This window comes from Grus americana, chromosome 1 (assembly GCF_028858705.1).
Source record: "Grus americana isolate bGruAme1 chromosome 1, bGruAme1.mat, whole genome shotgun sequence".
Taxonomy (NCBI): domain Eukaryota; kingdom Metazoa; phylum Chordata; class Aves; order Gruiformes; family Gruidae; genus Grus; species Grus americana.
In genome coordinates, this window is record NC_072852.1 from 61180937 (window position 1) to 61469294 (window position 288358).

At 41.1% G+C, this 288358-nt stretch overlaps 5 protein-coding genes across 12 annotated transcripts; 1 reads left to right on the forward strand and 4 right to left on the reverse strand.

The window, feature by feature from the left end:
- Positions 1 to 7790: 7790 nt before the first annotated feature.
- On the reverse strand, positions 7791 to 45496 carry RIC8B (RIC8 guanine nucleotide exchange factor B). 3 transcript variants are annotated; one of them, XM_054834380.1, is made up of 10 exons: positions 45327 to 45496; positions 41859 to 41906; positions 29934 to 30542; positions 26799 to 26893; positions 21957 to 22110; positions 21522 to 21617; positions 18939 to 19083; positions 18639 to 18783; positions 16743 to 16862; positions 7791 to 8894 (listed from the first exon to the last, which is right to left on the reverse strand). In XM_054834380.1, the coding sequence occupies exons 1-10, from the start codon at positions 45411 to 45413 to the stop codon at positions 8783 to 8785; spliced, it is 1611 nt and encodes a 536-aa protein (XP_054690355.1). In that variant the 5' UTR covers positions 45414 to 45496; the 3' UTR covers positions 7791 to 8782. The 3 variants fall into 3 exon arrangements, with proteins under 3 accessions (XP_054690355.1, XP_054690373.1, XP_054690363.1); XM_054834388.1 differs by lacking the exon at positions 7791 to 8894 and adding an exon at positions 14914 to 16643 and having other exon boundaries at positions 45327 to 45483; XM_054834398.1 differs by lacking the exons at positions 41859 to 41906; positions 45327 to 45496 and adding an exon at positions 40180 to 40220.
- A 4421-nt stretch (positions 45497 to 49917) lies between these two features.
- Positions 49918 to 148688, reverse strand: RFX4 (regulatory factor X4). Its single transcript, XM_054839741.1, has 18 exons — positions 148387 to 148688; positions 128553 to 128639; positions 120178 to 120238; positions 114568 to 114691; positions 101717 to 101778; positions 96521 to 96734; positions 95601 to 95678; positions 93613 to 93776; positions 91179 to 91279; positions 89332 to 89390; positions 87630 to 87774; positions 84247 to 84341; positions 82148 to 82265; positions 75259 to 75378; positions 73826 to 73987; positions 66844 to 67006; positions 62147 to 62285; positions 49918 to 51298 (listed from the first exon to the last, which is right to left on the reverse strand). The coding sequence occupies exons 1-18, from the start codon at positions 148427 to 148429 to the stop codon at positions 51026 to 51028; spliced, it is 2208 nt and encodes a 735-aa protein (XP_054695716.1). The 5' UTR covers positions 148430 to 148688; the 3' UTR covers positions 49918 to 51025.
- Positions 148689 to 158760: 10072 nt separating this feature from the next.
- POLR3B (RNA polymerase III subunit B) lies at positions 158761 to 245594 on the reverse strand. 2 transcript variants are annotated; one of them, XM_054809207.1, is made up of 28 exons: positions 245335 to 245594; positions 243971 to 244003; positions 241489 to 241545; positions 241339 to 241403; positions 240781 to 240856; positions 237431 to 237531; positions 233982 to 234073; positions 232693 to 232810; positions 231564 to 231672; positions 222810 to 222932; positions 221186 to 221302; positions 220577 to 220711; positions 212561 to 212722; positions 209070 to 209270; positions 207831 to 207993; positions 205705 to 205858; positions 203624 to 203698; positions 202758 to 202856; positions 198488 to 198615; positions 191275 to 191484; positions 189297 to 189455; positions 187748 to 187865; positions 185949 to 186091; positions 174847 to 174950; positions 173792 to 173958; positions 171341 to 171454; positions 164355 to 164528; positions 158761 to 159309 (listed from the first exon to the last, which is right to left on the reverse strand). In XM_054809207.1, exons 1-28 carry the CDS (start codon positions 245404 to 245406, stop codon positions 159180 to 159182), a joined length of 3399 nt encoding a protein of 1132 aa, XP_054665182.1. In that variant the 5' UTR covers positions 245407 to 245594; the 3' UTR covers positions 158761 to 159179. The 2 variants fall into 2 exon arrangements, with proteins under 2 accessions (XP_054665182.1, XP_054665193.1); XM_054809218.1 differs by lacking the exon at positions 245335 to 245594 and adding an exon at positions 245041 to 245136 and having other exon boundaries at positions 158767 to 159309.
- A 2584-nt stretch (positions 245595 to 248178) lies between these two features.
- Positions 248179 to 264533, reverse strand: TCP11L2 (t-complex 11 like 2). Of its 5 annotated transcripts, none has more exons than XM_054843771.1 (11): positions 264405 to 264533; positions 261517 to 261652; positions 259361 to 259530; positions 257979 to 258111; positions 256939 to 257059; positions 255631 to 255851; positions 254542 to 254678; positions 253945 to 254132; positions 252396 to 252577; positions 251486 to 251658; positions 248179 to 250895 (listed from the first exon to the last, which is right to left on the reverse strand). In XM_054843771.1, exons 3-11 carry the CDS (start codon positions 259494 to 259496, stop codon positions 250651 to 250653), a joined length of 1536 nt encoding a protein of 511 aa, XP_054699746.1. In that variant the 5' UTR covers positions 259497 to 259530; positions 261517 to 261652; positions 264405 to 264533; the 3' UTR covers positions 248179 to 250650. The 5 variants fall into 5 exon arrangements, with proteins under 5 accessions (XP_054699746.1, XP_054699714.1, XP_054699724.1 ...); XM_054843739.1 differs by having other exon boundaries at positions 257979 to 258114; XM_054843749.1 differs by having other exon boundaries at positions 257979 to 258114; positions 264297 to 264456.
- Positions 264534 to 271774: 7241 nt separating this feature from the next.
- On the forward strand, positions 271775 to 280427 carry CKAP4 (cytoskeleton associated protein 4). The gene is given in 4 exon segments (XM_054807176.1): positions 271775 to 271942; positions 271944 to 272240; positions 272242 to 272688; positions 277373 to 280427. Coding segments are annotated over 4 exon segments (2244 nt in total). The 3' UTR covers positions 278705 to 280427.
- The last annotated feature ends 7931 nt before the right edge of the window (positions 280428 to 288358 follow it).

Consider the following 288358-nt stretch of genomic DNA (forward strand, 5'->3'; position numbering starts at 1 on the left):
TGGTGCAAGGGCTTTACCAAGTGAAATCTAGCAGGAATAGTAAAAAATCATGGCCTTTTTAAACTCTTCCAAACAATTACAGAAGGGAATGAGAACTTTCGATGCCATTTTAATGTCCTGCTGTTTTAGTAAAAAATTGACATGACTGTTTTATTTCATTTCAGGATTTTTTGCTGATTTCCTGATTTCACCTTGTCTTTGGTTACTTATTTTTCCTTCCTCTCATTCTTAGAGAATTTGCAGATGTTAAAAACAACACATGCATACACAAATTGGGAAACATTGAAAACAGATAGCCCTTTTTTCCATCCGACTACCTTTTCCAGATGTTTTTGAATGAGAGAAACCAACCAGGCAAAAAAGGCCTTGAATGAAAAACAAATTTAAAAAAATGGTGGGGGTGGGGAATGACAGAACTGGGAAAGTGAAAGAGACGAGCAGGCGGTTCCTAAAAGCAGGACATCTCACCGCAGACTGCAGCTTCTCACCCTCCGACTGCAGAAGCAGAGGTTATTTGCAGGCTGACTGGCTCTCCTGGCCTCACCTGCTGCCACCAAGCCTCTATTTCCCAGAAAGCCTCTTTCCAGGCCCAAAACAGGTAGCAGGAGTGTCTGGACCCCATTTCTCACTGGGCAGATACAGGAGCTATGGTGGCACTGACGCACCCTTACCCATACTCTTGGCGTGCCTGCAGGAAACACAAGACATACTTACAAAGGCATTTTGCCTTAGGCTGGGAAAAACTGTGCTCATCTTCCATAGTTGTCCAAGAAATGACAATGAACAAATGTCTCCCTGTCACTCATTATTTTATTATGGGTTTGCCTCCACGTAAACAAGCTGCTTCATGACCTAGGGCATGAAAACCGCCTGATTCTTGCAGGTTTACACCCAATATTGCCATTTCCTCACTGTAGTAATTCAAGCTCCCCATCCCTACGCCTCTTACAACCCTGTCGCTCCTCTTGCCGTACCTCAGCAAGGGCCCCGAGCCTTTCCACGGTGTGCCACCCAGGTTCTCCCGCAGCCCCTCAGTCCTCACAGGGACAGCTCGTGGGGTTTCCGCCTCCCAGCCAGCCATTTGAGGGGTCATTTCTATCTGAAGCATAGGGCTAGGTCCTAACATACATTGCTATGGATAAAAAAGCCACACAGGCCGCTAGTTAACAATAACAAAACCACCACAATCAAGATATCTGCTTACATCCTTGGGATATACTATCTCTGGAGAGGATGAGTCTTGCTGCCAACTCAGCTGCAGCGCTGCCAGGGTGGCGAGGACAAGCCAGCCATTACCTGCGGGGTGTCCCAATGGCAATGACCCTTCTCCCTTTGCCATCCCCGTCCTGCTGGGCCATGGCTCCCACCGGCCTTCCCTGCCCCAGGGCTTGGGTAGAGCAGTCGGTCTCTGCCGGCTTCGTTTCTTGCTTGTACAGATGGGCACAAAGGACTATGTCTGCCATGTTGTGTCTGTCACTGGGGCCTGGCTCACTGTGGAGAGTGGTGGAAAGCCTTGCAGGGCTGCCAGGACACAAAATGGCCTTTCTTCCGATGGCTGCTGTCCCCAGGAAGGGGAAAAGCATCTTTTTTTTTTCCACAGTGCCTCCCAAAGGCCAGAGAGGCTTGTGCCAGAGGAACCCCAGAGAAAAAAACCCTCAAAGCAGGGCGTGCCAGGAGCAAGGCCACCGGGCACTGCTGTGCTGGGCAGCAGCCTCATGGGCAGCCTGGCTTGGCCCAGCTCCCCGGGGAGCGACTTTCACCAGCGCCCCAGTGCCGGCCATTTTGTCCCAATCTTGTTTATTTGTTATGAATAATTACAGCTCCCCTTTCCCCTCCCCTCTGGCCTGGGCACAAAGCAGCCTGGCTCCCCAAAAGGCAGCGGCGTGTAAAAGTTTGTTGTCGCATCTCCATTAAACTGTATGCTCTCCGCCCGCCGGCGATAATGCACTTCAGATAATTCGTTGACGCAATATATTTTCCAGGATAGGCTTTTGTTTTCTTTCTTGGCCGCTCACCCTCTTTCTGTGGTCAGTTTTGCTCATTTCTCTTGTAAGCTGTCTAGAGGCAGAGAAAAGGCTTTCAGTTTTAAGCAGTTTCCTTTTCAGTCCCCCTTTATTGAATTCCAACCTCCATTTTTTTTTCCCTTTTTTTTTTTTTTAAGCATAGGGACATCATTTATCTTGGACTTTAAGTTGCAGGGGCCTTCAAGGGGCTTCTTTTTTTCTTTCCCAGCTGCATTTGTTGACACACAGTCAATCTGTTTTTTGCCTTCGTTCCCCCTCTTCCCCCCAGCAGGCCATAAAGTATCGACAGCTGTGCCCTTTATTAGCATAGCCATTTTAAGCACAACAAGGGGGGAGAGACTAAATATATTACAGCCATTACCTCTGTCAAAAAGTGACAATTTTAAAACATTTTAGCTTTTCACTGGGAAAGCCGGCAGCACAAAAGAAAGTGCTATAATTTTATTGTAAATGCTTTTTAAATATGGGTCACTTGGCCATAATCAATAGAAGGGATGGAAAAGTTCAAAGCTTGAGAACAGTTCAGGCAGATAGCAGAATTTTTTTTTTTTTTTAAAAAAAAGGCTTGTCTTTAAAATATGCTAATTGGGGCAAAAATACAACAGTGAGAAGCATGCAAAATAAGATCTTGTTCCTGGTGGTTTTGTTTTCTGTACAGCGCTGTTCATGCTTTTCCCATCTACTTATAAGTGTGTTTTACAACTTGGATGGGAATTATTCCTCCCCAACAGGGTGTTATGAACATTTGGGGACTGAGAAAACAGGAGGGAATCCAGGCAGTCATTACTCTCTTCTCAAAAAGGGGGGAAAAAAATAATAAACTACTGTTTTTCCAAATGCCTTTGGAAATGTGATGTGCTGCAGTACTGATTTACCAGACAAGATCACTTCTTGAGCATAAAATAATCCTGAAGCCTTAGAATCCTGGTAGCTTATGTTCGGGCTCGGATTCTTACATTTGCTGGTTTTTATATGGCAGAAACTTGTACTTTAAGCTTCCAGAATGAGGAATTGGCCTTTTTGATTAGGCGAAGACTAATGCCCACAGTCAGCATCTGTTACAAGCTGTAAAAGGTAAAAGAGGGCTTACAGATGCCCTGAAGCCTGTGGATCTTGGCTGTTTTTGTTTTAATGTGTAATGGGTTTATCAGGCAAAAAGGAAAGGGCAATCTCAGCAGGGTTTATTTTGAATGGCTTCACCTTCCTCTCCATTTGGAACATCTGGAGAGAACTTACAAGTCTTTTCTCTCTCTTGTCTGTACCTCCCTAATTACAATTTTTGCTCGAGGTTTCACTTTGCTTTTTACATTTCAGAACATAGGTAAAACTTGGCTTATTCCAAGGCAAGTTGTTAAACAGGGTCCCAAAAGCAAAGCTGCTTTAAGGGATCTACTTAAGCAAAAGTCCATGCAGTCCTACACACAATATACAGTACATATCAACTCTTGCAATGCAGCATTTGTCTCGTGGTGGTTCCTGGGGGCCCGTATCCCACTGCACTGAGCGCCCTCTGAATTTGCAGGAGAGAGCAAGCAAGCATCCTGCTCTGGGAAGAGCACGCTCCATGGCAAAGGGGAAATGGGAAGGAATTCTCGCCACCCATCTTTTGGCAACCAATTTAGCAGTTAAATGTAACCAGCTGGTCTCCCCAGGCTCCCTCTGTAGTTGAGGGAGGGAAACAAAGCTCCTGCAGAGGGTCATTCAGAGCACCCAAATTAGCCTTACTCTGAATTGTCCTCACTCTCATCCGTGACTGAAGAAGGAGTTTGAAGAGACTACGCGGGTAATTTAGCCAGCTAAGATGGGTGGTCTGAATAATTCCTTCCCCACCAACCTCTAAAAGCCTGCCTAGGTACCCTACAGAGATTGGCATGCCATTGGAGGGATCGATTCCCAAGCACGTCAGCAGTTAGGTGATCTGCCCTCATGCCTGCTCTAGAGAAAGCCAGGATGCTCGAGGAGCTTACTGGATCCTGTTGGACACTGCAGCTCCCACCCAGGACAGGGAGCTGACCTGAGCCACACGCTGTCAGATGATGATGTTAGACCAGTTGTGGCAATGGTCAAGTTTTGGGGATTTTTTTTTTTTTTTCTCCCCACCTATTAGACGGCACCTGCTGTGCTTAGGTCTGGCCAGAAGCCACCGAGATGGGATTAGCCGCAGGACAGCCTGACCCTTAGATGTGTCTGATGGTGGAACTGAAAGCAGCTCCCATGCTGCACAGACAGGAGACACGGCTGCTCCTACATCCTTCCTAACAAACAAGTTTGATCCCTTCTTGCGGGACCCCGCTCTTCCTCATTCTCGCTTGTACAGAGCAAGGAAGGGGGGCTTGCTCTCAAGAAGGAAAGCATGTCACAGAGGCATGGCTTACCTCCAAAATGAGAGACAAACATGCAGCAGCCAAAGCACTACTAATCCTTGCAGCCAGAGGCAATACCCTAACAAAGGCACAGCCTCCCACGGAGCCAAGAAACAGGTAAAAGCAGAGGATTAAATGGACTCACCTGCAGGTGGTGATGCTGGTGGTGAGAGGAGGAGCCCTGAAAAACACTCAGCTTTACTGCAAGTAGGTATTTACCACCATTTTCCATGCCACGCAGCCACCTGCATCTGCCCCATCTGCCTGGCTGCCCCACAGCCTGTGCCTGCCCGGGTTGCTGACAAGCAGGAGGAGATGGGCAGGGTGGGCTCCAGGGCTGCTGGGTCCCACCTTGGACAGGCAAGGCCTCTGCTGCCCTCACGTCACCCCCAGGCAGCTGGATGGCAGCAGAGGTCAGGAAGGAGCGACAACATACCTTTCCAGGCTCTTCTGCAGTCCCAGGCACAGCCAGCTGGAGGATTCACAGCACAGCTAAAAGAACATCACTTTCCCCCAGAATTCCTGGTCTAAATATGGCATCACCAGAGTGAGAGCACAGATTTTGGGGAGAACCAGCTTCAGGATAAGCAAAAGTTTTTGCATGAAGAAACCAGGAAATGTTCCCTATCTGTTTTCCTAAGAGCCAGAGCCATCCAAGTAACCAAGATGTTACTGCAACAAAGATTTTCATCCGCCGCATTAAATTGTGGGGGTTTTGGTTTTTTTTTTTCCCCTGAAAGTTAGTTACATCTTTGTACTACCACTAAATCATGATTCTTCCATGCTTGGCCAGTAAAGAATCTGACTTGGGCAGCTGTTTAAGTTGCTGCTCAAAGACCAGCAAAGTCTGGCTCTCAACTGTTTGAACAGTGGAACAGTCTTTTTACAGCCAGCCTTATTAAAGCACAGGATTTTATTAGCTGTTTTGTGGTAATAAGGTGAAGGACAATGTTGTGGAATGCTCCTTCAAGAGATTTGGGACCTTGTATACTTCAGGGTTTACTTTCCTCTTTCAGACTAGGATGCTTGGCAACCAGCTAATAGGACAGCTTCATTGTAATATTCTTTTCCTTAAAGTCACCTTTGACAACCCATTTTTCACCCAGGTAGAAGAAAATTATTGCTTGAAGAAATGTAAGAGAAATGTACTATTGCCCAGTTGTTCCCTTTTTAAGACATTGCAGGTACTTGGAAAAATCTATTTTGGCCACACACAATACACAGCAATGTTGTACATTCAAAACATAGAAGCTAATGTGGATTTCCTCTCTGGCAAATTTCTTTAAAGTTCTGGTAATTTTCTCACTTTTAATGGATTGTAAATGTCCCTTTTTCCTGAAAACCACTTTTGAGGCACATAAAGTTTCAATTAGCATTTGAGAATACCTGCCAGGAAGTTTTCATGAACATTTAAGCAAATACGTCTGAGCTATTTTGCAAAAGAACAAAGTATTCTGACAAATTTCAGCAATTTCCCATCATCTTTTGTTTCATAACTCTAATGGGAAACAAAGAAAAGCAAAGCTTCCAAATCATTGATGAGCTTTAATGCGAACTGTGTTACTTCAGACTGTGGGTGCCAAAATAAAGATCGAAACACAAGTTTTTGTATTTGAGACTGACTCTGAAATGCTTTTTCGGAATGAAAGGTACACATCTCTGAAACCCACTGGCTAACACCTTTACAGTCACCACCAGAAAAATCGATTGACATTTTACTTAGAAGAGTTCCTTTTTCCAATTACAGTATGTTGTGTGTCAACTATACTCAAATGTTTTGGAGGAAAAATGAAAGCATGTATTTATATAATCAAATATCATTATTTCATATAATACAGAATAGCTTATATCATATGGAATGCCATGCAATAGTCAAATACATATACAATGACTTCAGCAGAGGCAGCCAACCTTTTGTTGCTCTCCAAGCTTCAGATTACCAGGTACTAAACCATTGCAGGTTGCAGCCGATTCTCACAGTCGCGTCGAACAGGAACTTGGGACACCCATTCAAATGCAGATGCAGCACCTCTGTGCTCTGTTGGGAGGAGAGACCATTCTCCATACCGGTCAAGCTCGCTGACCAGTTTGCCAGTTTAAATAAGGTCCAGTTGCCCAAGCCTCCAATTTTCAGAGGTTCAGCTTTGAAAATAAACTCGGGAGCAAATCCCAATTTCACAGTAAGCAAAGAATTCCAGGGAGGTTTGTTGGGGTTTTTTCTTTTTTTAAACCACCAAATACTCACTTAACTTTTCTCCAGACTCCCAATCCAAGAGAAACCTTAACACACGCATGGTTGCTTTGAAGAGAAAACAAACACCATATAGCACACAAGGCAGACGACGCACTGTTGTGTTGGAGGAACTTTCTCCCAAGATTTTCCAGCCAGTGCAGAGAAGGATAGACCTATGTTATGTTTTGAAAATAAGCCAGAAATCTTGCAGCATTCCTTCCACAAATTGTCATCTTGGAACAAGAGACGATTCGGGATACTGCATGAGTAGGAGTTATTAATTTAACTACATCAACCTGCACTCCCACTACAAGCAACCCAGTTATGAAAATCCCTCTTGAGCAGATTCAGGCAGAACCTTTTATGTTTGGTCTTCATTTTTTTCTTTTGAATTGAAGCAGCATCTCATGTCTGTAAAACCTACCACGAGCATGTATTTTTCTAAGATAAACTAAACAGAAGAACTGTTATTGCGACCATTGTTGCCCCGTTGCAATTGGCAGGAACCAGGCCACAAAAGCCTCATGCTATACCATTTGTAACAAGGTCCCTGGAGCCATTATTGTTTTATGAATCTTTTTAGCCAGCTAATTGTAGGAGCATATTCTACAGCTTGTAAAGCAAGAAATTGAGATTTTGCTGTTTTTCATGCTCTGTACTCATCCCTTTACAGCAACCCTATTACTGAAATAACAGATTGTCCAGCCCCCAGAAACAGCTTCAGCTGGTACCAAGACAGGACCCAATTCTTTGCACCTGCAGTGCCCTTAATACTTACCTGTGCTGGGTTCAGAGAAGTCGGTACATGATGCTAAACCCAGAATTACACTTTTGACACCCAACTTAGATGCAGCTAAGCACATTTTTTGCTCCTGGACAACTCCTTCCTCCCCCTTTTGGAATCATACATAAATAGGTATGATTACAGTATTATCAATACATTGATGAATTTTGCTTTAGCTATTGCTGTGTGGAAACAGCAGCTGGCTTCCTTTTCCCCGCTGTCCAGAAAGGTCCCTGCTTACAGAAATGTATACCATGGCATGAGTACGCTTCTGAAAAAAAAAAAAAAAAAAAAGGAATTACAAACTAGGACATGGATTATTCACGTCATTCGTGCTGGGAGAAACACACAGAGAAAGAAACCAGGCAAAGAGGCAACAACAGCAGTGCAGCACGCCTAAAACTTTAATCTTTGTTTTTAAAGAGTACAAAGTTGAAAGTGACACTTTCTTCTCCTTCCCACCTTCCCGTTATCTATCCCATCACTTCCTAAGTTCTCCTTAAAAGGAACTAGTTCTTTGTTGATTAGTTTGACTTCCCTTCAAGTGAGGCGCACCCGCTAATCTCCAAAAGTAGGCCCCAATTCAGTAAAACACTTGCACATGCACTTCACTTCAGGCCGCTCCCATTTATGGCAACATTTAAGTGTACATACTTGAATGCTGTTTTGAATAGGGATGTTTTTACTCAACCAAAGATGGGAGAGGGGGTTATACTCGTGTGGTCTTAACAGGGGAGGGAGGACATACAACATACATCATCTTGTTCCCAATTTAAAGGTAATTTTAGCAGCTGTCAGTGACTGACACATTGGTAAAATCTTAAACAGCAGCTTAACCACAGAAGTGTGCAGCAGTAAGGAATCCAATGACATTTTAAAAAGGGCAGCTCTGAAATCACTGCTGAATCCCAGTTAAAGCAGCTTCAAGAGGTCAGTCAGACCTCTAAGTTTAAACACCCTCTGCTCCTAATGCCATTAAGCAAACACGCTTCGTTAATTACAATTATATAAAGGGAGAGACTGACAATACAAAAAATAAAATATCTAGAATGGGAAAATCTACAGAGTTCAGAAAACAGGATTCTGGAAAATTAAAGTGTTTGTATTTTATTTTACATTGTACGCTTTCACTTTTTATCCCTTTGAAATATATTTAGTTTTAAATTAATAAAGATCATAAACTAATAAATTGATATGTTCTTTAAACAGACATCATAAAAATTGAGACGTTACACCACAGGACCCATCATTTAAATATCCCAATAATAGAACAGTTAAAGTGATGCTGCCTAATGTGAGGATAAAATGCCTAGATAAAACATGTCGTGGCTCTAAGGAAAAGTGTGGATTAGAGAATAAGAGTGAAGCAGGTGATGCTTTAGTCTGAATCTGAACTGTCTTGCTTGTTGGTATGGTACTGGCTGACTGCTTCTTCCAAAGGAGCCATTGTACCATCCGGCCGCACTCCCATTGGTTTGATAAGCTCATCTCTGTAAGAGATGTAAAAAAGTATATTAGCATACGCACACATATCGATTCACATGTGTATAATACAGTCACATACAGTACATGCTTTAGTACATAATGAGCCTTTAAAAGGAAGTTATTTCTGTTAAAGCCCTCTGTTTTGAAGAGAGAGGAACAAAAAACCTTCCAAAATAGGTGGGAGGGGAAGAGCAGGGCAGATAAAGACTTCATTCATGTAGGCCAAACCTACTTAGCCAATTAAAGACACCATGAAAAGTCAGTGCCTAATAGGCTCAAGACAAGGAGCAGGTTCACCGCTTTAGATACACAAACCAGCTTTTCTTCTAAGACTTCTCTGACAGCCATTTCTTCCTAAAATTCCACCTGCCATTCTGGCCAATATACGCCTGGGCAATTAAAACAGTGATTTGATACATATTCATCTTGTCGAAGGAAGTAACTCAGAACAGACTCTGCCTACACCACTAGCAGGGGTGTGTAAGTACTTGTTGATTCATTTAAAAAAAGCTGACTGATTCTAATGCTATTGCTTTTGTTTGTGGCAGTTTAATTACAGGATTGACAGCCATTTTAATCTCTCCAAAGCTCCAACGGCCTCTCAGCAGCTAATCCAATTATATCTACTCCACAAGCTACAGCCTCATCTAAGAGATGATTAATTATTGATTAAGCCAATCAAAAAGTATTAGCAAAGATTTATTTAATCCTTACTTTTTATCACCTCATTTATATGTGGATTATGGCAAAAGCTGTAAGGGCAAAGATAACATTTTGATTTTCTGCCAAAAAAAAAAAAAAAAGGAGAATACCTTTAAATATTCAGGAGTCACCTTAAATAAAGGAGCAGAGGCTTGATGTCAATTCACCCCTTGCTTGAAAGGCAGCCCTGTAAAACTGTCGATTTAACACACATATACCACCCTCCCAAGCCACAGACAATAAAACTCTATCACTCAGTGGGGAAGCAAAGGCATTTCACCAGTTCTCTGCCTGGTCTGCACTACTACCTCAGCTGAAAAAAAGGGACAAAAAGTGCCTGTACGCAGCTGGCAATCTAATCTTAACACAACCATAGGAACAGCAAGAAAGGCAACATCTGAATTATATGGCATGTGTACGCTAGATATTGTACAGTCAAGCAGCGGTTAAATTAAGTCCCCAAGTCTTTTTTGCACAGGAAAAGCAGAGTCCAAGAGAAATGCAGCTATTTGCGCAGATGTGGCAATCAGGTGCTATGGTGATAACCTCTCAAATCCCCCTGCCTGCAGCATTTCAAAGCATGAGAAACTGAACCTGGAGAAACTGCGGTGGTTTGGCTAACCAGGTCTGGGTGGGAAGCTGAGGGCCAGGGAAGGAGGTTTGGAATGACCATACTTGAAGAGCACAGGCCGGACTCTGCCTGTGTGTGCACGCGCGCATAAGAGTAGGATCTATCTTTAAATAGACTGGAGATAGCTTGCCATACTTGAGGACTGATGGCAAGTCCTCTTCCTTCAGGCAATACGATCTATAGGATGCAGATTCTGCCCAAATGAGAGCACTCTGAAGTTTTCAAGTATCTGCTGGAGATGTGTGCAAGAAGACATCAAAAGAATACTCAAAATCAGATTTGAAAGGGCTCAAAAAATGATGACTGCGGATCCAGTGTCCAAACAGGACCAGAACCCTCCCTGCCTGCTGGAGGGATCCCCCAAAGGCAAAGCTGGAGTGCTTCTGAGTTGCCTCTAATAGCAAAGACATTTTTCACAGAAAAAAACCCCTATACTTTTTAGCTTTTAAATTTTAAGCACCATAATACAAAACAAGTGTCCTTTGAAATCTGTAATCAGTCTTGCAACATTTCTTCAGTGCCACTTACTCAAGTTCAAGCCTCAGTATGATCTAATACACTTATTTTTGGAAAAGAACAACCTGAAGAGTAAGTCCTTGCTCATATTTTTTAAGTCCTAAAAGTAAAAACATAGCCAGAAAGAAGAAAATCACTTTTGCTTGCCCTCTAAGCTGAAGGGATCCTAGATTTTTGTTTTAAAAAACCACAACAGATAATCTTAGGTTGCAACATTTAGCATCGCAGCCAGAAGTCACAGAATCACAGCATTTACTAGGCATTTACAATTTATTATTAGTAATAAATTATAATGGCTAGTAAAGGATAAAGAAACAGTTCAAGAAAAAGGAAAGAGAAACACAGGAAAACCAGGTCCCAAGGTCCCCTTCTGAGGGAAATCTCCCTCTCCTCACATAAGGATACTTACAAGATAACTGTAAATATTGTCAAGAAGTCCTATCTCATCATTTGTCAATTACAGAGAAATAGCTCTTTCTCTGCAACTTCCCTTTCATGCTTCACTCTTACATCCTGCTACACACACTCCAGAACTTGGCAGAAACTTTTTCGCTCCCGGTGAGTCATGTGCAGAGACACTGAATAGCAGACGCAATAGACAAGTCACATCCATAGGTACAAATCTTGGTCTGTGGTTTTTGTGAGGGTCTTTTGGGGATACATGCACCAAGCTTTGCGTGGCAATGCAATGTAGAAGCCTGAATCACTGAAGTGCATTTGTACCTTCTTTTGTGATGTCCAAAAGCCTGTTTCTCAGCTCGCTGTACTCATTTCAAAGTGCACCATTATGACCTGTGCTGTATTGCATTTGAAGTTCGTTCCCAATGCATTTCCTCCTCTCTAGGCTTCAACCATGAGCTAGGCTCATCTCGCATTTCACAGAATAACAAGGATGTTTATCAATTACCTTTCTGTTCCTGCACGAGCTTCCTGCTTTGCAAGTCCTTGAATAGGATGAATGACGGTTGTTACAAGTTTGCTGTTCTTTCTCTGTATTAGGAAGCTGAAATCCATACATCCTTCCTCAGACAAATGCTACCCAGTAAAACTGAACTGTACGAAGACAGAAATACTCTAGGCCACCCAAAGAAGAGGTAGAAGGAGAAGCAGGGATCAGCCTATTTTTTTCCTAACCATAATCTAAGTCCTAAAATGGTGTAAAACCTGTGATCCTTTCACCGGTGAAGACATGACTGCAAGCTCTGAACACTACCCAACATTAATCATGTTTTTCAAAGAGGAAAAATACAGAGGAAGACAGATGAAAAGATCTGGGCTGCCTTCAGAAGTCTGGAACAACTATCTGCTAAGTAACAGAATTTTGGGTAGGACTGCAAGAGGCATCACTAAGCTAACTTCAGTACCGCACAAGAGCCCACAGAGCTGATCCTTACCTGATACGAATGGACTCAGCTCTGCCAGCCTCAGCAGTGTGCCCATTTAGCACTGGCTGCTTAGAGACCTCAACTGAGCTTCCACAACTTGGGCTAGCGGAGGATGTGCTTATTGTTTAAGGTGAGACACAAGGTGGCAAGGGAAGCACCAGAAACTGGCACGTATAGCCTCAGAAGACAATTCACTACCCAGAAACTGGGTATTTACGGTCCATCTATAGGGCAGAAGAGAGATCTCTTCAGCCCAGTAGCTGGCAGCGGGAATACTTCTGTATCCATGAAGATATATACAAGTATATGATGCGCATATTTATACGTATTTGAACATCCTTATGTGACCTCCCATATACTCAAATACACCTTCTTGCAACATTTATTTTTCTAATGCAAACAAAACATTCTATTCAAGTGTACTTAGAAACACACCATAATTAAGCAGTTGGTAAAACGCATTCTCTTCTTCCCCTTCCAGATCTCCCAAGAGTCCCTTCAAATGTATCTATAGAAGTTCTAGCTTCCTGTTTGCCATTTAGCTTGATAACGATTCAAAAAATCATTCCCTTGTTTGGAAGGGTAACTCTTTCTTGTCTGCTCTATGTGCTATAGGGCAGTATTGACACATAGAATTAATGACGGTGTCTGTAATGAAACAGCCATCATGTAAACACCAGTCTGCTCCTTTGATAAAATGGCATGTTAGGGACCTATTCACCTCCTTATAATTGAGTGCTACATAATAGTTCCGATCCTTTCATGTAACATTATTTTGTTCTATGATTAGAAAGAGGAGGAAAAAAAAAAATCTATGTAACATTGCCTTCTTCATTCATCCTATGATTAATTTTGTGTTTTTAATGAGTATGGTTGCTTATTTAGACAGGTTCTCTTACATACTCGTTTTGTTGACTTCTGTTCAATGTACAACAAAACCAAGCTGTGATAATTGGGAGACCATTTCATCAGCAAAAGGATTCTTGCTATTAATACAAGGTTGGCTTGGAAAAAGCATCCTGACATTTTAAATTAGTCAATTAATATACAATTCTACCTATCATTTATAATAGAAAAAATGTTAGCATTTTTTCCAGACATTTTAATTAACACAGAGTATTTCCAATAATCTATGATATAAACAGACTGAATATCACGCGACACTGCTTTAAGGTGGTGAACTTGATATTTTGCAAAAATGAGAGGCTGAGTTAAATCTTTTTTCAGATTTGGGGAGTGTTTCAAAGCTCAAGCATCACATCAGAGGATGCTGATTTACAGTCACCAAACAATTCTCAATGAATCAACAAGATAGTATTGACCCTTACTGCAGACAAAGCCCATAGAGTTACTTCAAAGCCAAGTTCAGGCATCCAGCAAACTACTTAAGTAACATCTACATCTCCCAAGAGCTGCAGTAATCAAGATTTTTCATCTTCATTTACACTTATATTTTTTTATATATATATATTTAATGAATTAAAAAAGTAATCTCATCCAGACAAATTTGAGCAAAATATTAATTTCTATAAAAGCTTTTGTAGAACCCAAGTCTATGTTAAAATATTGTGGCAGGGGAATGGGTTCACAAACAATATTCAGCTTTCCTCCATACATTTTGATAAAACAAAACTAGGTGATTCATTTTAATTTATCCTTGTCAATGGTCAATTACCTCATGAACAGGTCTAAACACCAACAACCTAACAGAATAGAAAAAGTTTGGAAGTTAAGACCCGAAACGACCAAAAGCATAGATCAGTTTTACATCATCTCAAAGCAGTTTCTTCAGTGCCAATGCTGAAAATAAAGAGAAAACTGGAGAGCAAAAATCCACTGGCATCTTATGGAACAAGGGAGAAAATGCCACTTTATTATTTATAGTTTCAATAAACCTGTACAAACAGTACAGTGTAAACAGTCAGCAGCCATTAATGAAGGCTATAACTTTTAATTGAAGTAGTACTGTTTTGCAAATTTGTTTTCCAAGTTCAATCCATCATCAGGTAACTTTTCAAAAACAGTACAGAGCCCGTCAAAGCCAAATCTAGAACACCTCACTGACAGACTGGCCAGATTATCCTCATCAGTCAGGAAGGAAAGCAAGTGTGTCAGTCCTTTAACTTTTTTTTCCTCCCCACACCTTTCTCCAGTAGAAGCATGCTCACTCTTTAAAGCTTAGCTTCCATTACTGGGACGAGCGTACTAACCAAACCAGTTTTGCTGTGCATCACACAAGTTGACTCTAAGCTCTTGTTCAAGTTATACAGATAAAATTACATAAACTCGTTCGAGATTAGAAGGAGCTGTTGGTTCTGTGTCCAAGTTCCTCCCCTCTTATAAGCAAAGCACTGCACCAAACTGGAACTGCTCAGTTCATGGTGTACATCCCCTCCTATGGCGGCGACAACACAGACCAGCAGAAGTAGGAAACCTGCCATCAGCCGTCTGCCTCATAGCAAGATTGAAAACCCAGAATCAACTGAAGACTCCTATAAAAGCAACCTCCAGTTTAAATTTGTAGGTTGCAAACCAAGGGAAAAAAAAGAACATTCCGCTGGTAGCTTTAAGTCTCTGAAAATCTCAAGCTGGAGGCAGAAATGTTGAACTCCAAAAACATGGAGGGACTCCCACTACTATCAGCATGTTACTAACTCTTTCTTCTTGTATACAAGACTGGCAGCTTCTCATTTTATTTAACATCTGCAAACCCCACAATTGCACTCAATTACATTCATTAAAAACATCCCACAGCCTCCCAAACCCAAGTCTTACTTTCTTTTTCCTTCCTGCCAGCATTTCCCCCATCTCAATTTTCAGTAAAACAAAAAGGGTGCGAGGAACAGCCAAGTGATTTTATTCACGTTATCACGGCACCTAAAGGGGTCACATCAACAACACTGTCCCACAGTAATCACTGTAGAAAAACCCAAACAAAAACGTTACGACAAAGAGAGTCCCAGTCCTGAAGAGTTTGCAGTCCAAGTACTACAGAAGAAACTGCAGGTGGATGTAACTGACACAGAAAGTGCAAGGTAACTTACTTCCAAAGTTATTCTATTCTATTCAATCCCCAGTAATGCTACTGGCCAAGAGGATAAGTAGTGACACAGGGCACCAGCTGCTTCACGACTGTCAGTTTGTAGCCGGCAACACAGCAGGTGTCTCCGATCCTCCAAACTGAAAAGGCTCTTATGCTACAGTAACGCCATTTGGACTTTTTGTGTAACTGCTACAGCAACTGACTCTTCTTCAGTCCTGGTTTATCTCCGGTCTCAATCTTCCTTTTAAAAAAGTTTTAGACCATTTGGTCATTTTATTGTGGTACCCCTAAGGCTCAGCATCCTAATTCTCTAGCTGACATAGCAATCATTCCATTTTACACAGCAGTTCAATTAAGATTACGTATGCATTGCATTTTCTTCTCTTTATTAAAAAGACAGTAACATACTACACTTGCTTTCCATGCAAATAATGTGAAAAAGTATCCAATTACTTCACTGACAGTCTCAGATCAGTTGTTCCAAGATCCTTCCCTGCTTTCGCTCCTGCTTATAATTCAGTCTTTGTCAGCTAATAAAATCCAGATTCTCCTGTATCTTTTGCTGTATTCCTAATCATTAACAGAGATGTAAAAATACTTGGTTTGCTGAATTTCTCTCAATATTTGAGAGAAATCTCATTATTTGACTATCTACAGACTCTCATAACACACAGACACATTTGTAGCTGCTGAATTTTCCCATGCTTGAAGAATGGTCCACTTAATATATTTACCTAAATTCCTACAGCTCACTTCAATAGTAAATTAGTATTACATTACGTGTTCCTCAAGAATGTAAAACTTCTCTTATGCAGAATAACTACAACCAATCACTCCAATATGGCTACAAGCATGGGGGAAGAAAAATCAGCAAATTCTAGGCATACTGAGTCAAAGAGGAAAAAAAGCTGTAGCTAACAGCACAGGTCTGTTCCCTGTTTGTATGTAAAAAGTTATAAAATAAAAATGAACTTTCTGTATTAATAATGTACACCTTTATGTCACATTAAGTACCATTTTCTTTCATGGCATTACCTGTCATTTAAAACAAATTATAAAGGCTCATTTGTAAATCAGTCCACACTTATTTTAACAAATCCACAATAATTCTTAATTGTAAATTCCCTTTTCATTGCTCCATTATATAATTTACTGCCTCTGGTGACAACTATTTTCACACTGTATTTGTTCTTCGTATAAGCAGCAGACATAAGTAGTTACCATGAGATGCTGCTCACTGACTTGGTGAAAGTGATTACATTTGCCTTGGGCTTGGATTGTGTCCCATACTTTAAAAGGAGAAATTCTTTTCATTATTATCAGTCTATCCATTTAGGAGGCAGGTCCCCTCACCACCAGATCTTCCTGATTCTGTCCAATCCTCTCCAGAAGAGCCTTCCCTCTGAAGTCCTGTTACATATCACTCTTTTCTTTGAGGTGCTAAACATTTTTCCCTGCAGTTAAAGTGGTCCTAATCCTGCAAAGAAGTTGATTATAGAACTATTTTGAAGCACTAGACCTTAGTAAAAAGCCAGGATATGAGCTGCCTCCCTCCAAAGCAGGTAGAATACAGTACCTGGAAAGTTTATCAAACATGTTGACAAGCTTCATAGCTTCATATTCTTTTTGTTCTTCTGTCATTTCATCCATCGGATTGGGCATTGGTTCTTCTAAGTGACCAGTGATAAGGTTAATGCTGGAAGTGGAAAAACAATACAGTTTACATTTCTATAGATATATGTAAATTGTCTATGTTCTTGACAGAAGGAAAGAGGAACACGCCTACAGAAACCGCCAAGACTAAAATTGTCTGAACTGCACATGAAAGTTTTTATGATAAATAGCCAACCTTCATATTTATACTTTTTTGTAGCATTTTCTTGTGAATTGTGGTATTATATTCTTGTTGATTCGCTGTATTAATTTCTGGTTAGCTACCCAGAAATACACAGTCCACTAGTACTTGTTATGTCATAACCCATACACAAGCAGTTTGAAAGCAGGGGCATAATGATGGTAATAATCACAATTTCATTAGTAATAATGACATAGATGGGGAACAGAACAACAGATACATGTTTGAAACTAATTCTGTACAGGCTTAATTTTAAAAATATAGACAGGTTCTAGTTACATTTTCTTATTCATGAAACATCGTTGAATTAGTTCACTGTTCCCCTCCCATGATGATTTTTGCTCAAACCAAATTAAGATTACTTTGAGAATTTACAATGCCAGTTTTATTTTCACTCTTAAAACAAGTGAACAGCAATACAGAAATGGTAACAAAAGCAGGGAAGTAGTTTTAAAGAACACTTTCAGGGCAAATTATCTTTTCAAGCAGTTTAATCACAATTAATTAACAGCGATACAGAAAATCAGATGCATAAATCACTGACAGTTGTCTTGAATGTTTCATTTAAGTGTCAGCTTTTAACTAAACAGACATTATAGTTTTACTTATATGCATATAACTGGATGTTAGGCTTTTGAAAGAAGAGCAGAGACAAAAGAGCAAAAAAAAAATAATCCTCAAGTGTAGAAATAAAAAGAAACCTCCTGATTTAGAGTTTGTTTCTTAGCGTAGAAGCAATATAATTCCTGTAACTTCTCATACATTTAATCCTGTCTTTCATTTGTGTTCCTTAGTAAGAATCTTTCAATAAGCCACACACCTTCTGTCATATACCTAATCATGCCCATGTAATTCAAGGAAAACAGAGTAAAGCAGAAAAATAACATGCTTCAGATGCCCACTATCAACAATTTCAGAACCTACTTAAAATGGCATCAAGTCATAGACGTAACATGACAAACTGAAACCTGTAACACTAAATCAATTGCAATTAATAAAAATCAGACAGAGCTTCTATATGATCATTGAATCCTTCAAACGAATATATTGGATTCCTGATGCATTACTTCTACAGAAGTTATTTTGCTCCTTCTGTATTTACTTATGTGACCTACTTGATTCTTTATGAAAATTTTAGTACCAGGCAATCTGACCAATTGAAACCAGACCTACTGGTTTGTTCCTTTTCTACAAAGTCCTGCTTAAAACCTTAAACCACATCTGACATCTTTATTTTCTCTGTTACAGAGACATATCCCACAAACAATAGTTACTAGTTTGGCAACTTCATGTGTCGTCTTGGAAAATCTGGGGCAAAAGCCATCCTTGATAAGTTTGTTACTATAATTTTTTTCTAAAATTTGCTCAAAAATCTCTTTTCACACTCGAATTTTAAATAGTTATTCAGACTGAAGTTAAATCATTCTCATAGTGATTTTTTTTTTTCCCCCTGGAGCCATCTAACTATACATTAGACCATGAAGTCAACAGGAGACAGTAGTTAATATAAGGATGTATAATTCCAAAACTGGCCTCTCTGGAAAAGATGAAACAAAAAAATTATGTCAAAACATCTAAATTGCAACACAATATGCAGAATTGAAACCAATACTATACTTTGGCTTTGCAGATTTGTATTCTTCTGTATCGGTATCTTCATCATCTGAGTACCAATGATCTCCTCTTCCTCCTGCTAACAGGCCCCTTGCTGCCAGCAATCCTGCTGCATTACCATAGCCTGTGTATTTTAACAAGCTGTCGACTGCAAAGAGCAATACAAAAAATTATTCAGCTATAATCACCTACAAAACAAAAAAAAAGCATAGCATTACAAGAATCGAGAGTTACAGCAAGAGGCGAATATACCAATTACAGCAAGACCTTATATAAGGAGGGAGAAGAAAAAGTAATGCGTACCTCTCTCTTTACAAAGAACAAAAAGAAATTCTGCTGCAATTTGCTTTACTCCAAGATCAACATGTGTCATAAGGCGCACAAGCTTGTTTCTCACTGTTGTGCCAACTTCTGGACGATTTGATACATCTCTTAATGGAGGCAATACCTAGCAGCACGATAAAGAAAAAAACACCATAGAATGCACAGCAATAGCTATCCAGTCCTTGCAGAAACACACATAGTCAACAGAACAAGAAAGAAAAGTGCTCAGTCCCAAGTGTAGACTTAAAAAAAAAAACCAAAACCAAACTATTAGGAGTGTAAAAGCACAAATGCTTGTCCCAAAATAGTTGGCTAACAGGAGGCAGTAACCTCATATTCTTTGTTTCTTCTGTTTTGCTCAACTATCTGGCAAAAGCATTAAAAATACCAGCTTAAGGAAACCTACAATATTAACATGATGTGTAATTTATACAGAACAATGAATATACTTATAGTGAAAAAGCAGGAAAATAAGTCACAACACAAGTTCTACTACCATGAATTTCAAAAATTAGCTCTATGTATATGGAGGAAATGCGTACTTCTCCCAGAAAACACTTTTTTAAAAGCTGAAGCTAAGTTTCAAAAAGATTTTGGAGAAAATGCTATTTAACATTTCCTCAAACACACTATTTTTACATTAAATGTCATTAATATTGTTAACTTCAACCCTCAAGAAAGGCAGGAGGTGCCTGAAATATGGCTGGTTTGCAACCTAACTTCTACCTCCTTGTGCATATGCACTCAAGACCTACATTAATTTTTCCACATTCACAGGATATGATATGATATGATATGATCTGCAAACAAATCTGGGCCATAACATGAAATATTTAATGGTCTGAAAACTCCTGTAAGAATTATGGATCTTCAGTGTTTTACTAGGGAATGAAGCCCAAGATGTCACCAAGTGTTATAAGAAATTACAGGTCCTTTGTCTTCTAGGTGTCTAATGTAAAAGTTTCATGTTCTGTGCAAAATTGCTACTGAAATCGGACTCACTAGGAACCAATACTTAAACAAATGAAAAAACTTAAACAAATGAATGCTAAAGTATTGACTACTTAGAAAAGAACAGACCTTGTCTCTTTCAAACTAAGTACTCAAACAATTAGCAAAAGCATTTTACTTTGTCCCTGCTTACTTTCCCCAATGGGAATAGTACCATGATTGCCATTTCACAGAGTGCTGTAAGAATGAATTAACGTTTTTAGAATACTCAAATACTAATACAGTGATGAGTGCCATAGGACAGTCCATGAGGAAATTAATCATTCTGTCTTCAGATCAGAATTTGAATAGTGCACAATAAATAAAGCCTAAGGCCAACACTTAACAATGAGGGTAATTCAAAATATCAAACATCCGGTCATGCAGTTAGCAGCATCCATCCATTCTGTGCACTATATGAGGCAGTGGTCCTGTGGTAAGAGACAGCATGCAATTATATCTTGACATCTAGATGCCGAGATGTCGTAAAAACATGCAGACAACTTTATTTTCTAACTTCTGAACATTTGGCTCTGCAACGTTGTTTTTTTTTTTTAACTTAACAGATTAGAAGAGTATCCTAAGAAAGAACCACTGTGAACAAAAACAATAAACACCAAGAACAAGTTTCTTAAACTCCTCAAAAACTCTTTCCTGGTATAGATGAAAGAGGTAGAAAAAAAATATGCAAAATATGCTCTTTTCCATTATAAACTCCATTTATGAATTCAGGTACAGCTTTGATCTGGGAGCAGCACCTACAGTGCAACCTGAAAATCACTGCAGCTTACGAAAAAGAACATTTCTCAGCTGGTTTCAGCCGTCTCTCCTTTGCTCATCTTTTAACTTTTCTCCACTCGACTACAGAAAAAGCAGCAGAACAAAAACCACCACACCCCACCACCAAGCTGTAGACATCCTTTAGATCTTTAACCATGGCATGGAAATCTTTTTTCCTGTAAAAACAGCCTGTACTGTATTAAACAGCTCTTTTAAGAGACCAAGTGATGAAGTGTGCCTCTGTTCAGGGACAGAGTTTTGCTCCGACAGAACAGCTGATACGCACTGGTACACAAGTTTCAGTTCCAATGACTCCTGCCTGCTGAGGTCAAACTAAAGCTCAAGCAGAACCCGTGAAAACACCTGTAGCCTCACTGGCTACCACACAGCTTTGCAAAGTTTTAACAACTGCACTGAAATTTTTTTTTTTTTTTTATATGCTGGATGTAAAGGGACAGACCTCACCAAGTTCTTTGCCCCTATGTCACATGATCCGTGGTGACCCACATTAACACAGTGTTACAATACCCCTAATGTTATTATTTAACAGCTCTACAAAATGCATTGTGGAACTTAGGCCATAATATCTATTGGTTTACATGACTGAAAAATTATTTCCACAGCTGACAGTTGTCAGAGACCTAACAGGAGAAAATACTACAGAGAAATTTGTGGGTAATTTAATATGAAACCATTCATACTTTCAAAGTATCAGTGACTTGCACTGATGTACAAACTTCAAAAAGTTTGTCATTAGCTTCATATTCAAATTTTGATGAGTATTTTACTTACCTGAGCTTTGATAAACTTCCTGATATTCCTATGAGTTCGGCAGCATTCAGTTAATAAACTGAGAACTGGAGTCAGACCTTCTCTATAGCTGCTTCCCTAAAATAAAACCAAAATACAAATTAAAATTTGCTCTTAAAAATGTTTTCTTTTCAAATCCTACGAACCCTTCAAAGAAGTCCAATATGACAGCCAAAACATGAACTTTACATAGATATAAACAAAAAGCCAAATGTTCATCCTCTCACACCCACAAGCAAGTATGCTTCAGATATTCACAGGAATTGGTTCTCAATTTTTACATGCCTCACATCTAGAAGCAAGGACATCCATATTTGTGCTAGATACGGTCTGAAAGGTTTGTAAGAAGCTTTATATATCTGCGCTTTTCCTTTAATGAAAGAGGCCCTTTTTGTGAAGCATCTTTGCAGCCCATACCTTGTCTATTCTCTTCTCCATGAAATCCAGTAAAATTTGAATTGCTCCCATATTCATACCATTGTATTTTATATCTGACTCCTCTTGGGATGATGGACTAATAAGAACATCCAAGCAAGAAACGGGAACATTGCTTAAGAGGTTGATTGCATTGCTGAAACAGATTTTAAAAATTCATTATTCATTTGGAAGAAAGAATTAAAACCAGAGTAGAACTCACCATAAACTGTTTGTACAACTGCAACCAAAAAGAGGCCCTGCAACTCAAACAATGCTCTATTTTCTACTCTCTGGGTTTTAAAGAAGGTGGTATACATTATCGCCTGAGTGCTGGCTCTTGGAACAAATCAGGAAAAAGACAGACAAAAGCTCCAAAAGCGGTACCGCAGCAGTGCATTATTACTTCCATTCCTCACAGTATCCTACCCCATAGATAAGGCACAGCTTCCAGCGCTGTGTTACAGCAGCTGATCTTGCAGGACAGCAGGGGGAACTCTCACATTGATTTGCAGTGGTCAGAGGTTTTTTCCCTCCTTGAAACTTCAAGCATTTTACAACACATCAATATTACCACCATTGATGTGACAAAGTACACCATAGAAAACATCTCCTCCTCCTGTAACAGTGGGGCACGGTGGCAATTTCTCAGGTCCCCTGAAATATTTCCACTTCTACTTAGCTTGTAGTATATAGGAAATACGGAAGGCTTTTAACACATCAGGAAAAAAAAAAGAAAGAAAAAAGATTGAGGTTTATTTACCAAGCACTACCTTTCAGGAACTGGCAGTCTTTGCATTCTACAAAGCACAGAGAGGAGTGCTTCCCAAATATCCATTAAGTGATTTAAATTAGACCACAGGGTCCCTCCCTCCTCTTTAATGGAGTAAGATGGAACTTACTTTGCAAGGGTCTCTTGTATGGTACACATCCCTTGAGTTTGCTATCTATCCTGTTCTCATTATACAGACTTGCGTTTGTACTCTTCCTGAATATGGGGCTAAGTTACACAGATGCTGCAAAAATTAGAATTCTGTCATTATTTACTTGCTGATGCTCAACTGAACTTATAAATGGATATATTTAGAAATATTACAGAACTATTTAGGCCTACATATACAGACCTCAAAGCTATCAATGAAATGAAGAGCACCGATGTTTTAAGGATTGGCAAAGCATTCCAAGAATAGAGAAAACTTTTCAAACAAACAACTTCATTTAACACTTTTAGTAAAATTTACTTAGAAGCTGCCCTCAGTTTTTATGTTATTAATACAATTCTAACAAAGGTTTAGTACAACAGAAAGCAAATCATGGCAATCAAACGTAATAGGATTTCTAACCAATGTGCCGCGTTTGGTCTGATCAGACTGGGTGGCTGTTCCACATTGTGTCATCTCCCTTTTGCTCTTTTAGCAACTGAAATTCAGACAACTTCTACTTTTTGGAAAGCTTGTTCTCTTTTGTTTGTTTCCAATTCCTGTTTAAGATACATCTTTGATATCATGGAAGTTACTGCCCTCCAATAATTCAGGAACAGTCAGAAACAAAACAGACTGAAATTCAACAAATATTTGGTGGCTTCGGGCCTTTCATCCAAAGTTCTCTTTTTACCAGTTTCTTATTAAACAACCAAGTTCCCAAACACCTACAAAATTAATTTTCTGGATCACTGTGTCTGAGCTATTCTTTTCAATAAGTGAAGCCCGGCTTTCTGATCTTTGTCACTCCACTGACAGTTTTATTTGTGGTAGAGGAGTGTATGAAATTCTCCAGCTACCAGGAAGTCAGTGACTATGCACAGATCTGCACAATAGTGTTTGCATTCCTACTCCAGGGGGTAGAAATACTGCGTATATTACTCTCCCCTTTTCGGCTTCCTAGAGATCATTAATCACTGGGACATGACATCCACCCACTCATGCTCCCAGCCCCCTCCTGATATGCAAATTCAGAAGCAAAGGCCTATTTAGAGCTGCTGAATGCCTTGATTAAAACCTTGTTAGTCGGCAAAAATGGCACTCACACTAATATGTGGTGCTTTAAGCTGTTCATATTCAAATGTTAAGTAATGACAACCACAATAATGACAACAATACCAGGTACTAAATTAGTTAAGATTTTTTTTATAGGTAACTTCTGCTTATTTATTAGAAATAGAGTCACACCGACAATCAATACATCACAGCTCAGGGCATGTATCCAAGACCTGATGCTCACATAAAATAAACATCCAGAGCACACGCATTCATACCATGTGCTTTAACAGGCTGCCCAAACCCTTCATTTAAGCATCTTACGTTCTGCAGATTTACAAACTTGGAGAAGTGCAAGTGATCAGCAATTCTAAGAAATATACTTATGTCTCCCTGATGCTTCATAAAGTTTATTCTGCATTCAACACTGCTTACACTTTATTCCATTTTTAACATTATTTTCATAATTGCCTTACTGATAGGCTCCAGGTGGAAAGCAGAGGGAGAAGTTGCACTCTGCTCTCCAACTCACACCTCATCTCTAGCAATAAAGATTGCACAGTCAAAGTCCAGCATACTGAACAGCCCAAACGACAGCACAGCCTCATTTTTTTTAGCAGTGCTGTATTAGCTATAGTCTGCTAACACAAGTTTACTTATTCATTATTGAAGCCTTTATCAGGGCATGAGAGTTTTGCTTGACCAAATACATCAGGGGACTGAAGTGGGGCCCTCTGATCCAAGCCCCTGATCCCTCTGAGGATTTGCAGGGGCATTACTTCTGACTATACCTTTTCTATTCCAGGGCTACCTTGCGATGAGTAGTCTTGGTGGAAAAGTATATTATATTATTCAGCTTTTATTGCACCCTGTAGCATTCAAAAGACAAAACTCAAGTTCTGCAAACAGGCTGAAATATTTGAATCACAAAAGTCAAAACCCGGGCAGTGCTTTTCTAGCATGTTAAAAAAACATCAAGTATGACATAAATTAAGATCGAATACTACATGCAGCAATACTATACTTGTATTCTTCTATGAACTCGAGCTAAACAAACTGGCTACAGTTAGCTAACAGAAGGAGAAAGTTGTTTTCCCAGCATAACAGAAAGACTGATGCAGTGCTATACTGAGCCTGATGGAGAAGGGGAAACAACTGAAGTGACACAAGGCAGTGATAACCATCCTGATTTCTTTTCTGCTTCTCCCTTCAGAATTATGGAGAATCCTTGCCTGACTTGGTGTCTCCATAAGGTCCATGTGGGCAGCATCTCTATACAGAATATCCCTTCTGATTGAAAAAGAGCAAGGAAGAAATCACACTCATACTACATATTCTCCACAGCTGCCTACTTCTGTATGTAAAACCCTTTTTGGATCTCATCTGCAAGTGCTTGCAAAAGCTAAAACCAAAAGGACCTGAATAACATGCATCCTTTTGCAATAGCACAAGATAATTAAATTTTACAGGGTAATATATTTTACAGGGTGATTAGACTAGTCAGATTCCTGGACAAGGAAACAGAACATGTTTTCACGGGAAGAGCATCAGCTGTATAATAATTCACCAGAATATCAGGCAGTCTTGCTGACTATGTACAAGCTTAAATGCTAAAGGCCGATCTCTGTCTTCTTGTAGTTGTTGAATTTATCCAAATCTGTTCAATTTTCCTAGCAGTGGGGAACTTATTCCCACTGGTCCATCCCTTAAAGGAGGATGAGAAGGCAAAACACTCACCATAAGCAGCAGCAAAGAGAAAACATTGACTGCCTTTTAGGACACGCTCAGCGCTAACTTTAGTCATGGCAACTACTGCAGTAGTATCCTAAATTATTCTGAACTAGTCTGCACCAACTGAGAAGAGCTCTGATGTAGGATTTTAGTGTTCACCTACTAAGACTGTTGATCTCTAAGAGCTTTCCAAGATTTTAATCAAGTTCATTTAACACTTTCAAGACTGCTGGGTGTGAAAAGCTATATCCTTCTTCCTGGAGACTGCAGTTCAGAAGATCATCTTCAAAAGATCCTACACTTAGATATACGGACATCTCTGAAGAAGAAAATAGCAATAACTTCATTGCCAAGAGATAACAGGGCATAGTGTTTGAAGCTACCGTACTGTCGGGCCCTGTGAACAGCCGACCTACTTGGATAAAAATAAGGATGTCATGGAAAAAAACCCCAAACAACTAGTAACACTGAACAGAGAACCACCACCTCACTAAAAATACTCTGAATTTTGATTGAATTATTGGCTGCAAATACATAACAAACAGTTGGTGCAGGACTGAGGAAAAAACCCCAAGCAATGCACCTAAAACTGCAAGATGATTCATGCAACTTTGGCGGGGGGGAATTATTACCAGGGAACTGATATTTGTACTTTTAATAAAGCAGCCTAGAAGTATTGGAGATAAAATATCAACTTGTTACTTCCACCTCAATCCATGATTATTGCAAAAGTTACATTAAAAAAAAAAAATCTTAAAATGCAGTTTTTTCATCAGCTTCTGTGCAAAACAAGAGAAGTTGCATTCCACTTCAAACCACACTGCCCCTAGAACTTCGACATGCATTTCCATCCTCAGTTACACACACGCACAAAAGATTTCAAAAAGGTCAGCTTCATTATTATTGATCAAAATTAACAATCTTGCCAGCCACTTTCTCTCTCAAATAGTGGACGCTTAAACAATATTTCAGGCAAACAGCTTTCATCAAAAAGATTAATAATATTTTACTCAAAATTAATATTGTCTTCATTGTTTCTCAGACCTCCACTTTAGATTTTAGGCAAAGTATTTTTTTTTCTATTTTTAAAAAAAAACAACAACCTTTTCAAATAGATCGGTTCTGCAATTCTACCAACCTGTGCAACTCTTCAGTTTTGTCCTCAGTAGGGCCCGCAGTTAATAAGCAGTGTCGAAGGATGGCAGCCATGTAACGAAATTGATGAGATTCGTTCTATATAAATATAAATTATGAAGATATTTTTTCATTTTGAAGATTGCAAGTGGGGGTTTCAGGTCACTAGAATAATAAAAATTAAAGATGGAAAATACCTATTAGATCATAACATCCATCCCTATCAATAAAAGGACTGTACCTTAGAGTACACTGAACGCAACGTAACTGGCCTTTTAACTAGGCCTTGTGAAAGTCGCTGAGGACTTTTTTCCAGTTAAATAAGCCTTCACTACCAGAAAACCCCGTTACAACTATTTGCCCAATTCCAAACCACTGTTCCTAATATACCACTGCTGTCTGCCTTCCTGTATTTACACCCAGCCGCCTCTTCATCCATTTAGATTACATATGTTCTTCATTTCATGTGCCGCCTCCTCATTTAGACCTTTTGCTGCCCACAGTTTCATTCCCCACCCAGTCTGTTTCTTTTTCTAATTCACTTGCTTCTGTTCCCTTGATAGCTTTTCTCCATTTCATTAATAACTTCTCTACTCTCAGCAACCTTATTCGCCCTACTTTTGCTCTCTCTCTAAGCAATTCGCCCTTCCAATCTCCCACCAGACAGCAGCCACACAAAAGTACACCAATAACTGCAATCATTTAACTTTGTGTATCATTGTCCTCGTCCTTTTTCATTAGCTCTTCTTGGCATCCATGATATGTTCTGGTGTGTTTGACCTAGCACAAAGCGCCCCAGTGCATCTTTTGTAACATCAGCATCCAAATCTGCCAACTGCACCACCTGCAGCTCTTGTCTGGCTTTGCTACTTTGAAACCATCTCCAGTCATTAAATACTGGTGTTTCAAATGGTTCTTTCCCCCTTAGGATGGATCTCATTTAGTTTTCTACCCACGTGCCCAACCTCTCTGCTCTCCTTTTATTTTCCATCCTGTCTGCTGTTTGTAATCTCTTCAAATTCTGCATCTTCAACCCACTTAATTAACATGCTGTTTACTCTTCTTAGAGATCATTAATATTTCCACAGGGATACTTGCTAAGCAGAATATCACCCAACATCTCTGGCTAACAGTTTACAACTACTAAAGAGCTCTTTAATTTAAAGGTTCCTTGCTTTTAGGAACTTTTAGTAAAGAGTTGTTATATAAGCTTTATCTCAAAACACAAAAAAGCTTCTCCCACCCCAGAATATCTTAAACTGTCATCCAAATAAATAAATAAAAGGTTACTAACACCAGAATTTCCTCCAATCTGCAGGAAATTTTCCTGACAGCTGCATGCTTGAGCTTTTTAGGGAGGAAAAGTTTTGTGGGACAAAGCCTCCCTCATTCTACAGACAGCGACCACACAAAACCCCATCAGGTAAGGCCACAACTGTAGTGTGCCACCTCCTGCCCGCTGTTCGGGGGTAAACTGGGCTTTTTATCTCTCAAGATTCCCAGTATTTTGTAAAAGTTTATCAACTTCAAGATCTGGATTTCACGAACTTACTTCTTAAGAGGTGAACGTGTAATATAGCTTCATTTTCCAACTTAACACCTGACATTATTTCCTCCACACAGTAATAATCACAAAGATTATCTTTCTCAAACTCTGAAGTAGCGAGCATTCGTATAGCTGTGTTATATGCTTGACCTTGGGTCATTTTTCTCCACTCAAGTTCCTACCTCCAAAACAATCATTTGTCTATACATACAAAGAACTTTCTCTGACAAAGTTAAAGATATTTTTAATAAGTGTCTAACCCAGGAATATAAACAAGAGAAAAGCCCCTCACTTTCCTCATACTTCCTTGAAATTTGAAGTATTAGTGTCTCTGATTTTTCCACCCACCCACTTAATAATCTTAAATTTCAGGATTTCTTATTCAGCGTATCCTTGAGACATTAAAGCAAAGAATAAGCTTCAGACTTTTCTCAAGTTTTACATTCCTTAATGTTATGATTAATATCATATTTACTGTTTAGTCCAATGCACTAAAGAGGACAAGTATTTGTCAGTTTTAACTACTGTAAACTTCTTCTTAGCTTTATATGCTGCATATTTACAATGCCTAGTGAAAAGTTAACAGCCGTGTTTTAGAGACAATATGATGTGTGCTAAAAAGAAAGATTCCCTGTTTAATACTATTACTGCAGCACAGACTTAGCTTATTCAACAAATAAAGTTATCTCCTTATAATTTCTGTTTATAAATTTAGGGATGCAACACATAGGAAGCATATTTGTCTGAGAGAAAAAATAGATCTGATGTTGTAATGAAAAAACCAAGATAAATCTTATTCATAAGACATAACAATAAAAATGTGTTTGGTTCTCATACTTGACCTCAAAAGTTTACGTTCAAGTCCAAACCTGAGGTTGGGAGAAAAAGATATTAAAAACAGTACCACTCTTTCTTCAGAGTTATTTCTTAAAAATTAGAGTTAATGTGCTTATCATGACCAGAAAAACAGAAGAAAACTAGGGAGACTTCTCAGCTCTAATTATTACCCTATTGTCATAGTTCACAATCTCCAGAGATGTAGCTGATACACTTATATTAAAAAATTTTTCCAAGCCAGCTAATTATTAGTGAACAGTATTTGTTTTCTTTCAGAAATCTCAGACTCTTAAAAATTGCAAAGACAACTATTTCATATTTGGAAACTTAACAGTTCTAATTTGCATCATATAAAGCAAGCTACGATCCCATTACACAGAAAATGTATTGATTAGATTTTTTTGCCTAAGTAGTGACAAGAACAAAAAAGTTATTTTGGTATTCAAAACCATGAACATTAAAGACTCAACACCTCTTGAAAACCCAAGATCATCAATACATGACACAACCAGAATTCAGACTGACAAATTTTCTCACACTTATTTTGCATACAAATTATGAGGCAAAATTTCAAGACTACCTTAGCTGCGATTTTGAAAAATGCAATCATATTCCATCAAAATTATAGTGGCAAAAATTAAGTATTCACATCCTTGCTCTGGGGCTTGGACAACTGCCTCTTGTGTATCTACCTGCTGTTCTGGCTCCTGCAGGCTAAACAAAACAAATTTAAAAAACACTTGAGCTAAGCCTTACCTCGCTGTGGACATTCCAACTGTCAAGCGTTACATTAAAAAGAGCCTTTAGTGCCTCAATGGCACAATCCGTCTCTTGCAAAGATAAAGGAGGCCTGTCACGATCTTCCGCTGCTTTATATTCTTCTGTCCATCTTACACTCAGGGAACTTTCCAAAGCCTGAGTCAGAACTTGCACCCCTTGTAGTTCCTGCCGCAACTGCGATCTAATATCTGTGTGCAGAAGCGACAAGAGGAAGAGGAGACGCAAATCAAAGCATTTAATGTCATCAACAAACTGTTGGTCCTTGCATTTTTCCAGAAGATTGCAGAGCATAGCTGCAAGATTTAGCTCCAAACTGAGCTTCTGTGCAATAGCGCTATTAAAAATTATGTTACAGAGGCATTTTAAAGCTTCTACTATAACAGGAAATTCAGACACTCTCTCCAAAGGATCTTCCACAGTGTCCAGCTTTGCTAGCCTCATGAGGATCTGCATGTTCCTCTTCGTGGTTACAGGCACTAAAACCTTCTTGTCCCTGGAGAGAATCCGCAGGGCCTCCAGGCAGGCAACTTGACATGAAGTTTTTGTGTCTTCTTCAAGGATGTTTAGAATTCCCTCACATAGTTTCTATGCAAACACAAACAAACAAAAAAAGGAACAGTTTTAGCATTAAAATATTGGTGGCAATAAGAAATTACTTTTGCTAAGCTTCCATATAACTTTTGAGCCTTCAGCTGACTTGAGAAACTAGGTATTCCATATTAGCTTTTCAAAATATAAACTATTGCAAAAGACCTCCAAAGATCATCAAAAGCAGTTTTCCTCATGGATACAATCCAAACACATCAACATTGGCAAAAGCATTAAGCCAAAATGGCAGATGCTATCCACCATTGCCAGTTACCAAGTTTTCTCAGTATAAGGACTACAAACTTGACTAGTCAGAGTGACAAGGCTAGAGAGAAGTGACAGGTTTTAAACATACATCAGAGTAGAACAGTCATACCTACAGTACCCACAAAATTGTAAGTTGAAGTTGTTTCAGTCAGGAGGCGGGGAGAAAAGAAACCAAACCAAAATAACTGCTACTCAACATACAAGTATTAGTACTCCATGTTTGGTAACAGCTGTAATTTGTGCTGCCGCTTCAACCCAATCTACGGACTCCTCCCATCTTAAGTAAGACTCTCAGAAATGTTACCTGTGACACAGAAACATCATGCAGTTTTATTGCAAGACTTAGGCTGTAGCAGTTTTACCAAAGCAGCAAAACTGCTGCGCTGTTGACACAGATTGCTCTTGAAGTCAAAACGCTTCACTGATACTTTATACCAACGTGACTGCAAGGGTAAACATTAATCATACAAATGCAGCATGAGAAAATACAACACTCCAAGAATCTGCGGGTCAGAAAAGTGATATCTAAATTACAGGAGAATTATGTTTTGTAAGACAGAAATAGACAATCAGATGACCAATAAAAAGGGAAAAAAGAGAGGACAGAAGAGATTGCTTGATGGGGGAGGACTCCATAGGGGTTTTATACCTTAAGTTCAGGACAACACTACTACTCATGGGTACCAGAACCAGAAGTATAGTTACAAAGAAGTTCCCAGATAAGTGGCAATACACACTGCATTGTACCTCACAGGACAGAGTTCCTTCCACCTTCTCACCCTCCAAGCTTTGTGTCTTGACCACTGACATGAATAAATTACCAAAGAAGCCAGAATAGCAACTGACTTGAATGGCCCTAGTGCAGAAGTCCGCTTAGAACCTGAAATTCGTATTGTGGTCTCAGGCAGTGTATGTCAACAAGAGAGTAATAACAAAAAAGCATAGCAATACTAGTAAAGTGAAAAAATAGTTCTTGGGGAACAGTCTCTGGAATTGCACTTTTCACCACCACCACAACAAAAAGTCAGCCCATCACCCTGACCCAAAGTTCAAAACAAAAGTTTCACTTGGGACATCCAAGCAAGTTTTGTTACTGTGATCACTTACAGCTAAAGCCAAAATTAAAAAAAAAAAAAAAGGTTAAGTCTAAAGCAAATCTAGAACAGACACTCCAGAAGAATAAGCGAGAAAAAACCCACAAGTCTTCAACAATGTTAAAAGACAATCCGTAAACAAAGTCAGACAGTAGGAACTCACAATATGATTTCTAGTATGCTTGTCCTGGGGTGAAGCCCACCCAAAAGCACCACCCAGACGAGCAAGACCTTGACTACATCTCCACAGCCTTGACTAGATTAATCCAGTAAGAGTCTGAAAACAAGGAGTGAGCTCCACCTCTTGCTATCACACAAGCAACGTGAGAAAATTTTGTGTGAATACCATAGACACTGCAACAGCATAAAACCCACATGTGACCACCTATACAGGCATATAGGTACTTACCATAGGAATTTCGTAGACAAGTACCTGGAAAAAGATACTCGGGTACAGAGTTTTCAGAGATCTTCAACGTTAACCTAACACTGCTCCCACAGAACTGTACAACCCCCCGACTTGAGCATAGTATGCTAGACCTGCACTAAATGTTTCTGAAGGTGACATCTTGGAAGTGCTTTTTAAAAAATGCCTAGGAAACAAGAAATGACCAGTCTAGATCCACAGTCAAATTACTTGGTCACAGCTCAACTTCTTACAAGAATTTTGTTTCTGCTGTTGAGTTTCCCATACAATTAACTTTGCTTTGCAAGCTGAAGCAACGGTCGTGAAGTCTGTTTGGTTTTGAGGAGTAACACAGAACTGAACAGGCAGTTCAGAGAAGTCCAGGTCAGTTTATTCTGTTTCCCGTTTAAGCACATTTCTACTAGATTTAGCAGTTACAGTCTTCCTTGTTGACATCAGCTGCTACAAGGTGGTGTGTAATAGCTTACCCAAATCCAACAGCTGGTTCACCAAGTGGATTCTCCCTCTCTTCAGGAACTGTGTAGCAGTGCCATGTTAACAGTACAACAAGCCAAGTTACCAGCCTTACCCAAAACAGGATACTGAATGAATGCTTCCAAGACACACTGGGCCACACAGACTGCCTTAGTAAGTAAATACAACATAAAAACATATCTGATTTTTCCATGAACAGTGCTGAAATTTCCTTCTAGGTCTCTGAATACCAAGGATTACCTCATAAATCATCTGATCCAATCAATAACCATTGAAATTAAGGGGAGTTTCTGCTCATTTTTGTCAGCAGCAGAGCCTACGCACATTTTACATCTGGCGTTCTGGTCTGTAAACTCAGTCAGACAAAACGTGAACACTCATTTGACTAAAGAGAGACCAATCTTTCCTAATTCAGACTGATGATTTTTTTTTTTTTCCCTATAAGTTGAACCCACCTTCTGCTATGGAAGTGTCACTGCACGGAGATCCCAAAGGGCACCAAACTCCCACTGACTTGCCATGGGAGGTGGAAGCCGAACCCTCCCTCCAGACTTTTGAAGACTATCCTTGCAATTTAATGAAAGATTATAAAACCCATCACCTCATGGCTTCAAATCTTAGTGAAATGCAGCAACACAAGGTTCTTACCTCTGATTGCCTGCACTAAAGATAGATCCTAAATAGAACACAAGCATTTTTTTTTTTTTTTGAGAATTGGCAACCTGCTTCCAACTTAAAAAAAACATTGGTGTGCTTGTAAGGCCTTTCATTTCCTACATGTTCCTGAAGCCTTGGCCATATAAAAAATTTCACAATATAAGCAAGGCTATACTTTATTTTTTAAAAGCATTAATTATACAGTCTTCTGCATACTATATTAACAACTAAGCCACCATACACTTAAGAACAAGTAACTAAGCTTCCTGGGCATTACAGGAATATACAATGTTTTAAGATGCAAGACTTGCAGAAGTGAAAACCATGTAAGAACTTCTGCAAGAGTTCTCTGGAGTTAGACCCTGGTGAGCCATCAAGAATGATTTTAAAGGAATTGGTATTCAATTGAGATACTGCCTGCCACTTGCAATACTGCTGAAATCCGTGACAGTGAAACACTGCTGGCCAATCTCAAGTGCCAATAGGAGCTTGGGAAAAAAAATTGAGCATCTGATTATAGTTGAAGAGCTAGCCATGGAAAGTTCTGAAGCAAAGAAACAAAACTCATCCGATTACAAAATTGCCTTGGAGACAACTAAAACCAAATGCCATACAACACGCTTTCTGCTTTCTTCTTGACAGTGTGAGGGAAGGGATGCAGAGAGAGAAGAGAAAAGGAGAGGATGCAATGACAAAAGCATTTTCTTTAGGTGGTGCTTTTTCTACCTCCCTGTAGGCTGTTAGCGTGCCATAAGATAAAGGGTACAGATGTCTGGTGTGGGTTGGGTTTTTTTGTGTGTGTGGGTTTTGTTTGGTTTTGGGTTGGGTTTTTTTTTTGGGTGGGGGTGTTGGTTTTGTTTTGGGATTTTTTTGGGGGTGGGAGAGGTGGGGTGGTGGTGGAGAGCACTGTGCATGCTTATTAGCAGGTGCTTACATTTTCCAGGCTCAATCTCAGCTGGGGATAAATAGATGCTTGTGAAAAAGAGGATACTTCATGATCTTGCTCCTTGGTTCTAGGGTGCCTGCATTTCAGGTGCTTTTCCACCTTCTGTCTTTCAAGGAGGTGTTTAGGAAGCACATTTAATTTATATCTACTGTTTTCAATTCACAGACCACTAAATTTTGGCTACGTTATGTCAGCTGAATTTACTGTAGTTTCTCAACATCAGAGTAATAAATATCTTGGTGAGAAAAGGAGATAATTTCCTTTTGCTTCTTCCTCCGCAGCAAATCATTCTCTTTACTTACACAGGCCTTAGGATTAGAGCAGGAACAAGAGAATATAGTCTCCATTCTGCAAGTATTCAAATCCAAGTAAACAACACTGCTTTACTGAATACAACATTTCATTTAGATACAGATTATTCAGTGCTAGAGAATCTGCAATGCAAAGGTGAACAACAAAAGTTCCACTAAATATTACAGAAAGAGTGCATACTTTATCTCTCATTTTCTGTGCTGTTATTTTTGAATTATGCCATAGATGCTGTAAGGACTGGGAGAAGTATGCTTCTTAGCATTCAAGTTTAAACTAAAGCAAGAAAAAAACCCAAACAAAACCCAAAACCTAACAACCAACCACTGTTGCCAAACTGACTTGGAAATACATGTTGCTACCATTTTCCACTTTCCTCAGTAACAGAGCTTATTAGTAACAAAGTGCCAAGTAAGTCCATCAAGAATAGAAATTCCACAACAGCAGAGCACAGGCAGTGTGCTTGATTTTCTATCACCTTCACTCATTTCTCAAGATCAATGTTCTTAAAACTACTTTGTGTATTTCATTCATGGCATAAATACACCCATCTTGATGGAACAGCAAGTGATAGTAGCACATGGGGAGCAACGTAAGTATGTCAGACTTATGAAACTCCTACTACATACTACACTTGTTAGGCTTAACAAATAAAAAAATCAAGCTTTTTAAAGAACCGGCCACAAAATCAAATGAGTCCTCCTCATCCTTCTTTAATAACTGGGAAATAAAAATCAGACCCAACAGAGAGTGCATGTTTACTCTTTTAGCATGGGTGAAACAGAAGCCACAATGTCTTTGGCCTCACCAAGTATTATGTGCCACAGCACATCATTTTTTAGGAGAAAGGGAACATCATAAGTGGTACCAGGTCATGCTTTCCTTCTCCTGTACTGGCTTAAGTCCCTCTAGTTCACTTTGTCTTCTGACCCATGCTTCTCCATCATTTTCATATCTCAATTTTAATTAAATTCTCTCTAGAGGTTCAAGAGAAGTACGTTCTTAATTTAATTCAACCTAGTTCTGCAGATTTCATTAACCATTCTCACCACTGAACAGCAACTGTAGTGCCAGACACGAAGTTTAAGGAACTGTATTTCCTCAACAGGTCGTATAGGTCTGCTATTGCTTACCCCATCTGTATCGCTATCTGTTCCTCAAACTGACCTTCTACTTTGCTATAACCATGAAGATTTACAGCAGACTCTACCCAATTTCAGGTAAATGAAAGGAATGTTAGTAGTAATCACAATAAACCGGACCTTAATTTTTACAACTCCAAGTTTCTGTGGCTCTCCATGTTATACAGAACTTTCTCCTAAATAGCCCTTCTACATGTCATATAAGGCAAAATTAAACATTTTACATGTTTCTTATATTTTCACTAGACTATACAAAACAGCATTGTAGAAAACCAAAGAGATACTATGTTTCTGGCAAGTCAGAGATAAGATATTCCGGGAGCAGAGAGGCATAACTTGGAACTGCTGAATAAGAATGTTGGCTGATTGCTTCTGCTAACAGAAGCAGCATTAAAAGAATAAAATAAGTGCTTTGTTCTGCTATTAATTTTCAGAGTTAAGCATACAAGGTGGTAAGCCAAAGAATGTTTTAAATATTAGTTCAAGCTTTTGGCTTTTGTTTTCTCTGGAAGTCAAGGCAACGTTTATATAACATTTATAATCAAGTGTGCTGAATAATGGGACAATTAGATAACCTCCTCTGAAAAGGCCATGTCCAATTTTTGCCTAGTCTTTGTGGACAGATGTGGGCAGAATGAGGAAAGTGTACATCTGTATTCCTTGAGCATTCGGTCTGCTTAATTTCAAAAATTCATTGTTCCGCCTGTATCGACAGCAGGAGGATGGCCAGTTTGGCAGGAGCCCGCCAGCTCGGAGATGGCAGAGGTCTGCGTCGCAGGTTTGAACATGCGAGACCTTAGGCTAGACGGCACTCCAGAGGTAAGGTGAGGAGCATGCAGAGTCATCTGTGTTGTCAGAACCCGTGGAATAAACACCTGGTTCAGAGTCACAGAAAGGTGAAATTCTGCATAGCTGCACTCTCAGCACCCTTCCTTGCCCTCCCCACTGACGAGGGAGGGAGAACCCTTTATAACCTCTGCAACCCAGTGGTGAAAGAAGGGTTTTAAAAGGAAAGATGGGCTTCACTGGCTTGACATAAACCTTAAGAGATGTAAAAACTGAAAAGCGCTGGATGGGAGTGGGCAGGACCAGAGGGAATTAGAACATATGCTTGGTATTAATGAAGGATACTTAGTAACTTTTCTTCTCTTACAGACTGGTACTCCCTTAAGGGGTTTCAGTAAAGTCAGTATTAATTGTTGTTGTTATTGTTCTAAGATACCACACAGCGTGCCCACAGGAGTGCTTGAGATTAATATTTTTATAGGACACTCACTAACAGACTCTAAGAGCTTGCAACGAAGTTACTGGAAGGAGAAAAGTTCTGTGCCTTTGCAGCTGCAGAAACCTTCAGACCTCCCAGAAGTGTCACAGTGTCAACAGCACTATCTAATAACGAGCTTCTTCTGAGATTTAGAGCGTGACAGCGTCTTGCTCCATTGACATACTTTACTGCTTCCATCCTTCCAAAGTTCAAATATGGTACAGTCCACAGCCTTAAGGAATCTCCCCACATCGTGAATCTAATTAGGAGAGAAAGTCCCACAATACATTTGATATGATTTACCACCATCTATTTCAACACCTTTAAAACATTCAGCAATGCGGGGGAAAAGACCGTTTTGGTGGTTTTCTTTCCACTAAAGGAAGCCTTGAATTTTAGATCCATTATGTTCAAACTGAACCTGAACAATAAATAAAGAAAACCAGTCTCAAAATTTAAAGATTTATATTACAGGACTGACCCAACACAGTAAGCCAGAGACAGAGTAGAAACCAGATGGTATAAGTACTACAAGAGGTGAAGCAGACAAAACATAAGGAGCTGAAGAGGAAATATGTCAAATCAAGACGACCCTACCATTTCAGGCTTATGAGTAATATTCTTACATTTGGCTGCTGCTCCCTTTTTTTCCCCCATTTCTCCCCTGAACTCAGCATCTTCAGACAATTTAAAAAGTCAGTCTTGCTTGCTACCTCGGACAGACTTCTCTTCTCTGTTCTATCACTTAGGTAAACAGTGCTGTAGCTCCTTCCAGCTGTGCAATGTCATGGCTAACTAGGGAATCAGTCCTGACAGACATTTCCAGGCCACAAACAGAGCTGTGATTTTCTTGCCATTTTAAATTTGTAAACAGCACAAATGTGCTGCTACTTCAGAAGCAGGATTTGGGCCTGTCAAGGTATAAATAATGGAGAATAAAGCTATTAAATGATGAGAAAGTGGTTCTAAAAAAACCCTTCCTTTTTGCATTAAGATATGTGATGCTTGAGCTGAAGTGCCTGCTGTGCGACATCGAGAGGGAGACACTACGCCTGACACCTCTCTCCAAAGTGACTGCCCAGTCAAGCTACCTCATATTCATTTTCTGGAGTTGATTCCAGCATGGACCTAAAGAACCAACTGTCTGTGTTAACCATGCCATGCTGCTGTGAAGTGTTGCAGGTCTGAAGACTCAAACTTTTCCAGCAAAATACTGTCAAGAACTTCTTGGCTGGTTGAGATAAATATTTCAGATTTCTAAAAGCTGGTTAAGCTCCTCTGAAGCAACCACATTGTCTTAATTTCAGTTGCTATTCCAGAACACATCTACCTCTGGTTGGCAATTTCTATGCTGCTTACATGCTGAAAACAAGCTTTGTATTTTTTATTACTCTAGGATGAGATAAGAAGGAATGGCACCAACTTGATCTGCCTGGTATCTGAGTAGATCTTGCAGTACAACACAGGTTGCCAACTGATTTATATCTATAGCACCCATCATATAGGCCAATGCAGACGCATACATCCTTAAACAAAACAACCAGGACAAGCAACAGCTCACATTACAATCTTGTGGGCTTTATCATCCTGTGATGTATTAAAGTCCTGTGGCTATGTCCAGATGGACAAGCTTGATAGCATTACCTCTCTTCCCGCCTTTCAGAGGACATAGCCTGCTTTCCTCCTGGAGTTCAGTGTTACAAACTCACTGCTGATTTAGTTGGTTTACAGCCTAAAGCATCATGATTTGATAGCCATATTATGACAAAACAACTGTTGCTGTCCAGTTTACCCAGATTCTATAGTCAAGCCATAGTTTTGCCCTTACTGTCTTTTCTATTTTACAACATGTCACTGTTGTATATGGGTTGTTCTCTCCCTGACAGTATCCAACCTAGAAAAGCATAAAGCTCACTTACACCTACCTTACAATACAATTACACTATAGACGCAACCTTGCTGTAATTCTAAGGTCATGGCTGAAGCTGTATGGTGAGGCAGAGAAAAAACCTGCATTGCTGTTGTTGATCTTTTACTTCCACTCTTGCATGGACATCAACAACTGAGAACAAAGTCTGTGAGGCTTGCTGGAGTAAATAACTAAAAGAAAAGTTACTCTTATGCATGAACAAACCCAATATGCAGCAAGAGACTGGTAAGAAGTATGCATTGCATTCATCCGGTTATATTGCAAGTTTCCAATAGCACCAGAAACCAAAGACAAAATCCTGAAGTCCCTCTGCATTTGTCTCCATGCCTGAACTTCAGGTCTACTACATAACGTCATTATAGATTGTGACCCTTCGTCTGAACTCTCTTTCACTGCAATCATTCTAAGCTAATGGCAGCAGAACTGCACATACTGTCAACTCAAGTGTATTTGGTATTACTAAACCAAAAAAATGGAACTTGTTTCTGTATTAGCATGAGGCTACTACATCATGAAGTCTTTTAGCAACCCCCATTAATTTTGGTGACAATTTCAGTAGTTTGCTTTTAGCAGTAGCATGGTATCATTTTACCTTTCAATTTAAAGCACTTTTATTTTTACCTTAACTGAAGGATAAAAGGAGAATGCTGAATGTTTTACAGACACTAAGGATACCAAGTAATTATATAGATTAAAAGGACACACATAGTCCTGTCACCACCTTACTGAACATCAACTTTGAGTAAAGCCATAGATAAAGCCAAATATTTAATAATTGTACGTAAGACTTTCAGAGCTTTACAACTGCAGAATTTTTCAGTGGCATCTGTTCAGAGATGTATTTTTCTTCCCTACTTCCCAGAGAACCATGAGGGCAGATTCAGGAACAACCAAAAAAAAAACCCAAAAACAAAAACAAACACCAAACCCCAAAAACCCCCAACACAACAAAACCCACAGCTTTTGATTATCAAGTATGTGCACACAAAAGCTGCCTTTATAAAAGTGACTCTGATCACATATGATTAATGTCTTTTCCAGTAAGGAAGTAACACAATGAAAATGCAATTTAAAAGAGACATTTAAGGTTTTTTTAATAGAATAGAATTGTTAAGTCTGCTTACTGTCTTAAACACTCCTTGATGAGCTTCATTCAGCTTTAAGTTAACGTCACAGGAAGAACAACAATTTGCTCAGAAAATGTGTCGAGAACTTAACCAATTAAGTAGTAATTCTATCAAGGATTTTCAGAATACTTCTTAGCAAGACAGAAGCCACAACCAACTACAGCAACAGGCTTAAAACATAAAATAAAATATTATTCAACTGTATGTACATCTCTAAAACATTCAGCTTACAAAACTATCAAACATACTTAAGTGTTTGTCATAGTGGCTATTGCTCAACTACAGCTTTAAACACTGATTCAAACTTACATATCCTATAATAAATTAAAGGTATTTCCCATAAAAATTCTGTTATAACTCTGCATTTAACACATATCTAAATCCCAATGAAGAAAGCTACATATATCAGCAGGGTGGGGGGTAGTGGTAGTGGAAATCACATGAAGTCTGTAGCAGCTGTCATCACAGGACTGTGAAACAAACCTATTCTACAGGAAGATTGGGGAAGGCTTCTAGGCCACATTCATGGTTTTATTTTATTTTGATTTATGAGAGACAACAGCAATATTTACCATAAGTTTTATTTAACTTTCACTACTACTTTTGTGCTGAACTGCATAGCTTGACTTAACTTTTGTGTGCAAGTAAGAGATCTTCAAGTCATCTGTGCACTAAACAATTCTCACTTGAGACTACTGTACACATAACTGATGGTTTTGTAAATGCAAATGACAGAGGGACTTATCCCACCCATTTCTACCAGAAAAAGATTTAAGACCTGAAAATATTTAGATTTTGCACAAAATCATGGAATGAACTGATGTGTGTCAAATGAGACAAACTATCCTTGCAGGAATGTTGCAATTGTGATTTCAAGCTTTAAGTTTATTTCAGAAATAGAGAAAACATGCAGCCTCATTCACTAATGAAAATGTTCTGATAAATATGCAAATTAGTCCGAAAACTAGTTAGAGAAGAGAAACGAAGGGTCTTGTCATTACATATTATGCCATAAAAATAACAGAAGAAAAAAAAAATCAAGGGCAGCCCAAGCTTTATATGTGAGGCTGTAGATGGATCTCAAGGGACCTAGTAAGCCCTGACACACCTGTACAGCTCCATGCTACAACACACAAACATTTCCCATCTTTGGAACCTGACATGCACAGTACACCTTCTGCTGACTACCGCTACCTTTGGATTAACAGGCTGCTGGAGCTTTGTCTCCTTTACAGCTCCATAGCTTTCTTCTGTACTTATCCCTTCATCTTAATCTCTAATATTGTCTAAGTATCTAACATAGACAAGAAATTGCTACCTGCTGAGAGAAGAAAAAAAGATAAAAATGTATTGCAAAATGTTTATCTCAGATCCAGAAGAAAAGTTATCTTTATTCCCCCACTTCAAATCTGTACCCAACAGAATTCTTTATAGGCTTTTCTGTTATTACTTTTATTCAAGACAGGGCTTTTTGTTAGGCAGATTTGTTTTCCTTTTTCAGAAAAAAAGGGGAATGGGTAATTGTCATGTCTCTTGCACTAAATAAACAAAACTGAAAACAGAAATTTACAATCACTGACCACATCCTTTCACAACGGCAGCTAAGTTAAGAGACTGCTTTTCCTTTGCTAGACTTTGAACCAGAGCAGGTATGTAGCTACCTGGCCTTTACTTACCTTTCTTTTGTCTTCATCTGCTGGATCAAATCTGAAAATGGTCCGATTCTGGAAAAAAAAAAAAAAAAAAAAAAGAGGGAGAGAGAGAGAGGAGTTTGCATTTGTTACATGAACATCAGCTGTCAAGTATGTAATACCTGGGAAGCTGTTATACAACTTTAGGAGTCTGGTTAAAACCATCCTTGAATAATGAGGCCAAAACCATGTTAACTCATGTCCTTCCCTATTCTACCCAACAGCAGTGAGCCACTTCAGTAAGTGGCTCCAACTAATGATTTCACAATTACCTCGCTATTGGTACAGAGCAAGCCTTGACCTGTGGGCTGTGTTTCCGACATGAGTTAACAACCTCACACATTGCCCTTTACAAGGTGAAAAACATAGCTATAGTCTGGCGTTTTACAGATACGTTATTACTCAGTCTCTTCCCCGAGCAATTCTTGTTTACAAGCTTTTGACTGCACTTTAAAGCGCACCTAACTGGAACAACCATAGTATAATCTTGCCCAGAAAACAATACTACAAATCAAATAAGCCTTACTACTAAAACTACCAGTTTCCCTGTTGTGGCAATCTCCAAAACACATTACCATGGTATTTGTTTCTCTGGCACTGTCAAACACAAGATAGACATGGTCTAACAAGGAGTACTTATTTCCTGTTAAACACTTCAAATAGTAATTGAGTCTAGTTCTATGTTAGTATCCTGAAGTATGTTACTAGTGAAATACTACTCATATCACAAAGTTTATTCTGCCAAAGAAAACAGCAGTAATACCAGAGAGTTATTTTAATGATGTTTTAAAACTTCCAAGCTAAATTATTAAGTATGATGAACAGCTTCTAAAAAAAAAAAAAAACAACCAAACCCTCAGTTATTCCTAATACACAACTTGCTATATCATGCAAGTGATGAAGAAACAAAAGTGACCCCCCACAGCACATTAGTGAGCCTCTTACCTTTCATTGCACAAGCTCACAGATACACAGACAGGGCTTGGACATCTACCCTACCACCAAGGGTTACCAATATCAGTCAGATCCTTGAGGATGGTAGGAAAATAATTCCTCTCCTTTCCCTTCCAGGGCTCCCAATAACACTACTGAACCACAGGAGTTCAGCAAAATGCTAGCAAAAAGCAGATGAGCAATTAACCAAGAGAAGGCAATCTTTGCATTTGCACATGAACAGCTTTGGAAATTTACAAAGGGAATGTAGTGACAGTAAGTAGTTCAGGCACTGGAAGAACAGAGATTTGGAATAATCATTGCAAATGGGACAGCATAGAGGAGCAAGAACAGACCTATTAATTTCTCTCCTTATAGTTATTCTATAGCCACCTGCACCGTAGAACTACACTTAATCCATCCTTTCTTTTCAATTAAAGCGTATTTAATTTGCTATTTGGGAAAAAAATAAGGAAACCTAAAGCCCAGAAGAGGCATGGGTAAAGATCTGGAACCCAGAGTACCGTGCCTACTCTTTGCTGGCCCACAGGCAGTATTTCCTACATCTCTCTGTGCAACGTAGATATATTAAGGCAAACTTCTTAACAAGAAATACAGTAAGAGAAATGTCATATTGAGATGGTATTAAGAGATTCCCATTCCACTTCAAAAGTATTTAGCTACACACGTAAATCCAAGACTTCATTCAAAGACTTGAAATGCCAGAAGAGAAAACACACCAGCTCTCACTCTGTCCTTGAGAATTCAACTTAAGCCTAAATAATTCATCTCGGGAAGCTGCCAATGCGGCATAAAATCCAGTAGAGCAAAATTAAGAAGTGATGTTTGTGTGTGCTTTTTGACTGAAGACATTTAACGAAGGGTCATTTTCAAGGGTAAAGACAGGAGATAAAAGGTTCCCTCAATCAGAATCCTTCCTCTGTACCTTAGAGGTCAGTGAGTTAAAACAGTTTGATGTGTCTTATGAACTCTAGGCCTACCAATGCTTCAGAGAAAGTGCCCTGCAACTGCATCAATCTCTACAACTGAATTTCATGTGCACAAAAGGCAGCCTACACGGAGACCGTTGCTTCTTCTGGAAGCTCAAATTTGAGTGAAGATATCAGTTATTGCCATTGTTAGACTTAAAATATATTGCACGTAAGACAGCAAACTTCAAGCCATCCCTTGGAGGCTGAAGAATAACCGTATACCAATCCACATTCTTTTGGCTTTTCTGCTAATCACAGAGCTAGGAATCTCTGACTAAAAACCTGCATGTTTCTTCCTGTAACAGATTCCTAAATTTCATCTGAAAGTTCAACACAACTGCATTTAAATTACAGCCAAACTTTGAGTAGTACCAGCTTTAGGGACTTGTGTGCCATTCACAGAATTGTCTATGCAAAGGACAGACACTTGATGGGTCAAGATGTGAGCTTTAGAAACTGACTATACTGCTCTACTAAATTCTAGGTGTCAAAATGTCTCTACCAGAGGAGGGGGGTGGGGAGAAATCCACTTAACATCTAGCTTCATTCCAATTTCTACTTCCCAATATTACCAGAAATCCCTTCACTTCTTGACTTAGCCCACACATATCACACTGTAATAGCAATAGAAACTAGGTACTCTTTAATACAACAGGTTGGGCTTTTAATGCTGACAGGTAACCCTGCTTTTAGCTGTCAACCCTTTTCCCTTTGCTTGGCCAGAAACACAGAGCAATCAAGTGAGGGTTGGCAGTCCATTTTACACACACACACACCCCCACCACCACTGCAGAGCTACTCCTCTGCACGCTGACAGGGCACGGAAGCGGCGCGAAGGGCCCTCTTCCACACGCCAAAGGGCTGCCGGCTAAGGGCAGCACCTCGGGCAGGTGAGCAGGGGCACGATGTTGTTACCCAAGAGACTTCAGAGTTATTTTATCCAGCCTCTTCGCAGAGGCACAGGCAGGTTAAGAGACTTCTGAGGTAAACTTACGCTGTGGAATAGCTCTTTTTACAGCTTGATCACCGATAACCCGCTATGCTATACGTCGGGCAGGTGAAGCAGAGGCAAGGCAGAAGGCGCGGGGGGCCAAGCGTGGCTACCGGCTCGATCTACCCGCGATACCGCTGGCTTTGTGCTCCCCTGACCGCCTGCTTTCCTCTAGGCGCTGCCCTCGCTCACCACCCCGAAACCCCACGGTGCCCTGCGCAGCCTGCGGGCGGAGAGCACACGGGGAAGCGCGGGGGACGCGGGCAGGCTGCGCCACGCAGGCCGCCCCGGCACCGCTAGCTGAGGGAAAGGCAGCAGAAGCGGTGACCGCAGGGGACCCGCCGCAGAGCCGAGCCCGCGGGGCAGTGGCCGGAGCTCCGGCAGGCCGGGGGAGCGGGGGCGGAACCCTCGCGGCCCGGTGCCGGCGGGGCTGCCGAGGGCGGGGCGGCGACACCGCCGGGGGGAGCGGGGGCGGAGGGGCCGGCTCGCACCGCGGGGGGAGGGGGAGGACACCCGCCCTCCGCAACGGCCCGTTACCTCCTCGTTGTACCGTGCCAGGACCCGCTCCACGACCTCGGCGCCACCGCGCCCTTCCACGGCCTCCAGCACCGCGCCCAGCTCCATGCCCGCCGGACGCCGCCTTTGCCCCGCTCCTCCGGCAGCAGCCGCCACCCCGCCGCGCCCCGACCTCCTACCCCGCGCCCCCCTGACGTGACGTGACGCAACGCAACGATTCCCTTGGAAACCGCCCGGACTGGCAGGCAGCGCTCGCGCGCTATTGGTTGGTGGGGAGGGCCGCGTGCACCGCCAAGCCCTCCCATTGGCTGCCCTCCCGCCCAGTCCCGCCGGCAAGAGAATGTGGCGAGAGGACTACGCCTCCCAGCATGCCATGCGACGCGGGACTGCGGTGCGCGGCGAGATCCGCGGGCTTTGGTGCCGCGGGGCACGATGGGTGCTGTAGTCCGCTCGGGGCAGTCCCGACCGACGCCGGGCGACGAGGGCGGCGGAGCGGTACGAGGAGTGGGGATTCGAGCGTCAAGCGGGCGCCGCCGGCCGGGAGAGGTCCTCGGGTTGGTCAGTGGCACAAAGCACACCCCGACGCATACCCTCCTCGTTAGGCTTTGCCGTAACGCCTGGCAGCAAAACAAACGCCTTTTTTTCTCAAATCCAAGCCACCAGAGCGGTGACCACACGAAAATTCACCATTTCCATTTGGAGACAAACCTCTCTCTCTGAGGGACAGCATGGCCGCCTCCCCCAGACTGCCTGATATCCACTCACAGAGGGGTTGATATATTTTTTGGAGGGTGTTGATGCGGGTGTGAGCAGAGGAGAGACGCCAGTGCCATGCCGCTGCCATGTTTTGTCTGGGCAGTGGCGGGACGGGACGGTGGGCTGCACCCACGCGAGAGCCAGCGGTGACAGAGCAAAGCTGAGCTAAAGTGCTCTGCAAGACCAGAGGTTTAAACAACATTGAGAAGATAAGAAGGATTCCCATACTCAGGGTGCCCTACAATCAAAATTCATTGTCCAGATAGCAGAAAATTATATATCGAAGTTAACAAAAAAACACGTAATACTTCGGAGGGAGCTGTGGTCAGTCTCTCCTTGGGCTGTTTACTCCTTCAGCAGCAACTCAGGAGGCACTCTGTGGTCACGAAGAGAAACTTTTCATCTCACAAACGATCGGCTCCGTGCCGGAAAATACAACAAGGGCAGGGCAGTTTCATCTGCAGATGGATGGTGGCTCCAACGAGTGCTGAAGGTGCTAAGGTGTGCCAGCGTATGCCTGTGTGTGTTTAAGATGCAGACCCAAACTAGGATCTGGATTTTTTGGTTAGGGGTTTCTTGCCACAATGGGTTGAACTGAGATACAAAACCAGAACAACACAAAATGAGCCTGAAGTGCATAACCATTTCTTCTGAGTCAGGTCCATGTGTACACTAATGCAGCTTTTGAGAGAAATCCAGTAAAAATGATCCTTTGTTTGATTTACAGTTCTATCATAAAGCATAAGCCTGCTTAGATTTACTTCACAGCACAGCAAAACACTCATTTTACTCATACATTGCCAATTACTTTTATTTTTTAATTAAAAAACCCTAAAAAATAAAGACTAGAAAACTGTTACTGCCCTTTAAAGGCACATTGTTATTCATCATCAGTGCATTTTAGTTTCCACTTTAGGTAGCATATGAAGGATTAGGATTTCAATGAAAGAGGGGGACAGAATAAATTGCATCCTCTACCAAAGAACTGCCAGACCTTTTCAGATGGGTGCATACCATGAGCCCTTCCCATGTTAGTCAGCTTTATCTAAACCTTCCAAAGCAATGTCTGCCCCTGAATTTCATGGGTTTCAGGGTCAGTCACAACAGAATTGTGGGGCTGGGGAGGTCAGAGGCCATTTTTGTCAAAGGGTAGTGACCTTAGCAGCAAGAGGTAGCCTGACAAAAACAGGATTCATGCTAGTGAATGGAGTTCTCACTGCTCTTCCCCCGCTGAGTCTTTTTTCTACCTGGTAATGAAAAATCTTGAAGAATTGTAATGGGTTTTTATATGCATACATACATATATGTTTGTGTGTATGCATCTATTAAAATATTATATATGTTATGTTAGTTATGCTATAACATATAACATTACAATATTTTATATATTACATCTATCTTTTGTTATATGTTTTAGCCCATGATAAAGATCACACTTTTAATAAAATGTGTTTGTTGTGAGAAGACAGAGAAGAAGGAAAAGGAAAAGGAAAAGAAAAAGAAAAAAGGAAAAAGAAAAAGAAAGAAAAGAGAAATTGAATATTTTGGCATGTGATATAAAAGCTTCTTCAGAAAGATTTGTGCAGTCACATATTTACTTTATATACACATAAATACGTGGCTAGGCACAAAACAGCAGTTTCAGTTACCATGGTCAAGGGAAGGGCTTAATTAACAGTCTGCAGGCTCTGACTCAGGAGGTTTGGCAATTTGTACTGGGATGATTTAAGAGACTCCTGCCCCTAACTAGCCACTCTGCCCAGAGGTTATCATCCTCTCACGAGCTGCTGCACTTCACAGCCTGGTGTATACCCGTGACCTGAAAGCTGCAGCAGTTTATATTAATATGGTGGGTTCTGACCTGCAGTGGTCAAAGAGGGGGCCTGCTTTCCCTTGCAGCCCTTCTGATGCAGATGGTGGTGGTGACCTCTGTAGAGCTGTGTTCAGTAATCTATATATTGCTCCCCATGAATGTCCAGTTTAAATTTCAAAGCCCTCATCAGGAAGCAGTTCAAAGGTGTTTGGAAGTGCATGTTCAGACTCCTGTGGCATCAACACAAGTTTCAAAGTTAATTAAAAGAAAAAATGAAAGACTGTGGAGGTTCTTTTGCAAAAGACTTTCAAAGCCCTATCTGACTGGCGATGTTCTGTGGCTCTTTTTTATGAGCAGCTTTGTGGTGCTGCTGTTGGTCAAAATTCCCTCTCCCAGCACTTCGCGCATGGTGTTGCTGTTCTCCACTCAGAAAGTCATTATTTCTGGGGCTGACACCATATCCAATATCCATCCTCCTTCCTGAACAGTCTCTCTGGGCTCTTCATGTCAGGGTAACTGAGTTGTCCCCAAACATGTTGAATGATGCGGCACATTTGTAGACTAAAATATTCTTGCTTTCTCTTCTCTTTCGGTCAATGGGGATTAGACTTCATTTGGTTTAACAAGTTCTAAAAAATGTAGGACGTGCTTCTGGCTTCCCTTGAGTGGTGCTAGGGTTCACCTCCTTCCTGATCCTTCCAAAGACCCAGCTTTGAGTTACCAGTCCATTCTGCCCACAAGCGTCTCGCCTAAACATCTGGTCCTTGGAGGGACCATGGCAGGTCATGGTCAGCAGTCCATCAGGTAACTGGAGATTAATCAGTGTCCCAGCAATAGTGAATTCGTGAGCAGGGTCACAGCAGGCTCTTGGCAGATACGATGCAATGCAGAGATTTGGAATCCGTTGGAGAAGAGAAAGCGGATTTTTCTATTCTAGTGACACTGTCTTTCTCGTACTAATTTCTCACAGTCTTGATGAGGCAGATATTTCTATGCTTGTTAATAATTAATAGGCCAGAATCAATGTTTTAATTTAAACATCTTCAATAACAAAATGCAAAGTAGGACTTTGGTCTCAAACACATCAAAACTCCATCTGCTAAAGACTGGCCACTCAAAAAACTTCCTCACATTACTTACTTTCTTCATGTGTAGACAATTTTGCCTGAAGATAACTTGAATAAGAATGAAATAGATGAGTTAGCCTAAGCCGGATCTCCCCTGTCCTTAATAAAAGTGAAGAGCAAATGTATATTGGGTAATAACACCAGCTGACGGGGTAAAATTTTAGAAGGTCTGTGACACTAACCTAGGAATCAAGATTTTCATCAGATATGCAAAGGTGGACATAGGGTCCCGTTGTGTTTCTGAAAAACCTCACCAGGACCTTGGCTGAATATTTAAGTGCCTGAACACTTGCCAAACCTGGCCTGGAACATTCTCCCTCCCTCAGTTCTTGCAGATTTCCAGCTCATTCCTGTAGTTATTTCAGACCCCAAACTCTCACCGGTTTACCCACTAGTTAAATATACATGGTCTGAGAATTTTGCCACTTTATTTAGTTACCTAAAGAAAAATGACTTTTCTGTTTCTGGTTTTCCAGACCTGCCTCGGTGAGTACACTGGCTTGGGTGACCAACAGCAGCAGGACTTAAACCAAACAGTACAGAGTCATGCGTACAGTCATAGCCTTGAGCTTGGAGCCCTTTCAGCTGAAAGCACAGGTGTAGGACTACGCATTTGCTGTGAGTTATATATGTTCTCAAGTCCTTCATTGGATAAAAACATACGTGGTCACATTTAGGGTTTTTTGAAGGTTTGCAGCTTGTAGAAGTTTCTGCATCTATGTAAATTTAAATGGTATCTATTTAATTTCAAGAACTTTATTTGACTGTGAAAATCCCTCATATGCCTTGCACAACTGTACAAATAACGCTTTTGTCCATTTTAGGCATAAACGTGGTTAGCATCACACTGGGTGCTATCAAAGATTTTATTTACAAAACAATTACTAAAATGCCTGATGTCATATTTCCATTTATTTATTTCTTACCCATAGGGTAATAGGTCCACCATAATTGCTTGGTGCATTTTATAATACAGAAGAAAAAGCTATGTTAATAAAATCTAACAAAACCTCACAAATAGCTACAAATCTGACAGAAAATGTCTAAGAAAAATTCTCCCCAAAATACAATACATTTTTCCACACATACACAGTACAGAATAAGTTCAAAGGCACAGCTTTGAATTTTGCTTTTGTAGAAGTATATAGAATTATCACCACGTGAAGGAATTGAGAGAACAGTTTCATACCTGTCAATAGGTAATTAAATGAATAATCATGTTTGCAGTGTCATTTTCTTTACATAATTGCTTCATATCATCATATTTAACATATGTGGCTCTGAATCCAAAATCTTCCCAGTCCCCAAGTCCCTTCTTAACCTTGTCATTACTGACCAGAGAAGTTAGATTTTTCCAGATTGTGCAAACTTAACACAAATACATATATAATAAGAACAATAGTCAACTTAAGGCAGTGTATAATTCAATGCTACATGTCTTTTCTTTTCTTTTGTAAAGATCAAACTCACTGGATCAACAGAAAGGTGCATCAATATACAAAGTTAGGTGTAAAGTGAAACCTACCAACAACGCGTCTTTTAAGGAGCCAGACAGAGGAATTGATATCAAGTGATGACTTGGCAGAATGGTTTTTAAGGAATGCATTAAGAGCTTAAAAGAAGAACAGATGACAGAGTTTTGCTGAGGGTGAATTTCCTGTCTTTAATTCAAATTATAAATAGTTCCAGTACTTTTTTTGTAAGACTCATTAACATTTATCAATAAGAGAGGGAGGAAAAAATGGCTCACTCAAACTGACGTCACACAGGGTTGGCCCACATGCCAGAATTAAAAAAGGCACAGATCGGCCCAAAAAGTGGTTTAGAATAGCACAAAAATCTTTTTCGGCTACGGGAACATTCAGTTATACTGGTCTGCAATCTGCCCACATTATGAACTACGTTTACTTGCCCAGGATCTTTTCCATCTTCACCTCCCTTGAAGAACGTCCATGAAAAGTCTCACATAACATGAAGTTTTTAGAACTTTTTAAGTATATGGGCTCAGCTGATACCAGTCATTTTCATTTAGCCCAACCTGTGGTGGCTTCGCCATTGATGTAGGCAAAGCCGGGAAAGTGTTGCATGTGCTCATATTCAGAATTTCTGCGTGTAGTCAAGGGAGTGTACATGTCACTAGAATTTCCATATCTTGTGGAGTGCATGGATGGGCTCGTGTAGCAGGAGTTCGCGGCCGGGACCTCCGGCCAGCGAGGAGTTACTGGTGTGGGATGCAGCCTTGGAGTACTGCTCATCAAACAGGGCTCCATTCTTGATGTTGGGCTGTTAAAAGGGTACTACAATAAAAACAGAGAGAAACAAATTAAAGAATTATCTACTGCATACTTAATTTTAAAATAGGGGCTGGTGGTATCACAATTCTGTTTTTAACAAAATGAAAATCATATGAATTGGCAGCCTTCCAACAACTAGGTAACATACTGAAGGTGGAATACCCGATAACTAGTGCCTGCAGTCAAACCAAAGTGCCAGTCTTGCAAAAGTCTTGCAAAGCAGTCACTGCCTTTAAATACTGATTTAGTTTATCAAAGACCTAGGTACTGGCAGGTATACCTGGGAGCAAAAAAATAAATTTAATTCTTCCAATCTTTTTCTCACAGCTTTTATGTGGAAACTTGCTATGCAGTGAAAAACAGAGTATAAAATGTCCCAACTCCTGCTTACTCAACTGAGTTTTGAGGGAGGGGAGTAAAAGGATCTTTATTGCTGGAAAGGTGCCTTCCCTTTTAAATGTTCACAAGCCATCCTGCAAGTTTCTGTGGAAATATTGTATGGTCTGGTCTCAGAACGAGCAGCTAATTGGAGAACTTCTGAAAAGAGGTAGGCAGAAGATGAATCTCTCTATTCCCCAGCTGTTCACAGTGACAGTTGGAAACTAGAAATCAAAGAAGTTTGACAAATGCCTCCCACTAAGGGGAGGATGTGCTGAGGATAGGATAGGCAGGAAAACAGAGAATGGCTTTTGCCCTGTGTAGTCACAAGCTGCCCAGCAACAGAAAGTAAACTGTGCTTAGGAGCACTTGCTTAACATCTGTTTATCTTATTGCCTGTCTTACAGGAGCAGATCATCTGTGTGCTGTACGTAAGAAATGGCTCTCCCTGTTTTGTCCTCCTATTATCCAACCGCATCACAGAGATGGTTTGGATCCCTGTTCCCCTTGACCAGCCATGTATCTTCAGAGCTTCTATGTTTTACATGCAAATGCATCCATACACACAGGGCTGTACCTTTTCTACAAAAAGTGTCATAATTTTAAATTTCCTGATCTTGGATTGTTTGACACTGTGGTGTTTCCTTAACTAGAAAGCTGTCACCAAAGTAGGACTATCACTTCTTCTGATGCTTACAAAGCTTGCAAGCTGCATGCCAAACTATTTATGACTGAGGACTGTAAAACACCTTCCCCATATTTTGGAGGGTCATGGAGAGAAGAGCTGTGGTAGTTGTTCCTAGGAACAACATCAGCAGTGATTCCCAAAGGGTTTCATTACATTACTCCACTGCCGGATGGGGCTGGGGTTAATCAGTTGTGTAAGTGGGTCCCCAAGGCAATTACAGCAATGTCTCCATGAGGAGTTTCTGCTGACTCCCTCCAGACCACAGCCAGGAAGGCAGCCCTGCCTTGGCAAACGTATTCAAACAGTTCACAAGCCTCAGGCAGCTCAAAAGCCACACGCTGGCCACTCCTAATTAGAGAGGAGAAAGAGAAGACTATTTTTGACCAAAGTACTGTAGTTAGTGATTTAACATATTCTACCGTGTCCTGGGGAGACAGGCCAGTTAGCAGATGAGAGAAAGAAGAGATTAAAGCTGTACAATGCATTATTTAGTATATATTTCTCAACACTACAGAGACTGTGGATTTGCCTGTGCAATCAGCTGCTGAAACAGGCTCGTAAATGGCAGCACCATACTGGAGCATCAAGACTTCAAGTGGTACTGCTAATACAGCTATAAGAATAAGCTGTCTTGACAACAGTGGCAACAAGTCTATACAAGATCATCTACATTTCCATCTTCATTCCAGCAAGAGGCTTTTCAGTAGGAAAATTCAGCAGAGATTAGGCACTGACTGCAGAAAGCCTTATATTCCTTTGCAGAAGAATCAAATTTGCAGAATTGCTGGCCTTCCAGAAGCTTTTGCTGAAGATAAGAGCTGCCTGTGCCCAGCAACAATGAAACTCAAACTTTGAAGTTTTATATGAGGTGATTTGAATTTAGGATCATGGTTGTCTCCTTTAACTCATTAATTAACTCATTAATTAACTCCCTCAAAAGACAAACAACTTGCAAGTATTCTAAGTAAACAGAAGAGGTTCCAGAAAAAGTTGAAACAATTTTTATATTTTTAATATTTGGGAGACTAGCTAGTAGATTTAGGATGCAGCTTTCCTGGTCTGCACCAGTAATACACTGAAGTAATTTTCATGCTAGTGCCTGCTGACTGCCTTCACCTCAACATCTTGGTGAACAAAGCTTCTGCCATAATGAATACAGAGGAAAAGTTGTCATGTGATTCACTACAGCTTCAGAGTTGAAATCATCTCCCCTATCTTTAGTTGTCAAAAAGTCAGGCATCTAATAAAAGTGAGTCATCTGTGCTCTGTCTACAGCCAGCGGAAGAATTTATCAAACCTTGAGATAAATATTTAAGACAGAAGATGAGCAGTCCTCAGTAGATGGCTCTTTTCTTCCTCCTCCTACATGATGTAATCCATTAGTTAGATTGGATCAAGTTAAATAATAGTCCCTTTTCCACAGTTGTCAAATCCATAAGTTGTTTTTCTTGGCTGATCTCAAATGTGCCACTAATGACTGTGTACAAAATGCTTTGAGAGGGTAGGAGTCGGGACCAGGATGGATCATTGGGAAAAAACCACTCCACACAAATAATACATTTTTAACTTTCTGTTTTCTGTATGTCACCTATGGAGCTGCAAGATGAGGGCCAAGCTAGAAACATTCTTGTCTTCAGTAGTGTTTTACTTGATATCAATTATCATGGTCTTTGCCTTTATTACCCATTGATCTATACTTGAAGTCACTGTAGACTCTTGTATTAAAGAATATATTTACAGCAAGATTAATCTAGATTTTTTCCGTAATACACCAATGATTATCTCTTGTCTTCTTCCCAATGTGATATTTGATCTGCTCTGTGTTAACCATAACAGGGTCCTTTGCCATCCTGACTCAGTGCAATTTTCCTTTGAGGTTGTGACTTACAACAGGGGAATTACTTGCTTTCATACCCCTTACAAATGCCAAGAGAAAGCCCTGGGATCAGCCAGGATAATTTGCTACTTGATAAGTTGTAGATTGCAAAACTTTCATCTATAACCCAAGAGGAACAAAATGAACTCTGGGAATATTGTGGTGGGTCTCCTGGTTGTATGTGGCATTACGTGGGGAAGCCACATAATGTCTTTTAGGTAGTTTTGACCTAAACCTGTGCTGCTGGGGGAATGAAACCTTGGCTCCCAGAATGAGCTTCAGGATGCATTGAAAAGGAAAGATAATCCTCCTCCTATCTGCAGTCAAGAGGTCATGCTAAGGCTTACTAAGAAGGCAAGGGTAATGGCTGTGCATGAGGGGACGGGATACAGTGGGCTGCTTTTCCTTTTCATCAAGCGCACCCGATGCAGCTGTGTTTATGAATGTGTCATGAATGTAAAAAGAATAATTGCTTGCAAATAACATGGACCCTAAATATCTAGTATTTTACAATAAATTCTGTTATGACTGAATGCAAGATGGAAAGTTTTGTAATGGTAGGTCAGCTAATCGCAAATGAGTCAGTGACTTCTTTTTCCCTACAGTGAAGAGACTATTGAAAGACAATATTTTTAAAGTACTCGTTGGCCCCTGCCTGACTATTAACTCACCCAATGAAGCATCTATTCAGCCTTGTTGGAGTGTCCAAAGCATAGCCATCTGGGCGGATGCCTGCCCATGCTGCCTGAATCACCTTTCACACTCTACATCCGGTTTAATGAAGAGTGCTTAAGCATGCTGAACTCAAAACACTGGGGCCTAGTGATCTTTGCCAGATATAAAAGCGACGTTTGTTGGAGGGCTCTTGACAGGAAATTACCATTTTCTGGGTTAACTCACACTTGCTGCTACTGCTGCCGTTAGACCTAGACAAGAAGCCCTTTAAGTCTGGGAGACTTTGAGCAGATTATTGTTAAGGCCTTGCCCAAAAATGTAAAATTAATTCAATTTCTTTTAGTATTATTTTAGAAAATACAACGTTAAATATGTCCTCCCATTAAGTGAAGACTGAGTTCCTGCAGTGTGAGGATGGAGAATAATCTCTTTATTCTTATCCTCAACTCACTGACTGATTATGCATGGAGGTGAAAGGTGTCTCTGTCCAAACAGCAAAATATTTTCCTTATGAATGTATGTGGCTCTGACTTTACATTGCATCAGCTCACACTTTTGCAGAATGCTGTAAGTTAATGTACGTTAGCCACTACTTTAGGACTTGTAAATAACTCATATTAGAAGTTCTAGCAATTGTGAAGAACTGGCTATAAATTAACTTCATAAAAATATGCTTAAAATCTCAAAAAATAGCATAGTCAAAACTATTGATTGATTGCATCTTTATAACCTTTAATTTGATCCTTTTCTCCACAAATTTAAGGTTACCAAATATTAGTCTGTCAAATAGGCTGGGTGAAACTTTCAAGTCAATCTAAATTATTTTGGTACTTTTGGGAGTGGTATTTGGAGCCTTATGACAATGCCATTTGTAATGATTTAAAAAGAAGTTAAGACATTTGCTTCCTGTTGCATTCAATACATAATTACTTCAATTACATTCTAACAATCTCAAGTCTGTTATGAAGCCATACAGTTAGGAACAATGATTTTTGTTGCATGGGTGGGATTTGGATAGCAATTTTTTCTTTTCTGTCATTACTAGCAGTTTGATGACAGAGTGGTTATTGGGAAGGGTATATTATTCTTACTGCACTGATATTGTCATGAGCTTATACTGTGTATGTGCTGGAAGGACAAGAACTTTTCCCCCTTTTTTTTTTTTTTTTTTGTGAAGTAGATGGGCCAGGACAACATGAATGGACACTAAAGCATGGGCTTTTCTGGGAGAGGATTTCTTTGGCTCCTCCACTGTAACAAAAACCAGTTACTTCCAGTACTGCCCCCATGTAAATCCTGTAGAGGCATGTGAAGGGAAGTGAAGATGTGGTTGGGTAGAATTGTGGCATGCAGCATTGCACAGAGAAACCAAGTGGTGCTGCAACTCATAGGGCTTTTCTGGGAAGTTATGCGAGACCACTGCAGTCCTCAGAGCAGTTTAGGAGAGTCAGATGCTCCTTAAAGCTCCTTTAACTATGGCCCCAGTACTGTGCTCTGTGCCTCCGAGAGGTGCAAACCCAATCTACCACATGACAGCTGATTGTACTACTGCAGCATTTTCCAGACTGGTTTGTTCTGTCCAGACCATAGAAGTAAACTATGCTCTTCATAAACCAAATCTCTCAACAGCAAAACAGCAGTGCAAGCACTGGCTGATACAAATGTGCTCCTCCCAGTCCCAGAAGCTGATTAGTGCCTCTTGAGGGCAGAGCGCCAGTTCAGATAGGTGACCCTGGCTGTGCTCCTGAGTGCAACAGGAGATAGCTTGAAAGCAGAAAAAAAAGCTTGTCTTTAAGGTGGGAACTGCATCTCAAGGAACAAAAAGGGAAACACTGCTATGCCACGTCTATGACTCTCTGTTAAGTACCTCCACCTGAGATACACCATTTGGAGGTGGATGCTCCATTTTGGAAGTGCAAAGGAAGAAAAGGTAAAACAAGGCTGTGTGCAGCATGGGGTCTAGGAGTGCTTCCCAGATCTGGGAGCTTCTTGACTGAGTCCCTCCTACCTACTCTGAGATCAGGTTTGCACAGAAAGGCTGGAGGGCAGCTGCAGCTCCAGTAGGTTCCCTGATCAGCACAATTGAGAGAACAGGACGTTCGCATGCTCCCCAGGCTACGCCCACCCTGCAGTGCACTTGTAGTCTTTAGATAACTCCTGTTTATAGAGCATCCATCATAAGAGAAACTAAACAGATGGTAACTCTAAGTCTGGAAAAAGAGATGACAGGTGGTGGCATTGTGAAGGGGTTACCTTTGAAAGGGGTGTCTCTTTGCTAAACTCAACATAGGTTGATAAGAATGCTCAGAGGCTTTTAGACAGAGTTGTTGCCTATTTTCTACCCTGGCACGTGGTACATAAAACTGCAGAGAACTGATGAAACATAATGGCAGTATAGATGTGTTTAGGTACCCACACAGTCCCCTTCTATATGATGATGGAGTAGCATCATAGGATTCTATGCAGTTCTGCACTATGGCTTAGAGAATTAGGTAGTAACAAATCAATCTGTAGATAATTTTTCTTTATTTGTGTGCCAGGCTCCTGGCCAGTAAGCCAAGTCAAGAAATGAGCAATCAGGCCTGGAGTTACAAGGAAGAAACTGTTCTGAGAACTATTCACAGATGCTAATGAAAGAAAAAAAATTCGGATTAAGACCAAGGTTTGAACAGACTGTCCCTGTCAACAAAAAGACTTTTAGCCATCAGTGGGAATTAGTCAGCCTATGCTGCCAGAAGTAACCAGTTTTAGGCTTATGCTGGGCGATTAGCTGCAGATATTACTTCAGCAGAACATTTACTCCTCTATAAAGTTTTTTACAAGCTATCTCCTCCATTTTTTTTCCTTCTTGTCCATCTGAGAGCCACTGATCTTTATGAAACTATGAGCTACTTACAAAATTTGTGTTTAGCCCAAAGTCACAAGACACCACATTCCTCTGTGAGCCAAGGTAAGCTCCAAGACTGTCTCATAAGTGGGAGATAACAGTAACCTCAAAGGCTCTCACCAGTCTCTTACAGTACAGGGTGTGAATGAGCATGCAGCTGTGACACATGGTACTTCAGCGGTATCAACCTTAGCAACTATTGCTGTCTTATTTCCTCTAACACTAGGGGATTCAAATTATCCAGAAGCCTCCCACTGACATGGATTTGCCACTGGTCAGGTGAATTAGGCTTGGCTTGGGACCCCCACCTGCACTTTTCAAGAGTTATACATAGTACAAAATCTTTGGCTGTGTGACTTCTTTCCCAACACAGCCCCACTGTAAGGATTCCAATGACAAAACCACAGTAGATGTTCTAAAATTAATACAATGCAACCATCATTGTATGGTCAGGTTGGGATCAACATGCTACATGTCGGCAAATAGAATTTAAAAGGTGACTCATTCCCTTCCCCTTTCCCAGCTGTACAGTTCCCCACTTCCACCAAATAAAATTTATTCCCTCCATTCCCCTTCCTCCAGTTCCACGTTTTTTGTTGATGGTCTGTAAATAGTATCTGTGAAATGATCCACCTTAAAGTTCTACTAAACAAACAAAAAAATCAAAATCACAGTGCTCTGTTTTTCTTCAGGAACATGTCTCTGGGATAGAAAATAGCCTCAAAATAGCAGATCTGATAAAACATGGAGTATGTTGCTCTCTTCCACAGAAGGAGGTTGGACATGGTGTTCTTTGAGACCAAAATAGTAATTTATAGCTGCAACCTAAACCCCACCTCAATTACATGTCACCTGTTTCAGCTCAGACTCCTGTCTGGGACAAGGTCTCTCTCTGAATCCATGTTGGTAGAGGAGAACTTACTCCACATACAGATTTTTTTTCTTAGGAATTAATCCCTAGACACTATCCTAAAGAGCATGATAGAATATTAGCTAAAGTTGAGCCAGAGTTCTATATTTGGACTGAATATAGATTATAACAAAGAGCTCTTTTGAAGAGTTATGGTCAATGCCTCCTCAGCTGATTATATTACCACAGCCATACACAGTGCAACTCCTCCAGTTTCAGTATAGTGGCAGCTGTTTATATATTCACTGAAAATTTGGCTTCCTGTATTTTGATTTTGCAATGTCATGAGTCCTATTGCAATTCCTTGCACCATGTTCCCCTCAGAAAGTCTGCTAGAGAAAGAGTAGAATCATAGAATCATAGTATTCAAGTAACTTCTTACTAGGAACATCTTATGAACTTTTTTGGTTAAAAGTAGCTAAGAAAGGACTTATCATCAGGGCAGGCATTTTACATAAGCTCACTTAGCTTTAAAAAGAATGTCAGCAAATTCCATATTAAACTGTTCAAGACATTTAGATTTTTGAAAGTAAGGTTTCAGTTTGTAGCTCCTTTCAATACAGAATGAGCACATTGATAGGGTTTTGTTAGCTGTGTCGTGCTGTGAGATTCCATCTCAGTTTACAAGCAGCATGAGAAAAACATGCTAAATACAAATTGAAATAATTTTGCTCTGAGGTGTGATCATTGAATTGTAGCTGTTCTTCATGTATGTTCAGGACAGTTCAAGAACTATCAAGAGAGGAAGAAATGATCTGACATCTGCACTTGTAGAGACAGCCTACTACAGTATGAAAAATATTTGCATGATATTAATATCTGTTACTGTTTCCATATAACATGTTAACCAGGACATGAGTAAACTAAGAATGTGTTGATCTTGATTTGCTTTATTTATTTCCTGCTTAACTTGTGCTGCCTATGTCAGTGTGACAGACAGTTGTCAGAGGGTAGAAACTCCTTGTATGGGTGATAACATTTCTAAACAGTAAAAGCCTAATTCTCTGTTTTACACATAGATTAGAATTAAATCTGGCCAGGGATAAAAAGGGCAACAAGGAAAGCTTCTATAGGTACATCAGTGATAAAAGGAAGACTAGGGAAAATGTCGGCCCTCTCCAGAAAGAAATGGCAGACCTGGTTGCATGGAATATGGAGAAGGCTGAGGTAGAACTGGCAGATGTAATTGCTAAGCCACTATCCATCATATCTGAGAAGTCATGGCAGTCCAGTGAAGTTCCCGCTGACTGGAAAAGGGGAAACATAACCCCCATCTTTTAGAAAGGGAAAAAAGGAAGACCTGGAGAACTACAGGCCAGTCAGTCTCACCTCTGCGCCCAGCAAGATCATGGAGCAGATCCTCCTGGAAACTGTGCTCAGGCACATGGAAAATAAGGAGGTGATCAGTGACAGCTGACATGGCTTCACTAAGGGCAAATCGTTCCTGACAAATGTGGTGGCCTTCTACGACGGGCTTACAGCATTGGTGGGTAAGGGAAGAGCAACCGATGTCATCTACCTGGACTTGTGCAATGCATTTGACACTGTCCCACATGACATCTTTGTCTCTAAATTGGAGAGACATGGATTTGATGGATGGGCCACTCAGTGGATAAGGAATTGGCTGGATGGTCACACTCAAAGAATTGCACTCAATGGCTCGATCTCCAAGTGAAGATTTTTTACAAGGGCATGCAGTGAAGTGATAGGATAAGGTGTAATGGCTTTAAACTGAAAGAGGGTAGATTTAGATTAGATATAAGGAAGAAATTCTTTACTGTGAGGGTGGTGAAACACTGGAACAAGTTGCCCAGAGAAGTTGTGGATGCCCCATCCCTGGAAGTGTTCAAGGCCAGGTTGGATGGGGCTTTGGGCAACCTGCTCCAGTGGAGGGTGTACCCGCCCATGGCAGGGGAGTTGGAACTAGATGACCTCTGAGGTCCCTTCCAACCCAAACCATTCTATGATTCTATGATTCATGGCCTTACAGACCATTTCATAACCAGCACTCATGGATTTTCTGCAGTAAAGGATAAGAGAGTAAAGAAAATTAGTGAGACAATTTTAAGTCAAAAAGTGATGCATTCTGGAAAAAAGTCTTGAGATAAAAGGGTATGGCCTGTATTGAAAAAACAATTAATATAAACATCACAGGACACTGTACTTAAATGTACGCTCACTGTTCCTACTGAAGATACAGGAGCTGCAACAACCCTCAAACAAATCATGACACCTCATGTAGTCTGATGCACCAGGTGCTACAGAAATGGATGAGAAGTTGCAGACTTGTTCTTTCCATAAGCTAGGGAGCCATTCTCAAGCTGGTCCAAATGAGCATATTGGGTTTGCATAGGACAATCCTTCCAGCAGATCTCAAAAAGCTTTAAGGAGATCAATAATATTATTTTTATCTTACAGCTAGGGAAAATGATGCATAAAAAAGAGAAATGACTACTCTGAGATCACCCGGCAGACTGATGCCAAAGACCAGAATGAGATGCAGGTATTGTGTGTTCTAGTCCAAAGCACTGTCAAATTCACATCTTTGCATCTGCTATGAAACTTTTGCAGTCCAGTGACAATAGTTAAGCATGGTAGTCCCTAATATACTTGTATAAATTTCCAGTAGATAAAGCATAAAAGGTGCCATGTGGCTGGAATACCCGAGTGCCATCTCCTCCTACCTGTACCTGCCTTTTGTAAATCTTCCAGCAGAGAGCCCAGAGAGCAGCTTCCTACACTGGGGAAGCACTAGGTGCATGATTTACTAAAGCCCTCCTATGGTGGCGCTACTTTTGAACTGTTGCCAAATATCATCTTCACACTTAATCTGTGCTGGTTCCTACTGGCTCAGTCTTGTGAAGGGAAATAGTCCTGTAATAGTTACTGACATAATTCCTCAGCATTATAGTAGGATACTATAGCATACAGATTACTCTTTGCAGTGGGTTACTGAAATTATTCAAAGTATATGCACAACTCAATTTTGGCAGATTCCTAAACATAATGTATTCTCAAAAGCAGAAGCCCCAGAAGAATTCACTATAACCTCTGTATCTTCTTTCAACTATATGAAAACCACTTTTATTTCTTGTTAGGAATCTCTTCCTGTTCCCAACACATAAGAAACATACAACTAATTATATTCATTTTTGGTTTAGCTACTACTTAACACAGAAACACTTTCTGTGATCCATACTGCTGGATTTTGGAGTTAGTACTTTAAATTCACAGTCTAAAGCTACTTCTGATAAAAGAATCTCCACCAAAATGAACAGATATATAGGTAATGTTAGAAAAGAAAATAAATAGGGACTATCACTGACTAGACTGATGACAGCTTATTGATTCAGACAGCTAATATGCTGATAAATTTACATACACAACGTTACTTAAAATGTTATAGCAAGCATTCACAAATAATAAATTCAACTTACCTGTGAAGAGCTTCTGTGGTAAGCTGAGTAGTGAAGTGGTCCAGAAATAGCAGTATCATGTGATAAGGATGGATACTGACTCTGCATTGGATGGGGATGCTGGTTGCTATAGCTACCATAGTTGTAACTTCCTGTGTATCTAAAATCCATTAAAAAAACCACTATTTAGTATGCATAATAATTGTATTGCCACTAATAATTCTGTAACTTTTGAGACACAGAGTTGCACTTTTTTGCATAGGAGAATGATATTTTAAATAACCTTTTTTTTAATTAAAAAAAGGTATTTCCCAGCTCAGCTGGGAAGCAGCTGCCACTTAGTGAAACGATGTGTTCAGCACAACAACGGAGAGACTCAGCATGTTTCTCTGACTAGTTTTAAATTGCAGAGTCATTTGTGCACTTTCTAAGGAAAAAGTGTCTTTCCCCTTTATTATTATTTTATTGCCATGTTCCTAGTAAATGGCTATTCAGCCTGAGGAAGTATGGTAAGATTTGACCTAAAGAACTACACTATGGAGTTCAGCTATCTCCTTGCACCGGGGTCAGATGTTCCTTTTTTTGGGAGGGAGAGAGATGTATTAATTTGCATTTGAAGCATACAACATACAGCTTTAGCACAGCTGGCTCAAGAATAGAGTGGGATCTGAGGTTGCTAGTTTCTTTTTTTTATCCCAACCCCTTGTCTAGGGACAGCCAGGGGTAAAGAAGGGAGCAGTTTCCTTAGGTATAAGGAAGTGCAGGCATAAGAAACTGCAAGAAATTTGCAGTCCTCAAATCACCTACCAAAGGCAAGAGATTCCTTTAGGAATAATTAATTCTCACACATATGCACATATATGTATTATATATACACTGCTTTACTGTGGTCTGTTCCAATTCTTGCATCCTGCCTAGCTCCCAAACCTCCCTGCTGCCCTATTTCTGCCTCTACCAGGCAATCATGCTGCTGGATAGGAGAGATATTCCATATCTCCATATCAAGGTTTTTCCAGTGAGGGCTTAGCAGTGACATTTGAACAGAAATCCAAACCTAACCGCATCCAAGAGGGAAGGAGATGCAGGGTTCCCTTGTGTAATACCCTAATATAAGCCTCTAAGGGGAAGCCTTGCAGGAGCAGCATGCTGCACCTACCATTTGGGGACAACCACCACTATTTCTGAAATTCACTCTGCCCAAGCTTAAGCACCTAACTCAAGAGTTAGACATCTGTCATAAAATGAACTAGTCATCTATATGTCTAACTGTACCTTCTTTCCAGCACAGCCGTTACTTTTAAAGACACAGGGTGAATGAAGACGTCACAGCTCCCTTTTGCATTGAAACTAAAAGGTTAAATTATTCAGTAAGTGGGAGACCAATTTGCTCTGCTCTTCAGAAGGAACTCCAGTCTACCTTTCCTTTACCTCAAACAACCCTAAAAAAAGAAGCTATCCGATCAGGATAGATGCAACAGGAGAGAGATGTGATTGCAGCCTAGCAGATTTTTGTTTGTTTATGTTTAAACAGAATTTCTTGTATTTGTGCCCATTGCCTCTTGTCCTGTCACTAAATACCACTGAGAAGAATCTGTCTCCATCTTCTTTATATCCTCCACCAGGTATTTATAGACATTGATAAGGCCCTCCCTGAGCCTTCTCTGCCTGACGCTAACCATCATCATCATTGAATCATCCTAGAATCACTCTAGAATCATCATAGAATGGTTTGAGTTGGAAGGGACCTTAAAGATCATCTAGTTCCAACCCTCCTGCCATCAGCAGGGACACCCTCCACCACAGCAGGTTGCCCAAAGCCCCATCCAACCTGGCCTTGAACTCTTCCAGGGAGGGGACATCCACAACTTCTCTGGGCAATCTGTTCCAGTGCTTCACCACCTTCATCATAAAAAATTTCTTCCTTATATCTAATCTACCCTCTTTCAGTTTAAAGCCATCACCCCTTGTCCTATCACTACATGCCCTTGTAAACAGTCCCTCTCCAGCTTTCTTGTAGGCCCCCTTCAGGTACTGGAAGGCTGCGGTAAGGTCTCCCTGGAGCCTTCTCTTCCCCAGGCTGAACAACCCCAACTCTCTCAGCCTGTCTTCATAAGAGAGGTGCTCCAGCCCTCTCATCATCTTTGTGGCCCTCCTCTGGACTCACTCTAACAGCATCATGTCCTCCTTATGTTGGGGACTGCCCTACAGCTGAACACAGTACTCCAGGTGGGGTCTCATGAGAGCGGAGTAGAGGGGGAGAATCACTTCCCTGGACCTGCTGGTCACGCTTCTTTTGATGCAGCCCAGGATACGATTGGCTTTCCGGGCTACAGGCACACATTGTCAGGTCATGTTGAGCTTCTCATCCACCAACATCCCTAAGTCCTTCTCCTCAGAGCTGCTCTCAATTCATTCTCCACCTAACCTGTAGTTGTGCTCGTGATTGCCCTGATCCACGTGCATGACCTTGCACTTGGCCTTGTTGAACTTCATGAGGTTTGCATGGGCCCACCTCTCAAGCCTGTCAGGGTCCCTCTGGATTGCATCCCTTCCCTCCAGCGTGGGAATACCAACTGCACCACACAGCTTGGTATTGTTGGCAAACTCGCTGAGGATGCACTCAATCCCACTCTCCATGTTGCCAACAAAGATGTTAAACCGTGCTGGTCCCAGTACCGACCCCTGAGGAACGCCACTCGTCACCGTTCTCCACTTGGACATTGATCCATTGACCGTAACTCTTTGAGTGTGACTATCCAGCCAATTCCTTATCCATCGAGTGGCCCATCCATCAAATCCATGTCTCTCCAATTTAGAGACAAAGATGTCATGTGGGACAGTGTCAAATGCATTGCACAAGTCCAGGTAGATGACATCGGTTGCTCTTCCCTTACCCACCAATGCTGTAAGCCCGTCGTAGAAGGCCACCACATTTGTCAGGAACGATTTGCCCTTAGTGAAGCCATGTCAGCTGTCACTGATCACCTCCTTATTTTCCATGTGCGTGAGCACAGTTTCCAGGAGGATCTGCTCCATGATCTTGCTGGGCGCAGAGGTGAGACTGACTGGCCTGCAGTTCTCCAGGTCTTCCTTTTTTCCCTTTCTAAAAGATGGGGGTTATGTTTCCCCTTTTCCAGTCAGCGGGAACTTTACTGGACTGCCATGACTTCTCAGATATGATGGATAGTGGCTTAGCAACTTCATCTACCAGTTCCTTCAGGACCCACGGATGCATTGCATCAGGTCCCATTGACCTCAGCCTTTTCTATATCCTGGGTGACCAGGTCTGCCATTTCCTTCTGGAGAGGGCCGACATTTTCCCTAGTCTTCCTTTTATCACTGACGTACCTATAGAAGCTTTTCTTGTTGCCCTTGATGTCCCTGGCCAAATTTAATTCTATCAGGGCTTTAGCTTTCCTAACCTGATACCTGGCTGCTTGGACAATTGGCACCTCTCATTGGCTCCTCTGTCACTTGGAGAAGGAAGTTATCATCAATGCATTCCAGGAACATCCTGGATTGCTTATGCCCTGCTATGTTGTCCGTCCAACAGATATGAGGGTGATTGAAGTCCCCCATGAGGACCAGGTCTTGTGAACATGAGGCCGCTCCTATCTGTCTATAGAGGGCCTCCTCTGCTTTGTCTTCTTGGTCGGGTGGCCTGTAGCAGACCCCTACTATAATGTACCCTGACCCTGCCCTCCCTTTAATCCTGACCTGTCAGCTCTTGGTTGGCTCCTCATCCATCCCAGGCAGAGCTCTGTGCACTCGAGCTGGTCATTGACATAGAGGGTGACACCCTCTCCTCTTCTCCCCTGCCTGTCCTTCCTAAAGAGCTGTAACCTTCCATTCCAATACTCCAGTCATACGAGCCATCCCATCACATCTTGGTGATGGCAATGAGATCATAGCCCTGCAGGCATGCACACATCTCTAACTCCTCTTGTTTATTCCCCATGCTATGTGCATTAGCATAGAGGCATTTAAGTTGGGCCCCAGTGAAGGTGACTTGCTGGCTGGAGTGGCTGGAATTCCTTTGTGCTGCACTTCAGGTGCTGTCCTGCTGACCCGTGATCCTTCTCCCAGCTCTGGGCATCTATTGCTGGCATTGACATCAAACTGGTAAGAATGGGATGGATTGACGTTCCCCTCCCCCAGCAACTTTAGTTAAAAGCTAAATCCTAGCTCTCTCAGCCTGCCTTTGTATGACAGATGCTCCAGTCCTGTAATCATCCAAGTGGCCCTTTTCTGGACTTACTCCAGTGTGCCTGTGACTGTCTTGTACTGAGGAGCACAGAATTGGATCCAGTGCTCCAGATGTGGTCTCAACAGTGCTGAGCAGAGGAGAAGGATCACCTCTCCTGAGACATGGTATAGTAGGGTTGTTCTTTGGGCACATCTAGCCTTTGGGATAGAACATGGCACAGGAAAACAGGAATCAGAGAACAAATCTACTGAAGCCTTCTCTTTTATAAAATATTCTCCAAGCCTACTGTGTTTTTAAATACAATTAAATGAGATTATAAAACTGAGACATAATATGATCATACAACAGTAACGACAGCTGAAGAACAATAATATCAGCATCTTTGCAATACAGACTTACTACATCAAGAAACAGATTTCACTGCCTTTCCAAAAAAACCCCCACACAACCCTAAGCATAATTTAATACAAAAACCACAAAAAAACCCCCAAGACACTGGGAAGTGACTTACCCATGTTCTTCTCTGTGGGGATAAACAGGTATCCGGTGCGTGACAGATGATGATGGTACATGTGGACTTCTCATGCAGGGCAGCTGTTGGGAATTTTCGGCAGGTGACCCAGCAGCTGTTGTCACAGTGTAGGTGAGTGACCACGTATAGGATTGCATTGCTCCTGCAGACAAACAGGCATTAAAGGAATACAGCTAACATGGGCTGTTGTTCACAGAGGTGTTATGCTTTGAGATGGTTACAGGAAAGCAACCTAATAGGCACTGATATTGGAAACAGCATAAACCAAAGTGAACAAAACAGTTATGTCTCTGAGGCATAAATAAAAATACAAATTGATTAGCTGGAGTGTACAAAGATCCAGAGGTAAGAGACATATCTGGAATAGCTCAGACTGTGAACTTTCAGTGTGGTATTATAATTTGAGGCTATGATTTTTCAGAAAAACTGGGATAGGATCTAGAAATGGAGGAACACCAGTGCTAATATTTCTCAGGCATGAGGCACCAAACCTTGAGATCTCTCTCACATGCAGTGGGCTGCTGGCCTGTTTAGCTCTGAGGCTGATCAGGCCTGCAGTGAGGCAGGAAGTATGATCTGAACAATGAAGGATTAGGGGAAAAAAAAGGGTGTTATGCAAATAAATTCCTTGAATCCTTTTGCAGTTTGTATCTGTTCCACCCAACTAGGTACCATCCTTCATAGTGGCAACATAGTGGTAGATCTCCAAATTATAACAAATGTATAGACAGAAATAGCCTAGCCACTTTCTTCCCACAAATAATGTTTCTTCTTTCAAGGCGGCAGGGACTGGACTTAATTTATTTTTTCATGTAGAGCATTTTTGGGAAGAGCAAAGCAAAGGAGTGGGTTTTCCATTTTGCTTGGAAGGTGCTGAGTTTTTTAATCATCCTGATCCCTTCCAGGCAGGAACTCCAGATTCATGAGCCAGCTGCTGAGAAACCTTTGTCCTTTGCACACACCCCTTTCACTCAGGAGGCTGACAGATCCATTGTTCCAGTATAACATAGCTCTTGCTGGAGGTCATGACCATACTGGCTGAGATTACCCTGCAAATGAGGACCAGAACACTGAATTTAACCCAATGCGAACACTAGTTTGGGGGTCTCTGGGCACTCTTGACTCTTTTTCAGTAGCTAAAAGGAATTGCAGGAGGTGACTCTTTTTTTTTTTCAGTGTGGATTCTAGGACTTCCTGTAGTATGAAAGGGCCTAATTCAGAGGGGGAAGTGATTGTATTACCAGGTCTGTGTCCACTCTGTGGCTTTGGGGAATGAAAAGCCTATATCTCAGATGTGCACAATTTTCTTCAGGTGTGTGTGATTATATTTGGCAAAATCAGACAAATAATTTTTTGAAGTGGGAAGTGTTAATTCTATGTGTGAGTGAAAGCTTTCCGACCTTCACAAGGTAAAAATACCAGTTTGAAATAATCCAGCAGGGTGTGATTTGGTGCTCTTACAGTAGAGACATCCTTGGATGTGTTACGACCGAGGATATTTGTGCTAGGCCTATTTTCACATGCCTACATTTTCTGTCACTGACTCTTGAATTTTCAGTCTTTCATGTCCTCCCATTGAAGAGGACCATTGAGATCCCTGAGACCAAAGAGGAGGCATACACGTTTGAGCTAGTACATTGGTGCTACTGTGGCTATGAGCAGTCATGGTTCCTTGAGCTGAGGAAAAGTGTTTAAGGAAGCCTACCTTCACTAGAAAATACAGTTGATGTGGAAGAGGCCAAAACTATTTATGTAGTCACCAAATAGCTTCAGTTGAAAACAAGAGAAAAACTTTTTGAAAATATCAACAACTTGTCTCCAGAATATTTTGGTGAAACATTTTAATTTCAAAAAGTCAACATATTTTCCTAGTGTTATTTTCCAAAAGAAAATGTGAAACTTCATTTCAAAACAGGCCTAAATTCAAAATGCAAAAGCAAAGAGAAAAGAAAGAAAAGAAGGACAACAAAGATGGTGAAAACCTCCAAATACTTTCTTTTAGGTAACAATAGTGGGTTTTTTCACTTTTTCATTTTTTAAATTCACCATAAAACAAAGGTTTTACATTGACCTGATTTTATTTTTCCAAGAAAAAATTTGGCCATTGAGCCAAAAATCTCATGACCTTCCTAGCTCTAACAAGAAGCGGTACTAACAGAGCCAAAAAATTCTTTGTGTTTTACCAAATATGGTTAATTTGACTGGCCTCAGCCATTGTGACACTCTCCTTTTCTTTTGTTTTTTTTGGGTTTGTTGTTTTTTTGTTTTTTTTAAATAGTAGGGATCTTATCTCGGACTGAGGAGAATTAGTCAGTCCAGGAAAGCAAGTTGTTTCATGTGCTCCCTGTGGGAAGTCAGACTCCTTCAATGAAAGGACTTGGCTACTCCTGGCATTCAAGTCTAACTGGCAGCTACCTCAGTTCAATTTTAAAATAAACGTTTAGGGTGTGACATGCTTTGTGCCTGTCCAGACAACACAGAAACAAATACAGAGAATAGGTCTTGCACTGGAAGAGTTGCAAACATTTAATTTTCCTAACCAAGAATTGTCCCCAGTGCTACAGGATAGTATTTCACACAGCTGCTCTAGGAAATACTCACTTTCTTTTGAAGGTTATGGTTTAGAAGCAAATGTATGTTGGGTTTTACTCTGCATTTACAGAGTGACAGAAAGCTGTCCAAATATTTTTTTCAGGATGTTCTTGGGAATCTACAGTTGCCTCACTTCTCTTTGCCTTTGTGGAAGGGATGGCATTATTTTTAGTGACCTAGTCACAAAGACAGAGAGGAAGGACAGAAAAAGACAACAGATTTGCAGACGTGTGTATGTATATATCAGGTCAGCCAGGATACTGCCAACATTGTGGTGGGTGGAAAAGGAGGAATGGGATAAGTCTGAAAGTTTTTCATAGTTAGCTTTTTAATACCCGCCTATGTCCCAGCCCTATATGATTAATTTCCTCAGCTGGCTGCAGAATTGAACTCCAGGAGATGAAGTCTCTTAGATATGACTGAACCCAACTGAACTGCTTTCTGAAATAAGCAAAAACAATAGTGATTGAGCAACATTTTGCTCTGCTTTGTGTTCTGAACATGCAGGGTTTGATTAAAATAGGGAAGTTTGTTTATTATCACTCCTTTTTCTTTTCTCTTTTAACAAAAAAAAAAATTATTTTGAGGATACTAAGAGGCCATCTGACCTGGAGGACAGCCAAATATAAATGGAACTGCTATCAGTCTAACAACAGCCCTGCTGTCATTGGTGCCATCATGTACACCAGTGCAGAAAGAAACAAGAATTGCTTCATCATGCTGCATTTTATGTTTGCTTTATGCTGACCATGACCACCCAGGTACAAGCAAGACACTCGCATCACTGTATGTTATATCTGATAGTAAGCAATTCTGTCAATCTCAAACAATCAGAAATCTGGAGTCAGACCCCCATTCTGCTTCCACACAACAAAGAGATTATCTTAACTATCAGCTTTAGAAAAAACTCAAACCCTTCCATTTGGAAGGAGAGAAATGCCTTCTGAAATTGGAACCATTGACTTCTACACTCTGCAGCTATGAAAATTCAACTCTGATTGTTGAACAAAAGCTGATGTTCTCATATATTCATATGAGTCCAGGAGCTGAAGCTTTAGGAAAAAAACTCGTTCTACTCACACACACAAATAAGAGAGGTGGCAGCTCTGTGCAAGTATCTCCTGTGCCAGGTTCCCAGAACTTTAATACCTAGCTTAGACTTGGAAGAACAGTGACCTTAAATGACCACTGCTGACCTGAAGAATTATTTCACACATACATTTCTTGAAACTAAAAAGTAAACTGCATAGATTATTTTACTAACATATAAGGAACCACTTACAATTCAGAGTTCATTTCAGGTTGTCTAAAACCCATTGCATTGGCAAATGAGTAATCACAGCTTTAAGAGGGGCTTTAAGAGAGAATAGCATAGTCAGCCATATAGCTATCACTTTTATTACAATATTGTTGCAGTTTGAACAATCATTAATCTATCCTTTGTGATTTAGAAAGGATGGAGACTAATTATCCTTTTAAATGTCTAGTAACTTAACAAAAAGTTTTAAATAAAATGTTAGCTGAGCCATGCCAGATGCTCTACCATGGAATGTTATATATAGGATTTACCTTTCTTTTCCTCGGTATCATGTAATTGCAACAGTTTAATTTGCTGGTTTTGTGCTGACCACTGACTGAAGGAAAAAAGTTTAATAGTTAACTTTTATTGCTAATGCCTCAAGCAAAAAAGAGTTAATGATGCCTTAAATTGGGGAACTGAGAGCTAGTGGTAACCAATGGAACTAGATTTTCAAGATTTGCAAAGTATTTGCAGATTTTTACATTTACCTCATAAAAGACACATAAGAAAATCAATAGAGTGTACTTTAAATATATGTCTCCAGAACAGAAGTTCCTGCTCCAAATTATTCTATATATTAATGCCTCAAATCAAATTGAATAATTTGATTATATGTAATACATCTTCAGCACTCCATTTTTAAAGTATAGCAGTTTCCTATAGCCAAAACATGGTTGTTATTTAGTATTACTTTAAGTGAATGAACCCTGCATTCCATGGTGTTAAGGTTAGCAAACTAAAAAGGTGATCAGTTCATGTACATGATGAACATGGGAAATGGAGGTATTACTAATTGCCCAAATTAAGATCAGGAAATAGCCATGCCCTTATATTTAATCTTAACCAGACCACTACTTGCACTGACAAATTTGGCTTGTGCTGGGCACAAATGATTTTCATGCTTGTAGAAGTGAGACTGCACTAGACCGTAAGAATAAAATCCAATTCAACCAAATAAAAGTTTTTAAAACAATCTAAAAATGAAAAGCTGGAAAAAAACAGAGCTAAAATAATCAGAAATAGCTTTCTTGCCTACAAAGTTCCGCTATGGGAACAACTGCGTCAGGTTCTACTGCCTGTACTATGGGAGTAGATCCTTCAATCATTGTTTCCAAATTATCCTGTTTCTGGCTTGAGACTTCAAACTAGTAGACCTTGGTCTTACCAGGACATAAAAAATTAGAGTGAGGGAATAAAACAGACAATAACAAAATAATAAACGACATGAAAACAAAAAGGAATTGCATTTGTAGTGTTTGTATGAGTCCATTCCCCTGCATTACTGGTGGGATTCAGGAGGGATATGTAAGATTCATGCAGTTCCCGGGCTTGCCCAGATCTGCGCCTAAGTCAAGTACCTAAGTCAAGTAAGCTGAAGGTGGAAGTCCAGATAGCTGACAAATAGGCTATTATATAAAAATGGAATAAGCTTTGGGTTAATAGTTATGATAGTCACATACAGTTACAGACTCTGCAACCTAAACACAAGTCCCTCAAATATCCATTCCTGTCAGTGCCACTGGAGAGAACACAGTTCCCTACTTTTCAGTCTTTCACTTGTGGGTACAGTTCTGCATCATACTAAGTTCTGGTTATAACATCACAACAATCCCATTGGGCCACAATGTCTACAGAGCAAGTTACCCACAAAAGCAACATTCCCAGACTCAAACATACACACCACCTCCAGTGTTGCCTGATCCAAAGCAGTGTGCTCACCTGCCATGTCTCAGAATCGTGTCTCTTGTTTAACTTTTCTAGGGGTAATTCCATCCTATTTCCCTCTTAAATATGGTATAGTCTCCAACACTGAGCAAACCTTACATTTCAACATAAGGACAAATGTTCTTAAATCTCTTTCTACCACAACTATACACTGTGCTTCCCTGTGGTGCCTTTGAAAACATGAAAAACTTTTGTCAGAAAGATTTATTAGTCCTTTAGCCACTGCCAAATTTCCAGTGTGGTAAATCATTACTTTCTGACATTATTTCAAGAAGGTTTTGTAACTTTTCTAGTACGTCACAAAAGTGATAGTTTCCACATTCTGATTATACACCCATTTCACTGAGGAGCAGCAAAGCTGGAATTTCACTGCCTGGAATGCTTTCTGAAAGTCATTCACATTTCTGCCTTTGTTTTCCATGAGTTAAGAAAACGCTGTCTTCTGATGATACAGACAGACTGTCCTGCCCACACCCAAACAGTGATGAGTGAGATTTACATTAGACTACAGAGGATGGTTGCCCAATTATACAGAACAAACAAGAAGCCAGTTTTGTGCTCATTGTTTTCTGACAATCCTGCCCACAAATTGAATACCTTTAAGCACAATTTTTTTAATCTGTAGGCCCACCAGAATACAACTACCTTCTGAGTTGCCATAATAGGGTATACAACTGAAAATAGGCTTCAAACATCTAATTCCTACTCTCTAACATGGAAAGATTAAAGTTATCAATGACGTGTAAAACATTCCCAAGAGAAACTTGCGCAGCTATTTAAACATATTTGTGTCTCAAATATGTTGAAAGATATCCAATTCCCATTTTACCCACTAGGAATTCCTGAACCACTAGTGGTTCAGGATTTCGAAAACCTCACTAAACCTTAAAATATCTGCACATTTTCTTGAAGTATATAATTTTTTTTCAGAAAGACTGATTGCCCTTAAAGTCACTGGAGATGCTCAGAAGTGCTGTGTTCATGAATAATTTTTTTGGGCCATTGTTAGAAATATGAAAAATTTGATTGATTTTTAAAACCATTTAGAAATAAAGTGACAGGTCTGCTCTTCTGAAGGCCTCAGCTACTGAACAGATTCTGATATGCTGAGGTCTGGGATCTTCTATTAGGCCTTTGTACTCCAAATATCAGATCTTTTTCCTGTTAGATTGCATATCATGTTTGGATACACTGAGAAGGCATAACTGATACTTTAAACAGATTTCTGTTTGGGAAGGCTTCTCATCTCTTGAAAGTTGGCACATCATGTTCTCAGGCTCAATTTCAGGTGACCAAGTGCAAAAGCCATGTTCAAGCAGATCCAGCTGCCATAAGCCTACCTACCTGTTGTAGCTCCTATGACACCATACTCTGGGGACTGATTGCTGACAGGCGAGGGGGCAGAGGGCACTTCCACTGAGGTGGCAGATTTAGCTGGGGAGAATGACACCGGGGAGGGAGTTGGAGGAGCTGGTTCACTCAGAATAATTTCTTCTCGTAGTTCTGCTGCAGGATGAGAAAAAAATTATCAAACATATTAAAGGTAGAGGCAGGGAACACTGAGAAACTAAAAAAAATTGATGCAAGCAGTTAAGTTCTGTAGGCTGTATTTCAAGAAATGCATAGCAGGAATCACAAACCTTTGAAAGAGTACTTCTATACCATTCAGCATTACAACCTTCAGTGTACCTTCCTAAGACCTCTTAAAGAAAAGTGCTATTTTTTCCAGTTGTACGGGTAGGAAACTCATGCACAGACAGCTTAAGGTTTGTATTCCTGTAATATACTATTAAATACCTAAAATTAGGAGTCTAGTCTGAGTCAAGCACTCCTGCTCCTTCAAGAGACATTGGAAAGAAACAGTAATCTCCAGGGGATTCTGGTGGCTTTTGTCCACGACCACCTCTCTTCATTGCCTAAAGAGGGTGACACTCTGGATAGTTCTAGCTGCTAAAGCTATGTGGAAAGTACACAGGGATAAGCAACTTGTTTGTCAAAAAACCAAGAGGCTGTGGCAGGGCAATGAATTAAATCCAGGTCTTTCAACACATGGTTGGGACCATATGTCACCACAGGGTGAGAAATTAAGCCACAGCTAAAATGAAGAGTGGAACTTTCCAAAGGTGACAGAGGGGTTTAACTTGCCAAAATTAATGGGAGATGCAAGGAAGGCAGATCACTGAGGATCCCTCATTACCTGGGACTGCCCTGAGCAGAGAGACTAAAGGCAATCTCTGTTTGCTTCTGTTCTGGCAAGTTGAGTGCAGAGTGAGTGGAGTAGGACTCACAATCTCCTTCTGTACAGGCACTTTGAACATAAGCATTCCAGAAATGATAGGTTTGGGTTTTGTCTTTGCTCACTTCTCCCATCTCTCCCTCTTATTTAGACTGGTAACATCTATTAATATCAGTGAATTTATTTAGTGTTTAGAGTGAGAGAATCAAGACTGGGTTCACTGAAATACAATGGTGGTTTAGACAAACTGAGGTAAAAGGCTCAGTACAAAAATCTCTTGCTGAAACACCAAGTGTGTGCTTAGGAATGGGGTTCAGACACCCAGAGTTACATCATGAACCAGGTAGGCCTCTTTCAGAATGTATTAACTAGGGATGCCGCCTTCACAAATTACTTATTTTAAATCATGACGGAACTGAAAAACACTTTGCTTCTGGATAAGTCTCGCTGGGTTAGATGAGGACAAAGAAATATCCTAACATAGAAAACAGTGAATCCAGTGGAACAAGACAACAAAAGATGAATAAAAGAACAAACTCACCTGTGCTTCCTTCTCCTTTCATTGCCCTCATTAGCTCATTAGCTCTCTCCTGACAATGGAGTGATTCTAGCAGGTACAATACGTAGTCATCGAACATCAAGTGAATAAGGTGAAAAGACCCTGGTAATAAAGTGAACAAACAAAAAAGCCATTGACTGTCTCAATACAGTCATTAAACCAATGATTACAGTATTCAACACAAACAGTACTGAGTAGGACTGCCTCCATATACTACTGTCACTGAAGTATCTCTCTTACTCAGGGTAAGAGAGGTCAAAGTAATACTGGGGACTAGCAAACTCTCTTCACTCCTGGATTTATACAGGCTTATACAACCAATTATTGTGGTTTAGGGTGTAAGGAGGCTCCCTAGCTAAGAGCTGGGGCTTGATGGAGTTTTCTTCTCCTACGTTAGCATTGAACCATTTAGAGAATTACACTACAGTGGAATTGTTTCCTTTGTCTACAGGACCAGATATAAGTTTCTGTCAGAAGTAGAGCCCTGAACTGGCTGCCTTAGTGACACGTCCAGATACGAATTTTCTGAACTACCTGTGTCATTGGACAAAGGAAATGAGAGACTAATCAATAGAAAGGTAGAAACAAACTTCCAGATCTCCTGATGGTATATCTCTAGTACATTGCCTGGACTGGATGAGACATCCATTAACTGCCAAATATAGAGGCATTAGCAGCAATTGTGGATGTCTTAAAGGGAAAGACTTGTACCAAAGCTTTGCTCTGCCATACTTCTCCTACTACATTATCTTTTCCTGATTATCAGTTTGAATCATATCAGCAGCATAACATTTGGCCTGTTTCTGTGCTTACCTCTGAAGATGCCATGGATAGTCTCTCTTAACTGCCATGAAAGGAATGTGAAAAACTTAAGGGCTAAAGGACTAAAGGACTTAAGGGAAGAGTATGGGCAAAAGAAAATGTGGAGGATGGAGTCAAAAAACCACTTTAAAATTAAAAGATTATGGAGAAGATTACCAGGAGGGTGCAGGGAATGGATAATAGATTTTAAATGACTAAAAATGCATGGCTGACTTCACTTTACAGAAAGGATGTGAGTTGTTTCCCGTAATTTATAAAGAAGGATACATGTCAAGGATGGTGAAGAAATGTTTGCCCTAAAGCACATATAGCCACAAAACCAGATGTGTAAGAAGAGACCATAGATGCATTTCAGGGCAAAATTAGAGGAGCAAAGGATCAGAGCTGAAAGGAGTAACATTCATCTACAGGCGAAGACTGACAAGTATCAAGATGGAGTTTGGTCTCTGGAGTCATGCAATAGACTCCATGACACAGAGTATCTGTAATAGCTCCAGACAGGATTTGATCACAGTGGGTTGTTTTTAAAGCTCCTGTGTTTATTTAGACTTGCATGGAATATTTAAAACATGTTCATATAAGTCATTAAATACCTCTGCCAAGCGCAAATACAGTCAGGTTAAAATAATAGCCAGTCCAGGAGCTGGCTTAAACCAGAGAAGGATCACCAGCTGAGAGGGAAACAGAGATCAACTACTGCCAGACCAAAAAAAAAAAAAAAAAAAAAAGGCGCCTCATCTAGATGTCTTCCTTTCAAAATTCAATTACTACATCTTGAGGAAAAATACTTCCATGGGAAAAAGATGCAACAAGTTTCAAATTCAATCAAATTTCATAATGATTAGTTTCTTCACAGGAAAGTTAGGTTTATCTTGGGATACTAGCTTTTACCACACAAAACATAACTATCCCTACTCCAATTTGTCTGCTCATACTGTTGATGGGCAGAAGTGGTTTGAAAGACCCTATATCCTTATACAATTCTAGTTGGCAATTCAGCTTTCAAAGCAACTCTGAACACATTCTTTTTCTTTGTGACCCGGATGGTCTTTGTGTTCCACTCTCTCACTCCATGCCTGCATGGCTTCTGGCATCACTGATACGAGCTGAGCACACACACTGGGAGGTGAGCATGTGCCTTTGTGTTCTTGGGCAAGGCAGCACAGAAAAAGGACATATGTGATCGCAACACCTTTGCTATGGGGAGGAAATCTTTGACTGTTGGTGAACCTGAAGCATTCAGTTTTTCAGTACTTGTTTCATGTATCTATGCAAATCAAAATGGTAACAAGTTTCCCCAGCCTTGCAAGGGTAAACAGTGGAGATCTTCACTTAACTACTGCAGAGAATTTGTTTCTAGAAATCTTTTGGCCTCAAAGTCTTGTTAAATAAAATCCTATTCAATTTAGCAGTACAATAAATGCATTAGACCTGCCTGATGATCTTGTTACTGACCTAGGATTTCCCCAGTGGAAACCTAGATTATCAAGAATCTCCACAAAATGCTTGCTCTTCTTCTGACTACAGTTTTTCAGTGGGAAGTTTCTATTGATTTTAGTGGAGTTACTACTGATAAGTATTTCCAAGGTAAGAAAAACAGGCCTAAATGCTGGCAAACTTCATGCAGTGGTATAAAGCTCAGGATATTTAGTGTTTCCCGTCAAACTCCTTGCTCATCTTTAATTAAAAAAAAAAAAAAAATTAAGGAAAGTTGCTTGTAGTTTCAGAAGAATGTTTGGAACTGCCAACCCTAAATGCTAAAATGCTAGCAAGCAAATGACAAACCCCCGAGATTTGCTATTTTTAAAAAATGTCTTTGTTTTTGGGGGGTCTCATGCTTTATTTTGAAGACTTGGGGTTGGCAATACTGAATGCAGCATTTAAAAACACTCCAGTGCCTTTGTCAGTCTTTTGAATTTCTCTCTTCCTCTCCTATTATTTCTCCCACTGTGTATTTTTAAAGTCTGTATAGAGTTTTTGAGCTCAGAATTTGCGTGAAAGACACTAGACAAACAAGTTGTTGGTACTGAATTAATGCAATATTTTTACATTTTTAAATGAGTCAAATGAAATGTAAGCTATAGAGTGAAACCAATATCAGGGCACACATTCCAGCTACACAGTGAATAGCGTTTGCAAGCTACTGTTTTTCACATGAACCTATTTGGTTCTTTCAAGTATATCTTTAAGTACTGAAATGGATCCAACTGTGGCTGGCAAACCATACATTTCTTTAGGAAGAGATAAGAAGTCATTCAAGAGACTGTAGTAACAATAATAAATAGCATTTGGCTCTAATTTTCAGGAGTTAACAGAAATCATGGCAATGATTACCCAGCTAATGTACAGTAAGTATCAGCAGCTATTAACAGATACAGGAATTATGTGTAAGTAGCAAAACAACAGTAAGATTTTCAGATCTGGAGAAAATCATGGAGCTTCTATGACTAATTAGTTAATTTATACACTGGATGCATTACCCAAACACTGCCACCAACTGTGCCTTTGATATGCATAGACAGGAGGGAGGGAGGCAGGCAGAGAGGGAGAGGGAGAGGCAGAGGGGAGCTTTCTTTCCACCAGGGATTGTTTCAACCTGCCCGTGCCATCATGCTTAAAAGCTTTGCAGAATCAAATCTCTGTGCTAGCTAGTGCAGTGTCACGTATTCCAACTTCCTCCAATTAGATTTCTGTATCATAGATTTCAAAGATAAAAATATACCATCCTGTATATAGAAAAGATCCCATCATTTAACACATTATTTTACTTTTTTTTAAAAAAAAATTACACTCTGAGCATCTGAGTCAATATATTACTTGAAGTGGGAAAAAATAATTAAAAATCAGTCCACTGAAACAGTTTCCAATGCAGTAAAAATGCAAACCTTTTTTATCTAAGTTAAGAACAAAAGTATATAGTAGTAAACATTTAGAATTGTAAATCAGTTTTTGTTTCTCGTAGAATCATAGAATCTTAAGGTTGGAAAAGACCTCTAAGATCATCAAGTCCAACTGTTGACCCAGCACCATCATGTCCTGAAGTGCCACATCTACACGTTTTTTAACACCTGCAGGGATGGTGACTCCACCAACTGTCTGGGCAGCCTGTTCCAATGCCTGACCACTCTTTCAGTGAAGAAATTTTTCCTAGTATCTAGTCTAAACCTCCCTTGATGCAACTTGAGGCCGTTTTCCTCTTGTCCTTTCACTAGTTACTTGGGAAAAGAAACCAACACCCACCTCACCACAGCCTCCTTTCAGGTAGTTGTAGAGAGCAACAAGGTCTCCCCTCAGCCTCCTCTTCTCCAGGCTAAACAACCCCTGTTCCCTCAGCCACTCCTCGTAGGACTTGTGCTCCAGTCCCTTGACCAGCTTCGTTGCCCTTCTTTGGACATGCTCCAGCACCTCAATGTCCTTCTTGTAGTGAGGGGTCCAAAACCAAACACAGTACTCAAGGTGCAGCCTCACCAGTGCCAAGTTCAGGGGCACGATCACTTCCCTAGTCCTGCTGGCCACACTACTCCTGATACAAGCCAGGATGCTGTTGGCCTTCTTGGCCACCTGGGCACACTGCTGGATCATGTTCAGCCGGTTGTCAACCCGCACACCCAGGTCCTTCTCTGCCAGGCAGCTTTCCAGCCACTCTTCCCCAAGCCTGTAGTGTTGCCTGGGGTTGTTGTGACCCATGTGCAGGACCCGGCACTTGGCCTTGTTGAACCTCATACAGTTGGCCTTGGCCCATCGATCCAGCCTGTCCAGATCCCTCTGCAGAGCCTTCCTACCCTCGAGCAGATCGACACTCCCACCCAATTTGGTGTCATCTGCAAACTTACTAGGGCGCACTCAATCCCCTCATCTAGATCACTGATAAAGACATTAAACAAGACTGGCGCCAAGACTGAGCCCTGGGGAACACCACTTGTGACTGGCCGCCAACTGGATTTAACTCCGTTCACCACAACTCTCTGGGCTCAGCCTTCCAGTGAGTTTTTTACCCAGCGAAGAGTGCACCTGTCTAAGCCATGAGCTGCCAGCTTCTCTAGCAAAATACTGTGGGAAACAGTATCGAAGGCTTTACTAAAGTCCATAGAAGTCTCCATAGAACTCACTTAAATGCATACATTAATCTGTAAAGCTAGAAGGAACTGTGTTAAATTAACTAACTATGGTTACATAGAAACATATCAAACTCATGTTCAAAGCTGTGTCCATGTAAGAAGGAGAATCATGCATTTTGATATTCTCTCTCTCTCTCACACAGATATTCTCAGTGAACTAAAAAGACAAAGACAAAACCCTACAAATTTAGCTGAGCACTTAAAGTTCTCAAAAATGAGAAATTCAAGACCCAAATTTATAACAAAGATAACAGGTAAGTTATTTTGGAAGATCTGATATATGATATGATATGATATCCCAAACTCAAACCAATGAATAATTCCTGATCACATTTTCTCACTACATGGCACGTTCATAAATGTTTCTCTTAATAAATAAAAAATCACAGCTGAGGATCACTCTGCAGACCTTCTAGACAACTGGTGGTCTAATAACTATTTGGGGAATCCCTGTTTGATTAAAGATGTTTTGGTGACTGATGCTTTGAAACAGAAAATGCTTGATTAGGTTACAAACATATGCTGAACAGAAATAAAAATAATGTTGTAATGTGCAATTCAGTAGCAATAATGTATCCTTGGGGCACTTTAATGTCAGCATTTCATGACTTGTAAGAGTGTAACCTCAACCCTGCACTAATGCAGGATGTTTTTTCATTTCTTGGGTACCGGTGTGTTTCACAAGTTGGGATTCTGTCTGCAGAGAGAAACGTAGCAACCCAAAATGATAGAAAACAAAATTCAGCATTTATTCAGCACTGATGCAAAGGGATTTTTCAACACTGGGGGAAAGTATACTGTTAGGCAGTATCAGTTACTTTTATACCAACAATAAAATAAAAGCTGCAGTGACTCAAGAAGAAAATGAGTTCCAGAAAAGGTGGAAAATAGATATGACCAGGATACTCGTGCTGAAAACACTGGAAATTGTGATCATCTTGGGGATGCTCACTATCCTGGTGTCTGATGGTGACTCACAAATACCTGTTTGGAAAACTCTTTGCAATGGGAAGCCAATGAAAGTAGTTTCGGATTAAAATATAAATACTGTGCCTATCTCTGATGGTATCTGAATTTATGCTATTAGATGAATCTAAAAGGATAAAGAACATCAAAGCTCAGCTGGCAGAAAACCTTGCTGTTGTTCAATGCAGTGCCTTCATAAATTTATTATTAATCTTCTTCTAACATATTCTGACAAATGTGTATTTATAAACACCATCCCTCACACAAAATCTGGTCCCAGGTGACTGCAAATGTTCACATACATGACACAGCAGTCCATTTTCAATCATTCCTGCTTTTAAGTGATTTTAATCTGAACTGTTTGTATCCCAGGACTCAAGACAAAAGCCCTTTTGAAACTGTAGAAAAGCAACATGTTTTTTCATTTAAAAAGTAAAAGTCTATTTTGCCGCCCTAACTGAATTCTAATAAAATGGAAGAGAATCTGTCCAGGGTATAGAAACACAGTCATTTTGCAAAAACTAGTTTAAGATGCTATGATGTCCTTTAAAAGTAGAGCTGCCAAAGTGGTTCACTGGAGAGCTTTTCATCCACTTGAGCGCAAAGTCCTCTCTCTCAGCATAACACACGGTCAGAGTGGTTTGGGTAACTGGGCTCGCTTTGCACTGAAGTGCATCAGGGAATGCTCCTGTAATGACTCCTCCAGCTGACCTGTGACTGGTAACTCCAGCTACTGGCTAACAGCAAACAGAAGAAAGTAGTAATGTTTTCAGCTCCCCTGGCTAGATCTTGAAGACAGACATCTGTCTGAGCATTATTTCCAAATGTCAGTAGCCCCAACTCCTTTTAATAGAACCCTGGACATGTAAAAACTGGTTATGTTTTCATTTAAACTGTACATTACAAGCCAGGATACTGGGCTTTTTTGTCTGTGGCATGCAATTATTACAACAACGTGAAAGTACCAAAGCTGGGTGCACTGTGCAAAGTCATGTCCCGAATCACTCGAGTGCCAAAACAGGACCACATCAGGAGGAACTGCTGAGCTACTTTCTTCAAAGAGCCTTGTCTCTTGGCAGCTACCTGCAAGAAAACGGATATATCTGACATGGAGAAACTTTTATTCCTACCGCTTGATACAGCTGAATGATGCACATATCTGTCTTCTTTTTTTTATACTGAAAAACTACTTACCATTATCTTCACATCAAAATATACACTAAAAATTAAAAAAAATAAACAAACAAAAATCTTACACAGAAAGCCACCTTGTAACTATATATAACCTTCAGAAACAGGAAATCACAAAGTATTATTCAACACCAAGACTGAATTTCCTTTATAAATGATGAAAGGACTGCCAAAAAATTGCTCTGATCTTCATCTTAACCTAATTACTTACATGTTCATTCTTGTGTGCTAGTCAAGGAAGCAATTTATAATCAAGAATGCTTGATCTACACTGAAAATTTATATTAATATTTCAATTAAAGTTTACTATTGAATATAAAATTTTTTGTTCCTTCATGTTTTTATTTTTGTGAAATCACATAGTTATTCGACTAGCAAAAATACTTTCCAGAAAGCACACTTTAGGCATCAACTCTTCAAAGATGTATTTACTATAGCCATATGTGAGTTAAAGAATTAGGTTAATCCAATTAGCTAATAAAATTCATGTCAAGTTCTTCATGAAAAATAACAGTTATAGTCTGAATTTCAAATTGCATTCCACTGACTAAAAGAAAAGTTCCCCAAAACTATCAAAATATTTCAAGTAATCTGGGGAAGTATCTGTTCTTTTCTGTATGGATCTTCTGCAGCAGAGAGCAGCAGCAGGGGTTTTTTTCCCACTTCTTAGATCTAACAACTGGAATGAAGGGTTGAAATTCTAATAGAACATCTTAGTACAAAGTACAGTTAGTGACAGAATTTAAAATACTAATATAGTTTCATACTCTATATAAAATTATGTTGATGTCTGATGGCTTTTGGAAATATTTTTTAAAGATTTGTTAGTAGGTTTCTGCATGTACTTAAATTAAAATAAAATCATAGAATCATAGAATGGTTTGGCTTGGAAGGGACCTTAAAGATCATCTAGTTCCAACCCCCCCTGCTACGGGCAGGGACACCCTCCACTAGACCACGTTGCCCAAAGCCCCATCCAACCTGGCCTTGAACACTTCCAGGGATGGGGCATCCACAGCTTCTCTGGGCAGCCTGTTCCAGTGCCTCACCACCCTCACAGTAAAGGATTTATTTCTAACATCTAATCTAAATTGACCCTCCTTCAGCTTAAACCCATTTCCCCTTGTCCTGTCACTACACTCCCTGATAAACAGTCCCTCACCATCTTTCCTGTAGGCCCCTTCAGGTACTGGTAAGCCACAATTAGATCTCCCAGGAGCCGCCTTTTCTCCAGGCTGAACAATCCCAACTCTCTCAGCCTGTCCTCATAGGAGAGGTGCTCCATCCCTCCAGTCAGCTTCATGGCCCTCCTCTGGACTCTCTCCAACAGCTTGATGTCTCTCCTGTACTGGGGCCCCCAGAAATACAAGTCCTTGGTATCCTGAATCAGCTCAAGAGGCAACATACTTGACTGAATGGTAATGCAGACTTTTATCCTTACATTTGAATGTAGAAAAATTTATTAGCTAGCCTAAATATCCTTTTCATTAGAATCTTAACAGGCCAGACTAGATTATGCTTTTTATTTGCACTATGTAGTTATGATGACCCTGATCTCATCTCTCCATACCTCTGAATCTAATCTGAAATATTTATTTGATTGGAAACCTCAACCCCGCTCCATTCTTGAATATCATCTTTTGGGATAGAATAAACAAGAGCAGAAAAAAGCAGAATCCTGAATGTGAGCAGTTCTCATACTGAGCATGAAAATCAGTGAGATTTTGCCCACTGCTGCTTCATTCCTGCTTATTACCAATGCCTGGCTTTCCTCCCTCCCCGCCCCCCCCTTCTATTTTTGCTAAAAATCTATGACCTGAATAGATCTTATAAGGCACATTAGTGATTCAGGTCCTTACTCCTGCTTACCAACCTTTACAACACATCTGTCCACCATGGAATCCAGCCACTCGATGTATGACTCAATGGGGGACTGCTCCTCCAGAAGGTGATCAAACTCCTGATACACTGGCAGACAAAGAAAAAATAGCCTACCTCAGTACGTGGATTCCATTTCAAACAAAAGAGAAACAAATCACAAAAAGCTGCCAATAACATCACAAGTTTGCTGTGTTTTTTAAAATAGATTGCTTAGTTACCACAAATATATCTTTCTTGGTGCTGACCCAGTAAGTTTGCTTGGTCTCTTGTTTCTACTGAAAGTGATGGAATCATTGGAAGTGGTATTTCAATGTGAGCAAACCAGAACCTATTGTTTAAAATTAATCTTTTGATTTAAGCTTCAGCTGTCTGGTGTGCCCGGAAGTGAAACTTCTATGGTGTTCACTACGAAGAGTGCGAAGCTAGGCCTTGACCCTGGTGATGAAAAAAGGTCATGCATGAAATTGATTTAGAAATGCATAAAGAATCTTCTAAGCACCGAGTGGATAAGTATTGTTGATAGGGCTCTCATCTGTATAATGCTTTAGTTGCAAAAAACATGATTTAACTGCTGCAAATCATCTATTTGCAATGCCAGACACACACACAGAGAATTTCCATAAACTTCTGCAAAACAAATTGCTACCAATGCATAAATGCTATACTTAATTTATCAAGAAGAGTTTCAAGAAGCAACCTGTATACTTTTTAACCTCTCCCAAGTACATATATTCATATTTTAATGCAGAAAGTAAAAACAATCAAGTCATCAAGTCATTCAACTGCAGCTCTTGAAATTGCAAGTCTCTAGTTTGTTTATGAGAATCAATGGCTGGAACACAAACAATCATGCGCTTTGACACCTTAAGAAACTATTCTTCAATTCAGCTAAAATAAAAGGCCCAGTAACTCAAGAAGAAAGATACTTTCTGCCTGCTGTGTTACAGGATGATCTCAATGTGCTATGCATTTCCGTTTATGTTTAATTATAGATAACAGGAGGAAGGAATTTCCTACCATAGGAAAGATAGTGAGGGAGGTGGAGGAGGCAAAGCTAGACATGATAGCTAGACAAGTGAGCCAGAGAGGCTATCCGAGAATAATGCAAAGAACAAGCTCCCTGGTTTCTAAGTTGGATCAGCAAGATGAGCAGGAATGTATTTGCTTCACACCTGACTTTGTTTAACTTAGACTTGCAAAGGCTGGATGGTCAGAAACATTAGTTGGGGAAGAAGGAAAATAATTATGTTTGGGCCACCCTTATCTCGTTTCATTGAATGGGCAACATCTCTTTATTCGGAACAGGATCACAGAGAAATCTAAATGTTGTCTCCTTACCTGAGTATTTGGCTGGACAAAAACTGCCTGATACAACAGATGAAGTAATTCACATGCTGTGCAAAGAGGGGAGCAAGAGTGGAAAAACAGATCAGTTGCCTGCTTTGCTGCTGGAGCAATGCAACTGTGTACAATGACCTATTTGAGAAAAGTAACTGTTTAGCCTTTAGTGACTGTTAAAAACACATCAATAGGATCTGAGAAAGAGGGAATAAAGAAGAAACCATGTCAGAGACAGCTACCATAGCAGAGCAGGAAAGAGTTTCTCTTATACCCGATGTTTTTTCTCTGTTTTTCTCTAAGCTTGCTTGTAGGCTTATAAACATTTTTTCCAGCTACCGTCGCTGGAAATAGTACTTTCTTAGTTATTAATACCAAGAATGTGAAAGCAGGCCTTAATTCCATGTCATGAGTCATACAGAGTGTGATGTTTGAAAAGATCTTTGGCCAAGCAGAATAAACATCAAAGATGGGGGGGAAAAAAAAATCTAAGTTCTAGAATAATCTCTATACATATCTGCACATCTCATTGGAATCCCATGTCATAATGAACATTCATATTAGGTTCCTATTTCTGTGTAATTGCTTATATAGGCCTAAAATATTAAAAAATGTGATCAAAGCCATTATCATTCAGGAAAATTCCATTTGATTTGATTACACTTGTTTGTATTTAAATAGCACATGAACAAAAAGCTTTCCTAAACGGTAAGGATTTTCTGACTGAGAGCCAAAACTGTTGTTGCTACTAGGCATTATAACATTGAGAACTCTGTATTTTTTTGGACAGTGGGAGAATGTTGGGTAGATGTTGAAAACATGACCGATGACAGAAGGATGCACCCAGCTTCTGGCCTCCAGTCTCACTATATGCTACTTCCCCTGCTGCCATGTCAAGCTTCTATCTCATCAAAAGGGAAGAGGGTCATGTCAGGAAATGCATCAAGGGTTAAGAAGGGGAGGAAAGAGTACCGAGCACCTCTCACTAGAAAAAAAAGCTAACAGAGAATGCAAGGCTCATCCCTAAACTGGGGAGAAGACTTCTAGTGTTAACACGGGATGAGTGCCAAAGTCAGCCTTGCAGGGTGCAGTGTACATGTGAAGGTGTCACCCCTCCTCTTCCCAGCCACTCACTGAAAGAGTTACCCCACTAGCAAACCTACCCTTGCAGGGCTCCCACAAGTGGTTGCCCAGGTTGCTCCCCATTAAGGCTGGTTCTGGTCCTCCTCAGGAGAGAGATGGCAATACAACAGGTGGGTTCACAGGAGGAACTGAGGTTATGAACGATGCTAAAGACAAAGCATGGTCACCTCTGCCGTCTCAGGGACAAACTCAGTATGCTCAGCGTTACACCTAAGCTTACAACCACACACACTTGCCGGACAATGCAAGTTACATTTTATATTCGTAAAAGATCTTTGACTCTAAACCCAATTTGCCAACATCTCCAAAGTCACTTTTCAGTTCATGCCCTTCACTATACTAGGCAGAATCTAAATTAGCAATGAGCGTGCTCAATATGGGACTTCTACTTAATCATAAAAGTTCAGGGTAAAAGCTTACCCCATCAAATTATCTCATTTATGAAAAGATTGTGTAAAATGGAGATTTTTATAAATAAAAGTTCACAAGTGACTCAAATACACAGTCACTTTAGTGTCAAAGCCATTCAAAAGACAACTCTCCTGCAATTCTACAGCAGGAGAGACTGGACTTTATCAGGTTCAATGGTTAACTCATAGATTTAGTTTGCTCAAGTTCATGGAAAAAAATCCTCCTGAATTTGGGTGCAAGTTTCGTGCCATTGGCTGTTCTGGATACTAGAAAGAAACTCATTAATGGAAGAGTGCCCAGATCTATGCCTCAAAACATAAGACCTTGACAGGGTCTTATGCCTTACATTTTGATAAATGTCTCTGTAGTTATCTTAAGCCTCCAAGCAAATCAATGGCTGCAAAACCAGCATTACTTTCCCTGAGCTTTGTTTCCAGCAGGAAACCAAGTTCATCTAGCTTTATTTGAGGGTTCTGCTCTTACATTGTATGATGAGCTTTCTGTGTTCCTCCCGTGAGTCCTCCATAGTATAGAGGGTTTGTTTGGTAATGCTATTCAGATCCACATTCCTCCAGTCCTCCAGCATTTGAAATGTGATGTCTGCACTGTGGATCACCGTTCTTGATGCCTGTAATCCAATCCAATCTATTCATTAGTTCATGGTTTATTAGGTTGAAAAATAGGCTTTATCCCCTTTTACGCTTCCTTAGCTAGCTCACTAAGTTGATTCTCCTCAAGGACCCCCACCCACCAGCTTGATGTCTTATGGACATTACAGGGACCTCTAACCACAGAAAACTCCCAAGTCATTTTGCCTACTCTAATCAAATGCAAGTATTTTGCTTGCATCCACCCCAAACCCCAATGAGCAACCCTAATCTGGTGGTGCTGTTGCTAGACTCCTGAATCTCCAACAACTCTGTTGGTTTTCTTGACCAGCTTCTGTTCAAAACCAAAAAGCAGTAAGAAAAATCAAGCCAAAACCAAACAAACCCCACTCAGGTTTGCACCCTCCCCTCTCCCAAACTATGAAGACTCTCATTCTTCCCTCAGCCACATGAAAAGGTTAAAGTTCATTTGCCTCCGCATCAGATCTGCTTCTTGGCTAGTTGAGACAGGGGTCGGCTGTTGATAATGGGGAGAATAGGCTGAGAGGAAAGGAAGTGACACAAGGTCATGGTCATATAACAGAGATATAACCTGCACTAAGGTTATCAGCTTCCCCATGGAAACAATGCATTTTGAAGTGTCCTTCGTGTAAGTGAACTGTTTTGTCCCTGGTCTGATGCAGAAGGTCGTGGTCTCTGTATCTTGATTTCCTCTGAATCCCTATGGACCTCCAAAATTCAATGATGATCCACAATGTTTGGAAAAAGGGAGCACTGGCATCTCTGCCTCCACCACTTGAATAATGGAGGAAGAAATCCACAAAGAAGTCCTTGCAGGACTGTGGGGTTTTTTCCCAGAGCTTCCTCCTGTGGGCTTCACCACTCTCAGGGTTAACGTGGGGTGTTGGATACACCTTCCAAAAGTGGTGCTTTCATTGTGCCAGGGAAAACAAACAGTCTGCTCCAATGCATAGGTGAAACATCAGTGAATTCAATGCTTTCTCCTCCTTTTTATACTACACAGAATTTGGCCTCATGAATTTTGACAGGTAACTGTGATCTAAACTAACTGGGAAAACCCAAGCATTTCAGAGTAGTTTTAATATTCACTTGCTATGGTTGCAAGAATATTTCTATTTAAAACCCCAGTGGTTCAACCATTTTGTTTTTTACTAATTTGCACTTGATTTGTAATATACAATTAGATTTTGAATTTTTTGTTGGGCATATAGAAAATTTTTTTGCTTTGCAATAAGTCTGATACAAACCACTCTGAAATCAAAGGAATGCCTCACATTTATTTTATGGAAATGAACCATCACTTCAAATCAAATAATAATTTTGTTTCATAAAAGTTCCCTGCTGAATTTAAGATTAGAGGTTACCAGTTGTCTAGAAAAGCATTTTTTGCTGATTACTTTTTGATTTTGTAAAGATGGTCACAATAAATATTGGAGACAAACTGCTAACATGACCTCTCTTCCTCTTTGGGTAAAGTCCAGCCTGCCAATTCATAAAATTATTTGAAAAGTCATTAAAAATGGCATTCAGCAAACTTGGGTAACTGAAATACTTACTTGGCAGAGATGATTTAATGATGTCTGTCGTCGGAGTATTTGTGAAAATCTTCTGGACACTGCAGGAAATAAGAGATACATATTTACATACTGTGCTAAATAAAGAAAAATATTTCTGAAAATACTAAATTGAAACAAGAACAACAACAAAAAATCCAGTTTCCTGTATACAATTGTAGCTACATAAAGTTCACTCAAATAGCCCAGTTTTAACTTAGTTTAAACCTTGACCTAAAACCTTAAATCTGGATGCTCAATCAGTTTTACAGAGGCATATTACAAGCAATGATTTATAGATGCTGTGAATAATGAGATGACAAGAGAAATGTAGAGGACAATGGAAGAGCTTCGCTTGTTCAGCATAGCAAATTTTCTCGATATACAAAGGAACTGAAGACCAGAAAGAATTATTTAATAGAAAGAAGAGTGTTGGTGCAAGAACAAGAGAGTGTAAAATAATGATAGCTACATTATGTGTGGAAGTTAGAAAGGGTTTCTAAGTCTTAATGCAAACAAGTTTTGGAAGAGTCTTCTGATTGGACTAGTAGGAGCTAAAATCAGTTTCAGGTAGAATTTAATCAAAGTTTTTGAAAGAGATTACACGGTATACTAACATGCTGTGGGGTAAGATGGCCTCAGACTTTCCAGTCTTCTGCTCCTATTTTAGCTGTTTCGAAGCAATATGGACCTTGTATTAAGATATTTCCTATACTTGGATTTTAAAATGTTGTATTATTCATCTTTGTCTGAAATCTGTGACTCAGGAACTGCAAACCTGACAAAGGTTTGCAGTTTCTCCTGTCAGTACCTCCATTGGCTGCGTTCACCATCACAAATTCTGATGAGGAGGAAACAATTGCAGAAGCAACAAAGGCTCATATAAAAGCTAGAATGCTCGCAAGATTTTCCTTGTACTAAAATCACCAAAGACTTGCAGATCTATCCAAACAGGCACTAGATGTGGCCGCAGAGTATGTCTTCCATCTGTACTGTACGTAGTGGCAGTTAAAGAGTACAGATTAAGAATGACTACAAAGTGTATTGTCTGTCTCTTTCTCTCTCCCTATAAGATCAGAAAAGATTTTGCTGTTGCAGATTCTCAGTATTTTTTAACTGACAAAGATGTGATAAATCATATTCTCAGTTCTGACTTTGTGTAACTTTTAAAATAAATTAGTGAACAATGCAAAACCCCTAAAATTAGTTGTTCCAACTTATATCCTGACTGTTCTCAGTAAAATATACACCTGATTTTCCATGCTGATCAAAATAGTTAATCCTTCTCCTAAATTAGGTTTTTTTTTTTTTTCCCTTTAACTTTGTGGTGTGGAATTTAGTGCTCATGAAAGGCAAAGAATTGAGAGCCGTGAAATAAAGCAGGCTTTATCAATAGGTGATGTGCACTGCAGGCATCTACAAAGCACGTCTGAAAAGGACTAGTGCCCTTTCCTGTGGTGACAGGGTAATTTGATCTCCTTCATTTTTAACTCTGGCACTTTTTTGAGTAAGGGCCTCAAGCTGTATTCAAATTGTGCTAGCCTAAAGGTTTGTTTAATAATTTCCTTTGCCTAATATCATTCCTAATATTTGCTTACTATCAACAAAATTAATTTCTTATCAGAATCCACAAGAAAGGAAAAGCAATTCTTCTCATTTTGAGCAGTGCCTCATTTCACTAAATGAAATTGGTTCTCATGAACAAGTGGAGATTGTAAGTGAATGCAAGATTTTTAATGCTGACAGGTTTTAATTCCTAAAAGAACACTAGTCTCACTTCCAATTAATTTGTAATCAATAAACACTATATACATCCCAGGTTAATAGGAGAAAGATTGGGCAACACATACATTCAAATTTGATATTTCGTAGATTTTCTGGTAAATCGTGGAGAGCTACTTTCAGCCACTCATCCAGTTGCTTTGCAAACTTTCGGATCACCTGTGTCAAACTGAAAAGAGAAATCACTACATCAGAACATGTTTACTCTGTGCTTTATACTATAAAATCCGTGAACGTGTGAAGACTATGGGTCAGTTATTTACAACTCACTATTGTGCAGAGTTGCAGGCATATTTTGGTTTGTAGGCATGCAGAAAAACTTCTGAAAACCTTTGCAGGAAAAGAAAACATGTCACCACATTTAAAACCTCACAGAGTGAAAGTCTCTGTACTGCACTGGATTCATACTTACAAACAGTATTCTTAGCTTGAAATAAAATCATTCACACTTTGTACAAACATAAAACCACGACTCTCTAAAGAAGAGAGCAGATCAAGCTTCGGGTTTCAGCTCAGCTGTGCCCACATTTATACATATGTACACAGGGATGTGTAAGTGAAGCAACAACCAACTTTGCTGCAGGCTGGAGCCAGTGAGTGGGTGATGATGGTGGGGAGGAATTTCCAGGCCAAGCCCATACAGATGGGGGAAGTGGGGGCGGAGCAGGACCTGCCTGCTTAGCTCTGTACAGGGCAGAAACCTTACCAACAAGTCAGATTTCTCTCTTCTCCCTTACTACCCTTTCCTGATGGCTCCATCAGTTCCTGCTAAGCTTGGTAGGCAGCTCATTCTGCCCTTCTTCTTGGAATTGCTCAGTATAAACAACAGTTTCCAGGAAAAGTTGCAGGTTGTTGTGCAGGGGAGCCTAATGGTTCTGCCAGACTGACCTGCACTGCCTGTAGCAACACTGGAGATACACAAATGAGAGAGAAAGGAAAGACACAAGGAACTTTCCCTCTTTCATCCAGGCAGTTTTTTCTGTTTGTACTCTTAACATTCTGCACTGAGAACAGAGCTGGTAAAATAAACGTGGCCATAGGCCTGCTCTGCTCCACGCAGACACCTAACAGGACAGGGGATGGATGACAACTGTGGCACCCACTAAAACATGGCTTTTCTGGACAGCCAGCATTTGTTCCCAGGAAGTCCCTCACGGGATTCTGGCTGAGTCAGCAAGATTTCCTTCAGGAGCTTCCAATGCAATGAGACCCTTCTTCACCCCCTCCAGTGCAGGCTATGGCTTAATAGCCACAATCTGGCCCTTTATATGCATTACAAAAGTCTATATTCACACTCAAGTCTCTCCTTATTTGCTATGAAAGAACTAAGCAGCTTGAGAAAAGGACTGCTGTTCTGTTTAATCCTTCCAATGAAATAGATTTGGGGGGAGCGAGGGGGCAAAGCCTGTAAAAATGTACGTGTCTTATCAAGGAAAGCCCATGCTTATAACAGGTTTCTTGTGGAAAAAACACTTTACCTGTACTTTAGCAGTCATACAGTGCGCATAGGAGAGCAGAACATCTTGAAAACAATTGCCATTATTAGACCCACTTTAAAATCCTGAGGGCCAAATATGTGGCACCAATATTAAACTTCTAGAGCAATATTCTTAACAAATCACTCAACCTCAGGAAATCATCAGTCAAATAATACTAAATTCCTGATGCTTATATTAAGAAAATCAAAGGGGGAAGCAGGTTGGCTGTACTCAGTGATTACACTTTTTGCTGTGAACTGCTGATCTCTGCCCTGCTTTACCTATATAAACAAGACTTCTTGGACTCAGATGAGCTCCAGGTAGGAAGAGAACAGCTGAAATCTACCACATGGAATGGAAAAGTGAATTTAGCTTTGAAACAAAGGGGGCAAATACTTGTTAACATTAATAAAGTGATCCTAAAATAAGCATGCATCTGTTCTTCATAGGATAGTTTTTAAATTAAACCAGCATGTCCAAGACTTCACAAGTATGATCTTCATGTTTTATACTCCTGGCAAGCAGAATTACAATTGGGTTCCAAGAGTGTAAACAGAGACAAATGCTTAGGTTGCAGTGTCTGAATATACAGGTGAGTATTTACAAACAGAGCAACCAGGCCAGCTCTTGTCACTGTAATTCAGAATACTGTTATGCTGTTATCCCAAACTAGCAGAAAAGTGTCTGAAATTTTCAGAAGACAGTGTGGCGCTCTGCAGCCTGCAGATTTCTGACATTACCTGAAAGTTGGGACATGACATTCAGCTTCATGTCAATAAACCAAGAAGAAGGTGGTACCTTTTATCACACAAAAAATAACAAATTTTTCACAATACAAGTCTTGTATTGTGAAGATTTCTTCAGGAACACGTCAGCTCTTCAACTTCTTTGAATTGACACTGTGATTTAAACTCAGGAAACAGGTGGCAGCAAGCAGTTTTCTGAGAACCGGTGTCATTCTTGAAGAAAATACATGTAACAGACAGCTGAGCTAAAACTGGTCAGTGCTGCTGACTATACTGACCTGTCAGGTAATGCTTGTAATACCGTTGGCATCAAAACTCCAGAAATTGCTTTATACAGAATTGAATCACAAACTCCCACTATATTCACTACAGTTGAAGAACCCAATACAGGCAGCATATGAGGAGGCATCCCTTGCCAAAAGTGCAGAAGAAAACTTTGAACCTGTAATCACAAGAAGCGACAGGAATGTTTAAGTGAAAAGAATCAAAAGGCCACAAATACCATTTTCCTTAAATGACCCTGCTCATATAGCATTTGTTTCAGCCGCAGAGCTGGACTGATAGTGTACAACACAGGGAAGGCATATTCCTTAACTAGACAGGCTTATACTGTAATGCAGCACATAATGAGATAATCAACCAAAGGGTGAGGAGACACTCTGAGTTGGTGACAGGGTGTCTTTGTGTTACTATAGTAGAGACACCCATGGGAATCACCGTATTTTTACCTTCCATCAATGGCTAGTGACTGTAACTCTTTGGCTTCCACATGTTAAGCCTTTTTCTCTCTCTTTGCTCTCTGTCTCTGTATACAAAGGAGTGCAATCTAGGGCTTGGTGTAGGGAGGGAGAAGAGGATAGCACATGGCTTACAGGGGTCAATATACCATTTTCTGTCTTCATTTTGGAAAGAAACACTACACTTTTGGATTTCTTCTTTCCTCCACTATGAAGGAAAGAGGAGAAAAAATGGAGAAAGACAAAAAAGAAAATGGGGATGAGATTTCAGGCATAAGAAAATATACCTCTGAAAATTTTCATTTAGGAAATGAAGGTGTTATTCAATGAATATGATCATTTCTACAGGGGGCAGAACACCAGCATTCTTAAGTGACAACCTTTTGCACATAATCTCTACTGAAATAAGTAACCACACCAGGTGCAGTGAAGAATATTTGCCATTTATATATTGTTGCTGCTCAGCCCCTTCCCCATCACTGATCCTGGCAAACAGATTACCTAAAAACCCCATAATATCCTGCTCTTAAGAAAGTGTTCTGAGACTCATCCAGCAAAACTTCCTGAATATGTGTCACATATTTCTCTCACATGGAAACATCTAGACTGGGTACAATGACTTAAAACAGCCTCAGCTTTAAACCAGAAGAGTCTGAGAATTAAACAGTGAGAGAAAGAAAAGCAGGGAATTTCTTGCCATTGTTCAGAAGGCAGAGTCAAAAGACCCATTTCCTTTGATTATTTCCAGGACCTGGATGTCGTATTTGGACCGGGGCCTCGGCATTTCTAAAATCAAATTTGTTTTCCTGGACTAAAGACCTTCTCCACATGAAATATAAAACTGCTTGCATTCCAGTAATGTTTTATTTTTCACTTCTAATTATAGAGCTGTCTGTATGCTCTGCCAGAAAACCCTCAGATTCAGTCAGATATGCAGCAGATACGATCTATTAGAAATGGATAAGGTGTGTATCAACTGCTGAGCAGTGTGTGTGTTCCTAGCTGCACTGCTGTACGACTGAGCAAGTGGGGACTTCAGCTACAGCTTTCTGGGATGTTCGGGAGGCTGTAGACCCCCCACTGCCCTGTGCCATTGTTAACAGAGCAGCAGAGCCCACCATTATGACTGTGGCACCTGCCCTGGGTTTGTGCTGAACACTCAGAGGAATTCCTTCAAACAGAGCTCAGTCCAAACTCAAAGCTTAGAAAAGTGATGGTGGACACACTCCTTGAGTTGTAAGAACCGGATTGTCCAACATCTTGTAAGGGGATATTGCTACCTTAATCTTGCTGGAGAATGGAGAGACAAAAACATTCCCATTGCTTTCGTTCCTCTAACTCACACAGTGTTATAAGTGAGATTTAACACTATCAATCAGCCACATATTATCTAGTCATGTATAGCTATTGTTCATGAAAAGGATTGGCCACCACAAACCCTAAGTTTGTAATATCATATTCAAAATAAGCTCTCAGATCCATTAATACCTTCTGTATCATTAAACTACAGCTGTAGTTTCCAACCATACCTCATCAAAGTTTGCTCTTATTACAGTGTCTAGTATCCTCTGACAGTGAGTTCTATACATCATAATAAAGGTAGAAACCTGAAAAAGAATGAGCGGGAGACACACAAAAGATCATTCTACTTTAAGAAATCTGCTTTTAAAACTATCTGAATACAGAGCACAAAAAGTAAGTTTTTTTAATCTTACCTATGCACAATTGCAAAAATAATGAAATTGGTTAAAGTTTGGTTAGATTAGTTAGATTAACTTTAAGATGAGTTTTCTTCTTAAAAGTAAATTTTCTCTTTGAATTCATGGATTTTCTATGTCAATGGGGATTCTTCAAATATAAGAGGAGCAAAAAGCCTCAGTGAGATCAAAGACGAGAATGTGGCCCTAATTAGGACATAAAGAACTATAAAACCCTATTCTTTTGTCCACTTTACATTGATACTACACATGCGAACAGCATCAGAAAACTAGTAAGCTCAGCCAAGAGCAGCCAGAGCACTTTTGTCATATGTGCAGAGAGGATTCTCTTAATTTCTAGTCTAGAAGGATAAGAAATGCCTAAGTCCCTCTCTGCTTGAGAAAGCATCAGAACTCTTTTTCAGTTTGCCATCAAATGTGTTCACAGATTAAAGAGCTATAACATATTTAAAAACAGTTACCCTCAAACCTCACCTGCTGTATGTAATGTAACTTTAAAAAAAAAAATGTGTATGGGCCTTAGAAATATTGTACAGCTGATAGCATCAGCTGCTTATTTTGAGGGAAGACATTTCTTCCTATTATATGAAGTAATTAAGTCCCCCATAAATAAGGTCAAAGCATTATTAAACTTACTCTAATTTAAAGTCTTTATATTTTAGATAGAGCTTTCATCCAGAGCAGGGAAAAAAAACCCAAGACAAGCTGAGAAAAGATTTCCAAAGTGTTACCTTCTCCTCTGGCAAACTGGCTGGCAGATTTAGATCTTTGACATTTGGAAACTCTGGCAGTAATGTTCCCAGTTTGGATCGTGGTGAATACGCCACTGTCTGTTTGGTTACTTCTTTTTTTCCTGTTTCGTTGACCCAGGCTGCTCCTTTTTTAGAATACATCACATCATAATACTGGGAGTTTTCTTTCACTGCAATTCCATAATAATGGTACCTGATACATAGAAAGAGATGTATATTTTATAAAGCAGATTGTTTTAAAATTAAAAAAAAAAAGATATGGGGTAAGAGAAATGGATAATGCTAATGATTTCTACAGCAAAACAGACTGTGCAATAGTTTATATATTATTAAGAAGCATTGATTCAGCAGCAGAACATTGCGGTAATATATTGAGCTTCCAATTTTCATTCCTTCTGATAAAAGTAGCTCTCTTCAGAGTTAATAAAGCTGACTCTGTTGCAGGGCAGGAAAATAATAAACTTCCATTTTTTTTCTTCTTATAAAAAAAAAGCATCCTAAAGCTACTTGTTGGCAGAGCTCTATTGTGCAGCTGCTCCTTTAGTTTAGCAATAAGCAGAGGTACAGACCCTCTGGACTGGCCCTCCTGTTGTATTTCAGCTCCCTGATTCTCAGACTGTCGAGGGCTGGTTTGATCCCTGAAAAGCATGAGTCTTTATTGCAAATGGGTTGATCAGAAATGTTTCAAAAATTGAAAACACTTCAATGAAAAGAGAGGAGGGAAAAAAGGCTTGTGCTAGAAAGCAATGAACAGTAGGTAATGTACAGTTCATAATTATTTGCTTCATAACTTAGCACCAGCACTGGGCTTAGATCAGCGAGGGATCCTACACAACACTGTAACTCTGCGCAGACCACAGTGGGAGTTACACAGTGTGGCTGTGCTATAAAAATGGATTGGTGGCCTTATGGAACAAGTTTGTGCTACAACTTATCTTTATTATACGTGTGAATAGGAGCATTGATTATTCAGTCTAACTCTTGCATCAAAGCAGCAAAGGCAATCTTATTCCTTCCATAATTTGCTAACTTTTATTTCAGTTTCTCAGCTGTAGGCACCACCAACTCATGAGCTTAAACTTTAACGATTACAAAAGGCATCACAAAATTCTATTGCTCATATACTTTTGATTCACCCTACTTTCCTAGAGGGAATTTTCAATGATTTTCCAGTTCTCTCCTTACAGCCTATCCAAAACCTATCAGACCATGAGACACTGATTGTCTTCTGGATCCCACTGAGGTGGAAGTTACCATCTCCAGATGTTCGTTGTACTCCCCAGGCAGTTACTGATTTCAGAGTGCTGCCAGCAGATCTGTTCCCTTGAACGGACCCTGGTTTGCTTTAGGTAAAATCAGCTGGTTTTACAAAGGTCATGAATTAAATTAGTGAAAGAGTAGGATCTAAGTGATGGTAGTTTAAACCAACTCAGGTGACCTTTTTCCTTTTTTCACTCACATTCACCCACGGATCAGTCCATGTCATAATCTCCAAGAGAAAGTGGTGACAAAGAGCTGGAAGCCCTAATCTTGTCTACCAGCACAGATGGACTGAGAGGAGGCCTGGGGAATTGTAGCAACCTTCTAGTACATGGCTCCCTTGCCATGCCCACTAAGGATGTTCCATGTTCTATATTAAAAATAAAAGCTATCTTGAACTCAATATTGAATAATCCAGGTGAGATTTATTAAAACATTAAGCTGACATGGTATGAATGGGATTTCCTGGCTTCAATACCTTAGAAATCCACACTATCAGCTCCAAATCTGCCCTTCAGGGCTCGGCCCAAAGTGTGTATTCCACACCAAAAACCAGATTCCAGATTGGTCCTAACCTGTTACAGATAGATAATGGCAAATTTGTGCTGACACTGGAGTTATAACACCAGCTGTAGAAATTTGGCTTTTTAGCTAGAATGGTAATAACTCCAGCTTGCAGTTCAAGTCCCCAGTTTGGTCTCTAGCAGCTGTCATGCATGCATTGCGTGTAAGAGCCATAAAGCTCATATACATCCTGTGCAGTAAGTCTGGGGTTGGGGAAACGGAAGGCAAATGCTGCAGGGAGCTAGCACCAAAAATGGCTGAGGGAAAAGGGGGGGAAAAAAGGGGAAAAGCTCACAGCAGGCAGAACTGCAAAAGTTCCAGATGGACCGAGAGGTTTGTATAACTTAGAGGGGTCAATCTCTTTTAAGCTTCCTCTGAAATCAATTCAAGAAAAAAAAAAATCAATGAAAGCCTGGAAAAAGTAGTGGAATTTCACTGTGCATTATTTAATTTCTGGTATATTTCACTTGGCAGTAAACTACATAAAAGAGTTTTCCAGGTCGCTTCAAAATCGTATAGAGAGCAACAGCGAAATTAACTCTGAAATTTTTCCAGATAGCTTCCTCTTTCAGTAATATTACCATGCCAAATGGCAAAAACTCACTGGTGCAGTTTACAAAGATTCTTTTCCAAGCTCTTTTCTGTATTTCTATCAGGAAAAAAAAACTTAATTCAATAAACAGGGGTTGATAGTTTGATCTGTAAAAGAATAACATGCAGACTACACAATTATTTTTGTGGTAAATAGTGGAATGCTTTTTCCTCCCATGGATCCGGTATCTGCAGTACCCTTGTAAGGAAAGAAGTAAAATTCCCTTCACACCATATAGTTTCCATCAGTTTAACTAACCTCTTGTGTACATAATTGAAGAGTTTCAAGCTACAGTATGGAAAGAAATTGGCTTTTGTGTTTAGCTGCCTTCTCATGGCTCACCTGTGGTGGAACTGTTTTTAAGCTCAGTGCAATAGAGAACAGCTGCATGCTTACAGCAATAAACCCAGCTGCAAAAAAGAAAGCCTCACAACTGATGACAAAGAGTATAGCACCATTGTAGCTCTGAACTCTGTAATGTTACAAGGCAGCCGTGCTATAAAAAGACTGAAGGCAGAACAGTGTGAAGTCAGATAATCTTAACCACTTCTGTGGCTGAATTTCGTTTGGCAGTAGCAGGGAAGTGGAATGAAAAATCATACTGGCAGCAATCGGTCAGCACAGTTGGTGATAAAGGGACTGAAGTGTTAATGCCTAAAGTAATTTCTTTACGTAACACTTAATTGGAATGCAGTCAGAGCTCAGTTACAGCTGTGCTGGGTCTAGCAAGGAGTGTGTTTATTTAAAGAAGTACAGTGTGCATGTAGTGAGTGTGTGTGTGTTTATACCTCTCCTCTTCATTGGATCAAATGAGAATGACTCCTCTGTATGCTATAATCCTTGGAGTGTTAACCACTGACAAAGACATAAGAGTCCTCTTTTGGAGCAGAAGAACTCAATTTCATACCTGAGTGACTACGATGTCCCTCACAGGGGTGACCAGGGACTCTCGGGGGCCAAGGATTTTGCAGAGCACAGACAGCATGCTTTACAGAAACTCCTCCTTATTTGCTAGATAGGGAGCAGAACCATTGCAAAGGTGGCATGAGAGGAGTATGTGTCCTGAAAGCCCCTCTGATAGGCAGGCAGGTTAGGGAGAAAATATGCAAGAAATATTCTCATTGATTTTTAGCCTCATTGACAGTAAAGAGACATAGCTTTTGGAGATGCAAGACACCTTCAGTCAGCAGATCAAGAGCATCTTGCCCCTCCTGAGAGACTCCTGGAGCTGTGAGAGGAGCTCCAGTTTGGAAATACAGCAGCGGTCATTCCTTTCATTAAATGGGAAGACAAATAACAAAGTTGTAGCCAATGTCAGAGTGATTTGATGGCTGACAGCAGGTACTCTCATATGAATGCTTCCATAAAGCAACTTGTGCACTCTTTCACTCTGTCTTTATGAACTTCCAAAGAATTTATATTCGGTGCTAAATCCTGATTCTCTGAGTCTAGACCTATCATGCTTTCCTAATATGCTGTTGGACTAGCCCAGAATTTGCTCCTGAGAGATTTCTGGTAGCTGTTATGACTGATGTTATGGTAGCTCTGAATTTGCATTTGGGAAGATATTTCAAATTTTCAATTAGCTGCTTAAGTGTGACTGTTCTAGAAAAAGAAAGCTTAGTTATACAAATTAGGAGAATCTCATGATGGGGTAAAGGACATTTGGTCCCATCAAAGAGATACTGCTTGGCATAGACTGCTTGTTAGAAGAGCACAGTAAAGTTAATTTTAATGGCGTTTCTTTTAGCATCTTAATTTCTTTTTTCCTTTAAAGGAGTGGGTCATTCTAGCTTTAGTAAGTAAATTCTTATAGCATATTTCTTTCTTAGCATTTAGCAATGTTGTGTTTCTAGGCTTTGTTTGAAAGAGAAGCTTTACCAGCAAAGCTTTGCAAACATACTGTCCCATGCTTTCATTTCCCCCTCCATAGTTTTCCACTTGTGATCTACAGAGACTACCCTGTAGGATTCTGTGGAAGTTAATCAAGAAAAGCATATATATATATATATTTTTAGGGGGCTTATGTTTGCCATAAAAACATCCAAAGCTCCACTGGAAAAATTTCATGGAGTCCACAAGCAGAAAAAAGTATAAAAACATCACTGTATCCTCTTTATAAATTGGTAGAATCACATCCTGTCAAAAACTGGAAAGAGTCAAATACTCCAGCAAGTGCATTATTCTTTCTGAATGAATTTCTCATTCTGAAATTAGGATGAACTGTTTTCAGGAAGTACCATCTTTTGGGTAAGTCAATAAACTAATTCCTTGATCACTTAAAAGTATGTTGGATGTCATTAGACAGGAAAAATGGTGGTTCATTCTAGGTTTGTGGACAATTTCAGTTTAGGCCAATGTATGTTCCTACCTAAATTCCAGATAACATTCTGCCACTTGTCCTCTAAATTGAAACATGATGTTAACCAGCTGTCATTTCCCAGCCTTCAACAGTAGCTCGATTACTGCTGGGTGTGAATGCCCTTTATGTTGTATAAAATGAGTTGAGATGAGAAACATCATAGGAACAATATGGAAAATATTGCTGATGAAAGTAAAGTCTCCATTAAACTACCTTTGCATGACTATCACAGCAGAATCAATAAGACAGTGGAAATACTAAAATGGAACCTCCATCAAAGCTGGGTTTTAAGTCCCAAGTGGACAAGTTATTTTCTGATCTTATACTATTCTACTCAGTAAAGCCAGAGCCAGATGGGGCCCTGTGTGAGATGATAATAATACCATACACTGCTTACTTTGACTGGCCTCTGGTTCCAAGTCTTCTTGTCGTTAGTTGTGGAAACTGTTGTCTTATTATCTGCAAACAAATAGAACTGATATTAGAGAAAACTGAAAATCATGTTTACTAATACCTAATTTAATATAGACTGTTAAGACAGAAAAGCAGAAAAACTGTACTGCAATGTCAGCAAAATACATGGCAGGAGAAATAAAAAAAAGCTTTTGATATTTTCTATTAGTGAAAGAGGAGAAATAGATTTTAAAATTCAGTATAATTCCATAAGTACCATTAATTTAAATAAAAACTCTCTGAAGTTACTGGAGTAGAATACACTTCCTTAAAATCTAAGATCAGTTCTGCCCCTAAACTAAGGAGGATTGTACTTAGAATTGTCCTACTATTCCTTTATGTCAGTTTGCAGGATCAACAAACTTGGTTTAGCTGCAAATAGAGGAAACTCTCCTTTTGAGAGTTTTGGAGGGCCACAGTTCTTTAAAGACCTTCACAATCCTGGTGTTAAACACTCCTTTTTCGAAAAGATCCTACCCTGAAAAGATTTTGGTATTTGACAGGGGCACCACTTCTATGAGGGAAGACTCACCGTTGCATTTGTACAGATAGCTCGTAATCAATTTATCCTCTATGGAAAACAAGTGCATCTCAGAAACAGCAAGGTATCAGCAAGAATCTGGACTCTAGTCTATCAGCACAGATTAAAAGAACATTGCTACTGTGAAACAAAACTTCTTTAGCACCAGATGCATTTAAGGAAATGGATTAATTAATGTAGATTGTGCCTTCAGTAGTCAGACCCTCTGTCAACCAGGCTAGTCGTGATGAAGAAGCTCTGCTGCAGTTGCTGGAAAGGCAGCACTCAGCATCTCACAGGATTGAACCTGATTCTCAGTGTGGTCTGCAGTAGGAGGAAAATTCTTCTGGCAGAACAGCCATGCAAGAAAGACCATAGTAAGCCTCGAAGATTCACTTGCAAAAGGGACTTTCTTCCTTTTTTAATTTATAATCTATTTTAATTGTGTTTACATTATATAAACTGCTAAATGTTTCCTCTTTCAGGAGGAGATCAACTAATATTAAAGGAAAACAGGCATACAAGATGGAATATAACTGCTCAATCAGAAGAACACATCAATTAAAATTGATTAAATAATATAGATTTTTTTTTTCTTCCTGAGCTATTTTGCCATTGTGATAAATATTTAATCCTGGTTGATGACTGAAAGCTCTAGAACACATATTTGGATCAAAAGGTGCTTTTTGATAAATAAAGACATTGCATTGTCACATATTTGACCATTTCTTCAGTAATATTTTCTTCAGCAAATGTACAATCAGCTTCCCTTTGTATCATGTAAAAATTGACCTGCGTTGGTTTCCAAGAGCTTTGCACAACGTGGCTGATGTCAAAAACGCAGCATAGACTCAGAGTCGCTAGGTTGTTCAGCTTTAATTTCTGGAGCAAAACTTCAGCAAACAGTAAAACACTTTTGTGGAGCTGTGAAAGTTCAGCCTAGCTGTTTGATAAATGAGCAGACAGGCAAGCAGCCCTTCTTTCTTTTTTTGTATGGATTCAATGAAGCCTGCCTAAAGAACACCACATGCTGTTCCAGCTACTGATCTAACATTCCGCAACATCTCAGCCTTCCAAATTCCCTTTAATTACACATTAATCCCACCCCTCTCTCTTTCATTTTCTGCAGACAGGGTTGGGGGCTCCACAAGGCTGTGGGAAAAAAGGCAGTGTTGAAGAACTACTTTCTGAGGATAGTTTTTGGGGGTTAAGGGATTTTTTAATTTGATTTTTTTTTATCATTCAGAAAATACCATTCCTCTCCAAAAGTTGATTTTACAGCAGTAGACTCAAAAGTAGATCTTAATAGTAGGGATAATTTTATCCTATGTTTTTTCTTTTGGAACGACGTGAACCCATATTACTTTCAAAGTCTTTCTAGTAGTGATGAAGTGTTACAATGCACACTGTAAATGCTACTTTATGAACCATATGCTGTGGGAGTTCCTGGGATTTAAATAAATCAGCCAATTTCTACATACCAGGGCAGAGGTGATCAGGAAAAGAGAAGAAAAATGGAGTGGTGGATCAGAAGATCCCTTTTTCTTTTCTTTGTTTGTTTTTTTTTTAAATCCAGCACATTTTAAACAATGAGATACACCTTTCAGAATACAGCTGAAAAGTATGCATCACTTCAAATATTCTTTACTAACAGCATACAAAAAAAAAAGAATAATCTAGCAAACCTTTGAAAAAAGTCAGGACTTTTTGATCTAATGCTGCATATGTAAAATATGGCATACTTGTGTTTGGGTGCTTGTACACATGAGCATGGGTGTTTGTGATTGGAATAAAAGAAGTCAAGTACTAAATGAACTAGCTGTTCATATAAATGTTTATATTCAGCTATGTTTATGTGAATCCCTATGCAATGATTATTGCCAAAGGCAGTGAGATTTCCCTGAAAAGAGAGAGGAAGCCAGATGAGGCAGGACAAAGTAAAACAATGGAAAAAGCAGAGGGTCCAAAATGTTGATTAAATCATACTTTCAGCCTGAAAAGTCACCCTATAAAATACATCATTGTTGTGTTTCATGTTTATTACCTTTTAAAGACCTACAGAGAAAATGAGATAATTTTACAGTTGGGTGGGGAGGGAAGGGGGTTCCTAGTTGTCAGACATGAAAATTCAGGTTCAGATCTGAAAATCAAGTTGGATCATTTTCCTTTCATCACTGCAGTGGGGTTGTGCAAGCAAACGAATCGAGACCAGACCATGCAGTTTGAGCTGCTTTCTGAATGGAGCCCAGTCCCCGTTCTCACAGCAGCACTGGCTTCTCAACAGAAGCAGTGGTAAAAAAGATCTCATGGGTGGTATCCAAGGGAATTTTGGGGCGAAAGGGCCTTTTATCATTGTCCTTCAATGGAACCGAAATTTCATCTCATACTTCGCCAAAGTATGGATGCTACCCTATGAGATCTGCTGAGTAAAAGGGTAGAGGTTTTACATTTTCCAAGTAAAATTTCACCTAAATTATGTGGCAGTTTTGACTGTTAGGCATTATTTTATGCTACTTGGCTTTTTGGTTTTGAGACAGATGTAGACCAGCAGTTTCACATGCAGATAACTTCTTTTCCTACTGTATTAGTCTCAGAAACCAATGCTCCTTTAATTTCTTATTACACTTCAGTTGTGTTCTCCATCTCTTTCCTCCGTGCCCTGCTCAAGACCTGATCTTGCCTTCTGCCTATAGATGATCTTGTATGCCTTTTTTGATTAAAAAAAAAAAATGTTAAGAACTGCCTTATCTTTTTGTAACTCCATAGTTCTTTTGGCAGTTACCTACCTACATTCACTAATTATCGTCACGAGCAAAACAGACTGAACTTAGAGAGGGAATTCATCTAATTTATTACTAAGCAAAACAGAGTAGAGGAATGAGAAATAAAATTAAATCTTAAAACACCTCCCCCCACCCCTCCCATCTTCCCTGGCTCAACTTCACTCCCGGCTTCAACCTCCTCCCCCCTCAGCGGCACAGGGGGACGGGGAATGGGGGTTACGGTCAGTTCGTCACACGGTGTTTCTGCCGCTTCTTCATCCGCAGGGGGAGGACTCCTCTCATCATTCCCCTGCTCCAGCATGGGGTCCCTCTCACGGGAGACAGTCCTTCACAAACTTCTCCAACGTGAGTCTCTCCCACAGGCTACAGTCCTTCACGAACTGCTCCAGCGTGGTCTCTTCCATGGGGTGCAGACCTTCAGGAGCAAACTGCTCCAGCGCGGGATCCCCCACGAGGTCACAAGTCCTGCCAGCAAACCTGCCCTGGCGTGGGGTCCTCTCTCCATGGGTCCACAGGTCCTGCCAAGAGCCTGCTCCAGCATGGGCTTCCCATGGGGCTACGGCCTCCTTCAGGTGCCTCCACCTGCTCCAGCGTGGGGTCCTCCACGGGCTGCAGGTGGAATCTCTACACCCCCTCATCCTTCCTCCATGGGCTGCAGGGGGACAGCCTGCTTCACCATGGTCTTCACCACGGGCTGCAGGGGGATCTCTGCTCCGGCGCCTGGAGCTCCTCCTCCCCCTCCATCTGCACTGACCTTGGTGTCTGCAGAGTTTCTTACATCTTCTCACTCCTCTCTCTGGCTGCAAAAACTCTCTCTATAACTGTTTTTTTTTTCCTTCTTAAATATGTTATTGCAGAGGCACTGATTGGCTTGGCCTTGGCCAGCGGCGGGTCCATCTTAGAGCTGACTGGCATTGGCTCTATCAGACACAGGGGAAGCTTCTAGCAGCTTCTCACAGAAGCCACCCCTGTAGCCTCCCCGCTACCAAAACCTTGCCACGCAAACCCAACACAAACATATTGCACAGATCTTGGAGCTGACAGGATTTATCTTGTTTAGGCTCTTTAAACCTAGTGGAGGTATCTGAATAAACTTGAATTCAATATCTAATTACTTGTATTCTTAATACAATAGAGTAAAAATTAAATAAGTGACTTAAGCATCCATGCAAAACAGAGACAGCTTTATGAGCAACAACTAGACAAATGCACTTCCTCTGTAAAGGGCTGTATTGTAGTCTGCACAAACTATTAACCTAACTGCAGGAGTTGTTCTGTTACCCGCAAACGGCTGCAAAGGTGCATTCCTTCATCCTGATTACTGCCAGCTGTAATTTCTGCCACTGCATCTCACCTCACATCTCCAACACCGTGACATTCCAACACAAGCAGAGCCAGCCCCAGCTTTAAAATGAGGACTGTATTGTCTATTCTGCCTTCATCCCTACACCGTGACCCATCATGCCTCATTGCATTCACTACCAAACTGTGAACTTTATGTTTCCCAATTATTCCATGTGAATTCTTCTATGACATGAGATGCCAAAACAAGTCAGGGAAAAAAACCCAAAACATCTTATGCAGCATCTTATGTGTCTGTCTTCATGCTAAGAAATAAGGATGGAAGAAACCAGAGATGTCTGGAAACTTCTGAAGTAATTTTTTCCTCCCTGTGTCAAAACATTAAATTTTGCTCTAGGGGCAACAGGCAGAGGATGACTTTTAGAAGTCTTTTCCCTGGAAAAATTTAAATTGCTACTTTTCAAAAGGCATGTTCATTTTGTTAGTGCATCTGATCTAGAGGGATATTATTCTTCATGACTCTGTTCCTTTCTATTTGAAATAATTCTAGCTGTGCTTCTAGAACTTCCCAGAATAATGAAGTAAAGTCAAATTAACTTGCAGTCCAGCATTTGTACTCTGCCAGAATGAGAAATGGATTTCAGACTTCAGGCTCTGGAGCTCTGTGAGGTTCTAGAGAGATTCTAAATACAGGGGAATAAATTCTCTTTCCTCTGATAACAATTCTTCATAACAGGGCCTGGCTCTGTTTATCTCAACTCCAGTTTCAAGTGCCATATCTAGAGGGCATGCTTTGCTTTTATGAAGTCAGGTAGAGAAGATGTGTGTTAATTTACCAAATTCTATTGTAGTGCTTCAGTCTTAAACTTCTTTGCCATGGCAGCAGGAAAGAAACCAGTGATGCCAAATATAACTATACTCCCACACAACTATGCTTTCCTTACTCCCACCGCTGTGAAACACAAACACCACTGATATCCTCAATCTTATATGAGCAGTGTAGGATTTTTAGGCTTATTCATCTGTGGCCTGGTACTGATCCCACTGGATCATTCTGGGGTTTCCCCACCTCCTTCAGTGCTTTTGAAAATCCTGCCCTGAGACAATCTGTTATTATTAGCACTTGTGCTAACAGGTACCTTTTGGCTTAAAGGTGGATTGGGGCTGGCTTAACAGTACATTACCTTGAGGAAAAGGTCAGGAGAGCTTTGCCCCAAAACATCCACTGATAGGAAAGAGCATAATCAAATTATTCCATTACAAAATATCATTCCTGTCCCCCCAAATCCACCAAACTGTGCAAAGAAAAGAAGAGGTGTGACTGTGTCTATATCCTCTCTACTCCTTGCTTGCTTACTTGCATGGCCCAGGAGAGAAGACTGGAAATGTACGGGTCCAGCATTCTTGGCCACAGATCTGTTGTCTGCTTAGATTCAATCACTTTCCTATTTCTCTCGACTCACTTTCATAATTTTGTGGAACAGGGCATAGTCTAGCTGTAAGATAAGATCTCATTTCTAGCACTGATACATCTCAACTGATACCGCAAAGCAAGTCAGAGAAGCCTGCTGGGCACTTTCTTTAATGCCTCTGCCCAATTCTGCCTGCTGCAGAGATTAGACACCAAGAGGAACTCCAAGTGAACTGGACCCTTTAGTGAAGCTTGTGAGACCTCTCCTCAAAATCATCTATGTACAATAATATCCTCCTTCAGCAGCTCCACTGGCCAGATGGAATTCAGCCTAGAGGCATGATCAAACAGATTACTGCATCCCAACAAAGCTGCAAACATCAAATGCTCTGACTCAGATGCTTAGCTGAGCTGCAGCCACTTTTAGTGCTGACTTGCTGAAGCCAAGCAGACCTAAAACCCTGCACAACTCCCCCTGCTCTGTACTAATGCCAGCATGCTTACTGCCATCACCCGGCATATCTGTGGGAAAAGGCTGAGCGCCAGCATCCCTGCACTCTGGCAGACCCTGTGCTGTAAGAACAGCCTCTGGGACGTGTTGACAAGGCATGAGGTAAAGCAGCCCAGAGGCCGCTCTACTTCACGCAGTAGACCTAACTAGAAGCCAGATGCTTGAGAAGTGGCAAAGCCAGTAAAAATCTCTTCGCTAAAGGGCAAATCTTTGGGAAAAGGAAAGGCACGCCAAAGAAATGGAGGTGTCCTTGCTGATTTTCTTACTCCCCAGGCTCAAGGAGAAAAAGGCAATAGTCGGCAACCTGCAATAATATAAGGGATCAGTGAAGCAGGGCCACGGGTGCAAAGACTTTTCTAACTACACTTTAGGATCTCCATTTCCCACACCTATATGATTGCTTACTTCTATGGTACTTGTGTTGTTATGGCCTCCTCAGAGGAACTTGATGTAGAAGATTCTGCATTGGGAAGAAAAGTCCTACTGGTGTTAACTGTCCTTCGGTCAGAAACCTTAGCTGTTAAAAAGCGATGAAGGAAAAAGCAGGGACTGTTCAGATAGCACTGCAGACTGATATGGTCCTTCAATGTGATAACAGAAACCACATCTTCAGCTTTAGATTGATCTTTCCCCAGTTCTACTTTTCTTTTCTATATTGACTAGAAAAAAAGTCTAATAAAAACCCGTTCCATATGTAGTAACTGTTCGTAATAAAGCAAGTGCTGGTTTAGTCTATCAGAAGAGAGGACTAAGAGTAAATTTGGCTTTGCTGTACCACTTACTATTGAGGCTATTTGGGAGCAAACTGAGATTGCAGGAAAGTAAAAAAAACCCAAACAAACCAACTAACGAAAAAAAACCCACTTCAGGAGAAGTATCTCCTTATGCACAGCAGGCAATTCCAGCCAGATGTGTGCATTTCAACAAAAGACAAAACAGAATGCAATCACATCACAATGTCATTATCAAAGAGGTTTCAACAAGGTACTTGTCTGTCCATTTTAAATGTCAGATACATATAGTATGATAGCACAAAACTGTAAATCCTATTTATGCTAATCATGCTTGGAGGAACAGTCCTGCTGGCAAAACTTCTGGGCAGAGACAGTACATAGTGCTAAAAGAGGACTCTGGCTGGTACAGCTTGTACCTCCCTAGGGCAAAGCAAACTATTGGGAAAAAAACCCAACCACCACTTTTCTGCTGGTATAACTGTGCCTCAGCCCATTTTTTAGAAATGGGGTGGAAATATTGGTCAAAAATGTAAGAGATGTCTTTCTTAACCAATATTACAAATCTATTGTGGACTTTACCCTTCTTTATTTACTGAAATAAATGTATTGGAATCTAATTTTCACTAACAGCAAAGCTACTCATGGAGCAATAAAGAGGCTCTAAAATTCGTGTGAGTATGTATCCATGTTAAACCTCTTTATGCTGCCAGAGTCTTGTAAAGGGACCTCAGGCTGGGGGAGAGCCACTCTGCAGCGTCAGTATCCTTTGCTTTCCTTTTCAAATATGAATTTACTATTGCTTGTGAAAAGACATGCCAGGAAAGCACCAAAAGGAAAAAAAAAAAAAAACAAAAAAACAAACGAAAAACAAAAGAGGAAGGTATTTAACCTCCAGGGGGCATATGGGAGTTGTGGGAAGAACACTTCAGGAGGAAGCAAGAGGTTGCACCACGAGAAACTAAGTGTTCTGTATGACAGATATGGCAGGGTCCTGGAGGTGACTTATTTCTGCGCAGTAAATTTAAAGCAGTGAACTGAGGACATGGAGGATAAGCAAAACCGGTGAGGAGGAGGAAGATAACATCTTCAGTAGGCTTAAGAAAGTAAGGTTCTCAAAAGAAACAAAGGGTCTCAAAAGAAACAAAGAACAAAAAGGAGTGTTGGCTGAGGAAATAAAAGTGAAAGAGAAGCTCAAAGACCTGCCAACCCAGCTGAACAGCTGGGTGACATGCTACAACTAGGAGAGAACCAATGAGCCTTATGGAACCCATCCACATGCAACAGCTACTAACGGGCTTGGAAATGCTCAGAACATTCCTGCTTTTTAAGTAACTGATTTGATTCAGTGAGGGCCCCAATTCAGAATGATTTAGTGTTTGCAACTAAACTCTGTGAGAATAATGAGTCAGAGCCTTCAACCACCATAATTCCTAGCTCTATTAATTATCACTGGCATTTTATGCTCAGAAAAAATTCTACATCTGCTCAGCCCTCCCTGCTGCAGGCAGCAGCAGAAATTCCAATTGGAAACACCTTCAACGGCTCTCCAAGTCCACAGGGTCCCAGAGCAGAGCTCGAGGCATTTGCAGCACAGGGCTGAGGGGCACAAGGTTGCCTTCTTTTTAAGTGACCTCAGCAACAGGACTTTCACTCCTTCTGCCTGAAGACTAATTCACAGTCTAAACATGTTCACTGTGAGAAAGCTTTTTCTCATACACAACATTTTATTGTTAATAACTCAGTGACTTGCCTGCCCTTCCTCACTATACTTGCCTGTCTTCTCACTAGTTGCATGGAACAGTTTTACTTGTTCTGCTTCACTTTTGGGTGAAATCATGATCCCGTTGAATATAATATCTTTTGCTGCTTACAGTAAGAGCCAAAGTTTAACACTGGAGTCTCCACTTGCTGATGCTGAGCTGTAACCAGCAAATACAGGACCCTCCCTGATCACTGTTTGGTTGAAGTATATGGGTAAAAGAGTGCTTGGTCCTGTGTTTTGCAGGCAAGAAAAAGCTTTGTAATGACAGGCTAGGTAGTGTAGTTATTAGCAGATTGGCAAATGCTAGTATAGACAGAACTGCCTGTAGTTTTCACATATTAATTGTGTGAGAAAGCACTAAAATCTTGGCTAACATATTAAAGCTACAGCTCCCTTTGTCATCTAAGAATATCACATTAACAACCATATTAGAGTCTTCCTTATTCTATATGTACTTTAACTGGTTTAGGAGTATAGGTTGCTTTTTTTTAAAGGTGTTTATTTATACAGTAATTCTGTTCTTTCCCCTTCTTGTTACTTTTGTTGCTATTGGCCTGGTTTCCTCAGGAAACAGCCTGAGATATTACTGTTTCTCTGTTAATCTCTCCACGCCCCTCAAACCAATTTTTGTTTTGCTAATCCAATATTACCAAATGCCTGAGGTCTAGTCCATGTCCTAGAAGTTTAACAGAAGACATTGGCTGCGTAGTGGGGAGAGTATATTGATGTTAATGCTGAGGACAAAACAGAGAGGAAAGCTTAGCCTTTAGCTGAGCCATTTGACACTGCCTGACTGGACAACGATGAGTGTGAGGCAACCAGTCAACACTTCTATTGCTCTGAACCAGCCACCCCATGTGCTGCTTCTTGCCCAGTTGTCAGCATGGGAGGAGGAGAAGAAAGATACAGGCAAACGGACAGACAGACTTGAGGGAATCTAAAAATAATGTAGAAAGAAGGTGCAGCAGATGTGAGAAAACTGAAAGAAGCAAGACTTTGATGTAGTGACCAGGACCTGGAAGTAATTGAAAGTGCTGGAGGGAAACATGGAGATGTAAGATTTAGGTAAGGCTATGGATTTAGGGAACATAGGAGATGGTAGGAGACAAGGTCTATTAGTTCACCTGTTCATGAACAGCTTGTCTGTTCTCCCTTCCGTGCTCTGTTGTGGATATATCTGACTTACATCAGGCTTAAGAAGTACACATGGGCTGAAGCGTTGTCTACAAAACCTTAATCTGGAGAGATCACTTTCAGGCAAGTTTTGCATGTCTCCAGTGGTATCTTTAAAAGTGAAATCAACACTGTTCTGTTAATTGAGATGTAACTAAGTATGTAACAATACATTAGGATGTTACTTATTGCAGATTGGTTTAATGTGCTGAACTCCATGTCTCTTTCTAAAAACAGTCTGTTAAAGAAAAAGCCTAAATGTTTAACATTGCCCACAGAGCTAAAGTTCAAAGATGAATCATAAATTCAATGTGGTCTATTGAAAGGCGAACTGTCTACAATTTCACAGAACAACTAACTCCTTTCTCTGGAGGAGATGACAGCTGCAGGGCTCTTGATGACTCCCAATGAGGACAAACATGTCTGGGGTCTCTGTTTCAGCAGCTAAGTGCGGAAGCCCTCAAATAGCACCTATTTCATTGCACTGCCTCCAAGGCATTTATGCAACACACATTGCCAATACCATATTTAAGTCATGTGATAACAACTTTGTTGGCTAAAACTTCATCTGTGTACCTGTTCCTAAGGAGAAGCTGACTGCAAATCATTGATTGAATGAAATGGGTGTCTGCCTTGCAGATCTTCATGACTGTGCAGTACATTTTCTTAGCAATAACAGGTTGGAAAGAATCCCTGGGGTCTGCTCCGGGTTTTGCAGATGCAGAAGCTTGTTTCACTCCAATATTTGTGCCAGTGTTGCCTGAGGTTCCTGGACATAACTGTGCAGAAGCCTCGGTTCCCAGATCCAAAAGTAATGACCACATGAAGCATTAGTTTGAGACAGTACTAGGATGATTCTTTATGGCTTCCTCTCCACAAAGAGGGAAAACAAATTTCATGCATCACTGCTTCAGAACTTTATCGCAACCAAGTAGAAAACACTTGGAACACAGCACATGAGAAACACATTGGAATGCCATGATTTTTGGGTGGAAGGCACTGTACCTGTCCTGCTAGGTTAAGGTACTCCTTCTGATAAACAGATATATGCATATGAGGGACAGGAGAGAAGGAAGATGGGGTAATATGCAGTGTAACAAGACTGCCACATACTGAAAATTGGTGAAGTCCATAGTAAATGTATGTTCTGATGAAATAATTTCAGAATATTTACACCTTACAATTTACAGAAGTTTTTAGCAGCAGCAAAAATAGCATAGTGTAAATTTTACCCACATTCTCAATGTGTTACCCTGCATGAAATCTGTTTCTTGTTCTCACTATTCCTAAATTACACATTGCCACTATACTTACCACTTGGTAGCAATAACATGTACAATGAACAATTTCATCCACATTTATGCAGTGTATTTAAACAGAAACCTAACACAGAATCAACTGAGCTATGCAGGTCTTTAAGACACAACATAGTCATGTTATAACATGGTACATTTTACTTGCCTTGCTAAACTGCCTACATAAAGATGCACTATAGAAAATGACACCTCATTAAATACATTCTCCTCCTTCACCTACTCTTTACACAGGCACTTACCCCTAGGAACATATTTCCTTCTTTGAATACCCAGCACTTCCATAGAACAAACGTAAACACTAGAAGAGAATAGCTTGTAGGACAATCAGCTTCAGATTCATGCTTGCAAGCATTTCAAAAACAGTGGCAAACTCTACGCTTTGTTTTTTTCACAGCCTACAAGTTTTAAAGGCCTGTGACACATTCTGTAGTAAAATTTCAGTTTTAAATAAAAAATTAAAAATATAAAAATATCATCCTATTTTTCACTGAGAGGAAAACACGACTGACAACCAAATCCAAAATAAGAACTTTATGTAATGTCCTAGCTAGCCATTAACATGTGCTGGTGATGTATCGCATTAAGAGCTTTACTGCTCACATCTGGACAATGCACAGCTGCATCTGTACTGAGTGCATCTCCATTGTGAGTCTAGAGATAACCACAGTGGTTCTTCCTAGAGCTGGACTGGAAAGCAGAAGCACAAGGAATCACCGTGCAAAGATAACTTGGCAGCCCGTATCTGCAGTGCCACACAAATGCTGTTAGATGCTTTCTGACTTTCACGTATGGAGGTATGTACTCTACTACGTAGATTTGCCAGTGTGGGCTGATATCATTAATTCAGGGATCTCCATACCATGCTTACAAGAATGGCATAGACAGGCCCTAGAATTAAATGATTGCTATTTTAGCCTTCTATTTAAAAAAACCCCCAAACATACGTTTGTTAAAGCAGTGCACATCACAACACAGATGTGTTTACACTGGCTTGTATTTGACTTCCAAGCTGCCAATATTGTATACCATGTCACTGTCAGCTAGTCTGTAGCCTGAAGTCATAAAAAAATTTAGTGCATTCTGGAGCTGAGTCATGATTAGAAATTATTCCAACCTTCTAAATACTTAAAATCTTAGCCTTTGTCCAATAACTTGAATACATTAGAGATTCCATTCATAGACCTCTATCTCTAATGGTAAATGATGATTTAATTCCTTTCAATAATCCAAACTCACCTGAACCAGGCAAGGGCTCAAGGCATCTTACTGCTGTTTAGACTCACCTTCCCAAAGCTGGCAGCATTAACAGGTTGCGTGTCATTTTTCTCACAGAAGTCCAAGTAATGCATGTAGAGTGCGCTTCGAGGAATGCAAACACCTTCTGCAATCTCATAGTTCTCCTCCAGCCTTAAAAAGCAAATATCAAACAGAGAGAACTGCAAGTATGTTGGATGTCCTGTATGGTAAACAGTATGCAAAACTGCATCTTTAAGACCAAACATTCTGGCTTCTGCTCATCTCCTAAATTTTCTCTGCTTTGTTCCTAAGTGCTCCTTCCAATTCATTTCCATAATGTTCACTTGCTTCATTTGGTTCATGCTTGCTATCAAAAACATAGGCTGTGAGTTCTCAGGCAAGTAGAAATTAGCACAAAGGGATATCGGGTTTTTACCATGGTCCAAAGGTGCTATTTTTAGGAAAATATATACTAGTAATCTGTTATACCCTAAAAGCATCCTGCATTAAACAAATATACGTACAACTACGAAACAAGAAACATACACTGATGGGAAGCATTATCTCATTTTTTACAGGACTCTCTTCACTCCTGTCCAGCTGCAAAATTATGTACCTTGAAGAAGCATATGTGCAAGTTATTTGCAAATACTCAAGAGTGTGCACAAAATCATATCTGTATAATGTTTTCTTGCTATTGCTTATGGACAAAGTGAAAAAAGAGTCCATGATCTGAATACAATGCCAAATAAAATAGTGAAATGCCATCCTCCTCTGCCTCATAGAAACTATTATTCATTTACACATGCAAACACACAACTATAAAATTTTAAATTATGCATCAAATATATGAATGGGCATATGCTTCATCTTTAAAATCGGAAACTAGGCTCATTCAAAATCTATAGATTAAAGAAATATTCCTTTGAAATTACATTTTTAAGATTGCTGATCCAACAAAGTTTAAGAGGTATTTATATACACACTTAACTTTAAAACAGAATTAATTTTGTCATCCATGGTGTCACTCACATGCATATAGTTACATGTGTGCTTGTCTGCCTTGCTGACTAGAAGGTAGGTGCAACTTCCTCTTAAATATATTAGAAAATTAATATATATTCTCAAAAAACTCCAATTGTACAGCAAATCACCCCCTGTCATTTGATAGCTGTAGAACACCTTCCAAATATGTAGTTTCTCTCCTTCATTGCCTTTTTCAGGACCTACCTACCTTCCATTTCAGTTATCGTGATCATTTGTGACTGCAAACTATTTTAATAAGATATCCGGCTAGATGAATGGAATCAGTTTGTATGGGCAACATCTATTCTTCCTTGGTTTCTACAGAAATATCATCACGGCATCTTTCCTCAAATTCATAGCGCTTTAACAAAACCTCCTTTCAAAACCTGGAGAGTTCGTTTGTATACTATAGCTGCTAATTGGAATGTCAGCTTCCGTGACCAAGACAGGACAGAAAGAAAAGCAGTTAATTATTTCTGTTCATATCTGATGAATTTTTCTCTTTTTCTCCTCTCTTTCACAGAGAGTCATTAGTCTGACACTGAACAATGCTCCATTATACCTGAACTTTTTTTTTAATGATCAAAAAACCCATCTTGCTCCACTTCTTTTATTTTCCTGTCTTTTATTTAACAACTTTATCATATTTTGAATTCAGCTTCATTCCTCAGTATTATAGAAAGATAATGAACTCAATCTTCTACCTAACAAATCATTATCAGAAATAATATATATATAACATTTTAAATGTCCTAATAAAGCCATGTGAAATCCAGTAGTTCACAATGAGACCTTTTGTACCACTACAGTATAGCAATAAAACCCCTAATCCTTCCACAGGAATGACAATTTTATCTGTCCCTATTACTGTTTCCCTCTTATAGTTATATACTTCTAGATTAAATGAGATTATTCTATAGCAGAGTCAGGTCTGTAGTGTTTTTACAGACTTGGTTTTAGATACAAAGGCAACAGAACAACTGCGATGTTACCATTGCTAATCCCATAAAGAATTCTAGAACAGATTAATTTTGATGCATTATAACAATTTCTGTGAAACTACTAATCTGGGGAGAATCCACTACCTAGCAGTAATTTACCTTTCTCTTTTATATTTCTTTTTACAAATGTTGCAAAAAATAGAATAGTTTTGTTGACTTTAGCTTCGCAATACAATTATTTGGAGCACCTACACTGTAAGCCACTAAACTGCATGGAATTAGGCTGCTTGTGCTTTGAATAACTCTGTGTTTAGAGAAGTAGACACACACATGCACACACACACTAAACTGAGGTAAAATAAAGTTTCACACTTTCAATTTGGTCAACCAGTTCACCAGTAAAATAATCATGAACATTTTAGAGCCAAGTGTTTAGCAAGCTATAGCTTTACAGATAATAACGAGCACAGGAAGATGGGATAAGCACAGGATGCGAGGTATTGGTATATTCATGCCTTGACAGTTAAAATCAAGCTGGTGCAGTTTTCCCAATTATGATGTATTTGGCAGTAATGCTACATTTAGCAGGCCTTTCACTTCATTTTGCGTCATCAACGAAACTAAACAAAAACATCATTCCTGTTTCCAGGAAAAGGATATTTTGGCCAGGTTGACAGTCATCCAGATATGCTTCTTGGCATCTTCAGCTACTTCCTTCTCCTCATTTATAGTGTTCAATGTACTTCAGCTTGGGAGAGGCATAAGCATTAAGGAGAGATCCCTACGGGATTGATACTTACTCTTTTCAGTAAGATGCCAGACAAGGAATAACTAATAAAGTTGATGGCAATATGAACCACGTGACAAAATTTATGTATTTCCCTTATGTCTTGCTTCACTTTCCCTACTACTTTCTTCCCTTTTTTTTTTTTCTTTCTCCTGACATTTCCTCTGTTTCTGTTCTCCAACACTCTATTGCCTTCATTAGCTGTAAATGATAGTAGCATCTAATAATAAAAACATGACCAGCTTTAACTTGGCAGACACCAGACGCTGCAGACAGTTGTGGTGCTTCCATTTGCCAGAACAAGGCAAGTTTGGTACTGTATCCTGAAATCTGGTCAATAATTTACCCCATCACTTCCACCTCTTCAATCTGGCCCAGAGATTGCTGTAAGAGGGTGGGATACATTCTTAAGCAAAGTATATTCAGGTAAATTTAGTCTTTTGTCTTTCTTCACTGTGCAAAACCTTGATCTGAGGCCTAAGCAGGCAAAACTGTTAAACATGTAAAGCTAAACCTACAGGAAGCACTCAGTGCAGCATTTGTACAGCGCTGCCCACAATAGTTTACCGACCCATGGGGTGCTAGGTGTTACTGAAGTACAAATAACCTGATGCTAATGTGTCTGGTATTCCAGAACAGTGGAAACTCAACATCTTCACAAAAAGCAAGCTTACTACTTTGACCATAACCATTGAGCTTGTAATTTTATTTAGTGTATCAAACCCAGTAGCACAGTTTCCTCAGGAAATACCAATTCAAAACTGCAGTACATAGGCTGAAAAGCATATGGAAACCACCAGAAAACTGTTCTAGGGTATGGTTACTAAGCTGGGAAATTTTCACCTACAAGTTTATTAATAAATGAGCCAATTGTATAATTCAGTTTGACACTAGCTCAAGAAATTAAACTTGAAAACTTCTTTCCTTTCTGTTCTCTCATGTATTTTTGGGTGACAAATTGAATGGAGGAAATTGCAGATGCTCCAACAGACTCAAAGAGGAGAATGTCTGACCTACCTAAACGTGTAAGAAACATAACACAACAGACAGGTAGTAAGCCAGTACACTAGCAAGGGGGAAGGGAAGATGATGTAAGCAGCCTTTTCGGAATCAAAATTCTAGGATTCTATTGCAAACACTGCTGAATGGGCATTAGCGTGCACACTGCATTCCAACAGGGCTCAATATCCCAGGAGTTTAGGGATTTACTAACCTTTATGACCAAGGAAGCTTGAAAGCATTTGGCAAAAGATTGTTTACAGTATTTGTATGTTTTCTGTTGGGAACAGTATCATTGGCATGTTCTAATTAACTCTAACTTCTTGGCTACTACGTTATTTGCTCCTGTGGAAAAAAGACTCTTAACTGACTCTACTGCAAAAAAACCACTGTTCTGAATTTGGGACTGGTAAGCCCTGCCTGCTTTTTTATTTTAGCTGGATAGTTCCTTGTTATCCTATTTGAACTGTGTTGAAGTTGTATGGGTGAAAAATGGAAAATAAAAAAATATGTCTATGACATTTCACTATTATTTAAATAATTTTCTCTCTGTCTGTAGTCACTCCCTTTCTTTATTCACTTTTCTTGAACTTCCAAAAAACAGCACTTCTGTGATACAAATAGGTACAAAGAAGGAATAGTTCAGAGCTAACCTTTACTTATATTGCCCCTCTGATTATTTGCCCTGGAAGTGTCTGCAAGTCTCTTCAAGGCAGAACACTGAATACTTGAGAAACCTCAAGTTCTCAATCAACCCACATGTCTTGGGGTTTTTTAGATCCAAAATTTAACTGATCAACTTTAAAAAGCAAATATAGATGAAATAAACCAAATCTCATTATGCATATTTCACAGAATTTCACAGGCCGAGAAAAAGTAAAATTCACTGGATGAATTATTCTTTGCTGTTTGTTCAGTTAGATCTCCCAAGAGACTGACAGAAGCAGAAAAATAATTTTGCTAACCACCCCACTTTTTTTTTTTGCCAATAATCTTATCTTTCCAACCAGAAAAAATATGAGAAGTACTTACAGGTGAAGTAAAGGCCTTTCTTTAAAAGATTTAAAACAAGCTAAGGAGGATGAGTTTTCAGATATGCATGCTCTGAGGCTTCTCTGTAACAAAGCTCAGTTCTGCCAGATACAAGAAACCTCCTGAAAGATGTGTGGTCACTTACAATATTAAGAAAGCTAAACCAGAATCAAAAACATAAATTAAGAGAAAAGTCAACAAAAGTCTAAAAGATAACCTATAGAAAGGGATGTCAGAAGTATAAGTAATGTTACAGAACTCGCAGCCTAAAATACTGCTGTAAACCACAGTGAACAGCACTTGTTCATTTTTCATAGCACAGTAGACTAATTCACAAACTTTCCTCTCCCCATCCTCTCTTTCTCTCTTCCTAATTACCCTTTCTTCCCCCCCGCCCAAATTTGCAAGGGGATTTTGGCAAATGAATCAAACCTCAAACTCTCTCTTTTCTTTTGTTGTCTTCTGCATTAAATTACAGAGGTCTCATTTCAGAAAAACAGTCAGTAACAGTGGGCTTCATCGTACACTGAAACAAATGGGAGTCTTGAAAAAAAATCTCAGTTCTTGTTTTCTTTTTGTAATAAATATAACAATGATGACAAACCACAAATCACCACCTGGCAAGGTAGCAAACAAATACACCAAGCAGATCTTCTAAACTATATCAGAAGTTTCCTGTGTTCAAACAAATCTCAGAAGAGTAAGACGTTTGTTGAGAAATGCTGTGGAGGAAACTAATGAGCAGATTAAATACATACAGGGAAAGTATCTTTAGAACTGTATAAGATGTCCAAGACCTCTATTCTCTTCAGCTGGAAGAAGTATAAGGAAAAAATGCTAACAGGTTTTCTTGATTTTTAAAGGAATCTTACCATTGCAGTGTAGCTGGAGTTGAGTGTGGTTTTGATGCTCTATTATTTTCTTTTTCCTCATCTGTTAAGAAACAAACATAAAAATATGTTATTCCAGTGGGAATTGCTCAGGCATTTATGAACTGGTAAGGAATTATCTGATGAAAAAAAAAGTTCTCAAGTGCCAAAGCTTTCTCAAAATATTGGCTAAATTGTGGAAATGTAAATAATGGTGTTCCCTAAGCTAGCATCTGAAGATACTGTTTAAGGCAATAACCCTTGCAAACATCACTGATAGCAGGAACAGAATGGTGCATAGGAATAATGACATTGGAAAGGATAAATTTATATATATTAAAAAAAAAAAACCCAACAACAAAAACCCCAACCAAATCTCAGACCTCTAGCAGCATGTCAGAACATAAAAACACTTTCACCTGCTTTAAGGGAACAGTTGCCTTACCCAAGTTTTATATTAGATGAGGCATTTAACCTAATGGGGTTCATCCACTGTTGTGGTCCTAACATATGATAGGTACTAAATGTTTATAAATTTACAAAGATTAATTCTTTATATTAGATGAGGCATTTAACCTAATGGGGTTCATCCACTGTTGTGGTCCTAACATATGATAGGTACTAAATGTTTATAAATTTACAAAGATTAATTCTGAATGAGAAAAACTGAAATTAAAAACATCCTATATTTTATTTCTTTTCAGATAATTTGTCTGATAATATTCCTGATTAACTGTTTCCAAGGTAACTCTCTGATTTGCCTTCTTTCAAAAAATTTGAATAAAATATGAATTAAAAAAGATAATTAAAATAAAACTCTTAAAAATATTGGATTCTTCCTTGTTCACATTAGTTCTTTTGAAACAATTTTGAAGTATGTATAGAATAATTCCTATTAAATTGTGATTTGGGAAGCATATAAAACATTCCTAGGTGAAAGCTGGAATGAAGCACAATCAGTGCCTCCAGAAGGGTATTCTTTGGGAAACACTGTTGTATCAAACACAGTTTGATATTTTAACAACTTTGTCCCTGATGAAAGCATTAAGTGTAGAAGGATTTGCTACCTAAACAACAAAGTAAATCACAGCTCCTGTACACTACCCTGCAAGTTTCATTTCTTCATACAATTAACATTTAGAAGTTATTTAAGTGAGCCTTTAGGATGCTGAATCTGAAGGGAGCCATGCTATCTCCCCTGAACATCAGATCCCATTAGGAGGCATTTTGTACAGTCCCAAGAACCGACACGCACAAATAAAACACCGCTTTAGAAAACACTGTCTTCAGCCCTCGTGCCACAATATTTCTTCCATTACATATAGGACAAGTTGTGTTCACCGAACATCCTTTAGCCTGCGAGGCCGGTCCCCTGAATGTCAGGAAAATCCAGATTTACAGTTACCCGCAGACACTGCGCAGCCCCTCTTCTGCATCTGCATGACAATGGGCCTTTAATTATTGGACTGCACACTCCTTCCCTGCCTTTCAGGGGCCTGCTTTTATTCAGTGCATAGGACCAACATACACATTTCAAATCACTTTTAAATTGTGTTTTTCATTTGTTTTTCCTAAACAAACGGTTGGCACGCAACAAACCTTCAGCACACAGGGCTTGAATGCTGAGCAGCCGTGGCTGCCGCGGGCTGCTGATGCTCAACAACAGCCTCGGGCCTTGCCGGCAGCAGGACAAACACCTTCTCCCTAGTGGGAGGCAGAGCCATGCAGCACGGATTTAAACTACTGGATGGATGAAATAGTTGGGGCCGTCTTCTCTCACAACACCGACTGTTTTACCCTTCTTATCCTTAACTGACAGCACAAACATGCTAAGAGCACACCTGACTCCAGCCTTCCCTGGGGAAGAAGGGGCAGCCATGTCTGCCCTGCTCTGAGGTGGGAAGAGCCATTTGGATTGGGATTCATGGTGTTCCAGGTGACAGGGGATGAGGGAGCCCAGCTTGGAGGTGGGAGAGTGCCTGGTGGGAGGGCAAGCGAGCCGCTGCAGGGAAGGCCCTGTGGTCACCTTCAGACAGCCTGAGCAGAGCCTGCATCCTGCTGTGGCTTCTGTCATCTCAGCCAGGGAAAAAGTAGGTAGCGGGACTGAGAGGGAGTTATGGCAGCTCCCTGGGCTTGGGGCACAGAGGCTGCTGCAGCTTCCTTCACCCACAAGCAGGCTGGCCTAGCCTGCCAAAGCCCCATGGGTGCCCAGCAGCTGGTGGCCTCCCAATGGTTCCTGAGGTAAAAGTGAAAGGGGACTAGTTATAAACAGTACATCTCGGCAAAGTGTTGCAGGGCTAAAGTGCTGACTGAGGGCAGGGGGGGATCCCCTGCTTTAGTAATGAAAATTACAGCTGGCAGTCATGGGGGTGCGCAGGCCTCGCCAACAGGGACCTGTAACACAGGGCACTGCAGCGCCTTTCTATGGACAGAGGAGTCAGACCTTCGCTGCTGCAGGGAGGGAGACACCACAGCAAGGTACAACCACTGAAGCTGCTGCCTTCAGGTATCAGCAGCTTGTGGGGGCCCAGTCCTCCTCATGTGTCCCACTGTCTTCTTGTTCAAATTAAGGTTATTGCTTCCCAGGTGAAAGTCATCCATTTTCTTAATCAGTGTCTTCTCTGTCAGTGTCAAAGCCCAACATCCACTGGTTTAAGTTCAGTATACAGTTGGTTTCTACCTCCCTGGAAATTGCTATGGGGGTGCAAATTGGAAAGGCTGAAAGCCATTGATCTAAATAACCCCTTGTCTAACTAAGGTGCAGAAATCCTACACTTCTGCCCATGAAACCAAGACGTACTACTCCTCACTCCCTAGAATAAAACTTTTTATTATCTTTCTTGATCTAAGCAGGCTAGTATTCAAAGGTCTGTTATTAAATGGCTTGCACCTGTGCTAGACTTAATTTTCCCCTGGGTATGTGGCACTCTATCAGACATCGAGCCAATATCTAAATTATACAATAATTAGGGTCTCTACACTCATTCCATCCCTCCCCCAGCTGTTTTTCACTCACATTAAGAGAGAGCACCTGTGAGCAGGTACTTTACCTAACCTACCCTCAGACACATTACAAGCCAGCCATACTCAGCTCCTCCCATGTAAGGATTTGTTTTAACAACAAAAACTAACAATAAGATCATAAACTGCAATTTAGATCTCCCTCCTCAGTTATGTCTGCCTCCTGGGGATACTTCTTTAAGACTTTTCAGCATTGTCCACTAACTGTCCCTTAAAACCAAGAAGAAGAATAACGGACTTTAAAGTTATTAAAAAATTCTTTAAGCACCATTTTCCATCAAAATATTACCATTGAACAATTGAATTTTCTGCAAAACTACATTTTTCACAGTTAGTACTTGTCTCCCCCAAAATCAAGTCTCTGTACAAGAAAACAGAACTTTTTATTTGTCTTTTTGCCAACGGACCAGCTGTCAGCCAAAATGTTTCTCATTTTCACCAGGTGTTGCCTAAAATATTTATTTTCAGAAAACTTTCACCTTTTTATGAAATAGATGGAAAGAATTGCACATGGTATAGGAATGGAAGGGATCTAGAAATAGAAACTTTCAGTATTACATATACTAGCACTTTATTCTACCTTGTATAGTTTAACAATATAATCTCATCAGATAATTGACTAGCAGAAAATAATAAATATCCCTGTTCCTTATATTTTAGTTGGCAGCAGGGCACTTAATGGCTTCCCTATTGAGCAGGGAATGTTTTGTGACCTTGACTCAGGTCACAAACAGATCTGTTTGTACAGCATGAAAGAGGTAAGGAATGCTGTTTTCCCTTACTTTTTGGCCTGTCATTTTATCAGTCCCCATTACAACAACACTGTAGATTAAAATTAACCCATCCCGTTTAAAATTCAATACTGGCAATTCTTCTGTGAGAAACGCAAAAGGACTTGAAGTCACAAGGAAAAACCATGCTCCTGATGCACAGCTGCAGGTGTTCACATATATGGCAGCTGCATAGCACCCCAGGGAGAAACCAATTTGCGAGGAGCAGATCTAGTGTGCTCCACTGCCAGTAGAAGGATTACTGCATCCCAAGGAAAGGTATCTTCAGGGTACCCGGTTAGGTAGGAAACCTGGTACTCATCCCAAGCTGAAAGCAGGTAGTAGCTTAGACAGTTGCAATTAAAACTCTCAGCACGGAAGAGGTCTTCAAAGAGATTCAATACTGGGATAATCTATGTACTAGCAAAATAGTATTTCTTGGCTCCCAGAGATATTGGAGAAAGTTTTTCTTCCCAAACTCCATGGAAGTTTCTTTGCTAACAGCTCTGTCTTTCTCCTTTCAAAATTCTGTTTCAAAGCCACCAGAATAGAGTTCTGTCTGTATCTTGTGCATATGGTTATGGCTTTTCCTGAACTCTCAGTAGTATCCTCTAACTTCTGCTGTCTGGTTTTAGGTCCAGCTCAAGGGATTTTTTGCTTCTTGGAGCAAGAAATATGCTCAGCACCTCTTTAAGGCATGCTGCCTTAAACACAGTAAGTGGAACATCCACAAAGTGAAGACCCTGCATTAGTACACCTTTTTCTAAAATGTCTGTTTATCATAACTCAAGTGGAGTTAAAGTTCTGCTTTCCTCTGTGGAGATAACAGAAGAGTTCTATAATTTCCAGTGCTGCCTGCATGTGTCTCCAAACTACTAAGGAGCTAACATGTTATTAGTAACTTTATATGGATAAAATCCTTGCCTTAATTCAGGTAGCTCCACACCTTTCAGAGGAATAGCCTCTTTCTCTGTAGCCCCTGCAGTCCAGGTTCTGAATGTTCTCAAAAGTTTTGAGATTTGCCATTAGCTAAAATTATGTGATAGCAAGAAACTACTGTTTCTTACATGTAGCCATAAATAAGGTTCAGACTCATTAGCATGTATTCCATGCTTTTAAAATAGTGGGATTTTTTAAAACCCTCTGACAAACATGGGAGCATGGTTCTAATTGAGTAGTTATGATTGGGAAAGAAAGGATTTTCCCCAAGGAAAGTTTCAGTGAAATCAAGTAGCTCTTTTTAAAACATTTTTTCAATGGAAGAAAAAAAGGGTTAGTTCAAACAAAAAAAGAAACTATTGGATAAATCTCCCATTTCAGGTAGTTTGAACACGGAATTTGAACACTGCCTTTGAAGTGCAAAAAGTAGTCTGAGTCTTTTCTTTTCTCTCACATGAACTGTCTACAAATTCACATTTCTGAACACGCAGGAAAATTTGGACAAGCAATCCTTCCACTTCATCATGTAACGTCACGACTCCTTCCCCAGGGAACTGAACTTGAAACTTTCATAATCCTTGAATTGTATTCCTCTAGACCCCTATTTCAATTTGGAGGATCTGGCTCAACACACAGTACACAGAAAATGTTGTGGGTTTGGGTTTGGGTTTTTTTTTTTTTTTATAACTTATTAGATATGAGGTTGTGCCATTCCTTTTTTCTGTGGATCTTTTGACTAACATGCAGAGTGTGGAAGTGGTGGAAGGAAAAATGCTTAAAGAACCTGAAAACTGAAATAAAATTTACCTAGAATTTTTATATTCGAGTGTAAAAGCTGTGTTTTGGGAGGGGTCATAAAACCTTCCAAGAATAAGAAGCGCCTCAAGAGGAAGAGAGACCATGGGAATCTGGAGCTGTGAGTCATTGCTTCCCTTCACAATGTAACACAAGTTCAAGAGGCCTGGAGGTGTCTGGATGAGAACAGAAGATTGCAAAGGATTCCTGTGGCATGAAGTATGGTTCTGTAGCATACTTCTACTATAGAAAAGGAGATCAGCAAAACTATTACTCTTGTCCTAAAACCCTATGAAGTCTAAAAACATCTGGGGGGAAAAAAGTCACAAGAGCAAGCATAATACTGAGTAACAACAGTAATAACTGAGTTATCAGTTCACAATGCAAATTCTTAGGGTCTTCACTGGATGCAAATCCAAAAAAAAAAAAACCCAAAAACACCACCAAAGCCACATTTTCTCTGGTAGAGTCCAGCCAAAAGCTACCTAATCTATTTAGAGACAAAAAACTAAGTAAAGAGACAGATGGATGATGCCTTCTTCTGACTGCAGATGAAAACTGGAGCTCCATTGACAACAGCAATTTGACCACCATTCTGAAAAATTCAAATAGGGTTACATCGGTTTTCTCAAAACATTTTGCCTCCTGCTGTTTGTAAATGTGTGACAGAGGCTGGACAAAGTGACACGATGGTTTGGAAATTTCTTGGTTGCTGTGTGGGCACTGTTAGAGAAATGTTAGAAAGAACTCAAGGGGTGGAAAAGAGCACATAATACAATGATTTCTAAGGTGAAACTTCTAGATTGTTCTAGATTTCACAGATTACTGGTCTTATTGCTGCTGGGCAAGTGGCTTATTTTTCTTTCCTACTCCTTTCTCTTCACCCTCTCTCCTCCTCTTCACCCTCCAAAACTAAGGATGACTTCAGGTGGATTAATTCTCTTATCTGCACTACAGAAATGCTGGTGTCAGTGCAAAGGAAGCATCTGGAAGAAATGGCTATTAAGAAGGAAGCTAGATGAAATCAACTCTTGCTCTCATTTGGGTTTCCATTATATACTGTGACAATGTCTTCTGCGCACAAATTGTGGGATAAATTCATTTATATATTTGTTTCATCAGTTCTAAATTTGCCACCTTTCATTATCATCGCTTGCCTCTTAATTCCACTACCAGAAAACAGAATGAATAACCTTCTTATCTTCTCAGTGCCATTGTCTGAAATATCTGTTCTTGCTAATCCACAGCGGTCCACTTCTTACTGTCTCTAGGTATGTGGACGTTTTCTCATGCTCGCATTTAAACTAAAAGCACATATATAACAAATTACTGCTAGTTTTGCTACAACCTATTTAGGTTAACAGTTCTATAACAGAACATAGGAGACATATTATAATTATTTTTTAATATAGCTAGTGGTGCTAAATAATTACGTTGACAATACTGTCTTGAACTGTGGGTCTAAGGAAAAGTTCATTAAAGTCAATAGGGTTGAATCCTGAATTCTGACCCTATTAGGAGTCTGAAGTCACATCTCATTCATTACAGATTCTTTCCATCACTTTCTCAGTAGCATCAGAGTGAAATGAATTTCGTAAACCTCACAGTTTCTCCTAAAATGTAAATTAACAAGCAGATGCTTTTTGTTTTTCACTACAATTTCATATTTAAAGATGAACTAATTTCTTGTTCCTTAATTTTTAAAAGCCAAAAACCCCAAACCTGTCCAAGTTTTATTGTCTGTCTTTAAGGATTCTTATTCACTCCTTAGCTTGGGAGTCATAAATAAATACCATGTTTCTAACACTGCCTTTCTCCTTCAGATGAGATACTGCCTCAAAAGAGAACCCTGAACAAGTAAGTGTAGGGCCCCGATACAGCAGATTCTGTGATCCACTAAAACATTGTGCTGCAAGGCATGTAATTTTACTGTGGCATCAAAATAAAGTAGTTATCTTAAAATGCAAAAAATGTAAAAGGGACATTCAGCAATTAAGAAGTAATTAAAAATACTTTTTCTAAACTTGCGTGCTTGAATATTATAAAAATGTGAGTCTTTCTGAAACAAAGAATTCAGTCTGCATTAATATCCTCTAACATAAACATATGAAATACAGAGAGGAAAGCTAACATGAAGAGTATTTTGCTTTAGGCAAATTAAGTAGAATAGAAATTGCATAAACAAGGAAAACTAAATAGTAATCTAAAAATTGTCTTACATTTTTAAAAGGAATCAATTAGGTTATTTTAAGGTATTTGGGGGTCTTTAATTACCTGCTGTTGTTAAAAAAAAATCAAGATCTTAAACTACCATAACTAGAAGAGATAAGAAAAAAATAGGTATTTTAAAATCAGCTAGATTTAGAATTGTTCCCTCTCTATGACTAAAAAAGGAAGCAATATTATTTAATATGTGATTTTTTTAAAAAGCTTATGATTGTTCAATTCTTAAAATGAAGATTTTTATATGTATGATTTAATATAGTCATATCAAAAAACAGCACAATTTTTCCTGTATTTCAACCTCATGGAGTCCACCAGTGAAAATCAAAACAGATGATTTTACTCGTGAGCTAATACTAACAGCATGTTTTAGAGGTCATCCAACCTTTACTCAGTGACACAAATTCTTCTGGTTGTTTTAACTAGTAGATAGTATTACTTCCTTTTAAATAATGCAAAATAGCAAATATTCCAGGGAAAAAAAAAAAAAAAACTATTGGATGTGTCAAGTGAGTTGACTCTTCAAATTACAGAGTACTAAAAAATATCACCAAGATGTAGCAACATATACCAGGAAATTAGCACTTGGACACGTTCACACTCATTTTAAATGAATGACAAGTTACTTACTTTCATCGTTAGAAACATTCCCCAGAGAGGTGTGACTGGAATAACGTTTGTTTTCACTTTCATTGAGACATCGTTCAATCCAACTCTCTGCAAAAGAACAAAGATGCTCTTTTTTTGTGTTTGTCTTTGCATAATAAATAAACTTCCAACATAGAAAACTAAATAAAGCACCGGTTTTCAACAGATGGTGTTCTGTAGCATTTCTGTTAAAACACGCTCAGTCTGAAGTTATTTAACAAGAAAATCCTTCCTTGCTTTCAAACTTAGCTGTTGCTTTTTAGTTTTATTTTTTCTGTTTTTAAACGACAGAGGGTGAAACACTTCCATGCACATAACAAAGCTCCTCAGGATATTCTCCCCCCTCCCCGTTACATGATACATTTAAAAAAAAAAAAATCACCTCAGGTGGGCAACTGAAACACATAAGTTGCATTAATTTCTAAATATGAGTCTAGCAAAGACTTACATACTCAAGTATTTCCACTGGTTTTGAAAGTACTCTTCATGTGTGTAAAATCAATCATCCATGTGATTTTTTTGTTACAGTGGGGCTCAAACTGTGCTCCCTGAAGTCCAGCCCTATGACCCCATTCACCCTGGTGGAGTCCCAGGCCCTACCGAGACCTTCTCCACACGGCTACGAGTCCAACGTAGTGAGTCAAGCGGCCACTGAGCTACTCGAACCTTTCTCACTCCACGATGGATACTCAACCACTCCTGTCCTCCCTCTTTCTCACTGTCAGTTTATTCCTGCCAGTCAGATGAGGTACAGCATTACATTGATTTGACTCCACTGTTCCTCTTTCTGGAAGCTATAACATACATCCCCTGATGACTTTGGAGGATGCACTAGGCTCAGCAGAATTTGCTGTTACAGGTCTTCAGGGCAAAAGTTGCACCTTCCTATGCATTTCCTTGGACAAAGCATGAAATACGAGTCCTTGAGTTTGGCTGGAGTCCCTGGTATTGCTACAATAAACTGACCTCCCTCATAAGATTATTTCTGAAGGGCATGCATGTGGGCAGAAAGGAACTTATGCTCACAGAGGTCCTTGTGGTCAAAACAAGAAAAAAAAAAGGGATAGGTGGGAAGGCTGCAAGGTAACCCTGCAAGTTACGACAGGAAATAACCCCACGGAGCAAAGAGATGCGCAAGAAATAAGGGGAACCAGGCCTCGTCGTCAGCAAACTGCCAGAGCCAGAAACACCTTCAAAGACACGGAAATGGCTGCAGATTCCTTTCCATAAGCCACTCCCCAGACACATCGGGCTACCAGCACAGCGCAGGCACGGGTCTGCCAGCCAGAGAAAGCCCATCACAGTAGCAGGCTTGAAGGGAGAGCAGAAGCCCAGTGTCTTGGGAAACCTACCCATCTGGTTTATAGAAGGTAAAAGTTGATATGACTTCATTTCAGCACTAGATGCCAATAAATAACTATATGAATAGTCATGGCCAAACACATCCTGCAGAAAAAATGCTTTTTAAACCCAGACACTTGCATAAACACATGTATATTCCTCTGTACACACGCTTTGGGCTGCCATGCGAACAAAAGGGCAATGGCATCTGTGTAGGACTTCGGAAGGGTCTGCTGAGAGCCCTTCAGATATGATTTCCAGGCCCTGCCACGAGACTCCAGGTACTGTTCCTTTGTGCACTTCTAGTTTTCAGGCAGCATCAGAGAGGTTGTGGCAGCTCCAGCCTATTCCCTTCCCTCTGCCTGTTTGCCCGCGGCTAACACGCTGCGACGCTGCCTTCGTCAAGCACGTCCTCATGTGCACCTTCCTCATTCACCGTCAAACTGCCCTGTGCCTATGGAGCCTCACGACCATGCTGCCTCTCCCCTATAGCCTGCTCCTTTGAGGTACTTCTCCAAAAATCAGCAAAAGTAACTCTTGTTGTCAATAGATTTTTCAGGATATTTCTTCTCCCATCAAATTCAACGCAGCCTTGTGTAAAGATCACTTTAAGGTTGCTGACACCACAACTTAAAATTTGCCAGCGAGGCCTGTGCTGTTTAATCAGCTCCTGCTCAGTTACTAACCCACAAGCCTGTGGCAACTCTAACTTTGAGGCTTTCCCTTCTCATGCTGCTCAGCTGCATCGGGTGGGGGTGTATCACCTCCTTGTCTAAAGGCCAACACAACGAGATGGCTGCTTCGTGCCAGATTTCTTTTACTGCCCTAAAACTGAGCTAATAGCTTCTCTCCTCTCCCTTTTTAGTACTGCGAGCTGGGGGACAGGAGCTTGGATCCTCACAGATCACTACGAGTTGAAGAGAAACTTGGTGCTGAGGACAACATCAGAGAGAGGTGCAAGAAGCCTTGAGAAAGATTACCCTACCTCCTCCTCCTCCTCTTTTCAGTGCACAGCCATGGCTGTATATAATTCCCTTGGCTCTGAGCCCAGCTGCAGGGAGTAAAAGCAAAGGCGGCTGCCATTAGCGCCAAGGAGAGACCGATGCCCAGCTCTGCCCTTTCTTTTCGTCCCGGCACCGAGAGCTGGGAAGCTGGGATGCATCCTCTTCCCTGAGCAGCAGGGAACTGGCAGCAGCCATCTTTAGTCACGTTCCCTGCCTAAGTAATAGGAAAAAAACTTTTTAAGCATCACTCAGTAACAATTTTCACCATCCTTGTTCATGTGCTGCCTCTGATAACTGCATATGTACTTCTTTTTCATTGGTAAAGCAAGCAGTTTACACTGCAATATATAAAATCTCTGGAGTAGGGCGCAGTTACTGTTTAATTATGTGCTGCAACTCCTTTGGTCCTGAATCACCCCAGTTCAGCTCGCTGCAGCCTGAGTCTGGCTTTGTCTTTGTGGCCTTGCATTTAAATAGCTGATAGAAATTCTTCGAGCCTGAAAAGATACATGACCTGTCTGGCAGCAAAGAATGAAGAAAACTAACTCTTTTGAGCAAAAATGTCAGGGAGTTTATGGCAAATTTGTCAAATTATTTGGTAGATGACAAAATGCGACAAAACCAACTAGCTATTTAAAGGCTGTATTATCTCATAAACTGAGTGATGTAAGTATAAATAAATATTGATAAGTAGATATTTTTTACTGTTTGTATAAAAAAGTTTTTACAAAGTTTTTAACTCCTAATATTAATAAGAATACCTTCAAGATTAAAAGCAAATACAACCACAGTTTTGCTGAAATTGAAAATATTCCCTTCAGGAGCCCACAGATCCCTGATATGATAGCACCTGCCTAAAAGAAAACAAAAAGAAACCCACCAAAAAGAAAAAAAAGGAGAAAGAGGCAGAGTAAACAAAATAAAAAAAATCAAAACTAAGTCTGATTTTTTAAAAGTTCCTTCAGAGTTAATACCAGGTAGAGCCCTGTACACATCGAATGCTCTTGTCTTCGTGACACACGGGCGTACAACCCGGCTGCACCGGTGTCTGTCCCAGGCAGTCCGGCTGCAGGGCCGGAGGAAGAGACTCTCGGCTAACCGTCTGTGTCCTAGGCTGAGGCTTCATCACTTGCTCCCAAGGCTGACACCAATCACACTACACTGCTGTTCTAGACAGGCATTGAGTCACACGGTATGGAAATTTTTATATGATCAAAGCCTAAAATATTGCGCTTGGACCTTACAGACTTCTCATAGACAGGATTTCACATCAGGAACAGTCAGAGTAATGGAGAGTTCAGGTGGTAAACACACAGAAGTGCATATCAGACCTGATATTAATGATTCATCATTGTTACAACAGGTAGAAACCCTAAATTTCCAGTGGGAAGTGCTTGTGAGAGCAAAAGAAAACACATCCTGTCTCATGCAGGGTGTATTTTTACTCACTGCGTTTTCAGCGTATCCAAGTTTTAAGGCATTTCCCCTCCCTGCTTCCAGGACTCCTGCCCACCCTGAGCCCCAGCGTGCTGTACCCTCAGTTGTACAGACACAGCAGTTTGAGCAAGGATCAGCACTAGCCAAAAAACATCCGGGCAAAATAAATAAGTTAATTAACAACTAGTAGTAAAATCTAGTGTAATCACATGCTGGTAACTCTGTACTGTGACACAATATGGAAGCTATTACAATTCTATTAGCGAAGAATGCAACTAAGGTGTATTTAATGGTGTTTTGAAGATGCATCTGTAAATACTATATCAAGTATTTAATTTTGCAGGGATCAAAAGTAAATTATAATGAAGCACACAGCTATGTCCCTCAGCCTTGAGATTTTTGTTGTATAATTTTGTATACCTCTAAATACAAATACATTGTATCTTCTGCAGGATTCCAACATGAGGGAAAGGAGATGATTATTCAAATTACAATAATTTTTCCAATGTCAATTTTCTGATAGAATAACTTATGACACAAACAAAAACCATAAATTGTTCCCAATGAAGTGCTGAAAGATGGATTAAAAAAAAAACTATGGAACCCCTTCCGGCCCTCATTCCGCCTCTTCTCTTTTTTGGTCCTAATATTGCTGAGACTGACACATTCACCAAACCTCAAGCATGAGAGTATTCATCTTCCATTAAATGTGTCCACCACACATTTAACAACAGAAGTTTACCCTAAACTTGTTTTTAAGAGTTGCCAGAACAGAAGCCTGCATGGCTTTCCCTTGTCCTCACCATGGCTCTTCACACCGACGAGAATATTTTTATTCGTATGGTGTTTCACACCCACTGTGCTGGGAAGGCAGGCCTGGGACTCCCCAAAACAGAGGTAAACACATGATGCTGCTCAGGAGCAGGAGCTTTCATGAACTATTAGGAAGAGGAGCATGAACTGTTTTTTAAAAATATATCTCTGACAAGTTATTTTGACACATTACCTCCTTCAGAAGGAAGGGTTTGCCACTGGAAGAAACCTTTGAAAGGCTTCTCCCTACAGAGCCTCATTCGAGGTGAGAGAATACAGCAGAGGTGCCTGCATACTGCCAGGACATTTAATGAGATAATTACTCCATCTTGTTTGTGTAATGGTTATTGGCTCAGCATATTTGCAGCTCAGAAAAGAAAGCACTCATTGCTCCCACACGTGCATAGCCATAGTGAGAGCAGTATGAGAGCCACCTGGGCTCTGCTCTGCAGAGAGCAAGAGGAGGTGGCCCTGATCGCAGCCGGCACCAGCTTCTGCAGCTGCTGTCCTTGCAGGAGGGGTAAGAGTTGCTGCAGTATTAGCACCACCTGTAATCACAGCCTCTTCTGGCCTTTGAGAGCCACCCAGCCCTGCTCGGCACCCAAGCAGGATGGCAAAAGCAGCTGGAGGGGCTGTGCTGTGCAGCCGGGAGGTGAGCGTACCCAGAGCTGCTGGCTGGAGCCCTGTGGGCACGTCTGTGTGTCCTGAAGGGAGATTAAGAGATTTTTATGGGCAAAATTAAATTCTGTGGTCACCTAATCGGAGCTGCGCTTTGCCTCACCTCATTACCCCACAGTGGTACTAACTGCACTGGCTTTCCCCAGCTATGCCGTATCCTCTGATCTGGATGTGGTGGTATCACTGGCGTAATTGTGAATTGCTATCTACTTTTTACTGAAATTGTAGGAGATGAGAATCCTCATGATCTAGAAATATAGCCAAGGCTTGTGGTAATCACCATGTGCTTATTTCACCACAGGTCTAGCAGTTGCACAGAAATCCCTCTTGTACACCTTCAGCTCTAGATTGGCTCCCATACTCCAAATTCTAAAGCAGTTTGCCAACGAGCATGACAATTTACCTAGTGCTCTGCACAGGGACCAGTCTTGCTTCCACAGAAGTTTGTTTGTCACTGAAATAGAGCTACCTCTGGAATAAGAATTAGATATTTGCCCAGGACCCAAACTAGTACCTGAGCTGTGTACCAACTTGGATGGTGCAGCTGCAACAGTCTGACTCCTTAGATTTATTCATGGCTGCTCTTGCAATTTTTTCCACAGTTTCTCAAGGCAGATGTAGAAAAAAGTAGAAAGTAACTGTGAGCAAAGTATATAAAGTATAGATAATGCAAATAAAAAGGGACCACCAAGTTTTTGTGGATTTACAAGAGGGCCTGTTGGAAAAACGAATACTCAGAAGTGATGACAGACTTAATTTTACAGTTCCTGTGACAGAGGAGGAACTCTTGTCATGCATGTGGAGTCTTAGCACCCCTCTGAGTCATTTGTTCATCACTCTCAGAGGGAAGAGTTACTCATCTCTTCCTGTAGCACCTCTTTGCCGAGTGTCTCCGTACTGAGCTGGCCAGCAATACCGCCTAGGTGCTCATCTGGTCTGTTAGGGCAAGAGAAAGTGGTTGCAAACAGCAGATTTAGAAGGTAAAAGCAGTAGCTCAAAAGCTCAGGAGACTGACCAAAGGTCGTGGAACCCCCTGTTCTCAGTTTCCTGGCCCATGGTACTAACTAGATATCATATCTGTCTCAAGTTTTTTTCAGTGGAGTTGATGGGATGATATTCTATATCTTTTCTTTTTTAGGAAAACTGTCACTGCCCTGACAGCTTCTTCTGTTGTTTGTCTCAGAATAAATGCTGAGGTCTGCAGGATCCACTGAGGCTTTTCTCTGCAGATTTTATCTTGCTGAACATGGTCTGAGTCATGCCACCACCCAATAACCCCCCCGTTCATGCCATCACTGTTGCACCATTGCTGTAGACAGAGAACTTCTCACCTCTGTGGCTGCTATATTCATAATATCCAAACAGTCTGTTTGCTTTGACTACCCCTAAGTGTGCTGCAAACGCAATCTCTAACTGGGTCTCTAAATACTACTTTCATACGAGTGAAAGTCAAGAGAAAAATGAGCCAGTACCTCTAATATTTGCTCTGGTGCAAATGAAAACTATACCTTATAACACTTCAATGTCTCGGATCAATTGGTCACATCAATTTAGAAGACAAATCGCTAGTTTAAACAGCCTCTTAAAGACAAAAGAGAGTATCCCTTTCTGTCAGGGGTAATGATTAGGAGATAAAACCAAAGTTGATCCTCAAACTATTAAAAGCCTGCTCTAGCACCTGCTGCACATCACACCCGCTCTGACTAGAAGCAGAGGATTCATGTTCTGAATCTCCCACACCCCTTGCAGCACAGCACTGCTGGTTGTAGGTACGTCTGCTACCCAAGGAGCGTAACGCTGCTGGAGCACCACGAGAACTGGGTACAGCAGCACATTCAAAGCTTTTCAAGAACTACACTGTCTGAAAGAAAGCAAACAAAAATCACTTTATCTCTGAAACCTCAGTCTACTGTAAAACCAAGACCTGAACAAGATCTCCTAAGCCAGGCCTCTGCACAATGTTATGAACAACTGTGGGTCTGTAACATGACAGGGCTTGGCAGCCGCTGGCTCCCATGGAGGGCATTAAACTTACCAAAATCAACTAAAATCAAGCAGAACAAGCTATTAGGGACAGCTGATCACACACACAGGGATTTTCTAAGATTTAGGCTTTTATAGGTGATGTAATCTCCCTCCTCTCTGTGATCAAAAGAAATGTTTGAGAGACCATATCAGGGACATCATCCAACTGCTATTCCCTCCGATTACTCCATCCCATAGACACTCCTCATTCGCAAAACAGCTCCTCCTTGACCATCGAGGTGGGCCTGCCACGCAGAGCCTGGTTTTGCTCCTCGCTGCCTCATTCAGTGCCATCGGCTGGCAAGGCACACATCCTTCAGACAGTGCGTGCGAGCTGTCAGGAACATCTTCAAGCTCCACAAGAAATCATGCCAGTGTCCTCCTTGGTCCTGCATAGCCATCTTCTGTTCTTCCAAGAGACCTGCTCCTCAGGGATGACAGTGACACATGGCCTTGGTGCAGATGGTAGAGCCGCTACCCTGACAAGCTGCCAGATACCTTGGTGCTTTGTTTGCTAATCTAACTTTTTATTTCATTTCCAACAGAGCAAAATGTCAGGCACTCTTGGTGCAGTCCTTTCTTTTGTTCTCATTTCTTGGCATAGAGTTCTCTTGGAACTATTTCAGGGTTAATGGACATTGGTTCAGGGCACTTACTAGACATTGGCAGGAATGTTTTTGTCCTTTTTCTTTCACTCGTGATTCTGGTGAAGCATCGTGAAATTCACCATGATATCATAAGAATGCAAAGAATGACTCGAATCTGAGAGGTCTTTTGTTTTGTTTATCCAGGTCTTCACTCCTAGTACTGATTTTCTGTTAACCCATTTGATAAGGTATATTAAAAATTTGCATTGTCTTTAAACAGATATAACAAAAACCACCACAGTGCATTGTCTTTTAACCTGCCTAGAATACTTGGGTAGGAAAACTGGAATTTATGAGATGTTGCTTTCTTGTTACTCCGTGTACTGTGCAGAAGTTTATCTAAATGTGATACATTTGCTGAAGTACTCTGTCAACAATATTGCTTATTAAGAAGCTGCATCCCAGAAGTAGATCAAGCACACTCAGGAACCCTAGAACACAAGATGCCTCTGCATATTGATTCTGGCATTTAGGGCGGCCTCCAACCTAGATCAGACAGTACTTTGAAGTTCTATCCATTCCCTTCTCTGGGATCACATATCATTGCTATCGCATTTCCAACTTGGTATACATGTTAATTGGGAGTAGCCATTTCCCTCTCCCAGTCACACACAGACGCTATCTATCATTTTATTTCAAAAAGTAGGTTTCGCCAGACCAGTAAATAGCCACTTGGGTTTTGCCGCATCAAGGCCATTCCTCATTTAACAGGGAAGAGAACCTCACCCAGTCCAACTTCAGTGCAGTGACATTTCCTCACTTTCACCAAGGATCATTTAAGCCAGTGACACCAGTACCTGACCAGTTCAGCTCTCCCAGGGCACTTAACTCACATGGTGGAAACACACAGCCGATCTTTTCATCAGTAGGATAATCACACATATCACGTGCTTTCCAAGCACCAGCTCCGCATACAGCAAAGCGTATCCTCATGCTTCTACAACATGATGTGTTAGAGATCTTCAGTCCTTCAGGGTCTGCTGCAGGAACCAATGTAAATGCTATCATTGTCTCCAGTTTATCTGCAATGTTTCCTTCCAAGAAAATGCAAGCATGCCCCTTTATTATTGCCAGTCCTATTCTCTCCCAGAATAAAGCACAGTCTCTTGATGCCCTTTTTGCCCCGATTTCATTAACTTCTTATGCTATAGAATTAATGTGAGGCACACTAGAGAGCTCCTAAGAGGAGGACCTTCACTTCTGGGTACCTATCACAACATCTCTTTTACTCCTAACCCTACAGCAGACTCTGCTCACTAGCTCTTGGGTTAAACATTCCCGGCTGCTACCATGGTACCTCAGCTCACCAGTGTGCATGAGAAGACCTGGAGTCCTCAAATCCTTAATTCAGCTCCACTTCACCAGTGCACAAGGCTGGAGTCATTTGGCTGAACAGGACTTAACAAGAAATGGGATTTGCATCAAGTAGCCACGAAATGCTTCCCTCTGCCTCAGGGGCCGACAAATCCAGCAGACAGGCCAATTTGGCACAGGAACGGTAGTACATCAGTAGGATGGGCCCACAAAGATGACAAAACAAAAAGATGGGAGATGGGAGGTGCAAGAACCATTGGCTATGGGGCTCAGGGAGGTGAGAGAAGAGGGAGAAGGCTGGTTGTTGGAAAGGAGATGAAAAAGGAAAGGAAACAAAAGAATGAACAACAAAGAAAAGAGCACGGTCAAAAATAAAGTATAGGAGGAAAGAGCAACTATAGAGAGGACATTTTTTTTTAAATCAGAAGAAAAGAAGTCAGCTCCTGAAGGAACAGGACGACAGTAAATATTTCTCATCAGAAACAGCATCCAGTCAGGCGGACTGAAAGAACAAGAGAAAAAGACAGACAGACACATATGTGCAAAGAACACTCAGGTGTCAGGATGTAATTATAGCAGTAAGAGACAATCCCTCATCACTTCTTCCTTGACACAAGAAGAATGTGATTCAAAGGAAAGAGATACTGTGTTTATTCAAACGGTGGCCACCTTTCCTCACATTATGCACATCTATTCCAAACCTACCGGTTGTCCACTGCTGTCAAAGGATGCAGCCGTTACATTACTCACAACCATTTTTGTGAGCAAATACGGCACTAACTAGACAGAAACAAATTTCTTTCGGCTCTCAACATGCACCCAGAAAATATCTGCGCACCAAAACTAGCAGAGAGGACATTAATAAATCAGCATAACATACTGCCACAAAGACTGGTACCTCTCAGAACTAATCTGTGTATACGGAGCAAACATTTCATGCTATTAAGTTTGCAGCCTTAACGTGCTTGTTGGAAAGTCTTCACTCAGGCCTGCTGTGCCTAGACTTACAGATTCATAAACCTTGCATGAATTTAGTCCCTTCCACACTGTCTCTTCCATTTCCTTAGAAAGTACTACAAAACTAGACCACTGCTTTTAAAACTAGGAGCCTGGGTTTTCTGAGAAGCCTCCAGTCTCCTCTGAACAATATGCAAAGCAAACTCAGGGAGGGAACATGAGAAAAAGAGAGAAGTCTTCTTTCCTCCTTCTTTTTTTGCCTAAGACTCACCAAAACAAGAGTCTAGTATTGAATATTCAGCACTGAATACTAACCGCTCAATAGACGGTCTGTTTGCAGAGCTCAAAGTGGAAATGACCCAGCAAGGAGGAGAGGTGAACACGCTGCTCCATCCATGTGATTAAACTGCTCTGTAAATGCAGTCCTCCCCGGTTCTCCCCACCTCCTTACAATGGAGGCCATTTGCCTCCCCTACCACAACTCATTTAAAAAAAAAAAAAATGTTTGCATTAGAGGGGCCCCCACACCAGTATTGTCCCCATGACTCTGTGTTTAAGAGAGGAATGTGAGCGCCCACGCTGGGAGACCTGTGCTAGCCGGTCGGTCCCACCGGTGGGCTCTGTTATTGCCACTGCTTGGGAGGAGGGACGAGCAGGGCGCAGTTTGCAGAGGAGCAGAGCACCCTGCTGGGTGTCCCAGCTCTCAGCCTGCACAAGGCACGGAGTAAATCTCACCCGGCAGCTGCCTTGGTCTGCCGTGGACCTCGGAGGTCTCTTAAGCGCTCCTCCTCTGAGTTAGTGCGTTATGGTGTCGCACAGTGAGCATCCAGGAGGCCCAGCCGGGCCGCAGGCTGGTGTGCAAGCACAACACACCGTTTAGTAAATGTGTCATTTGCACACAGCCTCTCATAATGCCGAATTTTCCTTGATAATTAAAATATAGCTCATTCTACCTTTGACCCCGAGAGGTCCAGAAGAAGCAGCAGCTGTTTACAGACACGAGGTGCGCATTGCAGACCTGTCGCGCTCAGCGTGAGAATTCCCAGCCTGGCTCTTGCATCACGCCTGTCCCCAACGGGATCTGTCTCACACGCGGCACCGGCCATGGCTCCTCTCCTGCTGGCCCTGGGGTGCCAAGCGTGTTAGCCAGCAAGTCTCTGACCTGCTGCGCGGCCAGCTCTGACATACAGAGGCCTGGAGCTGAAGGGCTGTGCTGCGGGGAGAGCCAGGCTCCACAAAGATGCCCAATTCCACCCCCCCGCCACCGCGTGAGCCCATGCACCCGGGGAACACCCGCCGCAGGAGCGGGCATCTCCTCACAGAACAGCGTGCTCCTGCTCAACCCTGACACGTAGCACTTGCGGAGCAGGACTCCACTTCCGCATTTGTTTGCGCCACAGGTTTTTTGAGGGTTGTTTTTTAGGTTGGGGGGGGTGGTGGTGGTTTGATTTTTTTTTTTTTTTTTTTTTTACAGTGTCTATCAGGTCACTATCACCTTAAGGACCCGCCAGGAACTTTTGTTTCCCTGGGTTGCTTAAGTTTTTTAGGGGGTAGAGGGACAGGAAGGATTTTACTTTCCTCTGAGCATTGAAGATGGCAACAGCCAAGAGCAGGATACCTACAAGTTATGTTGCAGAAGCTAACAGCATTAAATACTCATTTGCTTAATTAGGACAAATTAGGACATCCTGCCACATGTTCATGGTTAAACTGAATGTCAGATGAGGTGGGAACCACACAAGTCAGGTTGCTGAGAATTCCACACCCCCACCTTTGAAGAATAGGATTGGGTCTATTTCCTACAACCATCCATGAATTTTATTCGACTAATAGCCTGTTTCTGCAAGACCCTACAATATTAGCAAAACATACAGCCTTTCCTGCTTGTCCTCTGACACACAGGCCTTTTGAATTAGGTATGCACTGCTGTCACCACGGGAGACCCAGCTCTGGGACACAGGTGGTTCCTCCCAGCACTGGATGACCCCTTATGAAATCCCACTCATGACCTGGGTTCCCCCTCCATACTGCCCTTCCTCAGCTGCACCTGAGGTAGTTTTAGCACTTCTGAAATAGTTTAACAATGAATAGGATTCCCGGGGGGGGGGGAAGTATGTTTACACTTCTATCACTGCATTTAGTGGTATCTGTACTTAGCCCAAATTTGGCTTTTTTTCCCCACTGCTTTTAAATTCCCCTTGCCACTGCATTTCTGGTATTTTATTGCTTTACAAGTTTAGCACAACCTAGATCTGAATTACAGATCTATACAAGAACAGAAACCTCATGCCCATTTTGTTGACTTAGGGGTCTCATTTGCAAACTTACATTTGCATATAAGACATTTTTCATATAATGAGCTCTACCAGACTTAATGTGTCTAAGTCTTGCCCCAAGTAGCCAAACCAGTAAAAATGGCTGCATTGAAGAAAACAGGATAGTCTGACAATATTATTCTAAGGAGTGGAAGTTTCAACAGAGAGAAGAGAAGGTGAGCAACAACAAGTAGTTCTATTTCTAGTGACAGTATTCTTAAAAAAAAAAAAAAGGCAGGGGGGAAGAGGGGCAGTAATTTCTAGCACTCAAAACTTGTAGTCCTTACTTCCAGGCAAATCTCCTTTTTTCTACATATAATCTCAGCAAGCAAATCAAAACCCCAAGAGAAGAGGATTTTGTGTTTCTAAGTGTTTGAGTCTATGCTATGGGGTTCACCAGCATCCGAAGCTCCAGCGGTAAGTTTGTCAGAGCGATGACCTCAGCATCAGACTACAGCAAGCCTAGAAAAACAATGAAATCCCAGCATACACCCCCAACCTGCTGCTCTGAAATTAATGCCTCTAATTCTCAGGGTTCTAAGTTTCAGGGATTCACTCATTCAGAGAATGTTCCAGCTATCTAAAACATATTGTTTCCCATTACCATAATATTTGGGGTCCTGCACAAAAATGCTCAGGATAAGCCGCTAATTAATTGTGAACCCATCATTCATAGCTGTGTATTGACTCCTTGGTACCTGTAACAAATTCCATCTTAGAGAAATTAAGCTCACTTACCAATAAAAGAAAACAAAGTGCTTAACTGTAGCTGAAGTGAAGGAAATGCGACAGCGCTGAGCCCCGCATTTCAGTCTCGAGGCAATTTAAGCTGCAAATGAGCTTTTTCTTCCTCACTGGATGCAGCAAGAGACAAGGCTCTATTTAACCCTCTCCACTTTTCCCAATTTCAACTTTATCAGGAGGGGAAGAATAGGCCAAAAATATTTGACCCAACCCTTACTTACATACAGAGAATGAAACCACAGACTCTCACAGCAAGCCAGAAAGACTGCCGCTGACTTTAAGCGCCATTTGTAACACTGGCTAGTATTTCATATCTAATAAACTGCTCTTGCTGCAAATCTCCTGAAGGAAATAGATGTAAATGAAGACAGGGCAGGACTGCTTGTTATGCATATAAAATAGCTGCAATTAAGTTATTACACGTTCCCAGGGGTTGGGAGGGATCATTACGAGCTGACCCTGGGCACCTGCCCTCTCCGAGGCACACACATGGGCTTCAACAGGTGTTTCTCTTGTGGAGCCATCGCAGGATCAGGACCCATCTCTAACAGTATTACAGTTTTAGGCACTTACAGAAACTCTCTGACACATATATACAATTCTAAAGATGTGTGTAAACATGTTTTTAGTACAGAAATATTAAAAAAACCTACACAGGCCTCTGCTGGCTTAATCGTCACCACGTACTCTTCCTTCCTACACTTGTTATCTATAGGATCGCTCAGCCATCAAATATCCTTTATGCTATCCATCTTCCTAACTAGAATGTTAGCAATCAAATCCCCTCGGCCGACGGGGCGCTGGGCTCCAGCAGGGTCGGATCGTACGGGGTATTCATTTTCAGACACAATGAAACAAATAGAAAATCCAGCGCAGATGCAGGGAAACAGACAAGTGGGTGAACTCGGAAAATTCACAAACTTCAGTGCTCATAGAATTGTGAGCTAATTATTTGGACTCGAATGTCACATCAAGTATCCCCAAAGGACTGACCTTATATTTGTATTAGTTACATGACAGCCCACTGCTGCTCTAAAGGCATTGTCGTGAACCATCAACCCTGGCTGTATTTAAGGCCACCTCTTCAAAAGTCTGCATCTGAAGAGGTACTAATGTTTCATCACCTCACGCATTTCAGTGGTCCCACGATTTCACCTTTATTTTGCTATGGTGAAATAGTATCCCAGAGGATGCACCTCCTTACGGCTGTCCTAACTTGCAAACCGCTTGCAAATTAAGCTAGAGAAATGCAAAGGCAAGTTTACATTTGGAGATGCTGCCGATTTTATGGCTACGCCAACCTTCTTCCTCGCCTGCACACTCACTGCACCAGTGGCTGAAATCCAGCCTTATTTTCTACAAGCAAATAAGCCAATGACCCTGATGGAAGCAGGGTGCTGTACCAGTGATTTTCTGTGGGACAGCTCTAACCCCCATCACATGTATCTTAGAACAAAATTGTCTCTTCTAATTTCCAGAAGACCTTTTGCTCGATAGATGTTTACTACAGTAAAGGTGCAGGTGCGACAACTGAGGTTACGGGTTTCTTTACAGTCTCGCAGACAAAAGTTTAATCGGTTTGAATCCGGAGTCCCTTCTTCAATGAGGGTTTTACCCAAATAAAATCTTGAGGACTGTAAACCCTAAACTGTAACTTAAATAAATTAAATAGTGTCCTATAGTTGTCTGGCTATTCTTATGCAAAAGCTTGTTTTAGTTCTTTTTTCTTTCCATCCTTTCAAAGAACCTTTTCTTTATTGCAGGTAAAGAACAGATTGCAGAGCAGTGAAAAGTACCGCAATTCCCCCTCCCTAAGTATTTTACAATTAATTCATTAGCACACAAGTAAATCATAAAAATTATTCTTTTCTCTGAGTCAGACTTAGAAGATGAACTTCTTAGTTCAAGGTAATTTTGACCAATTTACAAACTTCTAAAAAAGCCTCACGGATTTTACAAAGTTATTAAAACCCCCTCAGGAAGGAAGACCTGATCTAGTGCTGGGACTTGCGTGTAGATCCCAGTTCTGCTGCTGCTGAAGGCAGAGGGAGCTGCCAAGGATCAGGCCCCACTGCGCAAACATTGTCCGCAGGAACTCCGCAGCCAGCAGGAAAGAAAACATTTTTGTTGTTTGTTTTATTTTTGTTCCATTTCTTTCACATGTGAAATCTTATAAGACATGAAATGACGTAAGACAAATAGTCAGGTTCAATTATATATAGAACCAGTGGTATTTCTTTTGCATGTCCATATCATATCAAATTTAGTATTCGAAAGAATCACTGGATCATCTTAACTGCTCAGCAGGTAAGAGCCTTTATAAATCCAAATCCTGGAACAGTAAAGAACTTTCTTTATTTACTGGAACAAAAAGAAATCACATTTTCGCTTGAGTATGAAAAGTACTCCAGGAAAGTAAGAAAAAAAAAGCCAATAGCAAGTTCCTCTTTATCTATTAGTATACTGTGTTGCAATAAGCAAAGCAAACAGTAGTCAGCAGCGAAATCGACCACTCGTTTGGATCAAAACCATCGAGACCTAGCATCGCATGCTTCAGCATTGTACATATGTTCTGAAATGTCACAACTGCTTTCCCAACTAGCATTCAAGTATTTATTATCAGTATTGGCAATTTCATCAATTGAACCAGGATATGAAAGCCATTAATTCTCTTCGATCAGTGCTTATATGTTAGATCCTTCTTAAATGGCAAGCTCATAGAAAAGGTCACCCACCGCTGCCACAGCGCCTGTATATCGGTAAGAATATACACGGAAATCTGGCCACCACCACAGCGTGTTTGGCTCGGGCGCTGGAACCCGCTTTTCGTGGTTCACACAAACTGCTTTAAGGGCCTAATCCCAACGTCCTTGAGGGCACTGAAAGGCTTTCTGCTGCTTTTAATGGGGTTTGGATCAGCTCCTAAGTCTCAGCTTCACGTCCCAAGGATCTCATCCATCTAGCGCTTTGAAACCAGCGGAGTTTTTGCCTGGCTCCAGCACTGAAATAACGAGGGATATTTATTGAGTCACGCAGAAAAGTTGCACTCCAAGAAAGCGCCTCCTTTTCCTTCGGCTCCTGCTCCCTGAAGCGGTGCGGCGGGGAGCATTCCCAGGGGTGCCGCGGGGAACGGGAGGGTGGCAGCCCCCCGGGAAATCCGTGCCGCCCCGCGTCCCCCCACGCAACTCCCCGGCCGGGCGGCACCTCCGAAAGTCCCGGGGGAGGTCTTGCAGGGGGAGAGTTTCGTCGGGGCGGCGGCGGGGGGGGGGAGCCGGGCACCGGGTCCAGAGCGCTCCCCCCTACGCCAGGTGCCAACCCGCGGTGCCGCCGCGGAGCGCCCCATCCCGCCCCCGGGCGTGCACCCCCGCCGGCAGCGCCTCGCACTCACGGTGCCGGTGTCACTAGGGGGGGCTGCGGCTGTGGAAACCCGTTATTAATACACGGGTCTCCCGCAAAGTCTCCCTCCCCCGCCCCAGCCGCCCCCCGGGGCTCCCGGGGTGCTGGCCCGCCCGATCTCGAGCACCCACCCCGCCGCCGCCCTCCCTCCAGCCCCGGTGGGCTCCGCCGGGGGAGAAGATGGGGTTCCGGTGCGGCGGTTCCCGGCCCCCCGTCAGGCTGCGGGCACGGAGGTGGCGGGGGGCCGGCGGAGGCCGAGAGCAGGGCAGGCGGCGGCGGGAGCGCTCCTGCAAGCCCCAAAAGTCGGGCACGGCCTCCCCCCCCCTCCCCGGGGGCGACCCCTTTGTGCCCCACAGCGAAGGGGCGGGCGGGCGAGCCCCGGCGGGGGGCTGCAAACTTCCCCCGGCGGCTCGCCGGCTCCCGGTCCGGCTCGGGGGAGTTACAGGCTTTAGAAACTACGGCTGAGGGCGGGCAGGCGCCTTACGGAATAAACGGCGGCGGCAAAACGATGCGAGCAGAGATGCCGCAAACAGCCCGAGAAGGGCGTGTGCCACCCCCCGGGTGGGTGCCCCGCTCCCCGGCCGTGGGCCGGGCCCCGCTGGGCAGCGGGAGAGCTCCGCGGGCAGCCCCCCGCCAGCGCTGTCGGTGCCGCCGGTGCCGCCGCCCCGTGCCCGGGCCGGGCCGTCGGGGCCGGGCGCTCTGCCGCTGCCCTGCCGGCCGCCTGCCAGCCCGGCGCCCGGCGCCCTGCCTTGGACGGGGAGCGGCTGGGGTGGGGGTCTCCCGGGCCCCCAGACGGTCAGAAATCGGTTTAGGCTTGGTGACAGCCCCCGTAGGTCACTGCCCAGGGTAGGGGAACATGAGCTAAACTCGATGGAAGCACACGGCACTGCTGGGGGAAGGGGAAGGAACCAAACCGTTCCTCTGCCTTAAAATTAGAGCCGTGGGTGATTTTTTTTTTTTTTTTTTTTAAATCCCGCTGGTTTAGGGAAAAACTGTTAAGGAGAAATTAAAACATGACTGATTTTTTTCAATGAAGCCATATTTCTCCACAATGCAAAAGGATCTTTACATAACAACTGAAACTCAGGAGAAAAGCTAATTGGATTAAGTCCTCTGAAAGGGAGGTTAAGGTGTCTGAATGAGACAACTGCAAAGCTCCACTTTTCTTGCCATCTGTTTAGCAAGACTAAAGTGTTTTCTGATTAATATTGTCTTAATCAATCATGCTGCCATTTATTATACCCATACTGAATTTAAGGAACGAACAGTACGGAAGCTCAGCCTGAGGATGGAAAATTTTGAATGCAGGGACTGAAAACACGGGGCTTTTTTGGTTTGGTTTGGTTTGGGTTTTTTTTTCTTTCCCTAAAGAACCATTACTGTCGACAACGAGAAGTTGCCAACGGTGCCCTCAACTCCGTCTCGGCAGTGCCGCCGGACAGAAGGGCAACTTTCTTTTACACCCTAGTAACTCCTGCACATGCTCTGACATGAACACAACGATTCCTTCCCCGCCGAGCACTTTCTCCCCGGAACCACTCCCCAGGTTTTGCCCCGGGGCCTCGGCAGTGAAAGTGGCCCAAACCCGCTGGTGTCGCCGGTGGCCGGCGAGGGACCGAGCCCGCCCGGTGCGCCGAGCCCCCGCGCCGGGACCGCGGCAGGCGCAGCCGAGCAGGGCCGGGCAGCCTTCCCTTCTCTCTCTCTCTTTTTTTTTTTTTCTTTAATCAATATTTAAATTTTACAAAATGCCCTTCGGGACGCGCTGGGGGCGAGAAAACACTTGGCGGCCTCGGGCCGGCGGGGAGCGAAGCGGCTCCGAGGTCGGGGTTGCCCTGCCCCGCCGCCCCTTGCCCCGTCCCCACCCGCACCAGCTACACCGGCACGGCGCCGGGCGACCCCGGAGCAGCCGGGACTGAGCTGCGGGCGCCCCGGAGGAGCGCCGGGACGCGTCCCACCGCGGCCGTCGCGGAGGCGGGGCGGGGGGGGGTAACGACCCCGATCCCACCGCGGGGTCCGGCGGGGCTGCGGCAGCCCGGCTCCCCGGCTCCCCGCTCCCCAGCCACCTCGCCGCCGTGCCGGCCATCGCAGCCGGGCACAGCGATCGCAGCCGTCACAGGGGACGGGGCAGGTCAGGAGCGGGCAGCGGGTGAGCCGTCCCCGGGCTGTGCCCTACCTAACCTGAGAGCTGTCCGCCTGGGAAACGCCTTGCCGGGGAGGGAGGGAGGGGAGGAGGGGGTGTTTTCCGGTGCTAATAAAATAAGTGAAAATCGCAAAGGTTACTGTGGCGGCTGCCTGCCCTCCGCTGCATGCGGCCGCGCTGGGGCTGCGCTCACGACAGGGAGTAGCGGTTACGGCCGGTGGAAACCGGGCGTCGTAGTGCGGGGGGAGCACGGGCACGGCCGGCGGGAGAGAGCGAGAGAGAAGGGGCCGTGGTTTCGGGAGGCTGCCGGCTGACAGCCGCGCTGGGAAGACCTAGGCCTGGGCCCAGTCCCCGGGGAGAGCCGCCGCCCCGCGTCCCCCGCCGCCGCCCCCGGGCCGGGCCGGGCGGCAGAGGCGGCCGTCGAGTGGCTCGCTGGTGGGACTGCAGCCGCCCTTCTCCCGTCCGGCTACCGGATCGGCCGAGTCATCGTTTGGGTGTGCGGAGGGAGAGACCCACCCTGCCCTTCCCCAAACTCCCTCCCCTCCAAAGCAGCCCAGCCCCGGCTCTGCCTGCGGGACAAGACGACCTCGGTGCTGAGCTAGCCCTAACCCACCAACCATCTTCCCTAATAAACCTCGTTTTCTCGCCCCTCGGAAAGTCTCCGCTCAAACCTATGCGAGCGCCTACAACTAGAAGAGGAGAGGGAATTAGTTTGCCGGTCGACAGCCTACGGAGGAGAAAAGAAAGAAAGAAAAAAAAAAAAGAAAAAAAAAAGAAAGGGAAAAACCACCCTCTGTTTCATCGTATCTGCAAGTGCAACCGCAGGGCTCCAGCCCAGGGGCGAGAGCTCCCCCCCGCACCCCGCTCCCCCGCACACGCCCGGACTCATTTGCCTGCGAGGCCGGTAAGGCGGGCGCCCCCCCCCCCCCCGCTGCCGCCCGCGCTGCCCTCGCCGCCACGGTCAAGTTGAAAAGTCCTCCCTGCTGCCTGCGGGGGGGAACTTACCTGTGGAGTCCATATCGGGTTCCTCCAGCAACCCGCAATGCATGCTCTTCCCATGGACGGGACGGGAGCCCCAAGGTCCCGGGGTGTGGAGAGCCCCTATCTCAGAGATGCGCGGGGAGAGGGAGCAGGGTGGCGGCCAGGGGGTGGGGAGGGAGGGCAGAGGCAGATAGTTGGGGGGGGGGGGTAGCGCGGGAGAGAGGGACACTCCGTAATCCAGCAGGGCAAAGCCAGACCCGTCAAAATGTTTGCGGATGTTTCATGGGAAAAAGCATCATTTTATAGAAGCCCTGATGGGAGAAATGTCATTGATAGGCCAGCCAGCCTGATGAATGGCTGCTACTCAGATGGGGATGTGGCAAGGCTCAATGTGAAGCCCATTGTGATGCTGTTTTGAATAAGAAAAGCTTTCCTCCAAAAAGGGGGGCCTTAGATCTACGCAATCCCAACACTTCGACTTCCCTCTTCTATTAGAGCATTAGAAACGTTTTTCTTATTTAAAGTTCCAGCGGCCTTTCCACTCCTCCCTTCCCTCCCCCAGCCCCCACCCAACGTCTTTGGCTCATTACAGCCCGAGATCAAAATTGGCTTAGATCTTCAAACGGGCAGTAGGTTTGGGGTTGTGCTCTTTGGGGCTGCCGGGTGTGCGTGCAGCGCCGCCGAGCTCCCCTCCTCCTCCTCCTCATCCTCCTCCTCCTCCTCCCGGTGGGCTCTGGGTTGGGATCCTTCGCGGGCACATGGCGTTGGAAGCTGCACAGCTTCCCAAAATATCTTGTAAGCTTAGTTTATTGGGGGAAAAAGAAAAAAAGGAAAAAAAAAAAAAAGGCGATGTGTGTGGGTAGGGAAGGGGGGGTTGAGGGGAGAAAGAAGTTGCCAGTGTCTTGGCGAGCGGTGCTGGCGTTGCACATCTGAGCGGGGGCTCCCGCCCGTCTCCCCGTGGCCCCGGGGAGCGAGGGCAAAGCGGGGTGGGGGCCGCTCCGCCACCGGCCTGTCTGCCAGCGGAGAGCGGCTGGCCCGGAGAGCTTTCCGTGGGACTGGGGGGGGGAAGCAGGGAGGGGGCAGAACCCGATTGCCAAGAGAAATGAAGGACCAAAGGGGCGCGTTTTCAAACTCATGTTCCCTTCCAGCTTTAGCCCGAGGATGCGAGGATCCCTTTTCGGGTTAGCACGTTGCGGGGGGGAGAGGGGGGTAGGACGGAGGCTGGAAAAAGTTGCTTATTCTGCACGCGGTTGTATGTGCTGGAAGTGGAAGTAAAAGTGCAAAGCTAGGGCTCTGATAAAAGTGGCTGGTTTAGGGAAGGAAAAGCTGTGATTAGAATATGAATAGAGCTCCAGGAGAGGAAGAGAAAGGGGGATTATAGCTGAATTACTTTGACCATGGACAGAGCCAACGTTTTCCACTCTTCTCCCCCTCTCCCCTCCCTACACTCAGACTACCCCCTTTCCCTCTCCCCTTCAGAAAAAAAACAAAACAAAACAAAACAAAAAGCCCCCAAACCCCCCAACCACCAGCCCCACACAGCAAAACAAGCGGCGAGGTTGCTAAAGAGGAAACCCAGCGCTCCGCAGTGCCTTCGCATCCCCGGGCGGGCCGGCAGCGGGAGAGCCGGCGGTGCTCGCCACCCCGCGCACCTCGGCCCCCGCGGGACGGGACGGGGCCAGGCGGGCAGCCGGGGGCGGCCGGCGCAACCTCTCCAGGCCGCGTTTTGGCGGGGAGAGCCCGGTGTGCCTGAAGACGAGGCCGGTAAAAATAATACCGGGGTGAGACAGTACAAAAACCGAGTCCGCGGCCGGCGGCGACTGAAAAGCGCTTGAGGTCGCGGCAGGGAAGCCGGCCTGCCCGCTCTGCCCGCCGCGGGGACGTGCCCGGCGAAGCGGGAGCAAGGCCCGGGGAGGCTGACACCTCTCCTCCTTCTACCCCCCACCCCACCAAAAACCAATCCCAACCCAAAGCAAGGGCTGTGGTTTTTTTCCCGACCACCATGGATTTCCCACTGGGCAAGTCTCATTTCTCCCTTCCCTTCACCGCCCGTGTGCTGCCGGGCTGGCTCTGCTCCAGGCGGCACCGGGCCGGGGCTCCGATGGGGCGGGCACGGCCGGCCCCGGGCCACCGCCGCCGCTGTGCGGTCTCCTCGACGGCGCAGCCCGCGGCTCCTGTTCCCGGCGGCCTCCGCCCGAGGTTCGCTCTCCCCCGCCTTGGCCTTCTCCGCCCGCGCCTCCTTGGGCTTCCCCCGGCCACCTGCCCCGCGGCGGGACGGCCTGCCGCCACCCCCGCGGGGGGCTCTGACCCGCCGGGTCCCCCCAGCCCATAGCGGGACCGGCACCCCCCTCTGTCAGTCAGGGGACAGGCTCGGCCCCGCCGCCAAACGCCCCTGGGGGCCTTGGCGCGTGCGTGAGGGTATTTTTGATTGCCGCCGCCAAACCGATGTCATTTCCCCGCCTTTCTAGGTTTGTTGGTTTTTTTCTTTCCTTTTCCCCTCAGGTTTTACTGTGGAGTGGTGGGAGCCACGAGAGGAGCCCGTGGAGTGAGGGGCCCTCGGAGTCTGCCTGCCCCGTTTGGGGTAGGCACGGGCCCTGCAGGGAAGCTGAGGCCCCGCGAAAACATGAGGAACGTTTTTGGCCTTGAGCAGGGCTCGTCTCTGAGGGATTTTGAAATCAGCGTTAACTTTAAAAAATAGGAAATGCTGGCGGTGCTGTGAGGAGCGGGGCGCTGTCTGTAAGCAGGGAGGTTGCCTGATGCCCAAATGGCTTCCAGCCGCGGCCATGGCCCTGGAAAGGATGGGATTTAGTGCAGCCTGGATGTCTAGAGGCTTGGGCTCTTCCCGACGTGATGCAAAGATATATGTTCTCTATAGGTGGTGATGTGCGGGCAGGATCATCATCAGCACTTCTGTTAGACCAGAGGTACTCGTTGCAATCTGTTTACTCCCTGTCTCTCCAGATTAGTTCCTGTCCCCACATTCTTGTGGAATATGTCAATGCTGCTGTCTTCCTGCTCAACTAATCCCCTCTCAGTGTGTCAGATTGTCCTGGTGTACTTCCACAGCTCAGTCATTTTTACTTGTTTGGGTTTTGCTTACCTATTTAAAAAGCATCTCATGCTCCTGGATATCCCACATGACACTCAATAAAGTACTTTATTCTTCTGAAAGTGTGGAGCATCTCCTCCTGTGCTGCAGGTTGGCAGTTTACAGATGGAAGCACTGCAAGTCACTAGCCTTTTATTTTTTAACACGTAGGCTACAGGATTTGATACAGAGTAAAGGGCAGGTCTCAGCAAGGATGCAAAAAGTAGGCAACTGGGAATTTTCACTCCAGATTCTTGCCTACGCAGAATATCTATGAGCTATAAAATAAACCATATAACCTTACGCCATGTCAGATGATGTATTTTTAGTGGAGAGAGACTCTGTTGCTATTGTGAAAGCAACATCACAAATACAAACTTGTGCTTATGCATGGAGAGAAGAGCAGGGTCATCAAGGGAACAGAAGACACATTCTAGACTGCATCTAAGCTGCCGAACAACTGGATGTGAAGCTGTCATATCCTTTTAGGTGACCGACTGATAATGAGTTTCTTTTGATGGTTTAGCAGAGCAGAGGCAGAGTGTAAGTACAACAGTTCGCGTCAACTTATCACCCAGATAATTTGAGCTCTTTCGAAAACACGTTTCCACGACTGTCTTCCACTTGTACCAATAGGCTGCGACCACACAAACTTTTCTGACTATAAAAAGCTCCTTAGTACTAGACTTTAACACAAATATTTTTGGGGTAAACACCAAGAAGAGCCTTTTCAACAAAAGAAAACCGTTGGCACAGGAACAAAAAAGTATAAACTGTTATCTATTAATTTAGCTGGAATATCTGAGGCAACTTTAGCTTGAAGTTCTAGAGAAATTTTCCCATAGACTACCAGGTATAAGAACCTGCATGTGTTTTAGGAATGAGTGTGAATGGCTTGTGAAAGGAGTCATGTGAAACGGTTCTCTGCAATACCAGGGATCTGAGTTCAGTGACTTGGGGGATCCTTTTGGATCTGATGTATCTCTACACAGACAGTAAGATTGCTGGCAGCAGCCAGCACACGGTGATGCTTCATTGTTTTAGCAGTGGCTGCAGTCTGTGAGTGGTTCCATATTTTCTTGCTTGCCTCAGCCAGCAGCCTCCTCCTCCCGGAATGAACCCACACTTCTGTCCATCCTCCTTCCCAGCTCTATTCCTGTTTCTGCTATCTTCATCTACTGGGCAAATCCCGTGGAAGAAACAGAGGAGGATCTTGTTTCTGTATTGGCTTCCCTTTCCCACTTACTCATCTTTAATATCAGAACAGGAAATGTTACCTTATTTTACATATATTAACACCCCTGAGGAAGCTATGCGTATAGGTGAAGGACAGGATATGGAGTAAGCTGACATATGACTTCCGGAATCAACTCTGTGTCTCTGCTTGGGGAGCGTGATGCTGACAGATGCAGGAACTAGGAGGAGGAACATCAAAAGGCTGCCTAGGTAAACACGTGTGCCGATTCCTTCAAAAGGCTTGAATTGACGCGCTGAGAGAAAGTGGCTAGGGCAGCCACATGTGCAGGTATCTGGGAGAAAGCGAGCAGAAGATCTGAGGCATGCCAATGACGGATTGCACATGCACCGGGCAGGGGGTACCTTCCGTTTAGTTGGAAAGAAAAGTAACATGAATTGCAGCCGGCTAGCTTTAACTGTAGACATGTCCGAAGCCAAGTTTTGTTGAAGATGAGTGTAGGGCAGCCTTAAACAATCTTCTCTTATTAATGCTCATGAAAGAAATTTTGCTCAGCTCCAGTTCGTGGGTTCACGGAGAAGTGCAATGCCAGTGTTGCCAAAAGGGATGAGTTAAAACACCTTGTTTGCACTGGTCAGCTTCAGTCTGCACAGAGGAAGGGAATTCACTCTTCCGGGTAGCATCAGTGTCCACAGGACTCTAGAAGAACCACGCTTGGGAGACTCTTGCTGATTTGAGTACGAGAAAAGGGCAAGCAGTCATCGACTTCTGAACTTACACCGGATTTAGCTGGCTTTTGTTGTGTGTGGCTGGTACTAGTTACCAGAGGATTTGTACTGTGTGTTGGAAGAAGAGCCAGCCCTAAAAGCTGTTATAGACAACAGACACAGAAAAGATCCATTCCAGACTGCATCTAAGCTGCCGAACAACTGGATGTGAAACTGGCATATCCTTTTAGATGACCGACTGATAACGAGTTTCTTTTGATCCGCCTGGAGCACGGAGAATTACCTGCAGTGCCTGCCTCTGACTGGCAGGGTGAGGCCTGAATGCAGAATTTAAGTTTCCAACTCACTAGGAGTTCAATGGAAAACCATTTCCATTATTAGCACATCATTTTAGCAAGAAATTAGAACTTTACTGTTTATCAAACTGATTTATTTTTGTAGTTTTTGAGTTATTTTTCTGTTTATAATGTTTTGTTGTTAACTCTGAGTGGACAATAACTACCACGCACCGTCTGGAATGGTAAAGAGTACGCATAGGTCAAGTAGCTCCCCAAAACTCATGCTAATGAAAAAAGCTCTGCTGCAGTTAGCAGCAGGGAATCGCTTTTGATTTGGAACTAACATGCTGTTTATATACTGACTGGGAGGAGGGGACAAGGACGTGCACAATGAAGCTATTGGAAAAAATACGTTGTCTTTGGAACCATCTGAGAGGTACCTGTCTACCTGCCTCAGGAAATACACAAATAAAAGGGTAATTGTAAATAGGAGAAATATATAGGGGTTTGGGGTTTTTTGGGTTGTTCGTTTGTTTGTTTTTTCCCAGCAACAAGATGCAAAGAACAATGGGCTGCTCACAAGCTTGGAAGGATTTTTCAGCAGATGGAACAAAGGCCCAAGTCCATTCGCAGTGCGAACAGAAATCTTTGCTGTTGACTTCAAGACAGGAATAGCGCTATATAAACCGCTTTTTAAAAATTCCAACTGCAAAAAATCTCTGTATTGGCTCTGACCTGGGTTTGGAGAGTTTAACTGAGAGTTCAGTGTTCTGGGACTTATGCTCATGTACGTGGAAGGCAGAGAGGGTGTATTTGCCTCCTGGGTCCATACAGTGAGTTCTTAAATGATTGCTGAGAGGCAAAACAGATCCACTGGCAGATTCATGCAGTCTTTGCTACCTGGAAGAAGAGAGTCTGACATGTACACAGGGCAGAATAAGGTCCTTACTCCTGTGCCCCTCTACCCCTTCCCAAAGAAACTGGTGGCTCCAGGGTGAGATGGAAACATTTTATGAGAGGGATGGACCAAAGTCAGAACTTGGGTACAAGTACACTCAAGTTTCTAGCAGCATTTAGGTCTAAAACAGGGATCCATTTTCTGGGCTTCTGAGCCTTAGACACAGAAACTGGAATCCAGATCTTCACCGTGCCTTGCACACGTTAAGCCTCCCAGCACTGGTCCAGATAATAGCAAAGAGTCACCATCTGGCTGGATTTTACGGTTTGATGAAGTGCTCAGTTTTAAGGCAAGCACGTGTCTGGCACCTGGGGACTGCAGAGACCTGATCCCAGTTCTGGCACGGTCTTTCTGTGGCCCTGGGCAAGTCACGTCCTCTTCAGAGGAGGGAATTCATCAAGTGCCCCGTGGCCCCACGGAATCGGCAATGGGCTGTAAAACAATCCTCGGCTCCAACCAGAGGAGAGGCCGGCTGGAGGGGCCTCTCGGCAGCGCCGAGTCAGCTCTGTGCCACGGCCCAGGGATGCCTGCGTTGGGACACGGCCGAGGAGGGCTCACGCTCCCCATGCAGCTCCTGTGGGTTGCTGTGGGAGGGCTGCGAGCCAGGTAGGTTGTTTCAGGGCTTGTGCTGCCTCACCCTAGGGCTGTCCTAGCCCTCAAGAGCCTCGAGAAAGTACAGACATGTTTTCAGCCCCTCTAGTTTGGTTTTGCAGCTCCGTGACACTGGTTATTCTTACCATCAGGTTTACGGGTGTGCTCTCAGCAGGGCTCGCAAACCCATTTTCAGATGCATTTAGTTTGCCATTTATTATCACTAATCAATGAAATATTCTTCAGTCTTTTTAAGCTTTTAATTATGATGTACTCCCATTTTGCTATAAACCACAGGTATTTTTCTATTTACTATCAGAAAACCCAAGAAAATACATAAGGTAATTTCTCATCATCCATGTGTCCATGTTTTTCATTATTTTTTCTCCCTGTTTAAGCAACAAGTTAAGTAGGGAGTCCAAGGAATTAAAAGCTCTCTTTGCTGCACATTGAAGCTTCTTCATAAGCAAAACTCTTAACGAGATATGGACATTACAAAAAACCCCTATTGTGCCTAGTGGGAGCCCTTTACTTTCCACATCTTAAAATTATTAAATCTCAGTATGTCTATATTTCATATTATATCCTCTTTGAATGCCAAAAAATTGGCTAGTCTGTTTTCATTTTTCTTTATAGTTTGTTTTTCTAGTTTCTATGTTTGGAAACATTTACCTTAAAAAAAAAAGTAAAAAACTTGTAAGGGTTATGTAAATGATTTGAAGTAAAGCTGTTTTTCTGAACTGAACTGGTGACAGTACCTTACTAGTCCCAGAATTAGCTAAACCACCTGTGCTTTGCTATGCCCCATAGCATCCTGCAGCCCATCCCCGGCTTGATTCCGTTTCTCACAACGGAAAAGTGGAGCTGGACACATATAGCATTTGAAGGGGTAGCTTTTAATTCATGTCTTTGTTTTGCAGTAAAGTAATAGACTTGATTACTGAATTTTAGGCCCGTAAATGCTTCTACCTTTTATATAGCATTTAATCCTTTATCTGCAAAGTAAGTAGCAACTTAAATGTACTATATGGAGTTAGATAGCTCTTCCAACAGCAGCACACACCTCTAGCTTAACTCAGGAAGTGGACTGTGTTCTGCATTTCAGCTGGGACTAATGCTAGTGACCGTCATGCTGAATAGCATTTCTAGAAAGCCTCTCCTGGATACTAAACACAAGAGATAAAGAAGTTGCAGTGGAATGAAAATTTTACGGCAGTTTTCTAGCTCCATGTGCTAAAGCCTTGAGATTTCGTCAAGTGTTGTTCAGAGTATTATATCTCTTTCAGCAATTAGACAGAGTCCTGGCAGGGTTGATTTGGGCAAGTCTAGATACAGCAGTCCAGCCGTTAGCTGACGTGAGACCTCTTTGTGAAGGCATTCACTCTGTAAAAAGGGGGGGAGGGGAGGTTGGCTGGGAAGATAATTCAAAGGACTGCAAAGATAAGGCTCACGAGAGGAAAACAGGGTGACAACTCTGGGGTTCTGAGGATGGATGTATTTTACCTCATCAGTTCATGCGTCATCATTTTTCCTGGCTGCAGTAGGATGCCACTTTGACCAACCGTATTCCAGGAATCTGTAGCTGCTTGTTCCGTTTCTGCTGCTGGTTTTTGTAATGCTTATTCCATTGCCAATAGATTACTTGCAGGTGTCTATTACCACAGAACACAGGTAGCCTCTTAAAGAGAGGCAAAAAGTAAAAATCAGTTTCAACTCAAATCTGCACTCAAATAAGCCTCCAGTGTACACACAGGCTTAGGTTAGGCAGCAATGATGTATACACGGAACTGATGTAGGTATCACCAGAATAGCTGATAGTGGGTGACCCTCACTTACTGCCAGATGCGTCTAGTTTCTATGTTCTGCTGGATCCATCACTGCCAAGGCTACCCCTTTCTTCCTAAGCTTCAGCTGTCACAGAGGATTTCCTTCACCGTCACAAAACCTTTCATGCCCATGCTTTCATCAGCTTGAGGTAAACTAGCTGCAAGGTTACCCCTCAGGGCTGCACATAGCCCTGTTCTCTCAACAGGGTAACTCATGAGCACACTCTTCTGCTCCTCCTCTTCATCTCTGCTGCGACTGCTTAAATTTCCACAGGTGTAAATGTACACATTGCTTAGTCTTTAATGTCCTGTAGCTCCAACCATCTAACCTAGGAGACCACTTCAGAGAGTTAGCTAGCAAGAACACCTTATCTTCAGTGTTGTTTCCTTGGTCCAGGTCAACCCTTTCCCCCACCAGTAGGCTGTAGCCTTTGAGGCTCACTCCCTCTGCTGGTGCAGAAGCCTCAGTTTGGCAATCTCAGGGAGCAAAGCAAAGGTTGTTAATTTGGTTGGGGCTTTTGGTTAACCTCTTCCTCTGGACTGAAGCAGTATGTCACTCTCTTATAACTCTTTGTAAATAACCCTGAGCTGTTCAAATCCTGGTAGAGGTGCTTCAAGAGCTTTTCGAATCCAAATGTGCTGTGTTGACATCTGTGTTGTCATTAGTCCAATTGCAAAAAAACCCACAAACAAAAAAAGTAAAATCTATCCCTTCAGATTTGATTTGTAAGCCCAGACACAAAACTACTAGTTTAAGCATCTTGGTGGAAGCTTAAAAAGCAAGCCTACTCAGGCCAATACTCATCTGTGCTTCTTAAGCAACTAAGAGAACAGCAGCAACATGACTGCAAGAGTAGTGTCAGGATGGGCATGCACACTTCAGCCATACGAGGAGCCAAAGAGCATCTCAGGACTTCCAGATCATAGTCAGTGTTCTGTATCCTCACTGATCTAGAGTGCTGCCTTTCTCTGAAGCACCCGAACATGCACATACTTCATCTCCACTTCAGCAGGACTATTCCTTTCTTTAAATAGTTAACCATATGCTTTGCTGAGTAAGGGCTCAAGTGAGTTTAGGGTACTAAGTGACTCTTAGTTCATCCACTGCTTTACTTTTAGGCCTTAGATCTCACGAAGAAATTCAGCTTTTCCCTTTCTAAATACTTTCTGGTCATTCAAACCTGCTTCACTGTCAGTAGAGGATTTGTTGTTCTTCACAGTTCTTTTTTTGTTTTGCTTTTAAAAAAAGTTTTAGCTATGCTCATTTAAATAAAAGTTCTAAAGTCCTAGGACAGCATGCATCAGTACCTAGTGTTTGCAGCCCATCTTTTCAGGGCTTTGGGCTGGTGTGTTATTAAATACAGTAGGAATACCGTAGGAATACCGTAGGAATTGAATACTCAGCAGAAATTGAATGGATATCTGTAAGCTGTATCATGCATTCGGTGCATATGCACTCACCTCCCTTGAACTTCACGGAAACTGCGTATGTTTAGCTGAAAGCAGACTGACTGTACAATCATACCACTGCTTGCACACAAATGCACCTGCATATTGAAATCCCAGTCAAAATGTCTGATTTCGAGACAGTGGTTTCATTTCTCTAAGCCTGACAACTACGTAACAAAACTTTTAACGCTCTAACAAAATGCTTTGGGAATGGGAAAATGTTTTGGACATTATAGGAAGGCTTTATCACCCTTACATGACCATCAACACATACTCAGGCAGTATTATTTAAAACATTTATTAGTCTTTCATATTCCACTGGTCTGGAAAACATTTTTAACCTCTATGAATTTAGCTCAGCTCAAGCCCTAGTCCAACAAAGCACTTTTCAAAACCAAGCATGGGGCTGTCTGAAGTAAGTGCTTTGCTGGATCATGGCCTTATTCCACAATTCCCACATGTTCGGTTCACTCAGGCTAATCAAGGCTTTCAGGACTGCTCCTTGTGTAGTCTACTGACACTCTCCCCTGTCAACTTAAAAACAGGTAGGATATGTAAGAAAGATTTCTTACGTTGTCTTGCACCTCCCTGCTACCCACTCGGGTTTTAGAGTTACTTCCATTCACAAAAAAAAAATATCTTCCAGTTACACATACTGGATTTCAATTTCTTTAAGGTACTTTTTTCCATCTTCTTCATCTTGTTCATTCATTGTACTTAGCTAGTTTTAGCCTAGGTATGATGTTCATTGACTGCAGTTCTTGGAATAAGAGTTTACAGGCATAAGGTATGCGCAGAGAAGACACATGACATGATGATTTGCAGTAGTGGCACCTAGGGAAACAAACAAAAAGAAAGTCAGAGTTGGTGCATAAATGAAGCTCTGCAGAAAAAAACCTAACAGTTGCCACTATCCACTGGTTTCTTTGTCCACCTGCATTTAAACACTGGGCTCAGTCCTGGAAGAAGCCGAGTGGCTTGAGACACATTTTAGCACTTAAGCAAGTCATAACTTTAATCCCTTAAATAATCTGACTGAAGTCAACAGGAGCTCAATGTTAAACCTGCACTTTTCTTGGAAGAGAATGAGAGTGCTCAGTAGCTAACAGGACTGACTTCTACTTCTTCACTGCTCACATAACTGTCAACACAAATTCAGCATTGCGTAATGAGAGAAAGGAGATGAACAAAGCAAAGTATTTCTGAAAACATGGTTAATGGTCCAGTTTCTTTCTTATATATTAGTCACAAAAGAGAGGCAGGAAGAAAGAAAGTTCACACTTTGGAGTTATTTTTCCTTACATGCAGTATCAGTTCATATTCCTAGCTCAGAAAAGGGGCATCTCTCATCTTATGTCTCTTTGCATGAACAGCCAAAGCTTTAGTTAAGATGGGAAACCAGTAAAAATACTCTAATACATATTTTTTGCACTCTTTACTCAAATAATGATCTTAAAATTCTGGGGGAGAGGGATTTTTTTTTGTCAGATTGATACAACTTTGACCATATCAGGAACAGACAGGCTGGGCACTCAGTCATCTGTCCAGTATCAGGACTCAAATTCAGTGGTGGTAGCAACTGTTTAAATTATTTAATTTCATACTCTATGTACACACAAAGGAAATGAAAAATCTTTCTTACAAGTATCAGTTTTCCACCCCTCTATTTCCTCTTCTGTATATTCCATCTTCTGGTTTTGGAAAGTTGAGAAAGCCAGGCCTTTGGGAACACAGAGTGACTCAGCACTTCCCTAATGGTCTAACAAAGCTTTTTTTCTTTTTTTTTTCTTCTGTGTTTCAAATTTATATTTCTGGCATAAAGTCATGACAGTCTGAAGGTCCAATTAAGGAAGAATTAGCAAAATTCCTACATGCTTCTGTGGTACAGAATGAGCCTAAGAATCAACATCTCCAATAAAGCCAATGCTTAGTCACTTGTTTCTGTTACCAGTGAACTTGACCTAGAGCATGTGGAAATCAATGGAGCCAGGTCCAATAAAGTTGGTTAGTGTTAGTAAGGTTCTTGGTTATGAGACTTGGCACTACTCTTCCAGTTACTTTTACACACTCAGCTACTACTCCTTTACAAACATACTTAGAAAGCATGTCGAAGAGCTGGTTATTTTCCAAGAAAACTGTGGTTGCCTTGACCTCCACATGCTCCATACTTGGGCTATTTATTTTAATTTATTGTTAAACCAATAAAGCTTTCAACCAATGCTACAGAAGCCTTAATTACACTTCTGCAGTTCATGATGTGGAAAGAAGCCTCACTTATTCCCAGTGATTGCTTTGGCTTTGTCTAAATCTGACTATAGGCAGTGAGAAGGTAACAGACTGAAGTAGGTGTTTCCCTGGAACAGATTTCTCCTGTAGACACTGTTACACAGGGGAAACGTTACAGCTAGCATGCCTCTAAAACAGAGCAGACCACAACTGCAGGTTTATAAGTACTCCCCTAGTCCAAATTTGTGGGGATCGGTCCATTTTTATGGTGAGAGGAAGTGACCTAAACAGTAACCATCTTCCAATGATAACATACCCAGCAACTGGTCTCAGTAGAAAAAGCCTTGCAAGCCCTGGAAACCCGATGAGGCACAACTTTTCTGCTATGAGCAGATGTCTGGCATCTGATTACAGCTATAAGGGACTGAGGAGCAGAGACTACTCACTACACCCAGGCTTGAACCTAAACCATTCTGGGCCTGCTTTGTACTTGGATGGGGGTCACCCAGAAAGGTTAAGGTGCAGTAACCACAAAGTACAAAGCTCTGTCAAACAGAGATGTACCTGAAAGACCATTTGGTACTAGAATTGATACTAAACTGGACAGGAAAAGGCAACTGTGCCAAGGCTGAATCTGGACCAGAAACAAAATTTTTCTTCATGTATATTTTAAAATGCTCAGGCTTTAGGGATTGGAATAACTTCTTGTCATCAAAAAAGGACTAAATTCTGCTCATTGCATTCAGGAGTCCTGTCCCTGAGCACCTGTACAACAGCAAAGTTGGAAAATTGACATAAAATTTGTGCGTCATAGCAGGTTTCTACTATATTTTTTACAGAGACAAATTCTGTCACTGCCATAACAGCCCCCTTCCCCTGCAAAAGTACCAGTTCAGGCCCCAACACTGATCTGCTGTTACTATCTTGCAGAAAAAACATAACCTGTGGCTAGTCCTTGTCTTGGAGGAAGGGCTCATCTTCCTTAAGAAAAGTGCCCTCAATGCTAGCCACCAAACAACATGTTTCTAACAGGTTTCTTACAGCAATGTCTTGTTAATGCCAGAATAACTGAAAAGGCCCATTTGGAAGTTTCACTTAATGACTTGGTGTCTACTGTGATGCTCGTTATAGGGCCACTTGCTTCAGCTACTGGCAGATGCAGCGTATCATTTAGCAGAAATTATCTCTTATTGATTACTCTCACGTATCAGACAGCTCTTCACAGAATCAGATTGCAAGAATGTCTGGGTCTGTCTGAGAGAGTAGTTTCTTTTACTGTTATTTAAAGAACTACTAAACTTTGTTACAAACTTCAAAATACAAAATATATTAACAATACCTTAAAAATAAAATGTAATGCTATTTAAAATTAAAATTCCTAATTTTCTTCAAGGTGCCCTCACTTCCTGTGTTCTCTGAAAACCTTCACAGACTGCTCTGAAAGCTAAGGTCTTATATCGAGCTTCATCTGCACGTGAGTTTTTTCAAGGCAGTGCTTTACACAGTTAGAAGTGGTTGGTTGTTTGACTTAAGGCATGCCCTTCCTTTCAGACAACCTCCTTCAACTGTTATTTGCACTGCAGTAGTTTTAAGACATCTGGATCAGAAAAAGGCCTCACTTGTTCCATACAGCGTACACACACACAAGAAAAACAGATTCTCAAAAATACTTACTGCACACTAAGCCAGTAGGACAACACCCAACTGAAAATGCCCAAGCACAGTAGGATGCACAGAGTAGGTCTTGTCTCTCCTCTGGATTTCACCTGTGTTTACCTACATCTGTCTGAACAACTGCTCCGCAAGGAGCAGAACTGCTCCTGCTATTAGGAAACATGGTGCTTGGTTTCTGGACAGAAGCCACACGCTTCGGAAGAAAGGGCTGACCAAGAGCAGAAACAGTAGCTGTCACTTTTACACATCTACAAATGGAGAACACACCTTACTTTCCTACTTTACTATATCATAGAAAAATCACTCTCAAAGCACTGAAGTCAATAAAGTCCAATTTTCTGCATCTCAAGATTGATATTGATATCCAAGATGTGGCAAGTTTCCAACAATGTTCTTTTGAGGTATTTAGAAATCAATCTCTCTCCTCCTCCTTTCAACTCCCCTTCTTCCCCCAGTATAAATATTGGAGTAACTTGTAACTTGAACGCGCATTGTTGATTTTTATCTCCCTTAGTCATGGGATTCCAGGTTACCTGTTTTCACAGAACTTGCAAGAACTCTATATCTCATAAGTTCCAACTGGTCTCACAAGTCTGTTTTTCTGCCTGGCTAAAACAAAACCAAGCTAAAGCAAAACATTACCCTCAGCTCTTGTCGTGGTTTAGCCCCAGCACCACGCAGCCGAGGACCTGATGCCCAGCCTGTCCCAAGCGTGACTGCTCTTTCATCATGGTATGGAATATCCCTTTGGCTACTTTGGGTCAGCTGTCCTGGCTGTGTCCCCTCCCAGCTTCATGTGAAAATTAACTCTATCCCAGCCAAAAACCAGAGCATGTCTAAAGGACATAGAAAGAAGCTTCACTATCTGCTAATAATAGTGGTGTATTTCCACCATGCTACAGAGCAACTTTATATGTAGCATCTCAAAATTACTGAAAGAGTAAAGATAGTTAAGAGCAAAGCCCACAGTATTATACATGGTGAGCTCCACATAGTTTTGACATCCAGTTTTATACTTCCCCTACATGGAAAACTAGTTTGCAAGAGAGAAACTCAGCACTGGCTTAGGACCCAGAGTAAGACCACAAGACCGTTAGCTAGTCTAGAGATAAGTTTCTTAGGGACAAGGCAGATGGTCAGAAGCCAGGTGACCTCCAACTAGGCAGCTGCTCGTCCCTCAGGCTCCAACATGGGATTGATGCATTTGTCTGATGCTTCGAAGAGGAGCTCCTTGTTTCACAGAACTACAAAGCAAAAGGCATTTGGGAGGGGTACAGTCAAAGAAAGCGGTATGCATGTGATTACGAACTCCATAGCTACAGAACAAGAAAGAAGGAGATGTTGCTTTCTTCTCCCATTCTTCTGTGCCCACGCTCTTTAGCCTTGTGAGGTTCAACATGTGATTGTACTGGGAAGATCTGTGACTAGCCTAGCTAGTAATCTCATTTCTGATGTTAGAAGAGTCAAGTACATTGAGACAGCTATTTTCCCTTTTTCAAAAACAGATGATATAGAGGACTAGGCATTTGCTAATCCCCTGCAAGGGGAAGGAAGAGAGCAGACAGAGTGAAGGTAATCTTTCCCACAAGCACAGCTGGCTGTGGAAGACAAAACCTGTGCTCCCACAACAGGAGACACCCCTGGCCCATTAACTACACACTCACTTTAGTCCTAAGTTCAATTAGACCATAATAAAGAACCATTCCCCATCACTAATTTTCCACATACCAATTTTGAATGTTGACACTGGTTTTGATTAAGGTGCATGGGACTGTTAATTGGTGTCTATGAGCACTTTGAAACTGAGAAGCACTATGACCAAGGGGCAAGGTTCTGTTACAAAGAAAGAGGCACGTTTATGCGGTACCACTTTGCCTTATGCACCTGAGGTCAAGGTTTTTTTTGAAAATATGAAACATGCCAAATGTACAAAGTGACGAGGGGACCTCATCATTTACAAAAAGCATTAGACAACTTACCAGCCAGAGTAGCCCAGCAAGCCACACTGCCCGCAAACATCCACTTCAAAGGCATCACTTGAAATCATCAGTCTCTCCAATAAAAGCATGCTGGCTCCATAACCTATTAAACAATCCCGTTCCATCTCTCCAAGACGTAAACCACCATCACGGGATCGACCTTCAGTGGGTTGCCTTTGAAATAAATATTTGAATTAATGTAGTAAATATTCCAGGACATACATTATATAGCTCTAGGAATGCCTGTCTTCTAACTGTAGGAAAAGTACAGGATCAACGGACAGCAGTGTTCTACAAGCCAGAGTTGCTAATCTCGCAAATGTGTTACTCAAGTTGAAGCAATTCATCTTTGCTCCTGCACTGGCAATATGATGCAGTTCTCTGAGTGGCAACTGCAGTGTCAGGCCATGAGTCCTTACCTCACAGAATGTAGCTGAATAAGTGAAAACAAAAAGAGATCAAACAGTATCCAAGACAATCTGGACACGGATTTGGTACTCTTTTGATGAGACATTCATTATAGTTGGTAGCTAACTAAATGAAACAATATTCAGCAGCTAATGAATCAAGCTAATGTTTCAGGTGAACTAACAGCTAAGACTAAATTCTTAAAATAAAACCATTTTTGATCTGGGTAAGAATACCAAAACAAAGAAGCAAACAAGTAGTATGCATATTACCAACTTGTTACTGAAATCCTACTTTTTTTTTTTTTTTTTAATGTCTGACTGTTATTAGACTATGTTCATATTGTATAGGTTCCTGGTTTTCTAGTTCCTCAACACAACCCAAAATCTCTTTTTTTTTTTGTCTGGAAAGACTTCCTGTCCTCATGGTGCTACAGGAAAGTTTTAACAAACCAAAGTAAGTATACACTACAGATTTTGAGGAAAAAAGGCAAGGTTAAGTATATTATTTAACATTATGAGTCTTTAAGTCTATTTTTTTCTTTGTTGGACACAGTCAAAACCTTTAACCTCATTTGTCATACTGCAATTTCATACAGTATCAGTTTTACTCTCATGTACTAGTACAATACTGTAAAACTTAGGTTGCAAATATTAGAGTGAACTATGAAGCAAAACCATCTTAAATTTCTGAAGCACTAATATATTGCATGCATTTTATTGAATATTTCCATCTTAGTATATTACCTGAAACATGACAGCAAAGAGAAGGAATTAAAAAAATGTTACTGGCAATAAGAAGAGGCTTCACTGCTCAGTGAAACCCCATGTTTATGTGCTGCTTCTGACACTCGCGGCGGTGTAATCCACCTAGAATATCCAATGACAGAGCTGGCCATAACTTTTGAGGTATATTTTGTTTATATAATTTCAAACAATCGAATTTGTTCGGCATACTAAATATATTAAAAATAAGTTTTTGCCAACTTATTGGAACTCAGAGAAAAGGATTTATAAAAGCCTTCAATGTCTAATAATCTTTTGTAACAAATGTAAAAAAATACACCTAATCACCAGACCAAAATATCTTCTAAAGATGCAAGTTGTATTTGTTTTTAGGGGAAAGTAGTTTCCCTTACTCTGACCACACTGGAATCTTAAAACTAATCTGCTTGTAATTCAAATCATCCTTTTCATTCACGTAACCTTCTATTTTTCCCACTGTTAGGAGAATGGATATAAATTGTTTACATCCTGATTAAACTCCCTAGGGCCCCCTCCCCAGATGATGGCACCATCACTGTTCAGATGCTGTTTTAAAGGACTGTGGTGAATGTGGTTTCTCTTCTCGAGTCCCGAGAGGCAGATTTTAAAAGCATTTGGGGCCTCCAAAGATAGAGGCATTTGCTGCAGTGCTAGAAGTGCCTTTTACCAATTGACTTCTGTAATATTAGTTAATGCACGAGCCTACTTTCAAAAGTTTCACCAGGTGCTGCTCCACAGGATAAAATGACAAAATAGCTTTATAAATGTGAGCCCCAATAAAGTCTCAATCCAATTAAAGGAGGATAAAACCTCTTGAAAAATGATGGGGTCTCAACTCCAGTCCTTTAAGAGTTGATATAGCATGGGTCTTCCAACAGATACAGGATGAAGATTTCTAAGGCAGCAGAAAACCCATTAAATAAACTGTTGTGGTTTAAACCAGCAGGCAGCTAAAACCACCACACAGCCATTCGCTCACTCCACCTGCCCTCAGTGGGATGGGGGAAAGAATCGGGGAAAAAAAAGGTAAAACTCATGGATGGAGATAAAGACAGTTTAATAGGACAGAAAATGAAGAAGATAACAACAACAACAACAATATACAAAATAAGTCATGCACAGCACAATCGCTCACCACCCGCAGACCACCGGTACCCAGCTAGTTCCTGAGGTGTGATCCAAAACCCCCAGCTAGCTTCCCGTAAGTTATATACTGAGCATGATGTCATATGGTATGGAATATCCCTTTGGCCAGTTTGGGTTGGCTGTTCTGGCCATGTCCCCTCCCAGCTTCTTTGTGCACCCCGAGTCCCCTCGCTGGCAGGACAGTATGAGAAGCTGAAAAGTCCTGGACTTGGTGTAAACATGGCCTTGCAATAACCAAAATATCAGTGTGTTATCGACATTATTCTTATCCTAAATCCAAACCACAGCCCTATGCCACTGCAGCAAAGTAGAAGGTAAAGAAAGCCAACAGGATGCTGGGTGGCATCAACAAGGGCATCACCAGCAGAGATAAAGAAGTCATTATCCTACTCTACTCAGCGCCTGTCAGGCCACACCTGGAAAACTGTGTTCAGTTTTGGTCCCCGCTATGCAAAAAAGATTGTGGACAGGCTGGAGAGGGTCCAGAGGAGGGCCACCAGGATGATCAAAGGACTGGGAAGCCTGCCGTCTGAGGAAAGGCTGAGAGCATCAGGTTTGTTCAACCTTGAGAAAAGGCGGCTCGGGGTGACCTCATCACCATATTCCAGTAGTTAAAGGGTGGCTACAAAGAAGATGGAGACTCTCTTTTTACAAGGAGTCACATGGAAAAGATGAGGGGTAACGGGTGCAAGTTACTACTGGGGAGATTCCGACTGGACACAATAGAAAAATTTTTCACAAGACCAATCAGCCATCAGAATAATCTCCCCAGGGAAGTGGTGGATTCCCCAACTTTGGGTACTTTTAAGATTTGGCTGGATGGAGTGCTGGGCCATCTTGTCTAGATGTTGCTTTTGTCTAGGCTTTTGCCAAGAAAGGTTGGACCAGATGATCCTTGAGGTCCCTTCCAACCTGGTATTCTATGACTCTATGATACTAGGAAGAAAATTAACTCTATCTCAGCTGAATCCAGGACAAAAACCCACAAAAAAACACCCAAAACAAAAAAACCCAAGTTGAGTCTTAATCTCTTAAGTGTTCACTCCCACTGCCAAAATGACCTCATTAAAAAAACCCAAACCAAACAAAATCTTCCCCCCCCTAAAAAGTAGTTTTCTGTAGTACCAAAAATTTCAATATTGAGATTGGGCCTTTGAAAAGAGTCCATCTTATGCTCCCTAAATCTATCAGATTTTTCTTCTGCCTCACATGAGTTTGAAAATTCCTCACACCAAAGGTTGTTTAAAACACTAAACCAGTATTTATAAAGCATTTGTGCTTGCCCTTTCCCGCTATACATACATACACTGCAGCTGTTGCCCCGGGCAACTACTTCCATTCTTTATTCTAAATATAACATTCCAAAAACAAAGCAGACTCTTGAAAATAAGATTGGGAATATCATTAAAAAGGAGATATTTTTTCATTTTTTTTTAAAAAAGTTCTTAAAATTCTTAAATGCTAAATAAAACACAGTGATACTTTAAAAAAAAGTAAGGCCAAGTGGTCTTCACACTATTAACTGCTGAGTTTAGAAAAAAGCATAAAACAATTAACTTCAGTGTTTTTAAGCACATTAAGAATTTATTGGCACTAATTCTGCATTTTCTGGAAGAACAGTGGGTTCAGCTTTATGGTCCTGTTCTTTGTTTCATTGGCCAGTGGGGCAAAATAAGTCTACCCCCATAAATAAGAGCAGGACTTGTAGGTCTCAGCAGACCTCCCTTGTGCCTGTTGCGGAAAACCAATTGCTAACTTGAAATGGAGTCGTTGGCTGAAACACTGATCTCCAAGAAGCGGTGTATTACCTAGGACAACACTGCCTGCAGGAGAAGGGCGTACCGTGCTTCCACAGCCCCAGAGCGCAGAGAGGAGCCCTGACCAGTGTCGTCACATTACTCCCTTGCAGCATAACAGGAACTGGCATGTCTGATAAGTTCAAAAGACACGCAGGTGGTAGCTCTACCCATGTCCATCAAAACAACTATGCTTGCACAAAGCTTATATTGATCTCTTGTAAGGAAAACTAAAATCAGTTTATCTATTAAAAAGATTTAGCAGGACTGGGTATCTAGGCAACACCCTATATAGAACTATGTTTTAAATTAATTGTCAACTACTCATGACAAAATAAATTAAGTATTGCATTTCATTTAACAAATACCAATTCAGAGGGCAACATCCTGGTGGTTTCAGTGTGTTGACAGAGTGCTGCTTTGCAATTCTACAAAGTCCTGTTTTAATCAGAACAGTATCTAGAATCAGTGACGTTCAAGAAACTCAAGTCTTCTGCCTTATTCCAGATGGAAATATAGCTTTGCTCTGTCAGTTAAGGTACACTTGATATATAATAAAATGCATTTCAAGACAAAACCAGCCAAATTCCATGTTGGAAGCTGTTACAGAATTACTTTTAAAAGCAAAAAACAATGTTAGAGGCAATCTACTCTCCAGGAAGTGCAAGGGATGATAAAACAATAGTGAGTATGAAAGCTGGCAAAGCAGACTCTCTCAGCAGAGGCGATGGCAATAACAAAAGTTTAATTAGTTGAGGAGAAAAAAAGAAAATTCCTAAAAGACTAGTCAAGAGGCAGCATAAATTGAACATCCAGTAGCTTTCCTGAAAGTCAAATAAAGAGCCCCAGCTACATAGTAAGATGCTACTGACTGGAACAAAGAAATCAAAGAAAGTAAGGGATGGGGGAAATCACACCATCTTCATCTTTACATGTAAACATTACCTTGCCTTGGGATTTAGGTTTCATTTAAATTCAATATCTGTAAACAGCTGAGAAGTTGGGGACACAATACAAAAGCAGATCAAGGGATTCGGGTAAGCCAGGAGCTCCAGTAAACCAACTGTGTGCACCATTAGCTAGCGAGTTTTCATTTTCATGTGAAGCACCAATATCATGACTAACACAATGAAAAACAGAAAATGGGTCTGACAGCCCATTATTTGGGAATATCACTTATGTTCATAGAGGCAAGCAGCTGTAGTAGGAAATAATGGTTGTGCTACACTTGCTCTTCTTAACGTGGTTGGTGGAAAAGTTCAGCCAAGAATTACAAAAACTTTTCACGATTTCTCTTCCAGTTCAACCACTGGTACTTACTTCCACGGAAAGTGTCAGACAATTTCAGTTTGCCCTAGAGACAGCTTGAGGTTGGAAAGCCAAAAGGCATAGGAAATACGCTGTGAAAAGCAAAAGAGAAAGATATTTCTGTATCAAGTACAGCAGAGACCTGCTCCTCCATTCTCTAATAGCACATCAGGTAGAAGCTGCACTTATTAAGAGGACAGACTTGCTAAATTGTTGTGCAGTCAGGCAAGGCAAGAGAAGTCGATCAGCACATGGTAAGAGGTATAAAAATAAATTAAGAATTAAAGAATCATGCTTGTTATAGGGAAGAGTAAGGGCAGGATAGACATGACTTTGTGCTTACATCTCAAAAACGGTACAAAAGGGTCAAAAAGCGGAGTACAGCAGGTAAGGTATAAATGGTGTACATGATAGTTCAGAAAGACCGGCAAAGGATATTTGGAGTAATCTTGGCTAGAATACTCAAGACTAGCTGGCAATTAACTTTCTGGCAAGATTTAGCAAATAATCCTGCTGTGGTGGAGAGAGGTGAACTGAATGATCTACTAGAAGCCTCCTCAAAGCAAAGCCTGTGCCACTAAACTGTTTCTTCTGAGCCAGGAACATCAGCAATTTAGAATGTGATGGCAAACAGCCATAGAGCTTGTTAAGGAGAAAAAGTAAATAACATCAGTGGAAACAGGATGCTTCAAGCTCCCCAAAGGTCCAGATAATATAAGCCCACCTCCAGGGGCTTATATTACCTATTACTCAGAGTACATCTGCTTGACTTCAAAATTTGACACCAGAAGACATCAACATGGTAATCAACCTTTTCGTTGGAAAGAAAACCAAATTCAGGCTTAGTGCAATGATCATGACTCCAAAGGAGCTGAGGACATATCTTTAACTGGGCAAATAAAAATGGAGATTACTTTTGACATCTCCATAACTTTTGCAATTTATTACTATGAAAGTGCTATACTCCTGCATGGTATTGAATGGTAGCTATGGACCAGAACATACAACCCTAAATTCAGTTTTAGAGTTGAATGGAAGAGTCTGCAAGGCACGAATGTTATTCTAATACTTGTTTGCACAACATTAGGGCCAATGCATTTGCTGTGCCTTGACAGGTGAAGACATGGACCACATCAGTATTAATCTGCTGCACACCAAAATATGTTGAAATATTAAAAGAAATTTCTTCCTTCTACTTATACCTGATCTTGTAAAAGTACAAATGTTAAAGAAAAAAAATCCTCCTCAAATACCAATGGTATGAGCGATCTGACAGGAAAGGGCCACAGTGCGCACTGTGAATCAGCAGATGGTATTTTTACCAACTGCTGACAGAAATCTGAGAAGCAAACTGTTTTGGACCACACAGAGCATACTTGGACATTCAGAACAACCTCCTGCCACAGTCTACTGTGAGAACTTGCAGTATGAAGAAGTGTATTAAGAGGAAATAGCATTTCATGTGAAGTATCAAAAGGTAAACAAACTTTGTTTTATACCTGTCAGTCAGCTGGGCACACTTCTGAATGTACACAAGAATTTTGTGTTTAGCCTGTAACAATACCTGGTGAGCACTGCTCTGGGTCCTCGAGCTCTTGCATGCATTTTATCCAACACCATGTGCTTTAGTTTCTGGTAATACACAGGGCCAAAATAGATATATGCTTCCAAAGGTTCCCTGAAGGAATAAAAAAAAAAACAACAAAACTAATATTCACAATTAGTACACACTTACCTTAAAAAGGACAAAAGTGTTATGTACAGGAGGAATTTGAAACAATTTGGGAATCATGAGTCCTAGAAAAATGTGTTTGGGCTTTCAGGGCAATCAGTCTGAAAACCCACAGGGAACCCTTCTTTATACAAGACCAGTACACTTCCAGCACCACATACTGCTGTATCTACCCTAGGCAGGAATAAGCTCTTGAACTCTGGCCATACACTGTGCAGACCTGTTTCAGCTGTGCTATGTGAAGTCCCTCCTCTGTCGGTGCAGGAGCGTTTCAATACTGTCATCAGTAATCCTTAAAGACTGTAAATACATCAGACCCTGAAGAGTGACTTAAGATATTTCTATTTACATTCCTTCACTTTACATCATTCACACACAAAACAAAGGTAAGCATATATGTAAACAAATACATGCAGCATAAATACTCCAAACACCATTTTTATAGGAGCATTTTAAGGAATTTGCATTTGCGAGGATAGCTTAGCACTGGCACGCTATGACCTTGACAGTCTTCCCATCCACTAACTCTCCCAGCGCACCACTTTGAAGCACAACCCAAGACCCAGCTGGGTGAAAGCCGTCCCTGAGCAGCTGTGCATCGGCACAGCTGCCCCTGCAGCACTGCTCAGCAGCTGTAGCCATAGGACAAAACTCGCTGGCACTGGGGGCTCAGATGAGCCGGGTGAAAGGGCTCTTGAGAACCACATTTAGGCACTTGCATCAGCTCGGGAACATCTGTAAGCAGTACAGAGGGTGTTACTCCATTCTACAAGCTGGAGTAATGGCTAAAGATTTCTGTGTTTAAAACACCCCCAACTGTAGGAACCGCATAAATGCCTAAAGATCAGAAAGCAACAGTTGAAAGCACTCAGTCATTTCCCAGCTACCTTCAGCACTAAGATGACCAGATTTAACACAGACAAACTTAGCACTGCCACTGATTTAGTTTTTTTAAAATGCATGTGCAATGTAAAAACAGGCAGGAGAAAACAGTATTGCACATCCCATTCAGTCATTACTGGCATGATGCAATGTTATCCCAAAAGTTGCCTATTGAAGAAAATAATAAAACTTCACTAGATATTTGGAATTTGCAAACTTCCACATTGTTATGAAATATGCCTTCAAATTTCATAACAAATAGATGAAGCATGGGAAATTTGCTTGGTACAATATCAGTGTCCTAAAGCAAAGTCTCTAAATAGGGTACTACAAAATTGAAGTTTGGGGACGGGGGATTTTTAGAGCTAGATTATTTTATTCTCCCTAGCAAACAAGATTAGTCAGATTTGTAAAAAGTTACCATGATGTATCAACAGAAAGTGTTTCAAATACCAGGATACTTGATAGACAATTTATGGAATATGGAGTGGGTAAGGAAAACAAAATCATGTCTCTGAAACAAAAAGAGAAACAGCATATGGAATAACTTGGTAGGAGAAGCAATTAAAATAAAAAGTATTAAAAAAAAAAACCTTACAAAAGAGACCTAAACTTGTTCCTTGAGAAGAAGGAGACTGGGAGGATAATAAAAATAGCAGGAACGTAGGATTAAGATACATTTTGGAAGGGCAGGCATGTGAAGCCATATGGCCTTTTCCTGTTTCTAAACTATCTTATGTTCTTTGAACTCTGTGTCTCAGAAGCCAGTCCGATCAACACAGCAGGAAGTTTGCAGATTAGAGTATTATGCCAGACTGAATCATTGTGTAATCGAAAGAAGGAAAAAAAAAAAAAAAAGGAAAAAAAGAGCACACACAAAATATTCCCAAGGAACAGACACCTGCCTCCAAATCCGTATTTTACAGTACTATTAAAGTGAACATGAAAATGCTTATCTGATTCCAAGCATACAGAAGATTTGCTGCCAACAGAAACTTGAAATTTCTTACAATCTCTCAGAAACAAAACCTTAATTTTACCTTTTTTGTCATGCAGTAGATGTTGAGAAATTTTCATATGTACTACAAGGCCCATTCACACTACAACCACGCAAATAACAGTAATTCTTAAAATGTAGAACCACAAAATACTTCTAAGAAAAAAAGAAAAAGGAAAGAAAAAAAGAAAAAAAAAGAAAAAAAAGGAAAAAAGAAAAATGAAAAAAAGAGGGGAAAAAAAAAGACACGCACCATTCTTCAGTCCCTTCCCTCCATCTCAGAGCGCAGTTTGCAAATAAGAGAAAGTTCCTGAGCTCTGAGACATCAGAAGATTTTTCAGATGTGTCTCAACAGGATTTCCCCACTCCCCCGAAACATCTAAATCTATACAGCAGATTCTTACCCAGTGATACCAGATGTTACATAGTCCTTCCCTAGGTAGTTATAACCATGGCGAATAAGATCTTCACACACATCCTTAACTTTACTGCCTCCAAAAGCTGTTCCATAGTGAAATCTGCCATCGAGGACCCCAGCCTTTCCAGCCAGGAGTTCAATTAACTTTCCTACCTGTGCAAAGAAAAGCAGAGTTACCAGCCTGCTCCCTAGTACGGGCACATTGCTGGGTTGGTCACAGCATAAGTTAGCCAGGCAAAGTGTCGGAGATGGCAGCCTGGGTTATTGGATGCAATGGGAGGAGTGGAAGAAGCCCAAGATCAGGGAGTACTCCTGTGTGAAGGGGGAGAACTGGACCCAGCGCAGGGTCTGGGAACACCTTTAAGGCAGCTCCATTTTTTCCAGTTGTCTGGAAAATGAGCAGGATCCAGTGTGGCCTTCTGCTCTGGAAGACGGCCTCAGAGATTGACACGCTACAGTGCAGCCGGGGGAACAGAAGGGAAGAAGCTAACAAAGAAAAAAAGATCAGAGGTTGTACAAAGTAATCAGTGGAGGTCCCATATAAAGGCCAGGCTGTGAGGTATTTAGTGTGACCCTGCAGCACAGGTGCAAGACTTGCATTAGGTCCAGGGAGGCGTGCATAACCTAAGAAGTGACATAGGTCTAGAACTATTACTGAAACTCCTCTCCACCGTTTCCCTCACAGTCTGCCTCAGCCTGCTTAGTGGGCATAGACAATAGGGAAGGAAGAGGGAGAGCAAAAGATTTTCAAACAGAAAGGGTGCAAGTGAGGTATTCAGTTGCTTTCCTATTAGCTTGATACAGAACTAAATGAGAATGATGCACAAAGAGCCCGCATCCCTACTCCTTTTACAGCAGGATGTTTCAAAACATGCAAAACAGAAGGCTGAATACTTATATGAGAGTAAGTGCGTGGCATGATGACTGCAGAATATTCTGAGTGAAACTGTGTTTCAAACTTTTTTTTTTTTCTTCTGGCTAATCTACTTCACCTTCCCTATCAGGGGACACTGTCTCTTTAATTGTAACATATCCACTAACCGTCATACGCGATGGGAAGCCATGAGGGTTCATTATGATATCTGGACAGATTCCTGTATCGCAAAATGGCATGTCTTCCTGAGGAACAATCAGTCCACACACCCCTGCAGAAAAGAAAACATTTCAATTCACAAACAGCAAACCACCAGCAGGGCTGACGCTCATCACCAGATTTTCTTTAGTGTTTTCCTCCTCCTCTCTTTCTCATGGATCACTTTTTACCCAGATTCATTACCATGACCGGTGCTCACAACCTGCAGGCTAGAAGACAGCCCTTGTGACAGGACTGGCAAAATTAGCATACCCTTACATAATGCTCCCAGTGATTTGTGAGTTAGCCAATTAGGGAAGAAAGCTTTAGATACAGTTTTCAGAGGCAACCTGAAACTTCTGACCAGTCAGACTGGAACATCTCAAGTGAGATCTAGTTTTTAAAGCTGATGCTATAATTTCCTGCAAAAAACCCATGAAGAAATCATGCCTCTTAGAATATCTCTTTGGTTATACAAAATTATAATTGATTTAAAATTTGTTTATCATATGTATCTTTGCTAAATACTGTGAATAAAAACAAATCAAGTCAGGACTTTGACAGGGACTGAGGGGAAATAAGTGGGGGAAAATAAAAATCCCCAAAGATTCTTTCAGGTAGCATTCATTTGCTGAGCAAAGACTGCTTTCGATGAATTACAATGTACAATCTGCTCCCCAGACTGCTTATATTTTGTCAGTCCATGAATGTAAACTGTACCTTTAAAAGTTTTGGAAGCTTTTTTCAGTCTCCATCAGTATTGGACGTAAAACAAACAAACCCCCCCAAACTCTAAAACTGTTTAAGAAAGCCTAAATACACATGAAAACTCATTTAGAATAGTCCATCATACATCCCAAAATTTTCCTTCCAACCCTCACAGCTGTTTCTACAGTGAATTCTGCAGATCAAAATACTGCAGCTATAAATGACCAAAAGATCTAACATTCAAATTCAGGTGCTAAAATGCAGCTGCTTAAGCTCATACTCCTTTGAACCAAAGCTACTGTTTCAGTTGGACAATTTATTCCAGAAATCCTTAGAGCTGAAAAAATCTGCAAGTTATTTGAGATCAGCCTGCTGCAACTGCCAGAGCACGCTTTGGGAACAGTCCTGGAGCGGAGGGGGCTCCTGGAAGACTGAGGGTGCTGGTTACATCCCTAAAAAGGCATCCCCCGACCAGCCAGTTCACAGGGGGATATTGGCGTCTGCTCAGGAGGGAGCTCCTCTTCCACTGTCCAAGCAAGACAGGGATAGGTGTATGGGACAGTAGTTAATAGAATGAGAATGGTAAGTATGGGGGAAGGGAACAGGGAAAAAAAAAAAAAAAAGAAAAAAAGATTGGAGCGTCTGGGGCAAGGGGGGTGGTGGTGTTGCTGTATTTAGTTTTAAAACCTATTGAAACTAATTTTCCTTGTTCTATTATGATAAATCAATAACATCCTTCTACTCCTCCCCACCAAGCAGCAATCATTTGCTGAAAAAAAAACCCAACCCAACCCCAGTCCACTATCTCTTGGGCGCACAGCTTTTTTATCCTAAAATTGTACACATAAGTACTTTATTAATTATATATGTATTATGGCACGTACATTGTGCCTTATTCACATTTACTTCTAAGAAAGCATTAAGTTGCATCTGGACTTCACAGCACCTGTAAGCCAAAAATTAAATCTTAGCTAACTTAAAATTACTTTAGGCTCTGAAAACCTTTTATATGCCAAGCTGGTTCCCATAGCAGACAGCCACTGTGTTGTTTGTTTTGTGTGAAAGTGAATGATAAAAGATCCATGAAATCGACACAGAAAGGCAGAACAGCAGAAAGAACTGAGGGCTCTCCATCATAGCGGCTTCTACCCTCTGCTGACTTGTATAACAATGGGACCTACACACCCAACTGCAGATCTAACACAGCTGTGCATTTCATTAGATGAAGAGCACTAGTGACACAAGTAAATAATTAACTTATTCTGGTCCGCTGACTGTGGTTATGAGACCAGTCATAGCTGACAGATTTTAATACAAGTTAACACAAAGACAGCATAATGAGCTTAGAAGTTAAAAACAAAATATTTAGACAGAATCCAGCAATGTGAAGCTCACTAGGCCATTTATAAAGTTTCTATTTTACACAAGGGGGGGGGGGGAGAGAAAAAAGAGAAAGCTATAAAACCTCAATTCTAAGCTTCTGTATTTTAAGAAGTCACTGAGTTTTTAACAGATCTATAGCATGCCCATGTGTATCTAGAGAACAGGACAGAGAGAAGTTTCTTCCTCCCTTATGTTTTACAAAAGTTCATTCTTTCTCATAAAAAACTGTTTAAAAAGCTGAAAGGCATCTTTCCTATATACAATGCTACTTCTAAAAGCAAGTAACTGCAATTCATTTAAAAATGTAAACTTGATTTCATTTTGCAGTCACTTGCCTTCAGAAGCTCTTCAGAGACTAACATTTGCACTGTAAGCTCCTGAATTTGCTACTCTTTTTCAGCCCCGATCACTGAGCCAGGGTTTGCAGCAGGGCAGTAAAAGGCAAGCCTAGCAGTTCTGCATTGCTTAGCAGCTGCAAAAAAGTGAATTAATCCATATAAGTGCAATTATCACTTGCAACTGGTTAATAAAACAGTAAAGGAGAAAAGAAGAGGCTGGATTTCAGACAGCCTCAAGTTCCAAATGTTGCCCTGTCCAAGTATAAACTGCATCTCACAACTGAGCTGCTCAACTACTCCCCATCCAATATTCATAAATAGGACATAGCCAAACTAGCAGGTAACTTTGCTCTGTGGCTCTTACTACAGGTTATTAAGATTTCCTAACTGTTATTGATTTAGACATCACATGGAAATTGTTCCCCAGCATTCACATCAGACATACAAAATCATTTGGTTTCATTCATTTCTCTTCCCCTCACAATTTTTATATGCTGCATCTGAAATGTAGCAATACAATTTCCAGACTAAATGCTACACTGTGATGGGTCCGAATCTGCTCTCACCTATACATTCTGGAGTTCTCAACTAGGACCAGAATCAAACACTAACCACCAGAAAAGGCTGCAGTTATTTTCCCGGATAAAACAAAAAACCAATTTTTTTTTTTTCCACGTGTGGACTAACAAGAGGGTTGTATGTTTAAGCAAGAAAGTATCCAGCAGCTTGCTACATCTCATTTCTTTTCAATTGAAAAACAAATTGAATTCTAGAAAAAAAACTTCGCATATCAATTTCATAATGTTAACTTACATGAAAAATTAGTGAAAATGCTAACAAATTCTTTTAAGATATCCCCCCCCCCCAAAAAAAAAAAAGAGCGGATTAATGAGCATGGCAGTTTACTGCAAGGATAACAGTTTAAATTAGAATAAACTTAAATCAGATATCTACAGTGGTTTAACATGCAAGTATAAAACAGCCATAGGCAGTGTTTTCCAATGCTATTGTATGCCAGCCAATAAATGACAGCCTTCTGACTATGCATGATGGCCCCATCCTTACACATGCTATCTGCATCAATCCTGACAGCATCTCAACACCCATGTACCTCCACAAGGCCCTGACAGAGCATACAGATCCCCTCACCCCTGTACTTCTGTCCTTTAAGAGTTTCTTTTTCTAATCAGGAGAAATTCAGGTTTCCAGAATTGATAACTTTTATGCGGTTGCTTTTACAGTTTGCTGACAAACACAAACGTACACAGACTTGTAAAACAGCAGTTCAGCAGAGAGGGGAAAGGGGGGCGGCAGGGAGGGGGCAGGGACAAAACACAACAGTATGGGAAAGTTTTTCACCGGCTACGGTAAGATGCCTTCTATACACACACATGCCAAATGAAAAAAAAAAAATCATCAAATAAGTCAAAACAACCTAATACAGAAAACTAATTACTACCAGCAGGAGGGACATTAGAGAGCAAAGGAGACTAAGTGAATAGAAGCAGCAGTAATACCAGTTTCTATCAGCAAGATAAAAAGAAGCGCATTACTAAATGTGCTTGTTTACTTATTCTAATGATACGGTGGTGAAAGAGCTAAAACTAAGTGAAAGGCGTCTATTTTAGATTTACCAGATTTGCCAGAATTTGAAAATACTCCTGAGAAATAAGACTATGTCACATAATTAAGAGGAGTTGTAGCTATAACACAGCACTGTATATTGTGAAGTGACAAAGAGAACTGCAAAAATTAGTTAAGGTTAAACAGAAATGTACATCTGCTTCAAAACTCTCTAATTACATACTGTGTTGGCTAACTAAGCATAAAACAAGTCCAGAAGAGAAAAAGTGCTGCATCACATAAGCTTTGTTCAATATTGAATCATTCACTGATCTATCATATCACTTGCTACATCCCATTTGACATAAGAGGTAAAGAACAGAATTAAAATTAACAGATAAATAATGCATAAGTAAACTTGATTAGTTTTCTTATTAAAAACATCACTCTAAATGAGAGGAGGTGCTAGAAGACAATACAGTTTGTACACTGCTTTCCCATGAGCTGCTGAATGGTCTGATGTGATAAATTTGCATAGTCTGAAGCACACAAAGAGCTGATTAATTGAAACCCTTACAATGCTTCTGGAAGCAGCTATTGTAAAACAATAACCATAGGAACTTTACAAAATACACATGGCTGAATGAGTCAAGAGCTTAATAAAATGTGTGTTCAGGATACACTATTTGGAAACAGAATTAGAGATTTTTATTCTGTGCCATAAAATGCTAAATCACCCTAATTTCAGAGGTTCACTTGAGGATTTACTGAAAAGGTCAGAAGGTTACCTGTTTGCTGCTTGAGATAAAAAATGCTGCAATTTTCTTCTTAAGACAGCAAGCTAAGCAGTGGTTTTGTTAAAAATAAATAGGAAAAAACAGTATGAGAAGTTTTAATGGCATTCTGGCATGTCATTTTCTCATATTCAACTTGTGAAGCAAAAATTAGGTAAGAAATTCCTACTTTTCCTGATGCCTAATAACTACTAATCATCCCACATTCCTGCAGTCAATAACAGCAAATTCTTTTTAATGCCACTTCAACCACTTAATTCCTACAAACCCACCGATGTTTTATTAGAGATAAAGTACTAAGTCTGACTTGGGAATATGACCCAAGTAGCTATTTAAAACGTCTTACTTTACATGTTCTGCTTATATGTACTGTACAAGTGCCCATGAAAAGGAGAAAGACAAGTTGTTCTCAACTCTGAAGTTAGGCAAGCAGAAGACAGATGCTCAAACTAGTAAAAATTTTTAAAAGTAAGCAAGGTCAGACTTTGGTAGATAAGCTGTATTGTCATGAAGTTTATGTAGTTGACAATGCTGTGAATGGATTTTGTTTTGACACTAAAGAACATGGTTCATTTAGGAAAACAAAGACCATCTTTCATGAATTTAAACTCGCTTCCTTGTCTTTAGAGTTGTTTAAGTGCAGATACTTCAGAAAGGTTTAATCCTTTATCTTAGATCTTCAGCTATTAAAAAGCTTCTGTTTGCCAGTTCAAACAATCTCTTGCTTAAATACAGTTTTTCCACTCCTCAGGAATACTGTTCAGTATTGCTGCTTAGTTCTGTGATCTACAGGACCTTTGTTGGAGGTGTTAATCCTTTTTCACATGAGAGACTGAGAAATGTTCTTTCAGAGAAGTGATATATTGCTTTTTTTCACATCAAAGGAGCCCAACTTTTTCCTCATTGTGACTTGTAGCAAAGCAAGAGGAAATCTGGAAATATAATAATTTAGTTTATATGGAACTCTGATAAAGCTTCTTTAGCTTAACAATCCTTTAGCCTTCTGTGCTTTGAAAAGTGACTTTGCTTGAAGAGTGCAAGATTAAAAAACAAAATAATTAACCAGAAAAGTTTCTTTGTCCTTCCGGAAAAAAATACAATGCAATATAGTTAAAACAAAGTCCTACAGCTCAAGAATACGCCTCCCTGGTAGGTATATGGTTTTTTGTGAGACATTAGAGGCTTAAGAGCTTACAGAGTAAAGTGACAGTCCTACTCCCAAAGATCTTACTGCAATGTCCAGTTTGAAGATGAATATCGAGACAGAGCAAAATATTTGCTGGTACATTTCCCAACACAATGCGATGGCCTCATTTGGGATTTTTGTCTTCCTCATACACTTCTTTGTTGACAGGTCTTGAAGGAAAGGCTAGCTTTTACAGGCAGTTTGGAAGAAGTGTACTTAAAACATGGACTTGAATGAAAAGAGCATGTGGTGGACAGGCCAGAAGTGGTGACCCTTGCCAATACCGTGTTGACATGTGAGAGGACACAAAGAAGGTGGCAAATACAGAGGCAGCAGCATAGATCTATATTATTATAGAGGTCTACCAAATCTATCTACATATTTAACAAAAGGCTCTTCTGTAACAAAAGCTAAAGCTGGTTTGTAAGATTTAATCTGTCATATCCCAGGCACTTTCCCAATCTGTCACTCTGCTTCTTTCTGCCCCAGTGACAAAGTCTAGCTTTGGAATACAGATCAATTTGGAATATAGGAAAAGGCCCATGAAAAAAAAAATGAGAAATGTGGTTTGTGCAATCTCTTATTTTGCACACATTTAATTATTTTAAATCTCCTACTACGATACCATGAAATCAAATCTCATCTTCATGCATACCTTCTGGAAAATAAAAATACTTTGCAGAAGAGATTGACAATACAAAAAGGAGAGAAACATGCTTTCTCTCCTTCTCACTGAATCAAGGTACTTGTTAGTTTAAGCTCATCACAGGTTTAAATGGCCCTACGATGGTCTTAAAGCTAACATTCACAAATTAAACTTGAAGTGGTAATCGCCTGCATTCAGACAAAGATAAGAGAACAAATTCAGGGCTAATTAAAAATTCTCTCAATGAAAAATGTTAAACTGTTAGTATTACGATTTCTGTTTCACACTTCCCTATATTCCTCTGTTACGACTGATCCTTCCCTGATTTGATATCAGGGAAGGATGATACTAGCTGTATTTTTCAAGAGCTAGCAAAGGAGAGTTTCCCCTTCCATTTCATGCCTTTTCTCCAGTTCTATCATTGCTTGTAATCTAAGATTAACATCAGTATCTGGTTCTTCACTGTATACTGACACTGTAAAACAGTAAACTCCACTGTTCTTGTCAGTATTTTTTTCTTGGTATCTAACACATGTATCTTCTCCACTAAGCACATTTCTCTTTTCTCCCATTTATTCTAACATCTTTTCCCATAATATACTACAAGCCAGTGAACTAAGAGGTCTACTACTAGGAAGGATACGTATCCTAGTAGAATGTAATAATTTAGAATATGATCACTCCCCTGATCACAAGAGATTACTACAGATTGATGTCCTGGACAGCGAACAAGCATATGCCTGTGAACTCTGTAACCCAACTGTTGCAATGTTCCCACTCATATCTCCAAAACCAAGCTGAAAGGGACATTTGCTGTTCTGAATAATTGATGGTTTTGGCTAATTATTGTTATAGGTCCAAAGCACAGATATATAGGGGATCAGTCATTCTAACCTGATGCAATGCTAGGCATAATTATGGGCACCCTCAAAGTTCCCTACAGCATTTAGGATGTTGTTTTTCATTACCAAGGGATTTCCACAGATATTTTAATTTGGAAAAAAAATTACTAACTTTCTATGGCTTTTGGGATATTAAAGAAAATACCACCAGATTCCAATACGGCCCGTATTAGCGGTTTCTGCATTTGACCATGAATGTCAGGCTTTGATGAATAGCAAAAGTACTCGTGAGCTGTCTGAACTTCAAGATCTCTAAAACAAGCTTGCTCTAGACCTTGAGATGCCTTATATGCATTTAGTGGTATGGAAGGCTCTGCTCCCTAAAGCCATACTGCAGCCAGCCTGACAGAATTGTGCTTCCTTTTGCCATTCTTCCACTTCTACCTTTTCTCCTCTGATGGTTCTGGATTTGTGGAGCACTCTTTTTCCTGATTTTTGGAGAGGTAAGAAAATTAGTTTCATTTAAATCCTGTTCGACTAACTATTTCAACAGGTGCACATCAATAGCCCAAACTAGGAGAAAAATCTTACCTGCTTAAATTTTTCATGCAAATGCCATAAATATTTATCATGATTAACTGAGCAGCTTCTTTAACATGATTTGTAAGCTATTTTTTTTTATTTCTAGTAAGAAAATTTGTCCTGCACAGTAGTGATCATACTGTTATATAATACCTTGCAGCTAAAATGCCACATGCCGCTTATAAGGAGAAAGGACTAATCAGACGAAACTTAAAATATATGAAGAAATGGGCTTTGCTCTAAAACTGGTCATAGGCCTAAAAGTACTGCACATCTTCGTTGTGTATGAGATTGAAAAATTATTTGAAAGAGACTCTACACAAAATCTTCCTGAAGGAGAATCTTCCTGGAGAGAAGGAAGGAATGGGGCAGTTGAACTATCCCAACTGTTCAACCCTTTCTGTTTGCCTCTGAAGCTAATGATCTTCCATCTCACTGAAACTGTCCTATATGGCTGTAATGCAAGAACTAGATTGGATTTTAAAAGGGAAGTCAAGAATGTACTGCTGCTGCTTTACTTTTTTTAAGCCTTCAATATATACTGGTTTCCAAATCACTTGGGGACTCAGCGAGAATTACTTCCTATTCTTAGATCAAAAGCCACCTTCAAAATACAATCAGGAAAAATGTTTCAATGCTTATCAGAAAAGTTTCTATTTCTTAATGACAGCAGAAACAATGGAAGGAATTCTTCAGAATACAGAGTTTCAAGAACCAATTTTATGGGTCAATGGAAAGAAAGATACTGTGGAAGTAAGGGTGATCTTGGAGAGAACTGGATGTACTGAGAAAGCCTGCCTTGACTGTACTCCATAGAAAACACGCACAAAGAACTTGAAGCAACATCTGGTAACAGCTGACATTATGATCAACTATTGCCTTTTGTACCCATTTCACCTCTTTTGATTGATAGGTTTGCTCTAGGTAGATGTCCCGATCACCAAACCTGGAGACCACAGACATGAGGATTGCTGTGGCTCATTACTGATGGCTAATCCCATCGCATGATAGGGATGCAGTCTTTCACTTCAGTTACACCTGACCACCTCATTGCCACTGATGCTTATGTACTTCATAGCCCCAGAAAGTCACAAATGACCTCAGGTTTGACTTCAGGCTACACATGTAAAGAAGTAAATGGTGGCATGGAGCGTTAAAAAATGACTTCTTACTTATGCGTGGGGTCCATCTGTAAGCAACTGCTCTTCATGCCTCTTCCAGTCATGCAGGCACTGAATATGCTGGAGGTGATTCTGTTCAAGCTTCATTTAAGAGAGCTCTAGAGCTGGATACTGCCTGTGTACTGGTGGCATTTGTTGCAGTTTCTGATCTTTTCACTGGCTCAGATCTACATATGGATGTTGAGCAAGTACCAGCTCTTCGCTGACTGACTCCAAGGCATATTTGCCTACAGAGTTCTCTGGTTCTGCTATGAATACAGGATGTGAATCAGCACAACAAGGTCAAACCCAACATGATGCTGGCAGTAGAGTGGGACGGTGTCACAAACTGCTGAAAGGGACGCTTTCAGGGAGCTCCTCCTAACAAAACCCACTCTCTCTTCCATGTGTCTTCTGACAAAGAGAACACTGCTCACAAAAGGCCAGTTTGTTTACAAGATAACACCACTTAGCTGGTATCGTAATTTGATGTATTACGGCAAAGTTCATTGACTACAACTAGTTTTCAGTATTAATGTTTCATATCTAAACAGTGTCCTCTATTATTTCCTCAGTTCCCTCCCTCTGCCCTCTACACAGAGCTAGCGGATACTTGCGTTACCAGATATAAGAGGCTGGTGTGCTTTCTACTTGATGCTCTGGTTCCAGTTTCTCAGAAATCAAAGCAAGGAAACAAGGATTTTTTTTCCTCCCAGTAGTTATTAAGACAGTATCACATTTGCCCACTAACAGGAAAGGAGTGTATGTGCTGCAATGGAAAGGATTCGATAATATCAACTTCCTTGCTTCCCCAACACAAGAGACCGAGCAAGGTTCTCAAACCAAAATAAGACCTAAAAATGTAAGAAGATTACAACATTTGGGTAAATAGGTTTAGCACAGCACATACAGTAAGGTAGAAGGTCATGCTGAAAGTACTAAAAATCTAGATTTTCCAAGCATACAGATAGATGGAAACATGTCAAAACCTGTCTCACACTGGGACCAATGGGATCAAAACATGCTTTTAAGTCAGTTACAGTCGAACTCTTTTCAGTCACTTCTTTCTTAACACTGCTCCCACAACTCCCAGCCCTTTGAGATTCAGAGAGGATGTTCTGAGTCCCCTTTTTTTGCCATTAAGGTCAAAGAGGGTCCATTGCTTTTTTCAACAGATATGGAAACAGGGTCCTGATTTTCATCTTAAAACATTAACACTAGAGAGCTACATGCCACCGAGCGGCTTCCTAGTAGGTACCCATTTTCAACTCTCTGTCTGAAGATCCAGAGGTGCCCCAGATCATGTCCCAGGTGTATTTTTGAAAACATGTCCCCCTTCTTTCCAGTCTCTGCTGGTGCACTCCTAGTTGCATTCCTGATTTGCTTACCTTTTACACCACGGTTCTAAGCTATCTATCGGCAGTGTCATCTTTAGAGCAATGTCTGCACAGATGACTTGCAGACATCCTATTCCATTTCTGTTTTTTTCTGTCCATTCAGAAGATGCCCTTTTACTCTTTCCTCCAATCTCTCTCTTGATAACCCACTGATGAACCGATCACCTAAAACCAAATCCACACTAGGAAAACAAACAAACAAAACTCAAACCCCTGTACTTGGTTAAAATGGGTGGTTACTGTACTTTCCAGATTCATAAGTCAACACAGAGTTGTGTTTGCCAGTTCCTCTCCTCAGTCCCAAAAACATCATTGCTAAATTAGGCAAACTTAACCAAAAAAAGGGACATGGTCTTCTACTGCTGCATTCATAAAAGATCTGAACCAATCAATGGAAACATGCATGATGATATTATGTACATATAGTAGGGATACCCAAAATGCATTTATTTTTATTAAATGTGTAGCTTACCTTTCTGCCCATGACGACTGCTAAATTTATCTCCAATTTCTGGACGTCTAGTTTGCCTCAGCAACATTTTGATCAAGAAAGCATCCTCTGCATTTGATGAAATCATTACTTTCTCAATATAAGAATCAGTCGCACCTTTATAGCTAGTACAAGAAGACAAAACATGAGGTTTACATCTATGAACCTAACACAAGTTACAAACAAGTATCTGTGTATTGCGAAGCTTCTGGCTAAACTGTAGTCTCACGGAACTTATAAATGGGAGGCCAATGGAGTAAAGATTATGTAAAGTTCCAGAATATGGTATGTTTCTGGAAAAGAAAAGGCTTAAGAGATACAATAGAAACAAAGGGAGAGTTAATCTGAACTTGTAAAGAACTAGGTGGGTTGTTTTTGTCACCTGGGCTGCTCTTGACACAAAAAAGCTTCCTAGTATACTGCAAATTTCTGGATCTTCAGTTAAACAAACAAAAGCCAAACAGAGAGTTATAGTTCAAGAAGGGAGTATAAGGAATATACCATGAGAATTTAACAACAAAATTAAGGCATAATATCCTGAATGAAACTATGCATCAGGTGCAGATGTGGAAATGAACCAAGGGCAGAACATAGTATAAGGTACAGAAAGAGATGAACTCTAGAGTCTGAGATGCAGAGATTTTGGAAGGAGAGGGGAAAAAAAAAAAAAAGAAAAGAAAAAAGGTAGGCATGACAGAGTAGGAAGGAAAAGGAAATTATTCTGGTATTAGTTTTTTCCTATATATTGCAGAATGAGGGTAGAGCAGATTTTAATACCTTATTTAGAAGATTATTTTGTCTCATTGTTCAGGTAGCTGAGATGGTCAAACTATGACACCTAAACTCAGATCCATGTCATTACCTGGCAGGATTTCTTCTTTCCTCTTGATAATTACACTGTTGCCTCATTTCTTTATTAATATCTCGTAGGAGTAAACCTAGAGCTTTCTGTTGGTTACGAAACACACAGGAGTGTAGCAAAGCTAATCCTGCCTTTCTGATCGGGGCACCAATTGCTTGCCTTGCTCTCTGCTAACTTACCAAACCGTCAAGGCTATTCCTGACAAAACAGTGAAAAATCCTTCATTGTTTATTTATTTTTACATTTAATGCAAAATTTTCATCTCACAGCTCGGAAGACCTCTCCTGTTCTTTAAGGATGGAAAAAAACTCTTATTGACTGTCCTCTCCCATTCACTGGTGCCTTGGTAAATGACATCTAATTGGAGTGGCCAGAATGAGCTGACCGTCAGCCTCTGAGATAGGAAGGCTTCCATCTCCTGGCCTCCTGCCTGGCGAAGTGAAGGCTGAGCAACAGTCAGTATTGGCCATTTTCTGTGGGAGCCAGCACGGAGATGTGCCCCCTCACTAACTACACACATATTCTCTGTCCTCGCACTCACCCTGCTTTTCTCCTGTTTCTCCATCACTTCATCCAGGAGTGACTCCTCTCCCCTCTACCACTGTCTTAGCTCTCCTCTGTTTCTCCTGGGAACCTGCTCGGTGATTCCTGTCTATAGATACATCTTCAGGAGGGTTCCTCCCTCTCTTTGCAGCTCTAGCCTTTCAGGTGTCAGAATCTAACTTATTAGTGATTAGTAGCTAGGTACTTCTGAAAATACCATAGGCTCTGAAAAATCCTGTGAAAAAGCAAGACCTAGAGAACTAGGTCTAATTTGCAGAGGGAAGTTTACTTCTTTGACTTTTCTAGAATTGAGTATTTGCTCAGATACCTTTCCTCCAAGTACATTCCCCAAGCATAAAGTTACGATGCAACATACGTTACGGGCACATCTTTGTACTGTGGCTGCTGAGGCACGCTGCTTCCTTCCAGAGACGTCTGGGTCACAGTTGGCATAGATTTGTTCACAAGGACTTGCTTATTCTCTACTTTTTCACCTTCAAAGAACAAGAAACAAAGCACCATGAAAACATATCTGGCTACCTATGTTAGAAATACATTTTAAGCTTTAAAAAAAGGTAAGCTGGAAGACAAACTGGGAGGAACACGTCCAGGAAGTAGGCCATGTTATTTTATTAAATATTGCATGGTAAGGGAATCATTAAACTAGCTTTTTTTTGTAAACCAAACCAGAATAGCTTGCATGCTGGGTGCACTATGTGAATAGCTATTCAACATACCCTGGGTCTAAAGAATACACAAAAGCATCTGAAGTGATCTGCCATAAGTAAGGAAAAAATTAACAAGCAACACTGTAACTGACAAATTTTAGAAAGTCCCACTTAAATTTGGGACATCACATCATTCCCACAATGAGTTGTGCAAGACTACTTTCAGCACCTCCTTGCAATTACTTTTTCCTATTGCTTCTGGTTTCGTACATCTGCTATTTTCCCCTCCATTCCCTTATCCTGCCCTTCACATAGCAAACCAGATCAGCAGCATGCCCAATGATACCAATGCACACCAAGTACCTCCCACCTCCTCCACAAAACTACACTAAACTTCAGCTTATGTCTCTTTTTCTGTCCAAATGAACTGTTTCAAAGAGGTTTTTACCTACACGCTGAGAACAGCCTCAGTCTAGAGTCCACCCCAGTCCTATCTATCCTAGTACTTCAGAAGATTCTTGCCTTTTTTTTTAAAATTAACTTTGAAAGCTCCATTGTGATGTGCTAAACAGCAAAAGTGACCCAATTGTGTTGCTATAATGGAATTAAGTTTAGTGCCTTTTACAGCACCTTTCTTATTAGATCTCAGCAGATCTATTAAGTTGTTTCCTAATTGAAGGATGACAGTATGGGAAGATTCTTTCTCAAATTTATTTCCATTGGAAAGTTATACACCTATTCTCATAACTAAATGTAGTTGTATTTATCTTCTTATCTCTCTCCAAACATATTTCTGAAGTGTTTAAGACACAAGGTTTTACTTCCTCAAACAATTGCCTTAACTGACAGCATCCTAGGAGGTTTTGATGTATGAAATCAAAATAATAAGGAATCTATCCTTAAAAAACAACGACAGAACACGTGAGAGAAAAACAGTAAAAAAATTACAGTATTAAAAGTTTGCCAGTTCGGAGATATAAGAAGAACACAAGTTCTAATGTTTTAATAGATTCACACTGTTGAAGACTCACTCTTCCACTCAAATATGAAACTCCATTTTCTCATTCACAACCCCCCCCTCCCCAATGACTGGTACCACGCTGCTTTCAGAAACTAACATTTTTTAATTTTCCATTCCAATACTGTCACCTTCAAGAAAAAAAAAATTACACTTAGTATAAAACAAAGTATTAACAGAACATTAATTTCCACCTCAGATTATGTACATGCCATGACTGAACATGTAGTTTGACATACCTGGAGAACAGATACCATCAGCATCTAAAATTTCATGGCGCCAGATTGGTTTACGTGTAGCTGCATCCAGCATCGGACCCATAACTTTATCAAATGTCTGGTTTGTGTAACGCTTCAGTGTACACTTGGCATTCTTATACACAAGACACCTTCCAAAACCTAAAATGTAACACAAACTCATCTACCCAGGAGTTCAAAAATCCTTTATAACACTTTATCAGAATAAAACAAGAATGCTGAACCACCTGCTGAGCTATAGTATACAGAATATTTTTTGATTAGTTAGATTATTCATTGTCTTGATATGCCTAACATTGTACATGGATACCTAGTAGGTCACAATTTAAAAATCAGATCATGCATGCTATTTTTTTTAGACATTGAACTATGGTCCAATTCTGAAGTTGTGCTAATCCCTTTCTATACCTCTGCACACACGTGCACGCATCACTTCTCTTACCTCTGGTGATCCACAGGGAGACATAATATAGAAGAGACTGTAACAGGATGAGAATAGCACCTCTTCCTTTCAGGAGTTCTAGGAAACCGGAACTTTTAGTTTTGTTTGTGGCTGACACAAGCTAGCCTACCAGGAAAGTACTAATTGTTTCATATAATCACCTCATTACTCACTTTTTTCCCAGCTGAAAGAATTCTGAATTACATATATTGTTATACAATAGGTTTGTTCTGGGTTTTAGATGAGAAAAGTAGCCTCTCTGGAATTTCTCACCAAGTACAGCAAACAGCCACAATACTAAACACTTTCATCACATTTAGAATTACAGACAGCCAAGAGGAAGGCTTTCTAATAATCCTATGTTATTTTACTTATTTGAAAGATGGCTGCGGCCACATACAGTCATCTGTATCTTTAGATTATGTCAAGTAACTTCTGACAAGCACCACAGCTCTCCCTGTAAATGTTACCAGTCTACCAGAAAAGAAAACATTCAGCTTTAAATCATGCCTGTTGTTGTTTTAGAAAAGGAGGCATAAATTAAATGCGGCAGACATTAATGCCAAAGATACATGTCTAGGAATACTGTTATTGCTGCCTAGCAACTGGGAGGAAGGGAGTGGAGGAATAAAGTCATGGAGGAATCTGATTTTGGCCACCCGAAACTAAAACCAATTTGATCACACTGCACTATGTCTTCTTTCAAGGGCATTTATATAGAAAAAAGAGAGAAGAGAGACTAAGTTTTCAGGCAACTCTCCTCCAACCCCAGCAACATTAACATAAAGTGCTGAAGAATTGTGGAGAAAGAGAGACAGGCCCGACCATCACAAACACAGGTTTCACTTAGTTACCTTCCATTTGGTGCTTATGTACTTTTACTTAAAATACGCTGCACTGCATAGATTTTTATTTTTTTTTAAGGAAGCAGATCATTAGTTTATCTCTGAATAAACGACAAATTATTTTGTTTTAGACAATACTATTATTCTCCCTCAGAAACTAGGCAATACTGGTATTGCTCCATCAGAGCATCAAGTTCATAGTGACACAAACCGCCACGCCTTCCATTCCTTTCCCAAACACGTTCAGAAGTCTAATTTCATCTACTGCTTTTGTTACGGGTGAAAATAAGGAGACCCTTCTGTTTGTAATGAACAAAGGTTCAGGTAACCATCTAAAAAGCAAGCCCAGCAGAACAGATTATCTAATATCTTACATTTTATGTAAACTAAATATTTTCGAAAAGGGACCATTTACGCTTTTTTATTTCAGGTCAAAAGTTAGCCATTTTTAATTATAATATCCATACTCAGAAGTTTATTCACATGTTGGCAGCTTCACCACACTATTGCCAGCATGGAACTACAATTACTATTCATGCAGAAAACAAAACAAAACCATTCAAAGCAGTTTTGGAATTCGATTTCTTAATTGGAGATGTACTGTTCATAAGTGCAATAGGAGTTATGATAGGATAACACCATGAGACAAGAAGTTTATTAAAACATGTATTACCTCTGTCCAAAGAGGCCTTGTTTAAGACAAGAGCGTCTTCGATATCGTAACCACTGTAGCTCATCACAGCAACTGTGGCATTCTGTCCAGCAGGCAGTTTTTCAAAATCTATCAGTTCAATTGTTTTTGTTTTCACCATTGGCTTTTGCGGATAGGCTAGGAGATACATAAGAGTATCTATCCTGTTTCTTTGATTGTATCCAATAGTACCTGTATGTAAGAGAAAAACAAAAGTGTGTGAACATTAGTGAGTTTCCTAGAAATGTTTTGGTTAAAAACTTAAGAAAATGCAAATGAACTAAAACCAAACTGAGGAATTTAATCTAATACCAGAAATTCTTCAAGAAAAGAAGGAAAAAAAAATCATAAAAGAGACCAAACCAAAACAACTTTACATTATTATATTTAAATAAAGATGTGTCTTAATATAAGCTTCCAGAAAGAATTATTTATTTTTTCTTAAACAGGGAAAACCTAAGCATCAAGACAAAAAGAACAACAACAAAAGAAATCAAAGTCAGGTTGTACATGACTGAATGCAAATAAGATTTTGGTTTTTAATCATGACACTGACTAACAGTGCAAGTATGAAGTTTGCTTTTATTGTTCTAATAGCCATAGTTTGTTTGGTTTTTTTTTTTCCAGAGACCTGAACTTGTGTTGTGTTTCATAGACCTGATCCAAAATTTCATGAGAATCAATAGAAAGACTCCCATTGAGTTCAAGAGGAACTGTGGATCAAGATCTGCATCTTCCACATCAAATTTCCTTCCTTTTTCTGGGCAATAATTAGTTCAACAGCAGCCTGTGTTAGAATGTCACAAAGCATGAACAAAGCATACAGTTAGCAGCAGCCAAGACTGATTTACTTTCTGAAATTAGAGGCATCATTGCTCGAAAGACTACAGTAGAAGTTCACTCACAATATATTTGTCTTTTTACATGAAATTAATTTTAAATTTACGGTTCAGAATTCAATCCTTTGTATAGACCTCCCAGCTTGAGACTGAAATTTTTGGCCCTGTCCCATCAGACTGCCAAAGTGTCTTCTGAAATCTGAGGAAAAAATAATTAACACCCAGCAGGGAAACATAAACTGTTGTGTAGCAGAACAAAAGTTAAGGCAATCATATGTTATTAGAGTTTGCTGTACTAGGAATATGCTAGGTCTCTAAGCAATTAAGAAATTATAGTCTGAAAAGTTAAAGTTTTAAACTTTTAAGTACTAAATATTCTGCAGTACTTGTGCTTAGGAGGCAAGTCTTTCAAAACCTTTCCATTTTCTCTTTCAATTTCAGAGGATGGCTGCTCTCAAGGAAAGGTCTAAGTAGCCAGCGTATAATGAAGACTTCACATGGCCAGAATGTAGTACAGTTGAACACCAATCTGCTCTTAGGGGAGGGTAGGTTCACATTTTATATGCATTTACGTGCAATTTCCAAATGTCTGCATTTAATTTAAATGTCTAGAAAATCAAATATCTAAAACCAGGCAGCATCACGGGCAGTTCCACAGATCTACCCTTTCCTTGGCACTAAGTGCTCTCTCCTAAACCACCACAGGTCTACCTGTTTCAAGGATGAGAACAGGAAGATAGCTCAACAGATACTGTCTGAAAATGAACTGTTATAACTGGCTTTTGTATACCCAGACTTTCCTTGGTTCTAGAAAGAAGATTTGAACCCACAGGCACAGCATTTTTAAATGGCGAGGAAGATTTGGTAGAGTTGACAGGCTTTACTTGTGTCTTGCTCTTGAGCAGTTGCTTTTCTATCTTTTTCTCGGGAAAGGAAATTAATCATCCATGAGCAGTATTTTCTGTCTCCAGAAAGAAGCAAGCTGGTAGGGCCTGGATTCACCAACACTGAAAACCCTCCCAGTCACACCCCACAAGGCCCACCACCTGAAGGCCCTATTACTTCTGATATTCCCTTAGCCTAAGTATTAGACATTGTTTTCATTGTACTTTGATAAACAAACTGGTTTTCCCACTATACAGCTAGGAAAATCTACTTCCAAATTAAAATCTTAGAGGTTTAGACCAATTTTTCCCCCTGCACCTAGAATGAATAATTTGTGTGCTTTCAGGGGAGGTTGTCTGCTGTAGAGCTTATCTTAGAAGTTTCATGGATAGGTACATTTTACTGTTGTTGAAAGAAATCTTCTCCTGAGTATGCCACACCAACTTTCACTTTTGAAATGCTGGTAATTTTTTTCTCCTCTGAGATGCTTATATGCCATACCTGCTATGGTTCACTGGTTAGGGATGCTAAGATGCGATGAAGTCTGAAGCACCTGATCATAACTAAACTTGTCCTTTGTACCCCAGCAACCACCTGTGGAAGTCCCTGATACATCAAGGATTACAGATGACACTTTTACATATTTCAGGTAATGCAAATTATTTCTCTCTCAGATGCTTCATGTATTTCAAAGTCAGTATTTTTATCAGAGGTTCAGATAAGCCTAACAGAACTGTTACTGTTTGTACCAGACCAGGAGCCATGAGCAACTGACAATACTGAGATTTTGAGCTTCAATAATAAACTGTATTCAGACAATTCTTCAGGAGCTGAATGCTGTGTCATATCAAATGGAAAACATATACATATATATCAATGATGGATACCCTAGCAGGAAAGAAACTGGCTAGAGAATGATTCAAGAGCACAAGTGAAATAGATTAGTCAAAAAGCACACTGTACATCAGCAATATTTGTCCTAATTGCTATGATTTAAAGGTTATATGAATAATGCCTTCTCTAGACTGGTCTAACAATCCACAGCCTTAAATCACAATCTGCTTATTTAAAATTAAGAAGCAACTCTCTTCTTCTGAGGACTGGTGCGTTGGGACAAGACCTCTGTGTGGGCACTGAAATGAAGGAAGTCACTAGCTTTATTTCTGTTTTCTCTCTGAAAGAACAGAGCTCTTGTTTGCCTCAGCCAAACAGTCAAGCAAAAGTAAAGTATAATTAAACTTCACCATAACAAACCCTGCTCACAATGACCCACATTTATAATTATCCCAACAGCAAGAAACAGTTTTTTTCATTGGTAATTAGCCTTGTTTAAAGTAAAACACACAAGGTTGACCTGAATAAAACAAAGATCATTTTCTTGCTTTTCTCAGTGATTGGTATATTGTGAATGTAGGTGTGCATTCTTTCCTTTTTTACATTTCCTGACAGGTTTTTTTTTCTTTTAAAGCATCATTTGATCATTCTTCAGTGCAAAGCAATCACTATAAAAAGGCTATCTATTGACATTTAGCATAAATGGGATATTGTTATTGCGATGCGGAAAGTTTTGAGAACTCATCAGAATAAAGCAGACAGCTAAAATAAGTGTTTATACAATTCTCTGGTGTATTACTTACAGCAACATTAAACTGTACAATCAAAACTAACAAGGATACAGAAATCAATCTACTTAAGATATGAGCCAAAAGGGCTATTATTGCACATGCTAAGAAAAGCATTGCTGTACTTCTGTATTTCCCCTGATTTCACCACGGATTTTCTATTATTCTGTCATTTTATATGAGCACAAATCAACAGTAGAAAGGAGTACAGTTTTTAAATGCTGCACCGAACCTTGTGGAGGGAGCTCCAGCTCAGCTCAGAGTGATTTTCACAGTACGTGTATTAAGTGATCTGGATGTTCAGCATTTGAAATATTCTTTTCATCGTAGAAAGATTAAGAAGTCACTTAAAATGATTACGGGTAAACTAGGGGAAGCAGTCTTGTTCATTTCCCTCTCAGCACCTTTCTGTGCTTGCTACCAGTGAGGGAAGAGCTGGCAAAAAGAGATGGTGTTGCAGAGCACAAACGTTGCTCCTCAAAGAGCAGCAGCAGGACCGAGCCCTGGCCACAAAGCACCCAGGTCCAGCTGTGATGACCAGCAACAGCCAGTTGTCCTTTGACGTTTGTTTCGATTCTCTGCCAATAGGCTAGCTGTACAAAATTTGGAAGCACTTTAGCTTTCGGCCCACTGACAAGCCTTTCACAACTGTGAAAAACCAACTACCCTCAGCACTTGGTTCCTTGAAGCACATTCGTCTTCTCAACTCGATTTTAACACATTCAGCCGGTTATAGCACAAGGCAAAGCAGTCTATCAAGGGCTTTGCTATTTCACAGAAGCAAAGCAGAATGTCCATGATACAATAATATTTTTTGTAATATTAAAGAAGTTGCTTCACCATAAACCTCTGCAACAAACCTCTCACTCACCTACCACCCTCTCCTCAAATCCTTTCAGCTCTTCCACAGGTTAAAGTAATAATTAACACCCAAATCTTCCTTTCCTTACTCAAGACTAGTGTTATGACATTTGGGTTGAAACTGCAGTGCACAGTTGGGCTGTGAGAGCGTACAGCTTGCTTTGTGTACCCACACTGCTGCTTTCACAGATGCGCATGTGCATGTGCAATATGGTGGATTACTGGCAGGAAAATGTGCATATTTTAATTTCTTACATTAGGCTTTTATACAACGCCTCACAGTCACAGAGGTACAGTGTGTAAAACAGACTGATCTTCTATGTCTTAATGGAATTTAAAAGCTCCAGTTAAAATTATTTCTTTAATTGTAGGAGCCTTTGATACTCTTAAACATTATTTTAGCAACACATGGAATGCAAACAGTACAGACCCTTGTATTTTAATCTTAAATACTTCTCAGATTTTAAGCTACAACTGTTCACTTTGCACTGAAATGTCAACATTCAGCTGAGGTCCTTACAGCTGCTGTTGTATTTGCCACCTAATCATAACTTCCCCTCAGTCTTACAGTTCAACCTGCAACATATGGTAATTATCTATGCCAAAACAGAGGGATTTAATTTCAATTTCATTTCACTGAAATCCAGTTTGCTCACTAAGCCCAGCCCAGTTCCTCCAACGAAATAACTCATTCTGCCCATGAAAGGGAGGTATTTTTCAGGACATTTAATGTTATCCTGCAGAAACACTAATATTTTAATACCTAACACTTGTCAGGGATACTGGATTACAGACTCCATTGCAAGCTCTGATGTTCACTCTCCACTTACTTGTGCTTTCACAACCTTCCCTAGCTTGATATTGCTTAAAAAAAGAGCAAAGACTGTCTAAGGCTGCTGGCAGAGCCCCATGACATGGTCAGAGGGGGTCAGTGTTGAGTAGCACAAGGCTTTCCTTTCCCAGCCCAAGCCATGGGGGCTCCTTCCACACCCCCAGGTTTTGACAGCGGAGGGAATGACACAGTGGACTTGGACATGAGACTTTCCACATGACAATGCTGGGCCAGAAACTGCTCTGCAATTTCAGGATGGGGAAAGAAAGCAAGAAGGGTGGATGGTTACGTAAAGGTGGAGGGTCAAAGCACTACATCACGTCTCTTCATAAATACAAACAGAAAAAAGTATGTGTAATGTTTCAGGAATATCTTCTAGGTCTCATTTGATCAGTAAGTGTAGAGGAAAATCTTTTCTGCCGTTACATATTGCTACTATGGATGGCGGTTTTTTAAGTAGTTACTACAAAAAAGCTTCAGGTGTTTGCAGATACTTCAGGAAGAGCAAAATACAGTTCAGGTCATGTGCCAACTTTTAAAATGTACTTTTATCTAGCTGCTTATTCTTTGAGTCAGGTGTTTTGTCATAACAAACCGAAACAAAGGCTTTTTTTATTGCTCAAGATATTCAATGGCTTTTGTGTTCCTAGCGTCAGCAGGAACGTCAGAGGATTGTATCCAAGGAGCTAAATGTGCAAGACCTAGGGTCAAAGCAGCTGAATACACCAACCTCAGAAAACACAGACAATGAATTGCAAATGACACTCAAAACAAAACGGGAAAAAAACCTTCACACAGAAAACTACAAAAGAACTCCACAGATACTGAATTGGCTTTCTGTACACACTGATCCTGCTTAACTGTGTGTGGTAACTAACCAAACCTTCTGAGACTAATAGTCATAAAATAGAGACTCGGGGGTGGGGGAAAGATAATGGGATGGGGGAAAACTGTAAGGAGAAAGATTGCATCGCTCCTCTTTTTTTTTCTTCTTTTTTTTTAATTTAAAGGGAGGACATTCATCTGTTGCTATTTTCTGCTATTTTGATGTGCTGAACATGACAGTTCAGCACAAGGCAGTTACTTTGCTATTAATTCTGCTGAAGAAGTCCAACAAAAGGTGCGGTGTTTCAGTTTTGAACACACAGCACAAAACAAATGGTTTAGTAAACCTAACAGAAGTGGTAGTTTTTTCATGACACAGAGTAGTTCTACTGTAGCTCTCAACTTGCAAGCAAGCCATCAATACAAGACGTAAAACTGGCATATACAGCACAAGCCTGAACACAGCTGTCTGAACTGATCTACTACTGGTCAGGTTCTTCTTGGGACTCACTCTGGCTTGATCATGGGCCATATGAATTGGATGCTTTAAAGCGAGTTTAGCTGTGTATTAAAGGAAACATTTGAACTTACCTACTGCAAATTACCCGCAACAGCAAATTTACAAAGTGGTTGGTTTTTAATGATCAGCTATCATATTTGTAAAAAGAATTATTAAGTGATCAGGAAATTAATTTTGTTTCAGTCATTTTGCTGAGAGGCCCTTACTTGCCATCTTCATCCAAAACCAAAAAAGCCCAAAATCTAAACTACGGCTGCAGGAAGCGTTCAAGTAACTAAGCACTCTTTCCCATTTTGATTCCTCTTATTCTCTAATGTCAATGTAACTATTTATTTATTTATTTTTATGGCTCCTACTCAACTGTTCAGGGATATTCCCCTCCCTCCATGCTCCGTCTCTCTTTGCGAGAACACTTTTTAACTCTTTTTGTCTGGAAACTCACAGTACATTGCAGCATAAAGACAAAGAACCCCCACCCTTCCAATCCTTCAGCTATGCTGAAAACTTCAAAGTCATGACGATTATAAAAAAACCCCCAACAAAAAGCAATAGCGCCCCAGTTTCTCCAATTTTACTTTTCAGTATTAAGATAAATTAAGTAAAACTGACTGGTATCTTTTTCCCTTTTAATTTTTCCAACTTTTAGAGGTAAATTCTTTCTTCCTCAAAGCTAAAGAAGTGCTCTTCTCCTCCTCCTAGCAAAGCTTGTACGTGAACCAGAAAAGAAAAAATTTCTCTGTTTTGTCATTTTTGCTACGTAGCTTCAGAAACTACCTAACACTCCAAAAAGGATTTAAAAAAAAAGTCTTACCCATTGCTTGTTTCCCCATGGCACACTGGTAAGTGTTTCTTGGGGACTGGTTGTGGTGAGGATATGGAATTAGCCCAGCACAGACACCAAGAAGCGTGAAAGGCTCAATCTCCAAATGCGTTGTCTCTCTTAAAAGAAAAAGTACCAATTAGAGCAGCCTTGTGCACAAACATCTTAACTAGAATTTATTTACTTTAGCAATATCTCATAATACTTCAATTCAATTCGGTTCAGGAAAATGTAGGTCAGTAGGATCTCAAAATATGGATTCACTATGGGATTTTTATTTAAAAAACAAAACCAAAAAAACTTTCTTTTGGTTTTAAGTGTTTCCACATGAAAAGAAATGAAGAAGAAATAAATGAGAGTTTATGAATTTCCATCATGGAGAAAAAGCCTCCAGATAATGACAACCTGAGGGAGCTGAGTAAGACAATAAAACATCAGTTTATACAGTAAGACCCAAAATGCTTTAAGGAATGTCTTCTCGTGTAATGAGAGTCCTCCGCATCAAATTACCAGTCTCAGAGATCTAGAAATCCACTGGGGACGTGGAGGAAGGAAGAGCAAAACAGATTCAAAATTGAAAAAAATAAAAGTGTAGTTTTAGTTTTCCAAGGTCAGTTATATAATACCAGTTAGAGGGAAAACACCTGTGCCCAAACCAGATCCAGTGCCATGGGTGATACGGCATAATAAAACACTATTCGAAAAGCTCTGCAAATATTTTGGAAGTGATTATGTAGTTAAAAGGCAGTACTAATGAGAATTAAAAAGACAGGGATAAAGAGTAAAGACTGAGAGATAACAAAATTTGTTCTACCTGGCAAGAGCTTCAGAGGAGAAAGTCCATGCTCAAAGACAATTAAATCATAGTGTGCCTTGGGATGCAAGTGGAGTGACTAATAACTAAGGATGGTGTGTACAATAAAGCTTGGCTGGTGCAGACCTGCTTTTTAAATCAAGATAAGTAACTTGGAAATGGGGAATTTTGAAATAAAGATAATTATAAGTAAACCTATCCAAAGCATATCTTTCACAATGTTCTGGAATTATTACACAGAGCTTGGGTTTAGGCATACATTGCTTCTTCCACTGACTTAAATCCACTGCATTCTGAAAATCACTTCTTTAATGTTAGACTTCTCTTTGAAGTCTTTTGGAAGATTTTTTTAATTAATTAAACAAATTGATTTGATTACTAAACTTTAAGACTTTGCAAAAGAAATTACTGGAAAACATCTTTATTATGACAACACTCAAAAGACGGCAAAGCATCACAAGCTCATAAAGGCTGACGAATTACCCACAAATACATACAAACTGAAGGCAAGGACCGGCAGCAACTTATATAAACAATATAAGTATTACTGGAAAAAATGAAATCTGAAAAAAAATCTGGAACCTCTGAGGTGCAAGTCTAGTGAAATTATCTATCAGTCCCAGAAATTTTTATAAATCTTTATAAATCTTTATAATATGTTTGAGCAACCTAAACATCACCTGCTGGCCAGAAGATAGCCACTTGATAAAAAGCAGCTATGTTAATTGAGGCCTGTCTTAAGAAAGCATGAATGGTAGAATCCCAACTGTAGTCAAGTAATTGCAAAATGGTCTCAAGAGCCAGAAGCAGACTTAAAGCACGGATTGCTCCCCCATTCTGTAGCACTTCACAGAACTGCTGACACTTCTCAAACAATAAAACGAGAGGCTTAAGACTTACTGATAGTGAAGTTAGCAATTTCTTCAGACAGTACTAGCGCACAGAACTACATATACATTTTCAGATAGGGTATTCAACACAATTATTTTTCCACTGAGGCCAATCCTATTTCAACCAAAGATGCAACATATGCAGATCCTAGTATCTTATGAAGTATTCCACAGTGCTAATGAGAGACCTTCAAACTTTACAGAGCAGTTCAATTTCTGCAAGTCAAAATGCTACTGCCAGGAATGGGCCCAAGAAAGGAAGGCAACCTCGTGAGTTTGAAAATCAGAGTTACAAACGGGTAAGGAAGAAATTGAATGCATTAAACAGAGTCAAATCCTCCAAAGAAAAACTCTTAATTGGATTGGAAAGGTAAAGAGAGGATACTGTACCTAAAAGAAAACTACATTACAAAAGCAGGAATGTTAATGGGATACTTCACAATAGCAGATTGTATCAGTTGTATTACCAGAACGAGTTGTACCAACATGGTTGCACCATTTAAAATGCAAAGTGATCAGCTGGGGGAATGGGGTACACAAATCAACTATTCAGGATGTAGGGAATATCATTACTGAACACAAGGAGCAAAGTGTTCATACAGTGCAAGCTCAGATACTTATGGCACTATTAGCTACAAGCATTGAAGCTAAACTCAAAACAAGTTGAGGGACAACACAAGAATCTCCCAAACATTTTGGCAGTTATTGTGGAGTCATTTCCTCACACTGGTCCGTTGGAAGTTCACTGCCTCCTATTTTTGATTAAACAGTGATTTCATGTGATATGCTCCCATTAATCTTCCTAGCTGAGTCAGGTGTCCTGTAACTTAAAACTTTTCAGCTCTGGTGCTTTGTGGAAGTTATTTAATTTTGGCACAAATGACAGCAATTGTGTGTGCTCTTCTTTGATCATTGTGCTAGTTTTGGTTGGGATAGAGTTAATTTTCTTCATAGTAGCTGGTGTGGGGCTGCTTTGGATTTGTGCTGGAAACTGTTGATAACACAGGGAAGTTTCAGTTACTGCTGAGCAGTGCTTACACAGAGCCAAGGTCTTTTCCGCTCCTCACACCACCCCACCAGCAAGTAAGCTGGGGGTGCATAAGTTGGGAGGGGACACAGCTGGGACAACTGACCCCAAAGGGATATGACTATATGATGTCATACTCAGCATATAAAGCTAGAGGAAGAAGAAGGAAGGGGTGATGGCATTTGTCTTCCCAAGTAACCGTTACATGTGACGGAGCCCTGCTTTCCTGGGGATGGCTGAACACCTGCCTGCTGATGGGAAATGGTGAATGAATTCCTTGTTTTGCATTGCTTGCATGCATGGCTTTTGCTTTACCTATTAAAGTGTCTTCATCTCAACCCACGAGTTTTCTCACTTCTACCCTTCTGATTCTCTCCCCGATCCCACCGGGGGAGAGCGAGCGAACGGCTGCGTGGTGCTCAGTTGCCGGCTGGGGTTAAACCATGACACTCATGCATACAGAAGCCAGACAAGAGCGTGCTAGAGTAATTTCTTAAAGTGATAAAGTCTTCAAAAGCCTGGGCAGGAGCGATACAATTTAATTAGCAGAGTTAATGCATTTCATCTGGCAAAGGTTAAAGATAACTGAAGGTCTCATCCAACTCCACTGAAATCAATGATGTATTTCTATTGGCTTCCGTGAGTACTTGACCAGGACAGAGCACATAGAAAATGCATTTTCTGCATAAATCTACTGATCAAGCATTTCATGGAGATAACTTCTAACACCTTATATGCAGCCTTCAGTTGACAGGATATTGTCAGAGAAACATTAAAAAAAAAAGTAAGAAGACAGGAGGACTTAAATTAAAATAATCCTTCCTTTAATGTGGGCTCTTTAATCACAAGACAGAGGAAAAAAAAAAACCAAGCACCAGGTCCTTCATATATGTAGGAAACACAACAAATGTGAAAATCTTTCTAAATGAAAATCACATATCAGGAATGGGTTGAATGTATGTGGTAAAGAATACACAGAACAATACTGACATTTTTATCAGGGCCTATTAATACATCCAAAAGTCAAAGGGAAGGTCTCATTACAACACTTCAGACATTTAGTGTAAGCAGGTTGTCTAAGGTCCCTCTACAGCCATAAAAGAGAGATATTTTTTCCAAATGACAATGACATGCTACGATCATCATTTAACATGTGGAACCATTTGCCTTCTGGATTCCTACTGTATAAAATTACTTATGATGAGCAGCCCAATGATTAGAACAACAACAACAACAAAAAGACACATTCAGAGAAACAAAGGATATATCTTTACGTCTTTCATATTTTTGGGAGTCAGGAACAGATCTCCCAAAACCCAAAAGCTAAACCATTTTTTGTAACTATTCCAAGGATAATTTAGGATGTGTGTAAACAAATTTCTTTAGCTTTCATCTGGAATCATTTCAACCATTAGTGGGGAAGCAGTGCGTATGTGTGAAAACAGTAACATTATTAATATGCTTGCATTTCAGGGAGTCACCCTATGAAAGTTTCTCCTGTACCAGTGTTTAGTCTGAACACATACTTACTTATTAATTGTATGTTCATATAGTGCAATGTTACAGTCATTTTCTTCATTCACATCCAAATATTCAACAAGGCCTTCATGCAAGAAGTCTTCAAAATTCCTACAGTTAAATTAAACAATTACATTAGAAGTATTGTCTTTTATTTCTGCAAAAATAAAACTACATAATACATATATGGAAGGAATGTAATGTGTAGGACTTAAACTGGAGAAATACTTCTACATTAAAAGTTCTGTATATTTTTCATATTTAAAGAAAACTATTTTTTTAAATTAATCCCCTTGACCATTCACTGCTTCACACAGTCTGACTGACTAATGTTATTTATTTGAACAACTAAATAAATTTTTCCTGTATGTACTCATCATCACTACAAATGTAGGCAAATATAAGGGTAATCCAATAAGTTTTTGTGATGATTTTGCAAAATTTAGTTAAAGCTAAATTTAAATGCTTTTGTGTGTGGTTTTTTAAACACCCAAACTAAGAATTTGCAAGGAGTTTCAAAATTAATTCTGAATGTGCCTAGTTGAGGGTGGTCAAGTTGATATTCCTTTGAAGTGTTTGATTTTTCAATCAGGAGAAGGACAGTAGTGCCTCAGGCCTCCCGCTTGAAGAAAGGTGAGGCTGTGAGATATATTTATTCTGTATAATCTCCAAATATGAGAGCAGTAACAAAATAAGACGACCAGACTTAATTTGACTTTAAACAGAAAACCTCCAATACACTGATTATTCATTTATATAGGAGAGTAGACTTCTCCTCTACATAGCTGACCCCAAGATTGTGAAATACTGACTGACTGAAGTATTTCCGCACAGTATTTACTTAGTGAAGATGAATATGGTCTACTTGAATTGTGTACCTGTATCCCTGAGCCAGTTCTTCCATATGCTTGTTTGTAACTGCAGGTTTTTGCTTCTTGACAATTATGTAGGGTCTACAATTAAAAAAAAAATAATTATCATAGCAAATACTTAGGCAGGTAACTTGGGCAACTTAATTTACACTTGCATTAAGAACTCTGCCTATGCACAACCTATTTTATAAACCACTTTTAAAATTTATCTACCTTTAACTGATATAGCCACATAAATACAATCAGTAATTATTCAGACCTTGGTTTGATACACAGATATCCTGAACTGACATATTGCCTGTGAAGTACCCAAAAAGTGTACAAGAAAAATTAGGATTTCAATGTGAAGGAGGAAGCCCTTTCTTTCCCCCCTCTAAATCTTTAAATTAACATTTTTTAAGTTTTACTCACACATTTTGTTGATGGCTTTAAGAGATATAAGATTTCCCAACCTACGAAGCTAAGAACAGCATTAAGTTCTACGGATATTGCAGGGACTGCAACACTGAGCGAACAGTTTGTGCTCAAGTGTCCACATGCAAGAATGTATTTTGCTGTTACTTACATGATGTAAAGCACAGGCATTTACTATGGGTGACCTCAGATGAATCCATAAATTTCAACAGCACATGGATCTCTGAAGGCTTCCTTACAGCAAGAAAACACTGACACAAAGGATGGCATGCAAGAATGAAACGTGAAGGGCTGTTGCTATTTGGACAAGCTGCTCTTATAAAGAGCAGCAAATAACTACAAGATACTTGTGGAGTCCCCTCTGAAGTCTAATAATTGTTCGAAGACTAATGAGCACTTTTAAATGGTTAATAGGGATATCTGAACAACTGCAGGGTGGGGGGGGGTGCCACAAAGCAAACTTGGTAAACTCCTGGAAATCCACATGATTTCACTTGTCTTTATTTTACAAATCAAAAGTTTTGCTGCATCTCCAAACCTGCAGAACGGCCAATACTAGCCCTCACTGGAAAAGTGATTTCTCAGCCACTGAATATGCCCCTACTCTGGATCTCTTGACCATTATTATCTGATGGCTTGCTCATGTACTATTTTGAAGCCTCTAGCGTGCCTCAAACTGCATTCAACATGCTCTGAGATTCAGTTAATGAATAAGGTGGAATGCCAACTGTAGTTTTTAAAGTATGCACAAAATATGCACACAGGTAGTCAATGCTAAAATATGCATATATTTATTAACTCATTCTGCCTCTCCCAACCTCTGCTTCGTTCATCTTTTATGCTTTGTTCTTTAGGCTAATTACTTGGGCCTGGAGATGTTTTACTTGTAAATAACCTACCACAGTGCTGCCATAATCTGACTGGAGTCTCTACCCTCTACTATAAATCAACCTTTCTGTCTCAAAATATTATGTTCCACTCTTTCTCATTCTAGCCACCCAATTCCTTTTTGCTTTCCTCTGTGACATGCCTGTTATTCAGGCACTCCTTCTGTGTAATTAAGAGCATAAGCATCTCAAGGCAAAGACCTTCATTATAGGTTTATTGAATTCCCTACCTACTTAAGGGTAAACAATGAAATAAACCAAAATTGTGAGACGTATTCCTTGGTATTACAGCAACAAGTATGCACGCCTGAGTAAGTTTTGTACCAGAAGTAAAGGCCCTTGAAGAATAGCTTCTCATTCTAAAATGTGGTATCACACCCATGGGATATCAGGCAAGTAGCTTCTTGTTTCTTGCTTCACAGGAAGCAAAAAGTCCCTCCAAGGACATAGGACGTTACTAGAGTTGCCAATCAGGTTGATTTTAAAAAAGAAAAAGGGAGGGGGGATTAAAGAAGATAGAAGAAACATTTTGTTTTCAGTTTTGTTTACAGATAAAACAGATTTATTTGGGCTTTTTTTATTTTTTAAGTTGCTTGACTATATAATATGTTTCTCAGATCTGTCTGTTTTGAATGAGGGCTATTTAAGGAAAAAAGATATGCTCAAAGGCCCTACTGAATTTGCTTAAATCTGTACTTGTGAAAATCTCAGCCCAGTGCATTTACAGTGCATAAAACAGTGTTTATAGTAAGTTCACTAGTGAAATAATTCTGACGAGATGTTTACCTGCACAGTCTCCCTCCATCAGAGGAAATGTAAACACATCTGTCAGAAAGATTTGTAGAGATGGAAACAAATTCATTGATATAACCTGCTCGACGCATTATCCGAAACGTGTTGACTAATTTCTGATGATCACGTATGACACCGAGGATGTTACCTATTCAGAAAAAGAATAAATTCATGGTGCATTCTTTGCATATCTGAAACTCTTCTTACAAATTCTGATCACATCTAGCATGCATAGAAGTACTTTCTACCTGCAAATAATGAGTTGTCATAAAATTTCCCATTTCTGACATGAATAAGAATTGGCTCTTTTTTCTCTCAGTAAACATAAAAAAAAAGCATCAGAATTTCACAGGTCATTTATCTGTTTGCCTCCAAATAGCTTCAGAAACCAAATGGTGTGCTTCATCCAGCTTTCTTCAAACATGGTTCTGCTCAGGTGCCCATTCACCAATTAGCGTACAAGCAAACAAGACTTCTGAAGCCTGCAATTTCACCTGTACTGGAACGGATCCAAGGTTTCCAAGAACAGACCAAGCAACTGTCCTGCTGCCTTGGCAGAAATTTTAGAAAGATCTGATATTTTTGATATATGTGATCACTCACAGCAGCACCAAAATTCCTCATTCAGGAATTTAGCTCCACAAGCCATTGCTATCTTAGAAGGGCACTTTAGCACGTACTTAAGTATTGTGATGCATGAGGAACAAACGAGTAAAATTCATTTAAAGAGTCACCTGACCAAAGTAATCTTAATATATAAAATAAAAATAAGGATGGTGTCATTTTAAACAAAACTTTAAAGGAGGAGACGAAGCATGATATTTTAGGGAGTTTATAAGACAATCCAAAGGTCTTTATAGCTTAAAGGATTTGTACCTAACAGATTTTCTGCCCTCTTAGATCACAAGTTTAAATCAGAATCAAGTTGGCCATCCACAAGCCTGAATTTTTTTTAAGGATTAAACCCACAAACTAGTAGATTGAACAGTAAATTGTTTTGCCTCACTTAGTACGAAATCATCTACATTTGGGAACATAACCATCTTGTTTCATACCACAGATTGAGCTTGTGAAGGAAGAATCGAGTATTTTTGCTCTGCACTCCCCCTTGGACCATAAAACAAGACAGAAAAGAGTGCATGTGGTTTCACTGAACCTTATCTTTAACATACTGCTACAGAAAAGCAGAGCAAAGGAATGCAGTTTGGTCAAGTGTTGCTTTTATGTTACTGGGAAAAGGCAGGATTGAAGAACAACTGCTGTTTAATTCAAAGGTAAATGGAGAACTTATTCATGGTGACAGACATTAAATACTAGCCCCTGGAAGTGGATGCTGTTGACAAAAGGCTATTTTTAAATCACAGTTGTAGTTTTTAAAATTTCAGTATTTTGAAATCTGATATCATAGTACCTGTTGATTTAGAAACTCTAAAAGGTCAGTTGTAAAAGGAACATAAGTGTGCAGATGCAAAGCACATATCATCCCTTTAACAAAGAGGCCTGTTTTCCAAGGTCTAATTTCTTCTAATCATCCACAAAGCAAGTTGCTCTTTAAAAGGTAGTTTTAAAGAGAATAGCATTGCTAAACTTCGCAAACAATTCACGTTTCCTTTCTGTTTTAAAGGCACTTGCATGAATATGTACAAAAATAGATAAAGATTATAGTAAAATTAAATACTTCTTGTGAATGAAGCTCTGAATTTGTAAATTTAAGTTATTACAAGTTTAGCAGCGTTATTCTCTTATTTTGAAAGTACTTTATGAATGGCCTCTCATTTGCTGAGTGCCAGGAAAAACAAACAAATCTGTAATAGAATACATATTTTTGTGCCTATTTATCCAAGTGTGCTTAAAAACAGTACTGAAATTTGAAAAAGCTTCAATTTCCCAGCTACACACATTTGCAGTCAGAGTTCTGAGGACACAACTTCAGACAACTAAGTGCCATCATCTGGCCTGTCTACTCTGCCTAATCCTATCAAAATATTTACAGATGAAACTACCTACACCTGGAAAACAGCATCTGTGGTTGACTCTGCTCCAAAAACCGTTGGAGGGCTTCCGAAGCCTAACTCTCCATCAGCAACAAATCAGAGTCAGACTGCTGAAAAGTTACATACCGTTAAGGAAAACAAGGAACACATTTGGATATGAAAGTTCTTCACCACAGAGCAAGTTGACATCTTCAACTCCAAGATTACTGGCTAATTTAATAATCGGGCCATCTTCCATATCCGTAGTAATGTGAGTCATGAGGGCAAGGTTTTTAACCAAACCACAAGCCTAAAATAAAAAAATACATCTTTTATCCATTTTACTCCAAAGTATTAATATTATACATATCTTTTTCTTACAAAACTGTACTTACGAACAACAACCACAAAAAAGTTAAAAGTATAAAGTGAAAGAAATTAAACAAATTACACTGAAAATTGGGAGAGAAGAAAGAAAGAAATTTCTGTATCACACTGAGATGTAATGTTTTAGCATTTACAAACTAATAAAAAATGCAGGTGATGAAGTTGTAGTTCTTAAGTTATCCATCCATGTTTAACCCTGTACTTCTCTCTTCAATGTAACAGCTACTTAGAAGCATAATGGAAATACAAAATCAGTCTATCATTTTGCCAGATATCCTGTATGTTCAAACACAAACTTTACCATTTTAAAATGAAAAACATCCAAGTATCTTATACAGTGCAATTTTATTTCAGCCGCTTAATGAGACTAGCTCATATTGACTACATATTTATGCCAGAAAGTTGAGTTCCTCCAGTACTTTCTATTCAGAAAAAAAAAAAAGAAAAAAAAAAGAAAAAAGAAAAAAAAAGACTGTCAGCATCAATCTTTTGATTGAAATAGCTGGATGATGTCTGCAAAGTAAAACATACAAAGGTGTTTTTCTTCATCAAGCTAAAGGCTAAAGCTGTTTCTGTAATAATATACGTTGCTAGAAAAATTGCAGGTTGATGCTGCAACTTCAAAACAGAACATTACAGAACAAAGGGATAAGAGTTTAGGACTCCTCTCCTTCTGCTCGGATCAAAAGAAAGCAAGTAGCTGTGCTGCAAAAATGGGAAGCCTCATGTCATTCTCATACAGCCAAATGATTTCTGAATGGTTTCCAGCCAGTCCACTCAGGTAGGAGGAAAAAAGGCAATATAGTACGGAGGATCATGATATAAATAGATGGATGGGAGAAGATACGCAAGTTGTGTTATCAGGCTGAGGATAATTTATCTCTCCAAAAACTTCCTCATCAGAATTCTTCCTCTGATGGAGGATCACCTGCTTAAAAATAAACACTGTCTTCACTCCTCAGGACAAGAAATACTGAAAGCAAAAGAGAAGTTCCTCACCTCTCCTTCAGGAGTGTCAGATGGGCAGAGCATCCCCCACTGAGATGGCTGTAGTGACCGAGGACCACTCACTTTCCTTGTCTTTTCAAACTGAGAAGAGATTCTAGTCATCATTCCCAGAGCAGATATATAAGACAAGCGGGACAATACTTGTGTCACACCTTGGCGGTCCATTTTGAATCTCTTCAGAGACCAATTTCCCTGCAGAATAAAATTTTAAAAAAGTTATTGCAGTTTATCCCTGTCTTGACACTACTTGTCTTTTTTCAGTATCTAGACAGAATGATATCTGAGGAGCTCTGCAAAGCAAATGTTGCCCATTTACATAAAACAAGTTCCTAATTACCTACCTGGATATGAACTCCTAGTTATAACATACTTGTCCTAAGTATTAAAAAAAGTTGAAACAAAAGAACTGCTCTTTCAGATGAGAGGCTACTTTGCTATTATATATTCAATCACACAAAGATTCTTCATCATCTGTCCCTCACAGGTAAATTAATACCCAAATTTAGCTAAAATATGTTCTTTTCTGTTCTCCCTCTATATATTTTTTCAAGTATTTTAAAAAAAAAGTATTTTGAGTGAAATGTGCTTTTACAATAGATCCCACAAACTTTCAGTTCTGCCTTTTTTGTGATTTGTTATTTTTGTAGGAAAGACAGGTTTTTATGCTGGGGAAGTCTGACATCAAAGCTGTCTGTACTTTCTTGAAGCCTTTTGGTTTTAGAATCAAGAGGAAAAAGAATCACTGATGTGTCTTCTCACAGAAGAAGGGGGGGTGGTTAGGTCTATCCAACTTCTCTGGTAGGATTATACCAAATATGAAATGCAAGACCCATGTGTATGTCAGAGGTTTTATGTTTCAGGACTGTCACAGGCAATATCACTTGTGGTTTTAATTAGGAGAACAGAAGAGTTCAGGACACAATTATCTTTCCATTCCAAGCAGATTTAATAATCTGTACTGTAAGATCTTGAAATCTGGTGCTGCAATTTTGACTTCATGACATCTACTCCATATACAGTTCCCAGTACCCGAGTCAGTGTTTACAGCAAGTTTCTGTCCCAATTACTACTATTTACCCCAGCCACTATGTTACTGGTCAGTCCAAAGACAATGAAGATATCAAAGGTAACGCTTTCCCAAGGATTGCCTTCTGCTAATTCCTGTAGCCTTTTTGACAACCTCAGCTCACCAATTCTAACAAATGATTTGGAGCTCGCTTGCTGTACTACACTGAAATCCTTTTAGAGGGTGATTTGCTTGTCTTCTTTATTTACACATTAACAGCACAATCCCATTTTGTGATGAACAGCAAGAAACCACCACCCATCCAAATGATTTTGCTATTTGCTTTCACTAGAGAGACTATCAAATAGTCTGCAGAACTTCCCTTTCTTTCCTTGTTACAGAAAGTGGGAAGACATAATGACCAATGGCAAGTCAGTCAAAAGAAACCTGTCCACTTGCTCAACCTTCTCGGGAAGGGTTCACTCACTGACCATTTTATTCTTTAAGGACTGAGAGTTATCAGAATATAAGTGGAAGAATATAATAAATGAGTAGTTTTTCCTCATGCTAGAAACGATTGCATCTGTAGTATAAACTAGCACGTGTTTTCTTCTTCACTGCCCAGAAGGCTGTGAAATCTCAAAGACTGGAGGAACAGGAAGGTAAAAATGCTGTCTGAAGAAGTAATATGAAAAATTCTTTGTGCTTTGGAAGTGACAGACTGACTCCTTCAAAAGTTGTCCAAAAAACCCCAAAATGGGGCCAAGGCTGTTGTGAGACCATCCCCAGTGGAGAACTTCCTACTGAAACCTCCTGTGAACTGAAGGTTGCTCCCTCAGCAGCATCAGATGATTCTGCAGACGCTGAAATATCTATTAGGCCTGTGGCACTACTGCCTGACCTACCCTCTCTTCTGGTATTTTCCACGGTAAAAAGACCACCTATCACTGAACACCACTGTAGAGTTGATGCAGTAGTGCTACGAATTCTTCTGCATGCTACTGGTGTAATTATGAATCTGCCGAGTTATTTCATGCTCTTTGAGACTATCATTGAAGCATTCTGGAGAGATTGGAGATTGTTGTTTCCAAGAATGATTTTTATGGTATTTGCTTAATCTCTTGAATAGTATGCACTGGGCATTGTTCCTGAGAAATTATTTTCAATGCTTAAGAGCAGATGGTGTTTAACTGCTTATATGGCAGCAAAAAAAAAAGTCCAAAGATAGTGGAAGAAGGAAGACTTTACAATATTTACTGAATAGTTTGCAGATTTATCTCTGTCAGTCCAAATGGAAAAACTGGCACCAGCTAGAAGAAAGCACTAGCATTTAGAGAAACAAATCTGTCAATTGTTTTGGTTACGTGCACTGTAGAGATTTAACTACATTTGGGGCACTCAAAATTAAATAGTGATAAGCTTCAACACTGGGATTTGTAAGTAACAGACTGTTGGTGGTTTTGGATGCAATTTGCAGAGTTAATTTTGTTTATAAGAACTGAAGAAAAACCTCAGTTTCATGCTAGGCAGAAAAGCCCTCTCAAGAGTTCCAAAGATTAAAAATTATTTAAGTTGCAGAATTCTTACCAGCTACTAAAATACTTAGACTAATCTAATTTCCTTAAAAATCATGGATTTCAAAGTAATTCGCAAGCTAGTAGCTAGATTTCAGGAACCATCTCACAAACTGCTCTTTGCAGATGTGTGAGGTAAAAGACAAAGTTAGTAATTGTATTTTTGTTCTTGTCCACCAGCACGAACGAAAATCTCCATTCTAGCAGAAGGCAGACACAGGCTAAAATCTAACCAAGACAAATATTTAAAGGCCTAATTATGGGGGTTTTTTGCAATAATACAGCATGTAGCAGTTTTCCCTGTTAAGTAGTTCAATATCATTAGCAGAGAAGTACTAATTTCTGTGCTGCAAATTTGCTCATACTAGCAACTTCATATGAATAAAAAAGCACCACCCTTAAAGAGCTCAAAATTCAGCTTTTTTTCCTCTTTCTTTTTGCCTATGCACCCCTCCCCCCAGTTGTCTTCTGTTCATGATGTTTTCCTGCTGTTTTTCAACCTCCTTTTGGACATATGATGTAACCTGACCCTAGCTAAATCCAGATAATAAAAAATACTATGAACCACATAGTCAAGCAGAACCTAGAAGACAGCAAGTTGGATAAATACAAACATGATCGCTATTTTACATTTGCTTGTTTCTACTATTCCTTCACAAACACCAAAACATCACTTTGAAATAAATGGTGAAATAAAAAGTGGTTTGATGATTAATGATTCTACAGTGAATTCCAAAAGCCCAGCCCATGACAGAGTTTTGCAATTTTGATCTATAAAGAATGTAAATAGATTTGCTTTCACGACTAAAGACAGCAGAGTCGTCAGAACAAAATTTACACATTTCCATCATTAACTATGGTGGAAAAACTTTACATACTAGAACAAAACCAAAAGTACTTACTGTGGAGATGGCATTGACCATGCCATTGGTGATTTGGTCTTGACGCATATGCTTCACTACATCAAACTGAGCTGCACGTTGCTTGGGGATAACCTGGTCAGCAATCTTTTTCAGTTCAGAGTTAAATTTTTTGAACAAATCTTCAAATAGAAGAGAAAGAAGCTGGAAATACAAAACAATTGGATTAAGGGAAAAATTATACTTCTCCAGGTCTGGGAAATGGGGGGAAGGGGTGGGCAGGGAGAAACACACATTTAATATTTCTACCTTTATACTTCTTGTCAGTTAAAAAATATCCCCTCTGTTTCTCAAATGATATTTTTCTCACAAGTTTTTTGCCTTGTTAAACTGAAGTGCAATATTAGAGAAATTATCTCATAGTAGAAAGCAAATTAGGTAGAATAATGGCCTAAGCCTATGAATTTATCTCTTTTTGGTTTGCTTTAATGCTTCCTTCACAATATCTTAGCATACCCATCCATCTCTATGCTATCCATTTACTAATTGTTTTCCCTAAGCTGCTACATTATAATCCAGCTGATCTACTTCTTCTTTCCCAAAGTCACAAACTCTTTTAAAGATTTAATACCCTAAATGTACAACCCTGAATTACACACAAGATTTGGAGGCAATACCAGCTTCTCTCCTAATACTGGATGGCATAACAGCAGTAAGGGAAGAGTTACTTTGATATATTCTATTATTAAAACTGAAAAAGGCTGTTTTTACTGCCCCTTCCTAGGAGCTATTTAAAATGGACAAGACAGACACCCAAGTGACTGTAAGGGGCCCTGAGGGGAAGCAACTCAGCAGCACAGAGTTTGGAAGCAGTGCACAGTTTGCTAGACCAGACTGAAGCACAAAAGGTCCATAGTTACCACTGCTGCTGGACAAGCAGAACTAAAAGAGATTTTTTAAGGGACTGAAAAGCAACCTTTGCTCTTGACAGCTGGCAAGACATATCTCAGGTTATGTAGGCAGCTTCCTCACTCAGATACACTTTTATCCTGCTACTTTCTGCCAATCACAATCTATGAAAAACCAATTACACCCACAGTGAGTTCACCTGGTTCAACACCTGCCATCTTTTTCTAGAAGTTCTACTATGTGGAAAGTGCAAGGCTCTTCCACATCTTTCCCTTAAAAAAAAAAAAAGAAATTGTCTACAGTTTAAGCAAAGAAGCTACATAACACGGCTGAATTGGAAAAACCCCAGCAATACAATCCTTCAAAAGTGCGGCAATTTAAACCAATTATTTCCTGTATATGTACATTAATTACTTCTACATCTTAAAATAGCCATAAATGGAAAAGACTACCAAAGTTTGTGATCTGACTTATTTTGCTCTCCAATCTGCTTTGCTTCTGCAGTTTGCTCAACCTGTCTTCGCAGACACTAACAGCTTCCCAAAACACTTAAACTTGCATTACATGATACATTTTAAGTGTTCGCAATGATTAGCTTTGCAAGCAAGCAGTGTAAATTCTAAAACCTGGCAGTCCTGTTCTGAGACTCTTGTTTTACAGCAGCTTCAAGTGTCAGAAGAACTAAAAATGCAGCAGCTCCCAATGCCACAAATGGGAGCTCCCAGTGTATAAAGCACTGTAGGGCTGAACAAGCTAGGTATTCAGCTATCGCAAGCTAAGACATTCTGGAGTCAGTTGCACAATTTAATTTCTGTATGTGCAGAATTAAACTGAATTTTAATTGTCTCCATCAGATATATTACCAACTTTTCCTTGCCTTTTGGAAACAAGAAAGCAAACATCTCATTCTTCTACCACTAGGACGGGCCACTAGCCTTCATCTTCTTTCCTCTACCTATGTGCCCCAGCTGGGCTAACCAAGGCATTTGACAAATGACACTGTAAAGCAGCTAACTAAATTACAAGCTACCCTTTTCACTGGCATCACAAATGCATTTAAGAATAAAAAAATAACAATAATACCTGGAAACTCAAGGCAGACATCTGATTTGCAATAAAACACTCCCATTGGCCTTCATGGAGAGCAAGACTGGATTATATTTGACAGCCTACTCTACAAGACATAAGGAACACTTAGTGTTCAGTCACTAAATTGTAAAACCAGCAATAACACGCACTGTATGCTAACCTTTGACAAAAATGGAATCCTATTTCTACTCTGGACAGAGAGATTTTTCTGTAAACTGGTAAGTGGTTTTTAAACCTGTCCTTGGCATGGCAGAAGGTGTTATAGACTCTCATTCCCTTCCTGATGCTTGTAGTACCATTAGCATTTACAAGGCAATACCCTCTCACAACTGTCAGAAGAAATCCAGTCACCTGCAACTCACCTGCAATGTCACAGCCCATTTAAATCAGATTTCCATGAGAAATAAAATCATCTTTTATGAAGCATATTAGGAAGGAGAACCCACTGGAGTCTCCAAAAACTAGATTGTGAGGGAAGTATTTCAAAAGTAGGGAAAAAGTAAAAGGCAGGAATGTGCACAGTTTTAAGATGTCTGATAGTCTTGTTAAATAAGAACTAGACTCTTTTGAAAGAGTCTCCTATGACTGGAGTGCTGGAATGGAAGGATACAGGCTCTGTAGGAAGGACAGGCAGGGGAGAAGAGGAGAGGGTGTCACCCTCTATGTCAATGACCAGCTCGAGTGCACAGAGCTCTGCCTGGGATGGATGAGGAGCCAACCAAGAGCTGACAGGTCAGGATTAAAGGGAGGGCAGGGTCAGGGTACATTATAGTAGGGGTCTGCTACAGGCCACCCGACCAAGAAGACAAAGTGGAGGAGGCCCTCTATAGACAGATAGGAGCGGCCTCATGTTCGCAAGACCTGGTCCTCATGGGGGACTTCAATCACCCTCATATCTATTGGAGGGACAATACAGCAGGGCATAAGCAATCCAGGAGGTTCCTAGAATGCATGAATAACAACTTTCTTCTCCACATGACAGAGGAGCCAACAAGAGGTGCCATGCTGTATCTTGTTCTCACCAACAAGGAGGGGCTGGTGGGGAATGTGAAGCTCAAGGGCAGCCTTGGCTGCAGTGACCATGAAACGGTGGAGCTCAAGATCCTTAGGGCAGTGAGGAGGGTGCACAGCAAGCTCACAACCCTGCACTTCAGGAGAGCAGACTTTGGCCTCTCAGGGACCTGCTTGATAGAGTATCATGGGACAAAGCCCTGGAGGGAAGAGGGGTCCAAGACAGCTGGTTAGCATTCAAGGATCACCTCCTCCAAGCTCAGGAGCGATGCATCCCAACAAAGAGGAAGTCGGGCAAAAACACACAGAGGCCTGCATGGATGAACAAGGAGCTCCTGGAAAAACTCAAACAGAAAAAGGAAGCCTACAGAGGGTAGAAGCAAGGGCAGGTAGCCTGGGACAAATACAGAGGAACTATCTGAGCAGCCAGGGATCAGGTTATGAAAGCTAAAGCCCTGATAGAATTAAGTGTGGCCAGGGACATCAAGGGCAACAAGAAAAGCTTCTATAGGTACATCAGTGATAAAAGGAAGATGAGGGAAAATGCAGGCCCTCTACGGAAGGAAATGGGAGACCTGGTTACACGGGATATGGAGAAGGCTGAAGTACTCAAAGATGTTTTTGCCTCAGTCTTTACCAGCAAGTACTCCAGCCACACAGCCCAAGTCACAGAAGGCAAAGGCAAGGACTGGAAGAATGAAGAAGTGCCCACTGTAGGAGAAGATCAGGTTCAAGACCATCTAAGGAACCTGAAGGTGCACAAGTCTATGAGACCAGATGTGATGCCTCCAGAGGTCCTGAGGGAACTGTCAGATGAAATTGCTAAGCCACTATCCATCATATCTGAGAAGTCCTGGCAGTCCAGTGAAGTTCCCGCTGACTGGAAAAGGGGAAACATAACCCCCATCTTTTAGAAAGGGAAAAAAGGAAGACCTGGAGAACTACAGGCCAGTCAGTCTCACCTCTGCGCCCAGCAAGATCATGGAGCAGATCCTCCTGGAAACTGTGCTCAGGCACATGGAAAATAAGGAGGTGACCAGTGACAGCTGACATGGCTTCACTAAGGGCAAATCATGCCTGACAAATTTGGTGGCCTTCTATGATGGGGTTACAGCATCGTTACAGAGAAGAGCAACTGATGTCATCTACCTGGACTTGTGCAATGCATTGAACACTGTCCCACACAACATCCTTGTCTCTAAACTGGAGAGATGTGGATTTGATGGATGGGCCACTCAGTGGATAAGGAATTGGCTGGATGCTTGCATTCAAAGAGTTGTGCTCAATGGCTCAATCATATCATAGAATCATAGAATGGTTTGGGCTGGAAGGGACCTCAAAGATCATCTAGTTCCAACCCCCCTGCCATGGGCAGGGACACCCTCCACTAGACCATGTTGCTCAAAGCCCCATCCAGCCTGGCCTTGAACACTTCCAGGGAGGGGGGCATCCACAACTTCTCCAGGCAACTTGTTCCAGTACCTCACCACCCTCACAGTAAAGGATTTATTTCTAACATCTAATCTAAATCGACCCTCCTTCAGCTTAAACCCATTACCCCTTGTGCTGTCACTACACTCCCTGATAAACAGCCCCTCACCATCTTTCCTGTAGGCCCCTTCAGGTACTGGTAAGCCGCAATTAGATCTCCCTGGAGCCTTCCTTTCTCCAAGTTGAACAATCCCAACTCTCTCAGCCTGTCAATGTCCAAGTGGAATTGTTCAAGGCCAGGTTAGATGGGGTTTTGAGCAACCTGGTCTAGTGGAGGGTGTCCCTGCCCATGGGTGGAACTGGATGATCTTTAAGGTCCCTTCCAACCCAAACCATTCTATGATTCTATGAAATCAATCATGACATATATTTGATCTCAACAGGTTTGAGCAGGACTTAAACATTTAACAGAACATTTAAAAAAATTCACTCAGAAAATGTTTTTGTATTTGATTTCTTGATCACAAAATTTCAAAAATCTAATTCCACATGCCATAGGGATTATAAAGCCACGCCATCCCTCCCCTTCTCTGAGCTAATAAAGTTACACCCCCAGTACACCAACTCGCTACTATTTGCTGGTCTGAAAAGCGTCATACTTTGCTAATTTCACTCCCAGACTCTCGGTCTGTAAGAGCTCTGACTATCTGGCAAAGCAGAGTCTCACAATAACCACATTATTTAGGTCAAGAGCAAGTGATTAAAGAAAAAGGATGGAATGCCAGTGATAATATTCAATGGATTTCATAGTTAGTCCAGGGCCTTTCAGCCTGCTTCAGACAGGAGCACTAAAGAGCAAATTATATTTAAGAAAAAAAAATACTGACAGCTCATCAATTGATTTTCATTGAAAATCCTAAGAAAAATTAATAAAGAAGTTAAGCTGCTGAAATACAGTTTCACCAATTAGCTTAATGTCAGAGAATTCTAATTAGGCGCCTTGAGATTGCTATTTAGCGTTTAAGCCTTTAGAGTGCCAAATTCTCCCTTTCACACAAACTGGTTGCAAAATTAAAGACATTAGGCAGCCTTAATTATATTATCAGAACAGCTGGGATTAGGCAATCTCTGAAGTCAAGGCGGTATTCTTTTGTCACAGGGTAGAAATCCCTTGCTTTCCAGGGTGCCGGATTTTGGTGCTGTTCCATATCTCACCCATACAAAGCAAGCTGCATTAGAAACAAAAAAAAATGAGGACAAAGAACAGAGTAATGCTTAGCAAATAATGAACACATTAAGGAAAGAGAAAAGGTAGGTGAAAAGATTAAGCCTGAAATCGGTAGGTTTTGCTAACACCTCAGCTGGCACCTGGCCTACCGAGCCTCTAGTGGCAGAAAGACTAAGAGAAAGCTCTGTAAACCAGCTTGGCTAGTGGATACAACTCTGTTATCTAAAGCTAAAGCACATTTCGTACTCTCTTGTCCCATGGGGTGTGAAATTAGCAGCTATTGTTTTCACACATTTTTATAAACACAATGCCTTTTATGTCTTTACATTGTTTAGATTGCTATGTTTTTCTCCTCACATGGGAATCTTTTCTTTTTTATTCTTTATTCAAATTTTAAATCAACAGGATTTTTATTCCAGGAACACGCTGGCATTAAAAAAAAAAAACAAACCACCAACCATTTTATCCACACAAAGTTTAGCTAAAACAAACATTTAGAAACTGGCAAAAAATCTCTACACTTTTTAGTCTGTAATCCAATCAAACTAATATTACACCGATAACGTGGCAGAGAGGAATTCAACTGTTCAGCTTGAAATGAGCTTTTAAAATACCACAAGGAAACCAGAACTACTCTTAACCAAGTGTTACAACCCCAACTGCATAGTTCGCCTTGATGTAGGAAAAAATACGCATTGGCTTTGTTATGATGATCCTCCACATTTAAAACCTCTTCCCAGTTAATTTAAAATTACTTTGGTTGTTAACATCTGTGTGAGCAGAGGCTTTTTTTTTTTTTTTACAGCTTGTAGAAAACCTTTTACCTGCTCCACTTTCTATCTCTAAAAATACTAGGAAAAAACCAAACTACTCCTTCAATCCAGTTAAATAAGAACAATACGATGACAAAGCAACAACTAATTTTACCAATTACAGCCATCCTGAACTACAGCAACAACATTACAGCAGAAACCAAATAAATCCATTACAGCTTAAAATATCTTCCCCATTAGAATACTGCACTAATGTCCTCTTAGGGGTCCTGACACTTCAGAAATATGTTCTGCTTCAGCACAAGAGTAAAAGTTTGAAGAACGGTCAACATATAAATTTGAGAAAAGGACATTTTTTTTTTCTGACAGGTTAAGAGGGTTTTTTCCCCTTGTATTTGTGTGTGTAGAGTGTGATCAAGAGTGTCATCTTAGTTTTTTCAGAAAACTAGGAAGCAAAGCACATGTTTTTACTCTGAAATGATTGCACACTCTGCATGTGTGTTCACATGTGTGTGTGAAGGACAGGGCAGGGTGGGAAGGAGAACAGGAACATGAGACAATATGCAAGCACCCATCTTAAAAAGTACAAGAAGGTGAGAATTCCTAGTGGATACGAACAAAAAGGAATGGATATTGTTACTTGAGCTGCAACAGAAATCCCAGTACAAATTATGTGGGGAGCAGAGATGCATAGCTTCTCCAGCATGGTGCATTATGTGTACTTGTCTGAATTTCTGAGGGATGATCAATAACCAGAGATGATACTGACTGCCAAAACTCCAACTTAAAAGTAAATACAGAGCACAGCAAAGAAGTCCAATCCTAATCTAAATTGGTTAATCAAATAACCACACGTGGCAAGGAAAAATACATGCCACGGTAACTAGGCAGTTCCTTCTCAGGAGAATGTAGTTTGGCCAACAGCTGTGAACTGCCACTCTCTCTACAAAAGAACGGTGCCAGTCAGACACCTCAAACCATTCCCTCCTTCACAGCCTTTTGTTACTGCTTCTACCTCCGGTGCCAAAATTCTGCAAGCAGAGAAGTCCATGCAGTCCACTTTCATCGGTCGCTCAAGTTAACTGTAAACCACTTACTTTGTTAATTCGTGCTACTCTAGAGGCTAGAAAGACAGTTGACAACAAATAAGCAATCTTATGGGCTTTTCCAAATTACAGGAGGCTTGAGTGGCTGTTCTGTGAGCTGCTACACAAGCTGGGCTCTCCATAGTAGGACAGCCTGGATCTGACATGCAGGTGACAACTTGGCCCCAGTTTATTCCCTTACCCAGTTGCCTAGAGGGGGACACTGGAAGATGGATCTTACTGCTGCCTTCTTGGCACTAACAATATTATAATGGAACTAGAACTGATGCTGTATTTACAATGCTCTGTCCTTTTATCTGGTATAAAGAGGCAGTACGGAAGTGAGAATACCATTTATTAGTCTCAATCAGGGAAGCATAACTATGAGTTAACACAGAAAAGCCAACAAAAATAGAATGAGAGGAAAAACACTTCAATTGAGAAGACAGGGATGCTCCTTATTCTGCATCTTTTAAAAACAGATAGTAAACAAAACCCTAAAAGAGCACTTTGCTCTGAAGTAAAAACTCACCTGCCCTGCCAACTCCAATCGTTTATTTCCATAGTAGTCTCTGTCATCTACTTTATTTTCTCCTTGAGCCAAAATTACTCTGCGCACCATCACTGCTGTGTATATGCACTTGGCACGAAAATTGAATTCCTTCACCTGTAAACAAAAAAATATTGATATTTCAGGATCAGTTCCTTAGTTCTTACTCAAACACATCCATTTAAGTCAATGGGTAATCTGGGCTGACCGAGGAGTTACAAAAGGAATCTGCGCACTTCACCTTCTTAAAAAAATGCTAAAAGTAATATACATTAGTGACACTGAAACAAATAGTAAATGAAAACAAATCAGAGTAAAGGTATAGGTCATGAGAATAAGGTCCTGAACTAACAGCTGATACTGCCTGGCTATGCAGAAAAAATGCATAGTATGATAAGTAGTTCAATAGTACAGCATTTCATAAACATACAGATTATTTTTGACTCAATCCAAATCTTCCCCTTTATTTTGAGGATGATTTACTTTATCTCAGCTACAAAGCAACCAAAGATGTTGTTCCCTTCCAAAAAAGCTCACACCACAATTAACCACAGAAATTTACTCCTGTTAAAACAAAGCAGCATTACATACAAGAACGTGGGTCAGAATAGTTGATGCTAGCAGTTCTCGTGCTTCTTCCATCTTTGTTTTCTTTGGGCCTCCCCACATCCTTTGCCTCCGTACTTTGTTTCCAATGTACTTCAATGCCTGCCAAGTGGGGGAATTAACTGAGTTAATATGAGAATTGTAACCTATACAAACATTCACACAAAAGGAGATCTGTATGTATTCCTCAATCAGTGCCATCCCACTAGCTGCAGATGATACAAACTCCAAGCAAAGTGCAAAAACCCAAACACTTAGGTGATGCCAACAAAAAAAAAATCTTGAAAATGGACATAATTGATTATAATTAAATATACAACATATTGTTTATCATATGTTGGTTATGATTGGAATGAGAAGTGGTGAAAGAGCATGATTATTACAATATTAAAAGAAAGGGGATTGCAGAGATATAGGAAAAAGGACTATATAAATTCCAAAGATATCACGTTTATTTAATTTGACTTTTCACCTCCAGTTCTTTTCTGTACTTGCTAAGTTTCATTCAGATATTAAACTGTGAGGTGGCACTCACTGTTTAATAGGCACAAATGCTACTGTGTGGGATCCACATCTGCCTCCAAAAGCACCTTGCAATGATTCATGGATTCCACTCTCCTACCAGTTGTCCAAGAAATGGAATCAATCTGCAGAATTCAGGGTTGGATGAGTCAAACTATCCAGGTCGACACAGGAAGTTCCTGTCTGGAAATGAAGCCATGCCCCTATGCCAAAAAATTACCTTCTACACTAAATGACAGACTATCCTTTCCACCTGTTGCCTTCTTCCCCAAATAGCTCACTTTCATTTGATTTGACATTTCTTGCACAGACTAACTTCCCTATTTCTGGTCTTCTACTTTCCTGGATGCTTCACATTTCTCTATGTTCCTCCAGCATCATCATTTTACTCTTCTGACTGAATTAGAAAGGCCTTCATGCTACCTCTAACCCCAAAAAGCCCCAAAACATGCAAACTAGAAAGAGGTTCACTTTACAACACTCAACATTACACATGGAAAGACTCAATAAAGTTTACTATGAAATAGCAGAAATAAGACTAATCTTCAAAGCTTTTTCTGGCAGATTAATATGTACATGATGGAAATGGTGCCAGCAAAATGGCCTGTGTTCTGATTAATTCAAAAAGCATACAAATGAAGAGAATTCTGGCGAGTCTTTAGCAGGATGGCAAGTGGCTGTTATTGTGGGCTTTATACAAGAGATTAGAATTGGAGGAGAACATCTACTCTCAATGAAATGGTCGTGTTCACATCAATGGGGCTTCTGCGAAATGCAGCATGCAATTCCTTTATAAAATGGGAATCATCCTCAACAAAAAAAATCTAATCTTAGGGACATCACTATTTGTCACATACATTAAAACATAACCCTGGGCTTTTGAAAACAAAGCTTTTCTTGACTTTTTTCAGTTAGGCAAAACCTCACTTTTTGGCAAGTCCTACCCCCTTAAAACCCCTCAGTTTAAAATAACTCCCAAAAAACAAACATCAAAACACAAAGTGTATGTTGACTGCTGACACAGCAAAGTGGTCAATACCAACTGTCTTTAGATTTTTATGGCCTCTGGCCCTGTGAAAAGACACACCTGCATCTGTGTAAAAATCTGAGCTTTCTGGCATTCTTCCAGACTAGGAGCAAATGCAGCCATCACTTGTTCCTCTGTGCCAATCATCTGTACAATCTCTTGGTCACTCTCAACACCCATGGCCTAGGAAAAGAAGAAAAGACAGAAATAGCACGGGCTTTATGTTAACTCACTGACATTTGCTTATGCTAATTTGGTATTGTTTGTCTGCATTACTACTAAGCAAGAGCTAGTTCTTCTCTAAGAAACTATGCCATCTGGCACTGGCAGCACATATTCTAGCTACGGAAAAACGCTAAATGGAAATCTTGATAAGCAGCAGGAACACACACACACTCTTTGGAGAGCTTCTTCTTCTTCACTGACAGGAGTTAAATTTTATGCTTTTTCTTAAGAAAAAATAAACACCAGGTAATAACAACCCTACATATGTAACAATGAAAACCAAGTCAGAATCTACAATAAATAAAGGAAGGTGAAATTTCTTAAAAAATTACACATGGTCTCTTACCACAAGCAATTTCGCAAACTCAGTTGACTGTGATGCAGCACGTCCTATTTGAGAAACATTTACAATTTACCTCCTTAGCTCTCTCCATTTAGAAGATGACTTCACTACACAATTCCACTTGAAAGGCATTCTATTATTTCACTGATCCTTGGACACCTTGTTAGACTTTATACTGCGGAAAAAGCTTAATAAACTAAGAAAGCGCTTAACAGGTTTAGAAAAATCTCTCTATCAGTAAGTGTTTCAAGGTGGCAGCCAGCAGTGAAGGCCTTTGTGGATTCCAGATGGTGCTAAAACTCCCCCCTTCACACATTTGCCTGGAGCTCTGCCATATCAAGACACAGAATAATCTCACTAAACCTCTTCTGGCTGAGTTATAATATGTTTCTCAGAACTTTGTGAGGAAGTTACGTTTGCATTCATATTATTCTTCAAACTGCCTGCCACAAAGACCATTGTAAATAATGGCCTATGTAGACCCTAGTATTCTGGTTCTCATTAAAAACTGGCAGTGTCCCAAAAAAGTTACATTTTCCTCAAAAATGCAAAATACCTTCCCTTCTTATTGCCTTCGTTGGGTGTCACTTTGCTTAACACCTAGCTAACGCTATCCCCTAGCAAAACCACTACTCTAATTGTGAAGCATCCAGCTTTTTTTCTTTTTTTCTTTCATTTCTTCTTTCTTTTTCAACAAAGAAATGGTCAGTTGAAGTTCTTTTAACTTAAAACTCTGTCTCTTTATCTTGTGATTTATTAGAAATTAAAAGCCATGCAAAAGTAGCACACACCCATAACAGTGTGAGAACATTCTCATTTTAGTGCAAAGCACAGATCACAATTCCACCATCTTGAACAGACTTGAGTTTCAAATCAAGACACAGTTACTTCACCAGATAAGAGTGTTTCATCATAGTTTGCTCCCACTAAGTAGTCACCCCTCTGACCTCAAGGCTCTTTTCAGAACCAGACTTTGCCCATGTGATATCACTGTAGTTCATATCTCTGTTTTTCAAATATTATTACGCTTCCTCACCCTTTTAAATAAGGTCACACAGTAGTTAAAAACCCCAGCAGAGAAGTTAAAATCCTTCATGACCTGAGAGACAGAGTCATAAGAAAGTCTACAAAAGCATGAAAGCTTCACAACAGTCATTTTCCATGTGTCTAGGACTTAACAGCTGACCAGCAAACCAGTTCAGGAACCACAACTGGACTCACACAATTATTGCACTTAGCTTACAGAAGAACAAAATTTTATTAAGGGAATCTTTGTGCCATTCTAGGCACATATACCAGGAACAAATTTATCTAAGGCACATCACATGCAAGCTGATATGATATCACCCTATTTCTGTCCACCACCTTAATTTTAGAATGGCAACTAGATCATAAGAGTCATGTAAAAAGTGAACAAAACAAGTCGGGGAAAAATAAAAGTCTACCTGCAGTTTTATTATGCACTTTTGTCCACTGAAAAACAGAAAGCCACAGTAAATAAAAGAGGGTTGATGATTTCTTCTAACTTGATAAATTCTCTGATCAAAAGTCTGATGACAAGAAGACGAGACTAGGACATATCATTATGGCCGTGTAGATTTTCTATTTGAAGTCTGTAGCAGCAAACTCTCTTGAGAATTCTGAATTTGTGTGTGGGGAAAGGCTGAGGTCTGCCACCAAACAATGTATGGTTAGATAAGTGCAAATTGGGGGAAATTAATTAAATTATGAGTAATGACTAAAAACTTAGGCAAATGACTGAAAAAGATGTGCTGATACAATAGCCATTTAATCTCCTCTGTACTCTCAACAATCATGGGCAAAGTTGTACACACAAATCCACCTGTATGCAACACTAACAGGACAAACAACAGGCCCATGCTGGTATCAGATATATTTGTAATCTTAACACTTTCTTTTTTTAGTAAATTTGGCCCTGATGTTGCACTTCTACAAAAACAAAACAAAAAGCACTCAGGAACTGGCCTGTAACATCACTAGGATAGTAACAAAATATTCCTGGGGCTGTTGCTTGTGTTACAGAAACACCAAGAATACGCAAAGTAGGAATGGGTTCTATGTTTAAAGTGCTCCTGATCACAGGACAAAGCTGAGGGAAAGGGAATTAACATAAAAGCAAAGCAGGAGACAAGATTGAGTCTTGGGATCGAGTGCACTCTCAGCAAGTTTGCCGATGACACCAAGCTGTGTGGTGTGGTCAGCACATTGGAGGGAAGGGATGCCATCCAGAGGGACCTTGACAGGCTTGAGAGGTGGGCCCACGCAAACTGCATGAAGTTCAACAAGGCCAAGTGCAAGGTCTTGCACATGGGTTGGGACAATCCCCAGCACAACTACAGGCTAGGTGGAGAATGGATTGAGAGCAGCCCTGAGGAGAAGGACTTAGGGGTGTTGGTGGATGAGAAGCTCAACATGACCTGGCAATGTGCACTTGCAGCCCAGAAAGCCAACTGTGTCCTGGCCTGCATCAAAAGAGGTGTGACCAGCAGATCGAGGGAGGTGATCTCCCCCTCTACTCCACTCTCATGAGACCCCACGTGGAGTACTGCATCCAGCTCTGGGGGCCCCAACATAAGGACATGAAGCTGTTGGAGCAAGTCCAGAGGAGGGCCACAAAGACGATGAGAGGGCTGGAGCACCTCTCCTGTGAAGACAGGCTGAGAGAGTTGGGGTTGTTAGCCTAAAGAAGAGAAGGCTCCAGGGAGACCTTACCACAGCCTTCCAGTACCTGAAGGGGGCCTACAAGAAAGCTGGAGAGGGACTGTTTACAAGGGCCTGTTGTAATAGGACAAGGGGTAATGGCTTTAAACTAAAAGAGGATAGATTTAGATTGGATATAAGGAAAAAAATTCTTCACTATGAGGGTGGTGAGGCACTGGAACAAGTTGCCCAGAGAAGTTGTGGATGCCCCCTCCCTGGAAGTATTCAAGGCCAGGTTGGATGGGGATTTGAGCAACCTGGTCTAGATAAAGATGTCCCTGCTGATGGCAGGAGGGTTGGAACTAGATGATCTTTAAGGTCCCTTCCAACCCAAACCATTCTGTGATTCTGAGATGTCCTGTTCATTTTTGATTGGAAGGCAATGTCATAAAAAGATAATTTTATGGGGAGCGTGGAGGGGAAGGAGACATTGCAAAGGGATAACTTAAGAGTAGCAGTGAAAGAATGAGGAAGAAAATGGTAGCAGGCTGTTAAAGAGCATGGTTGGAAGGCTAGTAGTCAATGAACATAAGACAGACAAGTCAAATCAAACATTCAGATTATTCAGATCATCCTGAGTTCAACTGGGAGACAGTGGTCCAACTGGGGTCAACTGCTTCCTAGGACGGGGGAGGTTCCTGCTGCCCAAAATGTGTATGCACACACGCGTGTGTGCACATGTACGTATGAGAGAGTGTGCATGAGAGAGCATGAGCCAAGCTCTTTTTCCCCCAGCTTGTGTCTTAATGATGATGTCTAGGCGTTTCCATGGCACTTCCCTAGAATGTAGTTCTGCAGTCCATCAGGCTAAATTACAGAATGGAGACAGGCAGATGACTGGATTAAAAAGATGTCAGGGAAGTTCAAGGTTGACATCACAGACAGAATTGGTCTGGAGCTTTCATAATTCAAAAGATACGAGCTATGAAACTGCAGCCATGGGAACCCATAATTCCGCAGATCCAGTAAGACCACCATTCAGCTGTTCCTCTAGAGTTGCATCTTAACAGCTCCAAGACTAACACAGGTTTGTAAAAATGAAACTCGACCTGCTGTTCAAATCTTTTGCCACAGGTCCTAGAGCTGCTCCTTATAGGTCCCACATAAAGATACTTCGCCTAGCGATTCAGGTCGTAAAATTCAGCTTTTAAGTCCCTCTAGGTTAATTATAATTCTCTTCCTTCCCCAACCAGTTTTGGTGCAGCATGCAATCTTCATTTACTTCAGCTCCCAGGACTCAGTCAACTCTACTGAATCAAGATTCCCACACCCAAAAGAAAAATAGCCCTTACCTTAAAACAGCTCTAACTCCTGCAATGCAAGGAGATCCCTGAAAAAGCAACAGCACCACCTCACCTGTAAACCTGATATTTTTCAGGAAAGAAACACCCTTGCTACACAAATATTCCACACCTCCTCTAATGCTTATTGCTATCTAACACTGTCTGAGCCCCCCCGATGAAAAGTGTGCGTGGCTCGTAGCCTGACATATTAAAAAAACCCACTATGTACAGTTCACACGGTCCTATGATCCGTGACAACTGACACACAGCTAAAACAAAGGTCTCTTGGGGTTGCAAGTCAACTCAGGACATCCTAAATACCATACTAGTTGCACGCGTATATTAACTAATGAAGTAGTGTTACAGAGTAAGCAGGAAGCAAATTAGTTGTGTCTGTTTCTCATTACAAGACAGTTAACAGTCCTTTAAAAACCTCAACAAATACCTACTTTGGGGGCAAAATTGTCCAATTTACATCACTACTTCAAACCAAAACCTGCATATATAGGGGCTGCACAAACGCTTCTGTCACTTTCAAAAAGAAAGGTTAGGGCAAAAGTGTTTAAGCTAGCACAGCCACAAAGCACTAACTCCCCCACATCTGAAGAGCAGACACTCCAAGTCTGTCCTGGAATAGTGCCAGGATCATGCATTTTGTAGGCTATCAAATTTCAGTTAGCTGTGGTCAATGTGCTAAACTTCACAAAACCGCAACTTACATGTATTTCGCACAACTAGCTGTTAAATCTCCGAACATGCCAATCACAAAGATCCTTACAGGTCTGGATGGCAGAAAAGCGAAGCAGCAGCAGGTCATTCACACTTGCAATTTAGAAGAGACTATGGATAAGGATGAACTGCAAGGCAGATGCCCCCTTTAGGGTGACCCTACACAGTCCAGTCTCCCTCACTTATCTAGATCAAGGGACCTTTACATCTACACTATTTCCACCCCTCTCCATAGCCCATGCACCTGGGTTTCCTTCCTCATCATGAAAGAAAAGAAAGGACGGGGAACACTGTATGTTCAGGTCTTGCCCTAGCATGCAACTGTGTCCATGACTCATGTCTGAAACACAAAAGTGCTCTTAGATGCTAGCTAAAGGCAGCTCTTTATGAATTTTAGGCTTCAGCTCTGTCAGTGGGTGGTGTTTGTAATGCTCTCTACTTCACAGTCCTTGCTTTTGATGAAGGTGTCTAAAGGATATTAGTACACCTTCACTTTACAGTTGCAGCAGCGTTAAATTCACATTAGATCACAGATTTCCAATACTTACTTTCTTTTCTATAAAGTTACAATGATTTTGTCTATCTGATCTACATCTTAAGTCATCTGCGGGAACGCTGGGCCATTTTACACTATTGGGACTAGAAAGACAATCCAAAATTGCCCAACCTTCTCCCATGGGTGCTCAGATAGTCCCTGACAAAAACTGTCCCCTCTAGCTGGCCCATGCACAGGATAGCAGCCCTCTACCAATTACTAGTCATTTTCTTAGTCAAAACACAGAGGTCTGTGGAACTTGGTTGCAGCCTGGATGCTGGTCTGGGAGGAAATGCACAGCAATAGTTTTTTGCCATTGCTTTCTCAGTTTATTTTTTTAATTGGAAATTATACAAGCAGCTGCTACAATAAAAGTTAAGGATGCAAAGGTAACCAAAACTTCAGACCTTAGATTGTCTGTACAGCTTAACTTTGCCCCTTGCAAATGTGTATCTCTACAGTACAAGAAGCAGAACACTTATTAGTAACAAGGAAGACCCATGCTGCATACCCAAGGCTTGGGTCACAGCAAAAAGGAATTTTCCTTGCTTTTCCAACAAATTTCCTATGTCTAATACTGCCATGTGAGAGAGCTGAGGCTACATGGGGATCCCTAAGTTAGAGATTTTCCAGTTTCAAGGCTATAGCATTTGTAACATTGCTTCTAGTAATTAATTACAACAAAGTAATACTGCATTACTGCAATACTCAAGAAAGAAAGAAAGATCAGAGGCTAGTGCCTGCCTAAGAATCCACTGAAAAGACTATCTGGGATTTTTAGTTTCTAGCTGGAGATCCATCAAAAGTGGACAGAAGATCCCTGAAGTTCACATGTCATTAAAGAAAAGGTAAGGAAAATGACCACTCATGAGTACAGTTAAGTGTGGACAAGAATGGAACATTCAGAATAGTTAAAATAGGTGCTACTGGATTAAATAAATATAAATCGTTGAAAAGCACTACTACCAAGAACTTCTAACAACTGTAACCCCATATTCAATAAATAAATGAAAAATTATGCAACACTATCTAGATATAAAAGACACATACAGGCGGGGGACAACTATAGCAAGCATTGTCAGAAGATGATCAAATAGTCAGTACAATGCTGCTTAAAAAAAACCAAAACACCACCACCTCCTCAGACTTAATAACCCAGAGCAGTTACTCTTCTGTGAGCAGGTATTTATCTACACCAGCAGGGGGTGACAAAATGTAATAAAAGTCTTTAAGTGAAGGTGGAATCCAGCTGTTTGGAGCAAATGGATTAAGAGTGACATTAACACTTTCCTGCAACAGGAAAGTTGTGAACTTAATCCTGACACTTTTCTGCCCACAAATAATTTCTCAACCTCCTTTAACCCTGGTCACTAAAGCCAGATGATCTCCTCCAATTACTTGAAGAGATTAGCTTAATCAGAGATAACAGACATTTGTTTCTCATGTCTAAATCCAATTATAAAAGTATTTTCTTGTATCAAACCCAAAGCACTTCCTACAAGAAAACCAATTCTTACAACTCTCAATCAGCCAAAAAGCTGTGGTAATACAGCTGTGGTAAGTCTGTAGTTGTCAACGCCAGCGGTGCTGGCAGAAACTGTTTGGATGCTGTGAGCAAGTGCTGCCCTCTCCTGGCAATTTATTTCCTCGAGTGATTACCACCTCCCCAAACTTTCTGTGCTGTAAACCATTACAGTGAAGATGAAAAGGGAGCTATAGAACTTACTTCCATTGGTTGCTAGATACAGTCAGAGGCATTTTTGTGCCCTAAGCCATCTTTTCTGCGAACAATGCCTCCAAGACTGCTGCCCAATTTCCTTCTGCACACGTACAGGGCACCAGGCTGCAAATCCACAGGCAGCAGCGAAGACTACAGGACAGGACGGAGCTACCAGCTGTTGGGAGTACAGGTCCTAGCCCAAGGCCTGGCCATGCCCTGCCGTCTCCTCCAGCAGTGGGACAGTGCATGTCCACCCACCACCTTTACTAGCTGTAGCCCATGCATTCGACTGCACAGACAGATGGGCTACCAGCCTGCTTCCAGTCCTGTTGGACAGCTATGGAGCAGTCATCGTTATGCCTTCAGTTGTTTGCACCCTTGAGTTAAAATGAGAGAGAGGAAGAGAGCAAAAGAAAGCAGTTCTGGCAGTTTCACAGGCAATGAGGGCCAAGTCATGACACTGTCACCATCTTAGCTAGCCAGGGCAAATACTCCCCCAACTCCTGCCCAGAATCAGGGGTGGATGCCTCTCACAGCCTTTTGTCAGTCCCGCCAGGGATCACTTCAAAGCTACGTTGCCTGTATATGCATTCACTGCACTGAAGATACTAGTGAGCATTCCTCAATCGGACAGGGATTCTGAAGTGAAAGACTGAGGCAGAGCTCATTCACAGGGAAAGGAAGTAAACTGTCAAGAAATAAAAGCCACTCTAGTAATCTTAAAGGATTAACGACTAGGTCTAAGAATTGCAAGACTCCCCCAAAAGCTATCAGTTTTGTTTAATGGTTATAACTGGAAGTCATGTGTAACGAGCTCATGGCTGTTATATCCCTGCATCTGCAATGAAGAGTGTTGAGCTTCTCAGCAGTGCAGAAGTTGAAGGGAGGAACAAAACCAGAAATGAAGACCCCTAACACAAGTTTGAACACAGTTCACAACAAAGGAAACCAAAACCCTTCTGACTTTCTGTAGCAACAGGACACAGGCAGCAGTGCAGAGGGACCTTACAAAGCAGTAGGGGTAGCAGCACTTGTCTTGGCACAGCAATGCTCTCCTTGCAGAAAAATGCAGCACTTTTTCTCTTTTTTACTGTACAAGATGACTTCCCAGGAGGAAAAAAGTTTGCATTCGCTAAGCCCTGCCAAGTCCTTCTGTACATATTAACTTCTCAGAGCTGCTGCTGATCTTCAGTCTTGAGCTACTGTACAGCTTGCTTTTTTTGCCTTATTTTTTCCCCCAAATCAACAGTTATATTACCTTAAATATGATAGCAATAGGAATATCTTCTGAGAGAGTGTTATGCCTCAGGTAAAATCTTCCTTGTTTCACAATCATATTTGTTCTGCTCTTCTTCTCATGAGTGGAACTGAAGTTAAAAAAACATATTATGTCCAAAAGAAAATTTGCACTGACTCTCCTAGAATTTTCTGTATAAAACTTATCAGGCTTGAGCAATCTTTCAGCTGAATTAATCCCACTTTCTCCTCTTTTAAAAGTTACATGAAAACAGCCAGACATCACCCCATAACTTCAAGTTAATAGGGGATTATCACCTGTGAGGGCAAAGGTCCATATTTGACTTAAGTAGAAACCTGTATTTTAAAAAATTATATTTGCATGCTTTTATAATCAACTTGGATGTAACCAGCAAGGTCAAACTGTGCACAGGTACTGTGGCAACAACAGTAATGAGGTAACAGTACTTTCTGTGGTACATTTATCCTCATCTAGGCTTACTGTGGAACAGTAAAGTAGCTAAGAGAGATGCACGAGAGGTCTCTGGAGAAGAAAAAACAGTCCTCACACTGAATATTGACAAGCACCGTATTATACCAGTACTCAGCTTAAAAACAAAACCAAAAGGCAAACAAAATATAAATAAAGCTCAGTTGAGGAGGAAAGGATAAATTTAGACTACCTTGCCATTTTCAATAATTTGTGTAGGACAAAAATATTTGATTTTTGTTTTCTCAATTGCCTTTAAAAGCTTTTACACCAATTTCATTTAGAGTCAGACAAACAGTTACATCCTACTTCCACTATGGTAACTTCATGTTACTTGCTACAAAATTGAGACCAAACACCATCAGTTAGGAGGTATACTTTGTTATGTTAAAAATTTGAACTTGCTTTTCCTAGTCTGGGATGAATCCTGAAGCACATTAGCAACTCCCACTGATTTTTGTGGGAATACTGTACTAACTGATTTTGGGACTGATGTTTTGGCTTATAAAATGACAGTAGCAAGAGAGGAACGTTGAATGACTATAGTTTTTTCCCATTAAACTATACTAGGAAGAAAACTACACAGCTACTTCAACTACAATGATGAACTTTTAAAGCTCTGGGTTTATCTCCTTTATGTAATTGCAGGCATTTACCATACCTGGTAACAGAAGCGCCAACTGTGCCTTTTCTATCAGCTTCCACAATGATTCTGTTTTTGGATAACTGCTCTTGAATAAGAATGACTTTCTCTACACCTTTAACAATGAAATAGCCACCTATTCAATAGAAAAGAAAGATTTTGCATGTCAGTACCTTTGCACCTTACTCGCCTCCTTCAATATTCTTTGAATATAAATTATTAGAAAGTAAACACTAAGTACACAAAGGACAAAACAAGAGAGTAAATTCTCCCATAAAAGAGTACAAAACTCTGTGTGAAACCTATGATAGCAACAAAAATGTTCCACTAGACTAAACAGAACTTTTGCTAGAATCACACATACTATTTAAGATCTAAGACTTTATTTGGGAAGTACTTGGATGGAAAGAACTCACAGGCAGACCAAAAACTGTAAAGCTGTAAAAAACCCCCACCCAGATCTGTAATGTAAACATACTTACTAAAAGATATTATAGAATTGTTAGTTCTACAAATTAGGTAAAAATATTGCCTGCCAGAAGAGTATATCATAAGGATGTCAAAAAAGAACTGGCCATTTCAGATGCTTGGTATCAAATAAAAAGTCTTCAGTAATTACTGACTTGCTCTCTCCAGCACTCCAGTGAGAAACTTATTTGTTATTACTTTTAAAAATATATTTTAATGCCCTTGTTGTGTCTAAGACAATATAAGGAATCTGCACATGAGCCACGTTGGTTTCCTCTCTTAAATCACAGCTATCTATTAACGCTCCTCCAGCACAGCATGTCACATCACTGTACCTTGCCACCGCAAGCAAGCACAGCACATGTCCAGTGCATGATTCAAAGGTAGCAGATAAAAAAGATGTTTCTTGTTATAACCCTTCATCTCCTCTCTACATGTCAAATATTATCACGTAAGACTTTATTTTTGCTTTACAAAAGGCAGGAAATGAGAGATCCCACTCTGGAGGACACCATTGTACCTCACTCTCTCCTTCCACTTCATTTTCATGAACAAACTCCATCTCTATTCCCATATAACACATCACTGTACAATACTACATATATGGTGTATTTTTGTGGTTGAAAACTCTGTCTGCAAATACCAACGCTTAATGTTGTCAACCATTTCTTAATATTTTCAAGAGGCTGTCGGTGTCTTTTAGTTAACAAGCATACACTTGAGAAGTTCCCACGACAACTTCACAGTGGCAGGAAACATACCAATGGGGTATTTCCTTACTGAGAAAGATTTAAAACTGAAAGTACAGATGGGAAAAATGAATGTGAGTGCAAACGTACCTGGATCTAAAGGACATTCATTAAGTTTGGCAAATTCTGCTGGAGTTTTCCCAGTAAGAACACAATTGGAGCTACGCAGCATTATAGGCATTCTGCAAAAAAAAAAAAATCAGTTACACTTTTACTTTAGATTCAGATATAAAAATATGAATAGTCAAATTCAGAACAAAAAATATGCTGAACAAACTGGACAAAACATGTTTAAGGTAATTAGAACACATGTAAGCTATGAACAACAGGTTTTTCCTTTAATCCTACCTTATTTCATTGGACATGTAGTTTGAAGAGACCTGAAATTGGACATCTACTGGCAGAAACTGTAGACTTCCTATTTAATTTTTATGCAGCTACTACAGGCATCCATGACAAGCATAGTCACCAAGGCCAATGATTATTCATGCAAAGACTCCTGATCCCCAAAACCAGCACAGTCTGCACTGAAGAACATACCATTGCAGATCCACTGTTACCAGTTTTACTATGGAAAAAGCTAGTTCAGATCTGATTTCCCACACTGCAATCACACCTTCTGGCTGCAGACAGACAGTACCTTTAATACACAACCTAGGCATGAAGTTTCCCCAGTATTAGCTCCGTTTCTCTGGTGTTTTCGCACAGAAGCCCGCAGCAAGCATTTTGTGAAGCAACATGAAGTGGTGGAAAAATATTCCAAGAAACTAAAAAAATCTTCTATGCTTAGGAAGGGGAAAAAAGAGAAACTAAACATGCACAGACTGGATACAGGGCAAAATTTCTCTACTATGAGGACAGTCAAGCAGTGGAAAAAGCTGCACAGGCAGGATGGGCAGCCTCCATCCCATAGAGGACTTCAAGACCTGACAGGATAAAGCACTGAACAACCTAGTCCACAAGATAAAAACAGCTTATCACTACACCTACCAAAAGGCCTCCATGCCCTTTAGTGTCTTCTACAAAAATGTGGACTTTTGATCCAACTTACAGAATTTCATTGCTTGGTAGACAGCTTTGCAAGACCTATGTTCCAGGTAAGTTCTTAACATAAAGGTTAAATATTGACTCGCTTAATTGTATTTGCTGAGACATATTTTGACAAAATTAAAAGTGAATTCTATGCATCTATTTGCAACCTCAGAGATATTTCATTCAAAATTACTCCAAGAAAAATTAAGAAGTGGCAGCTCTTGCTAACGAAGCTATATTTCTTTCATTCAAATCTTATAAATTTAATTTCTTGGCCATTTTCATATTATTGTAACTCAGAAGAAAACTGATGAACTCAAATGTCTGTATTTTTGAAGAGGATAAAAGGCTATTTTGTCACCACAGTACTGCATACAGATAACCTACTTGCTTCAGTCATTTCACTGAGAAAGTGTTTCCTAGAGATAAGAAGCTTCATGTGACAATCAGAATCTTGTATCACACACACGATAAGCCTAATGCATTGGCTATTTATATCAGAAACAGTAAGCAGTTGGCATAAGGAAACTCAAAATGGAGTATGTAAATGCCATGACTGAAAACTCCAGTGAAACAGATGTCACCAAGTATCTAGTATTTATTTCACTTGCAAACAATAAAGTATTTTGCAGCTAACATAGGACACCATAGTAAGTCATTCTCCATTTTGAGCACAGGATCTATTTTTAAAATATCTGAAGCTATCAGAAAGAATGGGAAGAAAATAAAAAATGAAAAAGGGAAAATAAAGTTATTGAATTTCTGTGCATAAAGACACACAAAATGGGTACACTGATTTGGAATGCTATTAAGCACTCAAAGGAAATTTTCTTTTTTAAAGACACAAAGATATTGCCCTGGGGTTTTCTGCAGTTTTCTTGTTTGTTTTGTTTCTGACACACACAGGTTATTAGTGACTCTGCCAAACAACGGAAATAAGAGAGGAAAGAACATACAGTTTTCCTGTCCCAGTCTGAACTGCATGTCAAACAAGAGCATTGTATATAGTCACCAGGCAAAAGAAACACAGTATAATACTAGGGATAGATGAGGAAAATTATTTCCCATGGAAATAATAACTGGGTATTAACAGTTTTTAACAGCAAAAAAGACTTTTTGCATGTATGCCCTTAAAACCAGTTGGATGATATAACTTTATTTTTTAATGGACACTATTTACTTTTTTTGCCATGACCTCGCTTTATAGGAGAAAGAGAAATTTAGAGGAATAGGCTTTAATGCAAGATGCAACATACTAGCGCTGTGCAGTAATTTAGTCTTTTCCAGTATATTATGGATGCTTTACAAGTGTTCTTCACACCATCATTTTTTTTTTTTTAGAGAGAGATGTAGACAAATGTCTAGGCTAGTTTTTGGTGTGCTTATTTTAGCTATAACTTATCCTTTAAATTACTGTCGTTTGTATACAAACTAATAATGTATTTTGGTGAAAATGCACATGTACTTCGATGTTTTTCTTTGCCTATAGCACACACCATGAAATAATTCAAAGGACTCAAATTTAGATGGTCTTTTAAAAACTTTTATTTTCTTAAGAAATGACTTAAGAAACTGTCACTACAGCTACAGAAGCTTGGTTTTGCAAATGCACTGCTCTGTATCAGAAAGTTTAAAATTTCACTACAAGAAATGTAGCTGCTTAAGTATCTATCTTCTCTTTCTTGTCAGTATTCCACCTTTGGTAAGATGCACAGTAAACAATCTCTGTAAGGCACTGACCTTTAAAGCCAGCAGGGTTGGTCTTTAAAAAACCTTGTCTACAAAAGACAGACGTCTTTATTGCCTTTAAAATGGAATTTTGCTTTCAACAGATGCTAGAACTGCCAGGTATTTTGCCTTTTTGGTATGGTTAAGTGCTTATTTTTCTCCCTAAGGCACATTATTTTTAATTTAAGAAATTAGATGTCCTTCACAATACTAATAACCTCAAGTTATTTGACAGTCTTTAGAAAAACAAAACCAGCAAAAAATCCTCAACATTTCTCCACAAAGCTCAGCCTTGGCTCTAAACCAAACCAATTTTAAAGGAGAGCTTAACCTCGTACGGAAGAACTAATGCTTGCTTTACTGGTTTTACCATCCACCTTCCACAGAAGTACGTGTACATATTATGTATGAAAGACTGAGTAATTTGGCTACAAAGCAGACATGATCATTTTCATTTTGCAATAATGCGACTTGCAGATCCACTATTCTTTCATATATTTCCCTCTTTGGTTTTATATCAATACAAACATAGACAACATCCATCCTTATATCCATCCTTCTTTGTAAGGAAATAGACGTCCAGAAGCTTTTGCAAAATAAAAATCTTATAACAGAACCTACCAATCACATCCTGTACAGCTGTTCATCAATATTTGCCTGCTCATTGTTTCTTTTAACCAGGAAGCAAGGTTAGCCTACATTTATTTTGCAGCTAAAACTCTTCCCAACACAGCAGCAAATTAAAACTAATACCAGAAGTTCGACATATGGTATCTTACCTCCCAATGGGTAATGCATTGCGTATGATCCTCTGGCTACCTCGTGTATATTCAATGTCCACCGTAATTGGGGCAGAATATGTCATGTCCCTCAGGCGGCACTAAAAGGAGAACAGTCATATGGTTAGATGTTGGCTTACAAGCTGAAGAGTCTCTCTCAAAACATCCCAGGTTTGCCCTGTCTTCTGTAAGTGCTCACAAAGAAAGCAGGCAAAGCGAAGCTTGACCAAGCTCTTCACAGTACCTAGACTTTGTTTGACAGAATCTCCTGTTTAAAAGAAAATCAAAAAACCCCAAATACAATTATTGTGATGTTTCAAAAGCAGCCAGTGGATCTGTGTCTTCAGAGGACAGCACTGTAGAGCATAACTTCTAAACTGTTTATTTAATTAAATAGGCCTAATCAGCAGAGCTGGCACAAAGACTATACTATGCCACAGGCACTGAGAGCAGTGAGCTCAGGGACATTTCTATACGAAGACTCTCAACAGCTGCAGAGTTCTGCTGTCATATGAAGTTTGATAGAAGGGAAACACAGGAGAGTAAGAGGGATACTGTGCTACCTTATTAATAGAATGAGCAAATCTCACTGTATGGTACCATTTCTGAAGATGACTTACAGAAGGCTCACTACAGTATCACTTCCTGTAAAGATTCCCAGAATTTGTCTGCAAATTCCTCAGATAGCAAGAGAAGCAGGATATATATATCTAGGACATTATATAGCTCAAGGCTCAATCATTTCAAATCCGATCTTTCTGGTCCGCTCTGCCCAGCCTCCTTCTATGACTCTGTTGCTAGCCCTTAAGGCATTGCATATCTTCATGCAAGACAATGTTTATTGCATTTGCGGAATACAACAGAGCAATTCACAACATGTAATTTGTGACCTCACTCAACATTCTATACCTTTGAGCTCCAGGATTATAGGTTTATCAGTATTCAGACTTGTACTTTTATGGTTCTGTAGTCTTTCAGTGTATTGATTATGCATTAATAAAAGGCAATTAAGATTGTGCTGTGCATTGAAGATGCAACTGTATGGAAAAATATGCCTCAGGAATCACTGGTAACTGGATGCTCCTTCTCTCCACATTAAAAAGTAAACCACTTCTCTAGTAATAAAATACTGATGTGCACCAGCAGTTTCCAAGCTGTGACTTGTAGGAAATTAAGTCCTGTCGTGCTCCCAGCAACTTCATTGAATTTAAAAGTAACTGAGAATATTTCCATTTTCTAATTACTTTAAATTCATCTGTATGAACAGTTCATGAAACTCCCATAAGAACTGCGTGAGAAGGAGAATTAGACAGCTTCATTAGTATTAGTTGGGGGGAAAAAAGGCTTTGGAATTCTTTGTGTGTGTTTTGTCCACACAAGACATATATTGAGGATCTTAAAGGTCTTTTCCAACCCAAATGATTCTATGATTCTACGATATAAAATAAGAATTACACAGTGTAATATTTTCACACTTGTATTTTTTGTATCACCTTCCATGGGGTAAATTGTCCTTAGATTAGACACCTAGAGGTAAAAGACAGGCATGACTTGACCTTCAAGGAAACCAAGGACATAAAAATTTCCAAATTGGGTTGAAAATAAGTAAAATACTCAGACCTTTATGAAAATCTGATCATCTTAGGTGTCTTTGCGAAGGAATTTTATAAGCCTCTAACAGAGAAACATAATGACATACTCAAAAGTATCTAATCTTTTTGTTTTGGGTTTGTGTTTTGGTTTTTTTTTTTTAAATTGCAGCCCTGATTTGACCTGATCAGCATCCTATTTAAGAAAATAACTATGGCCTTCATGTGTGTCTAACACACTGAAAAAAAAAAGAGAAATGATGCCCTAGCATTAAGCATCAGTGAGGATATATCTGAGATGCAAGAGCAGGTTGTTCTAAATTCAAGGTCAATATGCTCTACGAAGCATTTATTTTTCCCCTCTTCTGCATGTGCACTTTAGTTATACAGTAAGCAAGCAATTTAATACTTGCATTGTTGGATATGAGTTGCTGGCCACAATCAATTTTTTGCATGCAATTTCATATATAAAAATTATTTCTCGTTGCATTTTGTGCACATTCACATCTACTCATTTAACATCATCTAGACATTTGTGAGGTCCTGTATTACATCTAATTGCACTGTTGATGGCTGAGTTATTGGCCTTACTTAAAATCTTTCCATCAAACTAAATGAGATTTGAGTCAGGTCACTGAAGACAGAAACACGGCTATGCACAAGAGGCAGCCACTAGATGGCTTTTTTTACAGATTTACTCCCAAGCACAAAATATATTTATGAGTGCAAAGTGTGCCACATACACTAGATTAAAAAAAAATCAAATCCAACTTCAAGTATCAAGTGTACATAGCAAGGAAAAAAGCATCTGATATGTGAACTGATTTACTACGTTGACAGCAGCCTGTATGTAGGTAAATGAGTGCAAGTTCCAAGCTCAGCTCCTGTTCTGAGGCCAAAAAGAGGTTGTCAGTACCCCAATCTCAAAGCACAGCAGCAGGAGAGGAATACTTTGTTCCTGAGCAATCTCTGAAGGGAATTGAATGGCTTTAGATATGTAGAAGCAATCCTAAAAGATCCAAACCTTATCCAAGCTTATGGCTTTCTTATATGTATAGAAGCTGCCTTATATCCTGCCAAAAGCAACAGACTCTGATTTCAGTTACAGAACTATCTGTTCTCCAACACGCATCTTTTCTTCCAGAAGTACACAATCCATTTGTTAACCTACATGCTTATACCAGTGCATCAAAGTTAAATATACTCCCCATAAGGCTAACGTTCTTCTGCAGTTTTTTGTAATTTTATCAACTCCATCTGTTTCTGCCTAAAGTTTCCATGTTTGCTCTCTGACTCAGACTTAAAAACTATGAGCAAAAAATCAGAGATATGTTCCCAAAGAAGACTGCGAGGGAAAGGGTGATCTCTAGTGCAGACAGTAGCAAGGCTAATATTAAAAAGAAGTTAATAAAAACATCAAAGAACACTACATTGCAGTGTGAGGACTTCAGCTCTATCATAAGGAGAGCCACAAGATTAAGCAAGAGAAGTACTTTTCACCACTTTAATGGAAACCCACTCAAATACAGCTACCAGGAAACACTGAATACAGCTATTCACATGTCAGAAAAAAAAATAAAATTTGAAAATAAAATTTGAAAAAATATTACATGATGTTTAAATCTCTGAGGTTTCTTTCTACAGTGATGGTGGCATGCATTGTATCCTCTAATGTAGCACGCATGTACTCAAAGTTACATGCAGCTACTACCCAAGATATTCCCAAGATCAAACAAATAAGACAGATGCAAATCTTAATACCTCATGAGGTGATACAGGTCGTGTCACATTGAAGCTTTCTTCCACATCTGGAGTACCCACATAGATATTGAGGTACCTGTAATGCAAACAGTTCCAAAATAAGCATTGAGCCAAATATCTTTCAGGCAACCTGAAGGAAGCAGAATTCTACATATACTAAAAAGTGAAGTTACTTTGATTAACGTAGCTTAATTTATAATAGGCAATGATGCTTCCCAAAGTAACTCATTGTATTTGAGCTGTGTTCTACAAACAATAAACCTCAAGTCAAGTTACCTTTGCAAATAGACAAAAAGAAACTCCCCTCTGTCATTCAAGATTACTAAATTACAGAAAAATGGTGACATAAGGTACTGTTAACAGCTGGCTACTAAGTCTGCTTCACATGATTATTCTTTAAATCTTCCCATCTTTCAATGGTCCAAATAAGAGAGAAGTCATGGAAAATACTCTCTTGATTTATACCTACACAGGTGCCTATAAACATTTTATAGCCAATAACAAACCCATGAGATAGTGCACATGCTACGATGGATATGGAAATCATTTCATGCTTACTTCAAGTACCACATTGGGTCAGCATCACTTGTAACTTTTTCATTGGCCTTCATGATTTTCTTTATCTGGAGGGGGAAAAAAATAATAAAATAGAATCATGTGCCTTTTCTGAGGACTTAGAGCCACTCTCTTCCCACCAAGAAGGCATACCTCTACATTGATGAAATAGTTGAATGAGTCTATGTGCTGCTTCACGAGTCCTTTCACCTGGAAAATACATGTATGCAGCAAATAAAATTAGCTTCAGTAACATTAATCATATAAGGCAGAAATTAAGATATAAGCATTTATAAGTGCTTTTGGATCTGTGCTAAATTCTTTCAGTTGACAAACTTCTGAGAACTGCCTCGATGATCAGTCTCGTTCTACACTATACATTTCCAGGTTTACATCAGAGCTGTCATTGTCCTTTGAGTCAGAAAAGTAGTTTGGTAACTGTACAAAGTAAACACCCAATAGACTTTAAAATGCACAGAAACAAACAAGACCCATTGCAAGTCAAAATATTTTATCAGTTTGCCTTTATTTTGAAATAATTTTAACCATTTATAGTACAATTAACCATGTGTGCTGCTTGAGAAAGAAGTTGTCTGCACCCTACCAAGAACAGCTGGCATAGAGAAGAGTGAGAGGGAGAGCCAATGAGACAGAGGAGACAGAACAGAAGTGGAGTGTGAATGAGAAAAGTCAACAAGCAAGGAAACAGTCACAGGAGGGCAGGACATTCATAAAAAAAAAATCTGAGTTTGACTTGGAGGCAGGAAGAGAGAGAACATGCTCAGGGGTAATATCACACAGAACAAACAATGTCCTGTTCCCCCAGGTAATGAGTTGACACAGTACATTTCAAGGATTTAAGTTTAAGGCATTTAGAGCAATCGAAAGAAGGGGGATTATACTAAGTAAAATGATCTGGAATTAAAAAAAGATTTTGGCTTGAAGGAATACTAAGAGAAGCATTCACTTCATTAATAGATTGGCGTTTGCAGAAATAAAAGGTGTAACTATCGTAACTACAGTGCAAAATCTAGCCTCGGAAAAGAAAGAATGCTAGCTGATAATTGAAACACATGCTTACATGCTCACAGAGGGCTTTGAGCTTTGAAACATCCCATGACAACTAACATGTCACAAGACTTAAAACTTCATACAGAAAACAGATGCATTTACATTGTTCGCATGACAGGCAACAGTTCATTCTGAAATTATTAGAAAGAAATGGGAAGCTTAAAATGACAAATCCAGCTGCTCAGTGAAGCCTCCATGGGATAAGGCAAAGGAGGAATGACTCCACAGCAAAATTCTTTAGATAAGTTTCCCTAATTTACAAAAACAGTGCACATCATGTGATATAGGTAAGAAAATATTACGGATTTATTAGCATCTAGAAATCAGGCTGGTGTTTCTTTCCCATTTTTTTATGAGGTGATATCAACAGCTTTATTGAAAGAAAACTCCACTATAGAAACTGTAATGCACAACATCAGCTTTGTTTAACTGTATCACTGCTGGCATAAATAAACCAACATGCAACAGAAAGGCCAGACCACCATCAGCAGCCCTAGAGTAAAGGGCTCACTGGCTAGAAATAATGTGGGATGGATACAGCTGGCATAAAGCTATACATAATACACCTCACAATCAGCAGCCCTCCCTTTTTCACAGTCCCAAGAATTCAGACAGTATCACTAGCTCAAGCTCGTGATGGAAGTTCATGTGGTTGCCTGGAGAGACACAGATATGGGATTCATTAGGGCCCTGAAGCATCTTCACAGCCCTGAACCAAAGTGAAAACATACACAATCCATAACTGACTTCTTAACTTTGTTTTCCTGCCAGGATCAAACACTCAAGGGTGCAACAAAAAGAAAGTGCAGGTATTGAAACTGGGAAGGACAGAAATTAACAAAATGAGGCTGAAAAGAGCCTTGTTGAAGTGGGCAGCATTTCTGAAGATTGATGATGGGTGCAGAGGTGGTCGCAATTCCCTGAAGGTACCTATGCACATCACAGACTTTACTTGCTGTCTTTATGATACAATTTTCATTACTGCCTTACTCCTTCCTCACTTCCAACTGTTTGTTAGTCCTGTTATTACATCCGATGGCATTTCATATAGAACTGCACCCTCAACTAATACCAGATTATATGAGTAGCACTGACATTAAGACATTAGTAATCTCTGAGTTCAGTCAAGCTCTGACATTGATGAGAAAAGATACACATATATTCAAGCCTTTCCTTTATCTGTGGTTATATGCTTATGACAAACACAGCTACAAACCTAACACGACAGTCTCATATAAAGATGATGAATGGGGTCTCTGGGTGCCAGTGAAACTGTAAAATAATCTGGAAATATTACACCATATACATTGTTCATTCAGAATGGCCACAGAAAAATGCCAACCTCTAAAAGGATGCCTCCCCAAATTAATTTACAGATTAATTGAGAAACCAATCTATGTAAAAAGTTTATCCATAATTGCATGAACTAAAAGAAAATAATCGCAAAATCCACACAGAGGGTGAGGACAGGTATTCTGGGAAACAGCAAACTCTAGAGGAGGAGGATGTAAAGTCAGAAAGGAGGCAGAGTTTCACACCATGAAATGAATGCATTAACACTAACCTTTAGAAATGCTGGAAGAAGTCTCCATTTTTCCTGAAAACAAAAAATAGTTTGAAATAAATTTCCAAAGAGTGACCAGGCATCTAAGATGTTTGAGCTCTTTTGTTTGTTTTATTATTATTATTTTTAAACAGTAACATTATTTAAATTCAGATCCATTTTGAAAAAAAGACTGCCCAAAGCCAATCTAGATGAGTTAAAAAAAAAAGGGAGATGACTCAGATCATCTTAGTAAGCCATATGTGCTATGCAGTATTTACTCAGGATGCAATGAGACACTGTCTTTTCTAAAAGCAACTTCTGTGAGAATACGTATTTCTTAGAAAATTCCTTACTACCATGTAATAAGAACATTTAAGAACAACCAACTTTTTTTTTTGTCATGTTGACACTGTAAATTATATTCCCACCAAGGGAAGACTTGCTACAACTTTTACTTTACCGAATACACGCAAGAATCTCAGTCCTGGGAGCAGCACTTGCAGACATGAGTCCCTGTAAAACCTACCAGTATCCTAACTCCTACAAAGGTTTAGCAAAACTATCTAAACAAATTACTGACAAGTGTAAGTATATCAAGGTTCCTACAAACCTTTCCCCTTTTCTATTCTTCAGTGATCACAGGGAATATCACCTTACATCAGCCCCACCTTCTACCCCATGGCATGGGGGGGCCCACCCCACTTTTGGGATGAGAGATGCAGGTGGAGGACAAAGGTGAGGAGGACCAGAGAGCACAGAACAAGGCTGCATCACTTAGCTCCAGAAGAGAGCGTATGACAATATTCACGGACCACCAGTAATTCGTAATTTTAGTTTCACATTCAGCATTTAGAAATACATGGCAACGCTGTAGATGCGGTGTAGCGTTGTCCCTCACGGGCAGACGCACATAGAGGAGTTCACAGCAAAATACAGCACGAGGCTCTTGGGCTCCATTTCAAATGTGCTCTTCCTACATAAAAAGCCCAGTCCAGCCAGAAGGACCTGAAACACAGCCTGCATCTCCTCCCTCTCCCCACGCGAGGCAATTAGCAAACTTTAAAGGAGCTGCCGCTGAGGGCAGAAACCTCTTCGCTCGTGTTTGCGGGATACAAGCCGGGCAAACGCAGGGGCCGGAGACCGCCCCTCAGCAGGCCGAGCTCCGCTCCGTGAGGCGCAGCCCGCGGGGCAGAGACCTCCTCGCCCAGAGGCGCCGCGCATGCGCTGTAGACCCCACAGGGGCACGCGCGTAGAGAGGTGGGCTTCTTCCATCTCACCTCACCTCACCCCAGCCCAGCCCAGCCCAGCCCAGCTCCCCTCCGGCAGGGCCCGACGCCTGTCGGTCCTTCCCCAGCGGCCGCCCGCCCCAGGCCGCCGCTAACCTCCACCGTATTCACAGGAGCCGCCGCTTGCTCTGGAGTGAGGGCCCCCAGCTCCGTGGCTAGCGCCTCCATCACCAGCCCGGCAGAGAAGCTACAGCAGAGGCTGACGACGAGGGACCCGCGGTGTAGCAGCCAAACGCGTCCTCCCGCCGCACCGGCGTGGCGACCGAAGGTTCCGAGTACACGGAACCCTGGGGGAGGGGGTGACTGCAGACACGCACAGAGGAAAACGGGGCGAAGGCTCAGGGCTTTGCTAAGGGCGGTCAGGCCTCTCCCTGCCCCCTCCCAATGCCCTGCCTCCGCGTAGGAGACTTTCAGCCTTTGGGGGTGGGGGGTATGGTAACCACCCCTGCCGGCCTCCTCACCGCCCCTCCGGCACCGGCAGCTGAAGGCCCAGGAGCAGGCAGGCACGTTTTAAAAGCAGAGTGTGAAAACAAGACTTGTACGCACACGTCTGCTCTGGCTCAGGTTCTGCATGAATAAAGTTAACTGAGTTTGGTCTGGGCTGCACACATCCTGGACATGGAGGCCCAGGTTAAATGTGAGAGTAGCAATTTTTCAGACCGCTTCCATTCAGTGTCCTGCCTAAAGCGGACAGTCAGCCTGGAGAGTTTAATACGCGGCAATCCTACAACATCCTACACAGCTTTCCATCTAAGTACATGCTCACCAAGCAACTGTTTCAGTCTGATGACCCGTTACCCTGCAACCTGGTCTGTTAGCCGTGGTTAGTATGTAATCAGAAATCAATCTTACTTCCACAATAGAAAACTATAATAAATTAAAAGTGGGAGTTGGAAGATTAAGAGTTGCTTCTTACCTTTCTAAAACAAGCACCTATTAGAGTTGGTTGAGTTCTTTGCCCATTTTTTTTTATTATCACTTACTAGAAATGTAAGCTTTTACCAGACAGCACAAGTTTTCAGCCATAAGTTTTCTCCAAAATGTTTGTTCCTACTTGATAACTGGGGAGGTGAAGTTTATTCGAAGCAAATTTTTCTGATTTTACAGATTTGAAAATTCAGCACTGTGCTTTTCAGGTATGCTTTGCCTTGGGGATATTGTAAATTGTTCACAGAGGTATTACAAAAGATCAAAATCCAGACATGACTGAGTGGCAGTCATTTTAGAAATACTAGAGGTTCAAGAAACATCATGTTTGCAGCATATTCTCAGCACATTTGACCCAGGCACATGTGGTACAGCTAGCACTTCAACACTGGCTGAATTGTGCAGTTATTCTGCATAATGCTACTAAAAGTGGGGCAATACGGAGCCATCAGTCACTTTTAATTAAAAATCATAGAAGGAAAAAAAGAATGGCCATCAGCTACACATCCAGTTCTCCTGCAACCAGAAAAACTTTTAATAGTGCTAGATTCTGAGCAAGGTGTTCCACAGCTTATCTACACGTTGTAAATAAAACAGTTCAGTTGTTTTACACTGCCCACCTTTCTTTGATGCTCCTTGTTCTTGCAGCCAAAGAGACAGCAAACAACTACTTACTCTGCAGTCTTTATTGTCACTCACCACTGTGGAGATCTGGCATAGCCCTCCCCCCCAACATTTTCCAGTCTGGAGACTCTTATCTATTTAATCATTCCCAAGAGCAGAGCTATGATCAAATACACAAGTTACCTCTCTGGTGGGTTGACCCTGGCTGGACAGCAGGTGCCCACCAAAGCTGCTCTATCCCTCTTCCTCCTCCTGAGGTGGACAGGGGAGAAAAAAAATACAATGAAAGGCTTGTGGGTTGAGGTAAGGCCAGGGAAAGTCATTCACCAGTAACTGTCATGGGGAAAACAGACTCAGCTTGGGGAAATAAATTTATTGCCAATCAAATCAGAGTAGGATAATGAGAAATAAGACCAAATCTTAAAAACACCTTCCCCTCACCCCTTCCTTCTTCCTGGGGTCAACTTCAATCCCCATTTCTGTACCACCTCCCCCTCTAGCAGCACAGGGAATAGGAGTTGTGGTCAGTTCATCAGACCTTGTCTCTGCCACTCCTCCTCTTCAGGGGGAGGACTCCTCACACTCTTCCCCTGCTCCAGCATGGGGATCCTCCCGTGGGAGACAGTCCTCCACCAACTTCTCCAACGTGAATCCTTTCCACGGGCTGCAGTTCCTCACAAACTGCTCCAGCGTGGGTCCCTCCCACAAGGTGCAGACCTTCAGGACTAGACTGCTCCAGCGTGGGTCACCCACAGGGTCACAAATCCTGCCAGGAGCCTGCTCCAGCATGGGCTTCCCATGGGGTCACAGCCTCCTTCAGGTATCCACCTGCTCCGGCATGGGGTCCTCCCTGCACAGGCTGCAGGTTGATACCTGCTCCACCATCAACCTCCATGGGCTGCAGGGGGACAGCCTGCCTCACCATGGTCTTCTCCAGGGGCTGCAGGGGGATCTCTGCTCCAGTGCCTGGAGCACCTCCTCCCCTTCCTTCACTGACCTTGGTGCCTGCAGAGCTGTTCCTCTCACATATTCACATTCCTTTCTCCAGCTGCAAAAAAACTGCTTCTAGTTTTGTTTTTTCCCCTTAACTATGTAATTCCAGAGGCGCTACCACCATTGCTGACAGGCTCAGCCTTGGCCAGTGGTGGGTCCATCTTGGAGCCAGCTGGCATTGGCTGTTGAACATGGAGAAAGCTTCTGGCAGCTTCTCACAGAAGCCACCCTGTAGCCTCCTGCTACCACAACCCTGCCACACAAACCCAATACAATCTTCTTCCAAGGAGTCAGCTTTAAGCAAGCAACTGTTTTGAATGTTATGTGTGCAGCTGGATTAAAGTCACTACGCTCCAGCTGCAACTGAGAAATTACAGAAAAAGAAGAGTCACAACATATTATTAGTGCAGTCATTTATCTTAGGCATTTAACAATCCATTACATTTAAGAAAGTTTGCATAAATGGCTTTTCACCATCAGTGGTATCACAAACAAAATTTAATGCATACAAAACCTCAAATATTTGTATTACAACAAAGAAAGCTGCTACAGAATGGCATCTTGTTTCATGAGGACAACTTCAGAGTAGAGGCAAGTGCATTTCAGCCACACTAGCATAAACAGCATGCAAAACATGACATTAAACAGATGCAACATCCATACTTGAAACATTAAATAAAAACTAAGACACATTAAACAATCACTTGAAACATAGGCCATGCTATAAAATGCCCTTTGCAAGTCACCTTAATCACAAAAAAACTCCAATGAATCTTCATTTTTTCCGTATTTACTGGTAAAAACTAGTATGACAGTTTCCCCAGTAAAGATCTATAGTTTGATATTTATTTTTACAATAGAATGCATATAAAGTATTACGATAAAAAGTTCATAATCATGTTATAAATCATCTTCAAATGTTCATAAAATCCTCTTTTGGCTGAAGCTCAAAATAGTTTAGATATTTCTAAAGATGTAGCAAAACACTAAAATTTAATTCCCTGTAATTGCTTTTGAAATGCATTCTTCTCTTGATGATTTTGAATTGCATATCAAAATTTCATATTCATCTAAGCAAGCCTGTTTTACTAGTGGCGCAATTACTACACACTACGAGTTCCCTTCAGATTTTTCAGGCTTCAGGAAACAGTTTCCTTTAAAATATGCTTTAAAATATGTATTCATCTTTACTGTGTGCAATGTTTTTACAAGGGATAGAGCAGAAGTACACTAGAGAAATTTCTTTTCTAAAAAGGCATTTTGAAGAAAAGTTTTTCTTATCATGTAAATGTGGCCAAAGTCCTTGGACAAAGGAACAACTGACTAGAAGTCATTTCCCTTACTAAAAAGAGTATACAGTTCTGTAAAAATGGACTACAAAACCACAGTGCTAATAATGCCCAGTTTTTTAGACCTTTATGATAGACACAGTAATGTACATACACGATTTGTGTGACACGTTAAGCTTTTACGGGCAATTTTTTGTCTCTTCATAAAAAATATATTGTAATATAAAATATTAAAAACAAGCTATATAATTTGTACCACATGGAGTTTTTATACATATATGACATTTTAAAAGGACTATTATATGGTAATATATTAAAAGATCATTTTCAAGTAAATTATGATTCAATTTCATAGACAAGAACATGTCTATAATACATATTCCAGCAGTATCTATTCCCAGTAATTTGAAATATGCAAAATAAAGCCTGTGTAAACTTACAAAAGTTTACTTCCACATTTCTCAATTTCAGACCTATTCATTTTCTGTATGCAAGAATCCTGTTGCCTTAAATGGGCACTAAGTATTCGGGCCTAGTCCAAAGGAATTTGAAGAAAACTGTGGTATTTCTCATGGACTTAGTGAAAGTGAATCAAATCACATTTTCAAGAATGACTGTCATCTGGGTTCTGGCTTCCAGACCCAAGAATACATTTTGAAAAGCTTATACCTTCATCCAACAGAATATAAAAGGGGAAGTTGCTTTGTAGTACTCTGTAAGGTCACTCTCAAATGCTTTTAGGAATAAAGATCAGAAAGACCGCACTTAAAAATACTTAATACCCATTAAGATCAAAGATCAGTACATACACATATTAGAGATTAGATTTAAGATCTGTATGACCTCCACTGGATAAACAAAATGCTTATAAACATTATATACATAAATTTACTCCATCACCCTGCCAACTTCAATGTTTCTTAGGTGTTCAGCATTAATCTCAATTACAGTTGAAGTTCTGAATGATTCCTACTTTAAGTGGCTTCTGTAACTGCTACGCTCCAAACAGCTTATAATACTGGCTTTCCTTAACGTAACAGAGGCTAAGTTCTGGTTCCAGTAACTGCAGGAACTTGGCCTAGCATGAACCTGGTTTTGGTTACAAAAGCAGTTATGCTATACTTTTTTTTCCTGCTTCAAAGTCTTTTCAGAAACTAATGGTTTTATTAGATGTGGCTCTACAAAAATACAATGTAAGCATAGTACATTTTGTTTTATCATTTCATAATTGCATTGCTATATGTAAATATATATTAAGTTGAAAAATACTATGGTTTAAGGTGGTAAAACAGTAAGTACTTTGCCAGCTCTTTCCCACTACAAATCATAATAAATGCTTGCATTGAAAACTAATAATTCACTGGCTATTACAAGTGACACAGTCCATTAAACAAATTTAATCTATTAAAATATACGTCCTTGAAATTAATTTCCTTCCAGTGAATTTCAGAAACTATCTGCATATGTTTTACAAGATCTCTCTCATTAATAGTCACTGGAGTGGGCTGTTCTTAGTGGGGAAGTCAGATCACTCTCTCTTGGACGGTAAAAAAAGGGGTACAGAAATAGGTCATATTTTTTAATTGGTAGGTGTTTCCGTTTCTGCTTTCCCCATTGGTGCCTCAGGAAAAAGTAATTTTCTAAGTATGTTTGCATAGAATGGTCCATACACTTGTTTATTGAAGTTTACAATGCTTGCATACTGCGATCCAACAAACTCCATCTCTGTCTGAATCACAGAAAGGCCTCCTGGCATAGTAGGCATACACTTCTTAAAACTTGGAAGAGCAAGCAAGCTTCTCATGAAGAACTGGATTCGTTTGTCTGAAATGGAATATAAAGCACGCTCAGAAGAAGTGTAAACCCAAGAAGCAGCCATACTCGCTTTCTAAGTGAGCAATGTAAGCAGGGGCACGTCAGCACAGCAAAAAAAAAAAAAAAAAGCAACAGTGTAGGTAACTACTCTTTCCCAAGCCCGTGCTGCAGCGGGAAACAATACTGAAAGCTTCTTAAAGTTGGCTGCTGCAAGGCAGACACAGCATAAACATGCTGTAACAAGTTACATGACCTAATATGAAGTAGACTGAAAGAAAAAAAAAACACTAGGTTTAAACTCAGAACTGACAGAAAGGAGACTGAATAGCACTCGTTTTTCTAAATTCTTCTCCAAAATCCTAGGATCTCTAGGCTTGTTTGTGCAGACACTTTTTAAATTATTTCTAGCTGTGACTACCCATGCTCTGCAGCATACCAAGAACACTATCTATAGGTAAACGTCTCCTTACTCTCAGTTGACCCAGTATTTTACTGCAGTAAGAAAGTGCTTTTAAACAATAACTAGCTGATTAAGCTTGCTGGAAGTAAGTTTGTATACAGACACATACAATAAGATAAGTATGTATTATCTTACTGACCAATCAAGGAACTGACAGGATTATTCTCCTCTGCGATATGAGCGATTTGACCCATTAAATTACTCTCCATTTCTGCATTCAGAGTGGGAAGACCTCTTTCAGTTAGAGACATGTTCACTTTGCTGCAAATCTGAACACCAATAGCGTTCAGAGCCTCCTTGAAATCAAAAGTTCTGGAAGAAAGAAATAAAAAAGCATTCACTTTCACAGTTTTTGTAGCATAGGTTGTAAGGTGACCTCACTTGTCTCCTTTCCCTTTTATTTTCAACCTGCTCTTTGCAATTACTTTAGAAAAGTTATCTTTTGCTTTTGCAGATTTATGCACAGATACAGGACAAATCTCCATGCGGAAGATAAAATAAGGACCTAATTGTGATTCAAATGAGAAAAATTTCAACGGTGCAGCAGTGACACCAGTTCATTTTGCCCTCATGCTTAGTTGTTTTCCTGGACCACATGCATAGCATTTCATGAAAAAAAGCAAAGTGGAAAATTACTGAGACACTCTTTCAGATCACATCCAACTTGCTTGTAATGCAAGTGGCAGCAGAAATAGGCAGCCAAATAGATTAAACTACCTACAAGTTTGTAGCAACTAGCAAGACAAATTGGTGACTGTATTGGCACAGTCTCTCCAGTATTAGAACCGTATGAAGTTTAGTAATAGACTCAAAATTATGTAGACTAATATCAAGATTAATATTTCATTAAAATATAACTTTGAAAACATGTGCCTAACATACAGTGAACTTATACTGTAAAGGAAATATACTTATTAAAATTTGGTATCTTTCTATTACTAAGAAGCACTGACTATAACATTCGAATTGTTTCCAAGGCTTTTCAGATCCACCTGGTATTTCCTGTTAAAAAAAAAAAGATATGAAGAGCGATAAAAACAAGGCCTTACTTCTTGTTCATGTCTTCAAGAAGGGGAACACAGATCCTTTTCAGTTGGTCAGCAAAATCAGGCACATCTACAATTGCTGCACCCACCATATTGTTTGTTATGAGACAAACACAAGCTATGATTTTTAATTGATTGAGCTTTTCTCTCAACTCCTGAAGACGAACTTCATCTGTTATTAGAGTCTAGAATTGAAAGAATAATACTACTTTAGGAATACAGAGGGAGGGAGACAGGGAAAAGGACCGGTATAGGATGTAGTCATGAAGCATTAATATTTTTAATTACAAATATGCAAAGTCAGAAGAGACAGCAGCTGAAATACGCTGAATATGTAGTATTGCACAAAGTGCCATTATGTATGAATACCAGAAGCAAGCCTGCGGTGGTAAGAAAGGTAATGCCTTCCGTGCAGAGGAATCTAGGACATTGCATCTTATTCCTCATCACTGCTGAGAAATCTGTGACCAACAACTCAGCCCACAGTGTGGAATGCTCAGGGGATCCAGGGAACATTGTAGTGATCAATAAGTTAGACAGAATAGTCTTCTAGATTCAGCTGTCCTTTGAAAAATGCCATAAATCTCTAACTGATGGACAGTGATGAACAACTGCACATGACAACCACCAGTTCAACCACCAGAGTAGGTTCTGCAAGTGATACATAACCTGCTACAGGCAAAAAGCTAGTTGATCATACCAAGAAAGTAATTCCTACAGCAAGATGTAGCTGAAGTGACTTATTTTAGGTTAGAAAGAGTTCATCCTAACTAAATCCCTCCACTGAGAAGCACAGGAGCATTAACATTCAACCATCTGGTAGTAGTTTCATAGGAGGACAAACTAGATCCACAGAGGATACCCTGTGTGTAGCTCTTACTCAAAACTGTTTGAAGGAAGAATAAGGTGGTCCTCCTTCTGTCCACTAAGAGCAGTAAGAGCATCCCCATGTGTTCAGCAAATTCTCTGCCAGGCCACCCTAAGTATAGCTAAGGCGCTCACCGCAGATGCTAATTTTAGCCCTGACTGATGGCCAATTTCAAATTGGCTTTACGGAAAGTTGCAGAGGTCAGTAATCAGGAGTTAGAGAGAAAAACTGAACACTGATTCTTGAAGCCATAGTTTATATGCACTGAGAAAGTGTGGATGTCTACCTCAGAGAGCTTCAAGTTTTTAACCGATTCTGTTCTAAAGCAAGAGTGATCTCACCAACTCCTGCTGCTGTTAGGAAAACAGGATGGTACAGTCAGTTCTCTCAAAGACACAGAAAGCCAAGTGCTGTCAGCACAAGGCTCAGCCTTTGACCATGGCCAAGACTGCTCTTAGGGTGGAGCTGGTGAGCTATGATTGGGTGGAGGGAAAACAACCTTCACATTATTCTTTTCTAGATGTTGATTTGCCCATCATATTCTCCAAATTCCAAATTTACTATTCAGAAATTTAAGAAGTACAAGAGAATACTTCACCTGTTGTCATGAATACCAAGATTATTACACCACACCAATGTTTTAATCTAACTAGAAATCTGAAGACACTGAAATACGCTTCTTACCTCTGGAATTGTTTTGCGATAATCCCATTGTAACAGTTTCAAGTAGCCATTGTTTAGCACCAGTGTAGGACTAATAATTGGTTTAGAACTACTATCAGCACCAGGAGATGATGAAGATTCATCAGAACTAGATGACAATTCATCTTCTATTGATTCCTTTATCCATTCTGTTGTGAGATCCAGGGCACCTAAGCATTGCAAATTAGCACAGATTTACTGCATGCTTTCCATCAAAATAAGCAGTAGCTTAAGGAAAAAAAAAAAAAGAGTTGTACACATGAACAAGAGTATTGAACTTCTTAAAACTAAAAATAGTTGACAGCTGAGTCTTCACACACATAAATTCTCTGCCTCACTTTTTTCCAGTGATCATCTTCCATTGGTCACCTTAATATTCTAACTAGCTTGCACAAACCCAACAACAAATTGTTAGACTTCAGCCAAGATTTGGGGGTAAAAAAAGCCTCAAAGTCTAGATCTAGACAAGAAATGGAAATTTTCCTCCAAATTAACCACAATTGATAAGATTTTATAGCATGTCTTTGAATAGTCTTCTTTTTAAAGAAATGCTTTAATTAAATATAGCATGATACCTACTTGGTGTTTCTTCAAGAATTTCCTGGAATTTTGTTCTTTCGTAGTCCACCAAATTACGCTGAAGGTATGGCCTAAGGTTTTGAATTGTGTAATTAGCCATATCCACTTTCATCAGGTCCAAAACATGGAATATTTGTCTGAAAGGAGTTTAAAATTTGATAATTACAATAGTCTATTGATTTTAATCAACACATGTGAGGTATACTACATCAGCACTTTGATTTCAATTCTGGGAGAAGTCCTTCATCGGTATTTCAGTGTAACAGGTATGTTACCTATCTTCCAGGATACTTAAAGGAGTATGGTGTATAAGGCTTGGTGTAAGTTACAGAGAACAGGACAAATATGTAGCATCACTAAATGCTACAACTCTGTAACAGAAAGAGTTTAAGAACTGTATCAATTGGTACATTTCAGCCCAAATGAACAGATTTTAACTTTTTAGGCATTCTAATTGCACCAAGAGTAACAATTCTTCTGACCCAGTTGCTTTGGTTCCTGTGTATAATCCAAGTATATGACACCAGTATATGATCCAATAAAACAGTAGAACACCACCTACTGCTTATTCTTAATATTTCAGTGTACCTAAGGAGAAGTGAACTCATTTCTGCCATTTTATGCAAGTGTCTTACTCAAGTTCAAGTAATAAGATCTTTACTAAAAAGATTTTAAATCCAAGGTTTAGCCTCCTAGAGGAAGCATGCAATAAACAGTTCAAGAAGGAACAGTACAAGTGTGCTACTTCAATTTTGTAAGGATGAACAAGACTGAAAAAGCAGTCTCCAAAACACAGATTATTATAAGATTGCTTTTTCTGTTGTTCTGTTACTTAGTTGGTAGCATTTGATCTAGGCATTCTAATAATTTCATTAAAAAGTAAGATACACATAATATTCTGGTCATAGTGTCATAGCTCCTCCCCTTTAATGCTTCTGTATAAAAATAAGTTTTCCTATAGTTTGAAACCAGGTGTTATGTAACCTGACACAACTTAAGACTTCTTTTTAAGACTACCCCCCTCTTCCATTGCCCAATACTCTTTCAGAGAAGAGGTTTTTCCTCTAAAAAAAACACCCAAATACCAACCTCAGTAATTCTACAATGTTGTCAGTTGCTTTTAACTGTTTTATATCGTTGTCTCTTATTGGAGCACATAACTTTCCCATAGTGTTGATGATATAGTTAGCCAGCCCATGAATATCAACAGCATTATGTTCTGCCTGCTGTCTTATAAGATCTGTATCTAGAACTTCACAAATTTGATTTTGAATTCTGTTTGCTCCAGGAGTCAGGAAGGAAAGAAGAATCTGAAGTAGGGGAAAGAAAAGGAAAAGCTTATCAATAAAACCAAAACCACTTAGTCAACATGCTGAAACAAGATTTTAATATTAAATGTCAAGTGTATTTAGCTGACCAGCAATAACAAAACATGTTAAGGCTGAACATTATCTAAGGTAGCAGGAAAAAAAGCCTGTTAAAAGGATCACAGTACAGTTCTGCAGAAATGCTCAAAGCTGGTAAGCCAGAAAGCATATCAACAATGAGACTCTTAAAAACTGGGAGGCTGCTGTGTAAAATAAACATTTACTAACTTAAAACTTTAAAAGACTTAGTATTGTGGCAGGATTGAAGGTTTGTATGCTTCCTTGTGCAATGATCATAAACAATAAAGTCTATTTGGGCAGGTGCTTTCATGTTTACACTCCTGTTCATGCCCTAAGCTCACAGCATGTTGCTGGAAAGAGGCTAGTAGAGCTGTGAAGCTTTGAGAAGAGAGCCGACTTCTGCAACAAAAAGGCTCCAGGGAGACCTTGCTGCAGCCTTCCAGTACCTGAAGGGGGTCTACACGAAAGATGGGGAGGGACTGTTTATCAGGGAGTGTAGTGACAGGACAAGAGGTAATGGGTTTAAGCTGAAGGAGAGTAGATTTAGATTAGATGTTAGAAAGAAATTCTTTACTGTGAGGGTGATGAGGTACTGGAACAGGTTGCCGAGAGCGGTTGTGGATGCCCCCTCCCTGGAAGTGTTCAAGGCCAGGTTGGATGGGGCTTTAAATGACCTGATCTAGAGAAAGATGTCCCTGCCCATGGCAGGGGGGCTGGTGCTAGATGATCTTTGAGGTTCCTTCCAACCCAAACGATTCTATGATTTGTAACTAACCATCCTGCAATGAAAGCTGAGTGGACATGCCACTAGGCATGTGTGGCCATATTCATGGTTAATATAAACATACTATAAATAGACACCTTTGCAGTTCTGAATAATCATGGTTTCATCTTAAAAGAATGAACTTGAAGGTGTTGGCTTGACTGAGTTAGCAGACCCTTCAGTGAAGTAAGAGACTCTCAGACTGAGGCTGACAAAACAATACTGGGGGGCAGCGAGGAACAGTACCTCCTTAATTTCCTCAAAGAGCTTGATAGCATGTTCATATTCTGGAGGATCTTCATTCAGTTCTGATTCCAAATGATCCCAAAATGCCTTGTGTACAATTTGTTTCACTGTGCCTGCAAAGCTGTGGAATAAGTCAGTTAGACACGGAAAAGACTCCCAACTAGCTTTCATCCTTGGTAAAAGTGTTTTAGATTAATCTGATCACTTGTTGGGAAGCACACAACACCTCACCAGTTATCATGCCCTGCAACCATATCTTTCTTGGGCTGTGAATCATCAGTTCCCAGAACTGACATCTTTCCAAGAACACCTGTATTTTATAAAGTGGTGCTGGCAATTCAGATGTAGATAAAGAGATACTACCTTTCCTTAGCAAATATGTATTCATTGTCCTAACTTGTTATGTACTGAGCTTTCTCAAAACCTATTCTGTCATATAACCAATCATCAGGTAAGGTACTAGAGCAACTAAAAACCTGTTTGGTTTTTTTATCTAAGTTTTCTCAAAGTAAGACCAGTGTTGTCAAGTTAGACGTGTCTGCAAGCAAGAACATTTTGGCTACCCACATTAGGGAAGTTACTTCTCACTTCCTCTGGATCTCCAGGTATTTCTGCATCTCTTCTAGGGCTATTATTAGAGCTATGTTCATGATGAGCTTTTCTTATCACTATGGTATCAATGAGCTACTACATACAACTGCATAGGAAGGCCACCACTTCCTCTTTTCCACAGGGCTTGGAACTGCAGAGAACAGACCGATACTCATCTTCACTACAGGCATTCATATTGCATTAGCCTTTTATCTTCCACATGACTTAAAACAGAGCAATATGCTCCAAGACAGCATCAACTCAGCTGGACTGCAATACTTGTTCCAAGCAAGATAGCTTTGACAGTGACTCCTGGAGGTGCAGGAGAAAAATCTGTAGCCTTCCAAGATGTCTTGGTTTGGTTTTTTGTTTGTTTTAATTTGCTGCTCCATTCATTTCTCCTCTCTTCCTAACTCCAGTGTTGCTTTTTGCAAAGTTCAGGTTCTTACCTGTTCCGTGGGAAGTCTTCATGTTTTATGCAAAAATTTGCATTTACAGCAATTTCATGAGCTAGAGTCAAGTCTGTCAAATTTTTTGCAGCTGCCATCAGTTCATCAAATGTAATAGTCTTGGGAGGGCTTGCTGCTGGAACAAACAAGATCAATTCAAGCCAAATATCTATAAATGCAATTGAAAATATTAAAATTTAGGTATTTTATGGCTTGCTAATTGGACTCTAGTATTCTAGACGAAACCTAGGATTACCAGGTCTTTGTATCTTCTTAAAACACTAACCCAGGAAACTCCCAGCTTATCAAGGGTGTGTGTCTGGGTAATACCACACAAGCCTCATAACATTTTGAAAAGCAATTTCATATTTCTGCATCTTAACTAAATATCTTTGTTCCTTTAAAACAGGATCTTGCATTCCACAAATTTCCTATTGACTATTCTGTAAAATCCACCAGACCAAAATCATAGGCAGTAACAGTTACCAGATGTCCATTACAATTGTGAGCACATAATGGCTTTATTGGGGTTTTATTGCCTGTAGAAAAGGTTCTGAAGTTACTGACTTGAGAACTCCCCACTTATGTTCCATAGCAGATGCATCGTAAGTTATACTTTTTACAAGTATTAACAACATAATAAACTCTACATTGGAAAGCAAGAATAAATTCCTGAAGTTTCTAAACCCCCAAATTCTGTCATTTAATTTAGTATTCAGAATTTGAAGACTGGTAATAAAGACAAAGAGCCAGCTGTCAATTGCAGCTCCACTAACAAGCTTGTTTTAATGTAAGACTTCACTTACATAGACACTAAAAAGTATGCATGGTCTGAGAATGCTTGACATGAACACGAGGTGCATCTTAATCAAGGTTTTTTTATCATTACTCAAAATACCTTCCTTGTGCAAATGTGTGTTTTCTGTTTGATCCTAATATTTATGTAAGAAAAATGCAAATTCAAGATTAATTTATAATACTACATCAAGCTACACGAAATCTGTTAAGTTACAGATTTAATTTTAAGTGTATGGATCAAACAGAAGAAATCCACCCTTTGCACAAAGCCATATCTGGTTGAGTGGGAGACTGCTCCCAACATCAAGATTAGCTCAAAATTAGGATGTCCATGGTCGCACACTTTTCTTACACTTTCTGAAGTGAAGGAGTGCGCAGGAAGACCCCCACAGATACAGCTGCTGGTGGTGTTCCACACACAAGGAGACACGCTGCTTCACAGCGGAGAGAAAGCCATGCCTTTCCCTTAATACTCTTAAACAGAGATTCAGAAGCCCAGGTTCTACCCATGACAGCAAAGAAAAACAAGATAAGTTAGTCTTATCTGTCTATGCACAACACAGGTAAGGTTGAAATAGGCTTACACGCTGGGGAGCTAGGTTTGCTTGAAGAATCACTGTTAAAACTCTGTCTGGAATATTCAGAATCGCTAGAAGAAGCTGTGCTTTCAGAGAGGCGTGAAGAATCTGAATCACTGTTCTGGTCATCATTGAGAGGCATTCTGATTCACTTTAGCTGCTACAGTAAACAAGACCTGGAGAGACAAATACACTTCCCATAGAACCAGCACTTACTTTTTTTTGTTTGTTTCTCAGGAGTCAGATACTGATCATTATATTCAGAATGAAGAACAAGTAGTTGCCTTTCTTAAAAAGTTGTTACAGAAAGGATCTGGCTGACATGCAGAATCATACAGTTATTAACAAACTACACTTGTTCTGGAAGAAAGTTTTGTACACTTTGCTTTGTTTCATGTCTTAATGGTTATGTTAGAGACAGTCTGTAAATTGATTGTATTTAAAAAACAAAAGGACTACCCACAATAACCCCTGAACTTGCTTTTTATCAGAATTTTGGAAGTTGTCCACATCCATAAAGCCATCTCACAATGTTACCATCCCCCACTTGACTTCACCAACAAGAGATATTTAGCAATTAGCTTCCTTCCACAAACAGACTGCACCAAGTGTAACAACTCTGAAGCAAACATAGAAGTTGCTTGGGGAGAATAGGCAAATAATTCAGAATATCACATTTCTGACAGGGTGCAGCTAGAAGTCTGGCCTGCTGCTTTAGGTGGGTCTTTGCTTAGAATCAGATCAACAACGGCATAGACCCCCAAAAAATACGCCTCCTAGGGGTGACATTGGATGGGTTTTCTGTCTGAAGTCAAATGGTAACTCTGAGCCTCTAACATTACATTCAGCATACATGACAAATAACACTGAGAAGTGTCATGCTTCATAGTGCTTCTGTCTACATAAAGAAACTGCCTCCCAGGCAGATAATCTGCAACTGCAGAGAATGGGGACAGCTGCATAGTACAATAGAGATGATTAATAGTTGTATGACACGAAGTGAAAAATATGTTCATAATCATATTAAAATGAGAAACTAGAAGTCAGTCATAATTACTACCAAAGGAATTTGGCCCAGATACCAAAAATAGCTGTCCATCTTTGGTTATGGCCACGAAGCATTCTGTATTAGACTTTATGAAGAGACACAGCCAACAATGCTTTCCATCAGCAAACTTAAGTAAGACGACTTCATTTATGATTAAATTGCATCAACTTCAGCAGGCAAAGAATACTGTACTTTGCAACTGCTGAACCTGTGAAAAGCCACTTTTGGCAGCAAAAGGATGATCTTTATGTGTACTTCGGTGAATCAACATTATTGTTGGGTCAAGAGATAGACAAAACAGAGTGAGATTTCTTTATGCTGGCACCTAGTTACAGCTTGGAGTGTTTGATTTTTTGGGTACCAGCTCATCCTGAATAGGCCTTTATAACTTGATGAAGTATTAACTGATGAGTACTCCCCTGTTAACTGAGATGACTAACATTTGCTAAGTGTCTGTTTACTTCTCCTCCTCTCCCAAGAGGAAAGAGGATGCAATTGAGTGCCTTATTTATGTAATGTTTTACACTCATTTTTGTGAAAAGAATTAATCACGCCAGCAAGAACATAGCCAACAGTTTATTACCTTACTGGAGAAGCCAGTAGAGAGATTTTAGATCAGGATATAGATGTCATGGGCTCAAAACTTACAGCATTAGTTGTGAGATCCTTAACTCTTTTATTAGAACAGCAATTTTGTAATTTCTAGCAAGTAACTGAAAAGAAGCAGATATTTAAAATGGTATTGACTAAACAAGACTTAGAGTTGCAAGAGAACCTAGAAAACCAAAAGGCTGAAGTTTTTTTTACTTGGAAATTGTATTTGTCTAAGTAACAATTAGACATTAATGTTACACGAGAGACTAAAACTATTTCTTCGATTAAGACCTATGTTACAGGTCTCAAAGCTAGTGCTGACTAGAAACTAGTTGTGACAAGTAACCTACCTGTAGAACACACTCCACTGATGTGGAGCCGCTCACTTAAATACAGTAACCCTAAAGAGCCTGCAAAGCTTATATTACTCTCCCACTATTGTTTCTCAACCAGCACCAGAACACTATTTCCAGGCTTTAATCATGTATAAAACCCCCTTATTTATAAATAAAAAACTAACCTCCAAAAGGTTAATGTTGCATGTGGTCCATTGAAAGACTTGATTAATGTTGTTAGCAGCGTACTGGCCCAAAAGGTCTTGTAAATCACTTGCCTAGTATGATCACTTCAAGATGCATCTACTGCTTCAGTCTAGGCTGTTAAGAACATGGAAAAAGTTAAATGTTGATTAAGAAAACAAAAATTCTCACACCATTTATACATCATAATTTCAAGAACTTCCTCTTACCTGTCAGTATGATAATTCTAATAAATATGCAAATTTGTAAATATTCAGATTTGCAAGGTGCTCCTGACAGCAAGTACTAAATCAGCCACAGAGGCAAGTCAGCATTGCCATTTTCTACCCCAACCTTGATTCCCAAGGCCACCAAATCTTTAAAGTAGAAATTAAAATTCTATATACATCAAGCCTTTACATATTAGTCCCAGCAAAGGATATTTCAGCAACAAATACTTGCATTTCAAAGAGACCCATGACATATTTTGATGTACTGAGACCATACCTGTTCTTACAACACATGCACACGTATGGATAGCAGAGTTGCCAGTAGAGCGCTTCAGAAGACTTAATTTGAGTAAGAAGTTTTAACAATGCAACAGGAGATAACACACTGAGAAAACACTGTAATCTTTGCCACAGTAAATATATTTCCTAGTAGCAAGCCTCAAATGGAACAGTGAGGAAGAATGGGTACATTCTGCAGATTTGGAACATTATTGCTAAATTCCAAGTTTAAAAGAGAAACAAGGCAGCAGGCACATCAAAGTAAACATACATGAATACACAAGCAGAATCCTGATATGCCATCTACAGTTTTTAACTGTGCTGCCCAACAGCTAAAAAGCTTACAGAAAAGTACATTCACTAAGCATATCAAAGGAAAGTACAAACCAAAAAAGGCTTTTGTAATTAGTTACAACAATAGACAACCAAGTTACTTAGTCCTTTCTTTATAGCATACACTGGAAGAACTGCTTTTCCTTATGCTTTTGTAGACAGCATGGCCCTTAGTAATTTATGAGAAGGTCTAAGTTCACATGTAATTAGAATTTAGATTAATAGAATTCCCAAATAAAAGTATTTCAGAAAGCCCTTTAGCCTTCCAAGATCTCTAACGCATCACCTTGAATAGACAATACCTTCTATTATTTTTGAGTTGTTCATTAGGTATTGTTTTAATACACAGCTTAATATCCTACTTATTCTATTGAAGGGTCATCCTGTGGTTACAACCTGCTTTACTCTTCCTGCATTAAAAGCAACTGATGTTTACTTTTTATTAGGTTGGATACCTTCACTGTGGGCTTCATTACACTGTTTGCTTTCTTTTGATCAGTACTATTTTGCAGTGGTTTTTTTTAAGAAAAAACTGTAAATGGGAGATCAAGCTAAAAAAAAAAAAATCTTCTAAATTTACAAACCTCACATTTCCAGTTAATTTAACAAGAACTAAATTATCATGGTTTCTGCTGCTATTTAGACAGTTTTGGATTATCCTTTTTTAGTAAAGACACAATGAATACAACACTATCAACGCCTAAAGGCATCTTACTCTTATATGGTCACCACATCACCCAACCCAATCATTCACTTAGAACTGATCAAGATTGCAAGATCACATTAGTTTTAGAGAACACAAACACTTTTTTTTCCTGAAGGCTTCCTTTATAAGTTATTTTATGAAGCACCTGGGGAAAAGTTTTTTTTTCTTCAGATACCATCTTCAAGAAAAGTTTTTCCACAACCCTGCTTTGTTCAAAGAGGACCCTCCATCCATGCACACTTTGTAAGTGCTCTGTCCAGTTTTACCACTCTAAATGTCTTAACTTTGTTTATTCTACTAGGCTTACATCCTTACTATCTTCAAGCTGGCATCAACCGAATCTCATTTGGGTTCAAGTTTCCCTTTCACTGACTCCACCTTTATCAGCACTCCCGGCACAGAAGCAGAAAAGAGCCTTTGCTACGAGTTACGGGATTTCCTCATGCCTCGTTTTTGACAGCTGACATTTCTCTCCTTTAGCTTCCTACTTCCGCAGCTCTTCCCTTTATACACAGGCTTCTCCTGACGAAAGCTTAAAAATGCACAAGAGCAAGACGAGTAGGTGTCCCCCAAGGGACAGCCACGGCAGTCACCCTCACCGCAGGCATTCAGGCAACGCGCCCCCCGCCCAGGGCCGCAACCCTCCTGAGGGGAGGCCGGGGACGGCCCCCCCCGCCCCGGCGGCGGCTCCCCTCAGCGGGGCGCGGGGGGAGCGGCACCGCCGGCTCCTCCTCTTCCTCCATCTGTTTGGCTGTCTCCTCCCCCGGCCCCATGTTTTTAACAGTTACCAGAGGCAGGAGCTTGGCACTCGCCGACCAAAACAAACAGCGTTTCCAAGGACAGGCCCGGGGGGAGGAAGGGAGGAGGAGAGGAGAAGGGGGAACCCCCTCTCTGCCAGCCCCGAGAAAGGCGAGCCTGACTGCCCGCCTCCAAGCGTCCTGGCCCCGCATGCCCCAGGAAGGGAGCCAGGGTGCCCTTGCTCTGCGCTGCTGGAGCGAGGCTGCAGGGGGGAACACCCGCCGGGACGGATCATCCCGTCAGACAGCGGGCTTTAAGAGACGGAGACAGCCCCGGGGCAAGGGGTGCACTACAAACCCTGAGCAGGAGCTGCGAAGCCCACCTGCTGCTGAAGCCTCACCGGGGCAGCAAAGCGGAGCGCCAGCCCGCCACCTCCCAGCCACCCCCACCGCACGGGAGGGCAGCGGCCGCCGGGCCAGCTCTGACCCGGACTCACCCCGCAGTTCCTTGCCTGTACGTGCCCGGACACCCAGGCGCGTACCGTACCGCCGTCGGGCGGCTCGGTTCGCCCACAGCCCTGCCTCTGCTCGCCCCCGTCACTCACCGCGGCCCGGTGGCGGGAGCAGCTCACCCTCCCGCACAGCGCTCGCTAGGGCTTTAAACTGCCCCCCCCGAATTTATATGCCCAGCCCGGACTGTGAGTGTCTTCCCTGGGCGCCTCCATCTCTGCCAGTGACGGGGGGGGGGGGCGCGTAACCTTTTCCTGCCTGCCAACGGCGACTTAGCCCCCGAGGGACTTGGGCCAACCCACGCCTATCCCCGCAAAAGCAGCCCATGTCTCCTTATTCTGCCGGACTCAAGCACTAAGCGCGGAGAAATATAAGCTGACAGGGGAAGACGCCTCCGCGGGCTCCCCCGCACTGAATGGGCCCTACCCGAGGGGGGGAAGGCCGGGGGAACGGCTGGGTGGTGTTTACGGAAGAGCTGCGTCGATCCGGACTGACCCCGCCCCTTCCCACCGTGGGGCGGGGCTAAACACGTTTGCCCCGCCCCGGGGCCGCCTCAGGAGACGGGGCGACACGCCGGCCGCACAGGGGCGGGGAAGGGGAGGGGGCGGGGGCGAAGGGCCCCTCGTCGCCAGGGAGGAGGCAGCACCTCAGGGCGTATTTGCCTATCTTTATGCACTACGCTGCCAAGGAAGCTTGAAATATGCCCTCACGAACTTTCCTGTCCTGGTTTCCTTAGTCTCTCGACGAGGAGGATGAGGTGCTCCCCCACCATCTTGGCCCCCCACTCCCACCCCCTGCCATTTTAGCCTCAGGGGAGCCATGCAGGACCGCGTGGAGTTTAGTCACTCACCTCGTTCATGGCTGTGGTGTTTCGAGGCCTGCTGAGCACCCACTGAGGAACGCAGCATGAAGCATTACAGCACTGTTATTATAAATGCTTTGTTTATTGCTGTATTGATGTCATCCACCAGACAGCTTTGTGCACCCACTGGGCCAGCAGTACCTGTCAGGGTCATCATCTCTTCCTGTCACAGGAGCTATGTGCTGCCATTGCCTCACCCACCAGGAAGCACAGAGGGCAAAAGACTGGCAGTCATCTCTGAGGCTGGCGCTAACTAAATCAAGCCTTGCTTGTCACGAAGACACAGAGCTGCCCTTGCTGCAAATAATTATGTCATCTTTAGCACATGTGACAAACTATATGGGATAGATGTTGTATTCACACAGACCAAAGCCCACTATAGGTCCTATTAATATAGCCTCTGCTATAAATGCAAGGGCTCGAAGCTGGGAACGGGCTACGCAAGTGCCAAGTGTCCTGCTGGAGCGGGAGCGCTTGTTCCCAGCGATGCAGAGCACCTGTCAGCCCTGCCGCTCTGAGCCCAGCCTTCAGGGACATTAAATGGGATTAAGTCCAACAGCCTAATCCGATAGCTTCCATAAAGAAGACGATGTTTTAAATAACTGTGTTTGCAGTACTTTGCCCCAGTTTGTGCATGTCACATGGCCATCACAGTCTGAGAGAAGCTCAAAGGAGCTTTGGAGAGGACTGTCTGTGATGGTGTACAGACTGACTGCCTTGTACAGGACTGTTTTCACTTCCAAGGATGTTATTTATTATTATTTTGTACATCCACTGTGGCTTAAATGGCATCAGAAGGGTGCGGGAAACCTGAGTTCTGGTCTTTGCGGTGATAGCTGCTGATGCCTTTTATTAATTAACCAGCTATATCATCTAAAACTGCACAACGAGTACTTGCAGCAAACACCAGGGTCAGTGACTCAGGGTCCACTTTGTGTGCTGTCTGTGTGGGCCATCAGTGGAGGGAACCTGCGGTGCTCAGTGGCCTGGCCCTGGCACAGGGAGGGAAAGGGATGCCCCAGCCTCACCAAGTAAACTAGCTTCGAAATATTTATATGAAAGATCAACTTTAAAGGAAAAAGTATCTCAGGGGTATCACCCAACATCATGGAGTAAGAGATGGAATTCCGGAAAGGGATGGCTTTAAAACAAGTTTATTTTTTTTCAGCTGTAGCAGTGCCCTTCCCCCACAGCACACCAGCTGTTTTGGAGCCCATTCTTAAGTACCTAGCTTGCTCGCTCGATCTGTCTGTCTATCTATCTATCTGTCTGTCTGTCTAAGATGTATGTATATATGTATATATGTATATATAGCTGAGGCACCAAAGACATGCTTCAAGATTCCAGTCCAAAGGCCAAGAATAAGTTAGACACTGCAGTACTCAGCAGTTAACTTCCTTTTTGGTTTCAATTCCTTCCTGATCCAGAGGCACTGAAGCTATAGGCCATTATACGGATCTTGAAGTAGATTTTCTCCACAGAGAAATGTCATTCATTTCTCGTTGTCTGTGTCTTCTGTAATGCCAGCCAGGTAAATAATTTTACAGCCTTTAAATTTGTTCTGCTCAATGTCCTTGTGTCTTACGTAGGACATGCAGGTATGTGCTGCTTTTGGCTGGGATGGAGTTAATTTTCTTCTTAGTAGCTAGTATAGGACTGTTTTGGATTTGTGCTGGAAACAGTGTTGGTAACACAGGGATGCTTTCATTACTGCTGAGCAGTGCTTACACAGAGCCAAGGCCTTTTCTGCTTCTCACACCACCCCACCAGCGAGTAGGCTGGGGGTGCACAAGGAGTTTGGAGGGGACACAGCCGGGACAGCTGACCCCAACTGACCAAAGGGATATTCCATATGATGTCATGCTCAGCAATAAAACTAGGGTGGAAGTTGGTGGGGAGGTGCAGCTTGGGCACTGGCTGGGCATCGGTTGGTGGTGAGTAGTTGTTTTCATTTGCATCACTTGTCTTTCTTGGGTTTTATTTCTCTCTGTTATTTCCTTTTCATTATTATTATTATTATTTAGTTCAAATATTAAATAGTTTTTATCTCAACCCCTGAGTTTTCTCACTTTTTCCCTTCCAATTCTCTCCCCCCGTCCCGCTGGGTGGAGTGAGCAAGCGGCTGCGTGATGCTTAGTTGCTGGCTGGGGTTAAACTACAACAAGGTACAATTTTGGAATTTTGACTAGTGTGTCAAGTTGGCCTTAATTCTTGGCCTTTCACTGCAGAAGCGCTGTTAATTGAAACAAAGGACTAGCTTGTGCTCAGCCTTTGCAGCAAGTTAGTTTGTAACCTTTCCTTACTGTTACCAGTAAAACTGGCAAAGACAATAAAGCCTACAGTTAATGCGCTGCTTTATCCAGCAAGCAGCAACACAGCTACTGAGTGGGTAAGACGTGCAGCTGCATTTGGCCCCGCAGGTCAGAAACGTCCCAGTGTGTAGCTAACTGGTGGTTAGAGGGGGAGGAGAGGGAAAGGGCAAGGCATGGTATTATTGTTGACACCAGGGCCCATGACAACTAAGTTGAGAACATAACTGGAAGTCACAAGATATTTTGCCCTAATCCTAATAACTGAGCCAGGCAGACTGGCTTTAGCACTAACAGATGGATGTTAAGACTCTGGGTTGACCGAGACCATCAGGCCCAGATTTTATAATAGGCTCAAGGCAAAGACAAAAAGTCTATAAGGCAGGTGTAAGGATGCTTTCTCAGCTTGCTCTTCTGTGGAGTTTCATGTATTCCACGGAGAAATAAGTCTTGTGAGAGGCAAACAGGATTGCTGCTTCTCCCCAGCAAAGCATTCAGCTTCAAATTCTCACAGAAGCAAAACAGAATATTGAAACTTCTGAGAGAAAATGGTAGATCAGTACACTCCCCACCAGTCTGCAGTTTCTACCTACTCTACCACCTTGGCAAATTCCTAATGCACACTCCCCTTGGCACCGATGGTCTGTCTTTCTGTACAGAGGAAAAAAAGAGTTTGACCCACTGTATCAAACACAATAAGAAGCTGTTTGTAGAGTGGTAGTCTTGGTCAGACATAGTTTTTATTGGTTCCTTGGTGAGAAAAAGCCTTAGCTAGTACATCACTAACATTTTCCTTGTCGCTGCCAAGCTGCAGGAGAAATGGTATGACAGTTACCTATGCTACCTCACTACCTGAAACAGATTTACATCCCTTGATCCGTAACATTGATGATCCTCTTGATTATTGTCTCTGGTAATTCCCATATGGCTCAGTTCTTACAGTAAACTCTCTGAAATAAACAGCTTCAGAGCTAAAATCCTGGGTCTTAGGGTACTACTACAAACCCTGGCCTTTCTAGGCCCTTCCTAAATACAAATCTGAGATCCCCCTTATCATAAAGTGCGAGAGAGCTGAGGCTGTGGCTAGATGTTCACTGTGGAAACTCTGCTATTTTACCCTTCCCAGGGCGCTTTGTTCACTGCTGAAGATTTCAGGACAGAGTGTTCTGAGGGTTCCCAGTCTGTTCCAGTGCAAGACCCCCCGTATCAGTTCCAGCCACCTCTGGGATGCATTTAAGACAACGTTCTGACCTTGTGCAAGCTCTCCGCTACTTGTTAGGGTCAGGGCAATCAGCTAACCAAGTTCTGTTGTGGTGTCCATAACCTGCAGTCACTCCAGCATCCTCTCCAGCTAGTGACTTTTGGCCTCAGGTCTGTGCATTTGACAGAATTACACTGACAAAATGCCGGAGACAATCAGCTATAAATTCTCCCTCCATCAGCCACGCTAGTAGTTACTGACTACAACACCATGTACAGACCAAACAGTTCAGTTCATCCTAAACCTTCACAGAAGTATTGAATGGAACAGGATTTGCCAGGCTGAAATCAGGGGCTGTGATCCTGCCTAGGTTCAAGATTCACTGTCTCTGAAGAATACTCAACCTAAAATTTATTTTAAAAAATTAAAAAAAATGTACGGGGAATCAAAGGAAAGACCAAGAAAAGAAAATGTCTCCCAAGACAAAACTCGATTGGATTTCTTGCTGTAATCAGAGAAACAGATAAATTGGCACCTCAAACTTTTATCTTGCAAGGAGTTACAGTTTGCACATTAATGTAATGAACTCCTCTTGTGGAATGACTCTTGGCAAGCAAATCCATTTCAGTGTAAATCACATTTGCAGTAGCAGTTCAGCAGCACAGGTATAGAACTGGAAAGAGCGTGTTGCTACTGACATTTTTTTACGTCTTAGAGACACTGAAGCTACGTATGTAAGATCTTTGCCCAGAAGCCCCAGTAGAGCTTTAAAGCATTATTTTCACTCATTGACTGTGTCTTGAACGGAATTTTCTTTCATCCCACACAGATCAAATATAAGCAAATATTGACAGATACAGACATGAATACAGACTTTCAAAAAGTTAGCTTTAGATAGAAAGATACACATTAAAATACAGAAGAAGAGTAACACGTCTGAGGGAGAAACCAACCGCCAAGAACTTTTCATTGCGTTGTTCTTAAAAAGAACCAAACAACAAATCCTTTTGAAACCACCACCATTACTACTGGTTGTCTAGCAGTTGTTTGCTTTTAGCCCAGGTCTAAATCCATTATTGCTTTGCATGATCCTAGTCATGAACGCCCTGAGAGAACGTGAGACAGAGGCAGGAACAGAAGTCTACCATGTAAGCCTCTCTGGTCTTAATGACTGTGAAAGAAAGGGGCAATAGGGGACTGGCTTACTTTGCTCGTCGATTGTCTTGTGACGAAATGAAAGGCAGTTTTCAAAAATACTTTAAAGTCCATCCTGATACCCTAGCTATTCAGCATGTCTGTCAGATAGGAGGGAGGAGGTGTTAGAAAATTTGTAGCCTCATGGGTCAGGCAGTTGAACTAGATGATCCCTTCCAACTGGAACTAAACTATTCTATTCTATTCCGTTCCGTTCCATTCCATTCCATTTCTGTCTGAAGTGTGGGTAAGTGTGGGGATGCAGCAGTGGAGAAGATTTTTTAGCATGTTTTTATTTTTAGGATTCTCCAGTACAAACTCTGTCACCTTGGCCGCTTTGTTACAACGCTGTCCTGGGTCCAAGTGCCTCGTGGAAGCTGCCAGCAATATGCAGATACCACCTGATTGCAAGATCTCTTCTACTAATTCTGAAATAGCACCTTCCAATATGCATCTTACTTTGAATCTTCAGGCAACTCATGAAACAAGAGTTTCTGGACAGGAGAATAAGTCTTGCTTCCAGTTTCAAAGGGAGCAGTGAACAGGACATCAGGACAGGGGACTCAAGAACTGAAGAATGCCAAGCAAGTACAAGTGCAATGTACTCCAGCAGCCAGTGTATGAAAAAGTCTGTATTAACGTTGCCTGCAATGCCCCTATTGAGGTTAAACAAAAATATGCCCCAGTCCTTTCTTGTAAAAATTAGGACTCACTTCCAGAGTTGTAACCCATAGTTACAAAAACCAGATGCAGTAACACACCTTTGCCTTGTGCTGCGCATGTGTGGACAACTTTACATAAAAGATTACGAAAAAATACATCCCTGTAAGTGATTAATGGTCTAGACCCAAAACATCATAAAATTCTTTAGTGACCTGGCAGAGCAGTTAGATGTCTATCAGACAATAGTCACTATATTAACCTGTTCAGTTAGGGCTAAAGGATATAAAAAGAGGTACAATACTGATGAGTTGAAGGTGTATTTTTGAAACAGTTAAGTTTTTCTGCGCCATCACCTGTCCTGTAGTCTAGCCCAAAGCAACACACAGACAGAAGGGGACTTACGTTGCATTTTTCAAGTTTCCACAACCAAGCAAGTACATGATAACAATTTAAGATACAACTACGTGGTTTCTGAAAATGGTTTAAGCAGCTCTTTGTGATGCTGGAAAATCTGAAGGATTTTCAAAAGAAGTTTTAAAGTTATTCCCATATGGTATCTCCTTTCCACCCAAACACAGGTGTAGAGCATGTCCTCCTCCTCTTTCCACCATGTGCATCCATCCTGAGAGCCCTTAAATTGCAGCTTCAAGCCCACCCAGTTCCCAGTTCCTCTATTATGTGATCAGATGCATTTCGCCTTGCCCCGATACGACCGCTAATTAATTCAATACACAGCAGACTGATTCCTCCACCAACACCTTATCCCTTTGCTCTGCCTTGCTCTCCTTTTCCCCACTCTCCTTTTCTTGCCAGCATATCCAAATCAGTCAGCTCCAACCTCCCTCTAATCTGCCTCATTATTCGCAGGGGAAAAACTGCGAGCGTGAAGAAGATTAAATAGTGGTCCTGTGCTCCACACCTTGGCAGGCCCTAGCTGGAGCCAGTGGTGCAAAGGCCAGCTCAGCCTTTCCTGTTGGGAAGATGAATGCAGCGGGCTCACGCCAACGTGGCGAGGCAAAAGAGCATGCTCGAAGCGCAAAGGCTCTGCCGGGAATTTCGGTGCTGAGCTCTCGGCCTCTACCGAATGCGCGCTCAAAGCCAGTCCGTGAAGCCCATGGGAGTTTGCGTGGGGCCAAAGCACTCTTGTCACTCAAGGCAGCTGTTTTGTGCCCGAGGGACCGGCCCGATGCCGAACCTCCCCTCTAGAGGCAGCAGAAACAGGGGGGTGGATTGAGCATGGAGAAAACAACTTTTTCTCCGCGCCTTGCTCTCGGAGCTTGCTGCAGTCGTTTCAGCCGAAATCACAATCAAGCAAAATAGAAGTTGCATGAGGCCGGAGCCCGCCGCGCTCTGCCACCAAAACTACATGCCAGACTAAAAACCGGCAGCGGGACGGAGCTGGCTCTGGGGGCGGCTGGGGGTCGGGGGCTGCGAGGGAGGAAGGCCAGGCGCACCCCGCTCTGAGACCCCCGGGCCGAGCCCCGCGGGCAGGAGTAGCCGAGGCGGCCCCGGTCGGGAGACGGTCTGTCACCCCGGGACTGGGCGGGGGCTATCCGCCCGCCCTGCCCGCCGCTCCCCCGTCCGTGTGCGTGGCGGCTCCCCGCGGCAGGGAGCGGGGCCGTCCCCGTGTGCGTGGCGGCTCCCCGGGGCGGGAGCCGGGGCGTGGCGGGGAGCGCGGCGCTGCCCCGGCCGGCGCCCCCGCGGTCCCTCCTTCCCTCCCTCCCTCCCTCCCTCCCTCCCTCTCTCGGCCGCTCCCGCTGCTCCCGCTCCGCGCACGACGGCGGCGGCATCCCGCCATGTCGGCCGCCAAGCACCGGGGCCCTAAGGGGGGCAGCCCGCCCGCCGCCGCCAACGAGCGGGGCGCGCAGCCCGGCGGCGCCGAGGAGGCGGCGCCGAAGAAGCCGGCGGCGGCGGCGCACGGTCGGGGCGGCAGAGCCGCGGCGGGGGGCGGAGGGGGCCGCTCCGGCGCTGGCCCCCGCCGCGGCTGGGCGCTGCTGCTGGGCGCCGCGGTGGTGCTGGGCGCCGCGCTGCTCGCCGGCTGGTACGTGCGGCAGCTGCGGGAGGAGGTCGGGCGGAGCGCCCGGGAAAGGGAGGCCTCCGGCCGGCAGCGGCAGGAGCTGGCTGCCACCCTGGACTCCGTGGTGCAGAAGGTAGCGCGGCGCCGGGCACCGTCGGGGGGCGGGTGGGATGGCCCGCGGGGCCGCTCCGCGGTGGGGGCGCCGGGAGAGGGCGGGCTGGGGCGCGGGGAGCGTCGGGGAGCTCAGAATTGCTCGGCGGGGCGGGGGGCAGCAGCCGCCCCTGCAGGAGGGGAGACGAGGGGGTTCACCCCTTAAATAAGCAGCCGCGCAGCGCTCCGATAGCCCGGCTTGCGGGAAAGCAAACGTGTCCCATTCCCTCTCCTCTCCCCCTCCGTGCTCCTTTCGTAAAGATGCTTTCATGGCATTAGAGGGACAAATCGAGTTTGGGCCGCGGTTTTTCTGAGCGCCTGCAAACGTGGCCTCGGTAAATCGAGAAATCCCTGGCAGGCAGCGCGGAGCGGGGCCGGGGCGGGACCCTGCGATGGGCGGGCGGGCGGCCCCCGGGACAGCCCGCAGCGGCGGCCGCAGTCGGCTTTTTGGCCAGCTTGCTCTTCCAGGGCTTGGGTGTGAAGCCATTTTATGTAGTGCAGTCAGCACGCTTACATGTTGGCAGCAGCGCAGACCTGCAGTTTCGAGAGCCTGCTGGCGGTAATTTCATATCGTCGACTGTCGCGAATCATTTAAAAGCGAGTGCGGCAGATGGGCTGCTCTTTGTGGCCGCGTTGAGCGGGCAGGTGTGGGCGCCAAGGGAGATGGTGCGGCAGCGCGGTTGGACGTGGCAGGATCCTGCCTCGACTTCTCCAGGCGCTCTAGAAAACAAAACCTTTGCCAGCTTTACCGAACGGCAGAGGCTGTGCCAGAAATGCTGCTCCTGCCATACTCTGCCTTCGGCCGAGGGAGCAAGACTCGCGGTGTCCATGGCAGTCCAGGACCGTGGAAGAGCTGTGAAGTTGTTGGCAGAGGGTGTGGCTCAAGCAAAGCAAAAGAATTGCTCATTTCCCTTCTCATTTTTTTTCACTCAGGTCTTGCTAGCCCCCGAGCTAGAGTTTCAGAAAGGGCACTGTCCATCTGGATATGTCTTAGGTTGCCTAAAACCTTTAAAAAATGGCGTATGTGAAGGAATATCATCAACATATAATCAGGCTGCTGTCTAGGAAGTACGTAAATTGGTTGGAAAGCAGTATGTAAAGTTATGACTGAGTCAGATCAAAGAAAAGGAAGTTCTTGCCTCAGCTTGACTGCTTTCTGCACAGCGAGCCGTACAGATTCCCCATGCTCCCAGCAAGCTTGGGCCCGGGCCAGCGGCACGGGGGACGGGGCGGTGGGACGGGCGCTGGCAGAGATCCTCCGGCTGTTCTGTGGTGCTCCCAGAAGCGTGGCAGCCTGCACACGTGGAGTTTGTAGGGTCAATCTCGGTGTTTCCTCTCCCTGAACAAGAAGGAGGAAAAGGAAAACTTGTATGAGGGGGGAAAAGGGTTGTAAAATGCCAAGCTATAGTGTCGTTTCTGAAGCTAATTTTAAATTCTGGGTTTTTTTCCTAACTGATGACTGGACTGCTATTTGAACTAGCGAGGGTTGTTTTTTCCTAGTTTTTATGGCATTTTTGCAGACTCTTGTATGAGGGAGGACATTGCAATGGCAGGACATACAGGACGCAAGATGACAATACATGATTATAGAACCCAGATGTATATGCAATATATAAGCCCTTCCAAGCAGAGGAATGGGTACGATTTGCTGCCTTCATCTCCATGTTGTTGCAGAAAATCCTAGGTATACGTTACATATTCTAGGAGAGATGTATATATATACCAGGAGTTTATAAATAGTTTGTTTCAAAGAGAACTGAAACTATTTGCCTGTGTATAGCAGATGGCTGATGTTAGACATATACACAGTAGTGCAAGAATGAAAGGTGGGGGATGAGATCACGCAGAGTTTCAGTGTAACCCTTGAAAGCTTTGCTTGCTGTGGTTTAGTTGTCTTCACAGAAGAATGTACTTGGGGGAGAGGAGACCAGGCTGTATTTCATTGCTTTACAAAAGTAGGATCCTGCGTTGTACTTTCGGAGCGCCACCACCACAGGCAGCTGTGTGGAACTGGCTTTCCCCTTCAGTCTTTTACTGCAGAGAGCTCCTGTCAGGAGTAAGCGTTATATAAACTCATCTGCTTTACACATCAGCAGTAGGAGGAGAAAGGAAATGATGTGGAAGTTAAATCTTTAATATAGCACAATTCTCAGAGAGGCCAAGGTCGTTTGGTGTTTGAACACAAGATAGTATCACCAGTTAGAGAAGACTTAGTCGTTAACTACAAACATATTTTTATGTGCTATTTATGACGTTAAACCTTTAAGGGCTATGGTTTCAAACCTTACCAGCCATGAAAACCGAACAGGCAAGCTTACACGTAGGTACACACACAAACCAACTGTGTAGTGAATATGAACTATTACTTTGAAGTTGTGAGCTTTACCCCTCTCGTGCAAGGGATTTGTTTGATTTGGGCCCTGGTGGCTCTTGGTTAGGACAGATCAGATTAGAAGCTGGTCTAATCTGAAGACCTCAGTCCATTTTATTACATCAGAGCTCTCTGATCGTCAAGTGGCTGGCCCAGCTGGAAGTGTAGGAGAATAGCTTCAAGTTACACCACGTGCATTGCCCAAATGCAATGGAGGAGCAGGTATAAAGTACTCACGCTGCAGAGGGGTGGGATCCCTCTCTGTCAAACCTACAGCAGTGGAGACCTCCTGGCCCTCTGGTGATTTCTCCTGGGCATTTCTGATGCTTTTTCTTAGATTAACATTTGAAGATGGTTAATTGCAAATATGAATTTGGTGATTTGGTTGGAATGCGTGAAAGAAAAATAAATTTTGTCATAAGAGGGGGAGGAGAACTTACCTGTCCCATCCTTCTAGATTTCTGAAGTCCATTTATAGTGATATAGAAAAAGCTGTCTGTGTGGAAAAAAGTCAGAATGAATGGCAGTGAAGCTGTAATGAAAATGAGGTTGGTAAGTCAGGGTAATGGCTGCTGTCCTGCTGCAATACCTATGGTAGTGCTACCTGCGCACCCCCTGCCCCAGCTCATTTCTCGTTTTGTATGGGAGCACTGGAGAATACAAGTATAGGGGATGGAAAGTCATTACAAACCTTTCCGCTTAAGTCACCTATATGGGTGTTCTTCAAACTGCGGTGATCTGTTGGAGCAAGGGCGAATTCTACAACCCTTCCACAGTGTAGACTCCCATGAAAACCAAAGAGGATTCAGCCTGGGATTTAGTCTTGCGAAAATACATGTGAATAACTTAATTTCTAATTAGTAAGTCTATTAGGTCTTTTGAGATTAATTTCTAGGTTCAGAGGCTCAGTGGGAACTGCTGGAGTCTCTTTCAGTGAAAAAGGGAAAGAAAAAATAAGCAGCTCTGTATATTTCTTTCTAAGAGCATATAAAATATACTTCCTTCTATTTATAAAATAAAACCACCCCTCCAGCTGTGTATCTAATCAGTAAACATGGCAGCCCATGTGGCATGACTGATTAATATACCCCTCAGACACAGGGAGTAGTAGCATGAGGCAAGGCAACTTGCATTACTCAGCACTTGCCATCCTGCCAAAGCCTTGAGGTATTTTCTACATGATGGATTCCTGTTGCAGCCAGTGGGAGTTCTTGCCTTGCTTTACAAAGTTTAAAAAAATACAACCCACACACAGAGAAAAAGATTTCTCCACACTCTTGAGACTAATATTCTGCTTGGCCTCAAAATTAAGTAAGGCGTGCTTCCCTGTTGGTGTGTCTGGATCTTACCTTTAAATGTGAGAGTAAATGAATGTGGTGGTCACTCACCCCTTCACCTTTTCCCTCCTGCTGCTGCTAAAACCAACTGTAGTTTTTGTAATTGGGAAGCTTAACAGCGTGCCTGATCTAGTGGTAACAGCTTTCTGTATTAACCTGAGATAGATGCAAGTCAGCCTGCTGGGCAGCTGCTATGGCTTTGTTCTCTGCCTGCGCCCATACGTGTGCCCCTGTTCACTAAGAGCATGTGGGTGTATGCATGTCTGTGAATAATCAGCTACTAAGTATTTAGAACATTAAAGCCTTTCTGTGTTTTTTTAAATCTTAAAAAATAGTTGACAAGAAAAATCCGTGTCTCCGTTGGTGTCTAGGGGCAGCAAAACGTCATGATTACTGCTCCCATTCCCCAGCCATTCCTAGCTCCTCTTTCGCCGTAATGTTTCCTGTTGCTCTTCCTTGTCTACTTTGAAACTTCTTTCATGTTCAGGAATTGGCCTTGGGTATGATTGCCTGCTAAAGTTTAATCCCAGTTTTTCTGTATTCAGAAGCCAATGCCAGATGTTCTTTAGGGTTTTTTTTCCCCCTCCCTTATGGACTTGTGGTCTGTAGAACCAGGAATCATATAGGGGAGGGATGGCTCCGAGGTCTGAATGCAAACTCTGGAGACCGAGTTTGATTTTCAGTGCCACGGATTTCCTGGATCACCTGTGGCAGGTGAGTGAGGCCAAGGATCCTCAGCAGAAGGTACATGTACCTATAGAGCTGTAAGGCTCTAGATGCTGGGCTTTTCGTGCCTCCCGTATCTGGATGCCATAGGGTCACCTCAGGTAGGGAACACGAAGGATTGCAAGGTGATCATTTCATATGGTAACAAGGGCCATACGGATCTTAGACACAAAGGGTAAGGATGTAGGTAAGGATAAAATTGTAAGTGTTAACCATGTGGATTTCTGTTTTAGGTGCGTTCCCTTCAAACTACATTTGGAGAATTTGAATCCATGATGAAAATTGCTCAGCAGAAGCAGGAGGTGACTGAGAAGGCTGTTAAACAAGGGGAGAGTGAAATAAACCGGATCAGTGAAGTGCTTCAGAAGCTGCAAAATGAAATTTTGAAAGACTTATCTGACGGCATCCACATGGTGAAGGATGCAAGGGAACGAGACTTTACATCTCTGGAAAAAACAGTGGAAGAGAGACTAACAGAGCTAACCAAGTCTATAAATGATAACATTGCTGTATTCACTGAAGTCCAGCAAAGGAGCCAAGATGAAATCAACAACATGAAAGCAAAGGTTCATTCACTAGAAGAGGCAGATGTGTATAAACATGAAATTAAGGTGCTAAAAGATGCTTTTGATGAGATGCAAGCATCCATGAAAACCAAAGAGAAGGACATAGAGACCTTGAAGACTACAATAGATTCTATGGAGTCTGATGTGTATACTGAAGTGAAAGAGCTAGTCAACCTCAAGCAAGAACATGAGAAATTCAAAGAGGCTGCGGACACTGAACACCTTTCATTAAAAGCTTTACAAGAGAAAGTTCTGAGAGCTGAGGATTCTATTATGCAGCTCCCTAGTGACATTAAAAGACTTGATGAAGATTTACTGCAAGTTAAAGCCGACCTCAACAAATGGGAAGAAAATGAGCTCTTCAGAAAAGCATTAGAAACTTTTGGGAAGAACAGCGAAGGACTGGAGTCTCGACTGAGGCACATAGAAGACAGCCTGGAGTCTCTAAATTCTGTTGCTGCTCAAAACAGTGAAAAGTTGCAATCTTTCCTTTCCAAGGAGGCAGAATACGAAAATAAGCTCAGTACCCTAGAACAAAGCATTACTGCTCTTCAGGGGATCTCAGACATGGACATAACTTCAGTCACAGACATTCTGAAAAATCTTGGTGAATCACAGACCTCGCTGTACAATGACGTGGAAAACTTGAGGAGAAGCATCAGTGACCTGCCATCCTCTGGTGCTCTTCAGGATGTCCAGAAGCAAATTAGTACTTTGTTGGATCAAGGAACTCTTCAGACAGATCAAGCACATTCTCAAGGCTATCTTGAAAAATTTTCTTCTGTGGAAGGCTCTGTAGATGAACTGAGATCTTCTGTCAGCCAGGTTGATACCGATTTGAAAATGATAAGAACGGCAGTGGATAGTTTAGTCTCCTACTCGGTGAAAATTGAAAATAATGAGAACAACTTGGAGTCTGTGAAGAGCTCAATAGATGACCTGAGGAATGATCTGGAAAGGTTGTTTGTGAAAGTAGAAAAAATACATGAAAAAGTTTAGGCAGCAGTGCTCCTTGTGCAAATAATGGATTAAGGAGAATAGCTTTTGTATGCCCAGTTTTTTACTCTTTTTAAAAGCAATTTGATACCTCCAAAGAGAATAAGAATACTTTAATAATAGAGACAGTTCTGCTTATTTCCTTTATTTCTCTTTTGTGTAGTGTTTTTGTTTTTTAATTTTGTTTTAAGAAAACATGAATTTAGTTGGGGGTTGAGTTTCTAAGGGCAGGGCTCATCTTCTCTATCAAGTTGTACCGCTGTAACTGTAGTGGTGTAACTAAGGCACTACCGCCTCGTTAGCATGGGCACATATTTAATGGCATGAAGGTGTTTCACACTATAACACTAGATATCCCACACAGAAGGGCTACAGCTGTTCTGGTATGAAAAGCATACTGCTGTACACACTGAGAACTTTACTGGTATGTTGTGGTTTAAGAACAAATGAACAAAACTACATCCCTATCTTAAACTGTTTAGACCGGTAGACTTAAGTGTGGACCAGGTTTGAAGCAACTCATCCGTTTCTGTGGTTTGGGACTCAACCATGTGGTCAGTTTACCAGGTGTTAGTTGAGCTGTAATATTATTTCTGTGAGTCCTTAATCTGTACCAAGGAGCTAACAAGGGGTTAGCTGAGCCCCCTGAAGGGAAGGTTTGAGGGGCTAGACCTAAGAGAAGTGTTCCACCCCATGGCTGGAGAAGTTCCTTCTTTGTGATCACAGGCTTCTTTTCCAGCATCTTCAGCTGCTGGTTGCAGAAGATCAGTGCTTAGAAGGGACATCTGAAGGATGGGATTTGTTTCAAGAGGGTACAGTAATATTTTTGTCGTATTTTTGGGCTGTTTACATGATGAGGCTGTGTCTTTCCTGGAAAGGCCTAATTTGTCTGTGATACAGGATTTTCTGTAAAAATGATAATGAATTTGAATGAGGAAAAAGGAGGACTAAAATTGCACCTCTCGTGTTCCATGTATAGCAAGCATGCTAACGATAATAGTACACTCCAAAACACACAAGGGGGAAAATCACCATGAAATCAGCAGAATTGCTTCTAAGGTGTATACATTTCCAAGTTTTCACATAGCTGACAGTGACCTGGACTCTTGTTACATATTCAGGACTTGGTGCCTGATTCTTGTCACCGTTGTCACCAGGTGCCCACCTGGGGCATTGGTAGCAAAGGATCCTTCTAGGAACTGGTTGAGAGTGAGCAAAAAGTATTGTAATTCTCTAGATGTTCATTTAAAAACAACTTCCTCATGGAATTTGCTTGGTTTTCTGCCTTTTTGGAAAGGATTTCTGAGTTTACTTTTGAACTTTATCCAAAGATTTGGTAAAGGGGTGTGTACACGGATACCCTGGAAATACGTTGTGCGCATCATGCCCACCTCAGCCTGCACTAGACAGATCCGTGGCTACGTTAGAAAAATAATTCCTACAAACAGCAAGTGGTGTGTTTGTGGGAACAGCGCAGGTGAAAACGAGTTCTCCTCGGTAAGTAAGATACTGGACCATATCTAGTGTTGTTCCCACTGTAAATAGGAAATAATTGCTGGCAAAGAAAGAGGGACCCATGGCATTAAGGTAACTTGTCACTGTTGGAACTGCACTGTTCTTTGTTGACTTCTAAAGTTCTTGAACAATGTTGTTTAGGTTACTGTGAAATGAACTGTATGGCTTATTTGCGATATTTTTAATACATAATAAACATTTGGAATATTCTTTGCACCTTCTTTTGATTGCTGCTTACTTAACGTTGTGTGTGCCAGGATGCTTCCAGTGGGGTACAGGAAAGAGCTTGGGGGAAGAACTAGATGTCATGCAGCCTTATATACTTGTTCTCAGCTTTCATAGGGGCACATGGAGGCAGTCCTATCTGTTGTGGTTACAGAGGAACTCTTGAAAATAGGATTTGAGCTGCTTCGATGCTGTGGTATTGACCGGAGTGCACAGAAGTCTGAGATGTGAGGTGTGAAATAGGTGATTTATGCAATGAATGAACACCATGTCAGACACCGCGAGCAATGCCTTGGTAAGACTTTCTGAATGCCCGAAGCATGAAGAATGGAAATAATGTATAGAAAGGACTTACATAGTCTTTCTGAAGTGGCTGCTCCCTTTGGATAGCTTTGAACACTGGATTACAAGGCCCGTATACTTGATAGCATCTTCATGAAGGATGCCTGGCTTTCAAACCTTTGGAAAGGGAGGTTTCATTTTGATTGCCCCCAAAGATGACCCCAAGCTTGCCATACAAGCAGCAATGGAATGACGAGCCGAATCTTGTTTCCCCCGTACTGCTTATAATGTTCGTAAAGAGTGTGGGCATCATCACATCCTGGCAGTTCCTGAGGCCAAATTTGTAGAGATGGGTAATATCTGTTATTAGACTACCTAGATGTTCAACAAAACAGGTGAGCATGCAAGCCCTTCCGTCCGAATCAAATTTGACATAACCTGTTGACCAGGTTGACCTGAAGCTGGTGATGGCATGCAGTGGCTTTAAAGAGTAGTAGCAGCATGATGAGGGAACTTAAAGCTGCTGTAAGGCCAGCAGTTTAGCTGGGCCAAAGTGGATCGCAAAGATTAAATGAAAAATTACTAGTTACACTTCTAGTAACTTAAATTCTATGGCAAACTATTGAAATTACTTATTTGACTACATAAGAATAATAATTCCTAGTAAATAATATGGCTGGAGGCAGGCACAGCGGCAAGGATCCCTTGGTGGGGTGGAGGTTCAGCTTTTATGTTTAGCTTGACAGCCTCATTGAACACAAACCTTTCCTAATTCCCTCATAAATGCTCACAGAGCACATCCAGTCCTAGTCCTGCTCTTTACCCTTGTTTTTACACTTTCCAATAAAAGCAGTGGAGAAGGTGTCAAGCAAGACAGTCTATGTTGCCAGTGTTCTTTTATATTTTTCATGGTTCATCAATAACATGCTGTTACAGTAACAAATATCAACGGAAACTGGCCACCTGATTGATGAGCTATTGATCGAGCCAGTTCATTAACGTTTGTCTTAATTTTCAGCTCTCATATTCTAAATGGAGAAGCCATTAAGCCGAGGCACTGTGGACTCAATCACAGTTGAAAGGGCTTGCCCAAATAGCTACGCTGGCAACCGTGATGGAGATAAATCCTGCGCTGCTGCAGGGACGTGTCCGGGTAGGGCTTCAACCGCTGCCTCAAGTGAAATAACCTGTAACAGCAAGAAGAGTTTCTGGTGGCCTAAATGTGTATGTTAGAGGTTTTATTAAAACATGGATTAGTGATTTAGGCTTTTTACCATCTTATCTGACATAACTCAGCTGGTAGCGTAAACAAAGCTGCAGCGAACTTAAATGACCACAGGAAAAAAGGCTTTCTGAGATGTACAAACACCACGATAGCCAAAAAACACCCAGCGTGGGCCCTCCACTCTACTCGGCACCGCCAAGGACAGTCCCAGTTCGGAGCACTTCAAGAAAGGTGTGGCTGAGCAGGAGAGACTCGCAAAGACAAAAATGATGAAGAGAGGTAAAACGTGCTGTGGAAAAAAAGGTGGAACAATTGGGCCTGTTCAGACTTAAAAAAGCTTTTGCCGCCGAGGCAGGGGGCCGGGAATCCGGCTGAAGGCACGGCCGGGGATACGAGGCACGCTGCAGCCGCCGCGCCGGGGCGGGAGCGGGGCCGGGGCCGGGGCCGGGGCCGGGAGCGGGGCCGGGAGCGGGGCGGGCGGCGGCGGGCGCCCTCCGGTGGCGGCAGCGGCGCGGCTCGGCTCGGGCTGTGCGCCTGTCTGCCCGTCCCTCCGTCTGTCCGACCCGCTGGAAGTCCTTCCCCGGGCAGGGGCAGGGAAGGGGCCCAGCCTGGCGCCTCCGGTATCAGCCTATGGGCCCTGTTTGATGCTCTCCTTAGGCGATATCATTCCCCCTGGAAAAAACCTTCATCCGGTGCTGATTCTAGAAGCAACTGCTACTCATCCTGCCCAGCTTAGCCATTTTGCTAATAACTAGTCCCTGGCCCATTTGTTGCATCATCATCTGCTTACTTTGGAGATGTTTAGGGAGGGGGAAGCTGCGGCTGTTTTAGTTTTGGTGCTAATACCAGCTGCGTATGACACGTAGCACTGTGAGATGCTAATGCCTGTTGGTCCTCCGAGTGCCTGTACACTGCTGCTACCCTGCCTTTCCCGCATGCGTTTCAGTCATCGTCAGCCTCTGCCAACCATGAGCAGATACTCACCAATGTCGGAGATGCAGACTCAGAATACTTACACGCAGGACTTTACCGACACTTATTTGTAAATCCTGGCATGAGGTGGTCAAACAGCGTATACAGCCGTTCCTTTTCCCAAGAAGCCCTTTGGCCTAACACTGACCAAGGATACAGTAATACTCAAAGAGCAATTCTGCCTTGGGCATCAAAGCAAAAAGTGTATTTTCTGCTTGCTCACGTAGCAAAGCCTCTCCAGAATCTCTAGCATAAAATATCTTGCAAGGTCCCAATATAATATGTCTTTTTAGGAGCCAATGCTTACTTATGCACTGAGAAAGGGAACTCAGAAATCTGTTGACAAGAGCAAAGTTTGACTATTCCTGCATTTATAACACAAATACTAAACCCTGGAGCTGTTCAGAGTTAATGCAGCATCACAGTTGTAGCCTGCTGGACCTCAGACAAAGAGATCCCTGACCTCTGTTTTTTGGTGTTTTTTTTTTTTTTAATTGGAGCTTATGTAGCAGGTGTTTCTTTGGCTGATATGAATATTCAAATAATACATCTCAAAATCTTTTCCAAGATGATGGTATCTAGATACTCAGCTTAGCATTGGGGGACAAATCTTTTCTCAAGTGATTCCAATTTCACTGTGAGAGGAATAAAAGCCAAAGAAGCAATTTCTCATTTTACTACATATCCTGTTTAGAAAAAAATAGTTTCGATGAAATACTTATTACCCAGTTAACTCCTGCGCCCAACCCCAGTGCCCATCCACAATTCTAGAGGAAGAAGCTAGTTCAAATAAGGCCGGCTTTGTTCCACTCAGAAAGATTTTCCTTTGGCACTCTCTAGATATAAATATGTCAAATTCCTGCGGATAATCCTTTCCTGTCAATACTGCTTAGGTTGAGGCTGGGATGGAGTCCTGGAGTTATGAGTAAGGATGGAAAACATAACAAGCAGGGAAAGAATCAGGGTTACCTTGAAACTTCGAATTTTTTTTAGTGCTCTGAGTTTCAAAGAAAGTTCTGATAATGTTTTCTTTTCCCCTCCTTTCTCCCTTTTTACCAAACTTCCCAACAATATATACATGTCAGAGGATGCAAAATATGATGTTTAAATATTATTTGCTTTACAGTAATAATTTGAAGCCACAAGCAAAATCAGGGCTTGAGATGATAGCCACTGCAGAGCCACCGCAAGAGACATGGGCTAAACAAATGAGTTGACATAGCTTTTAGTGGCAGGTAAAAACAAAACATTGCAGTTCCCACAGTGTATTTGGATAGTTAACACTTTTGGTGTCACTGAGGCCAAAAAACCTTTCTGCCAAGTATTTGCCTGCTCTGGAAACTCAGAACGCTCTGCACAAGGGAGCAGGATCCAACGTGCAAGGTGGTCTGCCTGGGAGCCAGAGACCTGGGAAGGGCAGCAGGCTACCTCTGAGCTGCGCAGCCTGGGAAGCCTCGCTCGGACGACCTCTGCGGAGTGCTTGAAGTCTGTAAATTGAAAATAGTGAGGTCTTAAAAGAACATTTCCAACCAGATAGGAAACTTAGAAATTATGGAGAAACAAGGGTCCTGATCCAGATCCCACTGAAGTCAGTATCTACGCTCCCATTTCCCCTCCTGGTACAAAATTAAGGCCAAAGCACTTCGCCCAAAGCCACACAGAAAACACGTAATATACCCAGCAATGATTTCCAGTACCTAAAGCTCAAAAAATCCTCTCCTTTCCTTTGAGTGCATCAGAGCTGTTTACCAGAACACCTAATAGCTAACAGATCTCCCCAGATTGAGCGAGTCTTTCCTTTTTGAAGTTCCCTTCTCAGGATCTGGACACAGCAGTGTAAGAACTTTATCCAAGGAGGTAGTACAGGCTTGTACGGTTTAAACAAATACGCTTTATGGTGTTGGGGAAGCAGGCTGGGCCTCCAGGCATATTTACTAGCTATTTCTGTTCAAAAGATTGCAAACATTAACAATATAGACAGCCCAATGCTCATCATTAAGCTCCAGAGTAAACACCTAACTGAGGGACAGCCTTCTCAATGCTATTGTTTCCAGCTGCCTGGAGTTTCAGGCAGAGCAGCTATGCTGCTACACGTTCAGCTGATGCCTTCAGAGATCCCATCACAACCCTGTCAGCTAGAAACAAAAGGGACATTGACTGATCTGAATGTAGCGCCCTGAGTGAATGAAGCTGTTGTTATTCCTACGTTGTGTGTATAACGCCATCGCCCAGACGTTCAAACCCTATCTTAACAGGCACTGGAGCAGAAGACTTATTTAGGCACCTGTCTGCTGGAATGCTCTGGGCACCAAACCACTCTCACAATGGCATATTTTGTAGGATTAAATGTGGACTTCAAGCACCCCATTCTGATCATTTTTGCCTCATCCCCATACCAGGTCTCTAACATCATACATTCAGGTCTGAAGATGGTATTGTTCTTAGCAGTTTCATTAAGTATTATCCATTCTTAGGATGGTTTCTAAGAGAGGGAAAAAGCCCTCAGTTCTGTCTAATGTGTTTAACATTTAAAAATAAGATACACAAGCAAAAGAGCAGCTTTTCCATTCAGGGAGGAGATATTTGTATTGCTAAAAATAGCCCTACTAAGCTTTCATGAACATGAGATTGACGGAAGGATAATTAACGTTTGCTGGAGTCTGAATCCTTACAGATAATTAACTGAGGTGATAATAACATCTTAGACCCACGAAAAATACCTCTGTACTTGAATGTGTTCAGTGATCAAACTGCATTACAGCATCCCAGAAGAATGTCACAGCCTTCCAGGGACTGCAGGTTGGTGGCACGACTGGAAAAAACCCTGTACCTCCTCCCTAAGCAGCAGCTGTAGAGAGAGCAGGATGACTTGTCGTGGCCTCCCTGGCATTCAGAACTTCCTTTGATTAAGCCAGGCCAGGACGTCTTAAAGCCTTCAGAGTGTATTGTCACACATGCATTTTTGGGTTGTCTTGTAACAACATGGGGAAAAAATGCAGCTGTGGAGCTGTAGGATACGTTTGTCCTTTGTGGCACTGTTCCCTCCCACCACTGTATGGCCACATAAGAGACTACCTGCCCAAAGGAGCTGATCAACCAAAGACAGCAGAGGGACAAAGACGAGGCGTGCTGAAGCAATGCGGCACACAGCAGAGAGAGATCAACCAGCCCAGGTGGCTGGTGCCAACCACTGCGCCTGTTACATTTTCACAGTGTTAACTTTTAGGTGTTTCTGCACCTTCCCCTCCCCGTCTTCTGTGGGATCGCATCTTTCATGGGATATGATCTGAGGCCCACAGACACCGATGCATCCTTCCCTGTTGATTACCAAAGCTATTGGATGAGTTGCGTGTGGGAAGGGGATAGGAGAAAGTGAAGAATTCAGTTACAAAGCAAAATTTGCAAGGACCAAATAGAATAGATAGCTACTGCTTTTCGATCTCCAGTCCCATTACATATTTTCCAGTATTTGGGGAGCTTTATTAGTTTATAACTTTTTCCAGGGCAAAGAATCTTCTATTTCTTCTGTCTACTCTTTCAGCATTGACAGGGAAGATTTATAATGCAGTTGACAATAGATAGTGGTGTTATTTGTTAAATACAACCCTCAAAAATAGTTTTTTATTCAGGTCATAGAAGAAGATCAAGGACTTGAAGCATCGCAACTAAGTGCTCCAGAAGTGCTGGCAGCTCCATAATGCAAGACAGAAATCACATGTTTGAACTCTCTAGAATTAGGGTATTTTCTCCAAAGTCCACAGGAATAACCAAGGGTTGGGTGAGGAGTCAAAATCAGATTTCATTCATTTGTTCATCTGGTTTGGGGGATCACCACTCACTCTTGCTGTTGTAGTGGAAGATCTGCAGATACTGTTGGCAGAGAAGTACGCGTCTCATACGAAAGTCTTAGGGTCATGCCCCTTGCAGCATGCCTGCTGACTCTCTGCTTGACACGGCTCAGTGATGCAGCTCTTGTGCATGTGAAGGTCTGTCCCCAAACCTCAAACAGTTGGAGTAAAGGCTTAATCTATCCAAGAGTCCTACTACGTTGTCCTTTGTTCGGATCCTGATTTGCCTTCACTTGCCTTCACAAAGCTCTTCAGTTTCCTTAGATTTGCTATTTCGCATTCAATAGAACTGGTATAATTTGCTACTTTACCTATAAAATTAATTCAGTAACAGGGCTGCTGTTTCAAGTGGTTGCACAGAGCTAAATCACTGTTCGTGAAAGTATTTGAATTATGAAAAGCAGCACATCTATTAAAAAGAGGTTTCAGAGTGCTGTTTATTGTTCCTTTCAATTTCTCGCATGTCACTGTAACAAAAAGTTATCTTCCTCCTGAAAAGCAATAAAATAAATTTAAGTGCTTACAATCTTCGCTGCACAATGCAAGTTCAGGAGTAGGTGTGCTCTCTTGCGTTGGCCAAAGAGAAGCAAACTGAGAAAAGATGCACTGTAGCAAGTGAAGTTCAGCGTCTGCATTTTTGTCTGAACTATTTAGAAGCAGCCAGGTGTTTAATACAACCCTGATTTCAATGTTTCCTGGACAAAATTTGGAGATAAATTTGCCTCAGGATGATGGCTGAGGCTAGCGATCTGCACTTGATCCCTGCAAAAAGGAATCAAGAATGCAACACACAAATGTACATCGCCACGTTCTTCAGTGAATCCAGCTGACCTCGATGCTGTTGCCTGCAAAAGGGAAGGGAGTTTCTGAGGGTGCAGCTAGACCGTCTCTTGAGTGTGATCCCAAACATCAGTCATGCCTAAACCCTTAGGAAAAAACCTGTGCTTGGGAGCGGAGTTCAGTTTGTACTTGAGCGCAGGAGCCTGGAGGAGCTTCTTTCCTTCCCTCCCTTCCAGTCTGGAACCAGGAAGCAGCAGCAGAGATTTACTATGGGTTTATACAGGCAAAGGGGGCTCGGGGGCTCAGGCTAGCAACTATCTCTCCCACCAGCACAGTCAAAACTCCCAGCCCCAATTCAAAGTGCTTACATCCCTCTGAAGTTTGTACTGAGTAAAGATAAACACATCCTGAAGTGCTTTGTTAATACCACAGGGATGGGCTTGATACAGGGACCTGGTTTGAGAGAGGAGTTCTCCACTCCAAATGAAAAAATCTAGTCACTAGGTGATTTATTAGTCCCTCTTCAATGATACTTTTGTTTTAAGAGGGCTTCAGTTACTCTCTGCTGACTGGAATTTTTCATTTATGTTGGAGAAGTATTGCTCCTTGACTTGAAAAATGACTTCCAGTGAGCAATAAATGCTGCGGGCCTCATCCTGTGGCTTTGGGCATGACAGCTCACCACCGGTCACTTTGCCACAGGATCCTCGCCATTCTTTCCCTGTTTTCTTTTTCTTGCCTTATGCTTTACACATGTTTGTAATTACCTTTTTGCTTTTTTTTTTTTTTAAAAAAGTTGCCTTGTTACAT

Bases quoted from the DNA above. Each gene is read 5' to 3' on its own strand.
- RIC8B (XM_054834380.1), bottom strand. From the start codon at position 45,413: ATGGAGCTGGGCGCGGTGCTGGAGGCCGTGGAAGGGCGCGGTGGCGCC. The intron at 30,543-41,858 runs GTAAGTAAAGGC...GTGTTTGCATAG, and splicing joins CAGATGAAGACAAAAGAAAG to AAACTATGTGAGGGAATTCT. The intron at 19,084-21,521 runs GTAAGTAAAATA...TCGTGCTGCTAG, and splicing joins GGAAGTTTATCAAAGCTCAG to GTATTGCCTCCATTAAGAGA.
- RFX4 (XM_054839741.1), bottom strand. From the start codon at position 148,429: ATGCATTGCGGGTTGCTGGAGGAACCCGATATGGACTCCACAG. The intron at 87,775-89,331 runs GTAAGTATTTCA...ATTGGATTACAG, and splicing joins CATTAAATCATCTCTGCCAA to GCATCAAGAACGGTGATCCA. The intron at 82,266-84,246 runs GTTGGTAAGCAG...GTTTTCTTGCAG, and splicing joins TGGACAGATGTGTTGTAAAG to GTAGCTGCCAAGAGACAAGG.
- POLR3B (XM_054809207.1), bottom strand. From the start codon at position 245,406: ATGGAGGCGCTAGCCACGGAGCTGGGGGCCCTCACTCCAGAGCAAGCG. The intron at 240,857-241,338 runs GTAAGCATGAAA...TTTGCATTACAG, and splicing joins GACCCAATGTGGTACTTGAA to GTACCTCAATATCTATGTGG. The intron at 198,616-202,757 runs GTAAGTATGTGT...TTTTCTTTTAAG, and splicing joins TATGAACATACAATTAATAA to AGAGACAACGCATTTGGAGA.
- TCP11L2 (XM_054843739.1), bottom strand. From the start codon at position 259,496: ATGCCTCTCAATGATGACCAGAACAGTGATTCAGATTCTTCACGCCTC. The intron at 254,679-255,630 runs GTTGGTATTTGG...AACTCCTTTCAG, and splicing joins AACATTGTAGAATTACTGAG to ACAAATATTCCATGTTTTGG. The intron at 250,896-251,485 runs GTCAGTAAGATA...ATTCCATTTCAG, and splicing joins TCCTGTCAGTTCCTTGATTG to ACAAACGAATCCAGTTCTTC.